General features: G+C 43.2%; 1 protein-coding gene across 3 annotated transcripts; it reads right to left on the bottom strand.

Moving 5' to 3' along the window:
* Nucleotides 1-82,858: 82,858 nt before the first annotated feature.
* Nucleotides 82,859-225,233, bottom strand: KCNN2 (potassium calcium-activated channel subfamily N member 2). 3 transcript variants are annotated; one of them, XM_026507777.4, is made up of 8 exons: nt 224,050-225,233; nt 223,293-223,388; nt 182,278-182,696; nt 117,189-117,330; nt 104,972-105,082; nt 92,500-92,627; nt 86,223-86,292; nt 82,859-83,462 (listed from the first exon to the last, which is right to left on the bottom strand). In XM_026507777.4, the coding sequence occupies exons 1-8, from the start codon at nt 225,145-225,147 to the stop codon at nt 83,175-83,177; spliced, it is 2,352 nt and encodes a 783-aa protein (XP_026363562.2). In that variant the 5' UTR covers nt 225,148-225,233; the 3' UTR covers nt 82,859-83,174. The 3 variants fall into 3 exon arrangements, with proteins under 3 accessions (XP_026363562.2, XP_048076862.1, XP_044243270.1); XM_048220905.2 differs by lacking the exons at nt 223,293-223,388; nt 224,050-225,233 and adding an exon at nt 210,400-210,726; XM_044387335.3 differs by lacking the exons at nt 223,293-223,388; nt 224,050-225,233 and adding an exon at nt 210,466-210,726.
* Between the last annotated feature and the right edge of the window lie 63,125 nt (nt 225,234-288,358).

Here is a 288,358-nt window from a genome sequence, read left to right as displayed (position 1 = left end):
TAAGGATGTGCACCTGTTAACTTCTTATACTGCAGAAGTATCTAGAAATGTGTGAATACATGTACAGCTTAATGAATTTCCAGAAACTGAGCATGGGCACGTGACCACCGTCTAGATCCAAAAGCATATACGATTTCGTTTTACTTGCCTTTCTGCTCCCCTGATGGGGCGCTTTTGCTGTTTTTGAGCTGTATGTGAATGGGATCATGTAATACATGTTATTTTGTTTATAGCTTCTTTCATTGAATATGGTTTGTGGGCTCACCTGTATGATGGGTAGTTCCAAGTCATTCATCGTACGACTCTTCCATGAACATAGTTTAATTAATTTATCCCTTTCCATCTTGAGATATATTTGGGCTGTCTCCATCTGGGGACCATTATAAAAAGCGCTGCTTTGATTATTTTTATACGTGTATTTTGGTGAACAGTTATGACCATTTCTCCTGTGTATGTGCCTAGAAGTAGAAGTGTTAGTGCCTAGGCTGGGCATATATGTTCAGCTTTAGTGAATGCTACCAGAGAGCCTTCCAGAAGGGGGTTCTGTGACCTCACCGTCTTGTCTACCCTTGATACTTTCAGTCTTCTTGGTTTTAGCCGATCCGATGGATATGTGTCCCATTGCCACTTTTTCCTTTTTGAAGTATTTTTAAACTTTTAACTTTGGAATAATTTCAAACTTCTCAAAAAGGTCTAAAGTGAATGAAAAAAATTGCCATATATCCTTCACCCAGATTCCTCAAATGTTAACACACACACACACACACACACACACACTCAGCAGGCATTGCCCTGTACCCCTAAATACATCAGTGTTTATTTCCTAAAAATAAGGACTTTCTAAGACATAACCACAGTCCAGTAATCAAAACTCAAAACACTTACGTTCATCTAGGGCTATTATCTTATCAACAAACCTTATTCAGATTTTATGAATTGCCACAATATTGTTCTTTATATCCAAAATAGTCGCTCTGGTTTGAGAAACTGCCCACTTCTCTGACCTCACCTTACTCCAGCCACACCAGCCTTCTTTCTGCTCTCCAAATATGCCAAGCTCATTCCAGCCTTTGCTCATTCCAGGCTTTGCATGGGCTGGTCCTTCTCCCTGCAGTTTTCTTTTCCCCCGGATATCCTACATGTATCTCTTGACACTTACGTCTTGGCTTAAATATTACCTCCTCGGAGTACCTTCCCTACCTCCCTGCACGATGGTAGCACCCAGTCACTCTCTCGCATTTTCCTATTTTAATTATCTGCATAGGGCTCTTGACTCGTTGACATTCGGTTTGCTATCAGTTTGGCATCAACTACCTCCAAGAACATGAGAGTTCTGTGAGGGCAGAAAACTTGGCATTACTGTTCTTGACTCTGTTTCCATTGCCGAGGATAACAATGGACACACAGTAGGTTCTCAGTATAGGACACACAGTAGGTTCTCAGTACAGGTGTATGCCCCACACGAATGCACTGATCGATGTTTTCAATGGATGTCACACCCCAACCTCTTTCTCAGATACCACTTTATCCTTTTAGGACAGTCTTCCAGAAATGCTTGAAATAGTTATACCAGACGTAGTACTATCGAGAACCAGCAATGAACCTGATCTTCCAGAACAAGTAACTTTGCTCTACCAGGAAGTGCTCTATTCGGAGATGCGGAAGGTTACAATATGATGAAGGCTGGACAGTGGGAATTGGTTCAGGTCACGAGCGTATGGTAACAATGTGAAATTGCTACACTGAAGAGAGCCTAGATCACTTAAGACAGACATTTGAAGACAGGGTAGGTGCACTTTGCCCTCTGCACACGCTTCTCTCGGGATAAGTCTACTTTTAAAGTTAAGTATGCTCTTGCTGGGAAATTGCATCTTAAAATCAAAGACAGCAGCATTTTTTTTTTCAGGCTTTCATTTACTTTCTTTTCAGCCACCCCCTTTCCCATGCCTTGTTTTGAACCCTGTGTGCTTCATCGGATCTTCCAGAATATTAAATTCTATCTGTTTGGGTCATCTTATGGTGAATGATCGAGGCTTGTTGATAAATAGCCGCCACGGAAAGCTATTTTCAGTGTTGTGTGACATTGGTGTTGTGCATATTGAAACATATATACCACCGTGATCGTTACTCCTCTAGCCTTACACCGTGCCGGCGAGTAGAGGTGGTTCCTTCTTCACAGCCACTCTGTAAATGTGTAAACCTGTTGGATGATTTGCTCACAGTTATACAGAAAACCTAGAAGATAGATCGACGGGGCAGCGACCTCCTTGGCATGGCTTGCATCCAACTGGAAATATTGCAAATTCTGTTCCCGGTGATCAGGACCTGGAGTCAACGTTGCTTTAGTTATTCTATTTCCTTCACGCCTCAGAGTGCAGCATTTTCTTTCTTTCTTTTTTTTTAAGATTTTATTTGTTTATTCGACAGAGATAGAGACAGCCAGCGAGAGAGGGAACACAAACAGGGGGAGTGGGAGAGGAAGAAGCAGGCTCCCAGCAGAGGAGCCTGATGTGGGGCTCGATCCTATAACGCCGGGATCACGCCCTGAGCCGAAAGCAGACGCTTAATGACTGCGCCACCCAGGCGCCCCCAGAGTGCAGCATTTTCTAATCGATTCAATTGAGTCACCCTATGAAAACCCCATACTATTTTAGTCTTATTAGAGTGTGAAGCTTTCCCCCTGGCTTCCTCGTTCTCGGTCTTTCTGCTCATCACAATAGCGCAGGGGCGATGCTGATTCATGCGGTCTAGAGTAAGAACCAGGATTTGTATTCTTAATCCTCTCCCAAATGACTCTTACTAATATTGAGAAATATTTAGTAGTAAGTCGGCATCCAGAGGTGGTTGTCTGATCTACTGAGAGAGACATAAAACACGTGCGCGGGAATCAGGTTCATCTCTCAATTTGTACCAGCCCTGCTGAGAACACTTTGGTCCTGGCTTGGTACTTTCCATGTGCTAATTAGCCTTTTTTCCTGTCGTACATACAATCACAACCTTTCCTAAGATTTTTTTTTTTTTTAACTTCCTCTGGGATCAAAAAAGGCCACAACTACTGAAAAGGATAAGTACTTGGTAGATCATAAGTATCAGCAAGAGCTACGAAATTAAGAAATTGCGGGATTTTGGACTTTCGGAAATTAAACTCCCTGCTGGAATAATTTCTGTTTAGACACACCGCAGGAAACAGATATTCAAAAGTAGCTTTAAAAAAAAAGAAAAAACCAAAAGTAGCTTTATGAATAAGCTTTTGCTGGGAAGAAAAAAAAACAAAACAAAAAAACAAAGGAGAGGAAGCCCATTACAGTGGGTACTGTTTTGGTTGGTTTGTTTTGCTCGGCTCTCATGCCCGTCTACCAGCTCTGAAGTTTTCTATTATTCACACCTCATCTTCATCAGCATGACGAATGTTTTCTTGTGCAATTCGTCATGAGGTGTGCTCACCAGGAAATTACTGTGCCAGGCTGGACTTGATGATAAGATGGGGTATTAAAAACTGTTGACTACAAGGGCTCTCCAGCCTCTTGGGTCCTATTGTAAGAGATCCTGGAAGGAAACCTCCCTAGAGGCTAAAGATTCATCAAAGACTTCTAGGTGGAGAGAAGTGTATACTCACCTTTGCTTTCCTTCCCTGAGGATCAGAGAGTGGCATTATTTTGTCCAACTGCATTTCCAGGAGACGGGGTATATAAACCACGAGGAAACGTTTGTGTTACTGAGAGTGTGGTCACGTGATAAGCAATACTAGGAAGGTGTATGAAAAGGAGAGGCTGGGGCGCCTTGGTCGCTCAGGTGGTTAAGAACCCAACTCTTGGGGCGCCTGGGTAGTGCAGTCGTTAAAGCGTCTGCCTTCGGCTCAGGGCGTGATCCTGGCGTTCCGGGATCGAGTCCCACATCGGGTTCCTCCGCTGGGAGCCTGCTTCTTCCTCTCCCACTCCCCCTGCTGTGTTCCCTCTCTCACTGGCTGTGTCTCTGTCACATAAATAAATAAAATCTTTAAAAAAAAAAAAAAAAAAGAACCCAACTCTTGATTTCAGCTCAGGTCATGATCTCAGGGTGGTGAGATCGAGCCCCACGTCAGACTCTACACTCATCATGGAATCTACTTGTCCCTCTCCCTCTGCTCCTCCCTCAGCTCGTGCTTGCTCTCTCTCTCTCTCTCCTCTCTCAAAATGAATAAATAAATCTTAAAAAAAGGAAAAGGAGAGGCTTTGGAAGAAGGCAGACTGGGTTCTGGTTCCTGATAATGAGTAGTCCTATTGATTCTCCGGGTGTAAATGTCCATATCTGTGAAAGCAGCTGGTAGATGGGAGCGTGCCAGACACGGGTGATCTGCAGACACATTTTATCTGGCTTCCACATTTTTCTTTCTTCCCTTTGTTTTCTCCTTGCCTTTCTTAATCTCCTTTTCCCCTTCCTCCATCAAATTTAACACAGAATGCAAATCTTGGGAAAGTCCACATAACAGTGTCTGTTATTTAGGTTTTCTCAGGAAATGGGAAGGGATGGTGGCCCCAGGTCTGTTTTCTGTACGGCCTCCCCTTAGAAGTGGCATCTCCAGAGGCTCCTGGGTGGCTCAGTCCGTTAAATGTCCGACTCTTGGGTTTCGGCTCAGGTCATGGTCTTAGGGTCGTGACCTCAGGGTTGTGAGATCGAGCCCTGCATCAGGCTCTGCCCTCAGTGGGGAGTCTGCTTGAGATTCTTTCCCTTTGCCCCTCTACCTGCTTGTGCTCTTTTTCTCTCAAATAAATAAAATGTTTATTTTCTCTCAAATAAATAAATTCTCTCAAATAAGTAAAATCTTTATTTACTTGACAGAGAGAGCGCACAAGCAGGGGGAGCGGCAGGCAGAGGGAGAGGGAGAAGTAGGCTCCCCGCTGAGCAGGGAGCCTGACATGGGACTTGATCCCAGGACCTTGGGATCACAACCTGAGCTGAAGGCAGATGCTTAACCGACTGAGCCACCCAGGCATCCTCAAATAAATAAATAAACCTTAAAAAAAAAAGTAGCATCTCTCCTGTGACATCTCCATCATTCTTGGTGACTCCTTAGACCAACACCTAGTGTCAGCTTCTATTCATCACGACATTGCTGTTTGTCACGCATGGAGAAACACTATTCTCCGCCCATGATTCTGCAAAGAGAGTAAAGACAAAAGACTATAAAGTCTGAATTAAAAAAAAAAAAGACTGTTGGACACCTGGGTGGCTCGGTCAGTTAAGCGTCTGCCTTCAGCTCAGGTCATGATCCCAGGGTCCTGGGATCGAGTCCCGCATCGGGTTCCCTGTGCAGTGGGGAGACTGCTTCTCCCTCTCCCTCTGCTGCTCCCCCTGCTTGTGCTCTCTCACTCTCTAAATAAATAAATAAAATCTTTTTTTAAAAAAAAGCATTGAGAGAGAGGGTAGTCACATTGCTGTCTTCTCTACTAACTTGATAATGTCTATAATATTTTCCTTGAAAGGAATGTACACAAGTCTGTGAAATGTGCCATTTCCACTTAGCCCATGTTAGAGATGTGCTGTGTCTTATGAATGAATAAGACAAACTCCGTGACTCCATGTTTGTGTCTGCATTTGAGGTGACCATGGCCATGCAGCGTGGCTCGTGTTCTTCCTGCTGTCATACCGCTCTGTATTTTTTATTATTTTTTATTTTATTTTAATTTTATTTTTACTTATTTGACAGAGATAGACAGCCAGCGAGAGAGGGAACACAAGCAGGGGGAGTGGGAGAGGAAGAAGCAGGCTCATAGCGGAGGAGCCTGATGTGGGGCTCGATCCTGTAATGCCGGGATCACGCCCTGAGCCGAAGGCAGACGCTTAACCGCTGTGCCACCCAGGCACCCCAAGCTCTGTATTTTTTAAAGTGAACATTCTTGGCATTTTGTTCCATTCCTGTGTTCTTTGCCTTGGCTTCTATTCTTTCACTGAGTAGGCAAAGACAGGTGGGCTAAGGTATTCAATGTCTCGTTGAAACCAAATGCAAGCTGCATTCCAGATGCTACATTTTAAATCTCCAAACTTTCTTTCTTGAATAAACTCAGTCATTCGGGGAGCACTTACTTCATGTCTACTCTGTTTCAGGGTCTGTGTTCCACTTTGTGATACAGAGGGGAAAAAAAAAGAGTGAGAGACAAGAAGAAAACATGGAGGAGGCTGAAGCCCCAAACCCTGCTGGAGACCAGCAGGGGGCGCCCTGGCTCATACAAAGCTGGGTTCATTGGGGGCAGTGCCTTGACAGAGTCTCTGTGACGTCTCCCAAAGGGGAAGTTAGAAAAACACTCTAACCAAAACGGGAGTGGGGCACAGAGGAAGGAGGACTCGATAATGTCATATGGTGGTTTTAGGGTAGACATTGGTAAGTGAGATCTGGGGAGAGCATGGTCAGAATATATAAACTAGGTGAGTTGCTCGGCCATTGAGTGCCCATTTGTGTTCACGTGTGTCTGCTAAGCGGAGGGTTTTCATACCTGTTAGGGCCACAAAGCTTGCTGTTCTTACCGAGATTCAGCCAATTTTCTTGAATAAATGCTACTTGGAGTTTTTGCAGGTCTTCAATGTCCAGGGTTCTAAAGAAGTTGACCTAGGTCATTTTTTGCCAGTTTTTAGAGTGGATTTCCATCTGGGCAGTGTTTCTCTGACTTACTTTTAAATGAGTTGTTCTGGGGATCTTATCTCCTACTATACTATGAATGAGGTGGTGTTAAAATCTTTAAAGCTTATTTTGTCTTGACACTATGTCTTGGTACAGAGCATCTGTTCTGTGAGTGACAGTACGTTTTGAAATTTGGGATGTGTTTCTTAGCGACTGGGTGCTTTGGATGGAGAGGTAATGAACTGAATTTGGAGGGAGGTAAAAGTGAAAAAGTCAGCAAGGCATCCTGGGGGAAATGATGTTGAAGAAGAGGCAGAATGAGCCATGAGGTGGTGTTGATGATGTACTGGGGTGTGGTGGAACCATCCAGTAAAGAATCATTGAGCAGCTGCCATGGATCAGGCTCTGCTACAGGGCCTACGGCTATGGCAGTAAGCAGCAACAGCAAAAATTCCTGCTTTCCTGGAATTTATCGTCTGGTCCTGGGATGCAGGTAGGGGAATAGAAAACAAATAAATGTGACACATAGTAAAAAGTACTATGAAGAAAGGAATCTGGAAGGCAAAGGAGACTGAAGGCACGTGCTGTTTTTCACAGGAAGATTGAGTAATTCCTTTCTCATAAGACATTAGAGCAGAGAACTGAATGAACTAAGGGAATGTGCCCTGTGGTTTTCCCCAGGGGCAGAGTGTTTTCAGCATAAACAGTGGTCAGTGCAGAGACCTGGGTTTGAAGCAGGGGAGTGAAGAACCCTGGTTCTAGAGAAGTGGCAAGTTTGGGACTTGAGAACTCAGGGGAGAGGAGAAATCCTTGAGAAAAGAAGCCGAGGCTGTCAACTCCTCAGGGAGAAGGGGGCAAGGATGAGCAGAATAGTAAGGATCATTCGAGGCACTCGGGTTGCTGCATTTAGGGTGGACCTGGGGAAGACAGGAGGGAGAGACAGTGGCACCGAGTGTTGCACGTGTTGCAAGGCTTCCTGGTCTGAAGCTGTCTGTCACGCGTATGACACCCCTGTGAGCGCTGTGCTGGGTTGTTGCTAGTGCCTTTGCAACTCTCCGTAGAGTCTTTGTGAAGAGTCTGCCCTGCCTTTCAGAAACAAACGTCGAATAAACATCAAAGGATCAGACACACAGAAGCTTCTCTGTCTAGTCTTCTTCTGATTTCCTAATCTGAAAACCCTCTTGTTGGCCTTAGAGGACCCAGCATTCCGCCAAACCCAGGAGAGAGGCCATGAGGGATGCTCCTGCCGCAGGGAACTGTACTCTGAACAGGTGTTCAAAACAGCCGTGTGAAACAGACCCTGAGATGCAGAGAACAAACTGGTGGTTGCCAGAGAGGAGGGGGTTGGAGAGATGGGCAAAATGGGTGAAGGGGAGTGGGAGGTACATGCTTCCAGTCAGGGAAAGAAAAGGTCACGGGGATAAAAGGCATAAAGTTTATAGTGTATGATATCGTAATAGTGTTGTATGGTGACCGAGGGTTGCACTTGGGAGCGCAGGATAACCTATAGACTTGTCAAATAACTATGTTGTATACCTGAAACTAGTGTCAATTATGCTTCAGTCACTGAATGAACGAGTAAATACATTTTAAAAATGAGGGGGAAGAAAAAGGTCTCGTGGAATATATTTTCCTCCTGGGGACTTTGAGAGTACAATACCTAAGCTTTTCCACAATTTTTAGTAAGACCCGCAGTTTTTAGAGCTGTAAAGAAAAGATGTGTATTGTCAGCTTATTTGAATTAATTTGAGTTGCTGTGATGTTTCACTAGAAAATTACTGGTTATCTGTTTAGTTCCTGCTTTATCGCCAGTGTCAGAGTCATAGTAATCAAAAAGAATTCATTGAATTAATAAGTCTGTTAGAAAAATTTTTAAAAATTATTGTTAGATGTGATCATTACCTCCTCTTCTGGTGTTTTTAAACCTCTTTCTCTCTGAAGGCTCCCGAACGTATGCTTGGGTTTCTCCCTCCTCAAAACAAAATGCATCCTGTGATTCTTATTCATCTTGGGACTCCAGTATCCCTGGTTCTCACTCCCTTAACTTACACCACTGACTCCGGAAGCCCCCGCAATTTTACCGCCACATCTATAATGCTAGCTCCCACTAAATAAGCTATCTTTTTAATTGCTAAAACCAGTCGATGCCTTCAGAGCCTTGTTTTACTTAGCATATATGCTTTCTCTTTAAATATTGATTTACTTACCTGCATGACCTGTTTCTCTCCACGTTACCTCATCTCCCTCTGAACACTTCTCCTGTTCTGTTCACTCCTTAAATATCAGTCTTCCCAAGTTTTGTCCTTACCCATTCTTCTCTTCTCTTGCTCTGTTCTCTTCCTACAGAAAGATAGTCTAGGGAAGCATCTGGTTGAACTCCAAGCACAGACTGAAACAGGCATCTCACGTTTAACCTGGGTCCAGCGACCTGGGTTCATTATTTTTCTCTCATCCCTCTCTTGGATATGTTGTTGTTCTTCCTTTTTTCCTTTTTTTTCTCCGTCACTTTAAACTCTCTTTTCTTCTTTACCATCTACATCCGATCTGTCACCAGAAGATGCCAATTCTGCCTGCACGTATGTCTTGAATCCTGAATCCTTCTCCTCTTCATTCCCTCTGTATCTGCCTCGGTTCAGGACCTCGTTGCCTCTAGTCTGTATTATTAAGTTAGCCTCCTGGCAGGTCACCCTCTTTTCTGCTCTCCTTGTGCCTCTTCTCCAATGAGATGCGAGATGGTTATGTAGTAAAGATCAAGCTGACAATCTTTTATGTTACTTATTTCCCTACTAATCCATCAGAGACTGTAAAAAGGCAGCAATCCTCCTGGGTATTATACTTAATTTGCTAAGCATGCCCTTCTTAGATAAGTGGCAAATTTGAGCAATATCACATTTTATATTAATGGATCATTGATCCAGCTAATTCCTTTAAAATAATGTACTATGGCGATGGCTTGGAGACCTTCCCTGTGAAGCAATTTTGGTTCTCTTGCAAAAGCCATTCCCCTACTTCTTTTCTAATAGCATTTATTTTCCACATAGCCATGTACTGGGGCGGGGGGTAGCCAGACACATTTCCAGGGCCAGGGCATGAATTTGGAATTGAACTAAGCCAACTCTGGTGGTCCTTGTTTACTCTCAAATAATTAGTGTGGGCCAAGGCATATGTCAAAATTCTGTCTGACACTTGATTGGAAATCTGCTGAGAATTCCTGGGAATTGTTGTCTTGCTGATTAATTGAGACACACGCAACTGGGAAAACATGGCTCCTGGTTTTCCTGCAGGGCATTGTCATCTGGGTTTGTCATGAGATTGCTGGAGCTGCTGCAGCTCTCTGGCGAGCATGAGGAGAGCTAGTGGGTGGAAAAAGGTCCTTTTACTGAAAGTAGTAGCGTGGCAAAATGTAAAGAACTTGGTTGGGTCTTAGATAACATTTATCAGCTGTTCTGCTGAAAATCTACTGAGAGAAAGAAAAAAATCCCCCCCCTTATTCAACACAGATGCACTGACGATTTATATTTCTTGTAATTTTCATTTATTTATTTTTTAACTTTTTATTTAAATTCCAGTTAGTTGACTGTGTAATATGTTTCAGGGGTACAATATAGCGATTCTATGTTTCCATACAGCACCCGGTGCTCATCACAACAAGTGGACTCCTTAATCCCCATCACCCGTTTAACCCATCCCCTGAGCCACCCCCCTTCTGCTAATCATCAGTTTGTTCTCTATAGTTTAGAGTTTGCTTCTTGGTTTACCCCTCGCTCCCTTTGCTGGTTTGTTTTGTTTCTTAAATTCTACATATGAGTGAAATCATACTTGTATTCATCAGGGAAATATAAATCAAAACTATAATGATATATCACCTGACACCTGTCAGAATGGCTCAAGTCAGCACCACAAGAAACAATGGGTGTCGGCAAGGATGTGGAGAAGGGGGAACCTTCTTGCACTGTTGGTGGGAATGCAAACTGGTGCAGCCATTCAGAAAGACAGGATAGAGGGTCCTCAAAAAGTTAAAAATAGAACTACCCTATGACCCAGCAATTGCAATACTAAGTATTTACCCATAGGATTTAAAAAAAAAAAAAAACACTGATTTGAAGGGGCACATGCACCCCAATGTTTATAGCAGCATTATCAACAATAACCAAACTATGGAAAGAGCCCAAATGTCAATCAACTGATGAATGGGTAAAGAAGAACTGGTACATCTATATACAATGGAATATTGCTCAGCCAACAAAAAGAATGAAATCTTGCCACTTGCAATGACATGGATGGAGCTAGAGGGTATAATGCTAAGCAAATTTATATTTCTTGAGGTCAAACTCATCTTAACCGATTTCCGAAGACCCTTCACAATAGTGACATGTGCTTGGTCATTAAGTGTCTCATTTCTCATCCTAGATGTCTTGTCTGAAGAACCATTTTTCTCACTTAATGTGATTAAAAAAAAAAAAAAGATCAAAATCATGTAAGAGTTAAAAGCAAACTTAGAAATCTTGCAGTTCAACTTCTTACAAACTCTTTCCCCTTTCCGGAGCTGGGGAGGCATAAAACATAGTTTGATCAATACTGAGAGTTCAACTTCTTTATTTTTACGCATTAAGAAACAAGGCCAAAAGAGTCTTAAAGGTTTGCCAATGATCTCACCACAGTAACAAACCTGGGATCAAAATTCTCATTCTCTACTCTTGTGTCCACTTAGCGTCACCCATTCTTTTAAATACCGAGTCATCCTGTGTGATCATTCCTGCTTTCATTCAGGAAGGGTCCACTTGTTTAGTCCCCCAAGTTCTGCTGCTGCTTATATGCCTGCAGGTGGCCACTGTCAGTCTCCCTGATGCTGAGAATGCATGTGTATAAATGGGTTTGACCCCACAAAAAGCCTTTTGGATTTTTGAAAAGTGACAGCTGAGTCACTATGAGTGCAGGTCAAGGATTAACACCTCAGGGTTCAAGAAGATGGCTGGGTTTACTTTTCAGGAGACTATCCTGGTAAAGTGAATTAGCAAACCCAGGCAAACATCCAAATAATATAAGCCAAGCAAATGCACTTGGCTTTCATATTTTTGATATTACAGACCTGGGGCTTGAGTGTATTTGTTTTATCTCTAATATCTGTTAGCGTAGTCCTGGACCTAGCAGTACGCGTGACTCTCCCCGGAATATCCCTTGTTGAGGTCTTTTTAAAAAATGGATAGAACAATAGCAGTCTAATGACGTGAAGCCAGAGTGGATTGAGTTTACGGAAAAGGAAGCAGAGGCCAGGGGTATGATCTCTGAGCTCCAGACACAACGCTAGAGTTTGGGCTATTCAGCTTCGTCTGATTTGCTGTTGGTTCAGGTTTCATGGAGGTCCCAGCCAGCCCTTAGAAGCAGCTGTTGCACTGGGGAAGCCAAGAGGTCTTGCTTCTGACCTCGTCTGGGCTCTCCTTCTGCTGTGCTGACTAAACGCTCCATCTAAAACCCCACAGACATTCCATCATGACCTCATCCTTCTACGACTCCGTTCTTCGAGAAGGGAGTGGAGTGAAAAGTTAGAGGGACAATGTTGGTGGGAGTTAATTGCATCGTCCACATATTTAACATTGAGATCCTAATGGAAGCTTTCATTTATTCAGATGGATAAGATGTTCATTAAGTTTCAAGAGGTGTTTTGAATCCCACTCAGGGTTTAATTTCCTTGTCTAGAGAGGTCTGTGTTGAATACTATCTTGCCGACTGTTGTGACAGCAAAAGTAATGCCTGTAGAGCACAGGAGGGTAGTTGGGTACAAAGTAGTGGATCTGTCCTCTGAGCCAGTACTGCCTTTGGAGTGCTGATAGGCTAGAATAGCAGTTTCCTTCTACGGAATAATCATTCCATAGTTTGTAACGGAGCACATCGTCACGTGTTATTGGGACAAAGCAGACCCTCACAATTGGAGTTGATTCTAGTGTAAGAGAGAAAGTGCCCTTTGACTTTGATGGCCAATAGCATTTCCCTTTCATTCCGAGGCACGTGGCAAAGATGTTTGTAGGACACAGGTAGACAAGAAGTTGTCACGTTTTAGTATTTCTTTCTGATTCCCTAAGGTGAGAGTTGTTTTCATGGTCTCTCGAGATCTACATGGCCGTGAGTGGTTTGTCTTTAAGAATTCAATCTTATGTCAATACCCTTCAATTTTTAAAAGTTTGTGTTAGAAACATTGATCAAATGTGTTAAAAATTAGCCACATGTCGGGGCGCCTGGGTAGCGCAGTGGTTAAGCATCTGCCTTCGGCTCAGGGCGTGATCCTGGCGTTCTGGGATCGAGCCCCACATCGGGCTTCTCTGCTAGGAGCCTGCTTCTTCCTCTCCCACTCCCCCTGCTTGTGTTCCCTCTCTCGCTGGCTGTCTCTATCTCTGTCGAATAAATAAATAAAATCTTTAAAAAAAATTAACCACATGCAATATAGTATTCTACAGTGGATCCTGGAATGAAAAAAGGGCATTAGTGGGAAAACTGGTGAAGTATGAATAAGGTCTATAGAAAAAAAATTGAAAGTTTTTTTTTTTTTTTTGCTTGCTTGCACAATAACCCATTGCTAATACCTGTTTTGAGAAAGATAAAAATAAATTTTAAGGTATTTTGCTTTGCTTTTCATTTAGGTACATTTTCCAATTGCAGATTCTGATACCAAAGGATTCAGTGGCAGGAAGCACTCAGCTTTTATCAAGTCTAGATCTTGTCCTGTTCTGGTTAAGCACTGTCTTTAAAAAGGAATAGCGGGAAATGATTGTTGAGTTTAGAGGAGAGAATGAGAACTATTTAGCTGTGACATTCATGACTGAGGTCTGAGTCGGGGAGGAGGATTAAGGTGCCTACAGACTACTGTTAAATATAACTCCCGATCCCTGAGGAGCGTTGCCAGGCATGCCAAGGCATTCTTGAATCCTAAATGAGCCAGACGGGGCTCAACTAACAAGTGTTCTGTTATTCCTTCATCATGTGCCTGATCGTTTCTTCTTCAAAGTGAAATGTCGAGCCCTGTCTTTAGAGTCAACTGGGTATCCTGTTGGGTGCAGTTCTCACTGTTCACACTGTTCCTATACTTAAGAATTATCGGTTCTTTTAGAGATTTGGATATGTTGCCATGGGTTTGTTGCCTGCTTCCTTCTTTCCTTCCTTTCCTCCCATTCATTCGTTCTTTCATTCATTCATTCATTCATTCATTCATAATGGATGTCTTCTATTTGCAAGGCATAGGGATACATAAGAAACACAAGAAACTTGGTCTACTAAGGAAGGTCACATCTGTATTCATATAATTATAATGCAGTATGGAAAGTGAGTGGAGCCATGGGAGAGGTGTGAGGGCAGCAGGAATTGAGAGTACGGACAGGCCTCTTCCAGTGAACAGGATCGGGGGAGGCTTTGTATCTTTGCTTGGAAGTCTGAAAGTATTGTGGCAGAGAAAAGAAGAAAATTGATTTGAATGAGAAATACATCAAGGAATTTGGTACCCTGGTGGCGAGAGGACTCTTGTTTTTTTCTTCTTACTTGAATGCATAAAGGAATTATTGACTTTTTAATCTCTTATTCTTTTTTTTAATTTTTTTAAAAGATTTTATTTATTTGACAGAGACAGCCAGCGAGAGAGGGAACACAAGCAGGGGGAGTGGGAGAGGAAGAAGCAGGCTCCTATAGGAGAAGCCTGACGTGGGGCTCGATCCCAGAACGCTGGGATCACACCCTGAGCCGAAGGCAGACGCTTAATGACTGCACCACCCAGGCGCCCCTTATTCTCTTATTCTGATCAAACCACCCTGGTAATTAATCTGTATAAATGGACATTGGTTTTGCAACCCTCGTCTCTACCATAGATATTCACACTAATCTGTGAAATCAATGGGCATTATAGCAGAGAAACACTTCCCAAAAATTTTCTTATAGCCTTGGATTTCTCCTAACTGGAACAAAGAATCTTAAAACCACAGGGATCTTCAGAAATGATTACCTAGGCTAACTAACTGTCCCCATTTCCCAGATGAAGAAACTGGGGCCCAGAGAGGCAAAGGGTCTTGGATCTCATAAATGACCAAGTTAGATGGAGGGCATGGATTAGAATCAAGGCTCTTGGCAGCTTATGTAATTGGAATCAAGTCAGCATGAGTAATACATGAAGGAGAATTGGGAGAAACGATAGCAGTGGGGAGACCATTTAGAATTTCTATTACTGCAGAAATGGTAGACAGGGTTTTTTTTTAATGTTCAGTTAGCCACCATATAGTACATCGTTAGTTTTTCATGTCATGTTCAATGATTCATTAGCTGCATATAACACCCGGTACTCTCCGTAGACAGGTTTTTGAAAGCTGCTCCCTTTCTTACCTCCCTTCATTGTATATGCCCATCTTTCCACATTGTCACCACAGCGTGGGCCATGGAGTTCTCCTACCGTCTAAATGATACCCAACTAGACAAATTTGCTTCTCAGTCTCCTAGACTGTTCCCCGTGCTCATACTCCCATTTTACTCATGGTCTCCATGTGGACTTTGTCTTAACCTTCATGTATTCATTCTTCAGTGTTCTTCCTTTTTGTAGGTAGACCTAGGGCTTCTGACCTGTATGATTTTCCTTCTCCCTGAAGAACTCTTAACATTTGTTGCAAAGCAGGTCTAATGGCAGCAAATTCCCTCCCAGTTTTGAGAAAGTCTTTATTTCTCCTTCAATTTGGAGGGATAATTTCCCAGCATACAGGTGATTCTAGGTGATTTTTTTTCTTCCCTCCCAACATTTAAGTGCCTCACTCTGCTCTCTTCTCGCTGGCGTGGTTTCTGAGAAGTCAGACATAATTCTTACCATTTCTTCTCCATAGCTAGGAGGTTTTCTTCCCTCTGGTTTCTTTCAGGATTGTTTCCCTTTATCTTTGATTTTCTGTCACTTGAAAATGATACGCCTTGGTGTCGCTTTTTTGGCATTCATCCCGTTTCATGTTCTTCAAGCTTCCTAGATCTGTGGTTTGGTGTCTGACATTAATTTGGTGGAAATTCTCAGTCAATATGTTTCCCAATACTACTTCTGTTCCTTTCTCTCTCTCTTCTCCTCTGGTGTTCCCATTCCTTTTATAACTGTCCCATAATCCTTGGACGTCCTGCTATGCTTTTCTTCAGTCTTTGTTCTTTTTGCTTTTTGGATTTTGTGAATTCTGCTGATCCATCCTCTTGTGCAGAAATTCTGTCCTCAGCTGTGTCCAGTCTACTAATAAGCCCAATCAGAAGCACTCTTCCTTTGTTAGTGTGTTTGATCTCCAGTACTTCTTTCCAGTTTTTTTTAATTGAGATTTTCATTTCTCTGCTTACATTGGCCATCTGTTCTTGCATGCTGTCTACTTTATCCATTAAAGCCCTTACATATTAATTAATCGTAGTTGTTTTAAGTTCCGCATCTGATAATCCCAACATCCCTTTCATGTCTGGTTCTGATGTTTGCTTTCTCACTTTGCACTGTGTTTTTTGCTTTTTTTGGTATGCCTTGTGAGTTTTTTCTTTTTCTTTTTCTTTTTCTTGTTGTTGTTGTTGTTGTTGTTGTTGGAGGGAAGACAAACATTTTATAAAACACTGCTTTATAATCACTGTCCTTGTAATTTTTTCTTGATAGCTGGACGTGACACACTGGGTAAAAGGACCTACTGTAAATAGGCTTTAGTCATGTTTTGTGGTAGGGAAACCCTGACAGCCCTATGATTAGGTCTCAGTGTTTTAGTGAGCCTGTGCCTCTGAACTATGAACTTTGCAAGCGTTTCTCACATTTTTCCTCCCCCCTTAGGTGAGACAGAATGGCTAGACAGAATGGCTAGAAGGCATTGGGCTTGGGTATTCTCCATCCCCAGGGCAGTTAGGCTTTCATAATAACCCAGCACCTTAGGCTCGGGTTCATGAGTTTCCCTTTGTTGAGAAGAACTGAGTACTCTGACCTATTGAAAAATGGTTCTTCTTCTCTTCCTCTGGCCCCAAACCCAAGGTAGTTTTTTTTTTTTTTCCTCTGTGTTTACTATGGGAATCTGCTTGAGCTGCTAAAGGCAAATCTCACACTATTGTGATGACCCCCCCCCCCAGCCCCCGCCAAAACTGCGTCTCCCTGGAGATTTTAACTCTCAGAGTTGTCCATGCTAAGCCTCCAGCAATTCATTAATTACAGTTCGGGCTTTTCTACCCTCATATTGGTTCCTCACAGTGGTTTCTGCTGCTCTAAGTCTCTGCTCTAGTAAGCCATGTGTCTCTATATTTACCTCTCTGTCCCTCCAATCTTGGGGCAGTGATTTGTCCTGTGTCCTCTCCTCTCTATGGATCCAAGAAGAATTATTGACTTTTTTCAGTCTGCTCAGCTTTGAATAATTAGGATAGAGTGGTGACTTCTAAGCTCCTTACATGTGGAACCAGAAACCAGAAGTCTTACTTGTGGATTTTCAGTTAGATCCTCCTTCGTGCTTTATTTCATTAAGCTCATAGTACCTAGACCCAGAACAGGCATAAGCAATCTCCTCACCCCCCATTTATAAGTGTGTGTTTGGGGGGGGGGGTACCTGGGTGACTCAGTAGGTTAAGCATCTGCCTTCAGCTCAGGTCATGATCCCAGGGTCCTGGGATGGAGCCCCGTGTAGGGCTCCCTGCTCCATGGGGAGTCTGCTTCTCCCTCTGCTGCTCCCCCTGCTTATGCTCTCTCTCAATCTCTCTCCCTCTGACAAATAAATAAATAAAATCCTTTTTAAAAATGTGTGTGTGTGTGTACATCTATACAGATGGTCCTTGACTTAAGGTGGTTTGACTTAACGATTTTTTTGACTTTATGATGGTATAAAAGTGATATGAATTCATTAGAGACCGTACTTTGAATTTGGAATTTTGATCTTTTGCCAGGCTAGTGATAAGCCTTATGACACTCTCTCGTAAGACTCGTCAGTAGCAGTCAGCCACATCTACCCGTCAGCCACGTGATCACGAGAGTAAACGACTGATACTTCAACAACGATTTTGTACCCATGCAGCCATTCTGGTTTTCACTTTCAGTAGAGTAGTCAATATGTTACATGAAATATTCAACACTTTCTTATAAAATCGGCTTTGTCTTAGATAATTTTGACCTACCGCGGGCTCACGTAAGCGTTCTGAGCTCATTCAAGTTGGACTCTGCTAAGCTATGATGTTCAGTAGGTTAAGTATGTGAAATGTATTTTTGACTCATGATATTTTCAATTTATGATGAGTTTATTGGGACGTAACCACATCATAAATCGAAAAAGACCTGTACATGTATACATAGACACATATGAATATGTGTTTTAAATTAGAAGTTCAGAGACCATAGTTGCTTCATCCCATATGGGATCAATAGAGCAGCTATTTTCCAAAAAAGAATAATAGTATTCAGAAATGTATTTGCGTTCACCAAAACACTTTGGATTGAGGTGCATGGCGTAGTCTGCTGATGCAACTGTAAAAAATCTAGGCCATACTGGGGCGTCTGGGTAGTGCAGTCGTTAAGCGTCTGCCTTCTGCTCAGGGCGTGATCCCGGCGTTCCGGGATTGAGTCCCACATCGGGCTCCTCCGCTGGGAGCCTGCTTCTTCCTCTCCCACTCCCCTGCTGTGTTCCCTCTCTTGCTGTCTGTCTCTCTGTCAAATAAATAAATAAATAAATAAAATAAAATAAAATAAAATAAAATAAAATAAAATAAAATAAAATAAAATCTAGGCAGTACAAAGCATGGGGATGAAATACACATGAAACTCGCAACATGTATTTTTGTTTGAGAAATACTCTGTTCCTGCTGGTCTGAAAAGTCTCTCATACTTTCAGAATGCTCAGAATAATTGGGTCCACTCTCATACTTAAAACTTAGGGGCACCTGGATGGCTCAGTCAGTTAAGTGTCTGACCCTTGATCTCAGCTCTGGTCGTGATGTCACAGTCCTGGGTTCAAGCCCCGTGTTGAGGTCCATGCTGGGCATGGAGCCTACTTCAAAAAAATAAAAAAAATAAGCAAAAAAAAAAAAAAAAAAAAAAGAAGAAAAGAAAAAAGTTTGGCCTGGGTAAGTATACAGTATTTAGCTCAAGAAATTTAGTTTAGTAAAATGTAGTAAATTCATTCTGGAACTCAAACTGCACTGGGTATAATGAATGCATGGCACTGTTAGTAGGCATTATGGTAATTTTGCCAACTGCAAAAAAAAAAAAAAAAAATGAAGTCTTCCTCAAGGATACAAACATCTATATATAGTGGAGAGAAAATAGAAAACCAAGCTCTGACGTTTGGAAAACAGAAGATGCAGTGTTACTCAGTACCTAATAAGCACTTAGTAAGTACTTTTTCCATTTTTTGTTGACTGGGATCTACTCTATGGTGGACCGTTTGGTCCTTTATGACTTCTAGTCAACAGTCTGGGCTGAAGCGCCGATCAGTCATTTCTGAAGGTGCTCAGATCCTCAGCCTTTTCTTTTGCGTGTGGTCTGGCATGACTGCCTGAGTACTAGGCTTTTTTATTTATTGAGATTTCCCCCCTTGTCACCATCGTAGCTTGTCTGCTCTTTCTAGCCTCACCTATTAAACCCCATCTGAATTTACTGAGCGTATCACTGTTCCAGAGTCATCCCTGCTGTGCCCTGACGTACAACGCCATCACCTCCAGCTCGCCAAGCCCTGTCGCTTCCTTCATTTGCAAGTTTCTATAGAGCCCATTTCCTCCACAAAGTTTACTTTTTCTTTTCTCAGGCTTCTCTTCCCCTCTTTGCTCCTGAGCACGTATCTACCCATGACGTCAAATGAAAGCTCCATTTAATTCTTTATCTCCATAGCTGATCGTCACTGTATTTTTATGTCTTTCCTGATGGGAAAATCAGATGAACGTCTGTGTAATTAGGAAAGCTTATTTTCTGGTAATCATTTATGCATGCCTATTTAAATATTTAGTATACACTTCTTATACCCATGTTGTTTTTAAGCACCACGATGTACAAGTTCACTGGGAAGGGTGCAAAACTTTTAAACCAATGTAGGTCTGTACTCACGGAATTTACGCCACAGTTTGGGAAGACAGCTAGATGAGTTCACTTAAAATGGATAGGGACAAGATTTACTCTTTCAAAAGTTTCTTTCGGATGGCTCGGTGGAGGGGACGAACTCGTCAAGCAGTTGGCTTGGATCTCAGCAAACAGTTGTTAAGAATCGTGATACATCGGGGTGCCTGGGTGGCTCAGTCATTAAGCGTCTGCCTTCAGCTCAGGGCGTGATCCCAGGGTCCTGGGATCGAGCCCTGCATCGGGCTCCCTGCTCAGCGGGGAGTCTGCTTCTCCCTCTCCCCCGCTGGTTTTCCCTCTCTCGCTGGCTGTCTCTCTCTCTCTCTCTCTCTCTCTCTCTCTCTGTGTGTCAAATAAATAAAATCTTAAACAACAAAAGAATCATGATACATAGGAAGGACATCGGCCTTGGACAAAATACCTTAAGTAGTAAGGCCTGGGTCAGACCCCATTCTCCAAAGGGTACATGTGATTTTAAGGCCAAAACTCATTCTTATAATAATTAGTGGCCTTGTTTATAGTCCAACTCAGCCAAATAAGCCAAACATAATCCCTGTCTTCTGGTTGATGACATTTTCTCACCATGGGACCAGTGCAGCAACACATACAGGGTGTTAACATTTTTTTTCCGGATTATAACCAGTTTTAGCTATCTTGGGGTAGGCAAGCCTTTTTTTTTTTTTTTCTTTTTTTAACAGGCAGAACCCATGATTTTTTTTTTTTTAAAGATTTTATTTATTTATTCGACAGAGAGAGACAGCCAGCGAGAGAGGGAACACAAGCAGGGGGAGTGGGAGAGGAAGAAGCAGGCTCATAGCGGAAGAGCCTGATGTGGGGCTCAATCCCGTAACGCCGGGATCACGCTCTGAGCCGAAGGCAGACACTTAACTGCTGTGCCACCCAGGTGCCCCAGAACCCATGATTTAAACACTGGTAAGTGTTAGTAACATCAAGTTTAACCTGACATGAATTTTCCCAGTGGGGTGTTGCACAGAGGCGGAATCTTGTTGGCGTTAATAAAAATCAAAATTCTCAGGAGGCCATTGTCCATTTAAATTCAGGCTTATACGACCATTCTCAGAAGGGCTTAGAGTCCACATCATATACTCTGGTTCAAGAGAAGGTTTAACCCATGTGGTTTTTCACGGTCTTGAGCCATGCTGAGCACCAGGAAACACATCTGCTCATCATTGGTGGAGGGAAAGAGGCAGAAAGAAAAGGTAGCCTCCCTGTGCACCTGTACCTGGGTCCTATCTGTGCCTCTAGTTTTCCACATGTCCAGGAACCCCGTTTCCCCAGAATCATTCACCTCTGATTGGATTTTTTATAAGATTAATTCTCTTTCACCTCCCAATGCAGATTTGATTACCATCCTTGTTTTGTTGCTTTCCTTCACTCTTCTCGATGTGTACCCTCTATTCGTATAAATTATTGCAAAACACATACTATTCTTTTGCGTGCATGTGTGAGGCCTTACAGCCCTCAATCTGCTTTATCTTTTTCATGCAGTTTTGACTGTTTATAATCCATCCATTTTACTATATGTCCCTCTAGTTCGTTGCTTCTTTTCGTTGCATAGGATTTCACAGAATGCCTCCATAGAGTCTCTCCATTCCCCTGTGACAAATACCTAAATTACCTTCCAAATCCCAAATGTCACAGATAATGCTACAGTAAACATCTTTATAGAGTTGGACTGAATCCCAGCAAACGGTGACGAGGAATCACAATACATGTAGAAGGACCTCTGGTTTAATTCAAAGTATTTTAACAGGACCTGGGTCAAATCCCATTCTGAGAAGAGAACAAGTGATTTCAAGGTCAAAATTCAGTCTATAGAAGCTCGATTCTGTACAGCATGTGGCCATTGAAATCTCTACTCCATTAGGTTAGGAGTCAGTCAATGATTAAATAGAGATTTCTTAAATGCTCTGAACCAAGAAGTCTTTTAGTCTTGGTGGAAGAGGGGTGTGTGTGTGTGTGTGTGTGTGTGTGTGTGTGTGTGTGTGTCTGGGTGTTGGGGCATACATTCAATATTGAGGCAGCTTGGAAGTGTATCTTAGTGTTTACTTCCAGTTTCTGCAGGGATTTTTAGGTCAGCCAGGAGAGATTAAGGACCTCTCAGATCTTAGTGGGGCATATGCATAACCCTGAACATTAGGGCGATGTTTTAGAACTCCAGAAATAAGTCAGAGCCCTCAGAGCAGTCTGGATATCTCATTCTCCAGATCTTCCTTTAACATTTTTGGTCAGGCTCTTGTTTGCCCCAACTGATATCTCAGCCTTAAGCAGCTGCATTATTTTTTTTTTTAAGATTTTATTTATTTGAGACAGAGAGCACTCACGAGTAGGGAGAGGGGCAGAGAGAGAAGCAGACTCCCCACCGAGCGTGCAGCCTGGCACAGGGCTTGATCCCAGGACCCTGAGATCATGACCTGAGCCAAAATCAAGAGTTAACCAACTGAACCACCCAGGCTTCCCAGCATTATTTTTTTTAAGGTTTATTTTTTTATTTATTTGAGAAAGAGAAAGAGCAGGGACGAGGGGAAGAGGAAGAGTCTTTTTTTAAAAATTTAATTTTATTTAAATTCAATTAATTAACATAGTGTATTATTAGTTTCAGAGGTAGAGTTCAATGATTCACCATTTGTATATAACACCCAGTGCTCATTACATCACGTGCCCTCCTTAATGCCCATCACCCAGTTACCCCATCCCCCCATCCCCCTCCCCTCCGGCAACCCTATGGTTAAGAGTCTCTTATAGTTTGTCTCCCTGGTTTTGTATTGCTTTACTTTCCCCTCCCTTCCTCTATGCTCCTCTGTTTTGTTTCCTAAATTCCACATATGACTGAAATCATATAATTGTCTTTCTCTGGCATTTCACTTAGCATAATACCCTCTACTTCCATCCACGTTGTTGCAAATGGCAAGATTTCATTCTTTCGATGGCTGAGTAGTATTCCATTGTATATATGAACCATGTCTTCTTTATCCACTCATCTGTCGATGGATACCTGGGCTCTTTCCATAGTTTGGCTATTGTGGACATTGCTGCTCTGAACATTGGGGTGCAGGTGCCCCTTCGGATCACTAATTTTGTACCTTTGGGGTAAACACCTAGTAGTGCAATTGCTGGATCATAGGGTAGCTCTATTTTTAACTTTTTGAGGGCCCTCCACACTGTTTTCCAAAGTGGCTATACCAGCTTGCATAAGGGAGAGAGAGTCTTAAGCAGACTCCCCGCTGAGCTGGAGCCTGACGGTGGCGGGGGGGGGAGGCTTAATCTCAGGACTCTGAGATCACCACGTGAATGGAAACCAAGAGTCAGATGCTTAACCCACTGTGCCACCCAGGAGCCCCAGCAGCTGCATTATTAAATAATAACTGCTTTTATTTTTCTATTTTTTTATAATTTTTATTTTGTTATATTAGTCACCATACAGTACATCCCCGGTTTTTGATGTAAGGCTCGATGATTCATTAGTTGCGTATAACACCCAGTGCTCCATGCAATACGTGCCCTCCTTACTACCCATCACAGGCCTATCCCAATCCCCCACCCCACCCCCCTCCTCTCTGAAGCCCTCAGTTTGTTTGCCAGAGTCCACAGTCTCTCACGGTTCATAACTGCTTTTAAAAACCAAAAACAAAAATCCTGAGGATGGGGCTTTTCCCACAGAGTAAGCTTCAAGTCAGGTCAAAGAATGGCAACGTCGTACAAAGGGTTTTCCAGGGACCCATGAGACGAATACAGACAATGCCCTGGCGATGGGGCTTGTGGAGGAACACAGCCCCCACGTAACCCCCCTGTGTTGGCAGCCAGACTGCTGGTTTTCACAGCTGCTGTGGTTACGAGGCTGCTGGTTTTCAAGGTTACATGGAACCGCAAAGAAAAGGGTGGAAACAGGACCAGCTAAAATGCTATAGTCTCTATCATTCTTACTGAAGTCTTGCAGCTTTTCTTCAATACATTGCTCCTCAGACTGTTGGCAACCTTGTGTTAACTCCCAGAGTTCTAAAAACATTGATTTTGACAAATTTGCTTGTACTTTCATTGATTTTATGGAAGAGCAGATGTATGGAGGTCCTCGTTCTACCCTTCCATATGTCCAAACCTTGCATTTTTATCTTAACTGCAAATCACTCCCGGAGGCTCCTGTGGCTTCCTCGAGTCCATGTGTGGTATATATCACCACTGCGACTCCAAATTCCTCCAGGGATCAGGTGGGTGACATACAATGAGAGTCCAGTGTGTGACAAAGCTCTGAAGAGTGTTGGGTGCACAAGCCCATCTCAGGGAGTGGCTGCTCCTCAGGTCCTTGGGGACAGGGACCAAATACGGCCAGATCTCTCCATTTAACAAAAGAAGCAAGAAATCCAGATTTTATTTAAAAAAAGGGAGGGGGGAATGCCTATAATTTTTATATATAGTATTCATTGTTAGCTGAAGTCGACAGCACACTTCTGTGGACCACAGCCCTCTGGGAAGTCCCTGACTTGTGTCCCTTATTAAGGATTAGTGATGATAGGAACTAGGCATTGTCTTCATAGTTCTTTTTTTCTCACAGGAAATAATATGAAGCGGAATGCTTTTCTTCAGGATAATTGTTCTCTTTTGTGATGTGGGGGAATTTTTTATAAGCCCTATCTTAGAGGTTCTGTTTATAACTCATTTTGGTAAGGAGAGGTTTCCTTCTGGAATTTTCTGATAGGATGCAAGGTGACTTCTGGGTAACTGCCCCTACCTCCAGCCTCTCAGTATGGTCTGAAGGTGTAGACCTGGGTGAGACTCTGTGTTTTTATCAACAAAGTCGTTAGTTTTATGATTGGAGTCTGGAAGAGGTCAGCACATTAAAGAAGATCGATGCTGATGGGATTTTAGTGTGACCTTTTGACATTTCTCTGCTGTTCTCAGCTGAGCTCTTGCTCTTGAAATATTCAGGGCTCAACTGCAGCCAGAACCAAGGACCACACCTCTTGTAAAGAAAGGTGGAATTGGCACAGAGGATCAGCTGTCTGTCTTCATGCAGGACCTCGTTTAAACCATTGCATACCTGACAGATCTGTTTTCTGGGCTCCTCTCAGTCACTCATTCTAGGAAATGATAAACATTGTGTGGCTATTTTTCCCAAGACCTTGTGAGTATTTAGTAAAGGCAAGCAGTTAGTTTTCATTCTAGGCAAACCTACATGAGGTTGTCTTCTGTCTGACCTTACCCAGGCTGGGGAATCCCTGTGAGTTGGTCTGTCTTTATTAATTGTGTTGTTTCTTGCTGTGGTCAATGCCATTGCTCTTTGTTAAACCTTCTCGAGTGCTCTAATGAGGCACAGTAAAATAAGAATTGCTCTTGGTTCTCTTCCCCATCAGAGATTCATGCTTTTCTCTTTGGAGTGCATAGCATTAACGATTAAGTAATATTTCCTTGTGGCTGTCCCAGTAATAACCCAAAGAAAGTATCTCTGCATAGAGTCACATACAGCTGGGCATCTGGGGGGGATATGCCCCTTCCTTCCGAAGGAAGGGACAGAAATTCCCTTTCCAACTTATTTCTCCTCTCCTAGCCCTCCCTGGCAAAGATCAGTTTACAGCTGATTTCCAGCAAAGATCAGCTGGATGTTAAAACCTGTCAATTTTGAAATGGTAGGAAAAGAGCAATGAAGTCACTGAGAAATAAAAGAGAGTTTGAAGAGTAAAAGTCTAATCACATTAATTTGTGAACAGGATCATTATAGGTTGGATGAAACACCTGCTTTTCTGAATGTGGAAGGAGCCAGAAAATATTTCTTTCTAGAATTATAAATTGGATATCTGCAGCATAACTTGAGGAGACAGACTGCCAAAGCCATGTCCTGTTTCCCCAAATAAGCACCTTTTCTCTATGACAAATAAAACTCAGTGTGTCAAGAGAAAAGAAGACAGGCCACAGGCTGGGAGAAATTATTCGCTGGAGATGTATCTGATAAAGGACCGTTACCCAAAATATACAGAGAACTCTTAAAACTCAACAGGCAGAAAATGAACCCCATTTAAAAATGGGCAGGGGTGCCTGGTGGCTTACTTATTAAGTGTCTGCCTTCGGCTCAGGGCATGATCCCAGGGTCCTGAGATCGAGCCCCGCATCGGGCTCCCTGCTCAGCGGGAAGCCTGCTTCTCCCTCTCCCACTCCCCCTGGTTGTGTTCCCTTTCTCGCCGTGTCTCTCTCTGTTAAATAAATAAAATCTTTTAAATAAATAGATGAATGAATGAATGAATGAATGGCAAAAGTCTTGAACGGACGCCCCACCAAAGAAGATGCAAAGTTGACAAAAATTGTGAAAGTATATTCAACAATCTATGGCATCAGGGGATTTCAAATCAAAACAATGAGATACCCCTAGATACTAATTTAGAATGGCCGCGACCCAGAACACTGACAGCACCAAATGCTGGTGACGATGTGGAGCCACGGGAACTCTCGTTCCCTGCTGGTGGGAATGCAAGATGGTACAGCTCCTTTGGAAGACCGTTTGGCTGTTTCTTAAAAAATTAAACATCCCCTTATCATATAATCTAGTAGTCACACTCTTTGATATTTACCCAGTGGACTTGAAAACTTATGTTCACACCAACCTGCACATGGATGTTTATAGCAGCTTGATTCGTAACTGCCAAAACTTGGAAGCAACCTAGATGTCCTTCAGTAGGTGAATAGATAAATAAACTGTGGTCCATCCAGACAATATTATTCAGTGCTAAAAAGAAATGAGCTGTCAAGCTATGAAAAGACACAGAGGAAACTTAAATGCATATCACTAAGTGAGAGAAGCCAGTCTGCAAAGGCTACATACTCTGTGATTCCAACTATATGATGTTCTGGAAAAGCCAAAACTATGAAGATGGTAAAATGATCATTGGTTGTCAGGGAATTAGGGGAGGGGAGAGATGAATAGGCAGAGGATTTTTAGAGCCCTGAAAACTATTGTGTAGGATATCATTGTGGGTACTTGTCAGTACACATTGGTCTAAACCCACAGACTGTATGACACCAAGAATGAAACCTAACGTGAACCATAGTTCTGTGGGTGATGGTGGCTTGTCGAGTAGGTTCAGTCAATTATAACCAATGTACTGCTCTGGTGGGGATGTTCATAATGGGGGAGACTGTGCATACGTGACGGCAGAGGCAAAGGGGAGCTCTCTGTACTGGCCACTCAATTTTGCTGTGAACCTAAAAAATTAAGTCTCCTTATAAAACCAGTGTGTACCACAGGGGCATGGTGTTAGGCTCAAAAAATGAGAAAAGCAATTCTTAGCATTCCAATAATCATCCAAAAGCTTGTTTGTATCCTTATCCCAAGTAGGTTTAAGTCTCTGCAAAAACGAAAATAGTGAACATAGTTGAGCAAATGGGCAGGACGGATGATAAGCACCTTCCGAGTGGGAAATAACTGAGTTCTCCCGTGGGGTTTTTGAGAACATTGCTCTTCTCTCCTCTCCATCGTGAAATGTGGCTACATTCATCATCCGTTTTATTTCTTCACATTTTGCACCCATGTATTTTTTATAAAGGTAAAATGCCAAGAACAAAAGCATTGATCTATTGGCTGCTGATGTGGGACAATTAATTAAAGCTTTTAAGTTAGGATCAATTTCTCCAAACCACACCCTCTGTGATGGGCACTTTATTTCACCAGTGTTTCCAAGGCTTGAATCTTCCCATTTAAGAAGAAGAAGAAGAAGAAGAAGAAGAAGAAGAAAAAGTCTAGCGTCTGATTATAATTTGGTACTGTTACATGTGGAAATAAGAGTTTTGGATGAGGACACATGAACTTCCTCTGTGAATGCCTCCTTTCCCCCTTTAGTTGATCAGAAGGCTGCTAGTAAATCTTTTTTTCTTTATAACTCAGAGGCAGAAACATTGCACGGCATTCTTAAGCAACTCCCCCCTGAACGGATTGTATCTGATATTAGATTTATCCCCCTGGGGTCTTTTGTGACCCCAGGATGATTTCATTTGCTGTTCTTCTCAGACTTTCTCTACCTGCCATTCTACTTAAACTGGAGGCCTGAGATCTATGAGGTAGGTTTCCATACCCTGAGAGTTAGCCAGACTGTCACAAAAGACTGGATCCATTCTGGCATTGAGACACCCAGGAAAGAACTTAGATTCCTTGATGGATTTTATTCTCCAGCATGGAGGGGGTAAAACAGTCTGAGGAAAGGTCTAGCCACTGGGGCTTCACCGACTACAACCAGACTGGAAAGGGAACATCCTTTGCATGATGGCTCTGGACCAGATCACTCTTGGATGATTCAAATCAAAAAGACAAGAAATAACAAGTGTTGGCAAGAATGTGGAGAAACCATATGATAATTGTCTTTCTCTGCTTGACTCACTTCACTTAGCATAATCCCCTCCAGTTCCATCCATGTCGATGCAAATGGTGGGTATTCATCCTTTCTGATGGCTCAAATGTGGAACCTAAGGAATAGTGCAGAGGACCACAGGGGAAGGGAGGGAAAACTGAAGGGGGAGAAATCAGAGAGGAAGACAAACCATGAAAGACTCTGAACTCTGGGAACCAAACTGAGGGTTACAGAAGGGAGGGGGGACAGGAGGATGGGGTAACCGGGTGATGGGTATTAAGGAGGGCATGTGATGTGATGAGCACTGGGTGTTATACGCAACTAATGAGTCATTGGACAGTACGTCAAAAACTAATGATGTACTGTATGTTGGCTAATTGAACATAATAATTAAAAAAAGAATATGGAGGGGCGCCTGGGTGGCACAGCAGTTAAGCGTCTGCCTTCGGCTCAGGGCGTGATCCTGGCGTTGTGGGATCGAGCCCCACATCAGGCTCCTCTGCTATGAGCCTGCTTCTTCCTCTCCCACTCCCCCTGTTTGTGTTCCCTCTCTCGCTGGCTGTCTCTATCTCTGTCGAATAAATAAATAAAATCTTAAAAAAAAAAAAAAGAATGTGGAGAAAGAGGAACCCTTGTATATTGTTGTTAGGAATGTAAATTTGTACAGCCACTGTAGAAAACAGTATGACGATTCCTCAAAAAACTTAAACTAGAAATGCCATATGATCCAATAGTTCCACTATTGGGTATTTACCCAAAGAAAATGAGAACACTGATTTGGAAAGATATATGTACCCCTATGTTTAGTGCAGCATTATTCACAGCAGCCAAGATATGGAAGCAACCTATGTGTCCATCAAGAGATGACTAGATAAGGAAAATGGGGAGACACACACACACACACACACACACACACACACACACACAGAGAATGGAATATTACGCAGCCATAAAAAGGATGAGATCATGCCATTTAAGACAACATGGATGGACCTAGAAAGTATTATGCTAAGTGGAAGAAGTCAGACTGAGAAAGACAAATACCATATGAGTCCACTCATGTGGAATCTAAAAAAACCTCGAATAAACAAAAAGTAGAATCAGCTCTGTAAATACAGAGAACAAACTGACGGCTGCCAGAGAGGAAGGTGATGGGTGGTTGGGCAAAACAGGTGAAGGGGAGTGGGAGATACAGGCCTCCAGTTACGGAATAAATACGTCACAGGATACAAAGCACAACATAAGGAATACGGTCATCGATACTGTAATAGGGACGTAACGGGACATATGGTAGCTATACTTGCGGTGAACACAGAGTAATGTATAAACCGTAAAATCACTAAGTTGTAAACCTGAAACTAATGTGACATTGTGGGTCAACTGTACCCCAAAAGTGAGAGAGAGGGAGAGAGAGAGAGAGAGAAAGAGAGAAAAAAGAAAAGAAAAAAAAAGAAAGAAAAGTCTATTGGCATCTGAAAACAACAACAAACATATACTCAAAGACTTCTTTATAAAACTGAAACTCTGAATATGGGTTTGCTTTGTATTACGTCAGCCTTTTGGTTCAGTCATAATGGGGCATTTTGTCTTCCTCCCTGGGGAAGAGCGAAGAGCCCAAGTCCACAGTGGTCACTTTTTAGATACTCACAAGAGTTGTGTATCCTAATTTCTGGAATACTGCTAGATTTTACAGTTTATAAAATTAGGACCAGAATCTGCTTATCACAGAACATCTGGGGGCTATGATTTTCTTAATATGTCGAGTGTCTTTGTACTGTTATAGACTTGATACATATAATTGCTGATGGGCACTAATATAATGGGTAAGAGCTTAGTAAAATAGATAGGAATGTTTACCTAGCTCACAAAAGGGAAAGGTGGCTAATTAGACCACACGTTTTCCTGGTGACTCAGTCCTGCACGCTTTAAAATTTGTTAAAATAATAAAAATGAAAGTCTTCATAAAATACTAAAAATGTTAAAATGGTATTGGCCAGTGGCCATACAGGGGGAGATGTGCTTTGAGGGATTTTATGGAGAGGAAGTCACATTCCTATTACTGCCTCACTTTGTGTATAAACTCTCTCTTTTTTTTTTATATTTTATTTCCAGCACTTGAAAAACAGCTACAAATAATCCTATCTTTTACCTGCTTCACTAAATCATTCGTATTTTGAACCCAACACTTTGAGTACCCTGAAGAAAAGTGACGTAGAAACAGCCCTGTCTCCTTCCCCAGGCTTCATTACTTATTTTTTTCTTGGTTCCTGGTAAGATTCTCGCCTGGTAATTAAATGGAGACAAACACCTACACATGTTCGGCTCCAATGCATTTGCCATCGATCATTTTACGTATGGTCGAGACCACCCAAGGCAATCACTCCCCTTTCTTCTTTTTCATGACATATGTGCTGTTGAATAAGAGAAACGAATGAATTATATATTAGGATTGGAACCATACTTTCTAAAATGTTCTTAAGCAGGAAAGCATAAGAAAAATGTGAAAAACTTTTTTTCCCCCTTTTTCCAGTTTCTAAGCTGTGGACGGAGGCCGGGTGCTCTAAAAATGTTCGATTTGGATACTGCTAGGGGATAATTATATGGTGTATTTCTTTCTAAGTAATACGCTTGTTCTCCCCGTTCTTGCTTTATCTCTATGCTATATATCTCTATGGCGGATTTCCTCATTCTCTGCCCAATTTTTAAGAGAAGAGGTCATTTGCGTGACACTGAGGCGTGGTTGCAGTTTCTTCTCTGGAGAGGCACCAAGAATGCCCATCTGTGAAGTTCTTCCTTCCCTTTCTGTCTTCCCAGCTGTCCAGTCCTTCCTAAAGAGAATGATCATACTACGGTAAATCCAGGGGATCTTCATGGGCTAGCTTCCAGAAAGTTGAACTTCTTACAGAAGAGAAGGGAGAGGAACAGAAGGTCTGGGGCTTTCTTCGTTCTGGAAAAAATCACTGCCTGGTGATGGGACGGTGTCTCCCTGGCAGAATTATCCCCCCTTCTATCTCCAGGCCCTCTCCAAGGAGCCTTCCCTGCTCTGGCCTGGGTCTGTGTGAGGCTCGCCTTTTCTTCATATTTAGATAGAAGCATATTAAAATTGGAAAAGTTGGCTCAAACACGGTTCATTTTCCATCTGGTCAAGAAAGCATTTCCTGAACTTTTAGACTGGGCCCTCCTAGCCCCTGTTACGTATCTCTCAGACACTCACCATCATACTGAAAGGGTCTGATAATACATCTGTTCTCTTATGTTATTAATTCCTAGGATGTAGAATCCGTTGGGCGCCATATAACTCCAGGATAACCATTCCTACCATGGTCTTCTTAGACTTGTGTTGTTCTCACACCACTTTTCAGGTGGTTGACAAAAAATCATCTTGTGAAAGGGGTGGCACGTGCTAGATCCTCGGATGGTGGCGTTTGAACTGGTGACAGGGCTGGTCTTTATCTTTGCTTTATCCTTGCAGTAGTGAACTTGACAGCGTAATGTGAAATTTACACAAAAGATTTATAGGCTAATTAGAGGTGTCTGTTTTTTTGTTGCATTCCAAACCTATGTTCCCTTTCCAAATATTTCTCCAAGTGGCTATGTGAGTACACGTCCTTGTACCATTTCCTGTGGTTTGGGTGTGTCTAAATGGAGTCACGTGTTCTCAAGCTTTGGCTCTTTTGACCCTATTCGTTTACCCCACTCCCAGACCAGTCACCCATCCGCAGCAGAAGGCCATACAGTGAACTGGTTTCTGGCATTGTTAAAAATGGATCTAGCTTGGCCTTGAGTTTCCCTCTGAAAATGTTCGTTTGTTAGTACAACATCAATTAAGATCCCCTTAGACCCATTAAAGCTAGTGGTGTTTTAATTAGGTTCAGTCAATGGGATTGATTACAAGTCAACAAGAGCAGCTTTGGTGAGGTGAGCTCACGGTTAATCCATTTGGCTCGCTTTCCAAATGGCGTTGTGAATGTAATGAATGTAAGCCTCCATTTGCTCAAAAGTTTTATCACCCTTCACTGTCAACCTGCAAATTGTGGCATTGAATAAAAACATGTGGATAAAACGTACATACCAAATACTGACTAGGCATGCCTATATGGTTACCAGAAAATCAACTTTCCTAATGACATCAAAATTATTTCTTAGTAACAAGCGAAGAAGGTAAAATGGCCGCCTCTTAAAACGACTGTGCCATTTCTTGCTACTGGAAAGAAAATGATGTTTAATGTCCTATTTTTTTAATTAAAGAAGAAATACATGGTTAGTATAAGTAAAATCATGTAAAAATGTGTCAAGAATTAAATAGTCTTCTCCCCTTTGACGTCCCTGAAATAACCCAATGTGTACCTTTGGCATTATTCTTTCTCATTCAAATGTAAATCTGGATATAGAGTTGTTGAGAAAAATGAGATCTTACTGTACATGTTTTTCTCCTGCTTGCATTTTTTTAATGTAAGCATGTATAATAGAGAGCCATCAGGAGAGTGGGTAGAGATCTAAGTTGTTTTTTTTCTCTGCCTGCATTCTATAAAATGGATATATCATAGTTTATGCAACCATTTTCTTAATATTGGGGGTGAAGATTATTTGCCACTATCTATGGTGATTCAGTAAATATCATTTGTCTTTATGTATTGTCACTTTTTTTTCCCCCTAAGAAGCTCTAAAATGGAATGTCTGAGGGGCGCCTGGGTAGTGCAGTCGTTAAGCGTCTGCCTTTGGCTCAGGGCGTGATCCCGGTGTTGTGGGATCGAGTCCCACATCGGGCTCCTCCACTGGGAGCCTTCTTCTTCCTCTCACACTCCCCCTGCTTGTGTTCCCTCTCTCGCTGGCTGTCTCTCTGTCAAATAAATAAATAAAATCTTTAAAAAAAAAATAAAATGGAATGTCTGGGTCAAAAAAGATATATATTTAAGAATTTTTTAAGTACTCTGCTGAAATAATTTTTGCCAAAGTTCTAATAGCAGGCAGTTTTCGGAGTAATTCTTAAATTTCCCAGATAAGTCTAGATCACTTGAAGAAATTGCCATCTAAAAAGTTGTTTTTCAAAACAACTCAAAATAGAAAACCAACCTCCATGTTTTTCTCTATGAACCTATCCTTACTGTTGTTTTTCCGAAGAGACTGAGTTATCTAGAAATGTAGAAATACATTTGAGTTCCATAATTATGATTTGAGATGTGTAATTTTACCTCAGAACATTAAAAAAAAAAGGTTCAAGTTTCATTAAATCAAGCCAACTAAATATGAAATACTAAATGCTCTACTTCCTTCCAAACATTATTAGGTATCGCTTCCATGTTCATTATTAGCAAATAATGGTATCATGCTAAGGAACTCACTGGGACTCACTCTGCTGGCTAAATTCTCTCTGGAAGTGAACCCTGTTACCTCACTGCGGTGGGTCGATTCCATGACCTCAAGAGGGAGAATGCACTGGCGGGTTGCATAATAAGTAAGCTAATTTACATTAAATTGGTGTTTCTGAATGTGCATTATATTTACCTCTGGTCGTATGCAAAATTAATTCAGTTGTAAGAATATATTCTTAATGTCAGTTGTACTGGAATTTTAGCTTATTTATTTATTTTTAAGATTTTGTTTATTTATTTGACAGAGACAGCCAGCGAGAGAGGGAACACCAGCAGGGGGAGTGGGAGAGGGAGAAGCAGGCTTCCCGCTGAGCAGGGAGCCTGATGCGGGGCTCGATCCCCGGACCCTGGGATCACGCCCTGAGCCAAAGGCAGACGCTTAATGACTGAGCCACCCAGGCGCCCCGAATTTTAGCTCTTTTAATGGGAACTAGAAGAAACTAACTAGAATATCAAACCCCTGATATCATATATTTTTATGTTTTAGATATATACCTTTGTGTATATATACACATCCTCTTATATATAAGAATACATATATATGTGTATAATGTATAATTTACTTAATGTAATATTAACGTGAGTATTTAAGTTCAAAAAGAAAGAAAAATATTAAGTACAGGTGACATATAGATATAGATATATACTTTCGACGGGCCAGATGTTGTTTTAAGTGCTGGGGGTAAAATGAAACCTTCAATCCAGTAAAAATTGTAACGCTGGACTAAAAATAAGTGGAATTAGGGGAAAACTCTGGAAATATACATAGCTCTAATTTCATTTTCAACTCGAATGCTTACATCTCATTTGTATCAACATTGTATTACGTATCAACACTGCATAGCTAGCAGCCCCTCTAACGTTTGCAAACTGGAGTCCAATAACTGATACAACCATGCACAAAGTGTGGGTTGTCCAAACATGGTAGCGTCTTTCTCATTGTACCTGGAACCAGCAGGTGGAGCAGGCCACCCTATGGCATGCATTTGGGGGGTGGTAGCTGGGAGAGGCTCTGCATGTTCCCCACATGGCTTCAAGTGAGCCCTGAGTGTTGTCTTCACTCCTGGCTGCTGGGAAAGGAGCAGAGCAAGCCCACATCTGGCTTGCAAGTCTTCCACTCATCATCTTTGGATCAAACTCACTCAGGAGGGCCCTGCTACCTTCAGGAAAGGCTACCATGAGTCGGCTAGCTATGGCCAGAAGAAGAGAGGGAGCAGCCTGCGATCTCTACCACTGTGGGGACTTGAATGTGAAGGCAGTTTTGGGAGTTGGTCTCTGACCACCTCATCCTGGAATAATTGTAAATGTAACTTTGGGTTATGCATATAAGAAATAACATAATACACATATATGATTACCCTTTGGTCCAGGATGCCATGGAAGTGAGTTTTTTTGTGTGTGTTTTTTTTCAAAGATTTTATTTATTTATTCAACAGAGATAGAGACAGCCAGCGAGAGAGGGAACACAAGCAGGGGGAGTGGGAGAGGAAGAAGCAGGCTCATAGCGGAGGAGCCCAATGTGGGGCTCGATCCCAGAATGCCGGGATCACGCCCTGAGCCGAAGGCAGACACTTAACCGCTGTGCCACCCAGGTGCCCCGGAAGTGGTTTTTTTAAATGATAAACATAAAATCTATTTTCCAAGATGTCTAAGAACCATTAACCCTTCTTTCTACAGCCATATGTCTCCAATGATGAAACTGGTCTTCTCCTACGCTCTCATACCCCACACCCCCATTCACCTGTATGAACTGTTTTCTACCTCTATTCCCTAGCGGTAGCTTGACTCTCAAAGTCCAGGAGGACCTTCTCATGCTCAAATCCAGTGGATTCTTCTTATCACTCTTTCTCTTTTTTCTTTTTCCATTATTGACTTCCCTTCCTCTTATTAGTTTGGTACTAATACTTATTTGTATAGTAAGTTATTTGTACAATAACTTGCTATTTTGGTAACACCAACAGCCTCAAACACAATATAAAGCACTTACTACATGCCCAGAACTAGTCTGTGTAATGTACAAATAGTAACTCAGTCTTCATAACCATCTTATGGGGTCTACCTCTCATTAACTATTTGTAAGTGAAGACACGGGGGCATAGAGAAGTTACGTGACTTGCTCAAGGTCACACGGCTCGCCAGTGATGGCACTGAGGTTTGAACTCAAGCAGCCAGTCTTCAGAGTCTCTGCCCTCATCCTCTGTGATATGCTGAATCTTTACTTCATTTCTATTTTAAGCCAAATTCTGCTGAATTATGGAAACTTAATCAGAGTTAATTTATGGCAAGCTCATTTAATTCAGATTTTTCTCAAATTAGAGCTCTTCCCCTCTCCTCCTTCTCCTCTGGATTTTGGGGAGGTTCCATGGAGTCTTATGTGAAGTCAGGGCGGAAAGGGTGTGGGGAGCATCTCGTGCCCATTCTTCACCAGTTCACACTGGCTTAATACAATAACCTGTAGGTTCATGGTCATTGTTACCTCTGCACGGCATTCTGTCATCCCGGGCCTGCCTCTTTTCCATCCTTCTGCGAGGAAATACACTGCTTGAGGCTCAGAGGTCTCTGTGTTTTCTCACTTTCTCTTTTCTCAGACCTACCTTTTTTGACATATAGATATAGATATATACTTTCGACGGGCCCTACCTCGTCAGGGTCCTGTGCAGACCTTAAAACCCTGGAAGGCCAGCTACCTTCCACACTCTGAAAGGAACTGCTCTATGGGTTCTCCATGCTCTGAATTGGCAACACGCATGTTTCCCCATGATGCAGATCACAGCAAGAGGCAACACTGCCTCTCAGATCCCAGACAGAGTTAGGTCGTTCCTTCTCCTCCCCTCACCTGCCTTGTTGGGAAACTCTCCTCTTCCTCCTCTGACCTTTGAAAGGTTTCCCCTCTTTTGCCTTCTTTTCCATCCTGTCCTCCCTATCCTGGTCTCCAGTGACTCTAGTGGGTTGTTTCCTTTCTCCTTGACTTCATTCCTTCTCTCCGCCTCGAAGTCGCAAGCCCTTCCTAATCTCAATTCCTGGTTCACATAGTCTTCTACCTCCTCTCTGTGGCTTCACCAGTCATGTCTTTCTGACCCCAAAATCTAATCTCTGTTTTCTCTTTTTCTCCCAAACTCGAATCTCAATCGCTATCTACCTACTAGACAGCTTTACCCAGATACTAGGCTTGAAACCAAACCAAATTGACCATCTTGTTTCAAAACCTGAGAGAAAGTTCCAGTTGTTCTTGGTTGTGGGTGTGCTTCCAGGATTAATAGGGCCTTCTAGTTAATAGGCACCTGGTATTTGTTGAATGGATGAATGAATGCTTATCGAAGGCCTCATGACTTCCATGTTTCCACTGCTATAGCATTTTTGTTATCATCCCCTTCTTTTCTCTTGCCATTCAAGTTGGCTATTATAATGGAAGAACAAAGATGTTGTAGTTAGTCTCCTTTTGCTTGTTTGATTTCCTGAAGCTGACCATCTCCATCTTACTAATTTCTCACTGCCGATTTAATTTGTTTGCTAATTGGGTTTTATTCATTGAGGATTGTTCTGCTTGCTTTCAAGAGCTTGCCCTCTGGTTGCTTCTGTGGGGTTAGAGATCCAGGTTCTTCAGACCTCTCTGGTTTCCTCCAACCCAGGGCTCAGGATCACATCGTCCTCTAGAGGGTGATTCTGACAGATGTCTAGAAATTTTCTGGAGTATATTAGTCAGCATACACCAGAGAAACAGATCTAATAGGGTGTGTGTGTGTGTGTGTGTGTGTGTGTGTGTGTGTGAAGAGATGTATTGTGAGGAATTGATTCACATGATTATGGAGGCTGAGAAGTCCCAAGATCTGTAGTGGGCACACTGGAGACCCACAAGAGCAAGAGTATAAAGGTCTTAGACACAAGAGAGTCGGTGTTGTCATTGTCATCTGAGTCCAAGTCCAAAGGCACGAGGAGACCAGAGTCCCAGCTGGAAGACAGGCAGAGAGAAAGAGAGAACAGTCTCTGTTACCAAGCCTTTTTGTTCAGGTCAGGCTTTCAGCAGATTGAATAAGGCCCACCCACATAGGGGAGAGCAGTCAGTTTTACTCAGTCTACCAATTTATATGTTAATCTCAATCCAAAACACTCTCACAGGCACACCCAGAATTATGTTTAACTAAATATCTGGGCACCTCGTAGCCCAATCAAGTTGGCACATAAAACGAGCCATCAGAGTTACACGTGTGGCGATGGTAAGAAATAGCCCCCAATGCCTTCAGTTTATTTTAATGTGGTAGGCTGCATTTGGTTCACATTTATTCCTGTATTATATTCCATTAATGAATGTACTTTATTTATTCAATCTGCTATCAATGGACATCGGATGTTTCCTTTTTTTTTTTAATTATGAAAAGTGCAGCCATGACCCTCCCTACTCCTCTTCTTTTTTTTTTTAAATCTAGTTCTTTTTATTTATTTATTTATTTTTTTTTATAATGATTTTTTTATTATATTATGTTAGTCACCATACAGTACATCCCTGGTTTCTGATGTAAAGTTCGATGATTCATTAGTTGCGTATAACACCCAGCGCACCATGCAATACGTGCCCTCCTTACTACCCATCACCGGCCTATCCCATTCCCCCACACCCCTCCCCTCTGTAGTCCTCAGTTTGTTTCTCATAGTCCATAGTCTCTCATGTTTCATTCCCCCTTCTGATTACCCCCCCCTTCTTCTTCTTTAACGCTTTAATGTTTCCTATTTGAGTTTCCCAAATCATCACAAATTGCCTACCTGTGTCTGTAGCAGGTGGAAAGCATGGCTGCTGAGCTTCATCCTCCCCTTTGAAGATTTTTTTATGGGCAAGAGCCCTGCCAAGTGCCCTCCCACAGAAGCCTGTGTTCTTCTGTCCTGGCAGAGCAGAGCTGGGGGAAATGGAACTTCTCACAAAAGTGACCACAGCAAAGGGCATGCGTGATGGGGTGGAGTACTGGTTGCAGGCACAGTCCAGAAGCAAAGAGTAGGTGGAATCATGGAAAGAACCAGACTTTGTGTGCTGAAAATGAGCTCTGTGGCTGAATAGAGCAGTGAACTGGAAAATCTGCTTCACCTCTCTGAACCTCAATTTCCATATCTATAAAATGGGACAGTATTGATTGATAGGGGAATGAAAGTAATAATATAATATTGGTGGGTACAAGAATATTGGCCACAACAGTCTCTTTTCCTTGCCTTTTTGCTCTATTTCCAAAAAGTAATTGATGGCTAAAGCATTGTAGGTCATGGGTAGAGGAAGGTAGACATGTTCTCTAGATGTACGGTCACGTATGAGTACCAGTAAGTTTTGAACTGAGTTATAGCCAGGCCTCCAGGATCTCTCAGGAAGCAGAATGTACATCACTTTCGTCGAGATGTTTCTTGTTGTTTGTCGGAATTCATTACCAGAGTTTCCAAAACGTTATTCGTTATGTCAGGGCCAGTGCGTATATCTATGGCTCTTCCAAGAGGTAAACTGTCCAAGTTGAGCAAGTTATTAATAATTCTTCTTTTGAAATCATGGCTGCCAAAGTGGTTCCAGACTGGAGGAGCCGTGGGCACTTTCGCCCCTGGGAAGGGGCTGTCCACGTTAAGTGGCCCAGTGGCACTCAATCACGTGCCCATTTGTGGCTGTCCTGACTCCGACAATGGACATTACATTTAACGGGTAAAGAAAAGATCATTTTTCCTTCCAATCTGACTGGAAAAGAGAAAAGCATGTACTTAATACTATGTTGTGCCGTCGGGGGACACCAATCAGGGAAACTGACACATCGAACTTTTAAACTTGGATTTTTAAGCTTTTAATAACTGTTTTGTGGATGTGAGTCCCCAGTCTAGAAATTGGGAAAGGATTTGCTCGCTTTAGGAAATATGTCATTTCTTAAAACGGAAGAAGTGTCGGAACGGTGTTTTCTCAGCGCGGTTCCCCTGATATTGGTAACCTTCTCCCGCTGCTCTGGGATGGCAGTGATGGAATTTGTCGTTCTGTTTTGTCAAGTATCCTGTGAGCTCTTTGGGGAGTAAACGTAGCGTTCCTGTGAGATCCTGAACACTTAGAATCTCGACAGCAGGACCATGATATCATTCATAGAATGCCGACTGGCCTGAATCTTACGGACCAATCAGTGACGAGTATTTATCCGGTGCTTCCCATGTGCCGTGCATTAGATGGGAGAAGCATACTGGTAAACAAAATATCCTTGCCCTTGTGAGTCTGGGATGAGAGAAATAAGGAAATATACAGATTCACACGTCCACCCACGTCCACACACATTCACGTACACACATATGAGCACACATACATACTCATATCGCTGTGCACACACACACGCAAAAATGTACGGTGTCCTGGGAATGACCAACTACTTGGAATTGGTTAAGCCTGGATTCAGATCCTAACCCCGTGCCTTATGGGCTCTGTGATCTTGGACATAGCGATTCACCTGTGATTACTTTCCGTTACAGTGAGAAATTTTAAAATCAAAATCCAATACCACATAAAGTGCTTGGTACCGTGCATGGCAAAAATAAACCCTCAGTAACTTGAAATTAATAATAATGATACTGGGAAGTTACTGAGAAATACTCAGTGATACTATGTACAAAGTTGTAATGGGTTTTATGTAACAGATAAAGGCCTGAAATTGGGGGTAAATCACGTTCTATCTCTTTGCATGTGCGTTGACCTACACTATATGGAATAATGAAAAATATTGAATAATTTTTTTGTTGACCTACGCTGTGATTTTTGAGAATATTTATCTTTTTGGGGGGTGCCTGGGTGGCTCAGTCAGTTAAGTGTCTGAGTTCAGTTCAGGTCATGATCTCAGGGTCCTGGGATTGAGCCCCCCGCCCCAAACTGGGCTCTGTGCCCAGTGGGGAGTCTGCTTCTTCTCCCTCTGCCCCACGCCCCCCCATGCTCTCTCTGTCTCTCTCTCAAATAAATACGTAAAATCTTTTTTAAAGAAGAATATTTATCTTTTTTACTGATTATTTGTGGCTTTTATCTTATTTCATCCTAATTTTTGACCTACCCTGTCACCCTGTCCTGCCTCCTACCTAATTACCTACTGTATCATGGCATTTCGGGGCAATCAGGAGGTTTCACTAGAGTGGAGAATTTTAATGTCATGCAAACCCTCACTTTTATATCCCCAGATTTACTTAAAGCAGGGCATACTGATTACATATCGCAAAGGAATTTTTCCTTTACTGTGAGTTATGCTTAGAATTGTGGCATTGAACATGAATATATTTAATACATTTCTTGCAGTTTTTCTTAGCATGGTATCATTTATTTGCGGAATATGGTTTTGCTTTTTTCCTCTTAAGATGTTGTCATTCTTCTCTCAAAGATTTTCCAAGCTATCCAAATCTGGAGTAGGGAGGTCGGGGCTGTACACTGGAAAAGTTTAAGTATATTTTTAATGGGAAAAGGTCAGGAATGAAATCTGTGTGATTTCTCTCTAGGGAAAGTATCAAGAAGACAGGTTTCTGGAGATGTGAAAAAAATAAAATACATTTTAAAAGTTGGGGAAAAAATACAGGTTGGGAAACAGTTTTATTTAAAATATTTTCTGTTCTAAACTGAATATAATAATTAATTAAACTGGCTGCTTAGGGAATACAGATATTTGGTTAATACATGTTTGTGTTATTTTTATTAACACTAATCACTCAGTTTGTTAATGACAGGGAATCCTCTTTATTCTTGTTGGAAAATCTTTTCAATATGCATCACCTATTTTTTGGTCTTGGAAGGTAATGGTAGTTAAAACACAATTGAAGTAATTAAGGTTTATTTTTTAATATTTTTTATTACATTATGTTCGTCACCATACAGTACATCCCCGGTTTCCGATGTAAGACTCGATGATTCATTAGTTGCGTATAACCCCCAGTGCACCATGCAATACGTGCCCTCCTTACTACCCATCACCAGCCTATCCCATAATTAAGGTTTTTTTTTTTTTTAATTAAGAGCATTTCCATACTTTCGGGTCATCAGTCTTATCATTATCACAAATTTCACTCGAAGATATGGGAATTTGGTCTATAGATAAACTTCACCCAGGATATTGTATGTGCAAGAGGGTCAAATTAGCTAAACTTTTAGGTGTGCGTTCACTAGTTTAAAGGTTAAGAGTATCTTTATAGATTTGTATACATTTATGTGTGTGTGTGTGTATGTGTAATATCTGTGTCCAATAATAGCTAAAAGAAAGATATTAAATCTCTCTCAGCCTCAGCTTCGTTTTCTGCAAAAAGAGGAGGCTGGTTAGGAAAGCCTCAGATCTCCATCACTGGACGCTGGGGAATAAAATAGCATCAAAGACTTTGCGGAACATAACTCATTGTAAGAGTGTTAATCGTATCTTGAAATGTCATCTACAGTTAGGTCTTCCTCTCCTTGGACTCCCACGACCTTTGTATACATTTTGATAACAACGCGTATGGCGTTGCTGCGGCTGAATGGTCATTATTTGTGAACACAACTGCCTGTGGGATTCTGTACCCTCTGAAAGAAATAATTTCCTTTATTCATCTTTGCATTCGTTGCTGCCCAGGCCCAGAAATGTTGGAATGAATACATGGATGAAGTTAGAGCATAGAGGGTTTATGGTATATCAGTATTACTTCTGGCCTTGACCATTTACCCCTTCATTGTTTTATATTCTGCAACTCCCAAAAGGAGTTGTGTAGGTGAAGATGGGCGAATTAATATTTGGTCTTAGTAACAGGAAACAATAGGTTCCTAATTGGAGAGTTGCAGGATTTGTGTATTAGATTAATAATGGAAAGAGGATGAGAAGGAGAAGAACTTTTCTTCTAAGAAGTATTAGTACCTCTCCCCTTGTCCAGGATGCCATAAGGGCTGGGTACTTGCTCCCCAACGAAATTCAAGTGCCCACGGTAGGTACTGGCATCGTGAGTTTATCATTGATCCCATACATTCAGACATGATTAGAAGGCGTCATGAAAACTGTTCAGTACAATTCAGTACAGAAGAGGAAATGGAGACCCTGTGACCTAACATCTCACATCAACTTAATGGTAGAGCTTAACCTGATCAGTCATCTACCAGTTCCAGCGCTGTGCTCCAACCATCCTATCCAGTTTGACCTGATGGTTTTGGGATAATTGCTTCTGTCTGTTGAGCCAGAATGGTCAGCTGTGACGGCCAGTATGTACTTACCGAATTTTTCAGAGTCTTGAAAATTGACACGTTCTTGGATGTACACACATCCTTCCAGCTTCCCCATGGATAGAGAGATTCTTTCCTGTTGGGACAGTTTCCCACTTGAAGGACCAAGTAAGAACGTTACAGCAGATGGGAATAGGGAGACTATATAAACCTAACTCCTTAAACCTCCAACAGAGCGTAGAGTGATGCAGCTTTCATGGTCTCTGGGACGTTTCGGTGAAGGAAAACAGGAGATTTCCCTCATTGTTAATGCAACATGGTCTTTATAGTTGAGGAGATGTCCACTAATGGTGTCCAATTCTGTTTCGTCTTTAAGGAAAAGTGTTTCTGTACCTCAAGCTATGGTTTCTGCCTCTGTACCTGTTGCCTGTCCATTAAAAGTCTGAGCATAAAGTGAGTGCTGTGTAACAGACATCAGAAGAAAAGTTGGGCATATACCAGAGCTGGGGACTCTCAGCCCCACTCATGTGCAATCAGTGCACAGAATTAGAGACGGGGTTCTGAGAGAAACATCACACCATGTACCACTGTCAGTCTTACCGACTCAGCTTAGATGCTTTGTAAAAGCCAGATACCTTTCAGCATTTGGTAACATTCCTCTTACAAAGTCCTACAAAAGACACTAGAGTGTGGAACGCCTCAGTTGGTTGAGCGTACGACTCTTGATTTCAGCTCAGGTCATGATCTCAGGGTCATGGGATCGGGCCCTGTGCTTGGGGGGTGGCAGTCTGCTTGAGATCCTCTCCCTCTTCTCTTTTCTCTTCCTCAAAATCAATAAATAAAATATATATTTTTTAAAAAAGACACTAGAGTGCCATGTGACCAGTAAAATCATCTTGCTGGCTCGGAATGTAGGAGGTGTCATTCTCAAACACGGTGGCAATTATTTGCAATTAGGAAGAACTATAGTTGAGTGCATTCCCCCTGTGTTCAGGTTCTTTGCCATATGACTTTGTAACTCCTTCCACAGAAGAGGTGGGGGTATATTTTTCTGCCCCTTCACTTGGAATTCCTATGCGGTTTGCTTTAGTCAATGGGATGTTAGTGGGCGTGGCGTGATGAAAAGCAGGGGAAGTATTATGCATTTGGGCTTGCTCTTTGCCATGATCAGAAGAAGATGCCCATTTTGGCCATTGAGTCTGAGCAGGAGAAGGACAGAGAGGTGAAGTAGTCACCTTGGTTTAAATTAGCTAACTACCAGCCTGCACACGTGCTCGTGAGCTCAACAAATACTTATTGTATGCCGCTGACATTTTGTAGTGATTACACAATATTATTGTGGCTACAGTTAACTGATACAAACATATTTCTTTAAGTAAAGTAACGGTTTAAATTTCTGTCCTAACTGGGATTTTAAATTAAAAGAGACACTATTAATAATTACGTGGGACAACACATGCAGACTCGGACCATCTGGGTAAACCAGCATGTATGACCACTCAAAGCCCAAGAATCTCAAGCTTTTGTTAGCCCTAGGAGAATTCTTGATGTGTCAAATTAAGTAAGTTGAAAATAGAGGAACATATTCCATTTTCATTCATTTTACTCCCTTTGTTAAAATTTATTCAATGCTTGCTGGGAACAAAGCTGATCTTAGGTGGCTTACGCTTGAGTAGGGAAGGTTAGAAATGGAAAAATATATTATAATTGTCTCATCTCATGGCATTTGTGGATTTTACCATCAGTGTTATAACTTGGTCAAGCAACCATGTCCATGGCGTGTAGAAATTTGAAATTATGCAGGGGCGTAACTCAGAATTGCTTATACCTTCATGCTGGTGTGCAGAAGTGGTTAATAACTTAGCGAGTGGGCTTTGCCAACCTCTTTCCATTTCCTACACAACTCAGTCTACATGTGCTATTCAATTTCTTGTAACTCCTGTGAATTAGAAAAAATGCTTCATTGTGGAAAACTGTGACCACCAAGGTACAAAAATTGTAGTGAAAAGGTGAAGAGGCGGCAAACTTGTATGAGTATGAAGGTCAGAAACATAAAACTCCCCAAAGAAATCGAATTTGGGAGAAAGCCAGAAACTATAGAAATCTTTCTTTACAGACGTAGGGGTCAGTTCCTCTGGAACAGTAGGGAACCTGGGTGGCTCAGTCAATGAGGCGTCCAACTCTTGATTTCGGCTCAGGTCATGATCTCAGGATCCTGAGATTGAGCCCCATGTTGGGCTCCACACTCAGCGGGGAGTCTGCTTGAGAGTCTCTCTCTCCGTCTGTGCCTGCCTCCACCCCACCCCCCACCCCCGCTCTCTCTTTCGCTCCCTCTAAAATAAATAAGTAAATCTTTAAAAAAAAAAATCAGTAACACAAATATTTCTAGTTCTAACCAGTGGAGTTACACACACGTACACGCATACACACCCATACATAAACATACATACATACCTGTGTTCCATCACGGTAAGCAGAGAGCACTACATGGAAATGGGAAGGTAAAAGCTGGGCCTGCAGGCTGGTTAGCTTTTTTTTTTTTTTTTTTTTAAGATTTATCTATTTGTCAGAGAGAGAGCACAAGCAGGGGGAGCAGCAGGCAGAGGGAGAAACATGCTCCCCGTGGAGCAAGGAGCACGATGTGGGACTCGATCCCAGGACTCTGGGATCATGACCTGAGCCAAAGGGCAGATGCTTAACCAACTGAGCCACCCAGGCATGCCCAGGCTGGTTAGCTTCATTAAACTTCTTCATAGGAATAAAAACACATAGCGAAAAGGACACACAGATAGATGAATTACCACAACGCGAACACATGTACGCAACTCCCAGTCGGCAAGACCATTGGAGTGGGTTTTGGGTTTGAATTGCCAGTCGGACTCATGATGCACAGTTAGGCTTCCACAGCAGCAACTTTATTTAGCTTTTAAAAAAAAATACCAATCAGGCAGTAACTACAGCTTCATCCCAGAGACCTCGGACACTCTGATGATGCCTCTGATGTCCCAGATCACCACATGCAGATGCATTTGGTCACCAGTTTGATGGAGACTAACACAAGTATGGATCACATCTGCGTAGGGAGACACCCACGCTCGGGGACCTTCAGCTTAACCACTTTGCTAGCTACGTAGCTCTGTTCTTTTGTACCTAAATCATAAGTCATGTAATGAACGGTCCTGACAGCCATGCACAGTGGGGTAAAGAACATTCACTATTCAGTATACGGTAGGCCCCGTGAACCCGTGTTCTTCCAGGTCGATGTTATAGGAAATGCTCCTTCTTCTTAATGGACAGTTCCTCCTGGCAATCACTATCATGCCTTTATTCCTAGAGACTATTTTTTAAGTTTACCTAAGAGAATAATACACCACTCACTTTTGTGGCTCTCATCTTTTGCTTAGTGTCACATTTTTGAGATCCGTCATATTTTTTTTTTCATATTTACGGTTAGGATCTCATTGTATGCACACACCGTAATGCATTCATGCCATTGCTGATCGACGTTTGGATTGTTGCTAGTTTATATAACTCGAATAAATCATGTTGCCAGGCATGTTCTTGCAAATGTCTTTTGGTTCATATGTGCATGCATTTCTGTGGGATGTCTGCCTAGGAACGGAAGTGTTTGGTCCTAGGGCAACATCACCTGTAAGAAGATATTGACAAAATGTTTTCCAAAGTGGTTACACCAATTTATACTTCGATTGATCCTAGGAAGTAGCGGATGAGAATTCTTATTGATCTATGTGTTCTATGCGTAGGGGGCAGAGAAAGTGTCCTTCTAACTTTCTGTGTTCTTTGGCCTACTGATTAAATTGATGTAAGACAGATGAACAGGGGGAAAAACAGATTTCATTTCATATATACAGGAGCCCCATAAAAAATATGAGACTCAGAAGTTACCAACTTTTGGCTTTTACAATTTTTTGATGAGGAAACAATAAATTTGTGAAGAACTGACAGGACAAAGGGGCTTGGGGCCTGGGGTAGTAAATTAGCAAAGAAGGAACAGGCTTGTTTATACAGCCTTCTTAGCCCTAAATTCCTTTTTTTAAAAGATTTTATTAATTTATTTGACAGAGAGAGAGAGACAGCCAGTGAGAGAGGGAACACAAGCAGGGGGAGAGGAAGAAGCAGGCTCTCATGGAGCAGGGAGTCTGATGCGGGGCTCGATCCCAGGACCCTGGGATCACGCCCTGAGCCGGAGGCAGACGCTTAACGACTGAGCCACTCAGGCACCCCTCAGCCCTAAACTCCTATCTCTGAAGATAAGGGTGCCTTGTACTCTCTTTGTGCAAGGAGGGTACTTTCATGTGGGAGACATATTTCCTGCTTTCAGGGAGACAAGGGCCAGAGTGTCCTTCTTGCTGAGACTGTTTCTCAAGGAACTTTAATTCAGAATAACCAGTATCACAATAATTGTATATTCTGCTCCCCTTCATAGGACATTTGATATTGTCTATAATTTTTTTTTTCCATTCATCTTGTTGGTGTATAGTGGTAATCTTACACTTTTAATTTCCAGGTCTCTGTTAAATCCTGAGTTTTAAGACCTTTTCAAATACGTCCCGCTGTTTGAATATCCTCTTTTGCCAAGTGCCTCTTCACATGTCTTCTGTATTTCTATTGGAATATCTGTCTTCCTCTTTTTCATTAGCAGGAAGTCTTCATAAATTCAGAAAGGGAATCCTTTGCTGGTTATAAGAACAACGGATGTTCTCTCTCTCTCTGTGGTTTGTTTTTTCCGATTTTATTGGTTTCTTTTAATGACCAGAATTTCTTAATTTTAATATAGTTCGATTTAGCAAACTTTTCCTTTTTGGGTGGCACTTGTATTGTTCAGTTTTTGGATTTTTTTTGGTAACTCAGATTATACGAGACTATTCTTCAATATAATCTTCTAAGTGCTCCATTGTTTTACTACTTAAAAAAATTAAACCCTGGGGCGCCTGGGTGGCACACCGGTTAAGCGTCTGCCTTCGGCTCAGGGCGTGATCCCGGCGTTCTGGAATCGAGCCCCACATCAGGCTCCTCTGCTATGAGCCTGCTTCTTCCTCTCCCACTCCCCCTGATTGTGTTCCCTCTCTCGCTGCCTGTCTCTATCTCTGTCAAATAAATAAATAAAATCTTTAAAAAAAAATTAAACCCTGATAGAATAAATAATCCCTTCTTACTCTTCTTCAGGAATGTCTTGAATGTTGGCAGTTTTTGAATTTTTTTTTTTAAGATATTTATTCGAGAGAGAGCACATGCGTGCACACAGGTGTGAGCAGTGGGACAGGGGCAGAGGCAGAGGGAAAGAGAGAATCCCAAGTAGACTCCCTGAAGAGCAAGGAGCTTGATCTCATAGCCCTGAGATCATGACCTGAGCTGAAACCAAGAGTCAGATGCTTAACTGACGGAGCCACCCAGGTGCCCCTATTTTCAGATTCTGTAGTGTTTTATGTAAACTTTAGAATTAGCTTGTCAGTCGCCCCAAACCATGCCTACTTGAATTTTTATTGAGATTGCATTGACTCTCTAGATCATTCTCAAGAGAAATGATTGACCATGAGCCTCACAGTGGTAAGTTAATTGATTCATGAACATGATTATCTCTATTTATGTCCGTTTTTAAAAAATTAGTCCCAGTAATGGTTTTTTTTTGTTGTTTTTTTTTAAAGATTTTATTTATTTATTAGAGAGAGAGACAGCCAGCGAGAGAGGGAACACAAGCAGGGGGAGTGGGAGAGGAAGAAGCAGGCTCCCAGCGGAGGAGCCTGATGTGGGGCTCAATGCCACAACGCTGGGATCACGCCCTGAGCCAAAGGCAGACACTTAACCGCTGTGCCACCCAGGCGCCCCGCCCCCAGTAATGTTTTTTGATTTTATGATTAGGGTTCTCCCAAATGTTTTAAAGATTTAATTAGGTATTTGATATTTTCGATGCTGTCGTAAATTCCATCTGTTTTAAAATTTTATTTTCTCATTGTTGCTGCTATAAAAATACAATTAACTTTTGGATTTCAGCCTTGTAACCCACATTTCGGGTCAGTACATTTATTAATTTGATCATTTGTCTGTATTTTCTCTGGCATTTTTATATATGTAATATGTCACTTACAAAATAACTATTATTTCCTCCACTCTGATTCTTTTACCTTTTCTCTTCTTTCCCTTTTACACTGAGAAGGACCTTCAGTGCTGTTTAATACAATGGTGGTGTTAGCATTCTGATATTTCTGATTTTACAAGGCAAAATTTTTAACATTTTTCTCTCAAGTATAATCTTGCTATAGATTGTTTGCATGTATAGGCTTCCTCCTTGCTCAAATCAAGAAACTTCCCTTTGGTTCCTACTTTACTCATAGGTTTTTTTTTTTTAATTAGTATGACTGGATGTTGAATTTAATCAAATGCTTTTTCTGTTTGTATCCGTTGAGATGATCCCATTTTTTCCCTCATCTATTCTGTTACTAAAGTGAAGTACATTGATTATTTTCAAATGTCGAACCACCTTTTCTGATCTCTTCATGATATATTGCCAAATTTGATAATTTAAAAACTCTTCTTCACCAATAATTATTAAATGTGTAGCTTCATTTTGCTTCCTTTTAATGGGCATGACTAGCTTTGAGATCAACATGATGTCAGTCTCTTAAAATGATCTGGAAAATGTTTCTTTTTCTGTTCAGAAAAGTTTGAGCAAGATGGGTGGTAATTTTTCCTTAAATAGTTAGTGAGTTCATTGGTAAAGCCATCTGGATCTGGATTTTTCCTCATGGATTTTTTTTTTTTAAAGATTTATTTATTTGAGAGAGAGAGAGCACGCGCGCGCGAGCGAGTGAGCGCAAGCGGGGGGAGGGGCAACGAAGAGGGAGAATCTCAAGCAGACTCCACACGGAGTGCGGGTGCGGGGCTTTATCTCATGACCTGGAGATTATGACCTGAGCCAAAATCAAGAGTAGGCCACTCAACCGACTGAGCTACCCAGGCTTCCCCTCATGGATATGTTTTAAATTATTGATTCGATTCCCTGATGGTTGTACGGTAGTCACTTTTTTCTATTTGTCGAAAGACTTTTTCCTAGGAATTTTTATTTCATCAAATTTTGATAAGCATTGGTTTCCAAATCTTGGTAATACTCTCAGATGATCATTTTAGTGTTTTCAAGGATCTGACCTGTAACCTCCTCTCATCCTCCATATTGCTTATTTTTTCTTTCTGTCCTATTTCTTAAATCATTTTCACCAGGGGTTTATCACTTTGATTCATGTTTTTAAGAGATAATTTTTTAACTTCATTACAATTTTGGTTCCTATTTTCTTTCTTTCTGTTCTTCATTGTGCCTGCTTTCTACTCTTCCTGAGTTCGATATGCCTGACTTTTCTAACTTCTGAAGATAGAGGACAATAATACTGATTGGTTAACATTTTTCTGTTCTAATGAGAACTAATCTACGAAAACAACATAAGGCTATAAATGAGAAGCTATATCAATTCTCTTTCTTCTAAGATCCCTTTGCCTGAATCCCATAAATGTGGTTCTTTTTATTTTTTTTATTTTTTTTTTAAGATTTCATTTATTTATTTGACAGAGATAGAGACAGCCAGCGAGAGAGGGAACACAAGCAAGGGGAGCGGGAGAGGAAGAAGCAGGCTCATAGCGGAGGAGCCTGATGTGGGGCTCGATCCCATAACGCCAGGATCATGCCCTGAGCCGAAGGCAGACGCTTAACCGCTGTGCCACCCAGGCGCCCCAATGTGGTTCTTTTTAATACTAATTTGTTTCAAATAGGCTTTATTTCCATTGTGATTTCTTTTTTGGTTCGTGGTTGGTTTAGCCATGTTTTGGTGACCCTACAATGATTCGGAGATCTTTCAATTTCATTTTTAAAGTTTATTTCTGGCTTAATTCTGCTGTGGTAGGAGAGCATAGCCTATGTGATTCCAGTCATTTGACGGTTTTGGAGCCATTTTGTAGACACATAAGGTCAATTGGTTTACGTGTTCTCCGTGTCTTTGCAAGTACTATCTGTTTCTAATACTAGACATTCAGCTGCATCTGGCTTACTTGTTGTGTTGGTCAAATTTTTATAGACTAGTTGACTTTTATTTTTAAGATTTTATTTATTTGACAGAGAGAGTGAGCACAAGCAGGGGGAGGGGCAGAGGGAGAGAGAAACAGACTCCCCCCTGAGCAGGGAGCCCGACTCAGGGCTTGATCCCAGGACCCTGGGATCGTGACCTGAGCCGAAGGCAGATGCTTATCCAGCTGAGCCACCCAGGAGCCCTAGCTGAATTTTTTTTTTCCAGATTTACTTACTTGAAAGACAGAAAGACTGCATGAACTGGGGGGGGGGGGGGGGCAAAGGGAGAAGGAGAGAGAGATTCCTCAAGTAGACTCCCCACTGAGATGGAGCCTGACTCGGGCTCGATCTCAAGGCCCTGAGATCATGACCTGAGCTGAAATCAGGAGTTGGAAGCCTAACTGACTGACCACCCAGGTGCCCCGGGTTAATTTTCATTACTTCCTTTTATCCTCTAGGAACCTGTCATTTGTACATGGTTTTATTTTTCTTTTACTAGTTAACCCAGGGATTATGGTATATGTTGTTCACCTCTCCATGTTTTGTACTTTTCTCTCCTCCCTGAGCCTGGAAAGATTTTAACATTCTGTAATTCTCTTCATGGTTACATTATTGTTTTGGGGGTATATTTACTAAACATATGTGTAAATCCCAGTACATCATTGTCAATAGTTTCTCCTGTTAATGTTAATTCAAGTTCCCGTACATTATTCTTTTACGTTACTCTTCATTTCTTCTAGCTCTGAGTTTCTCCCTAGCATTGATCTTTTCTTCTGCCTGAGGAAATCCCTGCAGTATTTCTTTTATTTTTCTAGAAAAATGTTTTCTCTTACATTTATTTTTGAAGGAAAATATTTGCTGGTTATGAAATATTAGATTGGTAGTTATAGTTCCTTCGCTTCCTTTGAAGTGAGATATCCATTCTGGTTTTGCTTCTTTGAAGACTATTTTTAAAAGCTAGAGTTATAAAAGACGAATTATCTTTTTTAAAAATGTATAGCTTTCTGTGGTGCATTTTAGTGGGTTTTTTTATCTTTTTTTTTTTTTTAAAGATTTTATTTATTTATTCAACAGAGATAGAGACAGCCAGCGAGAGAGGGAACACAAGCAGGGGGAGTGGGAGAGGAAGAAGCAGGCTCATAGCGGAGGAGCCTGATGTGGGGCTCGATCCCACAACGCCGGGATCACGCCCTGAGCCGAAGGCAGACGCTTAACGACTGAGCCACCCAGGCGCCCCCAGTGGTTTTTTTTTTTTTAAGTTTGCACTCATCGTGTTTGGTGTTCATAGACTTCTCAGTTTTGTGACTTAATAGGTTTTCTTTGTTTTGAAGAATTCACGGCTATTATATTTTAAAATAGTGCTTCTGTTCCATTTTCTGTTATCTCTTTATTTGGGGTTCTAATTACACGTATATTAGATTTTGTTCACTGCAATATTCCTACATTCATTTGTCTCCTGTTCTGTCTTATATACTCCTTTTCATGGTTTTATTCCTTTAAAAATTTTTGCTCCATCATGGATATTTTCCTGACATTTATTCCTGTTCAATAATTCTCCCTGTCATAATATCTAAGCTGCTTTTAATTCTGTCTTTTTATTTGTTAATATCAGTTATTTGATTTTCCTTTTTCAGGATTTTCAGTTGATTCTTCTTTATAAAAAAATCTTAATCTCCAGTTTTTTCAAACATGTAGAGTTAATTTAAAATCTGCCTGATAACCCATTATGAGTTTATTTCTAACACCTGTTGTTTTTCTTGGCTTTATATGTTCTTTTCTCTCCTCTACAGCTGGTGATTTTTTTTAAAAAGCCTTTATTTATGTATTTGTCAGAGAGAGAGAGAGAGTGCGCAAGCAGGGGGAGTGGCAGGTAGAGGGAGAAGCAGGCTACCCACTGAGCAGAGAGCCCGATGCGGGACTCGATCCCAGCACCCTGGGATTATGACCCGAGCTGAAGGCACATGCTTAACCAGACTGAACCACCCAGGCATCCCTATAGCTGGCGATTTTTCAACTTGGGTTCATTTTATGGGAAGCGGTATATGAAATGTTTTAGAGATAATGTGAAACCTAAAATTACGTTTTCCGTGTTATCATCCTTTGCAGGAGATTTATTTTTTGTTCTTACGAAAGTCATAAGCACTACCAATCTGGATCATCTTAATCCAGCTAAGATTGGAAATGATATCAATGTGGGACCTAGACTCTGCAACAGGGTCAGTTCCTAGTTTACCTCTGTTGCTAAGGTGTCAGTCTCCCCTTCTTCCTTTGTATACCCTGAACTCAAGTTCATGTTGTTTCTTCCCTGTGATTGTCAAAAGCTCTGCTCAGTTTCTCAGTGTCTCAATAGACTGTTGCAGAAATTGGCAGACGGCTCAGACAAAACCAGCCCATAAAATTCTGTTCGCTTATCTACTTTTCCTTTGTCTCTCAGATATTTTTTTTTAAAGGTTTTATTTATTTAGTTGACAGAGATAGAGACAGCCAGCGAGAGAGAGAACACAAGCAGGGGGAGTGGGAGAGGAAGAAGCAGGCTCCTAGCAGAGGAGCCTGATGTGGGGCTCGATCCCATAATGCCGGGATCACGCCCTGAACTGAAGGCAGACGCTTAACGACTGCGCCACCCAGGCGCCCCCCTTTGTCTCTCAGATATTAAGCAGTAATTATTTGCTTTTTTTAATCCATGATACCTGCAAATGGACGTTTTCTTATAATTTTTTCTTTCTAGTTATAGTTTCACCAAGAAGCGTGGTCAAATTTCATTGTCCACCATTCCTGGAAACAGAACTCCGTGTTTAGTAAGATTTTGATTATGTGAGAAGGATCATGGCCTCCACATGACATGAAAGGGGTCCAATGTGGTGATTTTGGCAGAACTCGTCTAACCTGTGCACAATAGGATACTGTGTGGAGACAGCAAGGAGAGCCACTGTCCATTGGGGCCAGATGATGGGGGGGGGGCTCCATGTGCACAGATAGAAGCTTGGACCTCATCCTGTTGGTGAGTGGCGAGATGCTTAGGATTGGGAGTGGGGGAGAAAAATGACTTAAGTGACATTTTAGAAGGATGAATATTACAGATTACTGTCTTGCATGCACTGATATCACACAATATTGAATCTGATGCCAAGAAAAGACCTTAGTCTCACAGGAAGAACTATATTTTGAATACCACCATCAGTTCTTGTAGCTATTCTTACCCAAAACTTATTTTCTACACGCAACCCTTATTTTAGACTTGGGAATCAGAAGTAATGTTGGTTGGGATGCCTGCGTGGCTCAGTCGGTTTAGTGTCTGCCTTCAGCTCAGGGCATGATCCCAGGGTCCTGGGATCGAGTCCCGCATCGGGCTCCTCGCTCAGCGGGGAGCCTGCTTCTCCCTCTGCCTGCCACTCCCCCTGCTTGTGCTCTCTCTCTCTCTTTCTCAAATAAATAAAATCTTTAAAAGAAGAAGTAATTTTGGTCGATAGGCTGTTCTCAATATTTATATTAAAAGTCAAATAGCCATTGGTGAAATGGGCTATTTGCTTCCTTACACAGTGGAAGTCTCAAGGGTCCTAAAAAGTGGTATATCTAACCTGTAGATCTGCTTTTTAGACACATGCGGATATCTTCCCAGAATTTACTTAATTAAAAAAAAAGCATTGCGTCTTTATGATGCTTAGTGCCTCCCCCTCGTGACAGATGCGAAGTCTTTATTTACATTGCACATACCCCTTCCTTCATCAGGGAAACTCCAATGCTTTGGAACTGCAAATTTCAGAGCTATAAGGAACATTAGAACTCCTCTCTGTTCAGCCTCCTTATTTTACAGATCTGGAACCAAAGCCCAGATTGTTTATGGAACTTATCCAAAGTCCCGCAGCTGGTTAATGGCAGAGCTGGAAATACAACCAGACTCCTTTGGATGGTAGCCTTCTCGAGCACTTTCCATTCCAAAACAAATGGTGAAAGATCTAACAGGTTACACGCAACCCTAAATACATAAATCAGAAGGTTAAATAGCAGATCAGTAGTTGGCAGATAGGAAAATACTTCCAAATGTTTTAAATTTTTTGTGTGGAATTCCTACGTACACCAGAGATGGGCTTTACGGTACACTCCCCCCCAATAAGCTTCATTACATTGTATCGTATGCATTTGTCTGTGGTCAAGGGAAGACTTTCTTCCGGTTCTCAAAGGAATTCATGAGTCAGAAAAGATGAATGATCACAACCTAAGACTTCTTAGATGGTTGGAGTTAACATGTAGCTTTCATTCATTCAGCTCTGTGCCAGATTCTTAGCTGGAGGCTCAGGCACAGAGATTCGTGATACAGTTTCCGCTCTGCAGGACCCTACATTGTTCTGCGGAGACAGCTTGTTCTGTGACAAGTAAGTGATAAAAGTTACTGGTTAGATAAGCTGATCCCCAGGTCATTTCTTTATCAGACCGAGATCATTGTGAAAGGCTGGATAGAAAATTAGAGCAATCCCAGGATTAATCTACGATTTCTACTTTGAGTCATGTGGATATATCCAGACACATTACCCAGAGCCAGAAATTATCCAAATACATTGCACCCGAACTCCAGAGAGGCAGACTTCTGGATTCCTACATGAGAGACCCATGTCTTATCCATTTCTGGATCTCCTCTCCAGCCATTTCTGGTCCAGGGTAATGCACATAGAAGATTCCTGATAACTGGTGGTTAACTTTGGCCAATATTGTCTTAAATCATCGACCCACGGACCCCACCTTACTGCCTTGGAAAGAAGTTAGCAAAGTAGTTGATTTTTCCTAAGGGATAATTGAAGAATTTTTATTTTTCTATGGATGGGCTGTGACAGTAAAGAAGCTAATGCCTTGGACAGTTCACTGAGACATCAGAACGGTCATTCGGCACAATGAACATGCTCGGATAATTTTTAACCACATCGAATACAACATTTCTTAAATCCACAATGCCGGTAGCTTCAGCTTCTTCGGGTGCCAAAGTACCCTAAATTGCTCGTTTTACGAAGATAATAAAAATAACACTAAAACCCGAACACTTTTAACGCTTTTCACTGTGGCTGAAGAGTGCGGGGAAGGAATACAGAGCAAATGTGGGTTTAATAATCAGAGTCCGTGAAATTGCAAAGCATTTTCCCTGAAGAGAAGTGACATTTTCCTTTATCCTTAAGGGTGAAAAGCATGTAGTCAAAAAGTAGAGTATCGACCGACGCTTTTAGAGAAAATAGTTTCCCCAGAATGGCGTTGGACTCATGGTACTGTTCGTTTACTTTGAACAGAAGTGTCTGCAGATCCAGTGGAGGACGTGCTTAACCTTATGAGGACAAAAGCCTTCTTTGGATGCCCACACCCCATCCCATTTTGGAAAACGGAGACAGGTACCCTCGTTTCCTTGGTGTCATTGAGCAGCATGGATGTAAAGAGCGGCTGCTGTGATTTAATTTTATTTTTGAGTTGAGCATGAGTCTGGCTCATCGAACCAGAGATCTATTGAGTAGTAGTATTTGAGGAGGGCTAGCTGAGAATTCAAGGATTAAAAAAAAAAAAAAAGTATTCCACTTACTTTTAAGACTGAAACTCTAGCAGCAATAAAATTGTTTTCTGAGCTCCATCATTAGATGAAGCTGCAATGTGATTACAGTTTAAAAAAAAATCTGATAAAGTGGGGGTGTCTGGGTGGCTCAGTCAGTTAAGCATCCGACTCTTGGTTTTGGCTCGGGTCATGATCTCAGGGTCGTGAGATCGAGCCCCTGGCCAGATTCTGCCCCCTACCCCAAAATAAACAAATAAATACATCTTTTTTAAAAAAATCGAATAAAGTGTAATTTGGATACAGTAAAATGTGCCCATTTCGAGAGTGCGGTTCTGTAAAATGATACATGTATGCACTCATGTAAGCACCATCCAAATCAAGACACACATGTTCACTGCCCGAGAAGGTGCCTCATAGCCCTCTGCAATCACTTCCTGTCCTCTTCCCTGACCGAGGCAACCACCGATCCCATTTTATCATTACCGAGTAACATTGCCTCTCATAAAGGGAGCCAGAGTATGGACTCTTCTGTGTCCGACTCCTGTTCCTCGGCCTAATATATTTGAGATTTATCCCTGATACTGTGTATCGAGTTCATTTCTTCCTTTTGCTAAGTGGCATTTAATTAATGGAATATACCACAACTTGTTTATAAATTTATCTGTTGATGGATTTTCTCCCCCAGTTTTTGGCTTCCGTGAACATTTATGTAAAAGTGATTTGTGGGTGTACACTTCTCATTTTTCTTGGGTGCATAATTAGCAGTGGAACTTCTGGATTATTTCATAAGTGTATGTTTACCTGTAGAGGAAAATACCAAGACGTTTGCCAGAGTGATCGTACGTACATTACGTATCGATGTAAAATGTGACACTTAGCAGTGTCTTTTGAATACCAGAGAGTTTCGATAAAGTTAAGTTGATCAATAGTTTATTTCATGGTTCCTGCTCTTCATGTCCTGTCTGCGAAATCTTGGCCTGTCCTAAGGTCAGAGAGACTTTCTGCTACATTTTATCTGAGCCGTTTCATAGTTTCATCTCTCAGGCTTGGGTATCTGATCAATTTCCAGTTAATTTCTCTATGTGGTCTGAAGCGTAATGGTTAGTTTTACTTTCTGAAGGTGGAGATCCAATTGTCCAGTTTCACTTGTTGAAAAGTGATCCTTCCCTCATTATCTCGGTGCACGTGCATACACAGCACGCACACACACACACACACACACATACGTGTGTGTCTGTGTGTACTTCTGTATATTACATGTTATGTTACATATATTGTCTCTGAATATTTATACATTTATTTATGGATTCCCTTTGTTCCCTTGTGTATACGTGATAGCATGATGCCATTATCATCCTGAGTTCCCATAAACCCGTTTCTTTTTTTTTTTTTTTAAAGATTTTATTTATTTATTCGACAGAGATAGAGACAGCCAGCGAGAGAGGGAACACAAGCAGGGGGAGTGGGAGAGGAAGAAGCAGGCTCATAGCAGAGGAGCCTGATGTGGGGCTCGATCCCATAACGCCAGGATCACGCCCTGAGCCAAAGGCAGACGCTTAACCGCTGTGCCACCCAGGCACCCCCATAAACCCGTTTCTTTCTCTGGATTGTTTTGGTTCTGTTAGGTCCTTTGCATTTCCCTTATACATTTTTTGAATCAGCTTGTCAGTTGCCCCAGAAATACCTGCTGGAATTTTAGTGGGTTAGGGTCTAGAGTCTAGAGATGAAATCTTAACACCATACTGAGAACTCCAGTGCAAGAGCACACTATACTGGAAAAATTCGAGAACCAGAAAGGTGAGTGCTCTGGGCAGATGTCATGTTGTCAGATGATGGTGGAGGTGGAAGACGTTGGGCACACGAGACAGCCAGTGTCCTGCTGGACCCTTCAGCCCAACATCCTTAAATGTGTGTAGACTCTAACGTGCCTTCGGCTGTTTCACGTCTGATTCGACTATTTGGTCTTCTCTTGCCTCCGAGTATTACTCCTCACCTCTTTGAGCCACTTGGGAAATATTAGTTCAATGACAGGGAAGAAGTGATGTGTCTCTAGGCAGCTGTACTAGGATTGTCTGATGTCTAAAGGAATGAAAACGTAGTTGCCATTTGAAAGGTTATAAGAAATGCTGGTATGAGAATGTCTCTCCTAGGCTCTTAATTTGATCCAAAGTGGATGGACTGGAGGCAGCTAGTGTGACGGATAGTACCTGCTGTGACAATTAGTGAAGAGGTGACTTGTCCACGTGAGGTTTTTAGGCACTGCTTTGCTGGCCCCATCTTTAGTTCAGGGAGGGGGGCGGCACGGATGCAGGGGGATGATCAGACAGGAAGTGCAAATACCGTCCTATGGAAGAGCGACTTTTTTCTTCTTCATGGCTCTAAGTTTCTGTTTTCGCTCAAAGCTATTTTTTCTTAAAAAAAGAAAAAAAAAACCAAAGTATTTTTTCTTTAATTCATCTGATGATAATTTATTTCTTAGCATCTTGGAGGATTCCAGCTCTTCCCTTTGTCCTTCAGGTGGCCTTATCTCGGCCTCTGAATTTTTTATTTTTTACGTTTTTTTTTTTTTTTTTTGGAATGTCTCTTCTGATTTTGGAAGAAACTTAGCACCTCGGGTAGTTTCTCTGGGCTTCTGCTTGAATACCCAATAAGATGATTGTTAGAAGGTGAAGGACGGACAGACTGAGAAAGCACTTGGAGCCTGGAAAATGAAACAGGTGACTCCACATGGAGTTCTATCCAGTTTTATTTATTTTTTCCAAGTGTTCGTTTAAATTCCAGTGAGTTAGCATACAGTGTTGTACTAGTTTCAGGTGTACAATGTAGTGATTCAACATTTCCCTACATCACCCGGTACTCACCATGACAAGTGTTCTCCTTGATCTCCATCCCCTGGTTCCCCCATCCCTCCACCCACCTCCCCTCTGGTGACCATCAGTGTGTTCTCTATAGTTAGGAGTCTGTTTCTCGGTTTTTCATAACTTTATTCAAGTTAACTTACAGCGAGGGCTGCAGGCCATGATCCTGGCACTGTGAAGTTATTCTCGTCTAAGTCTAGCCCTTCCTCCACAGATTTTATAAAGCAGGGGGCTGTGCAGTGGTCATCGTGGTAGGTGAGGTCAAAGGTTAATTATCTAAAGTGGTACCAACTGTGAACCAGTGGGGGCGATCAGAACAAGCCCTCCTGCATCCCAGTCATGGCAAACATTCACCTCCACAGGCCTGGAATGAGCGCGAGGCTCTGAGGGGAGCGGGGGTCACTGTGGGGACATGAACAAGATGGCGTCAGTGTTGTCAGCTCTCCTACAGCTGATTCTGAAGTGTGACTGAACATGAAACAGTAAGTAAATTTGCCACCAAATGGCCCTGAGCCTTCCTGTGGTTGCTCTGTAGAGCACAGCCTGTGACATATCCCAAAGAGACATAAAAACGAGTCCTCAGGCTTGGAGGAGCCACAGAGCCCTCTGTGAGAAGGCCGCTCTGGGGCAGAAGTGAGGCAAAACGTTGACTCCACATAGAGCGCAGTTTCCTCAAAAACTCTCCTCAGCCATGTTGCTCACCAAGTCTGACGTGACCCAGTTGCTTCTCTTTTTCCCTTCCCATCTTTTCACACCTTCCCTCCTGAATCTTTACTTCTCCACGTGCCTCCAGTTCTTCTCTTAGAACCATCTACCCCCTTCTCTGGGCTCGTTTCCTCATTTCGGCTTCTTTTCATTGCCCTCAGAGGCACACCAGTGGACCCACACAGCCAAGCTCCTTCTTAGAAGGTGAGGAAGAGAAAAAGGTTGGGAAGTTTATGGATGTTTTAGCCGATGGAAGGACCTAACTATACACTGAAGAAACTGAAGGGAACAGAGGAGTTAGGGGAAACAGTTCTCTTGGTGGACGTCCAGTCAAAAGACACAATCAAGCCAAATAATAGGAAAAGGAAGGTTGTTGTTGTTGTTTTTTTAACTTGAAACAAATAAAGGAGGACACTGGGGATATTTCCCAAAGCAGTGTCTCCTCAGACAACAAAACCCAGAGGTTTCCAGCACATCTGCGTTAGGACAAGCTTTACTTTTGAAACAGCTCTGAGTGTTTTGCCACTGATTCACTGTCTCTGATAGGCTCAGGCCATCTCCTGGTAGACACAGTTTGTCTTTACTTTCCTCTGTTCCCTCCAAATCATTGACCACTGAGGTTTTCACATTTCTCTGTAATTCCAGCACCTTCGAGCAAGCGCTGTGGTTGGGCCAGGGCTGCTGGTCAGGGTTAGATCACGAAAATGGCTGAGAGGCTAAAATGACTCCTCTGGAGTCCAGAAAGCTCTATCTCCTCTTTTCTCCCCTCCCCTCCCCTTCTCCCCTCCCCTTCTTCCCTCCCCTTCTCCCCTCCCCTTCTCCCCTCCCCTTCTCCCCTCCCCTTCTCCCCTCCTCTTCTCTCCCCTCCTCTTCTCTCCCCTCCTCTTCTCTCCCCTCCTCTTCTCTCCCCTCTTCTCTTCTCTTCTCTTCTCTTCTCTTCTCTTCTCTTCTCTTCTCTTCTCCCAGAACTCCTAACCGTGCTTAGAGAATGGTGGCCCTTTTGCTTGTGAGTCACCTGATCTTGGACTTGATAGGAGACCAGCCCCTCCCCCCCCAGCCCGAGCTGTTGCCCCTTATCAAGGTCTGTGCCATCAAATATGCTTTGCCAACTTGAGACCTGGTTTTGTCCCCTGTAAAAGGGGATCATTTGTCTTAACAAATTCCGCCAGTCAGTGCGTAGATAGAAATTTGTAAGATTGACTTGTTCCGTGGAGGCTGACCCTACTGGTGAATGGAGGGACATAAGCCGTCATCGTCATGGTTTCATGGGCGCCGTCGTGGGCGAGTAAAGAGGGGGGAGGGAGACCCGCAAATGCGGCAGCCCACCTTCCTGGGGAAGCCAGGATGTGTTCTGAATGGGGACCGATATTCGTTCTGTCGTGCAAGGTGGGGATTTGATTTCCAGAAAGGAAGCGTGGTTCCTGTTCACTCTGAGTACATTCAGATGCCTCGGGGGGCCAGGCGAGGGATAGAAATATGCAAAGAGGAGAGGGGTGGGCGGGATACGGAAGGGGCCTGTGGCAAGCTGGAGAGTGTGTCCCTGTTCAAAGCTGTTCGAGCTCAAAACAATTTTTTTAAAAGCTTGTCTGACCAAACAAACACAAATCTGTGGGCAGATCGTGGTGATTCTGTACAAATGTGTTCGAGGAACACGCTGTAGGATCGCTTGGGGGTGGAGCGTAGGGGCGGTTAGCACAGTCAGGGGGAGGGACTAGGGAGGAGAGGTACTTGGGAGTAGATGGGAAGGGCCGAAGGAGCCCGGGGTTTATTCTGTGGATAGCAGGCGATGGCATTCTTGGGTTAAGTGGGGACATAATGAGGTTTGTTTTGTAGGGTCACGGATCCCCCTGAAGAGGTGCAGTGAGAAAGCAGTTGGTAGCCAGCACAGAGGGGCACAGATGGGAGGTGATTTTAACCCCTTACGTGGAGCGTGGATGCGGTCAGGGTTGAACAGCCTTGTGTCCCTTTCTGTCGTTGTCCTAGCCTCTTGGTCACTCAGCGGTCTGAGTGAGGAGGGCATGCGGGATTGGATCCCTCCGAGGCGAACCTCTTGTCTGCAAAAAAACAAAGCAAAAACAAAACAAACAAACAAACAAAAATACCAGGCTCTGACCTGAGCTTCCGCAAGCCTGGCCATTTCTCCTGGGTCTGGACCCTCAGGATTTCCCGCTGCCCCCACGGATGGCTTTTTCTGTGAGCATTCAGTTTTCTTTCCTAAGAGAAAAGGCTACAAAGAACAGACTTCGATCTGCAGGAATGGTACTCCATGATAAAAAAAAAAAAAAAAGAAAGAAAGAAAAAAAAGAAAGAACAACACTAATACATCTTACAACTTCTAGCCAGGCTCTGTTAAGACGCTGCTACAAAAACCGCAACAGAAAGGATTCAACAAACCCCCACCCGATCCCGTCCTGAATCCATCTACCTGACAGTCCCCCTCCTGGTGAGGCTGTCTCTCTTACATTACACCCACTAAGCGAAGATCCAAAGCAAAGAGACAGAAAATAACATCTTCTAACAATCTGCTTGTCATTTAGAAAAAGCTCCCCATATAAATGTCATGGAAACAAGCTGTTCCCGCAGAAAGAAAAGAAGGGAGCCCGGCCTCACTCGATTCCCTTTCAATTTTCATCTTCCTAATAAAAGGGTAACAGAAAGCAAATGTTAAGTGTTTGAAAGCAAATATCCCTGGAGCTTGGCCTCGGTGCGGTTCAGCCGCATTCGGCAGGCTGGTCGGCGGCGAGCTGCAGGAGCCCGGGATCAAGCTCTCTACGAGAAGATAACCCACTGCTCAGGGTGCCATCCGTAGGACACGGAGGACCCACAACAGACTGATAGCAGGCTACCAGGGGTTTTCTTCTAATTGGGACCAAGGGTTCTTGCTAGGATACTGGCTGCAGGTCCGCACATTTCTGTTCCGTGAATAAACATGCATGGGCACATAGCATAGACCATTCATTGTGCTTTGATCCTTTGAGGGATGCCCAGATAAACACGACGTCGTTCTCTGTCCGTGGGTGAGCGGTCTTGCGTGTCTCAGCTGTGGCAGGAAGCAGGTTGTGTTCAGCGCACAAGGACAGTGTTGGGGAAGCGGGGAGCACGGAGGAAGGAGCCTTTATTTTCTGCCGGGATTAGCGAGGCCGGATAGAGGAAGTAGCATTGGAATGGAGTCCCAGAGGGGGAGGTAGGATTATCCCAGCAGGATGAGGGGAGAGAAAAGGAATGGCAAGGAACACGTGAAATGAAAGCAAGGTCAAGAAAGTGAAAGGGGAATATTTGGGGCAAAATAAGGGAAGGTCCTGAATAACCTCTAAGCGCAGTCCTATCTGGACTGGAATGGTCCAGATACATCCAGGGTATGTGTGACTAGCCAATAGCCACATCCTAGAATCTGCTGACAAAGAAGCTTCCTGAGAAAGGAACTTAAATCCTGTCTCTGCTTCGGGTTGATCTGTATAGACATGCATAGCAAAGCAGTGGGAGAGGCCATCAAGAAGCTAGCTTGTAGAAAGAAACTGCAGAGACCCTAGGAAAGAAACTTCCAGAAAGCACGAAAATAAGCATGGTGAATTAGACTCAGCCTAATGTTCTGGGGGTCAGAGAGGAAACCTAACGGGAAACAAAGCTCTGTTTATGTGGAAGAGAGGAGATCCATGACGCCATGATCGCCATGTTTGGGGAGGAAACCCATGTCATGGCGGCACCGATGCAAACAGCAGCCAGAGAGACCGCACTTGTCTGAGTCCTGAGAGGACTAGGAAGTTAGGGAAGGACCCCTGAAAGGAAATGGCTCTACACCTGTACTCAGCCAATTGGAAAATGCTATAAAACTGGAGAATGAGAGGTTTAACACGCACACAAACTGATGACATGTAAGGAACACTTGGGGCTGTGTGAAGATTTGCGGTTGATTCCATGGACAAATTTTCCAAGCGCATTCTGCAGAACCCTGGTTCTGAGCAGGTTCGGACTGAGCCGAGTACCTTGGGATGGGAAGAGACTGGAGTGTACAGAATAGTGAAGAGAACTTTGCAGAAGACCAGGAAAAATGTGAGGACCTGGGTTGGGCTGGTTGGATGGGGGAAGGGAGGAGGGACTAACAGGAATCATTTCACTGAAGAAGCATCCAACAGAGGTAAAGACTAGCTGTGTGTTTGGCGGGGTGATTGGACGTGAATGGGAGAAGCAGCAAAATGAGGAAAAATTTATTGTGAAGGTTTAGGAATCCAGAAAATATAGCATAGCTGTTGGTTGAATGGGATTTAGAGTCAGCTGAATTTGATCCTGCCTGGGCCACTTACTAGTGAGGGGGCTTGAGGGCGTCATTTAGCCCTCAAAAGTGTGTTTGGTAATCTGTAAAACAGAATAATGCCTCTATCTAAGGCTTAGCTCTTGGATTAAATGGTATAGTTCATGTAACAGAGATAATTGCTGTGAAATGGAATCAGTTTGTAGAGAAAAGTGATGAATTTGTTTTAAATAATCATACCTCTTTAGATCTTTTTAAAAATTTGATGGATGAGTTTCTCTATAAGGATCTTTCACGTCTTCCTTTAAATTTACGACTAGGTATTTGATATTCTTTATGTTCATGCAAATTTTATCTGTTAAAGATTACAAATTTATAATTATTTGTGGCTGATTGGCTTTTCTTATTAGTCTTTACGCAGCAACCTTTCTGATCTCTCTTCCCAATTTTATAATTGAGCTGCAAATTGTTCTGCAGTATCTGTATCATAATCCTGTTGTCCACATGACTATGTTACTGCCATCATTCTATGTGGGTAGTATTATTTCTTCCTTTGTAGCCCCATCATTATTTTATTTTGCTTTATTTCATTGTCTAGAACTTCTAGGTAAGTGTGATTAGAAGTGGTGATAGTCACCCAGTCCTTCACCTGATTTCAGAGGGTGAACTTTGAACAATTTACCACTAAATAAGATGTTTATTATAGGTCTTGTGTAGATTGCTTCTTTTTTTTTTTTTCCATTCTCACCACTTTTATTTAACATAGTCCTGGAAGTCCTAGCAACTGCAATCAGACAAGAAATAAAAGGCATCCAAACTAGTAAGGGAGAAGTAAAACTTTCACTACTTACAGATGACATATATAAAAAACCTTAGAGTCTACTAAAAAACTATGACTGATAAATGAATTCGGTAAAGTCACAGAATATAAAACCAACATACAGAAATCTGTTGCATTCCTTTTTTTAATAATAATATTTTTTTTATTATATTATGTTAGTCACCATACAGTACATCCCCGGTTTCCGATGTAACGTTCCATGATTCATTAGTTGCGTATAACACCCAGTGCACCATGCAATACGTGCCCTCCTTACTACCCATCACCGGCCTATCCCATTCCCCCACCCCCTCCTCTCTGAAGCCCTCAGTTTGTTTCTCAGAGTCCATAGTCTCTCATGCTTCATTCCCCTTCTGATTACCCCCCCTTTCTTTATCCCTTCCTTCTCCTACCGATCTTCCTAGTTCTTATGTTCCATAGATGAGTGAAACCATATGATAATTGTCTTTCTCTGCTTGACTTATTTCACTTAGCATTATCTCCTCCAGTGCCGTCCATGTTGCAGCAAATGTTGAGAAATCGTTCTTTCTGATAGCTGAGTAATATTCCATTGTATATATGGACCACATCTTCTTAATCCAGTCATCTGCTGAAGGGCATCTCGGTTCCTTCCACGATTTAGCTATTGTGGACAATGCTGCTATGAACATTGGGGTGCATATGGCCCTTCTCTTCACTACGTCTGAATCTTTGGGGTAAATACCCAGTAGTGCAATTGCTTCTATATGCAAGAAGGACTCTCTCTTCCTAGTTTGCCAAAGTTATTTTACTGAATGGATGTTTAATTTTGTGCAATGTTTTTTATGAGTTTGTTAAAATGATCATATTTCCCCCTTTGTTCTGTTTAATGCAGTGAATTTTGAATAGCTCCAAATTTTGAATGTTAGTCCAGTTTTCGATTCTTGAATAAAACTCAGATAGATGGAGAAATATATGCATACACAGATATATAATGAATTTATTTAATGTGTCAGTATGTTGTTTTCTAATTTTTATATTGGTATCCATGAGGCAGATGGGCTGGTAATATTTTTTCTTGTCATATGCTTTTCAGGTTTTGGTGTAAGGTTTTCTGTCCTCACAAAATGAACTAAAAAGTGTTTTAAAATTTCTCTACTTATTATACTTCTTTAAATGTTTGGTAGAATTCACTGGTGTTTATCTAATTCTGGAATTTTCTGTTGCGAGGTTCTAATTACAAATTTAGCTTCTTTGGTAATATAGGACTCTTCATATTTTCTATTTCTACTTTTGTTGGTCTTGGTAAGTTACATTTTTCAGGAAGGAGTCTGTTTTATCTACATTGTCAAACATATTGCTTAGAAATTGTTCATAATACTTTCTTAGTATATTTTAACATCTGCATTATCCTTCATCAACTCTCCTTTATCATTGGTTAGTTGACTGGTTGTCTGGTTTGGTTTTGTGTTGGTCTTAATCATACTTGCCGACGGTTTAATCTCATAAATCTGCTCAAGGAACCAAATTCTGGCTCTGAGAATCCTCTATATTTTGTTTTCTACTTTATTCATTTATGATAATCTGCCTGTCTTTCTAGTAACTCCAACTAAAAGCTATGTGTCTCCTTCTAAGCATGAATTTAACAGCATACTACAAGTTTGATGTTGTAGTTTCATTATTAGTCACTTTCGAGGAGGTTCCACTGACATGGCAGCCTGAGAATGAAGAGTTAGCTGAATCCAGAAAACTGCGCTGTGTCTGGGAAACAGTTTTCAGGCAAAAGCAATGGCCTGTGTACAGACTCTAAGGCAGAAAAGAACTCAGGGAAGTAAAAGAAGGCTGATGTTAATGAAGAAAAGAGCAGAATGTCACCTGCAGCACAGAACAAACATTGAGACAATCACCAAACTAGAAGGTAGATCTAGAGAGAATATCCAGAATGCCGTATGAAATAATAAAGTGAGGTTAGGAGACATAGACTCTAGAATGGGGATGTCTAATATTAACCTAATTGGAATTTCAGTAATGGAGAAGAGATGGAAAAACCACATTTAAAAATAAGAGAGAAGGGCTCCTGGGTGGTTCATAAGTCAGGCATGTGACTTTGGCTCAGGTCATGATCTTAGCATCCTGGGATCGAGTCTCCAGTTGGGCTCCCTGCTCAGCAGTGAGTCTGCTTGTCCCTCTGCCCTCCCCTCTAGTGTTCTCTCTCTCTCTCTCTCTCTCTCAAATAAATACAATCTTAAAAAAATAAAAATAACGAAAATAAGAGAGATTTTTTTTCAGAATTGTTGAAATAGATGATTTCTTAAATTCAGGAAGAATATGAAGTCTCAAGAAAAATAAATCATAGAAATTAATATCTAGACAAATCCTAAGAAAACTACATCATTGCCTTAGATCCAAAATTAGCAAGAGAAAAAAAAGTCAATTTGTCTTTTTCAAAACTTGACAACACATTGCCTTCTAATTAGGGCAATATAAGCCAAAAAGCAACTGATTTTAATCTGGCTTTTATAAAAGAATTCCTAGAAATCAGTAATAAAATGAGTGAGATATATATATATATATATTAAAATATATATAATAGATATATAATATATATATTTTAAAGTTACTAAGCATTACTAAGCATCACTATTGATTTAGAAAATGTAAACTACCCTGAGTGATAGCCACGCAGCCACCAGAACAGCCAATATTAAAAAGACCAACAATATCTAGTATTTCTGACAATGCAGAAGAATTGGAACTTTCCTGTACTATTTCTGGGAACGCAAATAAATACAACCAGTTTGGAAAATTATTTGGCAATAACTATTTCAACTCCTGAAGCTGAACATATTCACATGCCCTATGCTTCAGCAGTTCCGCTCCTACGTTGACATCTCACAGAAATGCGCGCATATGTTTCCTGAAATACATGTATAGAGATGTTTATGGAAGCATTATTCTTAGTAATCAAGAAGTAAACACAACCCAAATGAACATTAACGGTAGAAAGGGGAGTAAACTGTGATACGAGCGTACACTGGAAATACAGCAGTATCAGGGAACCCCAGCAGCCAGAACCACGCGGGTGACTCTCACGGATAGAATGTTGTATAAGAAATGCAATCCACGGGGCGCCTGGGTGGCATAGCGGTTAAGCGTCTGCCTTCAGCTCAGGGCGTGATCCCGGCGTTATGGGATCGAGCCCCACATCAGGCTCTTCTGCTATGAGCCTGCTTCTTCCTCTCCCACTCCCCCTGCTTGTGTTCCCTCTCTTGCTGGCTGTCTCTATCTCTGTCGAATAAATAAATAAAATAAATCTTAAAAAAAAAAATGCAATCCACAAAGGCCTGCAGACTATATGATTTTATTAAGGTCAAGTTCAAAGTAAGCTAAAGTAACTTCTGTTGCTAGCTTTTGGAATAATGGTTACCTTGGAAGAGAAAAGGGAATCGTTTCTAAAGCGGTCGTGATGGGGACATCGGGGCTCCTGGCAAAATGTAGGGGGTTGTAATCATATGATCTGTGTACCTTTCTGTATGTCTCTGATACTTGGAAAAGATTTCAAATGTAAAGATACTAACAAATTTCTAAAGGAGGAAATTTTAGGGTGAGCTAAGTGCTCACCTTAAGAAGTAGGAAGTAAGCATCATTAAAAACATAAAAAGGGGGGTGCCTGGGTGGCACAGTCGGTTAAGCGGCTGACTCTTGATTTTGGCTCAGGTCGTGATCTCAGGGTCGTGAGATCGAGCCCTGCTTAGGGCTCTGTGCTGAGGGTGGAGCCTGCTGGAGATGCTCTCTCTCCCTCTCCTTCTGCCCCTCCCACTCGTGCTCTCTATCTCCCTCTCTCAAACAAATAAATAAAATCTTTTTAACAAATAAAGGACGATAGAAGAAAATATTGACCGAAAAAAATAGGTGTGAGAAAATAACAAGGTCAAAAATGTTTAAAGAAGAAACGTGAAACCAGTAGGAGCGGTATTTACTAAAATTAAAAAAAACAAAAGCTGTTGGGGCAAGGCCAAAATTTGGGTCTTTGAAAATACTGGTAAAACAGATAAACCCTTAGGGAAATAGTATCAAAGTAAAAAGAGACGTAAAGAAGGTACAAATAAGCAATTCTAGGAATTTATAGAGAGGTTATAACAATGGGTATGTACATTTTTTTAAATTAAAGAATACATGAGTAACTTTATTCAAATAAAACTGAAAAGACAATGGAATTGATTTTAGAAAATAAAAGCTTTTAACTGACTCAGAAAAGAGAACTCTTCAATAGACCCAAAGCTAATTTTTGGAAACATGAATCAGTGAGTGCTAAAATATCTCCTCATAGACAACCAGAGGCCAGATGATTTTCTAGACAAGTTCAAGCAAACAGTCAAGTAGCAGCTAAGTCCAATTTTATAAGTCTAAAAAGAGAGAATCTTTAAATAAAACCAAGGGGATCACTCTAGCCACTGACAGTTACTTCCACCATGCCTCAACAGCATAAGAAAACAGATTATAGACAGTGTCGTGTTAAGAACATAAAGCAAAACTTCTCAATAAACCGCTAGCAAATTCAAATCTGCAATAAGCATCTATCTTAAAAAGTAGAACCAAATTAATACAAAGAATATTTCAAAACACTTGAAGGCCTACAGATCAGTACACAAAATACTAGCCAATGGTTGGGGGGGAAGAGCAAATGAATGAGTAGGCAGCTGACACAGGAAGGGTCCCAAATGTCCAATAGACATGAGAGCTTCCAACCCGAAAGCACAAGGAGACAGAACTTCACAACCGTATGATTGCCGACGTTAAAAATGGTGTCAACACTCGTAGTTGACAACTGTGTGATACAGTGTAAACAGTCTGCTCCCACTGGGAGGGGGTATATTGGCTCCATTACTTTGGAGAACAATTTGATCAAATCGGTAAATTTGAACATGTGCAAATTCCATTGCACAGCAGTTCAAGGTGTAGGGCCCAGAGGAGTGCTATTCAAAGCAGGGTCCTAACAGAGACATCGCTCTGCCAATTGTCCTGCCCAGTGTGTGAAGAAATGAACACAAAGGGGCGCCTGGGTAGCGCAGTCGTTAAAGCATCTGCCTTCGGCTCAGGGCGTGATCCCGGCGTTCCTGGATCGAGTCCCACATCGGGCTCCTCCGCTAGGAGCCTGCTTCTTCCTCTCTCACTCGCCTGCTGTGTTCCCTCTCTCGCTGGCTGTCTCTCTGTCACATAAATAAATAAAATCTTTAAAAAAAAAAAAAAAAGAAATGAACACAAAAACTTTCAAGTAAGCATTTAGAAATTTTGACCGTAATTTGACATTGCCGCGTCATCTTTTTTGGGTTTTATGAAAGGATCCGTCTACAGCCAATTGGAAAACTTAAAAATCCGTCCTTGTAGATAGTTCTAGAAGCACTGCCCTGTCCCAGTTGCCACTCATGTGTGACTTGAGAGATACAGACAGTGATAATGGTTCATGGTACACGAGGGTAAAAGCACAGTACTCTCTGTGCCCGTGGGTAACCGTGGGCTTCCCTTACCCCAAGCCACACTTGGCCAACTTCAAGCCCAAGAGGGGACATCATCTCTGCTCACTAAATAAAGTGGTCAGGACAGACTGGGGACTTATATCATACTGGTTTGTGAGCTCTGCTCTAGCAGACCGACATATGTATGCGCAAGAAGATACATACGAGTATTTTCCTATCAGCATCTTGTGCTACGATGATAATATGGACACCGACTGAAATATCCATCACACACACAGACACACACATTTACGAATTTTCTAATGTGGGGTCCAAAAAGGGAATTGTCAAACTCCATACAGTAAAATATATTAAATAACATTTTAATACTTAAAAATTATATTAAGTAAATTACATTAAATAATGAAATACATAAAAATAGAGGATACATTCTATAAAAAATATAAAGAAAAGCAATAGGAAGACAAATATTAAGTTCAGGATAATGGATACCTCTGGTGGGATAGCGAGATGCCTTAAAAAGGAAACGGACTGTAATACGAGTACAGTGGATTTCAAATGTATTTGTAATATTTAATTTTTTTCAAAGATTTTATTTATTCATTTGAGAGAGACAGCCAGCGAGAGAGGGAACACAAGCAGGGGGAGTGGGAGAGGAAGTAGCAGGCTCCTAGCAGAGGAGCCTGATGCAGGGCTCGATCCCAGAATGCCGGGATCACGCCCTGAGCTGAAGGTAGACGCTTAATGACTGCGCCACCCAGGCACCCCTGTAATATTTAATTTTTAAGACAGATTGTTTTTCTATATTTTAATATCTTTAAAATTAGTGTTTAATATTTTTCAGAGATAAGATCCAGAGCAATCATTTGGTCACAGGAAGGCCCTACCACAGAGCTCCATCAGTTACGTTCGAACATCACGGGGAGCGGTTGTAGCGTAAGCAAGAGGCACAGCCTGGAGAGGTCTTGATACACATAGAATGTGCTTCTTAACATCCCCAGACCTCTGCTTAAACAATTCTAGTGCCAGGGGACTCACTACATGTCCAGGCAGCCTGTTCCATTGTCGGAAAGCCATAATTATGAGCCAAAAATCAACTTTCTAAGGTCTTGATGGTCCTTGCTCATGTAGAATGGACCCATTCCTCTCTCCGGGAGAGCCTTGCAAGTATTTGAAGACACCTTGTCTTCCATTGATGTGGGCTCCCAGACTAAAGCTGCTCTGAAAGCCCTCTCCTTAGCCTATAGTCGATCTCACATCCTGCTTCACACAGAAACAGAGGTCTTTACCTTTGCACTAACTTCCCTAACCCAACCTCCAAACGTGTGTATACCTGCCTCGAGCTTCATAGCCTCCCTTTCTGGATATTAGAACAAACGGTAGAGATTCAAGGGTGACCCTTCCCAATACTCTTGAGTCCATCCTCTCCCATTCTCTCCTGTTTCATCACTTACTCACTTTCTGCTATGTTTTAATCATTAATACAAGTATACATTTTCCTTCAAATAAAAAAAATTAATGGGTGGCTCAGTTGGTCAAGCATCCACCTCTTAATTTCAGCTCAGGTCATGATCTCAGGGTCATGAGATCAAGCCCCACTTTGGGCTCTGTGCTGGGTGTGGAGCCTGCTTAAGATTCTCTCTCTCCCTCTGTCCCTCCCCCCTCCCCACTCGTGTGTGTGTGCGCTCTTTCTCTCTCTCAAAAAAAAAAAAAAAAAGAAAAAGAAACCAATACGGATGAAGTAGAAGTCCTCCTTGACTGTTTCAACTACATTTTTATTCCTGCCCAGAGATAACCAACTTTATACTTCTAGTATATTCCATCATATTTTTCCTGTGTATTTGCACGTATTTATATGAATGCAGAGACATGTACACTTTTATGTGTTACTTAAGTGGGATAATAGTTCATTATTTTCCCAAACTTAGAAACTCTATACCCTTTAACTAAATTCACTAGTTAACATTTGTCCATATTGCTCTGTCTCTCTCTCTCCAATCTCCCTTTCCGTCTCATGTACAGGTCACATTTTTCTGACCCTTTGAGAATGAGTCGAGGACATTATGCTCCCTTGTGATACATTTTTGAATGTGTAATTTTTTTTGGAACAAAGACTTGTCTTTTATCCCCGCAGTATAGTTAGCAGATAAGAAAATTTAAGATTGATACAAAACGAGTACCTAATCTATGATCCATATTCAAACGTGGCCAGTCGTCCCTGTAATGTCCTTTATAACTTGTCTTTTCCTCCCCGTTAGAAAGAGGACTTGCATTTGGTTATATCTATTCAGCTTCCCATAATCTGGCTTTTATTTGTCTCTTCTAAAATTGGCATTTTCGAAGGCTGGTTAGTTGTTTCAAAAGTCCGTTTACGTTTCTTTTTGGTTTCTGTCTTTGGGGTTATCTGACGGCTCCCCATTACTAGTTTCAGGTTCTGTATTTTGGGGGGGATTGCTACATACGTGCTATGTCTTCCTTTACTGCCTCAGATCAGGAAGCACATGCCCTTGGTCTGCACCGTTTATTGGTAATGTTACTTTGTTTTCTTGGTTAAAGCAGCAGTTGCTAGGTTTGCCTTTCCTTATTTTATTTTATTTTATTTTATTTTATTTTATTTTATTATTTTACTTTATTTTATTTTATTTATTTTATTTTATTTTATTGTAAAGGTTTATTTATTTTAGAGAACACACGGGAGTGTGGGGCAGAGGGAGAGAAGCAGACTCCCTGCTCAGCGCGGAACCTTGCGGGGCTCAATCTCCTGACCCTGAGATCATGACCGGAGCTGAGATCCAGAGTCTGACGCTCAACGGACTGAGTCAACCAGCCCCCCCCTTTTTTAATTTTAAATGGCAAATTACCACGAACCCTGTATAATTAGTAAAATAATGTTTTGGAGGATATTTTGATGCTACGTAAGTAACTATTCTGTTCTCCACAAACTTTTGCTCACTGTAGGGAAGAGTTTTGTTCCTTTTATTTATTAAGCAAGTGCCTAAGGATTTCTTTTAATTCAGTTTTGTATTCATTTTATATATTTATTTTATATCTACCTCATTATATTTTATATAAAATATATTGATTTTATATTTTTCTTTATAAACTCTTAATGCCAGTATTTTTTGATGTGCAGACTCTCCCAGATTTGCGATTTTGTGGTTTGTGCACCTTGAGGCTGCCCATCGTGTCCCTCAGGTCCTTTGTATTCTCTTTTGAATGTTTTTTCCTTTCCAGTAGAAGATGTTCCAGGCTCATCTTGAACTTCCCTGCCCCACTTCTGTAACCCGCCGTTTCTACAAGGAGAAGGGTATTCAGTATTTAGTGGAGACTGGTATTAAGAATTCAAGGTCAAGCTCGAGGTTTGGGGTTCTTCTGCTGCTAGGTCTTTTCAGCAAACAAGTGAGGACAGGAGTACCCAATCCTATGTTTATTTAAACATATACGTGTATCTGTTTCTAGATTGGTGAGTTCAGACTGACGCCTCCAATGCCAGTCTCATAGCCCAGGGCTCTTCCTAGGCTAACCCCACTCTGCATTTGGAGCTCCCTTCTCCAAGCATGAGAAATCTGCTCCTGGGGTCTTCAGTATATTTATTCATTGTCTCAACCTTCTCGTATACAGAATGTAGTTTTGCAACTGCTAACCCACACTACTGTGAAAAAACAAGCATAAGAAAGGTCTTTAGACTGAGGTTATTTAGTTCAAGGAAGATCTGTAGATTAGTTACTTTGTACCGATGTCAGTTTCTTGTTTTTAAAATGATACTAGGGTTGTGTAAGATGTTACCATTGGGGAAAGGAATAGGGATGTAAGGAAACCCTTGTCCTGTTTTTTGCAGTGTTTCTTCAAGTTTATGATCAGTGCAAAATAAAAAGTTATAAAAAAAAGTACTAAGGTTGTTCCCTCCCCCAACACACACACTTTGATATGGTTATATTTTTCATTTGAAATACAGTGAGGTTTGGTTTTTCCCATATTCTCACCGATAGGTTTTTGTTTTAAGATTTCAAAAGCAGGGGGAGCAGCAGAGGGAGAGGGAGAAGCAGACTCCCTGCTGAGCGGGGAAACTGACACAGTGCTCACTCCCTGGATTCAGGGTTTTTTTTCCCCACTGATATAATTCGAGCATATAAAAGATAGATGTGGTTCAAAAAGTCACATTTGCAGCAACATGGACGAGACTGGAGGAGATTATGCTAAGCGAAATAAGTCAAGCAAAGAAAGGCAATTATCGTATGGTTTCACTCATCTATGGAACATAAGAACTAGGATGATCGGTAGGGGAAGAAAGGGATAAAGAAAGGGGGGGTAATCAGAAGGGGGAATGAAGCATGAGAGACTATGGACTCAGAAACAAACTGAGGGCTTCAGAGGGGAGGGGGTGGGGGAATGGGATAGACTGGTGATGGGTAGTAAGGAGGGCACGTATTGCATGGTGCACTGGGTGTTATACACAACTAATGAATCATGGAACTTTACATCAAAAACTAGGGATGTACAGTATGGTGACTAACATAATATAATAAAAATTATTATTAAAAAAGTAAAAATTATTAATTACCCAGAAAACTGTCACCCCCCATTCCTTCCACCCTACCCTGCCCTATCCCCTGAAGATAATGCAATTTTGGTAGTTTCTGGCATGTCCTTCTAGTACTTCCTGTTGCAAAAATCAACCTGCTCTTCTTTCTCCTTTTTACACAAACACACTGCATGTACATCTTTACTTACTTTGCTTGCTTGAGCTCTGTCAGTAAATTCTTGACGCCACTCTCTATCTGCTCGTGGAGATCTTCCTTACTGTTTTGCCCAGCCACTTACTCCGTTTTGAGAAAAGATTTTAAAAGGTGAGCATTTATGTGGCATGCAGTGTCCTCCGATTATCAGCAATGCTGTAATTCACCACCTCATTTGTGTATTCTCCTGTAACCCGTGAAGTTCTAGCTTCAGAGTTGAAACTTAGAAGAGAGATGTCTGGGTCAAAAATAAATGTAGTTTTCTTTTTTTTTTTTTTTTTTTTTAAGATTTTATTTATTTATGTGACAGAGACAGCCAGCGAGAGAGGGAACACAGCAGGGGGAGTGGGAGAGGAAGAAGCAGGCTCATAACGGAGGAGCCTGATGTGGGACTCGATCCCAGAACGCTGGGATCACGCCCTGAGCTGAAGGCACACGCTCAACTGCTGTGCCACCCAGGCGCCCCTAAATGTAGTTTTCTTAGACACTGCCAAATTTCCTTCTAGAGGGCTGTGCCCTTTTACACTCCCACGTGGAGAGGGTTGAGTGCTTATATATCGACTTTCCGGGGAACTGGGCTGTCAAACGTTCCATTTTTGCCAATTGAATGGGTGAGAAATTGCGAATCAGTGTAGTTGCAATCTGCATCTCTTCTTACAAATCAAATATCTTTTTATCTGTTTAAGAATCATTTTATATCTTATTTTGGAAAATCATCGGTCTTTTACCCATTTTTAAAATTTTTTTTCTTTTAGGGTTTCCAATCTTTCCCTCTCAATTTTAAGAATTGTTTTTCTAGGGGCACCGGTCTGGCTCAGTCGGAAGAGTGTGAGACTCTTGATCTCAGGGTCACGAGTTTGAGCCCCGGCTGGGGTGTAAAAATTACTTAAATAAAACTTAAAAAAAAATTCTTTCTCTATATTAATGATTTTAGTTCTTTCTCTGTGATGAATGCTGCAAATATTTTCTTATAGTTTATCAGCTACTTTTAACTTTGGTTACAATCTTTACTGCTATGCAAAAGTTTTTTTATTTTTATGTAATCAAATATATCTGTCTTTCATTACCTCTGGATTCCAGAAAGCCTTTTATTATACTTAGGTCTTAGAGAAATCCATCCATCTTATATGCTAATACTTGTGACGTTTCAGGTTTTACATTTAGCTCTGTGATCCTTTTGGAGTTAAATCTTTTGTACGACGTAAGGTAAGGGTCTGATACTATCTTTTTAAAAATGCCTAGCCACCTACCCCAGGTCATTTATTAAAAAGTACATCTTTTGTGTTTCTACTAGTTCTTGGGCCTATTCTGATATTTATTTTTCTTGCAAAACCATGAGTATTTCAAGTTTTTATTTAAATTCCAGTTAACAGATGAAGTAATATTAGTTTCAGGTGTAGAGTTTAGTGATTCATCACGTATATAGAACACCTGTGCTCCTCACATCAAGGGCCTTCCTTAATATCCACCACCCATTTCACCCATCCCCTCCCCACCACCCTTCTCGTAACCATCAGTTCATTCTTTATAGTCTGTTTCTTTTTTTAATAATTATTTTTTTATTATATTAGTCACCATACAGTACATCCCCGGTTTCCGATGTAAGGCTCGATGATTCATTAGTTGTGTATAACACCCAGTGCACCATGCAATACGTGCCCTCCTTACTACCCATCACCGGTCTATCCCATTCCCCCACCCCCGCCCCTCTGAAGCCCTCAGTTTGTTTCCCAGAGTCCATAGTCTCTCATGGTTCATTCCCCCTTCTGTTTCTTGATTTGCCCCTCTCTCTCCTTTTTTCTCCCTATGTTCATTTATTTTGCTTCTTAAATTCCACATACGAGTGGAATCATGGTATTTGTCTTTCTCTATTTTGTTAGCGTAATATTCTCTAGCTCCGTCAACATCGTTGCAAATGGCACGATTTCTTTCTTTTTGATGGCTAATATTCCTGTGTGTGTGTGTGTGTGTGTGTGTGTGTGTGTCTTCTTTTTCCATTCATCTGTCAATGAACGTCTGGGCTCTTTCCATAATTTGATTGTTGGTGATAATGCCGCTACAAATATCGGGGTGCACATATCCCTTCAAATTAGTATTTTTGGGTAAACACCGAGCGTGCAATTGCTGGGTCAGAGGGTAGCTCTCTTTTTATCTTTTTGAGGAATCTCCAGACTGTTTTCCACAGTGGCTGCACCAGTTTGCCAAAACCACAAATGACTGTTAATTTTTGTGTTTTTTTGAACTCTCCAGGCTAAAAAGATGTCTTAAACTCTCCCACAGTGGTTTTCTTTTGTTTCTGATAGTTTTGCTTTATGTGCTTGGCTGTTTAGTGCATGCAGTTCCTGACCACCTTCTCTGCAGTGTGGGATGAACTTTTATCAGTCTCACACAGGGGCCATGCCTTTGTGATGTCATATGGTTTCCCTTGAATTCCATTAGCCTGACACGAATGTTGCCACCAATGTTTTTATTTGTTTGTTGGCACTAGTCTAAAATTTGGGCTTTAACTTCCCCCATCATTTTCTCTTATATGCGTTTTGTAAAAAGCACATAGACGCATATTGTTTTTAACTCCGTCTTAAATTTTCTGTTCTGTAAGAGTGTAAATTCATCCCTGGTTACTTACTGCCAGGCTGTTAGGCTTCATCACACTTTGGATTCCTTGCTTAATGCTTTCTCATTTTTTATGCTTTCTTGCTGGGGGTTTTTGCGTGTTTCTCTGCCACCATTTTAATTTCTGGCTTTTTAATGATCGAAGTCAAGAATGAAAACACACATTGCTTCCTTGGTTCCTCTCCTTTTTATACACAGGTTTTCATCAACTACCTATGTAAAGGGTTTTTCCTCTAAAAATGTCATCTTTGAGGTTTTTTTAATTAATAAAAGGACTGCTTTTTAAAAAGCAATATTTGACTTTTTCCTAAGTTTTCAGATCTGCTTTATTATGGGTGCAGAAGAAATGTCCTCTTAATGTGACTATTTCTAGAAGGGGGAGGGAGCAAGAATCTCATGAAAATACAAAGGATTCCATACTGGAGCTGTTTCTGCAACACTAGAAAACGCTTGTCCCTCTTTGTTCCCCCCTGCGTTCTGTCTGAAGAGCGATGACCCCTCTGTCACCAGTGCTGTCTCTCAAGTGAAGTATAATCCCCAAGTTCCCTGAATATGTTTTAAAACACATAGACATAGTACAAAATTAAGTTTTTTTAAAGAAATCGGCGGAAAGTGCCCTTTTGCAGTCATGTTGCATTCTTTCCCCTCACAAACTCAAAACTTAAAGTATTGGCTCTTTCAACACCTTTTATCTTTTCACTGTTCGTTTCCTCTCCGAGGCACTGTGACTTTACCCAACACAATGCTTAATTTGGGCTTTATTTTCCCAAAGCCCACAAAAATAAGAATGTCCGACCTGACAATGCCATTTAGCAGCCGTAAAACAAAAGTGGGAATAGATGAGATCGACAGTGGGTTCATCTGGGATTCGGAATTATGCATAATCCCATCACATGTGTAAAAATCGGAGAGACAGGCCTGCATCTATTCTAGCCCCCCTGAAGGGATGGTAGGTGGCACAGCGAAAATTCTGGTCTTTTAGAATAATGTAGATTTAGAATGTTATGACCAGAAGGTGTTAGATTTTTGTTGTACATTATACCAAATGTCTTCTTACTAAAGCAATTTTTGATTCTTCCTGTACAGTGAAGATAGAGATATCTTTATTTTAGCGTCTCAAATCATCCCTCATCTACCATCTGAGCAGGGCTGGTGGCCGCGGTCTCTCCAGCGTGTCAGGTGCTGGCTGTCGTTACCCGGCCCAGCTTCCGTGGAGCTAACAGGTGGTGTTCCCTGGAGTGTCGCGGCCACACGGAGTTTGTTCTGTCACCTGTTTGAGTCCCTTGTCACTCGTACCCACAAAATATTCCACAGGGCATGTGCATTTTTCCTTCAAGCTTAACTAATTTAACTTAAACGAATTTAAATATTTCCATTCTTTTTTTAAAGATTTTTTTTTTAACTGTTCTAGCATCTCTCCACCCACCATGGGGCTTGAACTCTCCAGATCAGGAGTCAAGTTATTAAAGTAGGAAGCCTGGAGAGACACAGGATCTGCCCGTCACAGTCTGCTGGCTACGGTCTTCCTCACACTCACAGCTGGACCTAGAGTTGAGCTAGCGCCAATCCAGAATGCCTACCACCACCAGGATTAAGCAGCCCCAGGAATTCCTAATTACTTTTGTAAAGCCCACCCCAGCCCCGCCATGTGGGGACCAGGAACACTGGGGCAGAAGAAAAAGAAGAAAACCCGTAAGTAGAGAGAAGGCCATGTTGGGGGGCGGGGTGGAGAATTCAAATTATTTCTAAAAATTCGAAATGGGAAATATCTGCAAAGTTATAATCTATATTTTCTATTTCTGGGTTCACTGGCTTGAGACATATTTCATAGAAGTACTAGAAAGTGGCATCGATGGCCTTTTTTTTTTTTTTTTTTCTTCCCTGACCTAAGAAATTGAAAAGGAGCATGGCCCTCAGGGGCTCTGGCCAAAGCATCAATGAGATGGAGAAGTTGCTGGTATCCTATGCCTCGTCGCCCTGTCTCCCAGCCTCACAACATCTGCTAGGATTCATTTGTCAAACAGCCAGTGTGATAGTATTTTCTTAGCGGATTGGCTTGACAGTTCTGTTAGAACACACAAACTGTATCCGTGTCTGTTACGGAGGGAGACAAGTACGTGGAAGCTCACCAATGACAGACGTGGATTTGGAAAAGGAATTGAGCCCTTTGGTCCAGCTCTTGGGTCGCCATATTGGCTCAGCCCTAATCACGGATCCCAGGTTGTCAGCATGGGATGCAAGCACCCTCCACACTTCTGGATCAGAGTACCAACAGATTTTGTGGGATGGCAAGAGGAGGAAAGGGTAGGTCAGAATCACAAAGACAAAGCATACGTACCTTTTGACATTCTAGATCCCATTACACAAGAAAACAGTGATAGAATCACGAAATAAATCAACAAATGAGGAGTCTAGGAATTTCCTTTAAGAATTAATTATGCAAAGGGGAGAATTTATAAACTCTACTGCCAGGTGTTAGAAGTGGTAAGACGGGCAGATATTGGGGGGTTTGGCACCTGTCACCTTACACCGGAAATGGTAATAAAAAATGTCTACCATCATTTGGAAAAATAGATGCTAGGCTTCATGAAGGCCCTCTGCTATCTCCTTGGACACTTGTTTTGTGGCCGAGAAGAAAGAGGCTCCGTAGGATTAAGGCTGTTGAAGTGTGTAGAGCTACGAAGTGTCAGGACTCAGTTCTGAACCCCATTCTTTGAACCTCATGTTCTTTCCACTTCATTATTCCACCTCTCAAGACCGGGCCACATTGCAGAAGAGTAGGGCTGTGGAATTCTAATCCACCCTTTGAGATTTGTATGAAACCTAACCCACAGGTCCCCCGCTCCCAATTCCCATCCTCTCTTTTGGAACATAATACCCTCTTTTGGGATATCATTATTGGATTACTGAAGATGCTTTGGTGTGAAGAGTTTCTTGGAAAACATTTACCGAGGGAGGAGCAACTGGGGAGACAGCATATACAATTTCCTAGATCTATTACCTGTTAAACTTGGCTCATCCTCTTTTCTTGATGAGTATGGGATCCTCTTTGTTGTGACCAACTTGTGACGCTGTGTGTAAGTAGGAGAAGTGAAGAAAGTTATTGAGGAAGGAGGGGCTGTCGTAATTCAAAACGATTGTGGTAGCCCTATGTTCCCATCCTGGCTGCAACGAAACAGGGAGGCCCGGGTGTGATAGGCTGACAGGTATAACAACACACCCAATTATCGTTAGCAATTTTGACAAAGCGCAAATTAGAGCAAGGCATAGATCCTCACAAAAAGGAGGATAAGAGTAGTCATCTAAGGAGCCCCCCAGGGGATTCTGCCTCCTGCTGAAAGGCTTGTGGGGAGACCACGGTCATGTTGTAGGAAGTAGGGTTCATTCAGAAACTCGTTGACCACAACGTCGACCCGATCGATGGGTCTTCTCTTCCTCTTTCAAGTTGTGGTTATTTGGTATTTTTTAAAATACAGAAACAAAGGATCATACGCTTTTGTCCAATCATTACCCGTCTTCATCTACTTTGCGTAAAGAAGCAGGAAAAGACCAATCAAATTTGGGGGACTGACAAATGCCAACCTACAGGAGCTGCACTGAACGAGGAAGAGGAGGGTAAAATAAGGTAATGAGATCTAAAATCTAATTTCTCTTCTCTGTTCTTCAACTGTATATTATTCTTTCCCCAGTCTTGTAGTATATTCCGGGATGGTGGTGCTAATCGACCTATACGATGACCACTAAACTTGATTATCAGCTATTCTGCTTAGTCACCACAGAGGTAGAATAAATAAGAATTAACGGCATCAGTTGCCGGAACAAATCGGTCATCTTTTCAGAATTTCTCTCCTTCTTATGTCTAGTGTTTATACCAAATACCGGATCTCTTCTTGTATATAGCCCAGAATCCATAAAAGATAATTTTAATTTCATCCATGGAATAGACATGCCCATGAAGGTATGATTTTGAAGTTCATTTAACTCAGCAATATGTTCCCGAAATGGTGCTCTTAAAGGTCTTCTTTTACTTGTTATTAAAAGACCTTCTAGGCCTCATCCTCATCCTACACAGACACATATAAGATGTGTGAATGGGTTTTCTTTTCAGCCACTCTGGACGGGTAATAAATCGTAAGCAATTCTCATGCAATCTAAAGAAATCATCCTTTTATGTCCTTGATCTTGAATGGACGTGTCTGATTTTTGCATCAGTTATGGAGAATAGTTACGAAAGTGATGTTATTCATTGAATTATGCAAAGTGATGAGATCAATCACTCTAGTTGTTGGAGGAGAAAATTACTTGGGAAGGTAGACACCAGAGGGTTTGGTGTAAAGGGGAAGAGGGAAAAATCAGATTTCTCTAAAAATGAAGGAGTAAATTTTAGGTTTCGGTCAATCCAAGCAGGTTGGTTGAAGAACTGTCCATATCGTACCTTACTTTTGTGATGTGTTATCCCCGCTGCTGCAGATCAGCTCTTCCTGTAGGCTCTGGAGACCATCAGGAGGTGAGGGAATTCCACACTAAGACGGTTCTTCTAAACCCAGTCAATTCTTGGAGGAAATTTGGAAAGAGATGTTCCGGCCACATTCAACTACCCTGTTCCCTTTTACTGCAACTGACCTTACCGCCCATGAAACAAGTGTGATAGAACTCATGAAATTGACTAGGTATCATCTACTTCCTCGTACCAAATACATAAGTACAGACCAAGAGGGGACATTTTGCCAGGTGATGAGGGACATGATGAGTTAGGCTCATTTATGTCCGTTATGCTGTTAGGGATGATGCAGACAGATGCATATGTGACTACGAATGGAATCCAAACTGAGCACATCATGGGCCTCCCATAATCAATGAATACAAGAGAAAAGATGAAATAACTAGTTTAGACCAAAAAAGTCTTCAATATCAGTTCACAGACAGTGGTGTCGCCTGATATTTTCTTTACATACATTTCCTGGTAAACTGGGAATGAAATAATTCTGGAAAGCATCTCTGCGCCCCTGGTCTACATGTATGCTTTGATGTAACAGCTCCACCTTCCACATAATTTGGAAACAAAGGCAATGAGAAACTAGGCACCGTAAACTCAAAAAGAACAGTAAGCATTTGCATCAAAGGAACGTGACTGTAACATTTCATATTGGGGGAACATCTTAGTGAATGGAGTACAGAGTGATCGAAAGTCTTCTTCCAACCGGCCAGACTCGGGTGATGAAAGTCATCAACATGTATGACATGATAACCAGTCATCTTAGCTTGAAAACAATGTGAGAAGTGAACCTTTAGAAATGTCAAGTGACCAAACAAGTATGTGCAGAAATTAACTTTTTTTTATTATATATCATATAATGTAGTAGTAAAGTTTGTCTGAAGTGCATGAATAAAAAGTTAGTGAAATTACAGGAGGAACAATCTATATAGCAATAATAGGTGCATTCCTTGTGCATCTGAAAGGAAAAGAAAAAGAGTTTCCACTCATTTTGGCCTAAAACTTAGTGTCAGGTTCCCAGGATTCTGACATCAGAACCCGGATAACGCTGATTAGAACCATAGGGGCTTTACAATAAAAGCTAAAATATTGACCATATGATGGCAAAAAGTCTTAGTTTGTGGTTAACTGATTCTCTTCTAGCTACTCTCTGATGAAGTTGGTGGCGCTGTGGAGGAGGACCGCCGTCTCCTGGACGAGGACCGGGACCGCTCGGCGTTGTAGGTGACGTGCTTGTCGTAGTTCTCCATCTGAGCCTCAATGAAATCTCGCTGCTGTTGCCTGATGGTCTGGCTGATGAGCCCAGGGAGGGCGTGGATGCTGCCAATCAGAGTCTCTAGTTTTGTCTCCACGGTAACGATCCTCTTCTCAAAGTCTTCGCTCCGCTCGTTTAGGTCGGAAATCATGTCATACATGATGTTCTGGGTCTGCAAAACAGGACGGGAGACAGATAGAGAAACCACGAACTCAGGTTTCAGGACACTTGCCCGGGAAGCAAACTGTCAACTTTCCGAGTCTGAGGGCTGCATTCCTTTTGGCGGCATACAAAGAAATAGGGGCGTCAGGTAATGGAACACTTGACTTTGCAGAGCAGAGTCGGTATGTCTGTTCAATGCCAGGATTAAGGTATTTGGGGCCCCTGGGTGGCTCAGTCGGTTGAGCCTCCGACTCTTGATTTTGGCTCAGTTTGTGATCTCAGGGTTGTGAGATCGAGCCCCGCCTCGGGCTCCGCACTGGATGTGGAGCCTGCTTAAGATTCTCTCTCTCCCCCCGCCCCTCCCACTCCTAAAAATATGTAAGATCTTGGGCCTTAATCTGATCTAGTTGCAGAAAATGTCATACAGGCCTGCTGGTGGTATGCCCCATGATTTTTGGTGGTGTAGGGACAAAGTTGTGATTTAATATTTATGTAGATCTCTTAATAGCAGTTACAAAAGTTAGCATAGCACATTTGTTGTGCAACATGTAATATTTATTAGGGTAAGGGCAATTTTTAAAATGAAGCTGATTTAAAGAATTCTACATAATAGTATACAGAGGGTACTGAGATGTAGCAAAAAATTTGAAGGTGGACCGTGAAGGGAGTTTAGGACAAACTAATTTGGTCAAGTTACTTAGTAACTTACTTAAAGCCAGAAAATATTCTGAAAGATATTTTGTAGTCCCAGGTTTCAAATTCCAGGCTCTCCACTGGGTCAAATAGCATGTTGATAGGTAAAAAATTGGGGGAGATTAAGTTACCAGTCTAGTCTACCCTTTTGGCTACAGGTTTATCAGAGCTGAGTGGTTTGAAAGAGGAAACTGTTTTTGGTGTCCAGCGAATCTTGAAATTGATTGTCTTGACGAGAGGCTTTTCATAACTTGGGACTCCCAGTTACGTTTCTGGAGGGAACTGAGAGACCAGGAAGGAGGGGAGGACAGGCACGTGAATCTCCGTCCATTGCTGCTCAAGTTTCAAACCCTGTGTTGAAGCTGTCCATCCCGCCATCTCGTTTCCTCTCAAAATGTGCTCTCACCTGCTTAATAAACTCGTAATGATAAATGAGGCGACTAAGAGAGTTGCTATTCAGGACACGGGCCCCTAGCTTGAGTTTGGTCACGGAGACAGAGTGCATTCCCTTTATTTTTTACTACGTAGTCTTGAGACTATGTGAGCGACATCCACTCACTCAGAACATCCTGAACCCTTAGGGCACGATAGCTGTGCAGCCATAATAATCACGGTACTCGAGAAATAATTTGAAAGAAATAGCATAGATCCGTCTATGAGCGACTGCCTTATAGACTCCTGAAGTGACATTACTTAGTACAGATTTATAGTATTATATTGATATATAGCACAATGTTATATTATTTCCCAGTGGTCTGCTTTATTTACCCAATGTCTTATCATTTGGCCTTGGAGGGATGTAAGAGTCTGCTCCATCTCTGTTCCAGATGTGTCCACCTGAGAGCCATGTGTGCAAATGTTAATCAAGAACGCCTCTGCCCCTCAGGTGTGCCGCCCACCTTACCTGCATGGTACATGCTCTCCCGGGGGTAAGTCATTGACTACTTCGCTTATCTTCTATTTATAAGGCGTCAGATATTCGACTTTATATAGTATGTGTTACCAAGATACATTAACACAAATATAATTTAGTTGTGTTATTTCATGAGGCTGGGACACAGAGGTGTAATTTCCCTGGTGATACTGGAGGCTTTAGAAATCACAAACAACAGGACGTACAGGTCCAGCGGAGAGTTGTACCTTTATTTTTTCATTATTTCTTTTAAGATTTATTTATCTATTTTGAGAGCGAGCGAGCATGCGTGGGGAGGGGAAGAGGGAGAGAGAGAATCCCCAGCAGATGCCCTGCTGAGCGCAGAGTCCAATGCGGGGCTTGATCTCACGACCCTGAGATTATGACCTGAGCCCGAGTCAAGAGTCCCATGCTTAACTGTCTGGGCCACGCAGGCGCCCCCTAGAGAGAGTTGCCCTCTCATGTTACAGGGTCGAGAACTTCCACATAATGCCTCCTCTGGGATTAGCTCAGGAAAATGGAAGGTTGTCATTGTTGGCAAGTATTCGTATTTTTAAAGTAGAGTTGACTTGAGAGGACCAACCAAAAATCAACCAGATTAATCCTGAGTGTGAAAGAAGAAACAAGGGACCATTAATGTACTTTTTAAAAAGTACTATGATTTTTTAAATAATGAAAAAAAGAATCCTAAAAACTAGTTCCCCCCCCTTTTTTTTGGAAAGATGATTTTCATGTTATGATGTAGTTTCTTGCATTTTTTTTTTAATTTAACATCACAGTCTTCTTAAATGAAAAAAAAAATTTTATTGGCGAGTCCTATGTAGCCCTGAATGCCATGGTCAAACCCAGGACGTAGTTCTGCTCTCAAAGGGATGAGACCGAATGCCAAATATGAAACCCAACGGTATTGTCTCATATTCCACTTACATTTCTTACTGTATTTCCAAGTCCCTGTAAGTAGGAAGGCTTTTAGAAGGGGGGTTGAATAATTTACGTAGGGAAAGAGCACATGAAGGAGGAGTTTTAGGAAAATTCTGTTACGTTGGGTCATCAAGTTTAGGATGCGTTAAACACGTTTGGGGTGTCCTCCCAAAGCACAATCAGTTACTGTGTAGAGCTTCATTCCAACGCACCTCACCACGAGGGCTGAGACCCCAAGCTTACCTTTGCCAGGTCCACCAAGGTATTGGCTTGGTCATTCAGTTTCCTCTGCTCCATCTTTACACTTCTTAATCTAAAAGACAGAATCTGCAGTCAGAAGGGCTCCTTCCTTCCTCCTGCTCTCATAGGCCTTCCAAAGAGCATGCATAAAATCGACAAGAGCAAAGAACTGCATGGATAATGCCTTGAATAGTTGGGGTCAAGTCCAAACTGGTTATGTATCTGGTACAATGAGAAGCATGCTTCCCCAACACCGCAAAAAAGAAAGAGAGAGAGAGAGAGAGATGAGGGTGTCCTTAGGACAGCTATTTACCAGGGAGTTAAAAGTTGAACGGAGAAAGGCTCATAAGGATTTAACCATATGAGAAAAGCCAAAACATTCCTTAAAATCCCAGTATCGTTTCAAATAGACATAGGAAGAAATAGGCAAAGCGACGGAATTTCATCGATGTTGGAGCAGTGGGCACCTTCCTATGCCTACATGAGTGGATACGGGGCGTAGCCCTGTTCAGTTGGAGATGGATTGGGTTAGGTATTTGAACCTGATGAAACACAGTGATAAGTGAGATTCTTATTAGCAAAAACAAAGCTTTTATTCAACCAGCAGCAAGATAACGTATATCATATAATTCCCTTATTCTTCATTGTGTTTCGCTTGACTTTTATCTTCGCTGCCTTGAATTTGAAGGGAAGCCAGACCATTTCCTTGGGAGAATTTCCCTTAATTTTTTATTGTAGATAAAAGTCAGCGGACAATTAAAATGTCTGACAGATGGGACCGCTACTCGTAAAGTTACTTTTAGATACTTTGAAATATCATTGCGTATATCTGATTGACAGTCAAAAGACCAGTGGTTTTTTTTTTTAAATCTTTCTGAATGACAACTCTTACTATTCCTTATTTACTATAATAGCTCAAAAAATATTCGTTGCTTACTCCATACCAAGAAATTAAGATTTTCCAACAAGAGAAAAGTGGTTTCTTGTTCTTTAAGCCAACGATTCAAAGCCATGCTCCAGGAGAGGAGCGAGTCTCTCTCAGTTACTTAGTTAAAAAAAAAAAGTCCATGCTAACCTTATTGCCTTGATGACATGTTGTTTGCAAAGTATAGTGTTGACGTTGGAGAGAGTCATTTTGCTAATTTCCCAATTTCAATGAAAGGTAATTACAAAAGAGGGATAAAAAATTCACAGGGCAAGATTTTACTGCCAGGGAGATTTTTGCACCAAATGTTCGTGATGTGCAGTGATTTTGTTTTGAAACTACGATATCCAATATGTCCCCAAATCTGCCTGACAGTCAAGATAGAGTTCCTTCTGCCAGTATGGGTTTAACTGACACCTGCCTATAACACGATATTTAACCATCTGAAACAGCTTAAGGTTGTAACTCGTCATTGCGAGACTGTGTTTCTCTATTGGAAGGCTTGGAGCTCAGTTAATTGGTCCTTTCTATGCTATTCTAGAGACGGAATATGTTTAAGTGTAAAAGAAATTTACAAATATGTATTTAAATCTAACACGTCTTTGAGCTAGGTTTCTCTAAGTAGTTACAAGGATTATAGTTCCTGATGTCTGCCTTTTAAAAACAAGTCCCGTCCCTCCCCTGCAAAAACAAACCCAAAACCCCAAAGAACAAAAAAACCAACCACCTTGAAACACGTGTGGGGTCATTCTACAGAAATGTACTAGAGAGAACAAAGGGGCCAGACATGGACTCCATTCTCCCTGGCCCTAATTTGACCTTCAGTTTCTTAATGGAGGAAACGAACTGGCTCAGGTTGGGACAGTGGCTCTGAGATGCTGGATTTATACCAGCAGAGGTATTCTAGGGGGCTAAGCGACACGCAACCCAGAAGACCTTAAATACCAAACCAGATGGAGAGACAGTTCTCTTTAATTCTCTTCCAGTTCTTGATGATTACAGGAAAAATGTCTCAGGCTGGTCCTATCCTGTTTTTATCTCCCAACACCTGCTAGTCTTTCCTTTTTGAAGAAAGAGCAGGATTTCAGCTGAGAGCTTTGTGCAAGCAACAGTCCGTGGCTAGAATTCAACGCCACTGTTTCGATGGTCGGCTGATGCTGCCTTTACCTCTCTTTGCTGGGAATGGTTTTTTGGTTTTGTTTTTGTTTTTTGTCTGTTAGCCATTTTGTGATAGGGACTTACAGCAAGCTTTGTTTTCAGATTTAAGAAATAAGGAGAGCCGGCACGTGCATGAGCCGAGTTTGGGGAACCAGCTCAGAAGCCCTCCAGCAACTGGTGCGTGCGGGCAGAGTCCTGAGCTTGGCCGGTCCACGGAAGGGCCGGAGGGCTGGTCCCTTCGCTGAGGTGGGTACTCTGTCTTCCAAACAGTGAAGCCTACTTTGCTTCTCTGGAATTCCTATAGTATGTTTCTGACAGTAGAATTTTGCCCATTTTCTTTTCCACGAATCCGGAAAGCTGCCATAGAGCAGCCCCATTCGACTGGACTCCCCTAAGCTCCTCGAACTTCAATCATCTTGCCTTGCTGCTCCTGAGACTGCCTGAACCATAGAACCGGCAGGAAAAAAGCCTACTTAAAGCTGCAGCTACCAGAATAAAAGGTAACATGCAGGCGTGTGTTTTACTTCACCCCTCCCCCCCCCCGACCCCTGAAAAGAAGAATAAGGAACATATGTTGACTTCTTCCTTGTGAACTTCACTTATCACAGGAAAAGATCATGATTTTGGATCACATTTCCATAGCAGCAATCAGACTACTGAAATTCACAAATAAAGGATCCGCTTGGGTGCATGCAGCCGGTAGAAAATTCTGCAAATGTTGAGGGGAGCGGCTCACACAACTTACTTCCGAGCTCTATTTTCATTTTGTTGAAATAAAAAGACAAAACAAAAGAAAAGAAACTGTAAAATATTCTGGAACAAAACAATAACACAGCGTGGTGTTCAGTTGTGCACAGGGGGCTCGATTCATTGGCGGGAAGATCCTGGTACGGTTCTGCAGGATTTGGGCACAGTGATCTGGGCACAGTGATCACAGAACAACACTGTGCAATTATATTAGCACCCTTTCCTGCTGAGAGACTGCCCCACCCGAAACACAGCGCTTTCCCCAGAACGAAGGTTCCGAAGAAAGAACCTCTACCAGGTCATTGTGGCCTCTTTCTTTGATACACGATGTCCAAGTGAACTACAAGACCCCTTTTGGCCTCGTAGGAGTGTCATAGGGACAAGCGTCTCAACAACGGGATTGTAATGTTGCTGGTGTTTTTTGGAGGGGGCACATCTCTTCCGAGTTGGGGCTGTGCAGAAGCCTAAAAGGTGGGTAGCCCAAAAACTCAGTGTCAGAGAAATTCTGTGTACTGAATTTCTCGGCTCCGAGACAAGTTCATGTTGATTGCCGGGTCTGTAGTTGAGATAGATAGAAGAATGATACACTTTAAAAGAGTTAATGCTGATACCAGAAAAAGTGCTCAAAGTCTACAGGAACAGAGTGCTTCCTGGCACTAAGTGATGATCCCAAAAGACAGATCTGTTACTGAAAAGAGGACGGAGCCTGGAGAAGCAGGCATCTACCGGAGACTAGGGAGGCCATGTGTCAGGGAGAGACGCTGGGAAGAGGGGAGTCCAGATCAAGCTCCGGAAAAGCTCTCAGGACAAATCAGAGGATGGGAGAGGCCAGCAGAGCTCTAGCCAATGAATTTGTAAATCTGTTGTCTGGATAGTGGGCAATGGGAGCCTTGCCCTGAAGAATCGAGCCCTGTGTGCTTTCCTGCATGACTTCACTCACTCACTTAAAATGAGAGATTAGGCACCATTAGAATAATCTAGCCAAAACCCAGCCCATTTAAATGCTCAGTTGTACTTTTTTTTTTTTTTTTACATAGTATAAACACCCTCCCACCTCAAAGGAAATCGAATAACCCCAAGACTAAATTATAAAACAATTCAGAACATTCCCGTCGCTCAAAGCTTATCTATGTTAGAAGTACATGGCTGCTACTCGAGAAACAGAATGAGAAATGTCTGTCTGCAAGAAGCAGAAGAATCATGAATGGCTTCCTCTCTTACTCTATCCCAGAGCAGGATTCTGGAAGACCCATGTGAAACCCTCAGGAACAATCTAGCACCTTCTAGCAATCTAACCATTGCTTGGGGACAGTTTTTCAACCTCGCTTCCCCCAATATTTTTTTCTGACGTACTATAAAAATTTTCAAATGTGCTGAAGAGTTGAAAAAATTTACAGTGAACACCCCTAAGCTGCCCCCCTCCCCACAACTGGAGCATGAGTGCATTTTGGGACAAGGCAGATAAAAATATAAATACCCACCATTCACACGTGGCTACAAAATTGTTACAGAAACTATCAAAGCAGTTTTTGCAATAGTTTTGTTGTATAAAAACATCAATGGCACCCAAGGGCAATCACATTTCCTTTTCTATTTAATAGGTACATCACACAGAAAGGGTTATAAATATGGTCCTGGAGGAAATGGCATGTGTGGTTGCTGGACCCATAGACTGACCACACCCGCCCACACCCACAAAGGTAAGTTTTCTTTTTAATATACTTGCACAACGTAGGTTCGTGCTGAAACATTAAAAGAACAAAGAATGATTTCTCCACAGTATAGGGTGTGTACCTCTTGGATGGACATTGTGGTACACCTGTGGGGGTGTAGGGATGCCCACTCTACCAGGAGAGGGGTGCCCGGGGACCCTTGAGGAGGTGGCCTTTTCCTCAGAGGTGAGGGCTCAGTGTCTCTCAGGGGACTCGCTCTCTTAGATCTAAACTTTAAGGACACAAGATGTGGAGGCTCCCAGGGGTGGGATTTGGTTGTAGAGGCAGCTGTGATCTCCAGCAGGCAGTTTCCGCTTGGGAGCCAGATCTGATCCGGTGTCCCTCTGTGTTTCCCTCTGACGATTTCCCAGACTTGGACAGAGTAATATCTTAACGTTCTAGCCGTTCCTTACAACGGGATGAAAAGCATAGTTGGGGGCGCAGAGCGACGTCCCCGAGATAAAGGGGAGACGATGTCACTTTGGTGCTGGTGGCAGCAAGAACGTGACTAAAGCGCTCTGAGTAGCCACAGGGGCCAGCTACTGTACTGTACGTGCAGAGGCTCCCTCTAGTTTACGTCTTGGGGTGCCTGGACTTTATTCTCATTAAGGTAGCAATTTCTACACCTTGTCCACGTTTTCAGCGATAGCTAGTTGGAGGGAGAGGTGAAAGGGTAGCGCTTGAATGCTGAGTGATGTCCCAGAGACTCTCAGTGTAATCGATTACCTAGGTACTTCCTGAGGACGTACCATAGAAACTCCAGCTTCAGAGCTTTCTGGTCTACCACGCTAGGCAGCGCCGAGAACGACACCTCTTGCCGTCTCATCAGGATACCTAGTGTGTCGACCCACCTTTCCATGACTCCCCCCGGTAGGCTGCGTGAGGAAAGCTACTTTTCTGACCCACCCAGGTGACGGATCTGCTCTTCCCCACACAGAAATGGCCTGGGCTCAAGAGCAAGGCTACACAGCCTCGAGATGGACGCCCACGAGAATGTACTTACGGTAAGGATGTTGCCAGCCTGGGGGAGAAAGAACTGGTGCTTTCAAGTCATTATTGAAACTCACTACAGAAGCATTTGTCCTTTAAAAGTCTATGATGGTTATATATAGCGTTACGACGAAATGGCGTGAAGAACTTGCACAAAGTGAATAAAGACGGTCTGGATAAAGTCAGAATAATGGTGGGAGAGTATACGGTCTATAGGCACTATAAAACCTATAATGACCACGTAGCATATAGAAAATCCCGAGTCCTGAATAAAGACTAATTTAAAAATGCAAGTATTAAATCAAGCGTCTATACTACTGTCATAGAAACATGTTGGCAGTGTGGTAAAAAAAAAAAAAATCCATATAGGTTATAAAATAGTAAATGTCAAGATTTTGCAGTAGATACAAACTAAACGTCCTAGAGCAAACTAGATGAATAATTAAACTATACGAAGAAATACAACTGCCACTGAAAATATTGTTTCTAAAGACAGAACCCGAGAAGACATTTACATTAATACAGTAAATGACGATTCTCCCCATAAGGAATGATTTTTTTTAGTCCTAAAAAGAACTGACCGTCTTCTCAGGATTTCATTTGTGGAATTACTAAAATGCCAAATAACGTCTTCCGGGCGCGGACATGACAGCGTTTTGTTTTCTGTTTTGTTTTTTTCCCTTGAGTGTGAGCATTGGGACCCAGAGCTACCCAAGCAGGAAGGCAGTGAATGAGAAATGGTACTTACTGGTGAATAGCTTGCAAGAATTTTCGTTGATGTTTTCTTACTTTTGCGTGATCTATCTTTTTTACTAGCTTTGTATTTTTGTAAATTAGCCATGTTTCCCTGAGTACATTGGCAGCTGCGTTTTTCACCTGTTAAGAAAACAAACGAACACAACGGTTGATAAATTCCAGAGCAGAATCCTTTGCAATGTGGCTGGGGGGGGGGGGTCACATTCATCAACTGAATGATCACGGTAAGTTCTAGCTCTGTTGAGTAACTGTTTCTCAAGAAGAAAAAAATAATATTTTCTGTTTCTGTCTGGGAACCACATTTAAAATGGAATATTAGGGAGGTACTCAACTCTTTCTGGGCTAACCTCTACTCCCCCAGGAACCTTTTCACTCAAGCAGTTTAAGAAATCAAGAGGTGCTTGTGACTTGTCTAGTAACACTAGGGGGAAAGAAAAAAAAGAAAAGGTGCTGCTTCCCCCACCCACTGTGTTGCCATTGCTTTCCCCATGTTCTGTGTTTCCCTGCAGAAAGGCAAAATGCCAGAAGGCCAAGGTGAGTCTTGTCTCTTGCAAGCTTGTTTGGCATTTTTGGCTGCAAAACGACAGGAAGGGCAGGTATCCACTGCTGAATGTCCAAGCAGCCCTGTTCTTCTGCCCGCCCGGGGTGACCTAGCAAACTGTATGCGTGTTAGCACGCTTTCACGAACCGACAGTCTGGGTTGTCGTGATCTCGTTGGTTAAAGACGCTGCATTTCAAATGGATGAGACAAACCTAAAGGATTTAAGTGTTTCAGTAGCACTGCCAAGACCTCGTGTAGCTGATGGAAGGTGCGAGTACCTCCTCGTAACATTCAAGCACTTGCCTCCGTGATCAGCATCTTCGGCAATGCCTGGAACCTGATAGAGGCCCAGGCAAAGCCAAGGTGAGCCTCTTCCTTGCTCACAGTGCAGGGTCTGATGACGCAGAGGTTTCACTTAGGCTTATGATTAATGACGTACTCGAAGAAGTTGATCCATGAGGCAAAGCAGGAGAGACCCTTAGCTCTAGGAAACAAACTGAGGGTTGCCGGAGGGGAGGGGGCTGGGGGGCTGGGGTAACTGGCTGATGGGCACTAAGGAGGGCTCTTGATGTGATGAGCACTGGGTGTTGTATGCAACTGACCAATCACTAAATTCTAGCTCTGAAACTAATTAAAAAAGACGTTGATCCATTGAATTCTTCTGAGTGATGGATAAAGGAGGTTTCTGGCGGAGCTGGGTAGGGGAAGATGAGTTTGTAAGAAAGGCGAAGTGGTGGGGAAAACAGAGCAGTGAACCGGACTTGAGGAATGGTTCTGAGTTCTTGACTTTGGACGAGCTAAGTCAGGTCAAGGAGACTTGTTAAACCTCACAGGACTTGAGTTTTCTCTTCCCTACATGAGAAAAGTAGAATTATTACCCAAGTCTTTTCGGGCCCTAGTTTTCCACTAGGAAGAGTCTTAGCGTTACCGTGCAGCTATGATCGCAGGGATGTACGTGTATTTTTTCACTTCCAGCCCAGACAGCCTCAGGTGTGGTAGCTGACGGAGACTCCCGTGCATGCTGCTGTAAAGGTGTCTTCCTGAGTGAAACTGTATGCCTAGAACCCACGTGAAGAAAAACGACTCGCTTCTTGGAGCTGCTTTTAGCAGCAACTTTGGTTTATGAGGCATTTCCTCCGGATAGTCATCGGACTCCGTACGGAGAGCATTCATTCCAAAAGTAGTGGAAACAGGATTGAAATAGGAGGTGTTGAGCACCCGCAGTGGGTCCAAGACACAACACTGGTGTCCACAGTGAAGCTGAAAGGGGTTCCGGTTAAGTTCTTGGCTCTTCCTTCTTACAGAAACAGAGTTCTCTTCTCTACAGGGGTGCGAGTCGCCTTTGGGAAGGCTTTTCCTCCATCGGATCCTTACATCTGTTGCAGAGGTAAGGATGCTGCGTAAGTGGCCAAGGGTTGAGGACCTTGCTTTTAAGGGGAAAGGGGTAGGAAGTTACCGGCCAGCGCCGACTGGGGTTGGCGTAGGCCCTTCCCCACCAGGGAACAGAAGGGCCAGGCAAGGGAGGTCTCAGCTGTCTGAACGGCTTTAGCTGCCTCGAAGTTGGAAAGGGAACCTGATGGATGCCCCCTCCTTGATTTGATCAGCTCAAGACAGGAGAAAGGTAGAAAACTTGGTGAAAACAGGTGGGACGGTAACACAGCAGTTGAACATAGGAATGTTTGCAAGAGAACTAACAGCTGATTTTGCTTTGGATTCCCACCCATAAACAGCAAATGCCAAATCCCTCCAGCTCTTAAATCTTTAAAAAGGTGAATTGCTGCTTGCCCTCGATGTATTTTAAATGATTTTCTGTTCTCCTTGGGATGGTGGGGGAATGGCTGGAGGGGAGCAGGGAACCTGAATTTCTGAGATCACTGGGGTAGGTTGACACCCCCAAGGTCTTTGTGGCAGGATTTGTATGCACAAAACGCTCATCGTAGTTGACAGGCTAAAAACGAAAATGATTCCTCATCTGACAATGAAATCCCTACGGCTGCTTTGGATAAAGCTGTGAGATAGACACATTGGTGTTGAAACGTCCCCCTTTCTAACTCCCTGATAGGTTTTGAAACACAAGAATTAAACTCTGAAGGCATCCCATTTAAGTGGTATTTTTCAAGATGGCGGCCACAAGACAACATCCTCCCCCTAGTGATCACATGTGCCTGGGATAAGTGGGTTTTTCCAGTCCCTCTCAGGGCTGAAAGGGACGGAGGACAGTGAGAAAACAGGGTACAAAGTACCTCAGTGTTCCACAGGTTTGAACAAAGGGAATTGTTACAGGGCGGTGATAGCCAACTGGAGAAGGGAAGTAGGTCTGTGCATTAGTGATGGTTTAGGTGAAAGGGAAGTTGACTTAGAGGGCAAGTTTCTTTTGTTAACGAAGAACCCTGCCATATGGTCATCTCGCAATGTAACCCTGGAGCTCCCTCTGGCCCTTTGGGGGCATTTACAGACTCTCAGCAGGCAGGGGTCTTGGCACTAATCTTTGTGTCTCCCTAGTGCAAATATTTGATACCATAGTGTATACTTTGCATCATAAAAACTTCTAATCATGAACCACAGAGACATACTTATCAACCAAGGGACCCTTTGGATAAGAAGGGTGTACAGGTTACAGAAGAGACCTAACCAGGTCTTCCCTAATGTCCACTTCCTAATTCAACAGACTTATTAAGTGTCTATCGCATGTTAAAAACCATGATAGTTGTGATGGGGAGATCACAGACATGGCCCCCCGAAATCAGTAGCTGTAATAATTCTAGTGCCAATTTATGGGCCAAGGCCACGGTGAAATAGAACTTCTTTCCTGTACATCAAAAAATAAGGAGAGAAAAAAGGAGAACATGAACATCTGCTCGGCCTGACTCATGCTCAACTCCGATTAAAATCTTTTATCAGAAACAGTTTGACAGGTATATTGATAATCTGGTATTTTGAGAAAACAAAGGCCCTACAAGCGACAATACTACTGCAGGTCATAGCACTTACCCCGATGCCCTGTGTCAACTTCACAGGTAGGTAGAAAGGATATGAACTGTTCTGCTGCTGACTTACAGGTAATGATAAAAAAAAAAAAATTAAAGCCATAGGTAGTAAGGTAAACAATATCTCTAAGTGTAACAATACTTGATAAACCACAAAAGCCCTTAAAGCTGATGGACTTGTAATTGAAACTTGGCTTCGCTCAAACCTAGATAGAGACAGGTTATTAGAGCCCTGTCTTCAAGGGTGCTTTCTTGATCGTCTTCCCGTGCTTTTGACTACTCTGATTCTTAAAGAAGAAATCTCTGTTTCTTTGTCCTTTTTCCTCTTGCCGCTCCCTTCAGAGGAGGGAGATGGTCATGCTTCCCACTCTTCCCGAATGTCAGAGGAAGGGACGTCACCTCTGCCTGAAGAGCGAGAGTTTCCTGCCCCTCGTTCTCCTAACGACAGTAAAATGGGTGAAATGTTGCCTCGTGTGCTGTGGGAGATGCGTCCGGGATCCTGGGACCAACACAGACAAGGCTTCCAAGCCGGAACACCAACACCACAGGCTACCCGGGCCCCCTTCGGAGCAGCTACGTGGGGCTGGGTGAACGCTGGAGCTTTGGAACAGGGTAAGGCCAAGTGATCCTTCGTTCTGTGTTTTCACCCACTGGGCTTATGTCACCAAGCACAATGTGAAAGCTCCGTAGACTAAATCCTCCAGAATTTCTGTTCACTTGCTAAGAGGCACGCAGGAAACAAAATTACATAACTGCATAATGGTGTTCTTATTATGGATCTTATTGAGAATTCTTAACAGGATCGGAAACACCCACAGTGGACATTAATATGTATAATTATCTTTTGCGGCACATTCTAGCTACTTTAAAAAATTATGTCGGGGCTCCCAGAATTGCTTGTTTTCAAGTTGCCTTCCCAAATGGAAGTATGCAGAGGGCTAAACTCCAGGATTTCTTCTTGGTTCAGATATATATATATGAAGAGTAATAATATTTCCAAAAGACAGAGCTTGGTAAAGGCGCTGTGTCTGTCCCGCGATAAGCTGCAAGTCTACGAAAAGAGCAGGTCCTGTCTTCCCAAGCCCTGTGACACGTTATTGCTATTAGTGCTTTCATTTTGACATCATTAGACTATTCTGGGTCTGTGTACCTCCTTGGCCATTTTTGAATTGTAGCGTGGCGTGTACACTTTTGGAATTAACATGCAACAGTCTCCCCTAATACGTACTGCTCAACGAATAGTGTGGTCTGCTTTCAAACATAGTATTTTACGTGGCTACGGTTGTCAAACAGAGACACGACTTCTATATGAAATTGTTCCTCTGGAAAGTTGGGCACGGTGAATAATTCTTCCTGGAAATTGTTCAGTGCAGTTAAGAGACACAATGGGAGGCTTGGAAAGTTACATTTCTTCCTGGAAGGAAGAATCGTTTGTTTAACATTCATACTGCTGCTGCTTTACAACAAGCCTGGTCAGATTGCAGAATGTCTATAATCATCATGCCTGTTGACCTTCAGGGAAAAAAAAAAAAGATTTCTTCTGGGCGGTATTTCTGGGGATAGTTGTAGTTTTCTCTAGCCATAAAGAGCACCCTTGAACTTGTATCTTGAACATTCTTCTTGGTAACTAACTGTGTATGGGTTTCAGGTCCCTGTTTGCTCTCGGCTATGTCCCAGAAATCATTGCTGATCATTCAGACTTTTGAACTCTTGAAATTCTAGTTGACAGTGTTGCATTAGTTGGGTGTGGACTACATGGTGACTTGACAATTGTCCATGTTACACAATGCTCAGCATTAGCGCACTTACTGTCTGCGTGCCATCGTGCAAAGTGGTCACAAGAATATTGACTATATTCCCGACGCTCCACTTGACTTATTCATTTTCTAACTGGAAGTTTGTACGTCTTAATCCCCTTCAACTATCTTGCCCATCGCCAAACCCCACTTTCGTCTGGCAAGTATCAGTTGGTTCTGGGTATTTAAAAGCCTGATTTTGTTTTGTTTTAGTTTTTGGTCTGTGTCTCTTTTTAAATTTGTTTATTCATGTGTTTCTTAACTTCCACCTATGAATGAAATCATATGGTACCTTGTGTTCGTCTGACTTATGTCACATTGTATGATACTCTCTTGCTCCGTCCATGTTGTCGCAAACTGCAACATTTCATCCTTTTTGTAGCTGAGGACTATTCCATGGTATATATGTCTCATATCTTCTGTATCCATTCATCTGGTGATTGAAACTTACATATCTTAGCTATTTTAAATAATGCAATAAACAGAGAGGTACATATATCTTTTCTAACTAGTGTTCTGTTTTCAATGCCCAGAAGTGAAAGAGCTAGATCGTAGAGTATTTCTAGTTTTAATTTTTTTAGGCACCCCTATGTCATTTCCATAGCGGCTGTACCAATTTACATTCCCACCAACAGTTCATGAGGGTTACCTTATTTCTACATCTCCGTCAACACTTGTTATATCTTGTCTTTTTGATACTAACCATTTTGATTTGGATTTTCCCCGATGCTGAGTGATACTGAACATCTTTTCACGTGCCTGTTGGCCTTCTGTGTGTCTTTGGAAAATTTCTGTTCAGGCCCTCTAACCATTTTTTAAATAGATTATTTGGTTTTTTTTTTTTTTTTGATATGGAGTTATGTTAGTTCTTTATATATTTTGAATATTAACTCCTATTGGTATATCCTTGGCAAATATATTCTCCTATTCAGTAACAGATTGCCTTTTTATTTTGTTGGTGGATGATCCTTTTAATGTATTGTTGAATGTGGCTGACTCATAGTTTGCTGAGGATTTTTTTTTTTTATTTATTTGACAGAGAGAGACAGCGAGAGAGGGAACACAAGCAGGGGGAGTGGGAGAGGAAGAAGCAGGCTCCCAGCGGAAGAGCCTGACATGGGGCTCGATCCCAGAACACTGGAACCATGCCCTGAGCCGAAGGCAGACACTTAATGACTGAGCCACCCAGGCGCCCCATGCTGAGGATTTTTATACCTATGTTCATCAGGAATATTGGTTCATAGTGTCTTCGTTTGGTTTGGGAATCAGGGTAGTGATGACCTTGTGGAATGAATCTGGGAGCATTCCTTCCTGTTCTTTTTGGAATAGTATGAAAAGGGTAAAGTAACATTCTCTTAATGTTTGGTAGAATTCACCCGTGAAGGCATTTGGTCTTAGACATTTGTTGGGAGTTTATTACTATTATGGGTTCAGTTTTATTACTAGTAATTGGCATGTTCAGGTTTCCTACTTTCTGATTCAGTCTTGGGAGAGTGTATGTTTCTAGGAATTTATCAATTTTCTTTACCTTTTCAATGAGCCAGCTCGTACGGTCATTGATCCTTTCTGTTGTTTTTTAGTCTCCATTTATTTTGGCTCTGATTTTTAGTATTTCTGTCCCTCTACTAACTTTGGGCATTATTTGTTCTTTTTTTCTAGTTCCTTTAAATGTAAGGTTAGATTATTTGTGGCTTTTCTTGTTTCTTGAGGCAGGCGTGTATTGCTATACATTTCCTTCTAAGAACTACTTTCGCTGCCTCTCGAAGACTTTGTTTTCATTTTCAGCTGTCTCTAGGTATTTTTTAAATTTGCTCTTTGATTTCTTTATAGACCCATTGGTTATTTGGTAGCATGTTGCATAGCCTCCTTCTTTTTTCTTCCAGTTTTTGCTTGTAATTGTTGTCTAGTTTCAGAGCATTGTGGTTGGAAAAGATGCTTGATATGATTTCAGTCTTCTTAAACTTATTGAGACTTGTTCTTTGGCCTGATATGTGATCTGTTCTGGAGAATGTCCCAGGTGTACTTGAAAATAATAGGTAGTCTGCTGTTTGTTTTGGGATGGAATGTTCTTTATATATCCTGTAGGTCCACCGGTCTAATGTGTGTTCAAAGCTGCTGTTTCCTGGTTAATTCTGTCTGGATTATCTATCCATTGATGGAAGTGGGCTGTTGAAGTCTCCTACTATTATTGTATTACTGCCAACTTAATCCCTTTATGTCTATTAATATGTGTTTAGGTGCTCACATGTTGGGTATACAATTATTAGATCCTTTTGTTGGACTGATCCCCTGATCATGACGTAATTCCCTTCTTCGTCTCTTGGTTTAAGGAAGTCTATTTCGTCTGATTTAAGCATTGCGACCCCAGGCTTTTCCCATCCCTGCACTTTCAGTCGGTATGTGTCCCTACGTCTAAAGCGAGTCTCTTGTAGGCAGCACATAGATGGGTCCCGTTTTTCTACGCATTTAGTCACGTTGTATCTTTTGATTGGATCATTTGGTCCACTTACGTTTAAAGTAATTGTTGATAGGTATGTACTTACTGCCATTTTGTTGTTTTCTGGTAGTTTCTGTAGTTCTGTTGTTGTTTTCTTGCTCTGTTAGCTTTTGGTAGCTTTATGTTAGGATTCTTTTTATTCTGTGTGTACCTATTACAGGCTTTTGGCTTGTGGTTAAATGTGCATATACAATACCCAAAGTGTATAACGGTCTCTATTAAGTTAATGGTCACTTAAGTTCAAAGGCATTCGAAAAGCACTACCTTACGAGGGGCGCTTGGGTGGCTCAGTGGGTTAAGCATCCGACTCTTGATTTTGGCTCAGGTCATGATCTCAGGGTCATGAGATCAAGCCCCTCTGCACTGGGGGTGGAGCCTGCTTCAGACTCTCTTTTTCCTTCAAATAGATAAAAGCACTACCTTTCTATTCTGCCACTCGTGTTTTATGTGTATAACACCATCTTTTCCTGTATCCCTTAAGATGTAGCTGATCTTACTGTTTTGTCTTTAACTACTACCTTTACCACATATTTAATTTTACTAGTGACAATTTTCCTCCAGTTAAGGCCTTTCTTTCCTAAAGAAGTCCCATTGACGTTTCTTGTAAGGATGGTTTAGTGGCAGTGACCTCCTTTATGTCTCTTTCAATTCTCAATGATAACTTACCTGGGTAGAATATTATTGGTATAGGTTTTCTTCCTTTCAGCAGTTTGAATATATCATGACACTCCCTTCTTGCCTGCAAACGCTGCTAAAAATTCAGCTGACGGCTTTATGGGGTTTCCCCTGTACCTAACTAGTTGCTTTTTGTTTTCTTGCTACTTCCTTAATTTATTGAGAGTGGGAGTGGGGGGAAGCAGAGGGAATCTTAAGGAGGCTCCACAGAGAGCTTGGAGCCTAACGTGGGGCTCGAAGTCACAACCCCGAGATCGTGACCTGAGCCAACATCAAGTGTCAGACACTTAACCGACTGAGACACCATGTGCCCCTCCCTCTGTGCTTCTTGGACCTGGATGTCTGTTTGTTTCTTTCCCCCAGGTCAGAGCAGTTTTCAGCTATTCTTTCTTTGGGAAGTATTCTGCCCCTTTCTCTCTCGCTTCTGGGACCCCTATCATGTGAGTTACTCTGTCTTCCATCCGTTTCCTGCGTCCTTTGCTCTGTTGTCGATTCCCTCTAGTGCGTTTTTCTCTTGACGTTGTCGTCTTCAGCTCTGACGGGTTCTTTATATTTTCTGTCTCTGCTGAGGTTCTGAGTTCATCCCGAGTCTGGTGAGCATCTTCAGGACTAGCCCTTTGAACTCACCTCCATTTTGTTCCGTTGTCTTTCTGAGGTTTTGCTTTTTTCTTTCTTTTGGAACGTGCTCCTGTGTCCTCGTTTTGTCTCTCTTTGCTCGTTACGATGTATTAGGTAGACCAGCTATGTCTCCTGGAACTATCGGTCTTACGTAGAAAGTAAGTGTCGTAGTCCACCCTGGTCACCAGGATCAGGTACTCCAGAGGTGTCCCCCGTGAAGAGCCGCCCCGCTAGTCTTCAGGTAATTTTCGGAGCCAATTACATTAGCTGTAGTCGTGTATCCATAGGAAGAAGGGAGCTCCAGATCCTATTATGCCATCATCTTCCAGTATTTTATGTAAAAAGCTCATCAGTGGGCCCATTTAGAAGTCCCATAAATAACCAAATGCAGTCAAGTTCCAAGTAAATGGTACTCACTAAGTTGAAGAGGACTATAAAAGGGCGATTATTTTCACATATTGTATTGACTCTACTAATGAAATGGGTATCCTGAGAAATTTATGTTTGATTCTGCTGCCATTTTAACATTTGCACCTGTACTTAGTGACATTTTGCCTATGAAATTCAAGCTGCCAGCAAGCCTGCTGGAATGCCTTTCTTCAGCCTGTAAGAGACCTCTGTCCCAAGTAATCCTGCAAAGCAGCTAACCTTGTAAGTAGTAGTAATGAGATAATAGAATTAATAAAGCATTGTGGAGAATGTGAACTTTGAAATTAGGCGAGTACTTCTTACTGAAAAAGCTTTCTGTAAAAAAAAAAAAAAAACTCCCTATAGATAATGGTGCATTACGAGTCTAGCTCAAGGAAAGTATACCAGAATCTAGAAAAGCTGTAAGATCAGAACACGTGGTCCATTTGGGGAAATGAGACCCACTCATAAAAACCAAAGGAAGTCCTCTAGATCCACAGTCCCCCAACGGGGGCCCGACTGGGCTTTGGGGGGGGGGGCTCACGAGCAAAGGAAACAAGAACACAAGTGCATTTTTCTGCCAAGCTGAGGGGGGGGGGGGAAGGATCTTTTATCTGATTTGCGGAAGGCACAGTCCTGGGCTATGATATTTCAGTTCTACATTCTCGGCAGTTAATACAGAACCCCAACTATAACAGGTACGCTGGACACTTTTGTTAAATATGTGTTATTCCCAGGAAGATGATAAATTGGGCACAAAGAATATCTGCTGTGAGGATTGGCCCAGTTTCCAAATCCCCGGGGAATCACACACTAGAGCAGCAGTTCTCACCATGGGCAATTCTGTCCCCTGGCGGGGGGGGGGACATCTGACAACGTCTAGAGGCATTTTTTTGGTTGTCACGGGTCTACCAAGGATGCTGCAGAACAGAGAACTCTCCAGTCTCAAAGGTCAAGCGTGCTGAGATCGAGTGACCCTGAGCTCAACTAACTCCACGATGCAGCCAAGCTGGAAGGTCTCCCAAATGATCCTACGAGACCCGTACGACTATCACAGATCTCTTCATCAGGGGTGTTCTACTGTGGATTTTAACATCCGTCCCTTCAGTAAGTAGCATATGAAATAGCAATAGCCCCAAGCCAATCAGAAGAAATGACGTGTTTCCTTCTTAAGTTAAAACTAAGTACCTGCTCACGAACCCCAGGGCCCTCCGGCTCAACACGCTAACTGGGGTTTTCTTATTTGTGATCCTGTCCCACCTTTTGTTGCTGCTGAAAAGATGTGTATGGGCTACTACGGTGTTTTAATGTCATTTCCCACCTCCGTGCGGCATTCGTTCTTGTGAAATTTATAGTGCACGACCTTCACAATAAAATCACTTGGGTTAGACAAGGGGCTCTATGGGAAGAGCTCTTTGGCATCGCCCAACATTGACTCTTAGATATGAACCCTACAGGAAGGAACCCATCCAAACAAGCCCATGCTGAGATCCAGAAAATATCTGCTCCAACTTTGGATCGTATGTGGACAAATAGTCTAATAGGCATGTATTTTCATTTATTTCCTAGCATATTTTTTGAAAGCGCCAAGAATCCCAGCCGCCCATTCGGCTCTGCACTTAGGCCTCTCCTTGTGCTTTTCTGTAACATTCACGAACGTTCATGAGTTTGGAGAGTGAGAGAAAACTGGAGGCTAGAAGACATCCTACAGGGGCACGTCCCGGCCAAGAGGATGGCGTCTGCAATCGAGGCTTCGGTCATCAAGAATACCTGTGGACCTTCCAACCGCAACAAAGTCTCCCAATAACATCAGACAGTAAGACTTAGAAATGAGCAAGGCAAGTGGAATCCACGTTTCCATTTGGTAAATACTACCCATATGCATACACATGTGCAGCAAAGGGACTGATCTATTAGGAAGTGTTGACCTAATGAGCTAAGCCAACTTTTATGCATACGACCAAAATCAAAAGTGAATAAAAACAAACACTGAAAACTGCAACTCTATTTGAACTCTCCATGGATTCCTTTCTGGGTAAAGTTGCCAACCGACCACATATTTTGTTACTTCGATGACAGACCTGATTGGATTCTGCTCTGAGTTATGGAGCAAGACGACACTGCTATGAAATAATTTTTAGTTTTATATCTGACCTTGTCTTTTGGTTTCTCAAGTAACGATGCGGGGAGGCTAAAAATTTAGTGGGAGTGGGCTAACAATCTTTTCCCTCTTTGACAGAATGACTTAGAGCAAGTGACCGAACCTCCCGGTGTCCTGGCCTCCACATTTGTAAAACGGGCCTAATACTAGCCCTTCCCTCATAAAGTTGTCTGAGAATGAAACTAGTTTACATACGTGACATGCTTGGAACCCCGCTTCGCTCAGGGTGAGTGCTCCGTAAGCACTGTGATTACTGTTTTGTACTGTAGTTTCTCATCGGGATGTTATTATTCATGTCCTGGCCAGCCTTTACGTCACAGAAAGGGCATAGCTCTGCTCCTACCTTGGGGTCCTCAAAGTTATCTCACTGTCGTTGCAACCCCAGTCTTTAGAACAGTGACTGGCTCACAGAAGCTCAGTAGGACATTGTTGAATCCCTTCCCCACAAAATTTCTAGATTACAGTGTGTTCTTTCCTATTCGATCAAATACTGGTCCCTTCTTGGATCCTGCAGACGTAAATGTTAAGTGTGCCTATGTATTTAGACTGACGTGGTCTGTTTTGATCCATGAGTAAATACCAAGGTCGTCCAATTATTTCCTATCTGACCTAAAGTTAGAACGAGTCTGTTCTCAACATGTGAAGAAAAAAAAAAAAAGTGGCAGCAATTCTAAGGTGGCCTTGATGTCATTTTAGCTTCAGAGGTCAAGACAGAACTCGTCCTGCCCAATGTGGAGAAACACACAATGTTCCCTTTGAAGACACAAGGGTGATGACTCACTCTTTTGGTCAGCTGAGTATCCATCATGAAGTTGTGCACGTGTTTTTCTGCTTTGGTAAGTTCTAGCTTTCTTGCCACTACAGCGACCACCAGGGCTGTGCAACCAGCACCCTGAAAACCAAAAGAGAAGAGCACCCCAACGAGTCATTACTTTTGGTCTCAGCCACATGAACGAAACCTCTTGTTCATCAAGTACGTAAATATCCAGAGATAAGAAACCGTAGCATTTGGTGACTTTAATACCTCTTACCTGGCCCACGAGCTCAAGCAGCACGCCTGCAAGTGGGGATTTGAAAACTTGGTTCATGTATTACAAGCTCTAAAGCATGATATCGATGGTAAAGTAGCAACTTGCAGAAATTTGAGAGATTTCTTAAAAAACAGAACAATCAGTTATATACCTGGAAGTATAATAGGAACCGATAATAGCTGAGTAAATTAGCATAAATGCATGAAGTAGAAATAACCATTAGTCCATAAAAAATAACATTGCATAATCTTCTCTCAAGCTGAGACCAGAGGTCTTCAAGCCAATTGACCGTGGCGTACCAGGAGTGGAAAGAGATGCATTATCTCCGCATACACAAAACCTCCAGACCACGGGAAGATCTCCGTGATGTGAACCCGGACAACAGAGCAACCTAGTGTTGAAGGTAAGGGATAACTGTCCTATTCCAGACATTTAACAGTACTAAGGAAGGCGTGGGCTCCCTTTTCTCTGAAAAACATCAGCAGGGGTCTTTTTCACATTAGAGGCCACAGTGCCGATCTCCTAGGAAGAGACCTGAGACACGGAGGGTACCCAGGGATGACAGTCCGGCTGCCCCGTGATCCCGTGCACGTGGTGTGGGGTCTTCTGGGTTGTAAGGTCAGCGATGATATACGGGGCCGGGGTACCCCCCGGGAGGGCCTAGGCAAGGTCATGCTCCTGCAGTTACTCATGGATCCTGGGCACAGCCAACCTCCTGGGAGCAAAGGGGGCACCTGAGGACCTACCAACAGGCCTGTGAAAGGCAAATCGGACCCTCTGGATGGAATCACACCCAAGAGGACCCCAGGGCAGTAAAGCTTGCCAAACTGTCTCAGTAGACAGCAATGAAGGCAGGAGCCCACTGAAGAGGGGCACCAACAGCACGATGTTACGATACTTGTGGATCTTTCAATCTTTTTAAACTAGTCTTTATTAGGATGCCCTTCACATTAGCCCAAATGATAAGGTGCTCAGTGGATAGCTAGCCAAGAGTGTCCCAAAAGTCCTACAAGGTGACCTGGAGGTCTGAAAATCGCTAATTATAGAAGCAACTCCACGCCTTACGTACATGGTAGTCTTCACCTTCAGTAGCTAATACTGAGGAATGGGAATTACTCATATCTGTAATACACATTAATTCATTAATACATACATATGTATTAATTAATGTTATTTCTATAATAAATACTTAAAGCCAACATAATATTTAAATAAGCAAGTCAGAAAATTATATACACATAATTGGCTCGTACTTTTATTTTTTAAAAAGGATCCACATTTAGGAACAAATTGAAGGAGGTGAAAGACCCGTACTCTGAAAACTGGAGGACACAAATCAGTGGAAAGACAGAATGTGCTCCTGAACTGGCAGCACTGAGCTAGCTAGCCAACCTACAGATTCAGTGCCATCCCGATCACAACGTCAGTGGTATTTTCCATAGAACTAGAACAAGTGAGCCTCAGATGTGTATACGACCCCTCCCCCAACAGCCAAAGCGATCTTGAGAAAGAACAACAAAGCTAGAGGGGTCATGCTCTCTGATCTCCAACCACACTACAAAGCTATAGTCATCAAAGCAGGATGGTGCTGGCACAAAAACGGATACACGGATCAATGGAACAGGATCAAGAGCCCAGAAATTTTACAACAAAGGTGACAAGAATAAACAAACAAATGGGGAAAAGAGAGTCTTTTCGATAAATGGTGTTGGGAAAACTGGACCACTTTCTTATACCAAAAATAAACTCTAAATGTGAGACCTGAAACCATAAAACGCCCAGCTAAAAAACATAGGCAGTATAATCTTAGTACTCTCAGAAGCAAATTTCGGATTTGTTCCCTCAGACAAGGGCAACAAAAGCAAACATAAACAGGGGGGGCGACATCGACCTAAAAAGGTTGCACAGTGAAGAAAACCATTAACAAAGCAAAAAGCAACCTACTGAATGAAGAAGGTATTGGCAAATGATAGATCCAATAAGGGGTTAATATCCAAAATATATAAAGAACTCCTACAACTCAGCACCCAGAAAAACCAAATAACCTGATTAAAAATGGGCAGAGAACCCACAGAGATAAAAGGCATCCAGATGGCCAACAGATAGATGCTCAGTACCACCAGTCATCAGGGAAATGCAAATCCACGAGATACCACCTTAAACCTGTCAGAAGGGCAAATACCAAAAAGACAAGAAATAACAAGTGTCGGCGAAGATGTAGAGGAAAAGGATTGTGCCCTGTTGGTGGGAATGTAAATTGGTGTAGCCACTAAGGAAAACGGTATGGCAGTTCCTCAAAAAAATCAAAATTAGAACTACCATACAATCCAGTAATTCCACTTCTAAGGATTTATCTGAAGAAAGTGAAAATAATTTGAAAAGATATATGCATCCCTATGTTCAGTGTAGTATTAAAGATGTGTGTATGTACATATGTATGTATGTAGACATGCATGCACAGAGTAGAGTATTACTCAGCCACACAGAATGTGATCTTGCCATTGGAAACAACGTGGTTGGAACTAGAAATTTCCATGCTAAGTGAAATAAGTGAGAGAAAGACAAATACTGTATGATTTCACTAGTACGTAGAATTTTAAAAAAACGAATGAACAAACACAACAGAAACTGAAACTTCCAATTATAAAATACATAGATCATGGGGATATGGAATACATTCTAAGGGATACATACATAGTATTGTGATAATTTTGTAAGGTGACGGGGTAACGACTTCTGGGGATCATGTCATAATGTGCAGAAATGTCAGTTCACAGAGTTATACGCTGAAACTAAAGTATATCAACTCTACTTCAGATTTTTTAAAAATGGCTTTTGAAAGCATTCACATCTATTCTGTTCACTTTCAAACATTTGCCACAAAATCTAAAGAGTTTTGGTGTACTGATAAGGGGCTAACCAAAAATCAGTGGATGGGATCGGTGACCACTCAAGATGGCCATCCATACCTGCCCACTGTAGTTAACATTTGCTCTAGAAATACGGGATCACCTGTTGCACACTGCTCCCAGGTGCTCGTCAGTCAGAGAGTTGTGAGAGATTCAAGAACAGCGATGGTTTCTGAATAAGCAGAGAATGTAAAACTCTGAGGGGCTTCCACTGCTAGAGAGAAAGCGAGAGAGCTGTGAGCGGCAGTTGGCACTCAAAGTTGAATATTGTTCTCCCCTGGTAGGTGGCCACTGCTGAGATCCTTCTGGAAAGAAATCAACATCCTAACGGGAGTGGAAAATCACTGGTATCAAAAGCCTTTGAAAGTCGATTTTTGTTTGTGTTTATTCTTGGGCTCTTGTTTTTTTGTTTTTTGTTTTTTTTCCTGCTACTGGCCCATTCGTTGCTGAGGCTTCTCTAACTCACCACAAATCTTGTGCACTAAAATGAGTACCTCCGTGGCAAACTGCAAAAGCAGGGGAGTCTGACAATTTAGGAATTATTCAAACTATTACCTGCACCTGTCACTCCATCATCCTAACTGTACCCTTTAAATGGTACCTCAAGGGTTCAACTATAGTCACTCCTTTAGTTTTATTTTCATTAGGGAAACCATTAATTTGTGTGTCCCCAGGTCCTTAATAGTCATCAAAGGATTCCATGTGTATAGAATCGGGTTTCAAAAAAGTAACTTAAAAAAGTAGAGGTATGCAAAATGAACCCGGTTCACCTCTGAAAGCTCTCCAAGTTCCAAGGAAATCCCTGCCCACATGAACAGTTCTAATGATTGATTTAAATAATGGCATGACGTTATTGTCCACTCTGTTCCAAGACAGATGAAGGTAAACATGCTTCTACAACATTTTCTCCAAAGCGTGTCGTCATCACGATGGATGTAGAAACAGTTGGGATGAACATATGTTACTCTCTGAAACAAAGATCCCTGTATGCCTTTAACAAGATGAGTCATCTTCCTTTCACCAAAGTCGGAAAATGTAGCCTGGTTCCCGGTCCCCCATTTCGTTTTAGGTTATGTTGGGAAAACGAAGCAAATCATTGGTTGATCCCTTCCAGATGCCCGGGCCCCTAAAGGCTACATGAAGAAAACACGGTATGTTTATGAAGCTGAGAGATTCAAGGCAAACGTGGGGGTTCTCCTTAGCCTGGTGTATCACCTTTCCTTCTGACAATTAGATGTTGCGAGAGAGAGAGAAAGGAGGGAGCGAGACCGTGTCCTTAGAAGAGATCATTACTAATGCTCATCGCCCTTCGCCAGATCGAAGTGACCAAATGCCACCCAGCATAAGGCAGAAGTTGGACCCCAACACTGGAGAGTCTGAGATGCTGCCAAGTACAGTCCTTTTCTTCACTCTGCACTTCCTCACCAGAGCACAGAAACGGTAAGGCATGCTGGGCCCTGGAATGTTCAGGAAGAAGTTCATTTTCCCCGAGGTCATTTTACTACAAGATGTGTGAAAAGTTCAAGGTACCACCGTCATTTTACTTCAGGTCCCCTGGTTCTGCTCATCCTGCGGATACTTTCAAGAATCATTCTGGAAAACCATTTTGGGGAGCAAGCTTTAACAACTGGAGAATCCAAGCCTATGGGGAAGGGAAACTCCTTTAGTAGCACACTGGGTAAGGGTTTGGGTTCTTATTTAAAAAGGCATTGGCCAAAGGTTTAACATAAACACTAGAATGTGTAATTTTCTTTTAGAAATTCCAGAATCCTCACCGAGAATGACTAATGAAAAAAGGCGAGTGTTCAAAATACTCCAGTGTTAAATTAATTCTCCTCCTGCAAGTCTTATAATAGCTCCTAAAAGCTCAAAACTTCAGTGTGATAGCCAGTCTGTTCGACTAACAGTGATTAAGATTTATCAAAATACAGTTAATTTGAAAAAAAAAATCATGCTACTTCCTTAAGATCCACCCAAATTAATAAAACAGTTTTAAGACTGATTAACTTTCATTTAAAAACATCAGCATATCCTCCAAAAGGAAGGTAAGATGAGTATTTGGAAATACTGCCCATTTTTCTGTCCCTGGGGTTGACTGACTCAATATCACAGTAATAAACACATTTTACTGCACTTGTCTGATTTTTTTTTTTTTCAAGAAAAGATGTCAACCAATCACTTCTGGCAACTACAATTCTCTAAAACACTCAGCTTTATTATTCTATCCCATTGGAATTCTGCAAGATCTCCTCGGGTCAGGAAAATCAACAACAGTCAAGGTAATTTTGAAGATAAATGCCCTGAGTTTCTTCAAAGAGGAGTTGGTATTTGCTGATAGGAGGGTAGAGGTCAAGTCCAATGTCCTCAACCAGTGGAAGAAGGGAGGAGGTGTGTTTTTTGGGGGTTTTTTTTGAGTTGAGTGAAAAAAACCCATACCTGGAAAACCCAAGTCTCCATTAGAGTGATTTGCTGGTTCAGCTCATTCTTGTACTTTGACGGTTGGAAAGAAAGAAAGGGTGCATAAAACTGGTCAACCATGAGTCATGCCTGGGTTTCAGTCTCCTTATTAGCGACGGTGCCAGTGTGAGCGCACGTATTTTAAAGACAGGAAGGGCAGCCCTGCCAACTAAAAGTGCTGATAGTTCAGAAAAATTAGGTGGAATTGTGGCGTCAACAAGTCAAAAGCTAGAAGGTCACAACAACTTCCGACTCTACTCGTCTGTACCTGGAAGAAAGCAGCCATTGTGTTTCTGAAGAAATGTTCCCGTGGAGAAACGAAGGTCTGCTCAGCGCACTGGTGGGGAATTTCGCCTTCTGAATGACAAGGCCCACCATCCCCCCCTGCTCCTCTGCACAAAATAGAATCTATCCTAAGAATTTAAAGATAGGCCTCCTCCCCGAGCCTTCATTTGATGACATTCACTGAACACACCAGAAAGACCCCCAATAAACTAAAAACTTCTCCAAAGTTATTATTTGATATTAAACACCTGATGTCAAATTGTATAAGACCTACAAAAAGGATCCTGGGGTGGGGTTTTGTTTTCCTTTTTTTTTTGCTTATTCACACAAGCATTACCAAGAACTGACTTTAGTTTCTCGGGATTTCTATGTCCACTGGCAGGGGGAAAAATCCCCAAATGGAGACACAGAAAGTAGCAAGACTCTAACCAGACCTCCGGTTTAGCCCTCTTGAATACAGTCATTCTCTTTATAAGCTTTGGCTAATTTATGGCTGTGTTTTTGGAATACTCTCTGACTGAGTCAACAGTGCAGGATTCTTCCCCCTCAGAATGAAAAGTGACCTCTGACAATTGGCTGAGCCATCATGTGACCTTCAGTGAGGATTCCTCAACACTGGGTAACAGGATGGCGACAGGATTATTATCCAAAGTTCTCATTCTAAGGTGGTATAAAAAATAGGCTTTTATTGTTGTTGTTGTTCCCTAAATAAAATGTGAACCATTCACTGGTGTGGTGATTGTTAAATTATTATGAACTGCAGAAATGGTTGGGGGGAACCAAAATCACACTTCTGAAATGGACTCACTTGCGTTGAGGAATCCATGGGGAACCCCTTATCAGATAATAGCCTGTGTCCCTAGGATGGGGCAGATAATACTTCCGGTTTTAAGGTCATTTAGCCGAAAAATCTAGGCATCTAGATTCTAGTTAAAGGGCCCACAAGAGATGCCATCATTCAACAAATAGACAAGCAGAAACGACAAGTGACTGAATGACCCCCATTCTCCTATAAGACAGACAAGAGATACTCTTTCACCAATGAAGCTGTAGTCTCCTCTTGAAACAATCATGTATATTCCTAAGTAAGGGGAAATTAGAGCTTATAGCTCATGTTGTGTCTATACATATGAAACGGTAGATAGGACGAGTTTGTAAATGCTAAGCAAAACGATGACCTTCTCTACAAGAAGCTGGAGATAAGGAGAAATCCGCCCCAGCTGACAAAAAGCTAAGAGGCGAATGATCTAACGACATCGTTTGCCCAGCACCTTCAACCCAAACAGTAAAGCCTTGTAGAGTTCATCCCGTTGGTTGTGATGACATCCACATTAATGAAGTGTCAGGTCCCCGGTAGGACCCCACAGAAGACAGACTGATGAATGAAGAGAGAAAAGTAATCATGACCCTCATGGTTTTCTCTGGAAGGGTGATGGGTGACTATTGCGCAATCCTAGGAGTTTATGTTTTTAAAAGGCTATCCAGGAGAGAGGAAGAGATCTTTGTGTCTTCAGCTTTACTATTAGGGAGGTCTTGATAGGAAGGAAATTTCTGCTTGATTTGTCTGACCTATCACACTGTGATACCTGTATCTAAGACCGTCTTATTTTAAGCATTTCCATCATCATCGATGTAAACGACACTGTAAAAACTACAAGAAGAGCTCTCTGCGGTTGTCTTGGAGTCACGATTGACATTGTAGGCGAGGAGAGGTTATTTTTTGATAAGGCCATTTGTTTGTCTCTTAGAAATAGTCTGGAAAACTCTCTCTCCTCGCCGTTTCACAATGTAGTTCTGCCCAGAGCACTGAAGATTAATCTTCATGTCCTTGGAGCCCAAAAATATCACTCGTGACACAAATTAGGCTATTTAAAAATTTTAAATTACAGTTTAATTTTGGGGTTTTAACCAATGAAACGTGCACATCTAAGAGGTGCCACGAAATAATTCATTAGTTTCATTCGTTTTATGAAGAAAGGCAGTGCTCATTGCTTCCTGGGTACATTCTGAAATGGGAAATGGGCTTTGGAGATGTTGGCATTTGGACGGACTGTTATCTTAGGTCAAAGTAAAAGAAAAACACATAAAGCCATAAATTCTATCAATTTCATCAACACAAGAACCAGATAATTCAAATATAAAAGAACACAAAGAATAGTACTTCGGAGCTAATATACAAGATGATTCAGGGATGACCCTGTCCCCTCTCAGGGGTATTGTAAATCGTATTTCTCTTTCACAATTTAGTAGGGACCAGATGGAGAGAGACGGCCCGTGGGAGATCTGACATTGTGCATGTTACCCAAACAGGCATTGCGAAAGCCCACGGGGGAATAGGCAAATAAATGGCTGAAAGAAAAGGAAGTCGTGCCTGGCGTTGATAATCCCAAAGTGACAGATTGGTGTTTAAGTTTCCTGAAAACAAAAGCGAAAAAAAAAAAAAAAAAGTGCCTGGCAAAACACATTCCATCCTAAGGAAACTAACCATATCCCATATCTATGGGCTGGGAAAACAACTTCGCTTCCTCTAGATAGCTTTACCATCAGCCAAACACTCTCCACACTGGTTTGTAGGTAACCTGCAGCCAGACACGGTCAATCCTCAGGAAATTTTACACGCGATGGAATCGACCCCCAGAAACTCACCCCCAGGAGATCGCTCTGGGGGCCTGACTCCGTGGGAAGTTGCTCGGTCGGGATAGACACACACAATCCAACTCCGTACAGCGTTGCACGTAGCTTAGTCCAAGATGAATGAATTTCTCTACATGCAAGTAAACCATTTTTGATGGGGCCAATTAAGAAATAAGTCTGTTTGGAGGGGCACCTGCACCCCAATGTTTAGAGCAGCAATGTCCACAATAGCCAAACAATGAAAAGAGCCCGGATGTCTATCAACAGATGAATGGATAAAGATGTGGTGTGTGTGTATATATATACACACATTCATACACGTACAATGGAATATTACTCAGCCATCAAAGAATGAAATCTTGCCATTTGCAATGACGTGGATGGAGCTAGAGGGTATTATGCTAACTGAAAGAAGTCAGAGAAAGACAAATGTCATATGATTTCACTCATGCGGAATTTAAGAAACAAAACAGATGAACACGCGGGAGGGAAGGAAAAATAAAATATGATCAAAACAGAGACGGAGACAAACCATAAGAGACTCTTAACCATCGAAAACAAACTGAGGGTTGCTGGAGGGGTGGGGGTGGGGAGATGGGATAACTGGGGGATGGGCATTAAGGAGGGCACGTGATGTCCTGAGCACTGGGTGTTACATACAACGGATGAATCACTGACCTCTCCCTCTGAAACTAATACTACTCTCTACCTTAACTAAACTGAACTTAGTCTCCTCTGTTCCTTAGATGGGAGAGGACTTCCTCAGCCTAAGAACAGAGGGTCTGTTTCACCAGGAATCTACAGCGCAGCAGCCAGGTCCCTGTGAATTTCAGGGAACATAACGTCTTTGTGTCCGTATAGATTGAAAGTTGAGTGTAACTTCTATTTTTTCCGTAAAGTAGGATCCCCAGTGAAACCTAAGCAAGCAAGTAGTTCAACTCAATAAAAGATCTGTGCTGTCAGGTGAGGCTCTGAAGACCCTAAGGACAAAGAAAAACGTGAGGAAAGCTAGAAATACCGCCAGATCCAGGCAAGGTTAACCGCAAATCTGGTTCTGATCCGTGGCGCATCGGGCTATTTGTACGAACCCTGAGTCATACCTGATTCAACAATAAAAACGAGGGGGGGGGGCGACATCTTGCCAAAAAGGAACACCGAGGAAATTGTTTCGAAGAAGCTTAAGGGGAAAGACTCTGCAATTAGCAGTTCTCTTTTTTATAAATAGCATCATTCATGTCCCTTGTGGGCTTGTTATGGCCCTCCAAAAATACATCCATGCAAATTTTATTTCCCAGAGCATTAAGCGATATAATAAAATGCTATCATCTGAAGAAAAAGGAGGAAGGGACCCAATAGTTAACAGGACGGACCCTAACCACTGTAATGAAAAAAAAAAAGGTTCATTAAAAGGCACAGAACTGTATTTTTCTTTTACAAGCCAACAATGTTAAATTATACCCCCAAATTATAGTCTTTACAACTGGGACTTGAAATGGTTGTCCTGTTACTCCTGGTGACCTTAAAATTGGCCCCGGAGTTTATGTTCCCATCTAGCTGCCTTCTCCCGGGTCGGTACTACCAAGTGGGAGAAGAATGTTCCCACTCCTTCTATGCCACGGGCGCTCGGTCCTTCCAGCTAGTTCTGACTCTTGGACAATCCTCCCAGGCAGCTGCTCTGAGAATACAGGCTGCTCTGGCCACCATTCAAAGGCCCTCACATGGAGAGCCTGTCCCTCTGCTTCCAACCTGGGGGTGGACAGAGCGGAGGCATTGGGAGGGATGCCTAACCTCAGAAATTCGGGGAATTTCCTGCCGAAGGAGCTCCCGGTACTAGCTCTCATATCCTGACGTAGGCAGAATCAAAGCAGCAGCAAGATCATACCTTCTGCTGTATCCAAACTATAAAAAGCAGATAAGGAGCAAAGAGAACCTAGGTCACTGAAAACAGTGCATCAATTTGAAGCTACGCCCAGCTTCAACATTTAGAAGTTCACACTGCATTATGAGCAATTTGATAACACTTGCTGTCCTCCCCCTTGTCATCCATCTAAAATGCATGGAACAGAAGGGGGAATGAAACATGAGAGACTATGGACTCTGAGAAACAAACTGAGGGCTTCAGAGGGGAGGGGGGTGGGGGATTGGGATAGGCCGGTGATGGGTAGTAAGGAGGGCACGTATTGCATGGTGCACTGGGTGTTATACGCAACTAATGAATCATCGAAATTTACATCAAAAACCAGGGATGTACTGTATGGTGACTAACATAATAAAAAATTATTATAATAAAAATAAAATTCAACCAAGGCTAAAAAAATAAAAAAATAAAAAAAAAATGCGTGGAACAAACTAGTCCCAGTCGAACTGGAATGTATAAGGAGTAGGGGTCGTGTCTAGACCTGCTACACGTCCCAGAACAGTGGCGTGTTGGGGCGCCTGAGTGGCTCAGTCGGTTGAGTACCTGACTCTTGGTTTAGGCTCGGGTCATGATCTCACAGGTTGTGAGATCGAGCCCCACGCTGGGCTCCATGCTCGAAGTGGAGCCTGCTTGGAAACTTCTCCCTCTCCCTCTGCTCCTCGCTGCCCCCATTCATACTCTTTCTATCTCTCTCAAAAAAAAAAAAAAAAAAAAAAAAAAAGGAAAAGAAAAGAAAAGAAAAGAAAAGAAAAAAGAACAGTGGCATATCACCCCAGGCAGCAAACCCTTCTCAAAAGCTCTCTAAGACCTGGCCTCCCATCCCAGCTTCCACTTTTCTTTTTTTAAGATTTTATTTATTTTTGCGTGCACAAGAAAGCAAGCATGAGAGAGCAAGCACGAGTGGGGGGAGGGGAAGGGGCAGAGGGAGAAGCAGACTCCCCGCTGAGCAGGGAGCCCAATGCGGGAATCGATCCCAGGACCCTGGGACCATGACCTGAGCCGAAGGCAGACACTTAACCAATCAGGCACCCCCCACTTTTCCACTTTACTCTGCGCACTCCTGGCCCACTGGCCTTGCTCAAAGTTACCAAGTTCCTCCTTGACTCACTACCTTCAAATAAACCATTTCCCCTCCTGGATGCCTACCCTTGCCTAAGCCTACCTTAGCTTAGAAGTCAACTTTCCAGGAACAGAGAAAAGAAAATGTTCCTAAGAACACCGTAAGGAAGAGAAAGCACATTTGCCGTACTGTACTGTACCTACTGAGAAAACATCTGCATATAAGTAGCCCGTGCAGTCCAGACCCACATTGTTCCAGAGCCCACCACAGTCTAATTCTGTAATTGAGAAAACGCAGCTCGTCAGCCCTTCAACACTCTTCAAGGTAGGTTATTAGGGTCCCCATTTTGCAGACAAGGAAAGTAGGTTTCAGAGAGGAGAAATTTACTCAAGTTGACACAGCTAGCAGGACAATGGAGAACCCACGGAAATGAAGAACGTTCTGGCTGAAGCCGAAGCTCAAAGACCGGATTTGTGCATCAAAATTGGTGCCTCTCCCGCCAAGATTGGCAATCCAGCAGCACCGCGAGCTTCATAGAGCCGCGTCATGGTGAGAATGAAGATGAGAAGCAGTGATGTTCTCTCCCCATCGAGAATCGATCATGTATGCTTGGCTGCTTGCGGCTGGGAACTCGAATAGCTTAACCACAGTGCCTTCAGGATCTAAGAGCGTAAGTAAAAGAAACAAAGTCCAAAGATACTTACCATAATTCCAGTAAGCAAACAGACTCCTTTCCCACAGTAAGTGTTTGGTACCATGTCACCATAACCAATGGAGAGAAAAGTTATGGATATCAACCACATCGCTCCGAGGAAGTTGCTAGTGACATCCTGTTGATCATGGTACCTGCAAAACAGCAAACAGAGCCAGTCCTTTATAATTCATCGACGGTATGGCCGCCAAGGGCAGCGGGATCCAATCCAGCGGATTCACTAAGGAGCTTCTGTAAACGGATCTATGCGGAGGGTTTCAAATCTCACTCTTATGTGTAAAGAAAAGTGGAGTTCCACCTGTGTAATCTGACAGACCTCAGCAAGTTCCTCAACGTTAAAAATAGTCTGAAAGAGAAACTTCAAAAAAAATGACGACTGCTTTTCTCACGGGTGGAAACTGATAAATGCATGTTTGTTCCTGAACTCTGCCCAGACCTTGCTCATGGCTCAGCATTCCTTGATGCCCACCGATGTGCCTAATTTATGGGACACTCTGCGGTACTGGGTTCAATCTGTAATCTCGGCCCGCACCCTTATGGTAGGAGCCATTCTGTTCCCTTTGCTGACACTGTCCCTTTCTACCTTTATTTCCATGATGGTCCAACTCTTAGTCATCCTTCAAAATTAAAGGCAGGGGGGACCCTTTTCTGTCTGCTCCTCTCCCAGCCCCTCCCATACCCCCTCCCCAGCATCCTGTGTCTTCCTCCATCATCGGACGATACTCTGTCTACCTGGACGTACTAGCCATCTTCCTGAAGACATAAAACGTGACATTGATTGCGCAACCCTGGCCCAGAACCAGAGCTTAATAGAACTTACTGCCTTGCCATTACAATACAAGAAGCTCGCAGTCAGAGAGAAGGAGAGGGACCCAGTTTCTTCTAATTAGTCTTTGTGGTATCAAAATATTTGTGGTGAGGAGGAAGGTTTTGTATCAGCAACAGAGAGCCTATCGTGTTTTGTTTGAATTAGCAGCGCCCAACGGTAGCCCTGGCCCATCATGGGAACGCTGCTGTCCCCCACGCATACAACACGGAGGCCATTTGAGTGGTTGCCCCAGAAGAACTCGCCCTGGATGCCTGTTCTATGTGGTCATGGGGCAGAGTGGCCCACCTCTGGTCTCCACGGCAGTCAGACCCCAGACTCTGGTCACCAGAGGCTTTTTGGCTCTTCGCCCAATTCCTCCTGAGAACCCCCTTCCTTCACAGCTCTCATATTGGGAGAGGACACTCCTGGCCTCACGTCTTGCCCTCCCAAGGGTGCTGATAGCCACCCAGCTTGCACACACACAGCTTGCTGAAGGACACCCTCTCAGTCGTGGTGGTCGCAGGATAGAAACCTCCACCCTTCTCCCCCCAGTTGAGCGCCACCATGACCCAGCTATGGAGTCCCCTCTGCCCTGGTCAGGTGGAGAGGCTGTCATTGCCAAAAGGGAGGTCAGAATGCATTCCTAGTGCATTTCCAGGAAGACTGAGAAACTTGGGTAAGTACCGTGCACATAGGGTGACGTGATCTGTGACGTACTGTAGCCACACCAGCTGACACGCTCTGTGAACTACTCTGGGGGCATGCTGTGCCTATCCTAAGACTTCCATGGGAGAATGGGGTTTTGATTTTCAACAAGACCCTCAGAAGCTTTAGATTAGATTATAACTCTTTCATGATATTGGGGCTCTCTATAGAGTAGAAGCCATCGAGCGCGAGCCTAGCACAGGGAATGCATGACACCGGAGAGGGGAGGCAGGAGCGTTCGTGCCCTATTCGATGTTTAACGGTGACACAAAGCTTCTTCACCAAGCATGATCTACAGAAAGATCGGAGACATTTAAGAGCCCAAGACTCTAATTCCCTGATGCCTATGAAATATTTCTGGAACACCCACTAAGTGTTCAACCCTTGACTCGCATGTTCTCAATTTATATTAACATTTGAAGACCTAGACGACCTTTTTGGCTGAAACAGCTACGGTCTTCACCCTCTGTCAATAAAACGTCCACGGTCACTTAGAAAATGTGATCACGTCTCCGTGAAATCCACAAGGTAGTTCTATACCACGAGTGACCAGAAACACATCCGCTAGGCACAAGGACCTGCAAAGAGGAGTTTGGGATTTAAAACTAAAAGCAGGGGCGCCTGGGTAGCGCAGTCGTTAAGCGTCTGCCTTTGGCTCAGGGCGTGATCCCGGCGTTACGGGATCGAGCCCCACATCAGGCTCCTCCGCTATGAGCCTGCTTCTTCCTCTCCCACTCCCCTGCTTGTGTTCCCTCTCTCGCTGGCTGTCTCTCTGTCACATAAATAAATAAAATCTTTAAAAAAAAAATAAAAATAAAAGCAAAGGTCTCTAAGGGGAACCTTCGTGGCTGGAGTCCACGAGGAAATCTCAACTTGGGCATGGCTGTGGAAATCTTACCCATCTGTTCTTTCTGAGGCACTTTTCATTTGGTTTTCAAAGTTTGGAGAAGGAAGTAAACAGTTTTGAAAATTACAATAAAAAGCATTCACTGGAACATTTAGGCCAGCTGACTCCTCTTTGTCGCTTATCTTAATAAATACCCGAGTTTTAAATACACAAATTTCTCCCATCCTCCTTTGACTCTTTGCAAAGACTCTTAAGCACGACGCCATGACATCATTCTGTCAATATTTATTATCCCCTACGCGCTACTGTAATCCTATAGTGCAGGGCCTGATTAGAAGTAAACTTTCTAGGAACTGGTATTTTCGGGCTTGGGATTCAATGCTAAATAATAATAATAATAATAATAATAATAATAATAATATTAATATTATCATTATCATCATTATTATTATTATTATTTTGCTTATGAAATAATAAACCTGCCTGAAAAGTAGCTCAGAATGGAAAAATAACATTTCAGACTAATGTTTATGTTACATTCAGACATACTCAGTTGTGAACAGTCAAGAGGGAGGTAATTACGGAACCACATTAGACACTATTTGAATAATCGAGATTTCTTTCCTGGCAACTCAAATATTAAACTTATCAGCAGGATGATATTATCGCTTAGAACACTGCCAGGTTTGGAATCATGCCAGATTCACACCACTGTGAGTGATTAATATGCACAATTTAAATGGCAAAGAAAAAATTTCAAGACTTTTTTTTTTTTTTTTTTTTTTTACAGATATTTATTTCACGAACACAAACTCACTCAGGCAATTCCAACCTCCTTCTTTACAAGGACTATTCTATGAAAGACATGAAGAAAAGGACTCAAAGTGGCAAAGTTCAAATACTGATCAATATGAATACTCGTTTAAGGAAAAAATACATCAAATAAGATTAAAACGAGAGCAGGGAAGGCCTGATGATCTCAAGCCTTTCAAATAAGAACTCTGGGGTTTGGAGAGAAGACTTACGGCACTGTTTGAAAGCAGGTGCACATTTCAAAGACATAAAGGTCGTGAGATCAGCTTTGAGGTTTGAAAAGAAGTAAAATATTCCTTTTCTTGGTTTCCATTCAGCATTGTTGACTGCGGGTCTACCACTTTTCCTTAAATATGACAGTTTCTATCATACTTGTTCAAATGTGCCAGGGTTATCTTTCCAAAGGTATTATGGACTTCTTCCCTGGACGAGGAAGCCCCTGCCCCACACCCCTGACTCCCCCATCAGCACATTTCCACAAGCAACAGGAGCTTTGGCCACATGAATGGCTGGCACTTAGACCATCCTCTTTCATGGTTTTCTTGGCCTGGAAACAACTTCCCTTCTGCTTGGAAATAAGTCCCCCACCCCTTCCTAGCCCTGATTTGTACTTTGAGAATCTACTCATCGGTCCCCTTTTCCAGGCTCCACATAGCTTTTGGGCAACGTGGTACTCCAGGCTGGTCCTTTGTCTGTAGGAGCCTCTTGGAGAGATCTCTAGCACCATCAACTGTTAATTTTGGCCATAAGACATATAATTTGCTCATCTAACATGCCCCTAGAGTCTTAATTATGAAGAATTTGAGGACAAAAACTATGCCTTTATTGAATTAATTAGCGCTCAACATTTGCTGCAACATGGATGGCACTGGAGGAGATAATGCTAAGTGAAATAAGCAGAGAAAGACAATTATCATATCATTTCTCTCATCTATGGAACATAAGAACTAGGATGATCAGTAGGGGAAGAAAGGGATAAAGAAAGGGGGGGGTAATCAGAAGGGGGAATGAAACATGAGAGACTATGGACTCTGAGAAACAAACTGAGGGCTTCAGAGGGGAGGGGTGGGGGAAGGGGATAGACTGGTGATGGGTAGTAGTAAGGAGGGCACGTATTGCATGGTGCACTGGGTGTTATACGCAACTAATGAATCATCGAACCTTGCATCAGAAACCAGGGATGTACTGTATAGTGACTAACATAATATAATAAAAAAAATTTTTTTTTAATTAGCAAGACAAAATGAAACAGCTGTTCTCAAGTTGACATGCCCTTGTGGCCACATGGTAGGCCTTCAGGATCACATACACAGCGACACAAAAAGGGGACGGAAATGAGTCTTGCCCATCAATCAATCTGTCATGTTCTCTTCCAAGATCTGTATGCAACTTACAAGGTATTTTTACACTTATAAAAAATAATTCAACAAGGGAGTTGAACAGCTGACAAACTACGTTCATTAATCATTTTCTATTAAACATACCATTAATACTACAAATGGCAAAAAGATCTCAATTGTCAGCTCTGATCTCGAATGCCAGCCTTGGTTGTAGAGTAAAAAGTATTATGGAGATTTAAATGCATGTGATTCATCTACCATCAGTTCTCTCTTGTGATTCTACCTTTCTCTCTGAAGATACCACTAAAAGGATAAGGCAACTTTTAAAAGGTACAAATCCACAAGAACAAAAAGAAACGAAAAATCAGAGCATGAAAAATAACACATTTTTATACAGAACGAAAGTACACGGGGACTTCTGTTTCCAGCTGAGAAGGACTAACAAGGGACTGGATTTACACTGCCTCCTGAAACGACGACAAAACCAGACAAAGTATTTGAAACAATGACTAACAAAACATAGATCATCTACTAATACAGGACAGTGATCCCCAAGAGATGGTAAACAACTGAAGTGGTCACACAGTTGCACCAGCTTGACACCTGAAGAGAATCCCCAGGATGTGGCTCAGGGAGGGAAACCAGGCAGAGCCCAAAGGTCTCCCCATGTTCAGGGACAGAGCTGGAAATCCAGGGAGGCCAGGAGTTCACAGGGCCAAAATCCGGAGAGGAGAAATCTGAACAGACAGAGATCCAGAGACGGAGATCCAGACAGGGGTCTCCTTGATTATCAGCTGAGGACTGATAGTACACAGATGTAAAACCCCCATGCGGGAGAAAGGAAGTACTCTATATAAAGTGGTTCAGTATCACTTGAGGATGGGTTGTAGTAAGTGGAATCATGTCCGGTGAAGAGAAGACTGTGATAAGTTAGTTACAGTGTACCTAAGTGTATAGGTATGCTGTTACTCTCAAGGAACCACTAAAATAATACCTCAGAGAGTAATAACTCATAACACAATAAAGGAGATAAGATGGAAAAATAAAAAATAATCCAAAAGGAGGCAGAATTAAGAAAAAAAAAGGAACAAAGAACAGATGGGGACCCAGAGAAAGCAAACAGCCAGAGGACAGATTTATCCAAGAGTATCCGTAACCATATTAAATATAAATGACTTAAATATGTCCAGTTAAAAGGCACAGATTGTCATAGAACCCATGGAAGGTTCACAACTAAGATCCAAAGCTGAAAACAGAGAACTGAGGGTGTCCAAGTATATGAAATGATAGATGGCCAGGTGCCTGTCCCTGTCTGGTACCGCCAGACAACTAACAGGAGCGAGGAGTTTACTCTCTGGGGATAGACTGGAGATTCTGACCCAAAGATCAGGAAAGATATTTGGGGCTGAAAACACAGGGACTGAATTCAAGTTTACAAAGTGAACAACAGCATCTCCAGTTTCCTTTCTTCACTCCCTCTCCCAGACCCTGTAACAGAACTCAATAATAGAACTCACTATTACGGAGAAAGAATATTTTCCTTTGGAGAAACAACAGTTTCAGTGAAAAGACATTCATGTACTAACATCAAGGATCCCCTAATGAAACTTGCAGCTTTCCACTCATCCATCCTACAGGAAATCTGACCACACAACAAGTTCCTCTCCCCACACAGAGCTTCCAATTCCCACTCTTGACCATGAAAGAACTGCAAATGATCAGCACACATCTGAAATATATTCTCTGCAGAAAAGATGCAGACAAAAAAGGGGAGGAGCAAAGAAAACAGAAAGGAAGAAAGGAAAGTAGGAAGGGATGGGAGGAGCTAGGAAGCAGAAGAACCTGGACACAATGCAGGGGGATGGGGACAGGACTCCTGAACTCTCTTTTATGTCAGCAAAGACCTAAGGGAAAATATGGCATCCATAAAACGGGGACAGGATGCTAAGTGCAAATGAAGAATAAAAGAGGGGGACTCTTTAAAAAAAAACTTAATATTACAGTGAAAAAAATAATCATAATATAAGAATATAAACTAGCAGGAATCTCCCAGAAGGCAGAGCAAAGAGACAAGGGTAAAAGGAGAAGGAAAAAGATACATTCTCAAAGCATCAACACAGACGGCCTAACAACTGAATTTCCAGAAGAATGCAGAAAGTGGAAGGAAAGAGATGATAATGTTCATTTCTTTGGTTTTCCAAGAAAACTGGAAGGCAGGCATCTCTAAGGTTCTCGCTGGCATCTGCATATGGAATAAGATAAGACCCATGTCATTGAGCGTGGGGGTGGTCACAGTGTATTTTAAAGTACTAGGAATAAGGAGGCGACCTTAAAAGGTTTCAAAGAGGGGAAAAATAGATCACAGCTAAACGTTAAAAATGGTTGCCTCTAACAGGATTCGTTTAATGGGTATATGTGTGTGTGTTATGGTGGGAGAGGGGGAAGCAATCTATTTCTCCTGGATTTATAGAGGGAAGGGACGGAGATTCTGGGAGATTCAGGAGGGGGAACCGAACAGGCATAGCTCAGCCCTCTGTCTGCTCTGCTTGCCCCCAGAGCAGGCATCACGGATTCTCCGTGTGGTCAGCTTCCCCACGGCAGGGGTGACGCCCCCAGGTTATGAGGTGTACCTACAACCCCATCGACTTCAGTGGTGAATCGGAGGAACACCAAGCAGCCCACTGGGCTATAGGTCAAGTGGTTGTGTCCAGATCTGCTTTATGTCAGGTAATGAAGCTGCTATTTTGACATCTACCAGTTGAAGACCAAGAGAAGTGAGAGCGGGATCATCAATGATGTCGCTCCAAACCCCGACTATCTGCACGCCATTTTGATTTAAAGTAAAAGCAAATAAAATAAGTGATTCAATTAAGGAAAACAAAGGAGCACAAAAACAAGTCCACTGAAGGCACGCACCTAGGTTCCAAGGAGAGAAATGCTGAGTAGCAACAGCTAAGAAAGGCTGACCTGCATCTCTGATTTGGCACTGGTCCAAGTCACAGGTGGTCACCCGCACCTGCATATTGGAATCACCCGCAAAGCATTTAAAAATAACTGGGCAGGGGCGCCTGGGTGGCTCAGTCATTAAGCGTCTGCCTTCGGCTCAGGGCGTGATCCCGGCATTGTGGGATCGAGCCCCACATCAGGCTCCTCTGCTGGGGGCCTGCTTCTTCCTCTCCCACTCCCCCTGCTTGTGTTCCCTCTCTCGCTGGCTGTCTCTCTCCCTGTCAAATAAATAAATAAAATCTTTAAAAATAAATAAATAAAAATAACTGGGCAAAAGCCTGGTATCCTATGACAGGGATTTTTTTTTTTTTTTTAGAGCTCCCACGTGATTTTAATGTGTTGTCAGGCCTGAGAACCATCTATGAGCTTTATTGCAGAAGTTCCTCATTCAACTTACATGTATGCGGGAACATGCGGATGAACGAAAAAGAGGGCGTGTTCATGAAAAGCTTAAAATACAGTAAGGGAGGAAAAACTGATGGCCAAGAAGAATCAGGTGACAGGGAAGCTGGGCTGAACGTGAGTACGAAAGGAAAAGGCGGATCAAGACACAATGTCTGTGACAGAGGGGACGTGATGATCGGACTGTATCATAATGGGACACTGGCATCTAAAATGGTCATCTTAAATTCAACCAGAATGTAGAATCCAGTAGGTCCAAACAGGCTATTAAGTACCTCTCTGAGTGAGGGTGCTCTAAAGTGAAAACGGAGTAATCTTATGTATAAAACTACTCTGTAGGGTCGCCCGGGGGGCTCAGTCGGTTAAGCGTCTGCCTTCGGCTCAGGTCATGATCCCACGGTCCTGGGATCGAGCCCCGCACTGGGCTCCCTGCTCAGAGGGGACTCTGCTTCTCCCTCTCCCTCTGTGCTCTCTCTCATTCTCACTGTCTCTCAAGTAAATACACAAAATCTTAAAAAACTACTCTGTAAATGGTTTACACGAAGTTCCTTCAGGCTGGAGAATGTGGACAGCCTCAATCGATGTGACTTTCTTCTTGTCTCTTCCTTGCTTTCCTGCTTTTCTATCGCTGAGTTGTGAAAACCCAAACATGGCTTTACGGTCTTGGGGGTCCCCATATATTGGCTTCCTTCACTACTGATAAGTATATCCCAAGAAAAGGGGCACAGATACTACGAAGCCCAATTTCAACTTAGGCAGGCGCCAGTTCTGACTTTCATTAAAGGTATAATTCTTTCTTAACTTTATTTTTTTTTTAAGATTTTATTTATTTATTGGACAGAGATAGAGACAGCCAGCGAGAGAGGGAACACAACAGGGGGAGTGGGAGAGGAAGAAGCAGGCTCATAGCGGAAGAGCCTGATGTGGGGCTCGATCCCATAACGCCGGGATCACGCCCGGAGCCGAAGGCAGACGCTTAACCGCTGTGCCACCCAGGCGCCCCTCTTTCTTAACTTTAAAACACCAGAGTGAGTTTTCTATTTTGAGTTCGTTTTGCTCCTGATGCCCATTTGGAATGCTTTCCTCTCTTCTGTTAATTTGGAAAAATCAAAAAGCTCAATGCTTCTCTCTCTTCCTCCTTCCTTCCCCCACTTCTCCCTCCCTTTTGCTGCCTCCCCACCTGTTCTGTGCCCGGATGTGGGTGCCGTGCATGCGCACGCGCTGGAGGGGGCGTGGTTCTGTAAAATGACCCATTTCTTTTCATGTGTTAACCTTGGCTAATGAGAATTTCATTCGCTGTATGGATACAGAAGATTGATCTTTAGGTAGGGACCATCAGTGGGTATGTTCTAAGAGCATAAGCTTCCTACCAAACAAAGCTAAGAATCTCTAGAGGAAAAGAGGGGGATCAGAGAACGGATTTTCGTACTTGGAGAATTACATTATGTCCCCCTGAAAAGCTGTTGTCTCTCAATTATTCATTCATGCATTTCCATTTATGTGAGTATAAATGAGTTCAGAAAGTTAAGTCTCAGTTCCCTGTAAGGATCTGACAATGATCTAGGTTAAAAACCTATAGGAAGACAATGGTATCACATTAGCGCACCCTAAAAACAGACTTGAAAAGCCTTCTCAGCATTCGGGCTCTCTCTGATAAAAGGGTTTGGTGAAATACGGCGAGCTTTGGAGAGAACTTCCAGGTCTGAGAACCACGGTCGCAAGGCTGGTTCCAGAAAGTGAAGCTAGAGAAAGACCCCCGGGTGAACGTGCCCGTCATGAGAGACTTCCCTGAACAGAGAACTCCACTGACGCAATGGTTCTCAATCCCAGCAGACCACTGCCCTCTTTTAAGATCTTGAAATGCAACTCGAACAGTATACCTCATCTATCCACAGGATTTATAAAAAACAAAAATCGGTATAACACCCTAATGGCAATGTGGAGAAATAAATAGGAGTACTTTCCAATAAAGCATGTATTTCGGCATCTAAATAGTCAGGCAAGAGTAATTAAGAAGACGGAAGGAGCAATCAGTTTGTTTGAACCTCTCATGTAAAAGTCCCATGAAAGTAACTGTTCTGGCCGTTCAAAAGCCACAGGGGCGGGGCCAGAGCTGATGTGATTTTCTGAGATATGAAGAACTTCCAGCCAAACCCCAGAAATAACAAATGACAATATTCCCTCCATTTATACATTATAAGTATGTCACAAATTACGTTATTATAAATCATGTCATAAATAACAACCTAATTTAAAAAATGAAGTGCATATTCCAATTGAACAAAAATATCTTGTTGAGGTTTCAAGTGGATTTAGGTCTAAGTTATGAAAATTATAGATAGGTTTTTAGTACCCGGAATGTCCGGCAGGTCAGTCCAAGGTCAAGTGCGACGCAGATCCTCCGTTGGATGGGACTGTCCCACGCACATCAGAACACAGAGCATCCCTGTCTCTACCCAGTGACAAACAAACAAAAGAACCTTCTCCAAAAGGGCCCCTGGGGGCAGTACTTGGCGCAGTGAGAACCACTGGTCTAGAGCTTCTGCTGGGATACACCAACAGCCAGCCAAAAATCCGGAACTGGCTGCATGTCAACACATCTGGAGAGCAGCCAAACTAGAAAACCTTAGAATGTGGCACAAATGATATTCTCAAGCCCCTGCTCCTTCCCGGGCGAGCAAAGAAACACGGAGTTCCTGAACAATGTTACAATCAAAGCTTGCATTTCTGACTTCCATTTCTTTTCCCTCCTTGTTTCTTTATTCACTTCCCAACCCTTCGTTAATTTAACTTTTCTGAGGCCTGCTGCATTCCCCCCCAGCTCCTGCTCTGTGCCAGGCCCCTTCACACGCACAGTGAGCTCCTCTCCAAGGGGGCAGGTGGAGGCCCAGCGGACAGAGATGGAGCCTTGTGGGGTCAGGCCCAAAGATTCCGCCCCCCTCCGCCAGAAAGTCACTTTTGCAAAAAGCACTTAATAGAGCTCACGTCTGACACACACTGCCAATGGCCGACAGCGCTCGTCTACGCTGGCCTGGCCGGCCACAGTTTGAGAAGCCCTCTCCCCCCACCCCCACCATGGTCTTGCACAGGCCCTGGCAGTCTGCAGACCGATCCACCTGCCTTCTGGGAGGCCGAAGAGAGTGGCGGGAAAGCCAGTCACTAGGTGGCAGCGAGACACCAGTGTATCCCCAAAGGCTGTCTGGCTGAGTTGGGCCAGACCAGTGCTAGAGTCGGGGGTGTGAGGGCCTTTACTGGGAATACTTTCCAGTGCAAGCCTATGCATCCACGTGAGAAACAGCAGTCGTGGGAGATACGGCCAGTCCCAGGCCACTCCGACGCCCGGCAGCCCTCAGTGTTACCAAGAGTCTTAGGAGCATCTCCTGAGGTGGGATGGATGGGCGAGTGATGGGGGCAGGGAGAGAAAGAGGAAGAAAGAGGGAGAAAGAAGGAGAGGAGAGAGAGAGAGACAGACAGAGTGTATGTGTGTTTGTCTGGACAGAGACTTCATCCTTGATCCAACGTAACGTAGATTTAAGCTAACAGCCTATCTTTACGCTTCACCCCCCAACCTGAGACTCTCTCTAGATCAAAGACCAGACCTTATCTCCTAAATCCGTAAGAGAAAAACACAAAACAAACCCTGTGGATTTTCTAAAACTTGTCCATGTGGGCATTGAACCCACATTTGAGGATACAGAAGTTGGGGTCTTGACTCTGTACCCTGAGATGGGGTCCAGTAAGGACAGCTCTGTGTTGAGAGCTGGGGCCTCTCCCGTTGGCTCTGTGTGACCCAGAGCAGTGAGTCTCCCTGGCCGGGTCTCCCCCTCCTCTAAAATGAGGACCACACCCTCTACCCTGGGATAACCTTGTACTCTCCAAACGCCACCTGATGGGCCCATGCAGACCAGTTGGGGGTTCTAGGCTGAGCCAATGCTCCATCTGTGGGCAAGTGGACACAAAGGGGAGTGTCTGCTTTTTCGAGTTCACCTTCCTGCACACAAGTGACGGGGCAGACAGGAGGGCTTTCCCGAGCACAGACAGCTTCGATTCTGCTCCCTTCCAGCACACTGACTCGTCCCACTGAGACAGAACACAGCAGGAGGAAGACCGGGAGGAAGGAGAGCAAGACAGCCTACCTGAGTCACAAGCAGTCCCAGCACCGCAAGGGAGAGGACGCCAGCGCACAAAATCAGGAGAGCAGGGAGAAAGGGGGATGCTCGGCAACCAGAAGCCCGAGCGAAAACGCAAGAAGGAAAAGAAACAGATGGCAGCCTCCCTGCCTCCTCAGCCTCCCTGCCTCCCGCCGACACCACTGCTCGGACCTTCGAGGGGGGCAGGGGAGGAGGAAGGTCCATTTCTGGCTCTGACATCTCTCAGAGGCTCCCAAGAAAATTTTTTTTTTTAATAAAAATTTTTTATGTTAGTCACCATAGAGTACATCCCAAGTTTTTGATGTAAACTTCCATGATTCATTACTTGCGTATAACACCCAGTGCACCATGCAATACGTGCCCTCCTTACTACCCATCACCAGTCTATCCCATTCCCCCACCCCCCTTCCCCTCTGAAGCCCTCAGTTTGTTTCCCGGAGAAATTTCTGTTGGGGCTTCTGTTGAGGGCTTTCAGTCAACTGAAAAAAGAATACACCCCAGTGATTCAGATCAATCCGACTCCGAGACGCCACGTGGACAGGAGGCAATTATCATGCATCAACTCTCAATCTTTAATGTTCAACATCGGAGCGAATGAAAATCCCTGCTTAGAACATGTGACGATGGGAAGTGTGAGCCTCCAGCGGTTCCCAGTTCTAGGCCAGGCTTCTAGGGAAGCAAATATTCAAATATTCCTCAATGTCATTTTTTTTTTTTTTTCGGAGACAGAAGGAGAGAGTCAGATGGCTGAGCCACCAAACCGAGAGATCAGAGAGTGCTGAGCTGAAGGTGACTCCAGCACAGCACAGGAGAAGGAGGGAAGGAATCACAGATGTTCTGAGAAGGTCACGTGCTCGGTTTTCCCGTTCAGTTTTCCCACTTTAGCTGTAAAAATTCATCTGGGAGGGCCTACGAATTGCACCTTGCTTGCTTCAGCACGGGTGGCTAAAATATAGTCTGCAGTGTCCAAGCAGCGTGAATGAAATGAAAACACAGGTCCTGGGTCAGGCGGGAGGGGTACCTGGGGGCCCCGGGGCTCCCTGAAACCCTCCCCACTTCATCCGAGGGCCTATCAAGCCCCTGCTGCCTCGAGCGCTCGGGGGTTGTGAAACCCACGGAAATATGTTTATACAGGCCGAAGATGCAAGAAGGGAAGGAGAGGGGCATGGCAAAGAGGCTTGGAGTAAACAAGAGTGAGAAAAGACATTGTGGAAACGATGGTGCATAAAACTCTGGGGAAATGCACACAAGGTGATTGGAGAAATTATGGCATAAACCGTCTTCGTCTCCAGCCGGCCTCCTTACGAACTTACGAACTAAAGTCAAAAAATCCACCTCATTTGTGAGCATTAAATAGATCACAGTGCTTTCACTAGTTCCCAAGAAAGAAACAGGAGGGGGGGGGGAAGCCAATTCAACATGCTTTCATTAGCTTTCAATTTTCAGGGTTTGAACTATTTAAAAAGTGGCAGTCCAAAACAGCTCCTGGCTGAACGGCCACCGCCTCTAGAAGCCAGGCGGGGGAGGGCACACCGAGGCCACATTCTTAGCTCACCAGACTCTACTGGAAACGTGGTTGCTGATGGCGGCACGGCACACATGGCCCCCCACCAAAGAATCAAAAATTGTAGCTTGCCAAATCAGCGAGATTAACTTTTTTTTTTTTTTAATCCAGAGAATTCAGGAATCTATAAAAAGGAATAGCTCGCAAGGAAGCCTGAATGCATGATGACCTCCGCGCCTGGGCTGCTTGCTGGTAACCAAAAGCCATCGAGGGACAGAATGACAACCATCGAACAAACCCCGGAGCTGAAGCCCAGTTGCATAATGCGTGCCTATCATCTCTTTAGTACAAGCGCACGGCCGTGATAGGATCTTCTTAAATGCTATTCCTGTTCACTAACCAAATGTGAACCTGCCCAGCCAGAAGCATTTCCTCCCACTAAAAAGACCACATCAGGCTAACAGCAGCCAAACCCTGAGCCCAAATACAAGATCTAAATACAAGAGTCTTCTGCGTGCTGCCTGGAGAGGGCTGACTTTGCAGGCCAAAGTCAATCCATCCATCCTCCCTTTCTTCTCCGTCCGGCCAAATCAGGTTAAGAATTGCTACCAGCACAGCTTGGCAAACCACGGGGGTAAGCACGGGGGTGCCCCCGGGGATGAAGGATTTGCGTGTGCTCTCCATAGGCTCTGAAGCAGCCTACAGGAGCTCTCTGACCTGCAGACACACCGATTAGAATGGGAAGCAGAAACTCCCTTCCAGCTCTGTCTGAAAGGGCTTTCTGCAGCAGTTCTGAAAATGGTCTCTCTCTGTGCGATCCACGTCAGTAGCCACGAGCCACGCGTGCCTCCTGAGCCCTTGAAAGGTGGCCAGGACAAATGAGAAACGGAGTTTTTTGGTTTAATTTCATTTCTACCAATTTAAAATGAACATTAAATAGCCATCCGGGGGGACGGGCTGCCCTATCGGACAGCAAGGACCAGACGGCCAAGCGGGGACAGGAGAGCCACAGACCACACGTAATCATGCCTCAATAGCACGGCTCAGTTTGATCCGGCCGTCACGTTCGCTTCGAACTTTCTCTCTGCCAACGTGAAATGAGAAAAAGGAGTCTAATACGGTCCCTGACTTTTCCGGCCTCAAACGAATATCCATCTACGTTTGACACAATCTTTTATGCCCCGTGGTCATTTGCTCGCTGATTTTTTGTTGTTATGCTTCTTAGGTAGATAAAAGTATTATGAAGAAATAAGCTGAATTTTGATTGATTTGCGTCTATTCCTTCATTCTGACATGCAACGCTCCCCTAGTTCATGGGCAGACTGCACGCGCGGGGGGGGGGGGTTGGGGGGTTGGAGGTGGGGGTGAAGCAGCCCCCCCACCCACGGGTTCCAAAATTCACAGCGAGTGATCTTTGTCTCCACGGGCTGGACACACACTCCCGTTCTTTCGCTCAGTCTTACTTTTATCACTTTCCATGATTCCGCCCGTCCTGAGGGTCACAGCTGATGCCCGGAAGGGACCCACAAAAGAGCGAGCGAAGGGCAGGTGCTTTCTGGGTGGACAGCTTTCCAAAGCAAACAACCCGAACCAGACTATGTCTCTCGTGATCACTCTTCCGGCTCTGCTCGCTCGGCATCCTTTAGAAACGAGAGAAGCGGGCTGCAGCTCGTCTATCTACCAGGCCACTTTGTAGACGGTCTAGTGCCACGTACGTCGACAGCAAACTACAGGGAAAAGGAAGTCACGGGGATGGGTGCGCAGGCGCTCTTTCGTTCGTCTGCGCCTTTGGATCCGTCAAAATGATTTCGAAACCGACGTTCCCGCGGTGCGAATATTTTACGTACGCAGCTACGTAGCTCACGTAGGAACAGTTCCGGAGCCGTGTGAAAAGTAGCGCAACCCACAATGGCTTTCTTTGGCTCCGTTTGATTTCATTAGCACGTTTGTTTCTTGTATCTTTTACTCAAAAATAACATTTTCATAGAGTCTATCACTGATGTAAACGCAGCTGAACACTTTAGGAAAGTGTGGACTTCTAAAATTAAAGCAGTTCAGTAATAACCACCAGACATGTTTTCTTAGTAAAGGGAGGTAAGGGCTTTTGTAGGGCACTTGTGTGTTTATTCCAGCAAGGATCTGATTCTCGGTTTATATGCAGACACGCACATTATTAATACACATGGTGCTAATCCTTCATTTATTCGGCGCGTGTATATACTGCCCAGAGCACGCGTATCTTTCACACCCATAAGCGCGTTCTGTATAGGTATATAAGCTACGTTATTACTGCATTCAGAATTACGATCTCCGTCGTCTACAACTCAGGTACCACCTGAATTTTGTTTCCTGAGAATGACCAGGAGGGACCCCCTGGTGGCCTTGGTATGGTGGCTTAGGAAGGGAATATAACACATAGAAAACGAAGTCCTGGGGGTGCCTGGGAGGCTCAGTCGGTTAAGTGTCTGCCTCTGGCTCAGGTCATGATCTCGGGGTCCTGGGATCAAGCCCCACGTTGGACTCCTTGCTCAGTGGGGAGTCATCTTCTCTCTTTCCCTCTGCCTCTGCCCCTGCTCTCTCTCTCTCTCTGCCCCAAATAAATAAAATCTTAAAAAAAAAATAAAGAAAAGAAAATGAAGTCCCATGCTGTGCAAGGCAATGTACTCGGTGCATTATGGGATGCTAGGAGGAAAACTATGTAGGAGCAACCTGGGGGTTGGCTGAGAGAAACAGAAGGCTTCCACAGCTCTGTGTCCCAATTCCCTGACTCGATGAGAGACAAGTGCAGTGCCCACGACCACAGCTGGGGTGCGCAAGGGCCTCTGGGGAGGCTGAGGTCCATGCTGTGCCCTGACCTACGAACACTACTCTGTTTCCAATCGATGCCATTTTTGCAGCACACAGTGGTCCTCTCTCCACGTTCCTCACCCTCCAGATAGCAAGCCGTGCCAAATCAGACAAGTGGGGGTCACCTTTCACAATGCCCCATACCGATCATCAAGGAGCTATGATGCTGGGGGACATCCACCTTCAAAGGTTCCTAAGCAAAGCCTTTTCTTCAGGGCCTGGCCTCCAGTGGCCTCTCCAGTCTTCAGTCTCGCTGTCTCAAATGTGCATCGTGAGCTCCCGTGGGAGTACGTTCAATGCACGGGGTCTCTGTTGTTTCCACCTCTCTGGGCCTCTGCACATGCTGTCCCTTCGTCTATTGCCTTAAGTCCTCTGATGGTCTGGCTTCAGTTCTTTACATCCCACCTCCAAAGATTTCCTACCACCTTCTGCCGCCTCCTCGTAAGGGTGGGACAGGTGTCCCCCTCTGTCTGGTCCCATGGCACCTGTAACCAGTCCTACTGCACTCTTACCACCTGTGATCCTTGGGGGGGGGTGCACACTGTGCCCTGTTCAAAGCTTTATGCCCAGTGCCACTTGGCACCATGGCTGTTGCAAGGCAACTACTAAAAAGTTCATTTTTAGTGAATGAATAAGTGAGAGAATCCCCTTATCCACCATCTTCTTCTAGGACTGAGTTCACAGGGGCTTGGTCAATTCCAACAGTCTCTGTCTCCAGCCTGTCACTCGGCATCCCCCTCCCTCACTGGTCCCTGAGATAGGTTTCTGAAACGCAAAACTAACCATGCCATTCTGTCTCACAACCTTGGGCGGCTCCCTTCTGTTAGGAAACAAAGTCCTGAGATCTCCTTAGCATGATGTCCAAGACCATTTGCAATTGGGTCCCACCATGCCTGCCATTTTGTCCTATCACTGGCTCCCTGCCGAACTCTGCTGCTTTTGTCCCTTGGCTTCTAAATGTCCTTAGCTAACTTCTCCATTTCAGTGCCCCTCCATCTGAGAAATATTCCCTACTTCCCTTAGGCACAAGTCCATATGGCTGTCACAGCATTTATGTCAAAATGTAATTTAAATCTTGTTATGTATTCATTTATTAAGATTTTATTTATTTGTCAGAGAGAGAGAGAGAGAGCACAAGCAGGGGGCGCTGCAGGGAGAGGGAGAAACAGGCTCCCCACTGAGCAAGAAGCTGCATGCGGGACTCGATCCCAGGACCCTGGGATTATGACCTGAGCTGAAGGCAGACGCTTCACCGACTGAGCCACCCAGGTGCCCAGATCTTAACTTTTTTCTCTCTTCCACTGATCACTGAGAACCTAAGCAGAGACTGTCTCTAAAATCCCACTGACTGGCCTAGTACTTGGTCCCCAGCGGGAACCCCATAAATATTTGTATAATGAATTACAGCAAGTCCAAATCCTAATCACTAAAGATTTCGATCTGGGAAATTATTTGTTTTATATCAGAATATAAACACCAGATAAATAAAATGTAACACATATAGCTAGAGAGTATGCTAACTATATTACTTAGAATATTAACGCCCATGCTCTTACTTACAGGTTTTTGTTGTTGTGTGTTGTGGTATGTTGTAATTTGTCGATGGCTTCTCTGAGTCTCAGGTTCAACAAATTTAACAAAATTTAGTGAACGCAAAGAAAACCTGGATTTTATCTCACTTTTCCTTTCCGAATTCAAACCCTATCAAATTAAAATTATTCTTAACCCCTTTCCCCGAGATGAAAGGACAAATTCTTCAATGTGTGGGATACTCTTTATTTTAGGCATTGGCCCATTTGTGATTCTTGTGTTCTTGTATTGTGTTCTTTTTTTAACTCTTCAGCTTGATTTTGACTCTAGAAGAAAGATATTCCTTACATAACCCTAATGAGCAGCACCTAACGGTTCCAAAATTCTTCCCATATGCGAACAATGAAAATTGTGTGGCAAAAACACTAAAAACAGCCTACAGACTTACACACGGAAAGAGAAAACAAATCTTAAAACGACTGTTATTACCGTATTAGATACCCACAAGTTATTACCATGTATGTATGTCACGGGTAAATAAGAAGGCGCCTTGGTTCCAAAGGGTCTAATGATTACGAAATCCACAAGACAAAGGGTGACACAGGACTGCGCGGACCCTGAGGAAGCAACACGGTCTCCTGATTTTCATGGCAATCAACAAAACCACTTACTAAATACAAGATGTCCCCATAAGATGGAGAAATAACTTAGACTAGAAAAAAAATAGTAACTTCTCTTGTCACTTTCAGTTTAGAGAAAGCAAAGTGCAAAGTTCACTAAAACGTAACACTTCTTCTCCCTCAAGTTTCTTCCCCCTGCATATTCGTGGTCTCATTTCCCTGCACTTAGGAACTGATAAATGGATCTTTGAAGCCATCCAGCTCAACCCTCTCATTTAACAGCCAGAGAAACTGAAGCCCGGAATTGTGCACTGGGTGTCCAAGGTGACTGAACTAATCGTTATCAGACAAGAGTGAGCGCCCAGGTCTCTCTGCTTCCAGCCACACGCTCAGGCTTCCCCTCCTTCGTACCTCTGAGGGTCGCCAGTGGGCATCCGGGTTTCAATATTTGCTACCCGTGGATCTAGTTCATGTGCCTTCCCAGATGATTTCTACTATGAAAATTTTAAAAGCTGCTAAAATCAGTACCCTTCATTAAACTGCTTTCCTGAGAGCCCTCGAGGGCAGAAAAATAATTTTAGTAAAATCCACTTATTCATAAGAAATTAAATATTTTATGCAACGGATAATTTGAGATCCTTGTATTCTTGTTCTTTTTTAACTCTTCAATCCGATTTAGACTCGGGAAGCAAGACATTCCTTACATAATCCCAATGAAACAGCTCCTAATGATTCTCAAGTTCTTTCTGCAGGAGAACAATGAACATTATGGGACCAAATGCTGAAAATAACCGACAAGACTTCCACTGAAGCAGAAAAAATTTAAATCAACTGTGAGTACTGTATTAAAGACCCCCCTGTGTTCTCCAGCATTTAAATACTTAGTCATTCTCTTGCAGGAAACACTTTAAAAATCTCTTAGGCTGGCACGTAGCGTTTCCCAAATGAGAATGCGATCTGCCCTTCTGACCTTATCTGCCGATACTATGTTCTCAAACCGAGTTACTAACATGTGTGTTGTCTCTTTCACTTGTGCCCTTGGTTCACGGCTGTGTGATATTCTCAAGGACGCCTGAGAATTTCGATCCCATTCAAAGGACACGTGCATTCTGTCCCCCTCTTGGGCATTCGCCCCTCTACTAGCGCTGTTGTTACTGGGAAGCCTCTTCCAGCTCTCCTGCACCCCAGATGCAGGTCCATGGCCCAAGCCTTCTTGAATCGCCCTGCATCAGCCCTGACAACATCTGGCAAGGCCTGGTAGAGACAGCAGGTACTCAAGGAACATTTGCTGAGTGAGGGCAGGAAGCAGACAGCTGCTTCCAGTGGAGAAGCAGAATCCCAGGGAGGTCCAGGTTGGTGCAGGACCTTGCCACAGTTTAGAGTCTATTAGGTACATTTCCGATCACTGAATCCCAAACGACTAGGTACCTTTCTGCATCAAACCAATTTTACTACTTGTCTATTTTTTTCTAAAATTCACTATGTAACTGTCCCTGTCCTCCTAACTTGACTCCATCACACAGACGTTAGTTTTTTGTTGTTTCTTTTTTTAAGACCAAAATGGTCTCTTGTGCTATTGGACTCTAGATACTTCTTTTGCTCTAACAGTGACACTGCACTGGGGAAGGGACGTTTGTCCCCAGATGAAATCATGCTGAACTAGGGTTTCTGATTTGGTACCTTTCCATAGTTGTGTTTTTTTTTTTTTTTAATAATAATTTTTTATTATGTTAGTTACTATACAGTACATCCCTAGTTTTTGATGTAATGTTCCATGATTCATTATTTGCATATAACACCCAGTGACCATGCAATACGTGCCCTCCTTAATACCGATCACCAGCCTATCCCAAGCCCCTCCCCCCCTCCCCTCTGAGGCCCTCAGTTTGTTTCCCAGAGTCCACAGTCTCTCGTGGTTCATTCCCCCTTCTGTTTACCCCCCCTTCATTCTTCCCTTCCTTCTCCTACCGATCTCCCTGCTATTTCTTATGTTCCATAAATGAGTGAAACCATATGATAATTGTTTATCCTACTCCCATGCGGCCGGGTTGTCACTAACTTGTCATTCCCACTCCACTGGCTTCCTTCTCTTTCCAGTTTGTTGGAGAGATGGAATTCCAAGCTGCACTAAAATCACGTCTAATGAAAGGCAAAAAGCTCTCGCCCAGCTGCCAATTATTGTGGTTTTTTTTTTTCTATGAATAAAGCACATCCCAGCTTTAAGACCTGTATTTTTGGCGATTCACTGACAGTCTTAAGTCTTTGTTAGTTGAATTCTAGAAGGACAGGATGTTGGATCATAGATCACCAGGAGCAAAGTGAGGTGACCCAAGGTCACGTGCCTCCCTTGCAAAGCTTTTGTTTTAGACAGAGGTTTTGATCAGTCATCTGTTATGGAAGGACACCTGTTATGTGCCCCCACAAACACCTATCTGTGACAGCCTGAGTTAAAAAGAAATACGGAATGATGTAATCAAAAGAACGATCCTGTTTTTGCTTTGGAAAAAAAAAATTCTATGTCAATATACAGTTTGGAAGGATACAGACCCTCTATTAACATGGAATTCCTGCTAGAGCAAATGATGATTATTACCAGAGAGTAGAAAGGCTAGAAGGGGATGATTTGGGTTTAGATTTAGTTACCTTTAGAGTTCTGGTTTCTAACTTCCCTGAACTGTTGTCTAAGAACATGCACTATAGACACTGATGCCAATTCAGTCGAATTTCTTGGAGACATATTTCATGGATCACAGACGGTCAATTATTGAAAAAGTCCACGAATGCTAGAAAGGAACATGTAACTCACTAACTGCTGGCTACAGGGCTCAGCACGTGTATATTACATGAAGTCTGTTAATTGTGTTGAGTACTCTGCGAGTCATCTATCCCCACTAACCTTTTGTTTGCATGACCCATTAAATGTGTTGTATTAATTTTCCACTTTGATGGTTCATATGTAAATTTCTGGCCCTAATTTGCTCACTGTGTTATTTGACGTATTTTTGAAGCTATATAACTAGATACATAAGACGGGTTTAGAATTAAAATTAGTCTATCTTTCTGGTGAATTGTACCTTTACATTATCTAATCGTCTTCTTTAGTCTTAACAAAGTTTCTCTCTAAAGACTTTTCTCTGATATCAACGAAGCCGCACCAACCTTCTTTTGATTTGTATTTGCCCGCTGTGTATTTTCCCATTTTTTTCAATTTTCGACCCATTCGTGTACTTTAGTTTTAGATCTAGCTCTCTTATTTTAGACTTTAGACAGGTAGAATTTAAAAGAAAATTAATCATCTCATTGACAGTGACTACTAGCATCTGTGGGTTTGTTTCTCTCGAGTTACGTTGAAATGTCTAATTGCCCTATTTGTTAAATGCTTCCTCCATACCACACACTTTTTCTATCCTCTGTCTGCTTAGGTATTCTAACTGGACTTGTGTTGTTTTACCCGTTACCCTTGTAACTTTCAACAAGACTTACCTGACTTGAGATTTCAGGTCAATAGCCTACCTTCCCCCTGAGCAGTAGGTGGCCGGTGCAAGGCTTGAAATCTAATCTTTGCTGAAGGACATCCTTTACAAGGCCCTTTAGGATGTGTTGATGGCACATACCGTCAAGTTTGGATTAGCTAAGAATGCCTTTATTTTGACCTGGTTTTTTTAAGGAAATTCAGGCAGGTATAGAATTCTAGATCTATAGTTACCTTCCTCCAGCTTTCTGAAGATACACCACTGTATTCCAGCTTCTGTTTTTTTTTTTTTTTTTTTTTTTTTTTTTTTAAGTTGGGATATCTACCTCTATAGGGATAGCACTCGGCATGATGAGTTTCTTTTCTTCTTCGGACTCCTTTTAAGATCTTTTACTTAACGCCCTGTAATTTCACTACACGTGGACTTCTGCTTCTTGACCCTGCTTGTGATTTGTTGGGCTGCCTGAACCCGAGGACTCCCATCCCATCAATTAAAAAAAATTCCAAACCACGTCCTGTTTGCATGACTTTCTTCTTCTGGAAGACTAATTTGAAGTACTTAAGCCTCACTAGATGCATGTGTCTCTTCATTTCTTTCAAATTTTCCAGATACTTCCAGAGATAAGGCGTGTGCACCATTTGAGAAATAGTTCTTCAGCTCTATCTCCAGTTTACTAATTCTCTAGGAATTAACTGTGTCTGGTTTGCTACTTAGTCTAGTCTCTGAGATTCCTGTTTGGTTCTTTTAAAGTTTTTCCTGGTCTTTTTCATAGCATACTTTGGCTTTATGGTTATCTTTCTTCCATCCATTCAGATGTGAGTTGTTTTTTTGTTTTGTTTTGTTTTTTCCCTATTCTATATATTTAAAGTTCCGGGGTGGCAGACATGGTATTCGATTTTTCTGTTTGTTATTTCTGCTTACTCTTGGGTGTTATGTATCTTCACGCATTTTGCAGACCTGGTTGGTTGGTGGGGAGGGGGAATGGCTTATGTCTTATGTCAAGAAAGATACCCTGCTGAACCTGGCTTGACATATGTCCTTCCGCAGAGACCCATGTTTCCTTCTGCCGGGTGACTCAGGGTGCTGCTTGCCAGAGACGAAATGATGCTTTCTCAACGTGACTTAGTGGAGATTCAAAAGCAAGTGTCAGCAGGCACGTGGCTACATATTCTTCAGGGGAGCGCACTCCCCCCATCCTCAAGCCCACCAAACAGACGCACCACCCAGAAAGACAGGCGTGTTTCTCGCTTGGTTGGTTTCCTTCTGCGGCGGGAGATTTTGTATTTAGTCTACTCTCTCGTTTAAGGTAGACCTCTTCAGAGGAGTGTTTTTCAAACTGCTGTCAAGCCCCATTAGTAGACAGTAAAATCAATTTAGTGCTCTGGTTCTCCACCTTGGCTATGCATTAGAATCACCCAGGGAGCATTTAGAACCCTGACTCCCAGGCCACAACCCCAGACCAATTAAATCCGAATCGCAGAGAATGGGACAGGCAATGTATACTTTTATAGCTCCTGGGAGACCTGAATAAAGAGCCAAGATCGAGAACCACCATCCTAACCAGCATTTTACAGTAAGACAGAATGGAATACAATGGAACAGAGAGCACATTCACATTGCTCCTCAGTGAGAACTGGGCACGTGGGTACAAAATCCGCTGTTCAGTGCGTGTGTGTGATGATGCATCCTGTTCTAATAGAAAGTATATGCTTTCCAGGAGGTTTTCCTTCAAAAAAAAAAAAAAAAAGTTAAGCTTCTTCGTTGCCAAGATTAGATGCTCCGAGTAGCTGAGGCTTGGGAAGTAGTTATTACCTGAATTCCTACTGCAATTTTTTTTTTTTTTTTTTTTTTTTTTTTTTTTTTGGCATATGTGGAGAATTTCCCGGCTTTCTTGCATGTTCAGCTAGGCATTTCCATCTTATCCGGCTGCTCTGGACATTCTGCGAAAGGTTACCGGATATCAAGTCTACCACGTTGTTAAAGATGAAATTCCAGCTTTCTTTATACATTTCTGTTTTCTCAGAACTGTATTTCAATGTGCACTGTAACGTCTAAGTTAATTTTACCCTTATAATATGCTGTGGTTATACGCTGTTGATATGAATGTATTCTACAAAGACTGAAGGATAGAGACGTTACCACTTCTCCCAATAAACTGGGACAGGAGAAGGCATCATAGAGACTCTGTGTGTTGTCACTGTCGCTGGCATGGCCGAATTAGCCACTGGGAACATTTGGGCCCTTCCCAAAGCTCTTCTGGATCTGTGTGTGTGTGTGTGTGTGTGTGTGTGTGTGTGTGTGTTTAAGTGAGATGTGAGATTAGGGATTTTAGCCGTTACGCCCTTTGTCTATCCTGTCCCCAACACATCAAAAGATGCCACAGAAATATTTCTCTAATACCGCCACGTCCCATCTCTGGCATTCAACACTTTCTCCTATCTTAATCCTTCCCAAATGCCACTGACCCAGCCAAAACTCCATCCGGCCACAGGGAGTGATGGGAATTAGACCACAGGGCATTTTGTCCACTCCAGGCTGTGCTAAGCGTCTTGTTTTCTAAAACCTTTGACCTCCCTTTATGTTAGTATTGTGGTTCTCCTACATTTTCAACTGTGAATACAGTAAGTGTGTTCTCCTGCAATCGTTACGTTCAGAGCTGTCACACGCAGACCCACACGCTGCGATCTGGCCAATTGCTGCCAATCTGCTTGCTCTCTCCAAGGAAGGAAACAGCTGCACAGTGGCTCAGAAATACCAAGGTGATAAAGGTGAAATAAAGTATATTAACAGGCTGACTGAGGTTAGGTGGGGCCTTGGCTTATTCTGATTTCGTCGAACTGATCACAACATTTTAATACATTACTATGTGCACAGAACTGGGTGATAATCCTTTGAAGTAGGGGGGAAAAGAGCAAGGGAAACATAACTAGAGAAAATGAAATGTTTAAGGGGGAAAAAAAAGTAAGAGAGAACGAATACTTAGGAAAGAAAAAGAAAAAAAAAAAAATTACTGCCTACCCAAACCCCATTGTACTCCTCTGGGAGGAGTCCCTGTCCCCCAGACCCACACAATCTGCCACCGTCCCAGGAGGGAGGGGACCCTCTTACACCAGAGAGTCCTGCCAGGATGCTGGTTCTTTTTTCTAATAACGTTATGGGACAACAAATAGGTGGAAACACCCTTGAGCTCATCGAAGAGGATTTGAAACGTGTAACGCTCTGAGTCGTCCCCAAATTTGTAAATGGAACGCTCTCTGATTTGCTACTTTTAGCTCTTTCCATCTTTCCTCTGAAATTAAAGTTAACTGCTGTGAAGGAATAGGCAGATTTTGCAAAGCACTGTTTATTTAACCGTAACTCAAGTCTTCACTAGGAAAAGCAGCTAGGTCAAATTGGCCTTTTCCCCTGGCTGTACTAGGGAGCCAGCACGTATTATGACCTCAATCAGAATTTCCAAAATTTAAATAACTCCCACTTCATCCACATCCTCCCTCCCTCCCTCTCTCCCCCCTTTCTCCCTCTTTCTAGCAGACACGGTTTTCAATTCCTCGACTGCTCTTCCATTGTTCTGGGAAGAAGTCCATTTAATTCTGTGTACCAAATTTATTATGCTTTAAATTATCTTTTGGGCAATTCTTACAGATTCTATATATAACCAGTTCTATAGTGTTGATGCCAATTTTTCTTCTTGATAGCTTTCTTTGGATGAAAGAGTTGTACTTACAGCCCAACTTTTTCTTACAATACATGCACGCGTGCGCACGCACACACACACACACACACGATTTTATACATGCTAAAAAACCACGCAGTCAACACACAAAAATCTAAATCTGTTCTGTCCAATATGGGAGCCAGTAGCCAAAAGTGCCTCGTTGAATTTACTTAAGATTTTTACAAAATTAAAGTCTGTTCCCTAATAAATGTTCGGCACATTTCGAAGGCTCGATACCCACAAAGAGCCGGGGGCTGTCATACCGAACAGTGCAAAAGAACAGGGTCATCACTGCAGAAAGTTCTACTGGACAGCGTTGTTTTAAAAGTATCTATAGAATTTGGAAGTAAGACTGGAAAGCCAACATATACGATTCACTGATTTTTTTCCCCCTTTTTTCCTTTCATGCCTTCTTTTAACCAAAGGGACAAGTACAGGCATGTCTTTCGTTAAATGTCACTGTAGAGTCCACAAGATGGAGAAACAGAGTATCATAAGGATAAAACCCCAAACAACTCTCCGGTTTGTACGTCCAGGTAGAGTTCCAGAATGAACATCAAGGTCAAAAGTCAGCACTTCCAATGCTGACCTCCTAGGACTGATTTTCCGAAGCCTTATCCACCGGATCATTAACATCATACACAAGTAAAAAACTAAGCCTGTTCAATTTTAGACATTCTCTGTCGTCCTAATTTTATCCTAGTTCAATAGTTGCTAAGGGAAAACAAGAGAATCTCCTGAACTGTTTCTTATCACCTCTATACACTCAAGTCCAAACTCGTGTGTTTTAGACTACCTCAACGTTGATAGAAAGCCATGCTTAGATACATTACCCGGATAAAACACCAAAAGCCTAAGAAAACCAACATAAAGTATGAAAACCACTTTGATATTTATAACCTAGAGCCGAAAGAGCCTTTTCTTAAGGGACATTCCTTATTTTTAAGTTCAAGGATGATGAGCTGCGGGGTAGGATTTCATATGTCGCCTATGAGGAGATGTTAGGATTTCATATGTCGCCTATGAGGAGATGACCTTGATTACTCCATTCGAGCAGAAAATGTGAAAGACAGCTTTCCAGGTTAAAGCAAACTATCTCCACTGCTAACCAGTTCCAGGTTTGCGGCGATAAGAACCCACACCTGGGGGATGATGGGGACAAGCGGAACATAGGGCACTCCCTACTAAGAAGCTTATTAACTAAAAGAAAAAGGGGCGCCTGGGTGGCACAGCGGTTAAGCATCTGCCTTCGGCTCAGGGCGTGATCCCGGCGTTATGGGATCGAGCCCCACATCAGGCTCCTCCGCTATGAGCCTGCTTCTTCCTCTCCCACTCCCCCTGCTTGTGTTCCCTCTCTCGCTGGCTGTCTCTATCTCTGTCGAATAAATAAATAAAATCTTCAAAAAAAAATAACTAAAAGAAAAAGGAAAGTTCAGACACTCCCCGATTTATCCAGTTAATGAACCGTGACTTCCAGAATATACGCCAAAATACAGTTTCCCCGTAGAAAGAAGGACTAAACTTTGTCTGGATATTCATGTACGGATTAAAAATCGAAAGATTTAAAAATAATTATCATCTAATAGTTCACATTTCTGAAGGTGCGGAAGGGAAGGCATACGTGGGAAGACTCTCAGGAAGCCTGCGGGAGTAAATAAGATTACAGACATCTAAATTAGGTGGATTCCTGAAGTGACAATGTAGAAAAAAAACCTATGTGATGTTTATACTTGGGTCTATGATCAAACCGAAATATTTTCACTTCTTTCAAAAGAAAATACTGTCAAGAGTTACTGTACGGTGACTAACACAACATAAAAAAAGAAAAAAAAAAAAGAGGTGTGTATCCCCATGACAGAATGAATACAAGGCAGGCATTAAAAGCCATGCTTCTAGACTTCTGGGTTGTAGTCTGACAAATAAGAGGCTTGGCAGGTGTCGCTGCTGTATTCCCGAAAGGTGGGAGAGTGAAAACCAGCAACTGTTCTTTGATCCAGCAGAGACTTGAGGTCAAAGGACAGACCACCACCCTGACAACTAGAGTCACCAGCAGTCACGGAAAATTAAAGCTTCCCTACTATATGGAAACCACTCAGAAACCAGCTCTGATGCCGGTATCACATATGAAAACTTCAAGGAAGAGTGACTGAATAATTGGTGGACCTGAGCACGAACCAGCCCGAGAGAGAGAGAGAGAGAGAGAGAGAGAGAGAGACTCCTGGAGGCCTGACCTGCGGTGGGGGTGGCCTCACACTCTCGTGAGTTTCCCTCCAGGGGCCCCACTAGGACTTTCGAGGACAGATCAGAACAAAGTCCCCTCCTGCTTCCAAAAGGGACAAGGGACAAAATAACCATTTTATAATAAGCCCAGCGCATTTGGTTCCCCTCAACAAAAGCTTTCAGTGTCCCCAACCAGGGAAATATCCAACTCCAGCCCCCCCAGAGTCAGACATGGGGGAAGGCGGGAATGCAAAATGGCACAGCCACTTTGCAGGACAGTTTGGCAGTTTCTTACAAGTCGAAGCATGCTCTTCTCCTCCCATTGATCGAGCACACTTCCAGGCATTTACCCAAGTGAACTGCAAATTTAACATCCACACAAAAACCTGCACATGAAATAGTATAGAAGTTTTATTCATAACCATCAAAACTTGAAAGCAACCAAGATTTTTTTTTTTAAAGATTTTATTTATTTATTCGACAGAGATAGAGACAGCCAGCGAGAGAGGGAACACAAGCAGGGGGAGTGGGAGAGGAAGAAGCAGGCTCATAGCAGAGGAGCCTGATGTGGGGCTCGATCCCATAACGCCGGGATCACGCCCTGAGCCGAAGGCAGGCGCTTAACCGCTGTGCCACCCAGGCGCCCCAACCAAGATGTTCTTTAATCAGGGAAGGGATAAGCATATTGTGGGGCTATGGAATATTATTCACTGCTAAAAAAAGAAATGAGCTATCAAGCCATAGAAAGACCTGGAAGACATTTACATATATACCAAGCGGAAGAAGCCAATCTGAAAAGGGGACATAACGTATGATTCCAGCTCTGTGACATTCTAGAATAGGCAAAACTGTGCCGGCAGTTAAAAGATCAGCGGTTGCCAAAGGGTTCGGTGAAGAGGAAGGAATGGATAAATTGGTGAGGCAGAGGGGATTTTTAGGGCAGTGAAACTACTCCGTGCGACACTGTAATGAAACATACGGGTCACTACGCATTTGTGAAAAGTCACAGGATGGATAACATCAAGAGGGAACCCTCATATCAACTATGGATTCTGCTTATTAATGACATGTCAGCATTGGGGCATCACCCGTGACAGGTGAACCACGCTGGTTCCGGGCGTTGATGGTGGGGGAGGTCATGAAGAGGGAAGGAGATGCAGGGCTTTGTGGGAATTCTCTCTACTTCCTGCTCAATTTGGCCGTGAACCGAAAACTACTTGAAAAGATAGGCTATCAAATATAAAAATTCTTCTATATTCAACTGACTGCAATATCATCAAGTGAAAAAGTTCCGATCTTACATATGGTATGACCCCAACTGAAGAACAGGCATTGTGTTACGCAGCAGGGCTAATAATGACGAGGTCTCGGTAAGTCAAAGAGCTCACAGGCTAGTGGGAAGGACAATCATCCAGACAAAGGTCACACGAATACACACACAGTTGCAAACTATCACAAGCGTTTTCAAGAAATGTCCCAGGAGCCCACCATGGGGCCTAATTTAGAGAGGGAGTGGGAGGAGGGTGATAATAAGGGCGAAACAATGTGACTTTGAGGAAGTGAGATGAAGGCTGGGATTTAAATGAGGAGTATGGATTAACTGGTGAATAACTGGAGGAAAGACCACATATGAGGCCATTCCTCACAGCATGGCTTCGGTGTCCATCTCTGGGAGAAAAGACTAAGCATGGTTAAGTGCCCACACTGGGCTGCACGGTGTTAGAACAGACAAGCCTCAGTTCACAAAGAGCAACCCACATGGGCCCCCAAACAGTCCTGAGATGGAAAAAGATACTGAATGAGATTTATTATCCGATGCCATGAGCGAAACTCAACAAACACATGCGCTCACAGAAAACATTACCCGTCTCTCAAAGACAGACAGATCCCAAATCGTATACTTAATAAAAGTGACTGGCTTCCTCGCAGAGGATAAATAATAAAATTAATGGGGACTAAAAAAGGATGGTATGGATTGCAGAGTGTGACAAACTTGGCCCGGGGCACAAAAAAAGAAAAAAAAAAAAAAAAAAGAAGACACTGGAAGGGGAATATTCTGGTAAGAGGAAACATGATAGATACTCCAAGGCAGTGAGGCAAGCAAAGTCCTGGGTTTTTGAAGAGCCTAAAACAGAACCCGTGTGGTCTCTGGAGCAGAAGTTGGAGAGGAGCGAGGAGAACGAGGCTAGATAGGAAGCTGGTGGGGGAAGCGCAGGCCAGGGCAGGGCCTCCTCAGGACCTCGCTGGGGGCTCAGAGTCTATCCTAGCTACAGAGTCTTGAGAAATGAAAAGCCAACCAACGGAAATAAATTAAAAAAAGAAATTAGGAAAGATAGTAGTATTAACATTGAGCATAGCTGGGTGAAATTATTTTAGGTGATCTTGTAAAAATGTCACCTGTGTTTAAAAAATACTTTTATAGGGGGCGCCTGGGTGGCACAGCGGTTAAGCGTCTGCCTTCGGCTCAGGGCGAGATCCCGGCGATCCAGGATCGAGCCCCACATCAGGCTCCTCCGCTATGAGCCTGCTTCTTCCTCTCCCACTCCCCTGCTTGTGTTCCCTCTCTCGCTGACTGTCTCTGTCTCTGTCAAATAAATAAATAAAATCTTAAAAAAAAAAAAAACTTTTATAATAATCAGGTACTATTTATGTAGCTGAAAACTTAAGTTATCTAGCAACATGCCTTTCTAAAGTTTTCAAAACTAGTATGCAGTAGGTTCAAGAAACATAATTAGAATTGTACTTCAGAAGATATCAACTATACTGTGAGTATAATAACATATTGCAAATATATCCGAAAGAATATTTCCCTTTAATGGATGAAGTAGATTCATTTAATGCTTGTCCCTTTAAAGCATTTATTACTTTTTATGTGTGCTATTAAAATACATACTTTCATTACCCTAATGAGAAAATCCCCCATAAAACCGAGAGAGAAAAAAATGAAAAACCATAGTCTAACAAAATTACTTTGTCAAATTGAGATTGAATACAGATAAAAGAGCTATTGGCTTTTCATTGACTAAATAGGAAAGATATAAAGCAACAGAGGAAGAGAGAATCATCATTGACCAGCTCTCACAGGAACTGAACAGTATATGGTTTACTCTTAACCTGTGACAGAATTAGGCCTGAGGTATCACCTTAGCGCTGCTTTATCTTCTCATGCACATTTTGCCCTTTCAAATAAGAGCAAATGCCCATTATGGATGCATTGCAATTTCACAAGAAATAGAGGCGCATGAAATTTAGGTCTGAAATAGCACTTCTAAATGAATGCTACTAATATATCTATACATGTCTAGGACGGATTCACTCTGTCATGATGCAATGCTAAGTAGGCCACAAGGCACCGTTAAAAGATTAAAGAGAGTAAAACATGGAAGTGTCCAAAGGCCTACAGGTCATTTAGTTCACTCCCCACCTTATTAACAAGGCTAACCCTGAGCATTCCAAACCAATCTTCGGAGAATTTTTAATACAAAGACTTCCTTTATCTGGGAAGACCCCACTTCCTGAAAGCTGCAAGGAAACATTCCAGAAGAAATCAACGCACAGGACGATATTTCTTCTAGAGTGCTTCTTAGCATCCACTGGAGTAAAAGAGCTTCAGAGAATAGATTCTTTAAATCCCGAGACCAACATGAGCATTGTTCAGACTTTAATAAACAAGAGTAGGATGGGTCTGGTGGCAATTTAGAAGCCAGAAGAATATCTGAATAGCCACGTAGGCTGTGTTGTTGTCCTCTACGATCCACTACACCCTCCCACTGGACAGTCCTCCCATTGGCCAATCCCACTCTTCCTCCACCTGGCTCTCTTTCACGCTTCCCCCTTCTCTTCTATTTCCCATGGAGTGGGAGTGAGCCCTCCCATGGCACCCACATGTCAACTGTTTTTGTTCTTGTTAATTGGAAAATATTTCAAAGAAATGGCAAGATTCCTAAAGTACCTGGTGAGAAAAAAGACTTGGCAGGCCAGAATTCAAGGGGAGGTCCTGGCTAAGTTTGCTCTGAGAAAAGGTCAGAGTGAGAAGGGAATGAGGAAGGAAAAGATGGTGTGTGCTATGGCAGGACAGAGATGACTTCAGGATCTGTAGGGTGACGGGCAACAGGTATGTGCCCACTTGGTTCACCTGGAGAGAATCACTGAAAAGTTTCCAACCCCACAATAAGCAAATATCCCAGAGATGTGAAACTTTCTTTTCCTCTGAGAGACTTCTGCTTTGACCTATGGAAAGAGTCAGTATTTTCATTAGATAACTTGCCTAAAAACTGACAAAAAAGATTGGAAAGGTAAAACTATAACCTCAAAATGCACCCTACTAGACATGATGTGATATGAACAGCCAGGCTATTCTCCTCTCTTCACTTTATGAAACCATTCAATACACAAATCAGAAAACATTCTCATTTGCGTGCTTTTCTTCATCCCACAACAGCAATAAAAAAATGCCACCATGTTTTTAAAAGTTCAAACGACTGCAAATATTTCAGATATTCACATTCAGCATATATTTTAAAAAAGAGCAGGATGGGACAGAAAGCCAGAGGAGAGGCCTAAAAAAGACATCAATGAATTCTACTAGACACTTGAAGAATTAATAACCAAAATTCTTCATAAACACTTCCAAAAAGGTCAGGGGGAACACGTCCTAACTCATTCTATTAGCTAGTATTTACCTGATACCCCAACCAAAGACATCACAGGAAAAAACTATAGACCAATATATGTTATGAAAAAATTCTCAAAAAAAAAAAAAATACCAGCAAACCAAATCCAATAATATAGTAAAAGGATTATACAACATGACCACGTGGGATTTATCCCAGGAACACAAGGTTGGTTAACATCCAAAAATCAATTATTGTAATATATCATATTGACAGAATAAAAAACAAAATCACATGATTATCTCAGTAGACACAGAGAAGGTATTTGACAAAATCCAACACTCTTTCATGATAAAAAACATTCCAAAAACTAAGAAAGTAAGGAAACTCCCTCAACCTGAAAAACGTCATCTATGAAAACCCCACAGCTAACATCATACTGATAAAATACATGATAAAATACAAGACACTATCTTTCTAAAAGCAGGAATAAAACACAGGTGTCCACTCTAACCATTACTATTCAATAGCGTAGGAGACATTCTAGCATGGCAATTAGGCAAAACGAGAAATAAAAGGCATTCATATTGAAAAGGAAGAAGTGAAAGTACCTCTATTCACAGATGACATGATCTTGTACATATACAATCCTAAGGAATGCACTAAAAATTTTAGAATAAATTCAGCAAGGTACCAGGATTGAATATATACAAGTCTATATACACAAACCTACTGTATACTTGTAACAATCCAAAACTGAAATTCAAAACCAATTCCCCCATTTAAAATAGTATCAAAAAAGAACAAAATATTTAGAAATAAATTCAAGAAAAGAAGTGCAAAGCATACTCTGAAACGTATAAAACATTCTTGAAAGAAATGTAGGAAGACTTAAATAAATGGAAAGACATACCATGTTCATGGATCAGAAGACTGAATATTATTAAGAGGAAAACACTCCCCAGACTAATTATAGATTCAATGCAATCCCTATCAGAATCCCAGGCGCTGTCTTTGTAGACACTGACAAGATGATCCTAAAATTCACATAGGATTGAAAGGGACCTGAAATAGCTCAAACAATCTTGAACAAGAAGAACAAAGTTGTGGATTGATATCCCCAATTTTTCAAACTTACTGCAAAGCAATAGTCAAGACAAAGTGGTACGGGAGTAAGAACAGACATGGAGATAAATGGAATAGAAAGTGAGTGTCCAGAAATAAACCTATAAATCTATGGTCAACAAGCATACCAAAAGCATCCAATGGAGGAAAGAATAGTTTTTCAACAAATGGTGCTGGGACAACTCAATAGCCCTATACATGAGAATAAATTTGGACTCTTATCTCACACCATGTATAAAAATTAACTTGGGGTGCCTGGGTGGCTCAGTCAGTCAAGCATCTGCCTTCAGCTCAGGTCACGATCACCGGGTCCTGGGATTGAGCCCCATGTCAGGCTCTCTGTTCAGTGGGGAGCCTGCCTCTCCCTCACCCTCTGCCTGCCTCCCTGCCTGCTTATGCTTGCTCTCTGTCAAATAAATAAATAAAATCTTTCAAAAAATTAACTCAAAGCGCACGAAAGATCTAAATGTAAAAACTACACCTAACACAATTCTCAGAAGAAAACTTAGGGGTAGAGCTGCATGACATCGAGTTTGGCAATGGATTCTTAGGTATGACATCAAAAGCATGAGCAACAAAAGAAAAAAATACATTGAGCTTTATTTAACACTTCTGTGCTTCCAAGCACACTAGCGAGAAAATGAAGAGACAACCCACATAATGAGAGAAAATATTTGCAAATCATATATCTGATAAAAGAATATCTAGAATATTCTCTCTATATCTAGAATATATAAAGAACTCTTGCAGCGTGATGATTAAAAAACAAATAACCCAACTAAAATATGGGGGAAAGATCTGAATAGACATTTCTCTAAATAATAGATACAAATGGCCAAGCACATGAAAAAAACAAAACAAACGCACATCGTCACTGGCCTCTGGGAAAAGGCAAATCAGAGCCACAATGAGACATGATGTCACAGCCGGTATGATGGCTAGAATCAAAAAGTCAGATAGTAGTTGAGTGTCGGTGATGATGTGAAGAAAGTGGAACCCCTGCACATTCCTGATAGTAAAATGGTGCAGCCACATCGGAAAACTATCTGATAGCTCCTCAAATGGCTAAAAATAGCGTGACCACATGATCTAGCAATTCTGCTCCTAGGAATATACCCAAAAGAACTGAAAACATATGTCCACACAAAAACCTGAACATGAATGTTCACGGCAGCATTATTCGTCATAGACAAAGGGTGAAAACAACCCAAATGCCCATCAACTAATGGATTCAAAATGCAGTGGATTCAAAATGCAGTGGAGTCAAACAATGGAATGTTACTGGGCCATAAAAAGTTATGAAGTACTGAAACATGTGAATTCTATCTCAATAAAGCTATAACTTAAAAAAAAAATCAATCACCTGAAATGCACATGGTGTAACAAATGTCGATCATCATTCATTGGCGTGGTTCAAGGGAATGAGCCAACCGGATGGGAAAGGATGCAGAATTCAATCATGCATTCAGGGAAGCCGTTGCATTCAAGTTTCAAAGTGGAAAAACAATTGCTAAAGCAATCGGTGAGGGAGGAACTTGAAGGTGGGACTGGGGCAGGGGGCTGAGAATCAATTCCATCTGAAAAGGTAGCCTGCGTCCCCTTTTCAGAGGAACTGGAAGAAAAGGCCTGGCATGTCCATCCACAGCTTGTGTAGAACCACCGTTCAGATTAGCACCTGCTCTATGCCCTGCACCCGACCTCCATGAACAGCAGGGTCAGTGCTTCCAAATCCTGGAAGGAAAGATCTCTCCTAAAGGCTGGCTGAATGTCTGAATCCTACCTAGGCTTAAAATTTAATTCAAATAGTGCCATATATCAACCCTTGCATATTAGTTATGTTTCCGGTTAAGTTTAAGAATAATCGATTATTTCTACTAGAGTTCTGACTTCATGCTACGAGATAGAAAATAATTTGACAAAGTGTGGAAAGTGGCATTAGAATGTTTAAGTGAATGTGATTTGCTTGAAGTTTAGTTGATTAGACCAATAAGAATAATTTAACTGTTGGACAAGTTTGGCTTGCTTGTGTTATAAGCGTTTCTTGTCGGGCATCGGAAACGCTGAAACAGAAAAATGAATGCGGTAAATTAGGACAGAACTTACAAGAGTGAAGGGAATTTCATTAGCCGAGGTTATAAATGAGAGCTACTGTTTTCACAATTTAGTCCGGTCAACTTGAATTAATCGACCATTGAGAGAAGAAAAGGGAAAACTGCTTGTTTTTTATTTTACTTACTTTTATTTCATATATTTATCAATAGCATATTAAGATTTGTAAAGTTGAGCTGAAGTTCTTAAGGGAAACTAGGTTTTAAATACGTAATGCGAAAGAGATTAAAAATTTACAACCTAAGTAACATATACTCTTCTTATGTAAAAAAGGCCCCATTCAGACTTTCAAGAAAACACTCGTCTTTACATAAATCTCTTTAAACAAGAGATTTAAAGAAAAAAATTCATTCCTTCCATAAACGTTCTGGAGTGCCTCCTGTGAGCCAAGCAGGGTTCTCAGTGCTGAGAATACAGCCATAACTAGAAGAACTCAAGTCTTGGCCCCGCATGGAGTTTACATTCTAGTCGGGAGGGATGGGCAGCAAAAACACATATTTATATCTTAGATAATATTTCTAAAAACATATTTACATCACATAAAAAGCAGAGGGCACAACAGCATAGTGGCTTAGAACACGGATTCTGAGGCTACACAGCTAAGCTCAAATTCTGGCCCCAGTATGGAAGTTACGTGATCTCAAAAAGCGACTTAACCTCTCAGTGCCTCAGTGTCTTCATCTGTAAAATGGGGATAATAATCGAGCTACCCCGTAGGGCTCCTAAGAAGGTGAATGCATCAGCATTTGTAAAGCACTTAGAACATCGCCCACGACACAGAAAGGACTACGTGTATTTTGTTAAAGAAAGTGTCGGGTAGTAAGTGCCATGAGCGAAAATAGAGCAGAGTAAGGGGACAGTGATGCCTCTGGGAAGGGACAGGGAACAATTTTAAAGTATGCTGTCACGACTCATCTCCATAACAGGGGCCACCTGATCCAGGGGCTGAGTGTGATGGGAAAGAGCCTATTCAGAACAGGGAAGGGCATTCTGGGCAGAGGGCTGGATGTGCAAAGGCCCTGAGGAAGGGGCAGGTATGATGAGTGTGAGAAGAGGAGGAAGTTCCAGATGGCCACAGGAGCCCACATCAAAGGCAATCAGGGGAGTCATTCCTTACAATCCGTTTTCCCTTAAGAATGAGAAATGGGGGTGACGTGGCCGACAATGGTAGCCGAGGAGGTGCTTGAAGCAGGCGGATGCAGGAGACAGTTTTGAAGGGAGAGCCAACAGGATTTGCAGGCGGGATGCTTTTGACAGCCGAGAGCCTTAGGACTTGAACTGTGCCCTTGGACCAGAAGCATCGGTATCACCTGGGAGCCCGTGAGACAAGCGGAATCTCAGGCCCCGTGCCAGACCCGCCGAATATAAAGTGCGTTTTAACAGCATCTCCAGGTGACGTCTCTGCACTGCACGGGGAAGGTTGAGAGGCACAATCCAGTGGCACCATGGTGGGGGGACGACAGAGTGGGAGACACGACAGGGACCAGGGACAGGAGGCTGAAGGACGGGGTGAAAACAGCCAGCACCTGAGAAAGCTTCCAGAAAAGCAGTGTCCTCAGAGGCAGCCCGTCTAGATTACTGAATGTAACACTACCCACGCCATCCGACCCACAGCTGTCAACAGGCCAAAAGCATCAAGAGGGGGGGGGGGGTGTTTCTTTGGGTTCTCTTGACAATTCAAACACACTCTGCAAATACCTGACTCTCTAAACATGAAATGCTTGGAAAGCATGCAAAGGTTTATTTAAATAATATGCTTGCAGAGGTGAGATAGTGATGTGTGCATACAACTTCAAAGGCCCCCCGATAAGAGTTTTTCAGGTGTTAAATAAAGATGACATAAAGCCTTTACAAATTAAGTCTTTAAAAGATCAAATTAAGTCTTTAAAAGATCTTATTTTAAATAACCATTATATGGCATAGTAAATATTAACTTCTTGGGGCGCCTAGGTCGCTCAGTTGGTTAAATGTGTGACTTCAGCTCAGATCATGATCTCAGGGTCCTGGGATCAAGCCCCGTATCGGGCTCCCTGCTCAGAAGGAAGCCTGCTTCTCCCTCTGCCCCTACCCCCTCGCTCATGCTTGTTCTGTCTCTCACACAAAAATAAAATCTTTAAAAAAAAAAAGAAAAGAAAAGAAAAATCAGAGACTCACTGGAATGAAGGTTGTGCTTAGAGTAGCCCCGCCCCCCACCTTACCTGCAGGGGATACGTTCCAAGACCCCCAGGGGATGCCTGAAACCTCAGACACTACCGAACCCTATACAAACTACACTTTTTCCTATACGCACATACCTACAATAAAGTTTAATTTCTAAACCAGGCTCAGTAAGAGATTAACAACAAAAACTGAAAATAAAATAGAACAATTGTGATAATATACTGTAATCAAAGTTCTGTGAATATGGGCTCTCTCTCTCTCTCGTGAAAGATCTGGCTTTGCTGTGTTCACCCTTCTTGGGAGGATGTGAGATGGCAAAAGGTCTGTCTGTGTGAGGAGATGAAGTGAGGGGAACGACACAGGCGTTGTGACGGACCGTTCGGCTACTACTGACCTTCTGACAACATGTCAGGACAAGGATCGTCGGCTGCTGGACTTCGGTTGACCGCGGATATCTGAAACCGCGGATAACGGGGAGCTAAATTATTCCCAAGGCAGACTTATCCTCCCTTCCCTCCAGACAGATAAGAAATCAATATTATATTTAAAGAGCCTTCGAGAAGGCCAGGTCCTTACTTCCCTTGATAAATGATTCTTACTTACACTAACGTAACCTCAAACATTCCTATTACAATTTAAGCATGTTTTTCCCTTTGCAACTTCTCTGAAGACCAGCCGGCTGGGCTCTGAAAGTTTAAATCCATTCCATTTCAGGGACACCTCCCTCCTCGTTTGTGTGTGTGTGTGTGTGTGTGTGTGTGTGTGTGTGTGTGTTTTCCTTTCACATCCTAGAAATGTCCTGTGCTGAATCATTCCATTCATTAGGCTAAGTCCAACTGTGATTCCCTTGCTAATCTCTGCTTCTCTCGGAGCATTAGAAGTCAGGAACATCAAAGGTATTGTGGCGGAGTGTCCTTATGTGACTGGAGTGGAAAATGCCTCCGTGGTGAGGCTCTGGGGACAAGCAGGTGTCACCAAGGAGATGTGCTGTTCTTGGGTCTCACTCTCAGTAAACACAACCCAGAGATTCTGGTTAAATATATATCGGGGACCGGAGACTGCAATGCTGTTCTTACAAAACACCTCCACCTGGGTCATTAGCTAGCAACAACGAGAGACTCTGCAGCGATCACAGGAATTCAGCGATGAGAGTTCAGCGTTTCGGTGCCTTAAGTGTCCCGAGTGCTGAGAAATAATGAACCACCGGAAAGAAGGCAATGTGCGCAATCATCTGTCTATGTGGATTTCGCCTCTGCCAATAACATAAGCCAGAAGGGAGTACCAGGATCTTACGTGTATAACGGCATATCTTTAGAATCCCTGGAATTCCTTTCAAAAAAAAAATTTTTTTTTTTTCAAAAAATCCACCCTGGCTATCATAAGAATAAGTAAAGTGAATTTAGCACATGCACCATTATAGGGCCCTCATCTGTACAATTCAATGGTCGGCTTAGAAACATATGGAGCCTGGCCCTCCCTGCTTCTCCAGCGCCTCCATCAACATTTGCTACATTGTATAATCCAAAGTGCCTAAAGCCTGCAGTGACCCCTATAAACCAGCTAACAGGTTTGCAAAGTACAGTGGCTTTCAAAGTCAGTCAGGGTGGGTGCAAGGGCCAGCCACGCCATGCAACTGTCAGGTAACCCAAGTCAGGCTACCTTCCCTTTCTTAGGCTCCCCAGCTTAACTTTAGGATAATCTGCTTTTCTCAACTTTTTTCCCTTACCATCCTTCTGAGGAGCCTTTTTTTCTTTAACCTAACCACCCCCATGATATTTTAATACCATAGGATACTATAGATCTGATTTTGTCTTTAATGGATATTTAAATGTTATACATACAGAGTAAAATTTCTTCACCCCACCCCCAAGAACCAATGTTGGCCCCGTTAAAGTGATATCTCCCCTATTGAGAATGCAGGGGATACGGATGTCTGTTTTCCCCGAGTAGCTCAGCAGAGAGGTCATGTGTGTGATTAGGGACCAGGCAGAGTCCAGATCTTTCTCTCACAGAGCTGGCATCTTAGTGGTTTAACTAAGCACATCAAGCCTCCCCTATTCTTTATCATAACGTAGCATTACACTACACACTGCTAGCCTGGGCTCCACAGTGGACACAGATCAGCAAAATTTGGGTCACAGCATGAAAGATCCATCTCCAGAGCGCCTACCAAATCATCACAGAGGGCAAGGCCCAAGATCTCAATGAACTAATTAGTTCAACTCCATCATTTTACAAATGACTAAATCAGATCCATTTCTGATGTGCATTTTCATTTTACCTAAGTTCTCAGGAAAGAGTCCCTCCACAAAGCTACAGGCATATTTAGGTATTATAGGCAATATGGATCAGTAGAATTCTTACAGAAGCATTGACATCCTTCTTAATTGGGAAACTTTAACAAAGGAAAGGTGGAAACCTAATATTCAACGGTGCTCTAACTTGATAACATGATTCAAGATTGATTTTTTAAAACCCCTTAATGTTGCTAATTTAATGCAAAAAGGACTCTGTGATATTTACAAGTGTCTATGAGACAAGCCTTATTCGTTTCCCTGTTTCTCCTAATGCCTGCCCTTTTCAATGACGTTACCACATCACAAAACGTAAAAGGACCGCAGCTCACATAGATACAATCGCTTCACGGGCATGACCCAAGGGAATGTCACCCTCTCTTTTTTTCCCTGCAAACCAAAGTTCAAAGCTAGTTCTTCTTGACTGAGGAGAACACGAAAATCTTTGTTTTCCACTTATTTTTAGGAAACAAACACTCTTTGCTGATTTCTGCAGAGGCTAAACGAGGAGACCAAAGACTCCTTCTCAGAGCACTGCAAGTCTGTTTCCTTCCCATGTGACATAAGGCAACACAATGCCCCGAGGAGCCAATAGGCAGAATTCATCACTACGGGGACAAGGAAGAGTGAAGGCAGAACCCAGCAGGAAGGTAACCCTCGGGACTGCGAAGGGCGGGGAGGGGAGGGGGTGGGGAAGAAGATGCTATCATTAGAGGAAAAAATACAATCGAGCCCTGGAGTTTGTTTCTCCGAGCTGTCCCCGGAGTGTAAGCAGCAGGGGCAGAAAGATGACGACAAGTGCTCCTGGACTATGACAGGTCACCGAGGGGAACACGAGTAAGTAGCAATTTTCCCCAAATTCCCACCACATGAGAGGGGGCACATCTAACCCTGCCCATAGTCACACATGTGCCCCTCAAACATTTTTGAAAGATCAATGTTTTACCGTGAGTTTTTCTTCTTGTAACATCAGCTACACACTGCAGGTCGAGGCTACCTCCGGCAGAAATCGTGTGCTCACTGGGCAGATACAAAGCTCATGCTAGAAGGGCTGCTGGGTCTCGGGGAGGGTGCAGGAGGGAGCGAGGCAGTCAGCATGGGCTGCTTTCACCCTGCCTTCTACCCGCCTCATCCCTGTGGCGCTCTGAGGTCCCGGGGGGTGGGGGTGGGTACAGGCACCCGATTTTGTTTGGTTTTGAGTGCCTGTCAAACCCTTGACCTCTCTGAGGTTTGAGATCTGAGCTAGGGCTGCAGCATCGTGTCTCACCCGTCCAACCAGCAGCAAAAATAGTGTGCCAACCTCCAACACACTCTCCAGCACATTCCCTGGCTTGTCAGCTATTTATGGAGTGGTTACGTGTGCCCAGCCCTGGGCTAGGCACACTGACTCATCTACCAAGGAGTCTGGACAGCAGCACCTGTCGTCGTTCTGAGCTAGGACCCAGAGTACAGCCTAGCATGGTGCGGGCCATCGATATGGGGTTGACAGGTGGATACATGAAGCAATGCAGGAAAGAGAAATGCCTCTGCCTTCCTCGAGAGCTTGTGGTCTGTGGTCAGACACAAGCAGCCATCATAGTATAATCCCAGGGAGATGGTGAGGAGAGGTGCTTAGGTAGGTTCGAGATGAAAATGCTTTAGAAGCTCCCGAGAGAGGAACAATGCATCTTTAAATCTATATTCAGATGGTCTTTCACCGTCAATATTTCATTGAACTACTCCAGGCATCATCAAACAGAAGCAACCCCATTTTTTTGTATCAAGTAAACGGTGTCACTACCCAAGCGGCCAGATGATTCTCGCTTTTTGTTCTAGTCAGGGTTAGCACAGGGGAGGGGGCAGTGTCACCAAGAAACTCAGGTTTAGTAGGCCAGTGAAGACACTACAATTTTTACTGTGCTCTGAAAAACTTTGAGTGTATTTACAAATGGAAGGAATTGGTCTGAGGACAGAGTAGGCTTTTTCAGGAGTTGGTAAAGGCATCCTTTGAGGCTCTAAGAATGGCTTGAATGACCCTTTGTATGGCTGGCAGGATTCAAGAATTAATAGTTGGGCAAGGGAACCTTGAAAGTCCCTCCCATCTTCCAAAATCCTATGACTCGGACACCGAGATGTGGGTATTTAAGGGTTGTTGGGGTAGGTCATGCAGAGTTAGGAATGTGGAACCCTTGAGACGGGACGAAACCAGAGCATAGTGGCTCCTAGCTGAATCTCCTTAGTATCTGAGGTTGCAATATCTTGAGATTTTTGCGGTTCATAATATTTAAAATCATGACGGTTAAGCTCCTTTATTTATACCAAGGACTTGGGTAAAACAGACTGTAATATCTTTCATTTACTGAATTTATTGCCATTTCTTCACCAAGCTTGCTCTCCATACCTAGCTTTATCTCCCATGTCATGGATACCAAAGGTCATGTGATGAGGGTTCCCTTAATTTCCCTTTCTTTGAGGGCACCCGGCTGGCTCAGTAGCGGAGCAGGCAACTCTTGATCTTGGGGTTGTGAGTTTGAGCCCCATGTTGGGTAGAGAGATTACTTAAAAATAAAAAAAAAAAATTTTTAAATTTTCCCTTTCTTTGGGCCTTACCGTATTTTCCCCTCTTCCCATCTCTTCAGATGAAGGTGGTACCTGAACTTGTCTTAACGACCTTATTCTCAGTTTCAACATCTTTTTGGCATCTTCAAAATAAATCCCTTCCCTGCTCCCTCTTCAATTCTCTCTTCCTATGTTCAGTGTATCTGTGAGTCCCTATAACATTCACAGAATTTAGAGTTTCGAATACATCACACATCACTCTCTCAGTACCTGGTCCATGGAAGGATCCGTGAAAATTAATGAAAGGAAACCTCCTTTAAAATGGAGTCGGGAGACCAGCAGGGGGAGCTCTCACACCCTACACTCCGGATCATTTGCAGCCCCTGCTACTTTAGCTACTACTTTCCTACCAACAGGACACAGAAAGATTTTCAACTTCCCCCAGCAACAGCCCAGCCAATGAGAGACTGTCACAGCTCAGCCAATGAGAAGCCACCATACTTCCAACTCCCAGTTTAACCCAGTGCACGTTTTGTTTACAGCAGCCCCCCCAACTTTCCTCTACAAAAGAGAGACTCTAGCTTTGTTTCGTGGATTCGCCTGTTTTGCCGTAGCTTACCTGTCCCAGATTGCAATTCTCTGCAATTCTCAAACAAACCCATTTGTGCTGGTAAAACAACTGGCAGTTTTATTTTTAAGGTTAACAGATCTGGCCCTAAGTCTGGCCCCTCCCCTCTGGCCTCTCCGTTGGTTTTCCTGTTCCCAGCTGCCCATTACGATGGCACCACCAAGGTTCTCCTTCCGAAGGGCGGTCAGCCTTTATACTATTCAGATACCTAAAACCCTTCAGGCCCTCACCAGTGTCTCTTGGAAAATTTCCAAAAGTGCAGGGCATAGGCAGTGGTCCAGGCTACAGTTTTAGGAGGTATTTGAGATCAATGTCGCTAGCACAGAGAGTCTGGATTAAAAACTACCCTATGTCTCAGGAAGTCATTTATTTTTGTTTTGATCCTCTTCGGGTCCTTCTGAAATGGTCTAAGAAAAAGCATCCGTTTAGTGCTAGTAGGTCGGGATCCAGTCTTAGACATTTGCTGATCTGCCTTTGTAACAAGCCTATAGGCACAGCTCAGAGCCTCAGTGAAGGAACAGTGTCAAATTCGAATTCAGTAACAGGGTCGGGTTGGCTGGATTTATTTAAAGCAAGTAACAGGGGTTTCTAAGTTCCTTTTCAAGTGAAAGCATTTAGAAAAATAAATGTCAATTTAATACAAGTTTAATAAAATAATACAGGGGATGTGAACGTCATGAAGAAGGCATTTGGGAACGGACCTACAGATGGACATCCAGACCCCTTATTCTCTTGGACGGCAGCCCCAGTTTAGCTAATCTCCACCCACAGCTCTTCATAAATTCTTCTCTGCGAACACAGCTGCGTCTCTGCCCCCTGCCCATGCCCTGCACTTTCCCTTCTCCATGCCCCTTTTTTATGCCGTTGCTACAGTACCAGTCGGCCTCACTTTGGGCCCTCCTGAAATTCTATTTATTTTAAGCCCCAAATCAAATGTTTTCTTCTCTAGGAAGCCTTCCACTAAGTCTTGAAATTATGATTTAATCATCCGTGCTCTTGTCCCTCAGCTGTGGTACTTACGTTATTTTCTCTGGTAATACAGTTTGTTTACAAATCTACCCCACCACAGCCAACTCCGGAACCACTCAGTGCTTAGGGGCGCTGACCGCCCCCCCCCCCAATCTCTGCAGTCAAAAATCCACAGATGACTTTGGACTCCCCCAAAACTTAACTATTAATAGCTTACTGTTGACCAGAGTCTTACTGGTACTGGTCAATGGACACATATTTTATACAATATATGTATTATAGCCTATGGTCTTACAATAAAGTAAACTAGGGAAAAGAATATGTTATTAAGAAAACCATAAGGAAGAGAAAATACATTTATAGTAGTGTACTGTATTTATAAAAAAAAAATCCACGTATAAGTGAACCTATATGGTTCAAACTGTGTTGTTCACAGGTGGACTGTATATTGTAAATTCCTGGAGGGCAAAGACTATGCCATCTTTATATTTATGCTCTCCGCAACCAAGTAGGAATGCCTATATATATATATATATATTTGTAAATGAGATAATAGGTAGAAATTTTCTATCTCATCTTGTTGCCTGACCCAAAATCCATTGGTAGCTTTTTTTTTTTTTCCTCTTAATAAGTGAGTACCTTTAGAAATCGATCTTAACATAAATACAGACAACTCTAACTTCCTGAGTGGGAAGCAATGTACAACACACTTCTCAAGTCCCTGAAGAGAGAAGATTTTTATTAGTCTCCTTATTTAAACTCATCTGATTCATTTTTGGGTTTTTTTTTCCTTTGGCCGGGGGTTGGGGAGGGAAGGGGGAATGTGTGGGTGGGAAGCTGTGTTCCAACCCAATTCCATCTGAGGACTTGGGGAAAGGACCTTAAAAATTAGCGAAACCTCCAGAATTAACCACTCATTCTCTTACGGGACAGCTATTGATTGATTGCTGGCTTTGTTCCAGGTTTTATGCTTGGTGCTATGCGGAGAGAAAATCGAAGCCACCAGCCCTACCCTGCAGGAGTCAGGCATGAACCAGTTAGAGACTGTTCCGTGAAAATGGGGCGAGGTAGCTGGTTGCTTTCGTTCAGGGGACTCTCAACTGGCAGTTAATAAACTTATTGACTTATTTGCCGCGCATGTGCTGGGTCCCGGGGACTCGTGTACTTCTCTGCTGTGACTTTATTTGCTACAGTAGATGACTGGTGACTTTCACCTCCCAAGACAGTATCTAGCCAATCAATAATGACCAGCCCCGAGGCTCATAAAACTATGGACACTAATGAGTATAAAAGTGCTGACCATTTGCCTGGCGAATTGCCAGTTGACCTTGGTAGCACGTGCTTTTCTGAGCACTTCCAGCCAGGTTTGTGCTAGTAAATGGTGATCTGTCCTACAGGCCCACGTCTGCTCAGAGAGAATAGCTTATGGCTGCGTCCAAAGTCAAATGAAGGGTTAAACAGGTCAGACTCATGGGCGTGGCCTCATCACCACCAGGGCCGTGATGACTGACCGTGCCCTGATTCAAAGGATATTCACAAGACGGTGCTCACATTTTTAATATAGATATATTTGTGTGTGTCTAAAATGCATATGGATAAAATACAGAGCGTGCAAACATAATTTTATGCATAACTTTTAGATATTATATAAGTATATATAATATAGAGAGATATATAAATTTTTGAATGCCCAGCCATTTCTAGTCCTGAGGAGAGCTGCACACACACCACCTTTCTCCAGGTTTATAGAAGCCTAAGTCAGTCTCAATCATCTCCTTACCATGGAGATGCCACCCAGAGGACTCAAGCTCTCTTTCTGATACAGTCATATTTTCCCTTCGTGCGTAGTGGTTATTTTAGAAAAGACTGATGAGCCCAATGGTTTTAGTAGAATACCTCTGACTAAATACTGATAAGGAAAACCTGGGAAACATGGGGGTGGTTCTAAGGCAGTGCCCCCTTGCAGAACATACCCCCAAAATGCACATTAATTTGAATACAAGTGGGCAAATTACAGATACGTTCTTTTAAAACCTGATCTACCTTACCGAGGTGTCACCCCCATGTTGGCTTTCTTTCTCTTCTTTTTTACATTTCACCTTAAGGTGTTGGTTCACTAGTAATCATAACTCGGGATTTCTTCCTTTCCAACAAAGACAATCTATAAAAAGGAAATGTAATATATGCTTAAATCAAGAACATCCAGGGCGATGTGCAAAATAGATTGGAAGGTGGTTAGGACAACTTCAGGCCGCACTGGAAAGGTACAGAAATCTTCGGTATTCAAGAAAAGAACTTGTTTTGGGAAAGACACACGACGCAAATTTTAGTCACATCCCACCTGTCGTAAGTCTGAAAAAGGTGTCCATCCAAAACATCGGCGAAGGAAAGGGGAACATCCTTTCTACCTCACTTGAAAACTGCTATGAAACAACAGTCCTCCGGGCCAGAGCAGCCTCAGCCAAAAGGAGATGACTGTACAGGCGGCAGGAAGAATCAGATGGAATGAAGAAGGCAGGAGGGGGGGGTGGTGGTGATGTGACAATCATAGGAAAGTCTTACCAGGCAACACCGCCACTAAAGTTCTAGATCGCCTATAAAACAAATGTGTTGGGTGAACGCTTTCTTAATACAAAATGTTGCCACAATTATGACACTGTCCTGGATATCTGGTACCTTTGCCGAATTACAGCTTCTTCCTTTCTACTCTTCTGAAGAAAGAGCATTATGTTGATGGAAAAGGCAGCAATGCTGAAGAGACATACCAAGCAACCCTCATGAAAGGACTTAGTAGAGACGCATGTAAGAAAATCAGATGGGAATTATTTTAATGTCTTGCCTGTCAATTCCTCCCATGGCAGGTAACATAAACGGACTTGATAGGAACAGAACTGAATTTGGAAGCAGAGCCCATAGGACCAAGACAATCATGGCATTTTATGATGATCCACCATTACATAACAGATATAAAGACTGTTTCACCCTGAGCAGCCTGGAGCCATTGCTTTACCCATCGCTCAGCGTACACGTTGTGGAGAACGGCACTGCCAGAAGACTGTAGATGATTGTCCTCGTCAAAGGAAAGTCATTCTGCCAATGTTCAATGACTGCATTTTGGAAGCTTTGGTTCTAAATCCATCCCAAGATCTGCTCCCCCACAGCCTCTAGATTAGATTTCTTAGTGACTCAGTGTTCCTACTGATGTTACCCAAGGTCAGTGAAGGCAGAACCCAGGACCCTCCAATAGATCAGAGCCCTTCTTCCGTATCTTGCTGCTGTCCAGCTTTAGGTGGACAAAGGAGGTAGTTCTTGTTTAGCATATAAAAAAAAATGAATTCTACTGGGTTCTAGCTAGAACTACTCTGTAGAGCTTAGGTCACTCGTTAACATCCATATGACACTCGTACCTGTCACTTGAGCCAACGTCAATGTTTGCTCCTTGGTCACCCAAGTACTTTATATTTAGTCACTGAATATGTTATAATGGCTATTAAAAAAAAAAAAACTCATTTAAGCTGCGACAAATACAAATTCATTGTCTGAACCTGAAAGTAAAATTAGAAGAATTCTTTATAATTTATATTAAGTATCGCATTGTGCTTAAAACAAATCTGACAAAAATGATACTTTACGTTGGGGTCGGCAAACTCATTCCATAAAATGCTGCGTAGTAAATATTTTAGGTTTTGCAGATCACATATGGTCTCTGTCACATATTCTCCCCTTCTGCAAAATGATTTAAAAAGGTAAAAACTGTTCTTAGCTCATGGGATGTCCAAAAAACAAGAAGTGGGCCAAATTTGGCTCATGGGCCACTCGTGGTTTGTGAATCCTTGCTTTAAACAGCTTAGAATATTTTCATTTCCTCCATCCTTCCTGATATTTGCCCCTACACAAACTGATCAATAAGAAGCAGAAATTAAGGCAAAGACTAAGCCAGATAAAATCTTTAATAAAAAGTAAAACTGGATAAAGGGCCCTGAAAAAACAAATTCTTATGTTGTCTTTCGGATAGCCTACCTGGACCCCTACACTGCTGTGGATGACTGTATGAGGACATTAAACCTGATGGTTTGAAACTCACGATGCTCTCTATCAGAAGGCTGTCACTGGGATTCTCAGAAGTTCCTCATACCATGTTGAGCAGCACTTGCTGTGTGCATTTCCAGCAGGAGCAATGCTAGATTACATATTACTGTTAAGGAGACTTTCAGGAAGTACCCCCATGACGTTAAACATTCTGTGGGACCTAAGTTGAGTGGCAGGGGGACAACGGCAGTGATCTTAGCACAACAGGTTTTGAGAAGGAAAAGACGGAATACTGCTTCAGGCACATGCATATCATCTGTAGAGCTCTAGCACTAATGTCACCTCAGGATGGGGCTCCCTCTGCCCTCCTTTTGCAAATCCCAGTCAGTAACAATAACACAGAGATGTTGAAAGCCCACAAAGCAAAACACAAGATAAAAGACTGAGAAATTCTGTCAGGAGTCTATGTGCTCCAACAGAGTAAATAAGAATACTTCCAGGCTAAACACTGAAAAGATTTCAAGCAGTGTTGGAGCATGCCCGCCATGTTTATGTGAGGCCTTCTGCCTGTCAGTCTAGCACATTCTGAAGATTTCAGATTTTCAAGACCAATGGGCCTGCAGTCTTCAAAAATTCAGCAAGTAGCCACAGCAATAAGCCAAGAAAAAGAAATAAAAGGCATGAAATTGGAGAAGTAAAACTACCACTATTTGCAGATGACAGGACACTATATACAGAAACCCTGAAGCCTCCACCAGAAAGATGTTAGAACTAATAAATGAATTCAGTACATGTTGCAGGACATAAAATCAATAAACAGAAATCTGTGGCATTTCTGTACACTAATAATACACCATCAGAAAAATAAATTAAGAAAGCAATCCCATTTACAAACACATCAAAAAGAATAAAATACTGAGGAATAAATTTAAGCACAGAGATGAAAGACCTGTACACTGAAAGCTTTAAGACACTGATGAAAGAAACTGAAGACACAAATAAATGGAGAGATATACCATGCTCATGAACTGGAAGAATCAATATCGTTAAAATGTTTATACTACCCAAAGCAATCTGCAGAGTCAATGCAATCCCTACTAAAGCTCCAATGGCAGTCTTCAGAGAACTGAAAACAAATAATTCTAAAATTTGTCTGGAACCATGAAAAATTCCAAATAGCCAAAGCAATCTTGAGAAAGAAGAGCAAAGCTAGAGGTATCAGGCTTTCTGAACTCAAACTATACTACAGTTTTAGTAATCAAAACAGTAAGGTTTTGGCATAAAAACAGACACAAAGATCAACGACGCAGAACTGAAAGCCCAGAAATAAACCTGCACATATATGAACAATTTATGACAAAGGAGCCAAGAATATACAAGAGAGAAATGAGAGTGTGTTCAATAAATGGTGCTGGGAAAACTGGACAGCCACATGCAAAAGAATGAAACTAGACCACTCACCTTATACTATTCACAAATTTAACTCAAAATGGATTAAAGATTTAAATGAGAAATAAGTGTTGGAGAGCATGTGGAGAAAAAGGACCCCATGTACTGTTGGCAGGGCATGTAAACTGGTATAGCCATTCCGGAAAACAATATGGAGAATCCTCAAAAAATTAAGAATAGATCTACCATAAGATACGGCTATCCCACTTTGGGGTCTTTATTCGAAGAACATGAAAACACTAATTTGCAAAGATATACGCACCCCGATGTTCACTGCAGCATTATTTACAATAGCCAAGATACGGAAACAACCTAAGTCTTCATCAACAGATGAATGGATAAAGAAGGTGTGGTACATATATGCAAAATGGAGTATTACTTAGCCACAAACAAGAATAAAATCTTGCCATTTGCAACAACATGGATGGGCTTTGAGGGTATTATGCTGAGTAATGGAGAAGGACAAATACAATATGACTTCACTAATTTGTGGAATCTGAAAAAAACGGAACAAATGAACAAACAAAACAATACAAAAACAAACTCATAAACACAGAGGACAAAATAATAGTTACCAGAGGGGAAGGGGTGGTGGGGTGGGTGAAATGGGTGAAGGGGGTCAACTGTATGGTGACAAGTGGTGACTAGACTTTTGGTGGTGATCACTTTGTGGTGCATAGTTGTCTAATTATAATGTTGCACAACTGAACCTTATGACATGTTACATACCAACGTTAACTAAAAAAAAAAATTCAGCAAGTACTATTTTTGCCTCTGCTTCAAAGAAATTTTAAATTACCACAGAGCTCCTCATTAAACTTTGTTAACTTACGAAATAGTAAAACTAATTGCTTTCAAGTGAATCCATTGCTAGAAGGTAATAAAAACAAGACATAAACATTTTTTCCACATTTAACATACATTATTCCCATTGGAAGCTTTCTTTATGTCTCTCGTAGGGTTAAACTTTACTACATGAAGTCACTCATGAAGCATTACTCGTAAGCCCTCTGTTGTTCTGACTGATGGGCACACGTCTGTGCAGAAACATTTATCTCACAAGTCCTCATGGAGCCACAGTAGTCGTGGGTGCTCTTGACCTGACAGAGCTAGAAGACTTGTAAGATCTCACAAGAGGGGCGCCTGGGTGTCTCAGTCGGTTAAGCATCTACCTTTGGCTCAGGTCATGATCCCAGGGTCCTGGGATTGAGCCCCACATCAGGCTCCCTGCTCAGCAGGGAAGTCGGCCTCTCCCTCTCCATCTACGTCTTCCCCTGCTTATGCTCTCTCTCAAATAAATTTTAAAAATCTTAAAAAAAAAAAAAAAAGATCTCACAAGACTCAGGTATTAAAGAGCTCTGGGCCACCAGAATCAAGATGTTACTAGACATGGTCTTTATCCTCGTGAGGTTTGGTTCAAGCAGGACTTCTGTACCCTCATTTGAACAGGGTGGGGAATACCATAGGCACTCAAAGAATACCTTGACACTGGAGAGAAAATCCATCCCTTCACCTACCCCGGATCAGATGAAAGTTTTAAGGATATTATGCTAGTGGCTAATGACCTTCAGTAGTCTTTCCGATTCTTCTTCAAGACCACATGGAACCTGCCTATCATGGCACCTTCATCCCTCTTACCACACAACTGCACGTCTACCCAAAACACCTGCCCCATCACTATCCGTGCCAATGGCCTTGATAGGAAAGAACAGGAATCCAGAGGACACAGGAGGGGAATGGTAGATGAGAAGAGGAATAAAAGCTATCAGTCCATAAAAAATGAAGAATCTTTAAAGAGGAATACAAAACCGGACAGAGAGACCTCTCACTTCACAGCGACACTCACTCTGAGCTTCTTAGAACCTATTTAAAGAACCAAAGCAAAAACACCCTACTGACCACTAGAAAGTACACTAGGTGGACTAGAAAGATAACAGTAGTAAATCTAAGAATACTCATCCCTTTCCAGAAAAGATACACAGCGAGCCAGATTTCTAAGAGCTGGCCACTACGAAGTCAGATTAAAATTATTTTTGTGATATCTTCTGGGACAAAAGCATAAAATTACCCCCAAAATAATAATAAGCAGAGATTCAGGATGATTCTCCATAGATGTCTAACATAGCTTTGGTTTTTTTCTCAAACCAGAGAGCTTATGATCACTGAAATGCCCAATCACATGAAATCCTGGGAACCATTTATTTATTTATTTATTTATTTATTTTTAAAGATTTTATTTATTTATTTATTTATTTATTTTTAAAGATTTTATTTATTTATTCGACAGAGATAGAGACAGCCAGCGAGAGAGGGAACACAAGCAGGGGGAGTGGGAGAGGAAGAAGCAGGCTCATAGTGGAGGAGCCTGACGTGGGGCTCGATCCCGTAACGCTGGGATCACGCCCTGAGCTGAAGGCAGACGCTTAACCGCTGTGCCACCCAGGCGCCCCTGGGAACCATTTATTTAAATCAGGAAAGTTAATAAATCTAATTTTTCACTCTGATTGCTGGCAAAAGATCTTTTCTTCCAATCCAACTTGATCTGAATACTTTGTGCCTTACTTTGTGGCTTTCCTATTTACAGACCAGACCGTGATTCCTACACGCAGGTTTCCTAAGAGGTTCTAAAGCCCCGACGCTAGATATCCCAAAGTCTGCAAACATTTATTTTTAAATTGTATCTTCTTCTGTTAGACTATTCGATACAATCTATAAGCTAAAGTGGTACTCTTTACGTAACACAGCTTTTAGAATATTAAATCTACGACAAGCAATAGATATTAGGAGTAGCTACTCAAAAATCTCTTGGTCCCTGAGTCATTGTGGAAAACTAAATGTCAGATATCAATTGCCACTTAACTGTGAGTTGGAAATATGATATCCTGTCACTGTGATACAAAGTACGCTATGCAGAAAAATCAAGCAATGGGCATTTGGTCAGGAAGCCCATGGCGAGAGCATCACTCTTCCAAAGACATGACACTGGACGGTCATGAAAATCAGTGAGGTCACACGAAGTGGGGGAGGGGGCTTGGTTTTTAACAATCTTTAGCTAATTCCCTAAAATGGGGTTGCACCTGTTACAAACGTTTGCCCTTGGACACGAAGATACCTATAGATCGTTTAAAACAAATTACTGCCTTAATGGGGAGGAAAAGAAAAAATTTTTAAATATCCCCGTTAGACACGAGTCGGGAACACCTTTACCCTAAGTATTAAAGTGACAGATACTGTCTGGACTTCATTTTTCACAGCAACTACCATCATCACCGTGATGCAAGACCTGGACAGATTTTTTTTAAAACATTTTACTTATTTATTTGACAGAGAGAGAGACAGCCAGTGAGAGAGGCAACACAAGCAGGGGGAGTGGGAGAGGAAGAAGCAGGCTCCCAGCGGGGCAGGGAGCCCGATACGGGGCTCCATCCCAGGACCCTGGGATCACGCCCTGAGCCAAAGGCAGACGCTTAATGACTGAGCCGCCCAGGCGCCCCTGGACAGATATTTTTTAACTCAGGTGCCATAAATAACCTCCCTTGCTCTTTCCTCACTTTTCTGTACCTAGCAAGTAGTAGATACTAGAAACGCAAGACTTCAGGGTAGCAAAAGGCAGCAAGGAGAAGCATATAAAGCAGAAAAACCTAACAAGGGAGTCAAGTCTCTTCAAAGGGTTCATCATAGCCCCCTGGGTATGTGTACCTAGCTCTTTTCCCCTGGCTTTGGGGAAGACTGCTTTAGAGAAAGGCAAGTGTTCACGACTTCAGAAAACAGGGCGTCCAAAAAACACATGAACAAAAATGCAAAGACAAGCCGCGGAAAGTATTTGCAAATCACGCATTGGAGAAAGACCCGGTAATCAGAATATAGAAAAACCTCTTACAGGATAGTAAGACAAATGACCCAGTGTAAGAACGGGCAAACACTTTAAATGGACATTTTGCTGAAGAAGAGACACAAATGCCTAAGGATCACATGAAAGGTATTTGCCATCACGGGTCACTGGAGAACCGCACATTATAACCACAATAAGTGACCACTGCACACTCACTAGAACGGTAATAAGATGACATCAATAAATATACGTATGTGTATATATGTATGTATGTGTGTATGACTGACAGTGTTGTCAGTGCTATGTAATAAAAGAGGAACCCTCACAGATGCTTGATTTCTGGCGGAAATGTTAAGATGGTACAGGTCACTCCTAGACATCGACGCAAGAAAACGAAATCCTGTGTCTACAGAGACTTCTGTGCCAAAGTTCACAGCAATTCTATTCATGACCGCCCCCCAAATGGGAAACCTTGTAAATGCGAATCGGCTGGTGAATGGGTGAACAAACTCTGGCATATCCTTACAATGGAATACCGTTTGTCAATAAAAAGGAGCAAACTAGGTGGGACAACAAGAATGAACATCAAAATTGATAGCAAGGTAAGAGAAAAAACTACATCATCTGACTCTTTCTTACGATGCTCAGAAAAGCAAATCTCTGGAGACAGACAATATATTGGTGGTCGCCTGGGACTGGAGGCAGCAGGGACTTCATGCAAATGGGAACAAGGGATCTTTAGGGGGTGATGAACCTTTTATGGGGCGCCTGGGTGGTTCAGTCGGTTAAGCTTCTGACTTTGGTTCAGGTCATGATCTCAGGGTCCTGGGATCGAGCCCCACGTCGGGCTCCCTGCTCAGCAGGGACTCTGCTTCTCCCTCTGCATCTGCCCCTCCCCGTGCTCATGCTCTCTCTCAAATAAATAAATAAAATCTTAAATTAAAAAAAAGACACTCAACAGAGGTGATGGTTGTGTAGTTCTCAACATTTACCAGGAAATGATTGAGATATATGCTTAAAATAGGTATAGAAGTTATACCTCAATAAAATCGTTTAAAAAAGGGAAGAATGACAAAAATCCTCTGTTTCTTACAAATTAGCCAAAAATTATGGTGAAACACTGCATGAGGTTTTTTCTTTAATTCTTTTTATTTCTTCACCAAGTGTTTATTAAATAACGACCATGTTCTCAGTGCAGCTTTGACCTCACCAGCATGCTAAGTTCAAGTCTCTGAAGGCTGGGCCTTTTCCAGTTTCCCCAGGAATTTGGCAGCGATCAGACTATTTACTAATCCATGGTCTTTTGAGTCGGGGACAAAACAGGGCTGGACATGGCAGAGCAGCAGGGCTCAAGGATCGCCATTCCCCTCCGTGGCGCCTTGGGAAGCACTGTGAAGACTAGGTACTTATTGTTCTGCCCGGCTGGCAAGCACCAGAGAAACAGTTCATCCAGTCCTTCCCAGGGAGTCCAGCCAAGCAGCCTTCCCCAGCAACAGTAGGTGCTTCATCCCCCCAACAGCAGCTCCGGGATACCGTTCGAAAACCCACTTCATTCCCTAAATGAATAATCATAACATGAGGCAAGCCCATGAATAGGTACTCAGGTTGTAAAAGTTCCCCGTGAAGATAGAAGGCAGATTTTCCAGGCTCTGGAAAGGCTCAAAAGGCGTGCATTCTATTGCATGTAAGGGCACTTGGCTTGTCTCGAATTTCTCGTTATTTTAATGTTATTTTGCGATACAATCACATTAAAAATAAAGGATATAAATTTCAAAAAGAAAAAGGAACATACAAAATCCTGCAGGCAAGTGGGGAAAAGTTGAATTTTCTCCAAGCGAACCTCATGTACGTCTAAGAAATGTAGTAATTTGGTTAAAGACAAAATAGCGTGAATGTCAAGGCATCTACGTTTAGACTGTATGTTTTTTCTTTTTACCTGACACAGTGATTCAGCAGCTCAAGTGGATGAGAAAGCTGCACGGAATCGCATACACACCACCCTAAAGTACTATGATGATTTTCCAAAGTTAGAAGACAATCAGGACCCAAATTCCCTAAAATCTACACCCCGGCATTGATGTCAGGATGGGGAGGACTATAAGGAATTCACTATAAGATCCGTGAGGTTGGATTTCCGAGCTGTTCTTGGCTTCATATTGTTTGTTTGTTTGTTTGGTGTTTTGTTCTTGGGTTTTTTGGCTTTGGGTTTGGTTTTTTGGTTTTGTTCTGTTTTAGCTTGAATATGATCAGTGCTGGTATTTTCCAGCTGCACTCCTCAAACCAGGATCTCAAAGCATCTTGCCAACAAATATTAAATTCTCATTGTTCTCTCAGGAGGTAGACCCCCCCAAAACCCCCCAAAAACAAAAACGGAACACCAAATCATATCTATGGAGGCACGAAGAGAAAAACTGAGCTGGACAAAGTATTGGCTTTTTTCCCCATAAGACTTTAATGACCAATTTATTTGGCAAACACTATACCAAGCCTTGATGCTTTCCATTCACAGATGCATGATGAATGCTTTTAAACCGCTGACTTTTGTAACTTGAAAGGGCCCGTTTTAAAGTTGTGACTCATTTCTGAGTCTGAAAAAGCTGTATCTGTCTGTATGAATCCAACTCTGGAAGTCTAAGTTTACAAAGTATTACATGACCATCAACCACAAATCACAAATCACAAATCCATTGAGGAAATGCTTAGAGTTTACTTAGCCACAGCTGAAATTTTACGCGGTAAGAAATAATCTAATTATCCAGTGCACCAAGATCAACCAAGGTGCCAGCAGGACGCTTCCCCAGCACGGCCCATGGGTATTCTAGGACTACTTTGACAATCGCTGAAGAACCTTGATCCCAAGTCACATGCTTCCGATTTAAGGAAATTAACAGGAAATAAGGCATCTCTGATGGTCAGGGCTCAAAAAAGTGTAGACCTCTCAGGGAATCTCCTAAAAATATAAAATAGAATCACGGAATGCAGATCAAGAAAGCAAGCTAGCGTTCGAAAACGTAGCTCCTCATTTCATGCTCTCCTGCGTGTGATCCTACGTAAATAATTTTTAGAAATAAATAGGACAAGTGAGACTCTCAGATGCCATCTATCTCTTCCTCCTCGAAAAACTGGCTTCAGAGAAAAAACCAAAGCAAACTAAAACTCTTTTGAAATGAGAAACTTGAAAATGAGAATCCAGATCATAAGCATTCCACATAGCTTATCACCTACTGAAACTTGAAATGGTTTTATTCAAAATCAGGGTCTATGAAGAGGAAGTCAGAAATGCCTGAGCTTAGAGTAGCAGATTCGCATGTGGTCACAAAAAAGTAAACACCACACCGCTAATGTCCTAGATGTCAACAATGACCTTGCAGGAAGAAGGGTATATTCCTGTCACCTTAGTAGGTACAAAAAGGACACGGTATTCAGGGCCCATATTCAATGGGAAGCAGAACCCCAAATCATATACCCTCTATGAACTGGTGCTAAAAGTCTGGAAACCTGTGCAGTTACAAAATGGGCCATTCCCATCCTGCAAGGGCTTTCCTTATCAACTCCCTGGTTAACACTGATGTCGGAAGACATCACCAGTCCTCGTGTTAAAAGCAGCTATTTTATGTAAAGTTTCATGCGGGATACGGTTTTATTATGGGACATGACTTGACGGTAATAGTCCACATATACTGGTATATAATAAAGGAAGTTTCAGCCACGTTTCAGAAATCATCTTTGGGCAATTAAAACAAATGCAACGTAGGAAACTATTAGTGACAGGTTTTTAAATGTATTTTTTTAATTAATTAAAAAAAGAGAAGTCTACCTTGATTAACGGAAGACATAAAACATACTTTTAAGACAAAATAACAGATTCTAAACACAACTGGAAACTCCACTGGTCGGTTGTCTTTGATAATTTGAAAAAAATACTTATTTACCTATCTATATATTATTATATTATAATATATATTATTAAATATTATATTATGTAATAAATACGTATTACCTCTCCTTCCCTGTTAGTTTTGAACGGTGAAAAGAATTTATTCTTCATTCACCTAAAATGCAGTTTAGCTCATGAGAAGCTCTACAAACAAGTTCCATTGTTCGCGTCTCCAATTTTCCCACTTGGGAAAAGAGCAAACCATTCTAAAGCCATTGTGAGAACCCCTTCTCTCTTCACTAACGCTTACTAGTTAATGCATACTTAAACACTCCTGGAGATAAAGCAATGAGGTAAAAAAGAGTGAATTTAGGGGCACTGGGGTGGCTGAGTCAGTTAAGTGCCTGACTCCTGGCTTCAGCTCAGGTCATGATCTCAGGGTCATGAGATCAAGCCCCATGGCAGGCTCGATGCTCAGCATGGTGTCTGCTTGAGATTTTTTCCTTCTCCCTCTACTCCTCCCCCCACTCATGCGAGCATGTGGCGCGCTCTCTCTCTCCCTCTCCAATAAATAATAAAATCTTTAAAAAAAAAAAAAAAAGGACAGTGAATTTATTCGGTCACAAATGTCTTAACTAAATGAATCTTTTCCAGCGACAAATAGCACTGAGCATCACTACGTTATTACTGATTGTTCGTGTCTGCTTCTCTCGTGGTAATACTGCCACCAAAGTTCCCAGCTCCCCATCCTTTACCTCTCTGTCCGTCCAATCCAAACTCGGGCCCCTCCCCCACACGATAAAACCTGCAGCAATCAGGAAAAGAATATTGTGCCGAAAGTTAAAATGCCTTTCCATCTCTGAAACTTTAGTTATTGACAAGTGCCAACTCTGGTTCCCAGAAGCTATGGCCAAGTCAACGCTCCTTTTCTCCCTTGGATATACCCAAAGCACACGCCCATATTAAATCTTCTGGGAACCCTTATAGGACAAAAGAAAAAAAAAACACAATACAGAGCAAAATGCTTTCCTTTGTGTAACAGGGCACTGGCCCACAGTATCCGGTCCTACCCCTGGCAAAAGAGTTTCCTCAAAAACAGTGTCTGGTGAAGCACACTTGGGGTCAAACACTCACTTATGCTCTTTAAAAAAACAGTGAAGTCTCAGAAAGTACAGGATAGGATAATTCCCAGTTTCCAGGGCCCCAAGCTATGGGGTTCAGACTTCCTGTACAACATAAATGTTCCTGAAGGTTCTCTTGGTTCATCTGATTCAATGCCTGGACCTGAGTCTGTAAGAACAAGAAGTCACTTGAACAGACCTAGGTCACACTTTCTGGGTTGTTTTAGAAGCAAGTGTTCTTTCCAGGCTTGATATCCACCTCAACCGAAAGCCAAAACAAAACCAGACAGAGAAGGGACACTGGTCTGGGGCAGCCTCCTCCCGACAAACGTAGGCTCCAGACATAATGCCAGCTACTTGCCACTCGGCTTCCTCCTACCTTTCACAAAAGACGGGAGCAGGGAAAAGGAGAGAGAGAGAGGAGGGAGGGAGAGAAATAAAAAGAAAAAAGGAGGTTTTATTCCTTATACATAAATCGGAAGTACACGATCTGTCAGGGAAAGGAATACCGCCAGGAGGAGATGCCTCCTCTAGGATGTCCTCCTCGTTAGTACAGAATATTTTCCAGAAACCTCTAGAGGTGCCGTGCTCAGTGGAAGGACAGGGATAGGTCTGCAAAACAAACTTCTCCAGAGAGACATTTGCTTCTGTTTGTCTCTCAAAAGCTCTCTCTTTTAAAACATTTTTTTAAAGATTGATTTATTGATTTGAGAGACAGAGAGAGAAAGAGCACGTGCACACGTGAGGCAGAGGGAGCGAGAATACCCTCAAGCAGGCTCTGAGCTGGCATGGAGCTCAACGGGGCTCGATGCCAGGACCCTATGATCGTGAATCTAGCCAAAATCGAGAGTCAGGTGCTCAACCAACTGAGCCACCCAGGCGTCCCAAAAGCTTTCTCTTTTCACAAAGATTCCTAGACTTGTTTTACTTAACTAAGAAGAGAATTTCTATTAGGTATGAATCCCCCTTTAATAGGGAGAGAATACTTGGGTCGATCGAAGATGGACCGTGGGGTTCGTTCAAATCCAAATTCCAAACCAAAGAAATAGGAGAGCTGTGTGTTGTATGAAGTACTGCAAATTCACAACAGGAAGAAGGAAGGAAGGAGGGAGGGAGGGAGGAAAGGGAGGGAGAGAGGAAGAAGGAAAAAGGAAAAGGGAGGGGAAAGGAAAAGGAAAGAGGGAGAGGGAGGGGGGAAGAAGGGAAGGAAGGAAGGAAAACATTTAAGGCAATGTAAGATGCCAATGGCATATCAAAATTTGCAAAATAAATAAATAAAGCTAATTTCTTTCTTTCTTTCTTTTTTCTTTTATCTTTGTACCTTACAAGTCACCATCTGGAGATTTTGTGCAGCAAAATGGGAAGTCAAATGAAAAACAAATTGGAAAATCTACTATCACAACACTGGTTAATGATTTTATTTTCTTCCACACATTTGCACAAGTAGGAAATGTAACCTTTGGAAGAGGAAACCTATCAAGCCATTGAGTTTGCGAAGAAGAAATTAAGACGAAAAGAAGTGAGCTGGTTGGCCTGAGGTCACGCAGCCCCGTCAGTTGCAGAAGTGGGATGAAATCCCAGCGTCCCGGTCGAGTCTGGTCTCCCTTTCCCCTTCCCCAACATGCCACAGTTTTTTCCCGTTATGTTAACTGCCGGCGACAGACTCTCAGTCTTCCTATGAAATGGGCAATCTTCAGGTTCTAGTGTCTTTCTATATGAACCCAGGATGGGTCTGTCACCTCATAATCTCAGCCTGTTAAAAAAAACATACATACTTTGGGCTGCTAGGAAGACGTGGCACAGTTTGCCTGAGGCGTTCTGAATTTCCTGAAGATGGATTCAAACAGTTAGGACGGACCTTTTTTTGAAAAGAAAACGTATGGCACGCGCACAGTTTTGAGGCCATTTGTTTCCCGGGCCCTTGGGGAGCAGATGCGCCGAGGACCACTTATACAGATGCACGTACCATTCAACTACCCTTTACCCCCACTGGTTCGGTGTTATGTACAACTTTCAACTAAGAGCAATTTTCGTAAACTAAATGGGTTTACCAGCTAAGATTTTCCATATTTATTCTTCAAGCTTTATAGGTACATCTGTTCCAGAAAATACCAGAAGCCTCTAAATACCGTGACTGCTAGCAAACAAAGCGTTACCATAAGGAGTCTACCTTTCATTAAAAAGAAAACTTCAATCCTTCAAATGCTGGAGTTTCGAAGAGAAGCTCTAAGAAGGATTCAGACACTTGATACTACAAACTAATCACTCCAGAATTTCTTGTCAAATAGATAGACTCAACAAACATGCTGACCTCGGCTCCCTCCCTAAACCCCATGAAAATGACAGTAAATAACTGTAAAAGAAACAAAGCCCAAAAAGCACAAACCCATGAGGACAGCAAGAATGAGTGACAAGACGGTACGAAGGGAGTGGAAAAGCCAACTGACACGTGATCGCTGACTTACCTGACTTGGGAAAGAAGAATTCTTTTTTTTTTTTTAACTGTTTTTTTATTATATTAGTCACCATACAGTACATCCCTGGTTTCTGATGTAAAGTTCGATGATTCATTAGTTGTGTATAATACCCAGTGCACCATGCAATACGTGCCCTCCTTACTACCCATCACTGGTCTATCCCATTCCCCCACCCCCCTCCCCTCTGAAGCCCTCAGTTTGTTTCTCAGAGTCCACAGTCTCTCATGCGAAAGAAGAATTCTAGACCAGGAGTGGTGAAAAATCACGAGGCAACCATACTGGCACTGAGAACCAACCCCCGTCCTGCCCACAGACTCAAGAAATCCTTGGCACCAGTCCCTCTATAAGTGGAGATCGGGACACAGCCTTAAAGGTGCGGACAGGTGCAGATACTGCATAAAAGCAGGTAGATACCTAGATCCCCTCCTCCACCCTTTGTCACTTGTAGTACCTTTTTGCCAACTGGCAGAAGCCTTGAAGTTTGTTCTCTCGAGAGGTAAGACCCAAGGTCAGTGGGCTGATGGCAGGGCATCAAGCACTGTAGGGAGGAGCCTACTCAGGTGACAACTAGGAAGACAAATACAGGCTCAAAGATGAGCAGTTGAGACCTCTTCTCTGCCCTTTCAATTCCCAGTACGCTGTCCCCTAGGCTTGCACCTTCAAGGTAGGACAGGACAAACAACTGCCCATGAGCCTGTCAGATCGCTCAGAGGAAACAGAAAATACGTAAAGATACTAAAGTTGGTGTTCCATAAGGAACAGCAGGGAGGACACTAGAAGAAGGAAGGGAAAAATGAAGGGGGGGGGGGGTAAACAGAGGGGGAGACGAACCATGAGAGACTAGGGACTCCGGGAAACAAACTGAGGGTTTTAGAGGGGAGGAGAGTGTGGGGATGGGCTAGCCCGGTGATGGGTATTAAGGAGGGCACGTATTGCATGGTGCACTGGGTGTTATACGCAACTAAAGAATCATGGAACATTGCATCAAAAACTAAGGATGTACTGTATGGTGACTAACATAACATAATTTAATTAATTAATTAATTAATTAATTAAATAAAATAAAATAAAATAGGTGTTCCACACCCCCCGCATCCCAAAGACCCTGTAGTGAAGCCCACAGTTGACGGCTTCTAGATTTGCACAGAAAGTTCCCCTCACTCAGCTCTTGAGGGTTGCACTGTCAAGTAGGAGCAGACAGTTGAGGTTACCTAGCTACTTAAGGAAAGCCAGAAGCCAAAACCAATAGAAAAACAAATCTTTGGGCAAACAATACATATACAAAGAAAAGAGTTTCAAAAATTATCATTAACATCTCTGAACAAATAAAACAATGCATTTCAAGAACAAAAGTATGATGCTATGTTTTTCAAAGGGGCACTTGGGGATCAAACATAAGACTAGAAATGAATATACATTAAAAAGAAATTATATTCCAATAGAAAGTATGGAAGATAAAATGGAGGTTATCTTCCAGAGACAGAGCCAAAACAGAAATGGGAAAAAAGGAAAAAGAAAACAGGAAAATTAGAGAACTAATAGAGGAGGGCCAATAATCACACAACAAAACACAGGAACAAAAATCAGTAAATAATTCAAGAAAATTCCCAAGAACTGAAGGACATTCATTCCAAGATTGAACAGGCCCATTAAATTCCCGGTACTCTAGATTAAAATAGATTCACACCAAGATGTGTCCTGTTGCAACTGTAGAATGATGCAGGATCAGTGAATCCTGAAAGCTTCCGGGAGAGGGAAAAAAAAAAAAGCATCGAAAACTGAGAACAGTATCAGACGGCTGGATCCTGGATTTTCCAGAGGAAAATAAAGGCTTCGATATTCTGAGCAAAAGTGATTTCCAATCGAGAGTTTTATATCCAGCCCCGTTATCAAAGAACCAGGCAAGAAGAATGGCCATATCTGCGCAAGCTCTCAAAAAATTACTCCCTTACCCATGACCTTTTCTTAAAAGCTACTGGAAGATGAATTCTGCCAAAAGGAAGGATAGTTGGAAGATGAGGGAGAAACGGGGTTCAAGAAAAAGGGTACCCGACATGCGAAGAAGCCAGAGGAAATCCCCAACATGATGGGCAAGCAGGTTAAAGGTAAGAACTGTTTTTCAAGGTGAAATTGATTGATTGCTCAATATACATGAATCTAGCAAAAGAATATTTACATAATACTATGGGACAATTTAGGGAAAATAAAAAGATGTGCAGAAAAAGCAAAATGCTAATAAGATACTACACACTGTTCAGCCACAATGCAGTTTACGTAGTCATAAGCATGTTAGCATGGAATGTAGGTCACTGGCGTTGATGTAACTTATTGGGAAGACGGAAATTACTCTTTTGGGGGGTAGAGTCACGAAAGGGTTATGTATGTGTGAAAGAAAACTAAAACCCCAACTTTCCTAAAAAGCTAGATGAAAAACCTAGTGGTAGCATTATTAAATAAGCGATATCCTTCAGAAACACGAAAAGCAATTTACCAAAAAAACTGACTGAAAGATCTTCAAGTGACTGCTTTTGAAAAATCAAAATGGGGAAGGGGTATTATTGTACGTTTGCTATTATTGCAACAATTCTCATAGAGATATTTTTCTTCGTTAAACTATCTGTGTAGGTATATACCTTTGATTTCCAAAAGCTAAACTAAAAAAAAATCTGGTCACTACAAAGAACACCCTAAGATTTAACAGTTCTATCAACTACGAAATCGTGCCTATCTGTCTGTTGCTAATTTCAATGTGGATTTTCTTAACCAAGATCTCATGAGATTTCACCCCTCATTAAGATAGAGTCCCTCCTATTTCTATAACAAATCTATTTTTTTGGTTTGTTAAATTGCAGGGTTAATATCACTGACACTATTACTAATTAATTCGGACTCGCTGGGCAGTTCCTGAATTCTAAGAATGTGTGTCTAGCTCTAAACCACCAGAGCACCTCAGACAATAGAACAATCCGCACTTCCCCTTCTCACTGTTGAGTTCAACACAAACCAAATATTATACCTATACGCTCCTTCTCAGTAATCACATGAACACCATGTTAAAGAGGCAGTACGCTCGACAGACCATGCTGAGATATTCCCTGAAGTTCAGACAGCCTGAATCACCACGTTTCCACTGGATTTCTGTCTCGACAATAATCCACGCTATAACCACTATGGCGCCAAAATGATTCAGTATTACCATTAAACAGACATTTCGAATAGAAATCTCCTGTAGGGGCGCCTGGGTGGCACAGCGGTTAAGCGTCTGCCTTCGGCTCAGGGCATGATCCCAGCATTGTGGGAAGAAGCCTGCTTCTTCCTCTCCCACTCCCCCTGCTTGCATTCCCTCTCTTACTGGCTGTCTCTATCTCTGTCAAATAAATAAATAAAATCTTTAAAAAAAAAAATCTGTAAAATTTGTAGATCTCCAAATTTTGACGCAGATTATAAAGACAGCTCTCTATAGAAAACTGATCCAATCAGAAAGAAAAACGCATCATCAGGGCGCCTGGGTGGCTCAGGCAGTCGGTTCAGTGTCTGACTCATGATCTCAGGCTTGTGAGATCAGCCCCCAGTAGGGCTGCGTGCTGGGCATGGAGCCTGCTTAAGATTCTCTCTCACCCTCTGCCCCGCCCCACCCCCTGTCATGCTCTCCTCTCTCTCTCTCACTTTAAAAAAAAAAAAAGAAGAAGAAGAAGAAGAAAAGTACATAATCATCAAGGCATTACTGTGAGCAAAAATGTTAAGTAAAGTTTTGTCAGACTCGTTTAAAACACCAGAGACTCCAACATTTTCAAGAGTGAGTCACTGTGTGCCTCTGGGCTAAAATGTGTTCTTCCTCCCACTTCCAAATTACGTTCCCCGGAAAAGAAACACACTTACCTTTCACAGGCTCGGACAGTCCATGCGGCAATTATCCATAATGAGATACTAAACACCAAGAGCACAGTTCCTGGACAGATCGTCATTAGAGTCTTCATAACAAAACGGGTATTGAAGTTTATCTTATTCAGTGCTCCGATGCTTCGAGACGAGGCATCGGTGAAAAGTTTGCTATGTAAGAGCATGACTCTGGCGATCAGATAGAGTCTTAAGAACATCGGTATAGATAAAATAATGTCCACATCGGCGGTGGTTGTGGATGGGGCATAGGAGAAGGCAAGCCGGGCCGTCCATGTGAACGTGTAATTCCCAGGTATGGGATGGATAGCACACACCAGTATTTCCAAGCAGATGAAGAAAATACGCTCATAAGTCATGGCTATTCTCCAGTCATCTGCTCCGTTGTCCACCATGAACAACTGAAAAAATAAAGTAGAAAGTCAGCTTCAGTATGGCATGAATGGTCCACAAGCGTTAGTGCAGAGTCCAAAGATACATAACGCGTGACTTGCAGCGATCGTGGCGAGCTACAGGGTAGAACGCTTAAATGCGAGCCAGGTACGCTATTTTGAGAAATGGGATTGGCACAAAAGGAGAACTTCATTTTGCAAAAATTGAAATTGGAAACTTGCTCCCCGGGCACTGGCATTATGCTGGGGTCGATGCTCTCGGAGGATTGGGTAACTTACATCATGTTAAGAGAAGGGGCTTGGGCCGATCGGTAATGCACCCCCCCGCCTTGATGGGGCCGCCATGGACTTAGCCTTAGGAACAAGCTGTCCTCCTCCTCAAGCGTCTGGATCTAAAACCCTTCCTCGATTCTAACCACGTTCTCAGTGGAATCTATTTACAGTGCCTCTGCGGTCAGTTATAGCCTATAACGTAACTGCACATGAGCGTCCTTACAGGAAATCTCATTGGCTTTGGGGAGAAAATCACAAGGGGCCACAGACAAAGCTGGCAGAAACATTTCTTCCCAGCTTCTCCACCTACGCCTCTACCTTCTCTTTTCTTCCGTTCTTCCTCAGCCTTCCCTTTGACTACGAGCTTGTTTCCAATCTTTCTTTAATAAAGTTTCTTTTTGAAAATTTCTGTCATTCCTCACCCCACAATGAAAAACAAAAAAGAAAAAGGAGATAGATGTGTAGATAGATAGATGGATAAATAGATGGATAGTTAGATGAATAGATTGATAGGTGGATGGATGGATGGATGGATGGATGGATGGATGGATGGATGGATGGATGGGTGGATGGGTGGGTGGGTGGATGGATGGGCGGGCGGGCGGGCAGGCAGACAATAAAAGGGACAGAAAAGAAAGTTTCCTGTCTTCCCTGGCTTCTCAGTAAACAAGTCCACCAGGCTCTGGGAGTCCGTAAACAACCAGAGGCATCTGGAAATGTTCGCTGACATTTCTGACTACACAATGACTTGTGGGGGCTCCTGGCATTTAGAGCCAGGAAGCCAGGGATGCCAACCACGCTGTAGTTCTGGGAGTCTGCCAGGATGCCAGCGGCGCTCCCCCACTAAGAAAGATGACATATTCTGTGCCTCTTGGGAAGTAGCCAACTTAAGCAGAAAGCGTGAGATGAAAGCCACCCAAAACGAGAACAGCGCATTCCCAGGTAGGTGAATCGCAAAGGAGGTGAGCAGAACAGGTCTGCTCCCTGGTTAAAGCCCATGGACTCTGCTCTTCGAGAGGCAGGCAAGCGATCTTCCCATCTTGGCTACAAATGGCCATTCCAGGTTAATTATTCGGCAAGGTGTAGCTATTTCCCAGGCTACTATCTCAATTCTGCCATCGGCGGTACTTTGCAAGGACAGGAGTTAGACAGCAAAATTTACCACTTCTTTCTGGTACCTCGAGGAGCTGGAGAACCAGCGCATTCTCCCGTAAACATACCAAATTTTAACAGATGATGTTCAGTTTGGCAACGGAACAGCTCGAGGTATGCCTCTGTCATAAGTCTTCATCTGGGGACCCTAACGTGTTGGACAAATGCTAATAGACAAGAAAGATGTTTTTCCAGTTTCCGGTAAAGAAACTGATCACGAATACAGAGCAGAAATATTCGTGTTCAATCTCGCCACTTCCAATACCTCGTGGGCATCAAGGATTTCTATAATATATACAGGAAGACTGTACTGATACAATGTTAGGAGCCGGCTCGACTTTGTATCAGCCGGTGTTTACTGGCTACTGTATAACTCTAAAGGAATGTGATTCCGAAATCTCTTCAGATGTTTACATCCAAAAGAATGCACCCTCAAACTAGTTACTCGGAGAGGCTATATACATTCCAAAGATGCTGTCACTGCTCTCTTTAGAAACTGCTGTCAGGGCCTGGCACAAGCCACATAAGAAAAACAGCTCTGTTATTGAAATCCACATTTCCATTTCTACTGAAAATGGTATTACCCAGCTTGATTGTCTACTTTCTTCACCAAACTTGGCTCTGGATGACTTGGCAAAAACTCAAATCCACCCCCAAAACCCCACCCCAAGACTCCAGAGAGCCATAAGCTGAGCCACAGAATCTGAGTGTAATTCCAAGACTTTCCACACACCGTTCTGGGCAACAGCGGCATAAACGCAGCAGAAGTACCTTCCCAAGGTAACTGGGGAAGAAATGGCAGGTTAGATGGAGAATTCGGAGACTGCTCCCTAAGAGTCCTATCTTTCCAGGACCGGCCCTCCTTCCGTCACTCACAGTACACCTGATCCTCTGAACACCCCCCCCGGCCCCGGCCCCGCACTGCTTCTAAGCATTCACACCCATCACTTAGACCTGTGACCTCACCCACATTCTAAGCAGCCCCCGCCCCTTTCACCTGCAGGTGGGCCTGCTCAGGTAACCTCCTAGCCGGGATCCGGTGTCCAGGCTGCTGCAGGTGGATGGGGGGCCCCGGTGCCTTGGTGCTCAGCAGAAACCCCCGCATCACACAGGACCATTCTGCCTTCCTCCCTACCGCCTGCTCTGAGCCGGCCTCTTTCCCCTCGCCACCTTTTGGCATCTCCCTCTCTCAACATGCTGTCCCCCCAAGATCAGAAATGCTGTCTGTTTTATACTTCAGCCCCAAACTTACTGCATCTCACCTCTTCTGCTTATTTTTCCTTTCTTTTGTCCAACCTGTCTAAAGCAACGCTATACCTCAAACCAGTTCTTCTGCACTGAGAACCTTTTTTCTGTGCTTCCTCTCTCCGCAGAGTACAAAGCAAGTGCAAATCTCAACTGTTCACTATAAACAAAGGAAAGCAAACAAATGAGAACCCCCCACCCCTTGCTGGCTCTGCCCTGCTGGGGAGACTCATTTTCTGGGTTCGCTTCATTCCCCCACAACACGCCGCCCACGTGGCTTTTGCCCCCAGCAGCCCACCACCTCTGCTCTTGTAAGGTCACTAAAGACCTTATTTATGAACCGCAGCCCTTCCACCTGGCTTTTGACCTGATCTATCGGACACTAATCACTCCATCCCTCCTAAAAAAGATCTCTTCTCTTGGCTTCTGTGACATATGGCGCTTTTTATTTTTTTCATCTGCTGCCACTTCGAAGGATCCAACTCTTCCCTTAAAAATCCACCTCCCTCCTCCCCAGCTAAGTGCCGCGGCTCTCCTGAGGCCCATCTCTGACTCTTCTCTGTCTCTGCACTTTCTTGGGAGACCTCCTGCTTGCCTTCCATCTCCACTACCAGAGCCTTCTACGGGAAGCTACCCTCCACCCTTTCATGACCTTTGTAAAATGTGCATTTTATCAGGCCGTGGCTGTCAGGATGAAAACCGTTCAAAGGCCCCCGTTCTGCCATCTGGTTTTGCCTGTCTCTTCAACCTCAGCACCTGTTCCTTCTGGTGGCAGGGATTCCAGAACATGCTACCACAATGGCACTGCCGTGTGTTTGTGGACTCTGTCCCCTGGCCTGGGAAGTCTCCCCACCCCCACCCCCCAGCAAATTCTTATTCAAGACCCAAGTCCATAGTCACCTCTTTTCAGGACACTGTCCATACTCGAGCCAAATCTACAAACCCCTCTCCTTTGTTTCATGAATCCCGTATGTGCCTCTTAATGATGTTTACGGATACCGCAGAGGACGGTAAGGATTTCTCTGGGAGATTATCACCAACCCCCCCGGCCCCCGCTGCCGACTCGTCAGTGAGGCTCCTTGAGGACAGGGACCACACTTGTTAAATGAACTGCCTTGTTACTTCTCATTTAATCCTGACTATCCTAATCCCTGCATAGGCCCTAAGGTTAAGGAAATAAGCTCACGGAAGAGGGGACTACTAAAGCATAATATGAACGAGATACATCTACGTCACTTCTCAAATATGTGCAGAACACGTCCTACTAAATGCTAAGTCATTACAGCAACATCATGGTGCAATTCCACAGGAAGTCCAGAGAACATTCTTCTTCACTAACTTCCCCAGAAAAATCTGCTATCACAAAGTTTTTACCGCAAGGGGCTTCATCGACACCTAAAATGAGTTTATTTGGGGTTCATTTTATCACGGTACATATTTCGACGCCCGACGTGCAGTGGTTTAATAAAGTAATTCCATCTGCGGACGCTGCTCTGAAGGAAACACACGAGAGATGAAGGAGGGAAGAAGACACCGGAGGTGAGCGCAGATGTGGGCATCAGGGAAGACATGTGGAGAAGAAGTACTATCTCAGGAGAGACCTGGATAAGGGGGAGAGCCAGTCATGGACACAGCCAGGAGAAGAACCTTCTAGGCAGGGCAAATAGCACGTGGAAAGACCGTGGGCTTTCCACAGCTTGGGGTGCTTAAGGACATAAAAGGACACAGCGGTGTTTGGCGCTAAATGATCACTGGGCAGAGTGGAGGGAGAGGAACTTGAAGAGACGTATCGGGATCAGACGTGCAGGACGTTGTTGGCCACGGAATCAAAACTGGATTTCTTTCCAGGTGCCACAGGAAGCCACGGAAGGGTATTAGGCAGAAGGGTGGCAGGATCCAGTTTAGAGCTTTAAGGGCTCATCCTTACTGTAAGGGAAACCAGAGGACACAGGGAGGATACAAGGGAGGAAGTTCGACTGCCTCTGATTGGTCGCACTTAGTATCCCCATGACCTGGACCAGGGGGGTGGGGGTTGCCATGGAAATGGAGACAGTGGGCGTGCTAGAGACATAGTTTGCAGATCTTGCTAGAACTTGCTGATGGGCTGGATGTGGGAGTGATAAAAGAAAGAAAAGAATCATAGGTGGCTGAGTTTCTACTCTGAAAAACACAGTGGATGGTCGTGCCATTTCCTGAGGACAGTGGGCTGGTGGGGGGAGGCGCGGAGGACAGAAAAGATTCTGGGCTGTGGCCACCGTCATCGGAGCACAGACGCCAAACAGGCAGCAGGATATGCAAGTCGCTGAGAGGAGAAGTCTGGACTATGGGCATGAACGTGGAAGGTAGCACGATTCGGGCACTGTTCTCAGATGAGGTGGAGAGAAAAGGACAGGACACAAGTCCTAAAGAACCCCAAATGCAGAGGGCAGCTGGAAGGTCAAGCCAGTCTGTGAAGTACGAAGACAGGAAAGTGTGCTAGGGGTCAAGGGCGAGGGCTGCCAATCGAATCTGCAAAATAATATTTCTCTATAGAAAATGAAACCATTCTAAACATCACAGTTGGTCAACAACCGATTCCCTGTCGAGTATTAAATCCACCTGCAAAAATATTCCCATTATATTCCATATGATCAATAGATATGATCAGTTTTTTTTTTTTTTCACAATTTTATTTATTTGAGAGAGAGAGAGAGAGAGCATGAGCAGGGGGACGGGCAGAGGGAGAGGAAGAAGCAGACTCCCCACTGAGCAGGGAGCCCGACGCGGGACTTGATCCCAGGACCCTGGGATCATGACTTATATAATCAGTTTTAAGCTCACTTGTGGGGAAGTTAGAGTAATCACAAGGACAGACACTAAAACATCTTAATATTCATTTTTCAGGTGGATGTTAATAAGAAAGGTTTCAGAGAGCAAGCATAACAGTCCAGTGCGTTTCCTTCTAGGGCTGTGCTCAGCGGTCTTCGCCAGAGACCTGGAATAACCTGCAGCCAGAGCGCAGAGTATGTCCCCAGAAAATGCCCCACTGCAAGCTTCGGCTTCCCAATGCAACTGCTCTGATAGCCAAAACATACTGGAAGCCCACTCTCCAAGATGAACTGGCAGTGAGGGTCATTAGCAGGAAGAGCTTCGTGAGAGAGGCCTGCCTGCCACATGATCCGATCACCGGCGGGCGTGAGGACCCCTGCTTAGCCAGCTCTCCAGACGGAGGGGCTCAGGTGCAGAAGCCCCAGCTGCCTTCTCCGCGTGCACTTTCCCTCAATGAGGTTACAAGTTCTAGGGTCTGGTCTGAGACCGTGGCTTGCACATCCTGCATCTCCTTTCTGGTAAAGAACCCGGGGCAGTGCTCAGCGCAAAAGTGGTGCTTAAAAAACAGAAACTGAACAAAGTAATTAGAGTCATGGATTTGTTAAGAAAGTCACTATAGGGAAAATAGCCAGGAAAACTCCCCAAAGGAAGGATGATAACGGAGAAGCAGCTCTGATAGATTATTAGATAAGGTAATAATTTAAACCACGTGATACTGGCATCTAAAATAACTGAGAGGCCAGAAGAAGAGAATAGAAAGTCCAAAACTGACCCAATACACCTAGAATTTCACAGTACCATAAAGGCAGACGATTAAATCAGGGGGGGACCATAGAGTTTATGGAAAAATGATTTGGGAACAACCATGTAGCCATCTGGAGAGATAAAAAGTTGAACCAGTGCCTTATACCAAGTATATCAAGAAAAACTCCAGGTGGATGAAAGATTTAGATATTAGAAAGATTTGGAAAATGAAACCATTGACGAAATGTCGGAGTTATTTTGTAAACTCACAAAAAGGAAGGTCTTTTTTTTTTTTTTTTAAGATTTTATTTATTTATTTGACCGAGAGAGAGACAGCCAGCGAGAGAAGGAACACAAGCAGGGGGAGTGGGAGAGGAAGAAGCAGGCTCCCAGCGGAGGAGCCCGATGTGGGGCTCGATCCCAGAATGCCGGGATCACGCCCTGAGCCGAAGGCAGACGCTTAATGACTGAGCCACCCAGGTGCCCCAAAGGAAGGTTTTTTAAAGGACAAAAACCCCAGAGCCTTAAAACACGGGTACATTTAATTACATCAAACTTGTGTTTTCTGCACCTGATCAAAACTACAGTAAAAGAGAGTTAAAAGACCAACACCACATGGGGAAAATGTTCACAAGTGTTCAGAGAAAGGACTCATTTCCCTGGTATAGGTAAGTTCCCACAAATCCTTAAGAGACAAGCAGTCCACCAGGAGGAAAAAAAAAAAATGGATAAAGGCCATAAATAGCAGGTCATGGAAAAGGAACTAAAAATGTCTCTTAAACCACTTTTTTTAAAAAGATGCTCAATCTCGATCCTAGGAAGAAAATGAGATCCCACTTTTTGACCTGTCATGTTGCAAAAAGGTCAACCAGCCTGGTAGCACAGTATGCCAGTGGAGGCGTGGGGACGCGGGTATGCTCCTACATTGCGGGTGGCCGTGTACACCCAAGGACCCTGAGGAGGGCAGCTTGCCAGGTCAGAAATATACATGCTCGTTGACCAGCTCATTCTGCTTCTTACGTGAAGCTTGTCCTATTGATAGATCGTGTGTGATTATGAACATACAGGGTCATTTGTTACAGCGTTGCGTGTATCTTAGCGAAAGCCTAGAAACGATCTAAACATCCACTTAATAAGGGAAGGAGTTCAACCCATTAGGGACTCCCACAAAATGGAATAGTATGACATTGAAACACGATGAGGGAAACTGCTATATACTACTGAAGAAAGTGACCTAGGAAGTAACCGAGTTTAAAACCTAACACAACGCTATGCTCCTACTCGTGTAGTTTTGTTAAGGGGGGGAGGACATAGATTTCTATGTGCATAAAACAGCTCTGAAAGAATATTCTAGAAAGAATGGTACGTGTGGCTTAAGGGAGGTTGGCTGAGTCACTGGGGATCAGAAATGGAAGGGAGACTTTTCATGCCACAATCTTGAACACGTTTCTATTTCAGAGCCGTGTGAATAAATAAACCTCAGTAAATTAATAAAAAAAAGGGATCATGATTGGTGCACAAGAGACGAAGGAACAGCGGGAACGAATCAGGTCATGAGACATTCTCCATATGGAACGACGCACAACTAAAAAGTCGTAGCTGACAGTCACAGCCACAAGCTACAAGACCAAACACACCGAATCCAACTTATATCTAAACTGTCCTCCTCGCTAAGTAGAACCTTGAACCATGACATTACGTAACTGTTTCCAGCAGTATGAACAAAAATAAATAAGCTTTCTTGGTTAACCTTTAAACCAAATATTCAATAAAACCAAGCTCTCTCCCCGCCCCCCCTTTCAGTTACTGAATGCTTCTATTTGTCAAATTCTGTGGCTACAAAGATTCAAAAGCCTCTCGGTGTTTGATGACGAAGAGAAATACAAATGAATGTTTACAGTGCCTGTGGACACAGCCCCAGCGGAGGAGGGGCCGGGGAGGAGGCCACCCCGTGGAAATGGATGTGGGGCTTACTCGCCCCTTCCTCCCTTGTCGCCTGGATCCTACATAAACCTCAGGACTGTGACCTTCCAAGTTCAGTTCTGGGATACCTGCCGGATCATGGTCCCAAAGAAAAGGCAGGGAAATGTGTTCGTCCGAAAAATGCCCCTTTCAGAGAAACCAGCTTTTGTACAGCAGTGAGTGAAAAAGCCACACCAGGCACAAGCCGAATAATGAGGCTCTTTATTAAAGTGTGGCCAAGACTCAGTCAACACAGAAGGGAGACCACAATTGCCCACCCCAAACTAGGTCAAAGACAAAGAGGGGAAGAGAGAAGCCTTTTCAACGGCCTCACTGAAATGTCCTACCAGGCCCTCCGCCCGGAACTGTCCAAGAGGCAGAAACAGGAAAGCTATGTTCAGAATTCACATTCAAGGTCCAGTCCTGAGCAAAAAGGGGAAGAAAGCAGCACTGTGTTTGTCATTCCCTCGCCCCAAGCCTGTCGCCCTTCCTGGCTTTTGAAGCCTCCTGCGCATTCATGCTGTCCTGAGAGATTTCTGCCTCTAAGGAGGAGGATTCCAGGGCCAACGCAGGAAAGTCATATTCACTGAACTGCTCACCTCTCCCTGGGCGAGAAGTGTAGACGAACGGATTCGCCTGGAATGTGGGAAACCAAAGACTTGCAGTCTAGATATTCTTTTTTTTTTTTTTTTAAGATTTTATTTATTTATTTGAGAGACGGCACAGAGGGAGAGTAAGAGGAGGAAGCAGGCTCCCTGCTGAGCAAGGAGCCCGACGTGGGACTCGATCCCAGGACCCTGAGATCATGACCTGAGCTGAAGGCAGATGCTTAACTGACTGAGCCACCCAGGTATCCCTGGAGTCTAGATATTCTAACTCGCTACGTGACCTTGGGAAGTCATTCAAACTTCATGGACCTTATTTTCATCATCTGTCACATGGAGATAACGTTCTTTGCTGTCTCTGAAACTACTTGTGATGAACACACCTTGTATGTTGTGGACAACCTATCAACGGGCTGACCCAGTGCTGTTCCCATCCCTCTCCTCCCTTGCCCGTCTCCACTGCAGAAATACCCACGTTTTCAGACTCTTTCGTAGTCACATGATGCAGCTTTGACCAGAAGTCCGTAGCAAGAGTTTCTTGGAGGACTAATTAGGCGGGCTTTGCTTTTTTTGGATAGAATTAACACCTGGCTGGCAATGCCCTCTTCCTTCCCTTCCTCCAGCCCCAAACAAGAGGGGATTCCCAGGCTCTGCTGCAGCGGTCTTGTGACCATAAGAAAAAGGCCAAACGCATCACAACAACGCCAACCCCAACATCCTAAGCCACCGAGCCGGCAATCAGTCGTCGAGCTGCGTAAGCCAGTTAGCTGGGGGTCTTCTTCCATGTGAGCAGCCAAAAGTATGCCTACATTTAACTTAATACACATTAAAGGGCTGTGTGAGGGTCCGTAAGAGAGAAAGAATCCTCATTAACTGAAACACTTCGGGGACAGAGAGGCTCAACAATTCAAAAGGGACGCATCTCAATTATTGGAATTTACAGCCAGTAACTATTGAGGGATGTGGTTACTCCTGGGTGGGTGGCTTTGGTTCATGCCTTTTAAATATCAACCAAATGCTCAGAATCTCATGTCGTGTGACTCATAGGAAACACACACACATTCTGGAGCCGGAGAAGCTGGGATGTCATTTCTGGCTTGACCACTTACTAGCTAAACGGCTATGCACAGGATACTTAATCTCTCTAAACATCTGTTTGTCTACAGAAATTTAAAATAGTCACCCTTGTATGGTTATTAAGGAGGCAAGAGCCACTCTCCTGACCCGAATAAAAGTGACCCCATGAATAAGTAATAGTATTCTAGGAGCCTTCAAGGGGCAGGGGCGGGGGGGGGGGGGAGTACACAAATTAAATGTTCACTTGTGATATAAAAACAGGAAAATCAATCATGCCAGAGGAGGAAGAGAATTTGGTAAGGAAGGACATTAAAGCAAAGCCGGGGATGAAAGGAGTTCTAGAAACTTCCACGGTACCTATTTTGGAAAGAATTCTTATCATTTGCTCAAATTAGGAGTTTCTGAAATTCTCCTCTTCTGACTTACACAAGAGCTTAGTCTACAGACTAAAATCCTAGAACTGTCTGCTGAGGTCCAGTCATAGGGAAGGTTATCATATATCTGTGCCCTACTGCTCTTAAAACTTATTTAAAATCTCACCCGCCTTTCACATGGCTTTCTCTCAACTGTGTCCACCCCCAGCCCCCACTTGGGCATTTTACACATGTTGATGTCTTACCAGGGAATTTTTCTCACACGGCCGGGGACTTGATGTGAGTTGATTCTAGAGATTACTTCTGAATTTCTCCAGATAGCGAGAATTAATTTTCCCCCTTGGGTTCTCCCAACAGTGAGGTCAGAGAAAGCACTAAGGCTGAGGAGCCTGGGCTCTAGGTTCTAGATTTTGGCAGACCTAAGTTCCTCATGACTTTCCACCCCTGCCCAGTTCTGTGACCTCGGGAGAATGACTGAAACTTTCCAAGCCTCAGTTTTATCATTCAAGGAGGGTCTAATCAGAGAGTATCTCTCTCACAGAATGGGACAGCACTCAACAAAGGTTAGTTTCCTTCATAATGATTAATTTCGGTCCTGGGTCCATGGCTGGTCTCCAATGAATGGATGTACTCTTAATGAACTAAAGGCGGGGTAAGAGGAGATGGACAGACAGACTGACATCACTTAGTTGTAGCTATTGGAAAGGATAAACATCCAGATGTGAGGAAATGAGAAACTGGAATAAAATTCCTCCATGGTCACTTTTTTACTAACTTTTCATCAACAACGCTTACGTTAACCGTCTAGACATTTTGAGAAGCATCGTCAGATCATCGGGGGGGGCGGGGGTAGGGGACAAATCCTAAGCAAAGTAAAATAAACGTGGCAAGTTCTAAAGCCATGAAATAACCAAATGTGAACCAACTCCACTGATTCAAAACATTTAATCCAAAATGATAAAAACCGCATATTTTCATTTGAAGCATTACAGTAATTATTGGTACGTGGCTAAAATGTGTTATCATCCCCTTAGTTATTTTAAGCCCTTAAAAAGCTAGCTCAGAGGCAGCCAAATTTATCATCTCATTTGCCCTTATAACAGTCCAATTAAAGGACAGACAATTGAAAGAACCTGGTCACGGTCACATCACGAATTACTGGGGGAAAAAAAAAAACCTGCAGCTCAAGTTCAGGCCTTCCAGCGTTCACATCCTTGGATGGGGGCATCGGGCTGAACTGAAAGGTTGGATGCAAATCAAATATTTATAAAGCAAATAAACGCTTCCCCATTAATTTACATTATGATTTCTAAAATGTCACATCTTCACTCCCTGACGATCCTGGGTGACAGTCGCTGCTCGGACCCCCTGCTTTTCCCGCAGAAGCAAACACTTGAATAAACCTGCACATTGCACTCAATGTCCTGTGGTCACGGAAATAGACTGCTTCCAAGTTCAGGCTTTCTCCAACTTAGATATGCTTCATCCTGGATGCTTTTTTCTAACTTTGGCTACACAGACCCTCGAACTGTACATGGTACTTGAGATGAAACCTGAGAGCTGTTTTAAAGTGTGTTTACCATGCCATATTTTTATAGGGCCAGGCCTTGCTCTGCTCTGTTACATGTATTCATTCACCTAAAACACATAACCACTCAAGAAGGTAGATTCTGCAATCATCATCCCCATTTTAGGAATGAAGAAACGGAGGCTCAGGGGCTACAGAATGAGCTGGGGTTGTATGGTATCAAAGTCTGGGGCTGGAATATGAACCCAGGCAAGCCAGCTTCAGAATGTGTGCCCAGAGTAAGAGGACTGTTTTATGACTGGCTAAGTGACAAGAAGCAATTTTAGGGCTCAGTTGGGTAAGCATCTGACTCTTGGTTTCGGCTCAGGTCATGATCTCAGGGTCCTGGGATAGAGCCCCACATCCTGTTTGGCACTCAGCAGGGAGTCTGCTTGAGATTCTCTCTCTGCCCCTCCCCCCCACTCGTGCGCGTGCACACTCTCTAAAAATAAGTAAATCTTTTAAATAATAAAACAATTTTAGGAAGAACACACAGACAACATAGCAACGTCACATGAACCCATATGTAATTAACAAGTCTGATTATCTAGGGTCCTAGCATGTAGCCGAGGAGAAACAATGTATCAACGGGAAGGAAACAGCAGATTGAAAGAAGAGAATTATTACATTTAGTAAATCAGTTGTAGCTGAAAGTAGTGGCAGAGAAGAAAGGCACATAACACACACACACACACACACACACACACACACACACACACACAGTAAAAAGCAGATACAAGGTCTCAAAAGACCAAACAATCTTATACACCTCCATCACCAAAAGGACATCACCGCATTATAATACAAGGCAGTCTCTCCTGTTCCCAAAAGTGATGCTGACTTTCACTGAGCCTTTGTGAGATTTAACAGATCCTCTTCTCGAAGGCGAGAGTGTATAAAATCGTCACACCTATGTCTACATTTTAGAAATGTTTCTACCTAGGCTGTTAAAAATCGACGTGAAATAATTGATTAAAGTCTCCTTCAAAGTTCTAAAAGGAAGTGAGTCAGCCTAGAAGTCTGTACACAGGTAAGCTCCCTTTCAGGGAGAAGAAAAGGTGAATGGCATTTTCAGGCACAAAGATTAAGAGCAAAAGTGGCTGCTCTCAGACGTGCTAAGAGGGAAAACAAGCAAGAAGGAAACAGGACCTAGAAGGAAGGCGCCTGAGGAGCCAAAAAACAGGTCAGCATGCTCGTTAGGCTGAATAAAAACTCACTGTAAATAAATACTGTCATTAACATAATCATAACAACTCATTGGAAGGAGGTCGGAAAAGCAAGATCGAACTAAGATCTTGGCCATCAGTAATGTAGATAGAAGGAGGAAGGGGGGGGGGCGCCTGGGTGGCACAGCGGTTAAGCGTCTGCCTTCGGCTCAGGGCATGATCCTGGCGTTATGGGATCGAGCCCCACATCAGGCTCCTCCACTATGAGCCCGCTTCTTCCTCTCCCACTCCCCCTGCTTGTGTTCCCTCTCTCGCTGGCTGTCTCTATCTCTGTCGAATAAATAAATAAAATCTTTAAAAAAAAAAAAAAAAGAAGGAGGAAGGGGGATTAGAATGAAAGTTTCTAAGGGTCGTCACAGTGTGTGGGAAGAAGAGGAATTCTCACTAACTTCAGACATCACTAAATATACATATCTGCTAAAAATGATAAGAGTAACCACTGAAAGAGAGGAGACAAATTGTGTAACATCTAAGCCGTGAGAGTGGGGAAAAAAAAAAAAAAGAATTTTAAAAAATCCTCACATCACCCAACATAAAGAAAGAAAGGAGAAAGATAGAAGCAGTGGGAAAACATTTTGAAGTCAAACGAAATGTCAGAAATAGGCACCGACATCACCATGCTATGAGGGCTGTACGGGAACCAGCCTATACATTCAAAGTATAATGCTGAGTGGGGAAAAAAGCAAGTTGTAAAATAACAGGGTACAGCACAGCATCGATGAGAAACGGACAGAATCACAAATACTATAGATGGGTTATAAAGACACGAACATTTAGCGAACACGGAAAACCATGAGCTGGAAGCCTACACACACCCTTCTGAATGGAGGTGCCTCTACGGGCAGGAGGAGAAAAATGTGACTTGGAAGAAAATGAAGAATAGTTCACCTGTGGCTGTGATGTTCTTTTTCACCTACGAGAAATAAGGTCTGGAGGGAAAATGAAACAAAAAAGCCCGACCGCTGACAGGCAAAGAGCCAGGGAGCCTCTGGGAAAGAACACTTCTGAAATGTCAGGGAAGCTCATCTGAGTCTCCCTCCCAGCGTGGGGCTCCAGGTCCTTTCTTCTCTCCTTTCTTGGGGACGACAAAAGGCTCTGTTGGAGCTTAAAACCAGGGAAGAAGATGTGAAGGAGGAAAGTCTCCGGAATGATTCTTCAAGCTCAAGTGCTCAGAGGATCTTGGCAACTGGGAGAACACCCCAGAAGCCCATGATACAAGAGCCCAAAGTCTACGTGCAAACCACAGGGAACAATATTTTTAGCGCTTTTCTTATTTTGAAATTTTTGGGGGCGCCTGGGTGGCTCAGTCGGTGAGGGGTCTGTCTTCCCCTCAGGTCATGTACCCGGGGTCCTGGGACCCAGCCCCCATGTTAGGCTCCCTGCTCAGCGGGAGTCTGCTTCTCCTTCTCCCTCTGCCCCTCCCCCCTGCTTGTGCCCTCTCTCTTTAAATCTTTAAAAAAAAAAAGAAATTTTCTCAGCTAAGCCCTCAAAGTTCGTTCCAATGGAGCGTTATGAAACACGTTAAACGCAGCCCGATGACAGTCAAGGTTAAGCAAAGTGTACTACACTGTCACTTAGTATTTAATTCCCCAAACTTCCTTTTTTAAAACGTTCTACTTTACTCTTCCGTGGCTGCCATGAGGTGCTATATTAATAGTTACTTTCCTCATCTTAAAAACAACAGGACAAAATAAGCATTAAGTGGCAAGTCTGTTACAACTAGCCATGCCTGTAATTAACTGTAATTAAGTCCAGATCGTGACTCCCAGCTCGGAACACGTACGCGGTCAGACCCACCAGTTGGGGCTAGTAGTGGTCCTTTTTAGTAAAGCTTACCAATTTGTATTCTTTGAATTTCAATCAGTCACATACTCCTTCTTACTGTTTCATTACAGAACAAATAATCGGGGCAAATGAAGTTTGGTTTTCTCCAGCACCCATGGGAGGTCCATTTTTCTACCCTAACAGGATGGAAAGTGACACCTACCTAGTCATGACTGGATTCCATGATCGCCAACTGGCCAGACATTAGAGACCAGATCCCAAAGGTACGACGCAGAAAGTAAGGTAGAAAGTAAAACTCCAGGGGCGCCTGGGTGGCTCAGTCGTTAAGCATCTGCCTTCGGCTCAGGGCGTGATCCCAGAGTCCTGGGATCGAGCCCCACATCAGGCTCCTCCGCTATGAGCCTGCTTCTTCCTCTCCCACTCCCCCTGCTTGTGTTCCCTCTCTCGCTGGCTGTCTCTGTCTTTGTCAAATAAATAAATAAAATCTTAAAAAAAAAAAAAAAAAAGAAAGTAAAACTCCACATACTTCTTCTCAAGGAAGGCTCTCCATCAAAAAGAATCACCAACCTTACTGATAAATCAGTGGTGATAAACAGAGAGGAAAATCGGGGACCCTGGGTGGCTCAGTCAGTTCAGCGTCTGCCTTCGGCTCAGGTCATGATCTCGGGGTCCTGGGATCGAGCCCCACATCAGGCTCCCTGCTCAGTGGAGAGTCTGCTTCTCCCTCTGCTTCTGCCCCCCTCCTCATTCCCTCTCTCTCTCTCTCTCTAATAAATAAGATCTTAAAAAAAAAAAAAAAGACAAAATCTTAAAAAAGGAGTGAAAGAAATCTTGCTCAATCTTTCAGATGGCGGGAATTTTAAAGTTCCCTATTTCTTTTGAACACGTGAAATTCGAAACTAAGGCTACAGCCAAAATGTGATGCTGAGGATACATGACTGTTAAAATGGCAGAAAATACACAAAAATCTGAGGATAAATAAAGAAACAAAACCAGTTTATTGTACGTTCCTACATTCTAAAATTTGGAGCAGTAACAGAAAGACTGCTTAGCCTATCATAAATAAGATTTCAAATTTTATGGGACAAAGACACATTTTGAGCCTATACCGCCTGTCAGACCATAGCGGAGACACAGAAATCAATGAAATTGTCCATGACATCCGGGAACTCACAATGCAGGAGAGTAAAATCAAACAATTCACCATTTAAGTTCTACTGAAAAGGCTTCGCCACCCCCGAGCTCTTGTGCTCCTGGGCCAGTCACTTCTGCCTACTTTGCTTCCTGCGGTAAGGTCATAATTCTACTCCACTAAGTTAGCCTATGAGGACAAGATAATCAAGGGTGGCCCTCAGCACAATCCGTGGCACACAGAAAGGGCTGAACGACTATTACCCGGGGCGTCCTCACCGTGATTTATAATAGTAGATCACTGCTGGTATATGGCAAGATACTCACGAAGGAGAAGGACAACTAGGTCAGGAAAAGCTTGCCAGGGAGGGAAACCTGAACTGGGTCCAAAGGCAGATGGATGAAAGTAGTATATTCCAGAAAAAAGGTGCAGCATATACAGAGGCACAGAAAACTGAAAGAACGGCCAGGCTTTTTGGCTCTCCCAACAGTTAAGGATGGTTCCAATGGGTGTGTGTGTGTGTGTGTGTGTGTGTGTGTGTGTACGTACACACAGGGCTAGGAGGGGTTGCCCTTAACAAATAATGAGGCTGGGGGGCGGGGATCAGATCACAAAGAACCTTCCAGGCCCCAAGACGCAACTTGGCTCTTCTTCCCTACGACTCACTATATGCACTGAAGGGGATCCTCATGACTGATATCAGTTACATAAATCAAGATAAATACATATTTGTAAGTTTCAAATATGAAACAGTACGTGAAAACATTTAAGGTTTTAGTGACGAGCGCGTCTAATGTCTGTTTCATGTCGTAATGCAAGGGAGAAAGGGAGAGAGGAAAGGGTACGGCAGAAAGGAAGGAAAAGGGAAACATAAGGGGAAGGAGGAAAAGAAGGAAGAAGGGACACACAGGCACACAGACAGACAGACAGGCAGGAGAGACAGAAGATCAGTGGCTGGCAGCTTCTAACATCCTCAGACTTGCTGATTCTCAACAATAGCAAAGGGTCCGCTTTTCTGCAGACCTTTAATGTTAGAAGGTGAGCATTTCGCCACATCAAATTCATTCTACATTTATCAAAAGAAATTCCCAAGGGGCGCCTGGGTGGCTCAGTCGGTTAGGCGTTTGCCTTCTGCTCAGGTCATGATCTCAGGGTCCTGGGATCAAATCCCGTATGGGGCTCCCTGCTCAGCGGGGAGTCTGCTTCTCTCTCTGCCCCTCCCCTCACTCGTTCAAATAAATAAAATCTCGATAAATACATAAATCCTGAAACCAGAACCAATCTGCACACATCAAACAACATAATTAAGACAGTTTCCTTAATGACGATTTTTAAAATGGAGTAACTTCTTTATTCAAAGCTTCAGAATTTACTTGCACAGAGAAGGAAACATAAACGATATATGGAAGAGAGCAGAAAAGGGATGGCAAGTGTGTGTCACCCAGGCTGCCACTCACTTCCCCATCCTCGACTCATGGCAGATATGAGCAACCAACCAAACCAGGCCGGCCCTTCTGGGGGCTAAAGAATCATTCTCAATTCCGTGCTGTAGACAGTGACCATCAACAGCGAGGTGTTGATGTGTGAGAGGAAACCTATTTGCCCATCCAGCCAGAATAATCCATGTCTCTTTCCCAAGAATCTTTCCCTGGACTACCATGCCATGTGGTTTGGTTGAGATGTGGCTCGGCCGGGGAAACGTGAAAAAGTTGTCCGACCTGAATGAAGTAAGGGGCTAAGTTGGGAATCCCAAAGTGGAGCACGGGCTCAGATAACATCCGGGTTTTATTACAGTCTTCACTGCTCCTCTAACTCACCTTCATGGATAATTGAGTATTGGCTTCAATCCCATCTCTATGGGTCTTTCTGAACACCCAGTTAGAGACAGATGAAAAGGACTAAATAAGACATACTTTATGGGACAATTAATTATGGATAAAAATCGTTCTACCACAGTCTCCTTGAATCAACTTTGGTGAAATGAAGGTGACATAATGCAAAATTCAGAAGAAATGACCTCCCTCATCTTTATTAAAGTAAACTGAATGTTTGAACATCAGAAGTTTTCAAGCAGTTACTTGATGTGACGGCCGTTAATAACTGACATGGAAAAATGGTACTTTTCTCGTATATTCCAGATGGAATCATTTGAAATCTTTGTGAGCAGTAGAGGCTGTGTTGCATAAGAAAAGAAAATTTGAAGTTATAGATCTGAATGTGAGTCTCAGTTTTGCTACTCACTAGCTGAATAAGAATTACGATCTAAAAAAAAAATTACAATCTAGATTAAATGAGACGATGTGTATAAATATACTTAGCACTGTGCCCGTTCACGGGGTGGGGGGGGTACATGACACGTATTGCTTATTTAGATACATATTAGTTATTTTACCTTCCCAAAGAATATCCATAAAGCATGTAGCTAACAAGCCCTGCCTTCTCTTTTATATTGCTCACCAATTAGTCATGTCAGTGGTCTTCTGTTCCCATCCAACGCCCACTCAAAAGCATTAGGGACGCTTATTAAGTCTTCCATTACCTTCCCTTTGCCTCACCTTCCCTTCTAAGACCCTATTTGTCCTCAGGCAATCAAGCTTCAGCATTTTCCCTAAGGAATATCACTTCCTCTCATTACCTTTGTTGTCACATTTAATTTTTTTAGATAATCCCCCAATACTATAGGAGATAATTACCAAATTCAGGGTTGACACAAACAGACTTCCCTGTAGCCTCGAGGCTCCGATTAAGGAATAGGAGACTTTACTAAGAAAATCTATCCAAACCCTTCCCATAGTTGCACAAAACCCAAAGAAACAGTTCTTCCACTGGACATCACAGACTGGTTATTGTGGCTTAATACCCGAGAAAAGCAGAAAACACTTTTCCAAGACACTCATTTGTTGGGGCGCCTGGATGGCGCAGTCGTTAAGCGTCTGCCTTCGGCTCAGGGCGTGATCCCGGCGTTCTGGGATCGAGCCCCACATCAGGCTTCTCCGCTGGGAGCCTGCTTCTTCCTCTCCCACTCCCCCTGCTTGTGTTCCCTCTCTCGCTGGCTCTCTCTGTCAAATAAATAAATAAAATCTTAAAAAAAAAAAAAAAAAGACACTCATTTGTTCCTATTAACCTCAGTTGCTAGACTCGAGAAGGCTCACACAGTCACAAAAAGTTTACTCAAACCATTTCCAAGCCAGGGACGTGACCCTACACACAGCCCAGGCAGGAGTTCCCAACACGAGCATTTCCAATCACACCGGTTGAACGAAGCAAGCTGCTAATTCTGGGAGTGGCCGGTTTCCAGAGACGGACATATGACCCGCGAGGCGAGAGCAAGTGCGTCTATCCGCATCTATCCGTTTGTTTTACGGCAGAAAGCTGCAAAAAATGGATGCGGGAATAAAAAACTACAGACTCCTGAGAGAGGAATTGTCTCCCAGGTGCCTGTTCTCTGTCGGCTTTCTGTCTTAACGGCCAAAGAAAGGCAGTTACTTGGCTCTGCCAATGTGATCACATGAACCCAGAGAACACAAATGCCAACATGCAAATCAACGTAAGACCAGAGATTTAGTAGTTATCCTGGAAGGAGCAATAATCTCCTATAGGTCCCTACACATTGGATAATGAGAACTCGGGTTCAGGCTGGCAAATAGGCGTTATAGACAACAATTTACCTTATTGACTAACACGCCCCCCCCAATGGCTGTCACAGAAAAGATCAAAGGGGACAGCCCACTTGGAAATAATATGGAGGCCAAGGATGGTCAACTACTAACTAAAAAGCTGGGAAAACCCATTTTGCCTCTAGAGAGAGAAAGAGAGAGAGCACAACAACTAGCGGGGTTGGGAGGAGAGAGGCAGCGAGCAAGGGAGAGAGAAAATCTCAAGCAGGCTCCACACCCAGAGCAGAGCCCGATGTGGGGCTGGCTCTCACAACCCTGACATCATAACCCAAGTCAAAATCAAGAGTTGGACACCCAACCCACTGAGCCACCCAGACACCCCATGGGAAAGCCCATTTTAAGAGCCATGGAAGGCAAAGACTTTACTGCAGATTCTTAATAAAGGAAAACATATTCCCCGGCCTTCTATTCCATTCTACTGCACAACGTTTTCAAAGCCTCGTTCTAAACCATGATTAAAATATGGGAAAAGTTACATACACAAGAGAACATCAACCTCATGGCTCACCTAGTAATAGGATGAGAGTCTGTATTCTCTTGCAAGTACAATTCTCCAGATCTATGAACATTCTCGTATTTTTCCGGGTTAAAGAAGAATCCGTGCGATCAACAGATAGGTATTGATAAAGGAAATTTTCAGCTTTTCATGTTTGTGGGCCCTGCTCCTGGGTGCCCAGGGAAAGCTATACTTAAACATTTACCAAGGTCAAAACTGACTCTGCAAAACCTCAAAGCATGGGCTCTCCTTCTGCCCCGAGCACACACTGCACATCTGCTTCATTAAAATAATAACCAAAAAAAAAAGGGAGCAATCGGAACACAAAAGATAAAAGAAATGTCCCCGGTTTTCATAAGATTAAATTTATACAGCTCTGCATATACAAGAAACTTAAGACAAAGTGTGTACCTTTCTGAAATGGCCTTTGTCTAATGATTTGTAACTTTTCGTGTAAGAAATGCGTATAACCCTACGCCAAATGTTCCCTTGCCTGAGAACCCTCTTCTTTCCTGAAGGTTGTGCATTCCGGGCAGCTGTCCTAACTTGAGCTTGAACAAAAGTCTCTTCCTCTCGGGGCACCTGGGTGGCTCAATCGGTTAAGCATCCAACTCTTGATTTCAGCTCAGATCATGATCTCAGGGTTGTAAGATCGAGCCCCTCATGGGGCCCCCATACTGGGCGTGAAGCCTGCTTGGGATTCTCTCTCTCTCTCCCTTTCATCCCCCTAGTCCTGTGCACGCTCTCTCTTTAAAAAGGAAAAAAAAAAAAAGTCTCTTCCTGTCTTTTAGAAATTCTAAAAAGTGTGTTCATTTTACGTTAATAGTATCCCCCCTCCTCTCATTGCCCAACACTGTCCTGGCACTATGGAAAGGACTAGGTCCTGCCTCACCCACACCGCGGTTCGATTCCACAGGAACAATGGACGGCAGCATACAACAGAACAGCCTGTGATATAGCTTGAGGGCAAAAAAGATATGTAAATGCCCTTGAGAGGTCACGTACAGGCACACGGAACAACTCAAGGAGGCTTCACACTCAATTATACAGAACGACAATAAACGCAAACATTGCTCAATAAAGAAAGAGAACAAAGCATCTGAAATCATCAGAAGCGGCTCCCCAGACAAGGGGGTGGTTGAGATGAGCTGAGAAAGTCCCAGGGCATTTTGTAAGGATCAGGAAGTCAAAGAGGACAATCGCAGTGGGAGACTGTGCCATCGATCACCTTGCAGGGGAGGGACAGGCTCAAAGAGAAGGCTCTGCCATCGGACACAAGTACTGGAAGCTAACCTCTCACCGGTTGGAGCGTCCTGATTTCCAGCCCCTCCCCCCCCAAAATGATCACGGCTTCATAAGCAGAGCACTGCTGGAACTGGATAGACTCATTTTCACATTCTTTCAGCCAAATCTACAAAATTGGTCTCTTTAGATACAGCTACAAAGAATAGAAACAAACGCACAGCTGTAATTTCAACCAATGATACTGTCACCAGACTGGGGTCTGGTAGAAACAAACGAGGCTGGACCCAAAGTTTAAAGGCACAGGTAAGGTGTTATTGGAACAACAGGTGCAGCTGAAGGGAGACACAGTGCTGACAAAGGTGTCAGACTGGCTCCGCAACAATGGTCAGGTAACTTTTGAAAGGGGCCGAGAAGGAAAAGGATGGACTCCAAGCATGCGGAGGAGTGGGGAAGCCCAGGAAAGCTGGTGTTGCAGGCGCAGTTGACAGAACAGGCATCCTTGGTAGGTTTCATTTGCATATTAAATCTCCACCTCTGGGCGTGTTTTTCAGCATGAAAATGAGGGGGAAAGTTGGCGAAAGGTCAGTTGGTGGTGGTCATCCTGTCTCGGATCAGTTTGAACAGATCTGCGTTTGCTCTTTGGTCTGGGCTCCCCTCTGCAAGAAAAGTGATGGACAGCCAGGAGGCGGTGTCCCCCGGGACTGTTCCCAAGGTCCCCGACTGTCTCAATGTCTGCCTATCCTTTTACTCCTTTTAGTATAGAGTTTTTAATTCAAAGTCGAGCCAAATCACAAATAGTGAAGGCTAAATTTTTTTAGTGGCATAGAAACCATGATAAAAAAAAAAAAATACCGTTGGGTAGGAAGAGCTCATGCTAAGGCATGTTTACCGAACCGTTGTTAGTATTCGATAGCCCTACCGTCTCCCCTAAGAAAGGTTATTTTGCCCACATGGTCAATTACCCTCCGGTAGACTCAGGCAGAAGTAGCTATGGCTGTCCCCATTTCCAAGGTGAGGACACAAGGACTGCTTAGGTGACTCTGGTTTACTGCCACTGAGATCACAGTAAGGTGTATGAATGGCTAAAAAGAAAACCACAGGCCCAAAATGGCGTCACTTACGTTAAGCACCCCCCCCCTCCCCGTGAGCACGCCAAGGCTTAGCACCTAACCTAACTGCAGTTTCAACACCCCCCTCCCCCATGCAACCTTCAAACCAGCCAAACTGGAATTTCCTGGTCAACGCTAGGAGAGAATCCCTCCGTAGACGCCCATCATTCCCCTTAGGAGGGAGACCTGGCCTAAAGCCATGCATTCCTTGCTAATTCCTTCTCCACCTTGAAAACCTTCCATCTTGCAAAGCTCCTGGGAGCTCCCCTTTACTCGCTGGGTGGGATGCTGCCTAATTCGTGAACCATTTAATAAAGCCAGTTAGGTCTTCGGATTTACCCGGTGCAACTTTGTTTTTTAACAGAACCCTAGATGCAGGTACTTTGGGTTTGCTCCCTGGACTGCTCAGCCCTGGGAATGTACAGCCGAATCAGACGAGACACCTGCCCTCCGGGAGCCAGAAGCAGAAGTCGGACTCACAGCCTGATGCACGCTGCTTTGGGAATGGCCTCCACCCCACAGCCCCCCGAAGGCCACGTGTTGGACCAGACACTTCACCATTCTCCCATGCCCTGATGGTCCTCAAACCCATCATGCAATCCTAACACCGGTCATGATTCATGATGGCAAAGACAACAAAGACGGTAATAATGCTACAGTTGGTGAGATTACTATGTGTCCAGCACTGCGCAAAGCATGTAATCCCAGTATAATCCTTGCAGCGATCTCACAAGATATGCCCTCTTCTCCCCATTTGCCAGATGAGAAACTGAAGCTCAGAGCTGCTCATATGGTGTCAGAAGACACTGAGAAGAAGGTAGGAGAACCTGGGTTCAAATCGAGTTCCGTTTCACATCAGGGCTCATGATCACTGCATTCAACTTCAGGGCAGCCAGAAAAAGGAGGAGGGCAGCTCCCTCAAACTCGTGAGGGGTTGAGCAGGGAAGGCTACCTGGCAGGGAGGGTTCTTGGGGTGAACATTCATGCACCACCAGGATTTGGGCAAATAAAGGGGAAAAGGAATTCCAGGCACAGGGGCATGGAATAGAGTGATAGCTTTCGGGAACTGCAAGTGATTCAGTATTGCTGGGGCAGAAGATGTATATTCAGGGGACAAGAACACAGCTGAGAGGGGCCGACAGGTAGACGGCGGAGGGGGGGGGGGGTGCCAGGTCTTGAGAGCTCAGCTGTGAAGTATGTACAGTAAAGATGTCACCCTGACAACAAGAGAGGGCCACAGAGCCTGGTGTGACAGGCACAGCTTTACATTTGGGGAAGACATTCCTGCAGTGGGGAGGATGGACCACCAGAAAGAAGTGAGGGGCCAGGAAGAGAAGTCAAGCTGGAAGCGGGGAGACACTACTTTAATACGCATTCAAAACGATGAGATAAAAACCAGGTAGAAATTCCCAAAAGGGGCATTACGAGTTCCCCTGAGATGATTCTGTTGCTTATTTCTAGTTTCCATGGACTGCATATTAAAAACACACGCAATATTCTACTACAAGCCATAATTCCATGGACATGATTACTGAAGATGAAGCTAAAAGCAGGGAATTGACTTAAAGAAAAATACTGAATCAGGGCACCTGGGTGGCTCAGTCGGTTAAGCGTCTGGTTCTTGATTTCGGCTCAGATCGTGATCTCAGGGTTGTGGGATCGAGGCCCTCATCTGGCTCCTCACTCAGTGGGGAGTCTGCTTGGGATTCTCTCTGCTTCTTTCCCACTGCCCTTCGCCCACACATGCATGCACACTCTCTCCCTCTCAAAAAAAATAATAGGGGTGCCTGGGTGGCACAGCGGTTAAGCGTCTGCCTTCGGCTCAGGGCGTGATCCCGGCATTACGGGATCGAGCCCCACATCAGGTTCCTCCGCTATGAGCCTGCTTCTTCCTCTCCCACTCCCCCTGCTTGTGTTCCCTCTCTGGCTGGCTGTCTCTATCTCTGTCGAATAAATAAATAAAATCTTTAAAAAAAAAAAAAATTAAAAAAAAATAAATCTTAAAAAAAAGAAAAATAGTGAATATAATAAGTTCTACAAATATTAAATCTAAATACTACAACATAATGTATGATATAACATGATACTATTTTAATATATTTTATATAAATCATATATATTTTATATAACATTCAAAATATGTTGTATAATATACAGCATATAATTATTGTGTTAGGTTTTACTTAGTATAGTTCTATAATATATATTGTATTATTGTATATACAATATACTGTCACAATGTAATACATAAGTATGTGTTATACAAGCATCAATGTATGTTATACCTAATATTATATATTATATGTAATACACTGCATATTATAATACCACAATATAATATAAAATATAGTGTATAATATAAATAACATAAATATAAAATAGTAATTAAATGTAAATAGAGTGGAGATTAAAGGAGGACCGGGGAACAAAGTTTAGGAAACACAGAACTACGGCATTTGAGAGAAAGTTACCAGAAAGCAGCGGTAATGCATAAGGCACTAAGGAGGAAATGTCTTTAGGATCCTGTGACTCCACTGGGTTGGGGGAGGGATCAGCAGGGGTGAGGAGGAGAAGGTCCCTCCCTGGAGCCCTAGGAGCTCAGGGGAGCCCTTACCAGGAAAGCAAATGTAGGGCGAGGAGGAGGCCTGCGGGAATGGTAAGGAGGAGTGGGCAGCAGAGAGGGGAGAAGATTATCTACAGGAAATAGAGCTCTAATCACGAGGGAAGAGAAATAAGCAAATGAATCAATTATTCATTCCAGACCTAAAGAAAAACTCCAGAAATCCAGACCTAAAGAGAAAAACCAACACTCTTTACTGCTTCCCAACTTCACATGTGTTTTTTTTTCCCCTGGTAAAATATGGAATTAGCGAACGGTCAACTCTACAACACTAGCTTCCAAAGAGGACACAGATGAGCCTCCCTTCCTTGATTGAGGCCAGCCACACCCACAGTGTCTGGAGCCTGACATCACCCCCAGCCCAGCTCCCCTAGCCTAAGTTATGGGGACACTGAGGTGCAGACAGGACCAGCCTCCCGTTGCTGGCCTCCAGGAAAGACCCTGAGCGCTGAGGTTCCTGCTCAGACTCCCCTTGGAAGTGGCTCCTACTACAGCCATTCTACTCGTGCAGGAGGATCTCAGCCTAATTCCACTATGTCATTTCACCTCAGTCCCAGAAGCACGAGATCCCGCAGGGAGCGTGAGGACTTGCGTCCCTCCAGAAGACCTTCCTCGATAGAAATCACCCTGGCCAGGTTGCGAGCAGGTCTAGCTGAACCTCCGCTCACCGCATCCCTTCATAAGCCTAAAATCAGAGCAATCGCTAAAATAGCTTTTTTTCTTTAAATAGGCTCCACACCCACTGTGGAGCCCTACGTGGGGCTTGAACTCACAACCCTGAGTTGAGATTAAGAGTTGGATGCTTAACTGACTGAGCCACCCAGGCGCCCTTCAAATAGCTTTTGACGCCAAGGCGGAAGAAATACTGCAGCGTGTACCGCTCTCCGCCTTTGTTGACCAGCCTGTTCTCCAACTCAAGGACTGGCCAACTTTCTGTAAAGGACCAGAGTAAATATTTTTTACTTTGCAGGTCATACCGTCTCTGTTGCAACAACTCAACTCTGCTGCTATAGCGAAAGCAGCCACAGACAATTTGTAAGCAAATGGGCATGGCTGTGTTCCAATAAAACTTTGTTTATAAGAACAGGCAGGTTAGATTTGCCCAGGAGGCCACACTTGGCCCACGGGCTATTGTTTGCCAATCCCCTGTCCTAACGAATCAGGTCTTTGCCTTCTCTGCCCAGATTCTCCCTTAACCAGAACCTGGTTCGGCTGCCTTGAAATACATTACCTTCCCCCATCTCCACTGTGAGACCCTCCAGAACTCTAGGTTCTGGTTCCCTGCCACGGTCTTTTTTTAATAATAGTGATGATGGAAGAGCGGTAATGGAAGGAGTTAATGTTTCCCGAATGGCCGTTTACGATGTACCAGTATCACCCCAGGTTCTTCATAAACCCTGTCTCGCTGAATCCTCAAAACCACTTAATGAGATAGGTCTAAGTATCATCTCCATTTTACGGACGCAGAAACTAAGGCTCAGAGGGGGACAGCTTTCCTTTCATGGTCACGCAGTGTGAGGCCACATGGTACCTCCAATCCATCTGGATACAGAAGCAGAGTTCTTAACCATTGCCCAGGGCTGCTTCCCAGGAGCACATGTGGCTGTCTAGACAGAAGGTGTCTGCCGACGGCCACTCCTACCCTATCCTCTGGGGGCGGGGGAGGGGGGCTCATCTCTGTGTTGCCACCTGCACCCCGATAGGACAGTGACAGCCCTCGCCTCCCCAAACACCATCTTCCCCTCCAGGCAGTGGCTCTTCTACTTTTCAAAGTTTTTTAATAGGCAACATAAATACGACTGCCAGATATGGCCCCACCGTGACCAGAGAATGTTCCGTTTGTAAGCCAGTATATTACATAGTCCTGTATGTCCTCCCTCCAACAGCAGGGATGCCTCCAAGGGTATCGCAGATCAGCATGTCTCCAAGACTCGTCCCTTAGGACCTGAGTCAGCTAGGGAATCCTGCTTGCTTGCCGTGGCTGGAAATCTCAAAACACAGCATGTGTTTCCCCAGAATATTCCCAATTGGAAACAAGGCTAGGGGAGCGGAGAGGAATGGGTAATGGAAACACATCCAGCTGGGGCTTCGGTTGATTGCTGGGTAGGGAAGCCTGCTCCTCCGAAGAAGGGATCCAACAGGCAGATTTAAAACAAAGTCAATGAGATGATTTTAAAATCCTGCTCTTCTTATCTTCTCGCTAAACAGGGACACATTTGTAGCACTTCATTGGCATGCCCCCCCCCCCGCCATCGTGATTAAGAAAGAGAGAATTAAGATCACTGACTGCTTTGACCCCACTGGAAATGGACAGGTCATCGCGATACCACTAGAGGACAGAGGAAACGAGCAATAAAAATTCCCACTCAGCCTGGGAATGCAGGTAAAGGACACATCACGGGGGATCTCTGAGCTCTTCAGCTCCAGCACTCCAGCCTCCCAAGCCTCTCCCTTTGCAATGGCTGAATGGGTTCCCATGTGGTAATGCATTCTAATTCAGGTCTTGAAAAGGAGCCTTCGTCCCACCCTGCCTCCCAGCGAGCATCTCCCCGTGGCCACGTGCGCTCCCGCACAATGGTGGTGAGGAGACCTTTCCCTGCAGGACACACGCTCACCACCGACTGTGCTGTGTGGTCTCCCCACAAGATGTTCTGACACGGGCTGGAGGGGCCGAGTCCTACCCGAACGTCCGCTCTCCCTCTGCGGCCGGTTACATAAAGCTGCAATGAGCCGGACTTGGATCAATTATTTTGAAGCAGCTGCCAGTGAAGCAATTGGTGTACAGAGAGCATCAGACTGAGCAAGAACCGTGAGTATGACAGTGAGTGGGCTGGATCTTCGTCCCTCAGTGCAAGGGACAGCCAAGGGACACATTGCAGGGGTAAAGCAGAACCCAGCCAAAGCGCAACTGTCAAGTGGTACGGCTGTCAACAAGGATAAGAGAGCGTGTAAAATAGAGATGCTGAAGAAAAAAAAAAAAAGAATACAGAAGACGGAACATTTCTAAAATGATCTAAGAAATCTATAAGAGCCCGTCATCAGTGAGTTCCAAATCAAGAAAATTTTTTAAAAGTAGTTTTCAGGGACACCTGGGGGACTCAGTCGGTTCAGCAGCTGCCTTCAGCTCAGGTCATGCTCCGAGAGTCCTGGGATCGAGTCCCACACGGGGCTCCTTGCTCAGCGGGGAGCCTGCTTCTCCCTCTGCCTGCTGCTCTCCCTGCTTGTGCTCTCCCTCTCTCTGACAAATAAATAAAATCTTTTAAAAGTAGTTTTCATCCCTAAGTGCAAATGCTATGGTTTCCTCTGCTCCCGCCCCCGCCAAAAAACCAAGCAATTAGAGATTTCTCTTTGTATCGCTACTGCTTAATTTGTGAAAGTATGGCCAAATGCACTTTCATTAAGTATCCTTTTTGATATTGACAAATGAGAACAAAGAGTGAAGTTCTGGACTGAAATACTAATGAGAAAGAAGTAGAAGTTCTGTTCAAAGTATTTTTCAACAGCAGCATTAACGTTTGAAATGTCAGCCACAGGTTGAAGCCGTGAGCTAAAGCTTTTAGCTGCGTGTTTAGCTAAATAAATGTATTTCAAGCTATTCTCACTCCAAGAGACAGACAGCAACTCACGCTCTTTGACATAAGAACTTTTCCCCCAATTATGGGAAGATTTACCAATATGAAAACGAACTTGTGGCATGTTGCTAAAAGCCAAAACTTTGAGCCTTAAAACCGTGTAGCTACGTCCATAGAAACTAAGTTTTCAGTCAAAAGATGTGCTTGGGTATATGTCTAGAAGTATAAGATGTGCCTTTGGAAAAGCATGAGGTGACTATTATAAACCCCATGGCCACCACTATTATATGCATGCCACTTCAATAACACTCGGCCTGATTATTTTTCAATATTTTAAATAATCCCTGACCTTAAGAATAAATCCAATACTACGACACAGTCTCCCTTAGCCACTTAGCAAAAAAATTAAGCAGCCTAATTAATACCCATGTATTATGAACTCTGACAGTAGACTCGACTCTCAGAAAAGGACTACCCAAGGTCAAAACCATGAAAAACACAGGATAGTTGACTCAGTATGTTTGTGTCAAAACTAATTTACAACCAAAATTCAGTATGTCTGTGTCAAAACCAATATGCAACTATTACATAGAACTTCCTTGGAAGACCAAAGCTTCCAGAAGGAAAGGCTACCTCAGTGACCATACAAATCTCAATAGCCAGATGACTTGGAAACAACTCCATCTTAACACCTACTGGACAAAACCACTACGGAAAAACACATTATTGGGCAAATACGCTCAGAATATTCTAGAAAGCAAAGGACAACTTATTGCTGTTGAATACCAACTGTCAAAACTTGTCGACAACAGTTCGGTTCAGTGTTTATCATGTCCGAATCCCAATGTGTTTCACAGATTCAGAAAGCAAAGTCCAAAGCTCACCCATCAATAACACATTGTTCAAAAAGAGGGAATGGCATAATACAGAGTTGACTAATGACTATTTGACATGGAACAGGAGAGAAGACGCAAGTTCTCTGAGAAAACGTCAATCCAACCCCTGTACCAAGAATACTCTGCGATGTTACTTGTCCTACTGACACAAATTCTCCACTCCTTCAGACCACTGTTCTCTAAGCACTGGGGTTGGGCGTGGTGATGCACTAATCTGAAATCTGCCAGAGACAAACCCAGGGCAGAAAAGAACAAGGGCTTTTGATTTGTATATCCTATAGCCATACCATGAAGAGGGACAGAGATGCTCTCAGTTCACTCCTTTACACACACACGCACACACGCACGCACGCACGCCCGCCCGCCTTTGGCTGTTTACTACACCTCGTTTCCTTTCGGCAGGGGGTTAATACCAGAACTTCCCATTATCCAAATGATTCCCTTTGCTTACTTTTCAGAGCACCTCACTTAACTCTTTTAAGTCACCAGGGTCCTAATCAGTGATGAGGAGATGCCATCAGCTAGGACCTGGGTGCGTGAAGGAGTTAATGGAGCTCACACACAGCTGATTTTCAGCATGAAGCCACACCGATGGCAGGTTTATGGGGGAAACAGCTGTTCTGGTTAAAACCGTGAGCCATAACGGTACAGCCCTTTAACACTTGTTAACAGACCTGAAATCTAACAGCAGAAATGAACACCGACCTTCTCAGGAAGCCAGTTTGCCCAAAGGGAACATGTAAAGTAACTCAGTTAAAAATATATATATATACTGGCTGCCCTCAGTAGATATCAAAGCTTTTATTAAAAAAAAAAAATGAACACACATTCTAGATTGTTAAACTAATGAACACCATTCAAATGCCCACCTTTTTTTTTCTGTTCCCATTTATTAGATTTGTAAAAAAAAGAAAGAAAAAGAAATCATCACTGTTTTCTAAAGCCCAAGAGAGGCTAGGCTCCCATTCCTTCCCTTTACCCCAACAAACTCCAAAATAGCTAACAATAATCAGCAGCTGACACGTACATTGCCCTCGCCAGCCAGGGTTCCAAGTGTTTATATAATATATATATATATATATATATATATATATATATATATATATATTATATAAAGTCACATAATCCTCCTAACACCCCGAGGAGAGACATACTCCATATTCCCCATTTTACAGACAAGGATACTGAAGTACAGAGAGATGAAGTAACCTGTCCAAGGTCACACAGCTAATTAGTGGCGGAGCTGGGTATGAGCCCAGACACAACGGCTCTGTGCACAAAGCCACGAGGCTATATTGCAGAACAAACAGTAAACAACCCAAAGGAGAGTCTGACGGCTCTGCTCAGCGGGAAAGTTCACCGAGAAAAATTTCAGAAATTGTGATTTTTTACGGCTTCCTATAATTAAAAAAAAAAAAAAAGATGGGGAACATCTGGGGACAAAGTTATCTGCTAATACTGGCTCTCACAGGGCTCCTGCATCAACGTTAATCGTTAAACAGGGATACCCTTTCATAAACCTGGTTAGCTAGTAATTTAGCAACGAAGATCCTGGGGAAACAGGAAGAGAAGGCCAATGACAGAGAAGCTAATTCCCAGACTCACGAGGTAGGACGGTCGTCAAAATACGAACCGGTTAAATGTTAAGGAGACGCTCCAGAAAACGCTACGTCGGCTCCATGATGAGTGGTCTGTAAGCACTTTAAAAATGAAAGGACTGATATAAACTTTGGGGGGACAATTTACAAAACTGCCAATTGTCTTAAATAATCTCCTTGACCTCAGTAACTTCTCGCTTGGCAATTTTTCCCTAAGAAATCGTCAGAGAGGCTCACCGAAGCTCATCTGCAATAGTACTCCTTAGAGAAACGATTTTAGGGGCACCGGGCTGGCTCAGTAGGGGGAGCGTGTGACTCTTGATCTCAGGGTTAGAAGTTTGAGCCCCATGCTGGCTGTAGAGACTACTTAAAACTAAAATCTGGGGGGAAAAAAAAAGATTTTAAATGGGTTTTTTCTACTTTTTAAGTGTCTAAAATAAGGGAAAGGATGAAATTGATTACAGCCATAGGATGGGGGGAAAACTGGACCTATTAAGACTGTTTAATGGCAGGCCCCTGGGTGGCTTAGTCAGTTAAGCATCTGCCTTTGGCTCGGGTCATGATCTCAGGGCCCTGGGATCAAGTCCTGCAATGGGCTCCCTGCTCAGCGAGGAGTCTGCTTCTCCCTCTGCCCCTGCCCCTGCCCCCTGCTCGTGCTCTGTCTTGCAAAAATAAATAAAATATTAAAAAAAAAAAAAAGAATGTGTAATGGCATGGGGAAATCAACAGAAAATCACACGAAAAGATTTCCAAATGTCTTTCTACGGATATATAGCCAATACCATGTCCACCTACTTCGTGTAAATACATTAGAACAAAATAATAATAATCTCTGGGTGGTGAGACCACACGAACATTCTTTCTCGTGTTTTCTAGGTTTTACCAACTTTCTGATATGAATAGTTATTAATTGTATAATCTGGACAGGAAAACAAAATTTTTAAAAGGCATTTGGTCACGAACACGACATCACAACGCTTAAAATAATAAGCACATCAGTCTTATTTCCTTCTTGGATATTGTTAACAGACGGGGAGATCACAAGATTACAGTTCTCACGGAATATGGGGATTCAGCGAGGGATCTGACGGTCCTCGTGACATTCTGGTAGAGGAATGTGGGCTGGCTGATAGTCAGGGTTCACAGACTTGTCATTACTTGAAAGGCTGTACCAAATATCATGAATGAGCAGATGTCTCACAGCAAAAAAGGCCCTACTTCCGAGCTCTGACCGTGGCTCACGACTCATGCCTTGCACCCAGGTTCCCAAGGTCCATTTTTCCTACTCACAGCTTAGCCGGAAGCCCAGAAGAAGCATTAAACGTGTTGATGGCAGGTGTGCAAACCGGGTGGGGCCGCTAATATTGACCATGTTTCTGGAACAGAATTTAGCTAATTTGGGTCTTGCCAACAGAGCACCTCTATAATGAGCCCATACACAGCGTCTTCTGAACCGAAACAAGTGTTTGTCAAGTAAACCCTGGAATTATGATTCAAATAATTCTGACAGGCTGAAACACGGGGCTGAAACCGAGATGCGACAGAAGAGGGTCCATAAACGTGAGGCCATACACTCAGTTTCATAACAATTTTACAAGTCTTTTTTTTTTTGAAGATTTTATTTATTTGACAGATATAGAGACAGCCAGCGAGAGAGGGAACACAAGCAGGGGGAGTGGGAGAGGAAGAAACAGCCTCACAGCGGAGGAGCCCGACGTGGGGCTCGATCCCACAACACCGGGATCACGCCCTGAGCCGAAGGCAGACGCTTTAACCGCTGCCACCCAGGCGCCCCCAATTTTACAAGTCTTACTTGGCAATGGTTCGCGTGAAGCAATGACCACTTGAGACCGATAATGGTCGGTATCACGTAGCATCTTCGAGGAAGGGAGGTAAGAATCCCATCTGAAAGTACTGGGTACCTTTCGAACTTTTTAATTTGAAAAGGGCGTTCAGCAGAACAGAGTTAAGGACAAAACAATACGATCAGGGACATTGTAAGTCTGATCAGGAACATTCAAAGAAACTGGGACTACTTAATTAGGAGGGCATTTAAGGGGAACTAACCAACGTTTACATGTTTGCTCTGTGATTCTGCGAAGGGAGGGGAGGATCAATTTATTCTGCTATACTGGAAACTGCAGTCTGTCTTCTGTCTCTATCACTCCGCTGAAACTGTGCGTCAAGGTCAGCGATGACCTTCAATTTGTCAAACCCAAAAGGTACGTCTCTACCCCATTTTAACAGGCTTCACGGCGTTTGATACATCGTACTGCGCCCCCCCCCCCCCTTACAACTGGCATCCCCACGTCAGGGACAACTCCTCCCATCTCTGTTTTGTTATTCCTCCTTTACACAACCTCTAGATGTCCAAGGTTGATCAACTCTTGACCTTTTCTCATCTTTAGTCTCACTCAACGACTTCATCAATTCCTGTAGCTTTAAACAGCCTCCATGCTCATGGCGCCCATTTCCATTAGACTTTTCCTCTGAACCCTAGCTTCCCCTGTATAATCAGAGGCCTTTCAAATGTATTCTGCCCACGCAAACTCCGGCGTCCACATCCTCACCCTTCACTGCGGGTCTTCCCCTCTCAGCACCATATACTCGGTTGCTCTGACCACAGCCCTTGGCCTCGCCTGTCACATCCCACCCAGCACTAGGAAGTCCCCGCTCTACCGCCAACATGGGTCTCAAGTCCGAGCTCTCCACGTCTCCACCACTGCGACCCCAGCCAGAGGAACACCACCTTTCACACTGGCGTGGGTGGCCCAGACCCTCCTAAGCGTCTTGAGGCCAGTCTCCTCAGAACATCAGCCACAGTTCTACCCACACAGCAGGTTGGATCATGACTCTCCCATGCTTTAAACTCTTTACAACTTCCTTGCCGTGAGCTTTGCAAAGAAAAAAAGAAATCCCCAAATTCTTATCATGGCCTCAAGACCCTTCAATACCAGATTCCTGTATCCTCTCTCACTCCAACCCAGGACCATTCTCCTGCTCTCCCCTGGCTTGGACCACAGCGGTTTGCTCTCATTTGTTGAAGTGCAGGAAACTCCCTTTGGTCACGAGGCCTTAGCACAAATTGTTCCCATAGACTCCGCCAACTGCTGACAACTCCTTTTCTTGTAGGTTTCAGTTTCAAAGACAAATCCTTGGAGAACGCTCCCCCGAGTACCCTGTCGGATGTGTAACCACCCCGCATACGTCCAAGTATTTTCTATCTCAGCCCTTTCTCTCCCCTCATGACACTGATCACAACTTCCCAGGACTGTGTTTCTTAACACTTGCCTCTCTCCCGAACCCTGCATCCCTGGAATGTCAGTTCCAAGAGGCAAGGGGCCTCCCTGTCTTCTTCTCCGTCGTTATCAGCAAAGCTCAAAAACTTCTAAAATGTTGAGCATGGAAGGAATAAAACCAGGCTTTACCTCAATGTAAAGAAAATCTTCCTAAAAATAAGAGTTGTCTGGCAGTGGGAGAGAGAGCCTCGGTCGGGGGAACTGCCTGCCAATGGTGGGAAGAGGGTTCAAGCAGAAAAGTGGGTGACCACTTTTATCCAAGATGACATCAAGGGATTTCCCATGCTGGGTGGGATACTGGGCCAGATCATTCCCTCCACGCACTTTCTAGTTTTATAAATAGCATTCGTAAGGAGTTTCAGGGTAAAAATAGACTCCCAAAGTAGCAGACATCCTATTATTTTTTCTTGCATGGAAATTCATTCTCAAGCAGCACCACAAAACCACTTCATAACCTGACCAGAAGTAACTTCCTGAGGCTAAATCATTGCAGGTCCCCTCTGTGCGCCCTGCCAGATGTGGTTTGGGACGATGACAGCCCACGGTGCCCTTCTTTCCGCGCTGCACGGAACGTGGCCCAGAAACACGCCGGCAGACCAAGGAAACCCATTTGCGGTAAACCTGAAGACGCACTCCTCCACCCGTTTGTAATGCTGCTCTGTAAACACACCGGGATCACTTTATTTCGCATTGCGCCCATTAATAATGCAGAGATCTTCGCACGGGCAGGCAGGGAAAATTAGTCCTGAGTGATTTCGTTACTACAGTGTCGACACGAAGTCAAAGGGACTGAGAGAGTCCCATTACAACCGATGTAAAAGCCAGTGGCAGCCGAGGTACCAGCCGCGGAGCTCACCATCACTCGACAGGGCAATTCAGGCACATTTCCCACTGACCCATCTTTTGGAGTCTCACAGGTAACCCGTCATTCTCATCTTCCTCACTGACCAGAACAGGGACCTCAAGACCAATCGAAGATCCCCCCTCCGACTTCTGCAGCTTCCTTCATCTCTAAATTTTCTTAAGTAAAAACATAAAAACGTGGCAACTATTGGTCTCTGCTGGCCTCTTTCCAGGGTTTAATTTGTCAGCAGATAAGTCACCCCCAAATAAGCTTATGAGGCCATGAGTTTGTGCTTAAATTTTTTTCTCCAAAAACTTTTTTTCAGGCACATCAACTTTTTAGCCAAAGATGTTTAAAATGCCTTTTTTTTAAATACCCGGTGTTAACAGTGCTGTGGACGAATAACGTGTGGGGACGCGGTGAGTGTAAACCCTTCTGGAAGGGCTGATGGGCAATACCTTTCCGTTTAAAACACAAACGCCCTTGGATTCAGCGATCTGACTGCTGGATGTTTACCATATGCATGTACTCTAATTAGTAGTTTAAAGTAAGTATACAAGAACGTTCATTTGTAGGACTGCTTATAATAGCAAAAACCTAGAACACTCGAAATGCCTATGAGTGAACCACAGTACCTGCATAAAATAGGATCATACTCAGGGGCTAAAAGAGAAGGAGACAGGTCTCTGTGTGCTGAGGAGGAAAACCCACAAAGATAGATCAGGGAATAAAAGCCAGGTTTATCTGTATCTGAACACATCGAAAGACTCAATTCTGAAAACTCTGGAAGAGTATACGAGAAACTTCAAAGCGGGTGCCCCTCAGAAATAGCTTGGAGAGCATAGAGAATATGACTATCACGTTTCTTTGAAACTCTTCAGTACTGTTCATTCTTCCTGTGTGTATTATTATTGTATTCGTAAGAATAATAGCTAGATGCCGTATTATCTGCATGGTCTGGAAGCATCTACTTGCTCTCTGTAGGAGATGGAAAGTGAGCCTCCTTCCCCAGGCTCCACAAGGCAAACCAGAGTCTACTAAGCGGGTGCCTCACCACTCCTCTCCAACCAGAGCCTTGCCCTCCTTCCTGTTTCCTGTGTGCACCTAGATGCATGAGTAAAGAAAGTTCAATGTCTGTTCTTCCTTTTTAGATGTATGTCCTCCATCACTGAAAAGCTAACTTGAAAGAAAAGGAATTATCCCATAAGATACCAAAGAACAACCAGTGTTTCCTCTAATGCTACGTATTGTATAGTTATATTATTTCCAAGACAAAATCAAACAAAAGCGTGTTTAACTTTCAAGTACGTACGAGCCATTCTTCCAAATCCCATGAGAACCAGGAAGAGCAAGGTCCAACGGGCTTTCTTTCCCAATTTAGAATCTTGTGTTTGTCTATCTGAAAACACTACACAACTATGTCAACTAAAATTGCTTCTGCATGAGAAATTCAAGTATGATGAAGTTGAAAAGGTGGAAGTGAAATCTAGATTCAAATTTTTTGATGTTGAAGATCATAAACGGTATTTGAATTTGACCGTGTACTTGCTTCATCCAAGACATACTCCCAATCCCACAGAGAAGGAGGGGAGGTAAAAAGGACAGTGACAGGACATCATGCCTCTGTTTTTCCTATTATTTGACCTGAGACATGAGAAGGAAAATCCACTTATTTAGTATCAAGTGACCTTTCCAAAACATATAAAAACAATCTCTAGAGTGCTTCTCCTTTGTCGGAAGACCATGATACATAGGCATTTACTGAAATTTATTTCTTTACTCATCATTCATTCATGGATGGGTTTTTTTTTGGTTTATTTTTGTGTTTTTTGCTTTGGCTTTACCGATGGATATAGAAAAGAAAGCCAAATGTCTACTGGAAAAAACTCTAACATCTACTGAGTTGAAAAACCGCTCCCACTAAATTGGACTTTGTATAAGCATTCTGACATGCAGACACACAAAGTGACTTCATTTTTGGTTGGGGGCGGGGCATGCATGTAATTAGTGAAATGCATGGACTAAGGCCCGGTGCACTGAGCTGTCTCTGGTACTGAAAATGACACCAAAGCTGCAATGTACTGAGCTCTGTTCTTGCAAAGCCTCCTCATCGCACTATTTTAACTCAGGCGCTTCCGACCATGACTCACCTGAACCGTCTTATTTTGCCAGTGTGTGTATAAACATTTTATAAAAGGTCACACTGACTTGCTTTCCAAGGTTCTCCATGGAAATGTCAGGGCCTCCCCAAGCTTCGTTAAGCCATTCCGGTGGACAGAGAGCCAGGACGTTGGCTAGGACACTTTGCCTGAACACGGTGAGAAACCCTACCATGTACCAGAAAGCCATACTTAGCTAGCTCTCGCTACCCAATCACCATGCTGGTATGCTAAACAGAAAAAGAAAAACCGTCATTTTAGACAACAACCTACCTCCAAAGATAGGCTCTGATTGGCAAGAGAACCCCTACACTTAGTTCTTCCACTCAGTTACTCAGCATGTTTGGAATTGTTAATAGTAAACTGAGATGTGTCTTCTTGCTTAAAACTTATGAAAGAAATACAACTATAGCAGGGACATCAACAAGCAAAAAAAAAAAAAAATGGGGGGGCACAATGCATCATTTTTCATTTTCCACACATAGACACATAAGCCTGTGCACTTAGTTTCACCGGGCTTCAAGGTCAACTATTTTGCCAACACGGCTGACTCTAATCTCTGGATAAATTAGCACGTGTATTTTCTGGAGCTTGACTCAGCTCGGGGTCCTCAAGTTTATGGGGCCCTCTTCCATTTTACATGTTTTTAAAAAGCATCTCAGATAAGCATTTGGAGCTTCAGCTTGAGAAAGAAATCCTCCTTAGATAAAACACGGAGTGAGAAAGCTACAACCAAAACAACTGAATGATACGACCCAAGCATCGGTTTTGAAATTTAAGTGTGGCTGGTTTAACAGAAACTACGTATCATGTAAAATAAACCCAGTTTTAAAAAACGAACATTCTGGGATATTTATGTCACCCTAATAGAGAAATTCATGGTGCTTATAAGTTTTAGGGGAGCAACACATGTCCTCATTTCTGTCACCAAGGCTATACATCTTCTAATCAATATATCCACACATTGGTGAAAGAGAAATAGTCCTCAAAATGAGCCAGTGAGTGGAATTCCAAGTGTGAAAAATCTGTAAAAGATACGAGTTCTTGTATTTTTATTAGTTTCTAGGAGTTTCGAGTTCTAACATGGTACCCCCAAAATTTTAATAACACATAACATTTGGCTACTCCTCGCAAACTACTGTAAGTTATTTAAAAAAAAAAAAACCCTCCCAATCGTTCTTAAAAAGTCAGCGTTTTCAGGCAGACGCTTTGCTCTTGATGGGAATATCATCCCATGTCTCCCCAAGGAAAGCTTGTCTAGCTGTGCGCTTTTCAGAAGGAATGAAAGCTAATGCTCAATAAAAAACACCAGCAAGTTCTCTCTCTAGCTGAATGAAGGAAAACCACTTCAGTCGCTGAGCAAAAAAAAAAAAATATATATATATATATATATATTGTTTTACGTTACTTGATTTTTAAAAACACCTGAGAAAATTTTACAAGGACCTTTCAAATTTAACCTATTTATATACCAAACTTGTAGAGAGAAACCACGGGCTGAAAAAATGTCCACGTTTCAGGGGCCTCTGTCAAGCAACAGAGCGCGGCAGGAAGCTCTCCGGACCAGAAGCTGGAGGAGAGGGCCTGGTCGCACTCCGCCCTGCACGGCTGTGCCATCTGGCAAGCCAGCTACTCACCTCTTCTGACTTCAGGTTCCTTGTCTGGAACCTGAGTCAAAGGACCATGCATTCTGTTTTGTTCCTCCCAGCTCTAAATGTCTGCTCTTGAAGTCAAAATGAGAAGATGCGCTCATTACGGGTAAGCCACATTTTAGCATCGCTGAAGAATGTTCGAAAGAATCTCAGAAGCCCACGAGCACAAGCCCCGAATTAAAACGGACCTCGCTGTAGATTATTAAGATGTCAGAGTTCTAGTGTGGGTTTGCCTCGTTTCGCCAAGGCAGTGTGATTACTTACCTCCAAATAATCTCACTCTTTCGAATTCTCATTCGCTAACTTTCTCCCTTCAGAAGGACACTGTGCAAAGTCTTTGCAAATGTGAAAGTAGGATGAAATCACTTTCCCTGCTCCTTTGGGGTCATGGGCATCTTTGTTTTGTTTGCAGGACAGTGAAAACTGGTTTCTTCCATATTTGGTGTGTGCTTGCTAATGACTAACCTCAAACTGATTTAACATAATTAATATTAAATTATTTAAATGACAAGTTCTCTATGATGTTTTAAATTTAAAGGCAACTCCTAAGAGAAAGCACCCTAAATTGAAGGGTTTAAGGGTTCCCACAAATATCCAACGACTGCTCCAAAAAAAAAAAAATCAGAAAATACGTATTAGTGTAAATTCTAAGCTCTAAAGTCCCAACCTTACTTCATTTTTGAAAACCCAAGTTATTTTAATATTAAAAAACCTTAATATTCCTTTGCCTGAAGGCTACAGCAAAGTAAACAACTCAGAAGACCCGTGAGTTTTACACGCGTATTCTGAAATTGTTTAGTAATAGCCAAATCCAACAATAGAGTTCCTGGCTGCATTTAAACAAAACATTTCCTAACCAGACGGCTCACAAGGGCAGTGGCCTTTGCTCTTAAATGACATTTTTTTAAAGGGCAATGCAATGGCTGTAGCTAAAAATCAACCAATCCACCACACAGACAGAATTTGTATTCCAACCTTAGGATGGATTTTTTATTTTCTTTAATGCCTGGGGATATAAAAGAGTTTGAGTTTTTTCTCATGTCTCATTTACATATATTAGCTAGGCATCTCTCTCAGCTACATTATAGAAGATGGTATACATACAGATGGACACTATCTTCCATAATGATGCACTCACGGGGAACAGGTGTATCGAACAAGAATTCGCGTTTACCCTACAGGTGAAGGCAAGTACGTAATTGGCCTTGGGGAAAACAAACGTAGGGACTGATTTAGAGAAGTATATCCACCTGAGGAAGAGAGGGGGCAACTCTTGAGCGGTTAACAAATACGACCCAGCCTGTTTACATGCTGCACTGTTTTGTTTTGAACTTCTTGCAAGAACAGGTCAGGTGCTAAGGCAAGACTACAGCATGTGTCTTCCCTAACCTCCAGCAAGGACAGGAGGGTTTGGAGAAAGCTGCCTTGTGCTTCTCCAGGCCGGCGGCAGCGCTGTGGGTCATTCATAAACAGCAGAATCTAAGTTACCTGTATTTCCCTGGCGTGGTACACGATGATCAGCCCGAGCAGGATGATTGTGGAGAGACTGATAAGGCATTTCAGAGCTAAGGAATACAGTGACGCCTGCAACACAGTCAGACAGAAGCACTTTTAAGAACCCACTACTTTTAACCACCTTCCAGGGTCTCCCCCCCTGCCGCCGCTCCCCAACCCCGGGCTGGGGGTCAGTCAGTCCCCAGCCAGTGAATTTGAACTCCCAGGAGGAGGAGGAGGGGTGCACCTGTCTTGGTTCTGTGATCTGTCAGATCACTTGGCCTCAAAGGGAAGCGAGGGGAGAGCAGAACAGGCGGGTGGCCAGGCAGCGGGTCCGCGCCATCACAGACTCAAGCGCAGATCCTGGCTCTCAAAACCCAGATGGAGTTAGTCCTGAGTTTAAGCGCTTTGGGTTGAAAGGGGCCTCCTAAATCCCGCTCACCTGGAAAGCAACAGAACACGCTTTCCCCCACTGACTCCTGGAACCATTCATTTAATGTGCCCAAAGGCGCTGGGCACTCACTGCCTCCAGAACTTTGGCTGGGCGCAGAAAGCCTCTCTCTCTCTCTCGGGCTGCCTCGCGGATTAGGGGCGCGCGTCTGAGCCGTGCTCGCTGTCCCGGCGGGCACCTGCGACCGTCCCGGGGAGGCTCGGGGCTGGCAGGCAGGGAGTTCCCACCAGGGCCCATCCCGACCACCCGGCGTGCGGCCCCGCGGGCCCGGGAAGGCTGGGCAGCGGTTCGAGCGCCTACCTTGTCGTAGGCGCCCCACGACAGCTCGGTCTCAATGACCATGACCACGATGCCGAACATGCCGAAGATGAGCGCGTAGTCGCTGAGCCGCTTGCGCTTCTCGAACAGGGCGCGCCGGTGGCCCAGCTTGTAGCCGATGTTCTGGTTCTTCTTTTTGCTGGACTTGGTGCCACTGGTGCTGCCATGCCCGCTGCCGCCGCCGCCTCCACCGCCGCCGCCGCCTCCAGCGCTGCCGCCGGCTCCGTAGAGCGCCAGGTTATTGGAGTTGTTGTGCTCCGGCTTAGACACCACGATCTCCGGGGCTGAGGACGAAGCGGCGGCGGCTGCAGACGGGGAGGACGCGCCGCCACCTCCTCCGACGGACGCGGTGGGCTGTAAGGGCTGCGCCTCCGAGTCCATCTCGTGCAGGTTCCGGCGGGACGCGCTCAAGTTGCTGAGCGGCCGCATGACGCCCCCGTTGTACCTGCAGCTGCTCATGGCTATTTCGGTGAAGGGGTTGCTCTCGCGGCGCGCCTGGGGCTGGTGGTGCTGGTGGTGCGCCGGGTGCGGGTGGTGGTGGTGGTGCGAGAGCGGGGGCCCGGAGCCCAGGCTGCCGAGGCTGCCCGTGGGGCTGGCGGCGGGCTGCAGGCTGTGGCACTGGTGGTACTGGGAGGAGGACGCCGGCTGCTGCGTGTACTGCTGCCGGAGCGCACTGGCATGGCTGGACGGCGTCAGCTCGCTCACATTGAGCTGGCTGCCCCGGCGCGACGAGCAGCAGCAGCAGCACGACGAGCCCGACAGCGGCGAGGAGGTGCGGGTCCGGAAGGCGCCGCCGGGCGAGGAGGTGCGGAGCAGCAGGGACAGGTTATCCCCCGCCCCCGCCCCCGCCGCCGGGGCACCGGAGGAGGCGCAGCTGTTGCACCGGAGGCATGGGCTGCTGCCGCCGCTGCCCGGCTGCTGGTGCGCGAGGTGCGGGTGGTGCTGAGGGTGCGGGAGGGACGCGAAGGGCGGGCACGGCTTGTCCTGGCTCTGTTGCTGCTGCTGGCAATGCAGGTGTGAGGAGCGCGGCGGCGGCTGCTCTGAGAAGAAGCCGCGCTGGAACTGCAATGGGGTTTCCATGTCAGGGCTGTTAAAGCTGCAGGGAGACCAGGCGGTGGTGCACCCTGCGCAATGCGTTATGGTCGGGAGCGGGGACTCCTGCTGCTGGTGCGAGGAAGGGCCCATGCCGGCTCCGGTAGAATCCAGGCGGCGAGTCCGATTGGTTGGGCGCACCAAAACAATGGGCATGACATCACCTGCGGGGACCGAGACTGAGTTTGCGGCGCGCGCGGCTTAGGGGAGCGTGTGTGTGAGAGAGAGATGGGGAGGAGAGAATCTGCAGGATGAGAACCCTGGGGTGCGCAGGGCAGGGTGAGGGTGCGGGGGCCCACCTGCTGATTGGGAGCACCGGTGAGCACCACCCGCGATGGGGAGCCCCCGGGCAGTGCACCCTGGCTGGAGGGGGGTAAGAGAGGAGAAAGGGGCGTCCCTCCCTCCCTCGCCGCCACCCCCCTAGCTAGTGCCGGACGTGCAGGCTAGATCACCTGCGCCGGGCACTGCAGCACGTTGGGCCACCCCAGCCGTGGGTCAGGCGCGGGGACAGTGCGGAACCCCTGCCACTTGTCCGCCCGCGTGCACGCCTCGCAGGGCTGCAAAACAGCAGCCCCCTCGCCTCACGCCCACCTTTCCCTAATCGTCCCGCGGAGAGTGGGCCGCCGGCTGCCCGCCAAAGAACTGCGGGGGCACCCGCTTTGGAGAAAAAAAGTTTGGCGACTGGTTACGCCGGTGCAGCAGGACTTGGGGAGAAGCCCGGGGCCTGAGCCCCGGTTTGGTTGCTTCGAGTTCAGAGGGGGCCCCGCTTCCCGACCGTCCCCAGTTGCTCGGTTCCGGCGCCCGGGAGTCAGGATTGGCTGCGCCGCGCTCCGGCCCGAGTGCGCTGCGGCGCGGGGAGGGTTAACCGCCTCGGCACCCGGGCCGGGGGAGGATGGGGGCGGGGCCGGAGGAGGGGATCCCCACCGTCCGCGGGAGGAGCCCGCGCGGGCTTCCCGGGTCCCCCTGGCGGGGGCGGAGGGCTTTCCCAGCTACCGCCGGCTCACATTTGCGCCTTCTGCGGAACATGAAGGGCTGGCGCCCCCGGCCGCCGGGTCCCCGGGCTCGGGCGCTCAGGCCCTCTGGCCGCCCCAGTGGGTGGGTCCGCGGGCTTCTCCCGTGGTGGAGAGGCGGCTTGCTCGAGGGTCTGGGGGCTGCTCAGCGGCCGCCCGCCGCCGGCGCCTCCTCTGTTCCTCTTGGTCCTCCCCACCTGCAAAGCACAGACACAAAGCAAAGGCGGGTCACAGATGCGCAAACCCCGAGCATCTCCTCGGCCGGTGGAGCCCCGACTGCGGCCGCGGGTGGGAGAGGGGCCTGGCGCGGGCCGAGTCGCCCGGTTCGTTACAGCCTGGCTGGGAAATTATTAATAACGAAAACCCCGGCTGGGTGTCCACTCCGGGGCCAGTGCTGGAGCTTTGCTGGGGTCAGGTATAATTATTTACTTTCTAATAAACCAATAAAAATTGCATTTTGTGTCTCACGAATTTCCTGCAACGTGTTCTCTTAGGGGATATACCAACACAAAGCGGTAGGGGACTCTTCTCAAGGATTGTTACTGCTCTAAAGCGCTTCTCCTTCATATTTCTTTGTACATTGAAATTCCAGTCTCCCCGAAAAGGACGTGAAAGGAACTAGCCAGCTGAATATTTGTTTCCATTGTAAATCGCAATTGGAATGCATGATTTTTATGATCGAGATTATAATGAGTTAGACCAAGAAATTAGAGTGTAAGCAGATCACCCTCATTAGGTAATTGGAATTCTCAGCTGGATCCAATTTCTTGATTTTCTACTCGGCAGCTGCCCTAAAGTTGCTTACCAGGTACTTTGTCCTGAGAGAGAGAGTGTGTGTGTGCATTTTCAATGCCATAGAGTGAATAATTCATTTTAGGATATCCTTTGGACATGGGTTAAACAATTTTAATGTTTTGTACGTGCAAGTAAACAGATCCAGAAGAAGAAAAAAAAAGTGGAGGTTGTTTAAGGCCCACAGTCCTCCGCTGAAGGTCATGAGTACTGTTAGAAATTTTATTTTTCAATAGTCTTGGTCAAGAGTAGAATTTGAATAGCTAAAAAGTGGAGGCAGCATTTTATGTTTATACTCTATCCTGATTTGGGGCAATTCAATAAAACTTGTTTAGAATTATGAAGCTCATTGAATCACTGGGGCAGCCGAGTAGTTGATGCAAGAATTGTGTGGTGAGCGTGGCCATTAAAAACAATTCTAATGAGCTGGGTTTGAAATGACAACGAAAGCTGCCAAACTAAGTTACCTCTGGTGTGAAACAAAATTCAACTCAAGCACAAAATCAATCATATACTTATTTTCACTTTATAACATTCTATAGGCTTCTGCTAGTCGCTCTATGCAGCTGAATTGAATGAAAAGTTTGATTCCTCTTTACGAACTAAATTCTTCAAGGAAGTGTTACCATGGGAAATTAATACTTTAGCCTTTCATAAATTTAGAAGAAAGATGACACAGATGCCTCCCCAAATATCACGATTGTTGCCAGCATCCAATTAGATATAAGGTTCTAGAATGACTAAAACACCGTAAGTAATGGCTACATTCTATGTGTCAGACTGACTTTCTCAAAAGCAAGTTCAAGGCTTCAAATAGAGGTTGCATAAAGAAAATAATAGGGACAAGATGTTGTATCTTTTGCCCTGTGTATCTCTATGCCTTGGCACGGGATTAGGTTCAGTACCATGAATCATGTAGAAACAAAGAGTGTTTAAGATTTATGACAATGATGTATGGAGTTCCCATTGCTCACAGAGGGGGCTCAGGGGGAGGATGGGATGTATGGAGTAGGAAAGATTTGACCCACAGCATGAGGAATTGTCAGAATACCAAAACTCAGATTCATAGTGCTTCTGCGCAGCTTAATATTAAAAAAAAAAAAACACCTCATGAAATAATAAATGTGAAACTCACTGTGACTGGAGAGAGAGAGAAGTCAATCAGATGTATACCATCTTTCTGTTTTAAGGACTCATCTGATCACACACACACCCAAAAATCACCTTGCTAGTGAATGTCTATGTTTCAAGAGTATGAGAATCCTCTATCAGTGTGTTTTTGAAAAACCACAAGATGCCCCCAACAACGTCACGTTTCATTTTTCATCTGTGTCCTCATAACTTCCTCGTTTGGGGCATCTTACACTTTTGGGTTATGGCAAGGGCACACGTAAGAAGTTCTTGTCACCTGCCTCTCTTCTTTATGAAATTAACAAATGAATCGCAAGCTTGTATGTAAACCTTTAAAATATGGATACCATCATTTTGCTTTTTTTCCTATAAAGGATGATAGAGATACATGTAACCATGTGAAGCCGTTGGAGCAACAAAGCCAATGTTCTCCCACAAGGATGGTGCCCTGCACACAAGAGACACTCATTTATAACTATAAGACCAAGGAGGGAAAGAGAGAGGGAGGGAAGGAAGAAAGTTCGAAAGAAAAGTCACAATACAAGGCCCTGTAACCTCTGACGATAAGCTTTTGGAAAACGACATTTGCTTCTCTTTCTACCATGAAGATACATAGTGCTGGAATTTCTCTAGTTTAACACCAGAGGTCATACTCATCCACAGAATGCATTTCGAATCTCATCAATTAGCTGCCTTCCTTTCCAGTATCATTTTTAAAAAATTACCTGGGTTTTTTCCTCTTCTAGACTAAAGCAATCGTGTCCCCGTATGGTGGTATTTGAAGCTTGCGCACATGCGCGTACAAATAACACCTCCCACCCCCTCCCACATATGCTTGACGGCGGGTCTTCGAAGATCCCTTTTCCCAGACTCCCGGGGCTTGGAAAAAGCTACAGGTTATTTGCACTCTGATCCCTTACTTTACTCAGATTTACATTATGCCATTGTTTATAATTCTTTTTTTCCTAGGAATTATTGTGCTCTCTCTTCATTGCTCCTCTGAAAGCAGGGCTCCCCTGAATTTGGATGTTTCCGGTCTATTTCCAGCGGCAGGCAGAGCAACTGAGGCAGGGATCCCGGGTGCACTGAGAAGTCTGGGGGAAACTGACCTACAAAGTAAATGTTTTTCTGAGATTTTCTTTTCTCTTTGCCCAAGTGAGGAAATTATTTGGTGGTGCCTACCAGTGTGTCTTATCACAGCCTCTCTGAACTTAGTTCTCACGGCGGTAAATATAAATGCCGAATCGGGGTAGTATCAGGGTTATTTTCTTAGCACAATAACAGGTCCACATTTCCTGAAACAGAACCATTCAAAGGCCATAAGAACAGTTATTTTTAAACCACAGACTGTCCTCACTTTGGAAGAGATAAACCGCATTTGACTTGAAGAAAACATTAGAATAACTATTATATGTATTCTTTTTACTTCTGCATCATGATCAGAAACTGTCAAGACCTGAATGAGCTTATCGGTGACAATCTTGTTAATTTTCAGCCATAGTGCTATTATTCAGGGACTAATTATCATGTTGGGGCCTATTCATTAACTTCCCCAATTTTTTCTACTCTCATCTTTGTCTCCGCTAATTGGCATATCTGCCAGTCTTGGCAGCGCCAGCGAAAGAAAAGAAAAGAGAAGAGAAGAGAAGAGAAAAGAAAAAGAAAAAAGGAAGGAAGGAAGGAAGGAGAAAGAAAGAAAAAGAAAGAAAGAAAGAAAGAGAAAGAAAGAAAGAAAGAAAGAAAAGAAAGAAAGAAAGAAAGAAAGGGAACATATACTAGTTTTGCTAGAATTGAACTGTGTTACATAATTAAATAGGCGAACACCAGGTGAAAATTACTGACTATGGTAAGTCTTTTGAAAAGAGTCTGCAATTTCATAAACCAATATCCTTGGCAGCTAGAACCACACCTCCAAATCTAGAAAGTCGTAGAAAGAGAAGAGAAGAGAAGAGAAGAGAAGAGAAGAGAGAGAAAGAGAAAGAGAAAAAGAGAGAGAGAAAGAGAAAGAAAAAGATAGAGAAGAGAAAGGGAAGGGAAAGGGAAAGAGAAAGAGAAAGGAGAGGAGAGGGAGGAGAGGAGAGGAGAGAAAAAGAGAAGACCTTAAAGGGCAGCCCATTCTAGTTCAGAAAGCTCCTATGTTATTTTATTTGCATTTCCTAAGAACCTTTATGGGAGGCAGGAAAGTTTTCATTATCCTCTTCATTTTACAGGTAAGGAATTTAATGTTGGAAATGTAGTGTCTGGGCGACCCCAGGTCACGCAGCTAGTGAGGAATAAGGAGCAGCCAGACTTCAAACACAGCCTTCGGAGTTGGCCTGCTGAGTCTGTTTGACACATTTCTAGCATTTCCTCCATAGCCGAAGAAAAACTTATTGACTCTATGGACTCATACAGCCTTGTACTCCACTAGTGGTCTGGGAATGGACAGCAGTGGCTTGTCATTACCATCCACCTCCTTTGAATGGCCTGGGGGGCATTTCTGCACTGGCATGGCTGGGATTCTGCGATCCTTGACTGTTGTCCTCTTATCGACTTCATTTGATCAACAGAATAATTTATAAGGCTCTAATACAAGTGTGGATAAAATGGCAGGTCCAAGGTGCCGGCTAGTCACACAGTTTCCTGCCTATGTTGCTGGCTGTCTGGCATTCCTTATTGTTGGCGACATCCATCGGAGAAGCTGGAGGCCAGCGCAGAGTATACACTGGCACTAACAAGCCCATTTTGTCTTTTTTATGTAATAAGGGAGATCCCATGTTCAAGCTCCCTGCCCTGTGGCTTGGAGGAACTCGTCAGCAGTCCTGCAGGGACCCGGCCACTGGTCTTCTTGCTCCTTCTCCCATTATGCCAAAGAGTAGGGAGAACCACGTCATTAGATGAGCCCCAAAGAGCCCCATAGAGAATTTTTCTAAAAGCTCGTTTTTTTCCTAGTATCGCCCCTACAGGTGTTCCTGCCCCGATGAGCTTGACGCCAGACCACAAGAGACTACCAGAAATGGGATCAAACCAGACGGACCCAATATGGTGGACACATTGGGCCAAATTCACAATTTTCCTTCATAATACTACAGAAACAAACTAAACTCTCCTCCCTAGGGGCACCAAGACAGGAAACCCCCAACCAAATAAGGAAGAAAAAGGGATGTGGCCTAAGTTCCTGGAAATCTCCATCCCTTCCTGGGACTCTGGCTGACATCCAGCATCCCCCCTCAGCCCTCAGCCGTATCATTTCTATCCCCTCTGCTTCTCAGTGCCCTGGGACCATGAGCTCCCCGTCCCCATTCTCTGGCCATTGGATAAATTGCCTGCTTGCCATCAAAGACTGTTTTGTTCCTTGACTATTTGGCCCCGAAGGTACTAAGCAGGAAAGAACCTACCTCAGTTTGGTAACAACCAGAGAAAGGAAGCCAAGCCCTGTGCCACAAGAAGGGAAAAGCCAATGCATCTCACAGCTGGGGTGAAGAGTCAGCAAAAATAGAACCAAAGATACGCAAAACCATCCCTAAATACTGAGGTCCAAACTTCCACCAGGTGATCCCCAAAGTTTCAGGGTTGCTCAGTGTCAGACATAGTGAGGCTACAAAAGTTCTGGAAGGTTTATTTTCCCTCTGAAATCCAATTTATTTCCCCACCGTTATTTGCTCCTCGTTAGAGGACTGGTGCATACAACGCATTAGCTCTTTTTTTCTCATTTCCTGTTAATCCATTCCCATGTGTTATTCATCAAACCCTCTGTTTTCCTTTTGCTTTTCTACCGCTTGCCAAACAGGCTCAGGAAATCCATGCATCTCCCTTTGTCTATCTGTATACTGTTGTCTCCCCCTCTGGAACTATTTGTAAATCTCCATTCCCCAAGTAATTGCCTTAGGGCAAGTAGAGAGTGGTGCCCGCTTATACGAAGGGGAAGAACCACAACTGGTTGTAAGGTGAATCAGACAGGAACAGTGTCATCAGCAACCCAACACTCTGAATGCTAATAAGGCTTCTTTAAGATTTGCATATTCATCCTCATCTAATTCACCAGGTTTTTCTTAAGAATGACTTTTGTTCAGTGTTGTTTCTGTTGTATTTTATGGCTGTAAATGCAGTAGCATTTTCCTCTACTATTTTAATTATTGTACAAGAATTATCCATATGATGCAAAATGATATACATGATACAATGTATCAAAAAACCCAACACAGATACATACTAGACAAACACAAGGACAAAACTCACTATGTGGCCATGTTTTCCCCTCCCTGCTTAGGATGAATCCTTCTCAAAAATGTTTTAATTAGTTCAAACTATTGGATACTTTCAAGTCGTATTTCTAGCCTCCTGTAACTGAAAATATCATAATTAGGGAAGGCTTTAATGCTTTTGATTCAGAGGTTAAGATATCATCAGGGTTCTGGCAACTTGCCTCAGCTATGCTCCTGTCATTGTCCTCCTTTGTAGACACTGGCTTAATCCCCGGGTTATTTTACCGTATAGTGGGGAAAATAGCTGTCACGGTTCTAGGCTTCACAGCCACACCCCCATCGTTCAGAAGGAAGCAGATCATCTTCTGCCGCCCACCTGCCAAACAATCTATTGACACCTCTTCTCACACATGTACTGAGCCGGTTTAGTTCGCATACCCAGCTCTAAAGCATACTTAGAGAATGGGTGAAGAGAGGTACGATGGGAATGATGTACCAAACAGAGAATGCTGATCCAGAGATAGAAATTATTAAAAAGAACCAAATGGAAATTCTGGAGTTGAAAAGTACAATAACCAAAATAAAGAATTCATTTCAGAGGCTCGGGAGTACAAGAGTGGGCAGAAAACAAAAATCACTGAACTCGAGCACTCCCAAGAAAACTACAGACTATAGCATTTATGAATATATATATGTATATATATGTATATATATGTATATATATTATATATGTATATATATGTATATATATGTATATACATATATATATATACATATATATACATATATATATATGCAAAAATCCTCAACAAAACAGAACCAAACTGAATACGGCAATATATAAAAATTATTATATGCCGGGGCGCCTGGGTGGCTCAGTCAGTTAAGCACCTGACTCTTGATTTCAGCCCAAGTCACGATCTCAGGGTCATGAGATGGAGCCCCTTGGTGGGCTCCCCGCTGAGCATGAAACTGCTTAAGATTCTCTCTCTCCCTCTTCCTCTACCCCTCCCCCACAACTCATGGGGGCACTCTCTCTCTAAAAAAATAAATAAATAAAATAAAATTATTTTATGCTATGACTAAGTAAGGTATACAGTAAGAATACAAGGTTAGTTTAACATTGAAAAATCAATTAGTGTGATTAAGGAGGGCACTTGTGATGAGCACCGGGTGTTGTATGGAAGGGCTGAATCACTGTATTGTACACTTGAAACTAATATTACACTGTATGTTAACTAACTAGAATTTAAATGAAAACGTTAAAAAGATTCAAGTAATGTAATACAACATATCAACAGAATAAAGGGCAAAAACTATATAAGCACCTTGATAGACAAAGAAAAACATTTGACAAAATTCAAAACACTTTCACAATAAACACAGTCAACAAACTAGAAATAGAAGGGTATTTTCTCAATGCAACAAAAGACATCAATGAAAAATTCACTACTAATATCATATTTACTGGTGACAAAGGCTAAATGCTTCCTAAGATCAGAAACAAGACAATATCTGTTCTTTCTGCTTCTATTAAATATTGTACTGGAAGTTCTAGCCAGTGCAATTAGGTAAGAAAAAGAAATAAAAGGTATCCAGATGGAAGTAAAACCGTATCCACAGATGATAATTTTGTATATAGGAAATCTTAAGGAATCTACTAAGATATTATTAGAACGAACAAGCTCAGCAGATTTCTGGATACTAAATTAACATTAAAAATCAATTTTATTTTTCTACACTAGCAATGAACACTTTGCAAATGAAATTTAAAAACAATTCCATGTGCAATATTATAAAAATATTAGAAATGTATCAACAAAATGTGACACTTATACACAAACTAAAAAATACTGTTGAAAGAAATTAAAAGGGACCTCAACAAATGTAGGGACGTTCCATGTTCGCGAAAGAGAATATTTAATATAATTAAGATATCAATATTCCCCAAATCGATGTACAGATTCTGTCAAATCCTTATCAGAATCCTAGATGACTTTTTGGAGAAACTGACAAACTGATCCTAAAATTCATGTGCAAATGCAAGTTGCCCAGAATAGCCAAATCATCTTGAAAAAGAACAACCAAGTTGAAGGACTTGAACAAAAACTTACCACAAAGGTACCGAGATCGAGATGGCGTGTAATGGAATAAGGATAGATATATACATCAACGGAACGGAACTGAGAATCTAGAAATAAACCTTTACCTTTATGGTCAATTGATTTTTCGTGAAGGTGCCATGAAAATTCAATGGGGGTAGGATGGTCTTTTCAACAAATGGATGTGGTAAAATTTGACTCCTCATACACGGCTGATGGGAATGTAAAATGGTTCCACTCCTTTGGAAAACAATTTGGCAGTTCCTCAAAATACGAAATGTAACATCACCTTTCTAACCAGCAATTCTACTCCTAGGTAGATGCCCAGGAAAAATGCAAATACACATCTACACATAAAACGTGTCCATGGATGTTTACTAGAGGCATGGTTCATAATAACAGCCTAGGACTGGAAAGAAGACAAATGTCCACCAACTGCTGAGTGCGTAAATAAGATGTGGTATGCTCTGACCATGAATATTCTTCAGCAGTAGAAAGGAATAAAGTTCTGATGCTTTGCTACGACACGAAGGAGCCTTGAAAATGTGTGAAGGAAAGCCAGTCACAAAAGACCACACATATGACCCCATCTATAGAAAACGCCCAGAAGAGGCAAAGCTATAAACAAAAAGTCACCTCACTGTTTATCCCGGGCACTAAATGGAGAGTCACGGTTAGTGCGAACACTGTTTCTTTTTTGGTCTGAGAAAAATATTGCAAAATCTGATTACAATGTTTGTCGCTTAACTCTGTGAATCCACTAAGTGTCATTGATTTGTATACTTTAAGCGGATAAACGATATGGTATGTGAATTGTGTTTCAAAAAGCTGTTAAAACTGGGATGCCTGGGTGGCTCAGTCGTTAAGCGTCTGCCTTTGGCTCAGGTCGTAATGCCAGGGTCCTGGGATAGAGCCCCACATCAGGCTTCTCCGCTGGGAGCCTGCTTCTTCCTCTCCCACTCCCCCTGCTGGTGTTCCCTCTCTTGCTATCTCTCTCTGTCAAATACATAAATAAAATCTTTTAAAAAAATTTTAAAAAGCTGTTAAAACTGACGAGAGAACTCCCCAAACATAACTGAATATGGAAGTAAAAGGAAATGTATCAATGAGACGAAAGAATTGACTTAAAATGAATACTGGTGAAGCAACTGATCCATCAGCTTCAGGAAGAGCAGGAATAAGTTTTTCTTGGTGGCACAAGTGACAATTACCCTGTGCATTTGAAGGCATTTGAGGATTCAGGACTTTTTTCGTGTGAGACTCTACCTGGATGAGTTATAAATCCTCAGCGTCTCATGGTTCAATGAATAGCCTAACAAGAATTTCAATTAAAAAAAAAAAAGAGGAATTTCAATAGAAGAAGGAGCTGTGTGGCACTTTTAATTAGGGAATGGACATTTCTCGTCCTGACATCTAAGGAACAGAGCAGGTATAATTTGTACTGAATTCTACAGTTAAAAAAAAAAAAAAAGAAAAAGAAATCGCTGTCCTCCAATGATCCTGGCAGATGAAGGAATTAGAATTAAAGCATTCTCCGAAGATGACTGGCTGTCGTTCCTTGGGGCCATTAATTAATTTTCCGTGTGATGTCTTAGCTCCAAGGCCCTTCAGTAGCTCAGGCTTAGCCTTAAAATACAGTGAGACTGAAGCCTTTTATAAGAGGTTGTCAGTGGCGGGTTTGGAAGTACACGCGCTCAGTCTGGAGGGCTGGCAGCCAAAGTGCACACTCCAGGAGCAGCCCGCAGCCCGAGGCTCGGCTGATTGAAGCCTGCATCTTCAAGGACTCAGCAGTCAAGAGACAGAGCCCGAGCCGGACACCGCAGAGGGGGCAAGGGGTCTCATTTGATATGGACAAGTGACTGCAGCACCAGGAGGAGACTCGCTTCAGCGCTCACTTCAAAAGGGAGACCGGGGGCGTCAAAGGCCCTCTCCCGAGAAAGCCGAGACAATACTGCAAAGCCCTCTCGTGGACGGTTGTCTGGGGATGCTCAGAGGTGGGTGTGATAGCAGAGGAGTGCAAAATTCTCTGCCGGCTTCCAGTTCTTCCGGAAAAACTAACTTGCCCGTGGACTTTCTTGTGTTTTTAGCCAAGACAAAAGTCACGGTTTTGCTTATTTAGTAAATGCTTTAAGAGTTAAAAAAAAAAAAAAACTTAAAAAAAAAACAACCCAAACTTTTTTAGTGGCCCCGGAACACCATGGGCAAAAGCTGTAGGAAGGAGAACACTCTGTTCTCGAAGATAAATTACATGAAGTGTACCAAACCACTGAAATAAGATCAATCAAAAAGGTTTTTCTAGGTTATTAACAAGCAGAGTTCCGAGATAAAGGACTCCTGCATTTCCTGTTCTGGATTTGAGTATTTTGCTTATCCCAAGGTCAGGGCTTTGGAGGACACGAGAGAAAAAACAGTGTTAAAATGAGCCTGCTTCCAAGTGGTCGAGTCTGCTGTAACTGGTGGAGGCCACTGACCTCCCTCACGGGCCTGAGTGCTGGCCTACGTAGCTCCATTCAGAGCGCAGGGGAGTTACATAAGGTGGGCTGTAAGGAATGGCCTTTCACCTCATTTTTTTAAAAGATTTTATTTATTTATTCAAGAGAGAGAGTGAGCAAGAGAGAAAGCACACAAGCCGGGGGAGCAGCAGAGGCGGAGGGAGAAGCAAGTTCCCTACTGAGCAGGGAGGCCAATGTGGGGCTCGATCGCAGGACCCCGGGATCATGACCTGAGCTGAAGGCAGACGCCTAACCAACTGAGCCACCCAGGCACGCCATCACCTCCTTTTTTAAAAAATATTTTTTAACTTTATTTTTTTAGTAATCTCTACACCCAATGTGGGGCTTGAAGTTATGACCCTGAAATTGAGTCACAAGCTCTTCCTACTGAGCTAGGCTGGCACCCCTTGTCCCCTTAACAAGCACCAGAGAAAATATCGTAGGTTTCTACGTCTCAGGCTTACGGTCCTTAGGAGGCCCTTATGATCTATATTTTCTCTTTTCTTCTTCTCCATCCTCCTTCCCCCTTCTTTGTTCCTGGAGGACTCTTTGGATTCCCCTAGGAAGTGGCCTTCATCTTACCAGGTTTATTTTTTATTTTATTTTATCTATTCATTTGAAAAAAAGAGAGAAAGAGAGAGAGAGAGCACGTACAGGCAGGGGGCAGGCAGAGGGAGAAGCAGGCTCCCTGCTGAGCTGAGAGCCTGATGTGGGACTCGATCCCAGGACCATCTGAGGTGGTTAACCATCTGAGCCACCCAAGCGCTCCATCCTTTCAGGTTTAGAGAGGATCTTGGTTTCACAGTTGAGAGGACAGTTAAAGGAGAAAGAGAAGGATGGAGTATTTCTGTTAACAAACTGGAAAGACCCCAAATATCAGCTGACTGAAACAGGAAATAGGCAAGAAGAGGAAACACTGGTTCCTGATGAATAGAGCAACTCGTAAGACATGGATTATGTCCCCAAGAAGATCAAAGGACTAGACACTTGGTTCTTTCTCGCTCAATTTTTTTAAAACTAGGAAAACTGACTCAAAGAAATGTTTAAGAAGACCTTCTAAGCCTTCATGTAACTGACACAACTAATCCTTAAAAAGTGCAACTCATTGGGGTGGCTCAGATGGTTAAGCGTCTGCCTTCGGCTCAGGTCATGATCCTAGGGTTCTGGGATCGAGCCCCACATTGGCCTCCCTGCTCAGCAGAGAATCTGCTTCTCCCTTTGCCTCTGCCCCTCCCCCTGCTTCTGCTCTCTCTCTCCCTGTGTCAAATAAATAAATAAAATTTAAAAAAACCACAACTCACTAACTGTAAGAAACGAAACTATAGAAATACAGAAGAATATAAAGGAGATATAGTTTTTTAATCTCAAGATAAAGTATTCCTGAGCAAATGACTAAACCCAATAGCCACAGAGGAAAAGACAACTGACTTGATCTTCTGGCATTATGAAACATCCATAGGAACCAAAACCAAAAAGACAAGTGCCATATTTAATAGACAGAGGATTAATATCATGTTTTTGGGGGGTGCCTGGGTGGCCCAGTCCATTGAGCAGCCAACTCTTGATTTCAGCTCAGGTCATGATCTCAGGGTCGTGAGATCGAGCCCCGTGTCGGCTAGGCACTGGGCGTGGAGTCTACTTGAGATTCTCTCCCTCCCTGTCTCTCTGCCCCTCCCCCTCCTCTAAAAAAAAAGAATTTCTTTTTTAAAGAAAGGTCTCAAAAATTGGTAAGAGAAAATGAAAACACCAAACCAGATGGAGAAATAATAAAAGGGTATGAACAAACAATTCTAAGAAGATAAAACGGTCAAAGAAAGAAAAACTTCTGAACAATCAAATGCAAATTGAAATAAATTGTTTTTCTATTATACTGAATGATAATCATATATAATGCATTGGTAAAGATGCAAGAAACCAGCTTTCTCATCTACCAACAGATAGGAGTATAAATTAGAAAAACCTATCTGGTTTGGGGGGAGAGGGGCTTGGTTGTTTTGTTTTGTTTTTTTAACCAAAAACCAGACTCTTAGCTCTAGAGAACAAACGCATGGTCACCAGAGGGGAGGTGGGTGGGGGCTGGGTGATACCGCTCATGGGGATTAAGGAGTGCACTTACCAGGATGAACATTCCGTAATGTATAGAACTGAATTACCCTATTGTATACCTGAAACTCATATAACATCGTATGTTAACTATACTGGAATTTTTTTTTAAATAAACAAAATAAATAAAAAATAAACCCTCTAAAAAAAAATGGGTGGATTAAAGCAGAAGTTTCTGTTATCTTCGTTTCTGTTAGAAATTCAGGTGCAGCTTGGCTAGGTGGTTCTGGCTCAGGGTGTCTTATGAGGTTGAAGTTGGCTTCATAAGGATGAAAATCAAAGGACACTTGGGTGGCTCAGTCCACTGAGCGTCTGCCTTCAGCTCAGGTCATGATCTCAGGTTCTGGGATTGACCCCCAGGTTGGGCTCTCTGCCCAGTGGGGAGCCTGCTTCTCCCTCTCCTTCTGCCTGCCGCTCAGCCTGCTTGTGTTCTCTCTGTGTGTCAAATAAATAAATAAAATCTTAAAAAAAAAAAAGGATGAGGCTCAAATGGTTACTCATATGATTGACAAGTTGGTGCTGTCCTCAGTTCTTCACCACACAGACCTCTCTGTAGGCTTTCTTAAGGGTCCTCCTAACACTGGGGCTGGCTTTCTAAGAGCCAATGACTCAAGAGAGAGGAAGTGTCTTTTATGACATAGGCTCAGAGTTACACACCATCATTTCCACAATGTCCAACGGTTGCAAAGGTCAGCCCTATTCAGTGTGGGAGCAGATAACCTAAGATCGTGAACAGGGGACAAGGAATATGGAGGCCATCTTAGAGGCTGGCTGACACAGTCCACCCCTGCAGTCCCTAATAATTCACTTCCCTCCCACATGCAAAATACACTCACCACCGCCCAATGCCCCCAAATACCTCACCATTACAGCAGCATCACAAAGTCTAGAGTCTCACCGTTTAATGAGGTAAGGTGCTTTAGATTCAATTCATCTTGACGTGAAAACCTGAGAATGAAATATACAAGTTGTCTGTCCCTCCATCCCCAAAGTACAAGGGTAGGGCATCATAACGTAGGTAAGGATAATGTTATTGACGCTCCCATCCAAGTAAGAAGAGGGAAACGGGGGTAGAGGGGTGGGAATCACTGTTACACAGAAAATCTGACATCAATAGAGAACATGCTGGTAGGATGTTGATTGGGATTCGAGGGCCAGGAAAGATTCTTCAGGACTCTTGGCTCTCTTCTCTAGGCTCTTGGTTCTGTTTTCTGAGTTATCCTGCCCTGTCCTTATATGGTGGCCCAGTTTCACCACTGAGCAGTTTCTGCAGCCTGCTTCTTCTCTCTGTCAAAGTTCAGGATTCAAAGGCCTCTTCTCATGTTATGATATCTCAACTGTTTTCAATTCAGGCTGGCAGCATTTCTGCCAATATGATTCCCTGAAAAACTGTGTGGGGCTCCACAGAAACTTACTGGAGTTTAGGTCATTAGACAAGAGCCACACCCACAAGTCTGAGATAAATCCTGTCATACCCTGGGCTGCTGCTGGAGCCCCCAAGGACAAGGTCTTAAACTTCTTAGAGGGCCATTGCTTGACTGAACAGTTCTGAGGCACCCCCCCTTAGATCTTTCTGTGCTCTCTTAAGGGATTTTGGGGGGTACCTGGCTCAGCAGATTAAGCATCTGCCTTTGGCTCAGGTCATGATCCCAAGGTCCTGGGATTGAGTCCCTCCTCCGGCTCCCTGCTCAGCATGGGATCTGCTTTTCTCTCTTCCTCTGCCCCTCCCCCTGCTCATGCTCTCTCTCTCTCTTTCTCTCTCAAATAAATAAATCATTCATCCAGTCATCCCTCTAGCTTCACCTTTATAGCATGGTTCATGGACACTGCCCTGAACTGATCTTGCTTCGAGTCCACCTCTTGAATTCTAGCATCATTTGCCACCTTGAAAGTTTGTGAATTTTCAGAAGCAGTAATCCTTGGCTCTCTTTTAACTGACAGTCCTACCTTCATCCTCTCCCTCTTCTCCTCTGTTTTACGATAAGCAGCAAGAAGCAGCCAGCCTTCAGCATCCTGCCTGGAATTCTCCTTAGCAAGATCACTCAATTCAGTAGATATATTTGCTGGTTTCCACATTACTCCAGGTGACAATGTTGCTAAGCATTCTGCAGCTCTGTTAACAAGGGCCCCGTTTCCTCTGGTGTCCAATAACATTTTGTACACTTTCCTTTAAGTCTTGGCCGGCAGCCTCATGGCAAGTCATTAGGTCTCTGCTAACAGTCTCTCTTCAAGGTCCAAAACTCCTCAGAGCTTTTCCAGCTTCTTCCCATGGCCTGGTTCCAAAGCTGCTTCTGCATCTTAAATTTTTGTTATGGCAGCACCCTGCTTCCACATGCTAAGAACTGTTCTCCATTGCTACAAAGGAACACCATAGCAGCTCAAAGCAATAAACACTTACCTCACATGGCGTCTGTTGGTCCAAAATGCAGGAGTCGATTCATGGAGTGCCTCTGGTGTAGGGTTCCTCATGAGGTTGCAGCAATGTTGACTGCAATAATCTGAAGGACTGAAGATTACTTTCCAAGATGGCTGACTCACATGACTGCAAGCTGGTGTTGGCTGTTGGCAGAAGACTTGAGTTCTTTGCCATGGGGACGTCCCACTGGGCTGCTCGAACGTCCTCAGGGATGTGGTGACTGGTTTCCCCTCCCCTATGTCCCAGGCATAAAGCATGTGTTTGATGGCACCGTACAAATGACAGACTTCTCTAGTCCACCCACACCACCCACAGTGTGGTGATTTCCTGACAGAGAAGCCATAGGTCCTAAGAGTGTGAGGTTTCTGGTTGCTTCTTTGAAGATAAAGTCCTCTGGCTGTGCCAATGCCACCCGATATCCCTGCTTTGCTTGTTTGAGGAAGGACTGCTTCCATGTCTGTGAGCCCAGACACTGGCAGAACTTCTAGAAGCCCTATTTCTTCAGACACAGGTTTCTCCACAGGTAATCATTCTCTACAACCCTATTCCAGTACCTGTTCACGGGGGAAGCTTGGAGCAAGCTGAATGCACCCAGGAAGGAGAAGATTTTCAGCATCGGCATGTCGGGCATTTGGCACTCCATGTTTCACGGCCTGAGCCCACATCCAACCTCCTCTCTCTGAAAATCAGTTTGGTAACGTCCACCAAAATGTTAAATAAGCAACTTTTCACTTGCATCCACTAATAGGAATCTATTCTTTAAAAAGATTTGCATGTATGTACAAAGATATATGTACAACAGTGTTCCCTGTAGCATGATATACTGTAGGGGAAAAATGCCCACCAAACAGCACCCTGTAACATTTTTTAAAAGGATGAAAAAGACTTCTTTGTAAAGAAATGGGGCGATCACCAACACTTGCCATTAAACAAAACCAAGTGACAGAACAATTCCTAAGTGTGATCCCATGTATAAAAAATCATGCTTCTATTTATATGAATTCCTAGGAAGGCGATCACAGGATGGTAGTGGTCAGTGCTGAGGAGTGGTTGTGTCTGAGACCATGAAGGGCAGCTTTCAGGTACTCCTTGCTGGGTGAGGCTTACATCATAAACGCAACTTTGAAAATACAGTAAAAAGGAAGAAACAGAACACTTAGGCACGCGAACCTCCTTGAGCCCCGTCCCCACTAGACCAGCGCTTCCCGAAATGCTGAGTCATCTCCCAGGACACAGCATCTGGTACATGGAAGGAGCCCAATAAGTGTTAATGTTGAATTAATTTCATAAATTAAAAGTTGCTGCTTTAGGAAAAAAAGAAAAACCTAGAGGCTATGCAAGCACCCACAATTCACAGCGTGGTTTCTTTATTTGTCAATGTATTAAGTGAATTACTAGGAAGGGACATCAGAGTGATTTGACAGCCCCTCAAAGCACCTTATACAGAAAGCAGGTGGGACACCTATTATATATACCATAGTGATTCACTGGTATCTGCAAGGGGGAGCCACTCCCCTCCTCCTCTCCCCACTCCCCACACATACCACACATCTTTGCCCCCAAGGAGCCAAGATAGTTCAATCTTTGTCCATCCACTTTGGAGTAATGAGCCTTCTCCCTGCCACTCTGACTCCCTTACTCTGTTCCTCTTTCCGTTCCCCACTTGTCTTTTTTTTTCATAATATTTTTTTATTATATTATGTTAGTCACCATACAGTACATCCCTGGTTTTTGATGTAAAGTTCGATGCTTCATTAGTTGCGTATAACACCCAGTGCACCATGCAATACATGCCCTCCTTACTACTCATCAACAGCCTATCCCATTCCCCCCCCTCCCCTCTGGAGCCACCAGTTTGCTTCTCAGAGTCCATAGTCTCTCATGCTTCATTCCCCCTTCTGATTACCCCCACTTTCTTTATTCCTTTCTTCCCCTACCGATCTTCCTAGTTCTTATGTTCCATAAATGAGAGATACCATATGATAATTGTCTTTCTCTGCTTGACTTATTTCACTTAGCATTATCTCCTCCAGTGCCGTCCATGTTGCAGCAAATGTTGAGAACTCGTTCTTTTTGATAGCTGAGTAATATTCCATTGTATATATGGACCACATCTTCTTAATCCAGTCATCTGTTGAAGGGTATCTCAGCTCCTTCCATGATTTAGCTATTGTGGACAATGCTGCTATGAACATTGGAGTGCACATGGCCCTTCTCTTCACTACGTCTGTATCTTTGGGGTAAACACCCAGTAGTGCAATTGCTGGATCATAGGGTAGCTCAGTTTTTTTTTTTTTTTTTTTAAGATTTTATTTATTTATGTGACAGAGAGACAGCCAGCGAGAGAGGGAACACAGCAGGGGAGTGGGAGAGAAAGAAGCACGCTCCCAGAGGAGGAGCCCGATGTGGGACTCGATCCCGGAACGCCGGGATCACGCCCTGAGCCGAAGGCAGATGCTTAACGACTGCGCTACCCAGGCGCCCCAGGGTAGCTCAATTTTTAACGTTCCCCACTTGTCTTAATCAGCTCAGGCTTCTATAACCAACGCTGAGGACTGATGAGCTTAAGCAGAAAAGAGAACACTTATTTCTCACACTTCTGGAGACTGGCAAGTCAGAAATCAAGATGCTGGCTGATATGGTTCCCGGTGAGAGAGCACGACCTGTGTTTGGAGATACCTTCTTGCTCACATGGCAAAGAGAAAAATCCTCTCATTTTTTTTTCTGTTATGGGCATCAATCCCTTTCATGAGGGCTCTACTTTTGTGACCTAATTTTCTCCAATTAGCCCCCACCTCTCCAAATACCATCAGACTGGGGATGAGGTCTTCAACATATGAATTTTGAGAGGACACAAACATTCAGTCCACAGCACCAACCGACCCCAGTATTTATTCTCTTCTGTGGAAAACTCAAGGGTCTCAGATGCACCTGACATTTCCTCCAAATCCTACCAAACTGATTTGAGTCACAGGTGAAAGATGGATTCAGGCCTCAAGCTTCCTTTTACTCATTTTTCCCTGTGCACATTTATGCTTTAATATTTTTAGAACTGGGGCAGTATTAATTATTATATTGCAATAACCAAACACACATAAGAACTCAGTTATATAGCCCCCTCTTAACCAAGCAGCCCATCTTTCCAGAATTTAGCTAAAGACTAAAAACAAACTATAGCCCTAAGGAGTCAAAAGTCAATGTCCAAAAGCCTGGGCTGGTTATCCATAAGCAAGCCTTCAGGTTGCCAGTAATCCTGATTGTCTGATTTCCTGACCCACCACGTATCAAAATCTTAAAATAAGAATAAAGAAAGATGGTGTGCCTGGGTGGCTCAGTTGGTTGGGCATCTGCTTTCAGCTCAGGTCATGATCAAGCCCCATGTCAGACTCCCTGCTCAGGGGGGAGTCTGCTTCTCCCTCTCGCTCTGCCCCTCTCCTTACTTGTGTGTTCTCTCTCTCTCAAATGAACAAATAAAATCTTTTATTTTATTTTATTTTTTTAAAGATTTTATTTATTTATTTGACAGAGATAGAGACAGCCAGCGAGAGAGGGAACACAAGCAGGGGGAGTGGGAGAGGGAGAAGCAGGCTTACAGCAGAGGAGCCTGACGTGGGGCTCGATCCCACAACGCCGGGATCACGCCCTGAGCCGAAGGCAGGCGCTTAACCGCTGTGCCACCCAGGCGCCCCACAAATAAAATCTTTTAAAAGAAAGACTATGGAAAGATGTATTGAGTCTGATCAAGTGAAAACAGCAAGAACAGGAGAAATAACAATTGATTTCTTGAAAAACGACCTCATGGTGAATTTATAAACAAAGCAGCATACATTCAGACTCATACAATGTGAGAACTTAAAAAAACACGGCATGTGATAAGTGGTCTTTTATACTCAAATAATCCCTCACGTCACCCTTGAATTCTAAATGATGCTAATATGTGTTCTGATGGTGTATTAGTTGGGGTTCTCCAGAGAAAAAGAACAAGACGCGTGCACACACGCGCGCGCGCACACACACACACACACACACACGGAGTTCATTATAAGGAATTGGCTCATACAATTATGGAGGCTGAGAAGTCCCAAGATCATTAGTCAGCAAGCTAGAGACCCAGAAGGGCTGATGGTGTAAGTTCTATTCCAAGAGCCAGGAAGCTTGAGACCTAAAAAGAGTCAATATTTCAGTTGGCATCCAGGGGCAGGAAAAGACTGATGTACCAGCTTAAGGAAGTCTGGCAGGAGAAGTTCTCACTTAGCCTTGTTCTTATTCAGGCCTTCAACTGATTGGATGAGGCCCACCCACATCAGGGAGGGCAGTCTGCTTTATTCAGACTACCACTTCAAATGTGAATTTCATCCACAAACACCCTCACAGACACATCCAGAATAATGTTTGGCCAACCATCCTGACAGCTGACACACAAAATTTACCATCACAGATGATGATCTTGCATGATCAAGAAAACTTTAAATTATGCACACCATAGCCTCTGTAATAAAACAGGAAAGCATAGCACTCATTTTAGAATTATCTCCAAAATTACTAAAATAAAAATGCTAGTACTGTAACCTTTATCTTAGAATGTCAATTTTCCACAAATAATTCTAGCATTCCGAGAACTCACTGTAGTTGGGAGTTTGTTAAGGCTTTACTGTGGAGAACCTATTTTTAGGTCCCTTAGGTTGGTGTGACTGCTAGCTGCGAAGGAATCTTTCTGGAAGGAATCTTTCATGTACATGAATATGATCATCTCCACCCAAACAAGGATCACCCCACACCTACCTCCTCACACACACACCACATGATTTGCATGACATTTGATACTTCTATAATTCTTGATATTCTGTGCCTTTGTCTCGATTCATGGATGCCTTTAAAATGTAAGCTCTAAGAGAATCTATTTAATTTACTTTTTATGATCACCCTCACAGCATCTTGCCTAAGGAGACGTTTCAATACACTGTTTCGTGAAATGATTAAAAGGACTGGCTTTCTCAAATTTCTCAATTTCTCAAATGCAATTCCGGGGATACATAGATTTTTTAATAGTATGAACTTTTAAGTTTTGCAATTTCTCAAATGCAATTCCGGGGATACATAGATTTTTTAATAGTATGAACTTTTCAGTTTTGCTTATGCCTTATTTTAACAAACAGCAGATTTGTGTCATTATCAAATAAAATTGAAAATACTAGAAGATCTTAAAACTCCTACAATTTGGCCATAAAACCAAACCTAACAACAGAAAAGTCTATAAATCTTTGTCATTAGTTTTTAATGAGTAAAATCTCTGGCTAATGCTATAGCTTTTAATAGACATCTGGTTATATTCGAGCTATTGATCATTTTAATGGAAGACACCTGCTTGGGAAAGAAACGTCAACCAAGGGAAATGTGTGTGTGTTCGTGGTACAGATAATAGATATTATATAGATAACATACATCACAGCATATACATATACATATATATATATATATTACAGCAGTCTTCAGATCCCAGACATCTGGCACATAATCAATTGGCTACAAATAATGAAAATATTTGTACAATACATTATAATTTGGTTTGCAAGTAAGAAGTTAGAAAAACCTAAATAGAACACAATTAAGCAATGACAATCTGCTCAATCTTTGGGCAAGTGATCATTTGAATTTCTCTGAGGTGAAGTAGAGATAGAATCAATAAAATCTCTTTTGGGGGAAAAATGTTAACTTCTGGTTTATTTCATAATGCTCATGTTCAGTGTGTAAGGAAATACATTTGGACGTGGAGGCAAAAAGTCCTGAATTCAAATCCTGATTGAATCATGGATCCATAGGCCCACGTTCCATCTTTTCTAAGCAAAGTGTTTCCCATTGTTACGTGGCAGAATTAGGGAACAATAAACTTGCATGTTGTTTTCCCTCTTCTCTCAACCTTTTCAAAAAGCGGAATCTTCATATCCCAAACTGGGACTTTCCTTACCCAGCAGGCGGAGACTAATAAACTGGGCTTTGTGGTTCGAAGGTCTGGGTAGAGGCTATAAACTCAGATACCTACAGGAGCCCAGCCTGAAACAAATGAGTAAATCCCTTTGGGTGGGACATGGCAAGGGTGACATTGGGAGACAGCAGGTAGTCATGGTAACTGAGAAGCATCCATCCCACCTGAGGGAAGCTGACCCAACTCATCTCGAGCTAGCTGTTGCCCCCAAGGTCTGGAAGCCCAATATTGCCAGATTTCCTGAGTGTTTAAGATAAGTACAAATCCAACATCTTACATTAACCCTCTCAGTTTCTCAATATTTGCAGCTTAACATTTTTTCTAAATACAAAGCAGTACGTGAGGCGTGTTCACTGCTCAGGGTTCACCTAACAATACCATTTTGCAACCTGGGGCCAGGACCATGAAGACTGAAACGGCATGTTCTGACCAAGGGTGTAATGGTTGGAGCTAACCAGAAATGACACACCTGGGAAGGGAGCCCAAGTCACAAGTTTTCCAAGAGGGCAAGACCTCAGCCTTCTCAAAGACAGTACTACAGTAGCAAGACCTCTGCAAGAGTTAGCTATCTAGGTGACTGTGAGGAACCACACCAGGTCCTGTCGCTTAGAGAAACTTGGTGATGATTCTCCTTACCTGGGTTTGGCAGAAAAGAACCACAAGTGGAGTTGCCCACCTCCGAATTCAGGCCAAGCAACAGCAGGGGCTGCCACCAAGAACTCACTCCATAAGTCCCCAAGTTCTTGAATGGCCCAAGGCCAGCAAGGTCCTTCATACGTCTTGGAACTCATGGTTTCTTCTTTCTGGGTTTTCTCTCTCATTTTTCTAGAATAACTTCTTCAGTAACTTCTATGAAAGGGTACACTGGGAATCAACAGGTGCCTCCCATCTCACTAGCCACCTCCCCCCCTTACCTTCAAACCCTGTGAAAGTGCTGTCTCAGGCTGCTGGGGTCACCAATTGGTGCTGGGGACAGGGAGCTTCCAGCTCCCACTCCTACAAGGAAATCCCAAACCCAGAAAAAATGCTGGGCTTTCCAAAGCTCTCGCTGTAGTACCATTCTTCATTCTCCCTGTGGGTTATATCCAATTCTATGGGCTGATTCTGACACCTGATCTCCTCAATACCATGATGTAGAGAAGGCAGAAGAGCTGTAGAGAAAGGAAGATCTGGATTGAAATCCTGCTCGACCCACTTCCTTGGCAGACTACTTAATCTTTCTCAAATGTCAATATTTTCATCTGTCAACAGTGAGGACAGTCCCTACCTTTCTGGAATGTCATGAGAATGACCCAGTTTTGGTACTTACTTAAGGTGCCAAAGGACCTTTAGAACACAGATTAGACATGACCTGAAATATTCAAACTCTTTTACCTGTACAACAAGAATATTATGTTTCCTTGTCCCTAGATATGTATTCATATCTAGAAGAGATTGGTGGCAGTTTGGATACACTTTATCATCACCTCCCTGTGCTTATTACTAATTCATGGAAGTCCTTTCAGCTCCAACCAGTTTTTGGTATTAGAGTTTCACATGGAAATAGCACTTGAATAATTTGTGTTCACCTACCAAATTGTGCATGAAACCTAAAAAGGAAAGAAAAAATTTAAAATATGGATGTGTAACTACAATGTTGGCTTAATGAACCTTAAAAAAAAAACCCTACTCATAAAAAGTCCTTCAAAAGATATCCAAAGTGCTTATCTGGTTGATTTTGCTCAAGGAAATGACCTGAAAGCCTTTGAGACAAAGGAAAACATAACCAGTCTCTTCAGCTGCTACAAATTCAATACATCTAATCTTCCATTCCCAGTGACCGACTTGATCCGAGGTACAATTCAGACTTGGAGATTTCGTTAATTTTTCTGTCTAATAACTGAAGGCAAGCCAAATGTCAAATAAAACTTTTAATATGTAAGCTTATTTGTCCCAGAAAGAAATCGAGTTGGACTGAAGTTATGAATTCATGCTGGGCTCTGCATGTTAAAATTCAACACAAGCAAAGAGCAGAATAATGTTTTTTTCCAGGATGAAAACACCATTGACTATGGTCATTCACCAAGAGCTACTTGAAATTATCACAGATCAGCCAGCCTTGCTACTGGCAGTAAGGTGAGCTCTGGCTGTAGTCTCGAACTTTGTATATTCGTGCAGAAAGCCCTAGCTACATGGTCATAGAGCATGCAAGACAAGAAACCCTTCCTGATCATTTCTGGGAAAGGTTAACTCTGCGTTGTCTTGGTCCTTAAATAGATCATGTTCAGTTTTTCATATGTCGACAAGCGTTTCATAAATAACTATGCACATGTTCTCTTCTCTAAATCCACAGGACACCTTTCTTCTATTTTGATAACACAACTAGAACGTCTTCTAGGTACCACAGCCCCAGCAGGGCCCAATACTCAGTTACTCATCCCACATCCCTCATAGACTTTTTCCACCTCGTAATTTCTCATCTGTGTTTATGGCACCCTCTTGCCCGTGGGGTAAAACTCCTTCCCTCAACTCTCTCCCTTCCGTCCAAATTTCAGCAGATCCTGTCAATACCGTCTCCAAAACCCATCTCAGACCTCTCACCGTGGTTCTGACGGCCAACCTCTCGCCTCGATCTCTAGAACAGCGTCTTAAGGACCCTTGCCCTTGTCAGATCTGTTCATGTTATACAGGAGGCAAGGGGTTTTTACAAAACTCCAAAACTCAGATCATATTATTTGTAAAGGAATTAAAGATCTTTCTGAAGTAGCTGTTCCCACTCCCCTCTCATACATTCTATGTTTCTCTTCCTTATCTGGTTTCCCCACAACTAACAAATTGTAAGTATTTTATCCATATGTTTACTTTTTTCAATATGTCTCCTTCACTAATGCAAGGAGTGCTGGTACAATGTCTTGTTCAATGATTCATCCCTAGAAGCTAGGACAGTGCATACACATAAATTTTGGAATGAATGGATTCATATCTAGAGCTGGTGACAAGATGACTAATATTATTTGAGTACTCTTTCTATTACAGGAATTCGGGTTGGCATTTCAGATACATTATCCAATTCCTTAATGAGTAAGAATTCATAACATGGCTTTTAAAAGAACCTAGATATCACCTCACTTTTCTGCTCTCCGGAGCAGATCATACATACATATATATACGTACATACATTTATAATGATTTCCTATGCTCTTCTTGAAGATAACGAAGGCCACATATTCCAATGGTTCCCAAATGTTCTTGTCTGTTTAATGGTTCTTTTATGTGATTACTTTAAATACATTTGCTTTCACTAAGCACTTTGCAAAATTTGGTGAATGGATCATTCTTACTCATATACTTAAAGGCAATTAGCACTACCCCCCAGCCTCAAATAACAACAAACAGTCACTTTAGAATGTCTTCTAGGGCCGACTGTTAATCATTTTTATCAATTAAGTTTTTTAAAATTTTTATTTATTTTCTTAAACATCAAGTATAATTAACACACAGTGTTATATTAGTTTCAGGTGTACAATATAGTAATTCACACTTCCAGACAACACCCACTGCTCATCAGAGCAAGCGCCCTCCTTAATCCCCATCAACTATTTCACCCATCCCCCACCCACCTCCCCTCTGGAAACCATCAGTTTGTTCCCTCTAGTTAAGCGTCTGTTATTTGGTTTGTCTCTTTTTTTCTTTGCCCATTTGTTTTGTTTCTTAAATTCCACATATGAGTGGAATCATTATACTCTCCAGATCCATCCATGTTGTTGCAAATGGAAACATTTCTTTCTTCTTTATGTCATGTATATATATGTCCATACACACCACGATTTCTTTATCCATTCATCTACTGATGGATACTTCTGTTGTTTTCATATCTTGGCTATTGTAAATAATGCTATAATGAATATGGGGGTGCATATATCTTTTCAAATTAGTGTTTTTGTTTTCTTTGGATAAATACCCTGAAGTGGAATTGCTGGATCAGTTCTACTTTTAATGTTTTGAGGAACCCCCATACTGTTTTCCACAGTGGTTGCACCAATTTCCATTCCCCCAACAGTGGACAAGGGTTCCCTATTCTCCACACCCTTGCCAACATTTCTTATGTCTTGTCTTGATTCCAGCCATTCTGACCGGTGTGAGGTGATACACCCTTGTGGTTTTCATTTGCATTTTCCTGATGCTGAGTGATGTTGAGCGAACTTTCATGTCTGTTGCCCACCACTTGTACATCTTCTTCAGAAAAATATTTATTCTAATCTGCCCATTTGTAAATTGGATTGTTTGATTTTTTTGCTGTTGAATTGTATGCGACTGAATTATATATTTAAGATATTGGCTCCTTCTCAGATATATGACTTGCAATTATTTTCTTCCATTCAGTAGGTTGTCTTTTCTTTTTGTTGAAGTTTCCCTCTGCTTTACAGAAGATTTTTAGCTTGATTTAGTCCTACATACTTAATTGGCTTTTGTTACTTTCATTTTTGGTGTCAGATTCAAAAATTCATCCCTGAGAACTATGTCAAGGAGACCTAAGTTAACATGATGCCTAGGTTTTCTTCTCAGAGTTTTATGGTTTCAGATTTTACATTCAAGTGTTTAATCCATTTTGAGTTAATTTTTGAGTATGGTGTAAGATACTGATCCAGTTTCATTGTGTTAAGTGTGGCTGTCCAATTTTCCCAACACCATTTATTAAAGACACTGTCCTTTCCTCATTGTATGTTCTTGGCTACTTTGTTGTAAATTAATTGGCCATATATGGGTGGGTTTATTCCTGGGCTCTGTTCTGTTCCACTGAGTCTGTTTTTATGCCAATACCATACTGTCTTAATCACTATAGCTTTATAATATAGTTTCAAGTCAGGGAACATGATGCCTCTGATTTTGATCTTCTTTCTCAAGATTGCTTTGGCCATTCAGGGTCTTTTGTGATTCCATGCAAATTTTAGGAATGTCTGTTCTAGTTCTGTGAAAAATACTACTGAAATTTTGATAGGGATTATGTTGAATCTGTAGATTGCTTTGGGTAGTATAAACACTTTAACAATATTGATTCTTCCACTTCATGGGATACCTTTCTATTTATTTGCATCTTCTTTAATTTCATTGATTAATGTCTTGTAGTTTTCAATATATAGTTCTTTCACCTCCTTCTTCAATTTATTCCTAGGTATATTTCATTCTTCTTGATACAATTGTAAATGGGATTTTTTTTCAACTTCTCTTTCTGATAGTTTGGTGTTAGGGTAGAGAAATCCCACAGATTTCTGTGTGTAGATTTTGTATCCTGCAACTTCACTGAACTTGTTTATGAGTTCTAACAGTTTTTTGATGGGATCTTTAGGGTTTTCTATATATAATGTGTCATCTGCAAATCGTGACAGTTTTACTTCTTCCTTACCAATTTCGATGCCTTAGAAGAAATAAATTTCTTTTTCTTGCCTAATTGCTCTGGCTACAACTTCCAGTACTATGTTAAATATAAGTGGCAAGAGTGGACATTCCTGCCTTATTCCTGATCCTGGAGAAAAAGCTTTCAGATTTATCACTTTATCATTTCCTTTCTTGAATGAATTTAAAAAGCTCACCTCCTGGAGTTTCCTCACACAACTCTGACCTGCTGCATGGAACATACTCCACACCTGGAACATACACCCCTGATAGGCTATTATATATCATCTCCTAGTAATTTTCATATTTGTCAGTCTCATTTCCACCAATTATGCAGAGTTCATATCTTCAAGGTTGTTATTACTGTTTTTTTTTTTTAATCTTTCATGGTGCCTAGCATGGTGCTGAGCCATTTAGTCAGTCCCTATTTTATGCTTTTTGATTAAAGAAAAAGGCTTTATTATAGTTTTAAGATTCATTCATGTAATTGTATGGACGTGTAGTTTATTACTATTCATTGTTCAATATTTATACACAGTTGTATATTTATATAGCTTTATAGTTTATGCACATGGTTCCTTATATAATTTATGTAGAACCTTTCTTCTACTACTTTCCTCTTTCTTTTTGTGTCAAGATACTGTACTGAGATATTTATGTTTGGTTGTTTCTGCTACAGAAATTAAAGAGAGATGTTTCATCTTCCCCCTATTCTAAGAAGCCTATGTTCTGAGTCTAGGTTCCAAAGTTTAAGGTGTTTACAATTGGTTTCAGTTAACAGAGCCAAAACCAGAGGCTGCAAAACACCCAGGGGATTACTCCGCCTACAGGCTATTTGGAGAGTATAAGAAAACTGAAGGAGGCTTGTGCTGGAGGGAATTCACAGGTAAAACTGCTTCCACATTTGGGAAAGAGATTCTGCTTCCCTAAGCCTTGGGGAGCAGTGGTGCTAGGTGGGTTCTGATAGATGCATTCTGCAAATAAGAGATTATTTTCCCACTTGCATATATGCAACTGAGATTAGTTGATGCAACAGAATGCTTATGGCAACCCAATGTGATGGACACATGTACATCCATGTGGCTTTTGGAAGGGCAGGCATGGGACTGGAAAGGTATGGTTCTTGGGGTGGCAAAAAGAAAAATAACTCTTGCCATTTATGCAGCAGAAAAACACAAAACACAAGTGAGTAGATTAATAAATTATCCTGCTGGGTTTTGCCCCAAACTTAACTGGCTCCATAGTTTACCCTTTCTAGACTTGATAAATAGCCAACGAGCTTAGAAAATTAAAATGGCACAAGAAATGCATGGACTCCATGCTGCAGGGCAGTCTATAAAGGAAGGACTTGCTTTTATATGTACCCACATTACGAGCACCTGCTGAGTATTAAAGGATTACAGCAAGAATATAGCCAACACAGAGCTTTCTATCTCCAGAACTAGGAGGCCCTGTATGTCCAAGAAACTCTACTACATCTGTAAAATGGACATGTTCAGAAGGCAGCCAAGAACCTTCCCAAATGTTTTCCATTACTGAAACCTCCCAACAAAAATAATAAATGTCGTCTACAGAAATCTAGAGCTACATCGGCTGGTGACTCTGTTCATCAAGTCACTTGCCTGGAAAATGTGGGAAGCCAGCACCTGTGCCACCCAGCCTCCATGACACGCAGCGCAAATCACATAGACTTCGCTGGAATAGAACAGGCTGCCCAAGGGAGCAAAGAATCTCAGCACCGACCACCTTCAGAAGAAACATTATTTTGGGAAAGAAGGACTGGTTGACGATAACCTTCAATATAAGTAACAAGCGAAAGCATGCGGGGATGAAAGGCAGAACACAGGGCAGAAGCAGGCAGAAGGGTAAAGAAACCTCCCTGGTGTTCTACACATTCATCTTTTCCCCTCTTGTTGCTCTTTTGTCTGTTCCAACCTTATTCCGTTTTTCCCTGGGCGGCAGGCTTGCCATGTGTCCCTGCCATGCTTTATCCTCCCATCCCCCTTGCCCCTCTTCCTTCTCCTCACTTTGTTTAAAATAGACAGCTGTTCCACTTCTTCCCCAGGGTTTCTCTCTATTCTCACGCACACCAGCATTTCTTCTTCCTGACTGTAAACTTTCACAAGACGCGATCGCCACGTGTTGCCAAACACACGTGAATTTTTACACGTAAGAGCACCCACTAAGGTTAACGAGGCTGGTATTGTTGTGAGGCGAGGCCAGGGGCTGGATAAACGGGCGCAGGGAGAAATGGATTTCCCCACAGAGGCAATAAGTGACTCTGACATGGACAGTACCCCTTCCCAGTCCATATTTGTGCTCACACACCAGGGAAAGCAGGCCGGAAGGAATAATATCTGGTGAGCCAAGGGAACTATGAAAAAGAATGGTTCTTTGGATTCTGTGAATGTTTACTTCAATCTATCAAAGCAGTTGAGAAACTAAGAGGTGCCCCCTCTGTGGTTTTCAGCGAATGGCCTTACCCCCACAGCCAACGATGGGTGGGTGACTGGTTACTCAAGCAAGTGTGGTAATAAATGACTTGTGTTCATGGCTTGCTGGGTACAGACAGTTCTGTCACTGTGGGGTAGCTGGACAGGAGCCCAGCACCACCTCAGATCCTACTGTTCTCGGATCTGGTTGAGTGACAACCCAAAGCAAAAGACACACTCCTTATCATAACAATTAAGCCATTTCATGATCTCTCTCCAGCTTTGTTAAATCACTGCTCTACTCACTGCCTTATCACTTAGCCTTTCCAATGACAACAGTTTTCTGGAGTCTTCTATGGGATTGCCCTTCGCTTGGCTTTTGTTCCTTGCAGGGGTTGGGGGAATTGGAGGAAACCTTTTTTCCTCCGTCAATTAAACTTCTATCTATCTATTCATCTGTCTGTCTATCTTGCTGCTGAGGAGACTGGCCCACCTAGTTCAGGCAGTAGATCAACCCCTTTCTGCACTAAGTCATTATCAGTCTGTCTCTGTCACATGTTTCTGTCTCATCTACTCACCCCTGCTCCAGACTGTGAACTCCATGAGAGTACAGACTAGCTTATACTTTTCGTCTGCATGGCCCCTGAAATGCAAAACCCCAGAATGATGAGAATAAGCAAATGAAATGAAATGAGTGAATGAATAAAACCTTTGCCTCCTATAAACTCCCAAAGAGCTCCTACATACCTCTCACTGGTGGAACTTTTCGGTGTTCAGCTTTTGTATTGTAGGTATTTTTGCATACATTGAAACTCTCTGCTATATTCTCAGGAACCTGTGAAAAGATCTGAGTTTGGCTCTCTTATAGCCCCAACCGGTAGCACAAGACCTTGAATCCAACAGGTGTTCAACACTGAATGGGCTAAATCAACCAAGAGATGTTCTCCGAGTAGAAGATCATTCTATGTTTGGAGAAAAATTTGAATACCTTGCAAGGAATGCAGTCCTGTTACAGACACATCTGTAATTTAAAATGTGTTAACCAACCGTCGGCTGATAGATGTTTATAGAGAACGTACTTGCTCACTGTTGAAGAAGGAGATTAATCATTGTTTTTATGTAATCAGTGCCTCTAAAGTCCTTGAGGGTACTCGAAAGCAGTTGATTTTCTTAAGTAGATTAATTATTTATAATATAAATTTACATAGTAAATTCTGTATAGAGCAGAAAGCTACATTTTATCGCCGCCCCTTAAAAGGCCACAAATTCTACACTAGTGGGATTCAAATTAATGGGGCTTCTTTGTTTCCTGATGTTTTGCTAATATTAATATAAGACCAAAAAGTCTTCACGGCCTTCAAGTGGCTGATTCATTCATTGCTAGTGAGCCTCGCCCCGTGCCGCACTGCCTTCCTCAGACTGAGAGGGGACAGCAGAATTGTGCAGAGCAGCTCAGTTCTGTCACCCAGCACCCCCCACTTCATCCCCTTCCAGCCCACCCACTACTCTCTCTCTCTCTCTCTCTGTGTCTCCAAACCGTAAGCTCTCCTAGCACTTTTTCCCCTCCCAAAAGTGATCCTTTATTCATTTTTCGTTTCTATTTCCTTCCTCCCAAGCCTACCTTTGCTTTTTCCCCACACTTTGGAATTCACCATGTTTATCATCAACCTACAACCAGAAAGAGAACCGCCCCTTTGACAGTTCTAAGCAGAGCCATCCAGCTCCCTGTTGGCTCTGCAGCCCTTCAGCCAGTAATGGAAAGAGAACGAACAATCCTCCAGAGAAGCAAAAAAAACTTCACGGGAAGTAAATTCACGATGATAAGGTGGGTGTGCTTTGTACGTGGAGACGTGGGTATCACGGCGAGCTGGTCTTCTCACGCTCCGCCACCCTTTCATAAACACCGAGCACCGAGCACCTGCTGATTTTCTCTGCCCTCCACTGAGATGTAAAACTGAGTGAGTCAAGGTCTTCCCATCCGGAAGGGAAGGACAGTGTACTGTGGGAGAAAGATTCTGCTTGCAGGTAACAAACACACAAATGGCAAGTCCTCCAGTGTGGGCGAGTGCCCACGGGAGCCACGGGAGAGGAAGCAACCACAGCCATCAGAGAACACTTCACAGAGAAGTGAGTTTGGAACTGTACCTAGATGGTTGAGTAAACATCTGTCAAAGAGACAGATTGAGGACAGTCTGCTCCCAGAAAGGGGACAGGCTTTGTAGAGGCTCGGAGGGGTGAGAATCATATTAAGGAAGGTACCCATGAGATTGTTATCTAGAGGACGGGGGCTTCCAGGGTGGGAGGAAATAAGGCAAGAAAGAGAGCTTTGCACGGGATCTCAGGGGCCACTCTGAGAACTCGGTCACGGTGTACATAATTGAAATAGGAAGGTTACACAATCCAACTTTCTGAAATGGAATGAACACCTATGTGGAGCCTGGGCATTGCTGGGAGTTCGAAACTAGTCTGGGGGCACACATGGAAAATGTGTGGAACATTCCATCAGAGGAGTGTGTGCATGTGGGTGTGTTTACGATGGGGAGTAGGGTGGAGTGTTGGTAAGGAGCACCTTGGGACAGAACTCATGCCACGACATGCTTGTCTGGGCACGATCAGCCTGACACACGGCCGCTCCTTAGGTGAGAATGGAGGAATATGAACACAGCCGTCTAAGAGAACAGGACCCACAGGGGTCAGACAGCTTTCCCTTCTCTGTTGCAAACCACTGCAGAGAAAGACGGTGCCCAGCAGAGTGGCAGGAGAAACCACGGCGCCCCAAGGAGCAGGATAGAACAGCATCAGGGGCTGGGGGAGCAGACCTTCTGGAGCTTCCAGATTCCTCCGGGAGCTAGACTTGGCAGGGGGCTGGGCATTCTGCACTAGGAGATGGGTATCATGTGCCAAAGGCATTCAGGGGTGGATACTACTAGTATCCATGGAGAGGAGAATCCTTAGAGAAATTTAGGCTACAGAAAAAAGCATTTAGCGAGTAATCCAGGAGAAGAAACACAGGCAGAAAGACGGGTTGCAAGGCTACTGGAACATTCTAAGTAAGGAATGATGAGGACAGGCATGAATTTTGGGTAGGGCTAAGGCAATATAATTAGGGAGGCGGAAAGACACCTTTTTGGCCGGCTGAAGAAACTGAGGATGAGTGCCTTGTGGTATTCGCTATCTGAGGGCTGGCAGTACGACAAGCGATTATCAGAAGTGTCTAAAAGCGACCCCGGGTCCCCACCTGGCCTTGGTTACAATGACTTAGCTAGGATGAGTTAGCACCTACATCTCTGTGTATGCCCTGCTGACAAAGTCACACATGCACCGAAACAACAGAATGAGAAGGTCAGGGACACCAACTACCTCAGCAAAGCATCCTGGGATGGTGGGAAGATGGCAGGGAGCTAGTGGAGGGGGGGAACCCTTCTCTTGCTACTTCATGGCTTCCTCAGTTCCTCCTGTCCTCAGTGAAGTCGGTTTCCTTTTTATTTCTTAAGATTTTATTTGAGGGGGGTGGAGCAGAAGCAGAGAGACCAGGAGACTCCATGCTGAGCATGGAGCCCGATGCAGGGCTCGATCCCACAACCCTGGAATCATGACCTGAGCCAACATCAAGAGTCGGCTGCTTACCCAACTGAGCCACCCAGGGGCCCCAGTAAACTCTATTTCTTAATGCATGGTTTTGTGCTGCTGGAGAATTAACATCAGTCTCTGGAGTATGGCCAGTGAGAACAGGTCCCTTAAGGGAGCCACCTAGCGTGACCCAGGGCAGGATCTGAGGAATGATTCAACCAAAGTCAGCACATCCTGCAGCTAGAAACCATAGTAAGAGCATACTGCATGATTAGGACTGCGTTTAGGCAGAGACCCACCGAACACAAAGCAAAGGCCATTCACAAATCGGCGGCTACTACATTGACCGTGATATGGAACAGAACGTTCTAAGCGCTCCGCCAGCAGCCAGGATGAGCCTTGACATGCGGGATAGCCATGACTGTGCCCAGAGTCTTCAGACCTACCTCTATGTAAAAGGCCATTTGCCTCTTCAGTTAGGGATAGCCATAGGTTTTTCTGGAGAAAGTAAAATCACATGACATTCAATGGACTGGCCGACTCAGGGAGGCGTCTTTCTAGAGGACATGAAAATTAGAAAGGAACCGACTACTTGCCGTGTACTTACTGTATTTTCATCTACCTCTTTGATTTATAAAATTAGCCTCGCTGAACGCTCCTTTTGAGACTGAATAAGAAAGATGACTGGGATTGCCAAGTTCGCCGTCATCTTCGGTCCAAAGAAGGCCTAGCCCAGAAAGAGCAGATTGAGACTCCTGAAAGGAGAGCGACGACCAGCCCACTGCCAAGAGCAGAAAATTGCCCCTTTGATTCTACAAATCTAGTTTGATCCGGCTTTCTGTCTCCCCTACACTATTTCGTTTGTTCCCTAGTTTGTGTTTCCATTTATTCCTTAGCTCTTACAATATAGTTGAAAGCAACTCAGAATTAATTGTGGGTTTGGTTTTTTTTTCCAGGACAGCCTTGTGATTTTTGTCTGGGCTTTGAAGTGATATAATTATGGCAACTGTGTTAACAGATCAAAAAGCCCTGTACCAAAAATGTTTACTCGAATCCCAATCTGTAGCGAAGGACATTCCAGAAGGACAGCTTGGTTCTGGGAGCTGTGGGACTCTGCTGAAATAAGTCTGCAAGAACACCAACTTGCAAGTATCTATTTCAAGGGAGGCAGATGAGAAAATTAAAACCAATGACAATTTAATACCCACTAAGACTTTGTTTCAGTTGGCTAATCACAATGTGTCTTGGAGGGTAGATTGCTGGGGTCTTGTATCTACTTCGCATCATATCAAGAGCAATAATTCTTTTCATCTGGGTTCTGGGAAAATGTGACTTTTTATTGACAGGAAACATATTGTTTTTAATTCTTTCCTGCTTTGATCCCACTTCACTTCCTGTGTGTGTGTGTGTGTGTGTGTGTGTGTGTGTGTGCGCACGCTATGATTTGCTCTTGCCCCTTTAATCTGCTTTTTGAACAGTATTCGGTGGGAGGCACTAGATGGAGCAGGGAGAGCCCTCCCTTTCTGCAGAATGTTCTTGAACGTATAAACAGCATCATCTCTCATCCTCCAAGTCAAAGTCCACTGCTGTGAACAAAACAGAATCTGGTATGTCCCAGAAAGCAAGGGCTGCCATAGCCAGGAGGAAACTTGCCAAACAGAAGAGCAAGAATGGGACCCATGACTTAGAATACACAACAGATCAAAGAAACCATAATTTTAAAATAGGACTTCCTTCATAAACTCCTGTATCAGGACGCCTAGCGTGGCCACAAGGCTGTGAAGACAACCAGATGTAGGGAGAGAGCTGAACTTGGACCGGGGTGGGGGGGGGGAGGGAATCCTAACCATGTTGTGGCGAGGTCTGGCTTTTAGAGAAATTATGGAGAAGCACAGTCTTCTAGATGCACCCACTCTTTACCACACGGCCAAGGGCAGAACCAGCCATGATGCACGCTGTTCAGAAGTGCACGTTGGGACAGCATAAAGCCCACGCTCTTTGGCCTTCCCAATATGGCAGAAGCTCCACTTCCTACTGTTCTCTCCTGAGCGCCCATAGTCCAACCCCATCGTCTTCCTGACCGCCCTCAGACTGTACCCCTCTCTCTCTCAGACTCTTGCTACTCTGTCCATATTGCTTCTTTTACCTGGAATGTTCCCTTACACCCTCACCCCCTGCTATGGTGTCTCTGTAAAACTCCACCCACCATACTGGGTCCAGTTCATACTCTCTTAGGCAGAATGAATGCTACCCTTCAAATATGCCCTCTGTCTTCTCTGTCTCAATGCCTATCTTTGCTTCTCTTTCTTTCTCCCCCACTCCTCCTCTTTCTTTCTATACACACCCCCACACACCAATTCATTCTCTTCATCCCTCCCCTCCTCTTTCTCTCCCCCTCCCACCACCCCATCTCTCCTTATCTCCCCCCCTTCTTCCCTCTCCTTTTCTCTCCTGGTAATTTCAAAATATTCCACATTCTGGAAGCTAGAGGTTTTCTTCATGATTCACTGGATGGCAAAGCTGGCATTTACTGGACTAACTGGAAGCTACTCATCATTTGGATTTACCCCTCCTGGTATAAGGATTCATGCATTTTCTGCAAGCAAAACAAAACAAAAGCAAGGACAGAAAGACATGAGTTGGACCACAGGTTGCTCTCCCAGGCCCCATGGGAAATATGAGGTAATATTTGGTATTAGTCATGCTAATACCAGGAAACAGAAGTGCTCCTGGAAAGAAAGGGATAAAGAAAGGGGGGTGGTAATCAGAAGGGGGAATGAAGCATGAGAGACTATGGACTCTGGGAAACAAACCGAGGGCTCCAGAGGGGAGGGGATGGGGGAATGGGATAGACTGGTGATGGGTAGTAAGGAGGGCACGTATTGCATGGTGCACTGGGTGTTATATACAACTAATGAATCATCGAACTTTACATCAAAAACCAGGGATGTACTGTATGTGACTAACATAATAAAAAATATTATTATTAAAAAAAAAAAGAAGTGCTCCTGGAAATTTTCCACACAAGTCCTCCCCTTGGATGCACACAACAGGCTTGGGTAGGAACTCTAGTGGAGAAAGGGATGCCCAAACCCTGGCCCAGATCCAGACCTGCTTCTCATCTGCCCCCTTCAGGGCACTGTGTAGTCCACCAAGTGGCCCAAGGAGGCCCATGTATGTCTCACTGCTTCACTCCACCAGGCAAGAGGCTTGTCTGCAGATCCTTCCTCGATAATCCATCTCTGTTCTGGGCTTTTGCTGAGCGGCTTGAGGGTCAATACCCTGGGGCTTCCCAGCTGCTCCCAGTTTGACGGAGGGAATCTCTTACTTCTATGTATTTCCTTTTTTTATATAATAATTTTTTATTATGTTAGTCACCATACAGTACATCCCTAGTTTTTTATGTAGTGTTCCATGATTCATTACTTGCGTATAACACCCAGTGCTCCATGCAATACGTGCCCTCCTTACTACCCATCACTGGCCTATCCCATTCCCCATCCCCCTCCCCTCTGAAGCCCTCAGTTTGTTTCCCAGAGTCCATAGTCTCTCATGGTTCATTCCCCCTCCTGTTTACCTCCCCCCCCCCGATCATTCTTCCCTTCCTTCTCCTACCAATCTCCCTGCTATTTCTTATGTTCCATAAATGAGTGAAACCATATGATAATTGTCTTTCTCTGTTTGACTTATTTCACTTAGCACAATCTCCAGTCCCGTCCATGTTGCTGCAAATGTTGGGTAATCGTTCTTTCTGATAGCTGAGTAATATTCCATTGTATATATGGACCACATCGTCTTAATCCAGTCATCTGTTGAAGGGCATCTCAGCTCCCTCCACGATTTAGCTATTGTGGACAATGCTGCTATGAACACTGGAGTGCATATGGACCTTCTCTTCACTACGTCTGTATCTTTGGGGTAAATACCCAGTTGTACAATTGCTGAGTCATAGGGTAGCTCTATTTTTAACTTTTTAAGGGACCTCCACACTGTTTTCCAAAGTAGCTGTACCAACTTGCATTCCCACCAACAATGTAAGAGGGGTCCCCTTTCTCCACATCCTCTCCAACATTTGCTGTTTCCTGTCTTGTCAATTTTTGCCATTCTAACTGGCGTAAGGTGGTATCTCAGTGTGTATTTTCTGAGCCATTAGCAAAACTTTCTAGAACAGCACCCCGGGCTTTTTCTTGAGAGCATGCTTTCCTGGCGGTGAATCTCTTAACTTCAGCACCTTTTTGAAAACTATATAGTCTGGGAATTTCCCACATCATCACATCCTGGTTCTTTCTATCCCCTCAATGTATCTCTCTTCTTGTGTTGTACTCTAAGTAGCAAGAAGAAACCAGGCTGCACCCTCAAACATTTTATTGGGAAGCCTCCTCAGGCTTCCTCATTTACAAGATCTGCTTTCCATGTGACTACAGGGTACCATTCTCATAAGGCTTCTGCTGCCTTATATCCAAGATCGCCTGTTCCTCAGTTTCTTTTTTTTTTTTTTAAGATTTTATTTATTTATTTTGACAGAGAGAGACAGCCAGCGAGAGAGGGAACACAAGCAGGGGGAGTGGGAGAGGAAGAAGCAGGCTCCCAGCGGAGGAGCCCGATGTGGGACTCGATCCTGGAACGCCAGGATCACGCCCTGAGCCGAAGGCAGCCGCCTAACGACTGCGCCACCCAGGCGCCCCTGTTCCTCAGTTTCTAGTAACAGTTCTCATTTCCTTCTGAGCTCTCACCCACGATGCCTTTAACACCCACATTTCTAGAATAGTCTGTTCACAAAGATTTAGACATTCTTTAAGGCAATTTATCTTTTCTTCTACCATGTTTCTCACTTTGGGATCTTTCCTAGGTGAGTCGTTAGTATCCATTCTCCTACTGACAGCCTGGTCCAGGCAATGCTGGCATGTTTTTAATCACGCTTCTCAAAATTCTTCCAGCCTCTGCCCACCCTCCCACAATTCCAAAGTCATTTCCATATTTCATGTATCCCACAGCTGCATCCCGTGTCCTAGTCCCAATATCTATATGAGTTCTTATTGCTGTTATAACATATTATCACAAATTTAGTGACTTAAATCTATTATCTGATAATACATCTAGTTCCATAGGTGAGAAGTCCAACATAGATTTCTCGGGGCTGAAAACCAAGACTATGTTTCTTTCTGGAAGCTTTGGGGGAGAATCAATTTTCTTGCCTTTTTCCAGCTCCTAGAGGCCACCAATATTCCTTGACTCTGGTCCTCCTCCTCCATATTCCTTCCTTCATCAGCACTGTATCTTTCTGACCTTCCTTCCACAGTCGCATCTGCTCTGTGAGCACAGCCAACAAAGGCTCCCCACTTTAAGCACTCAGTTGATTAGGTTATGCTGACCTGACCATCCAGGAAAACCTCTGCATCTCAAGGTTCTTGATCTCATCAGATCTGCAAAGACCCCTTTTCCACATCAAGTAACATATTCACATGTTCCAAGGATTAGAGCATGGACGTCTGGGGGACACCATCTCGGGGTACGTTATTTTGCCTACCACGATGTCCCTTGCTTCGGATTTCATAGGATTTGGTACACAACATGTGAAGAATAGGTCCTAACAGAAGTTATTTTTTAATGGGGAGGACAAAAAGATGGTCAAATTAATGATCATTTTCATGCACTGCAGTTTAGTTTATACTCAGCAAACACTTGTTAACCTATTAATTTGGATTCTAGCAAGATTAGGTATATGATAATCATGTCAATATTCTAGATTTGATAGGACTTTATAGAATCCACTGTGCATTCAGATCTCGCTGATTAAATAATTCAATCTTTGGATATGTTTATATCATGACGTGTACTGTGTTCGACATGTTTTCTGCCTGCTATCCAGACAGGAAGAACAAATCATACCAGACAACCCACTGAATGCAAAGTTGTTTACTAAATTAATCTGATTTATGCTGTGAATGACAAAATAAATATTTTGTTTATCAAGTTCACTTTGGTTAGTGTTATTACATTAAAGAATTTAAGAGAAATTAAAGTGGTTGACCTTTAATACCAACTCAATGCAGATCCAGTATTTGGAGCTTACAAAGGCACCAAAATGAGATGAGTACTTGTATTATTTTTCATTTACAGGTAAGGAAAATGCCACATAGATTTCAGGCACCTCTGGCTAAGTTTTGTAACTGGTTAATAGCAAATCCAGGTTTAAACCCAGGATGTGTGGCTCCGGGGTCAGTGCTCTAGACCGTTACGTTTCGCAGATTCTTAACGAGAAGATTTGCCGTTGATGGGAGCTTTATAATTAGGTAACCCTAATGTAAACTGGGCTCCTCATTGTCCGGACTGAGCGGAGGATCACTTTAAAAAAGCATGGTAATTTTGTTGTGTCCAAACACATTACCATCAAAATGTCAAGTATATCTAATCCGTCAAAGAAATAACAAAGGAAGTCTTGCAAAAGATTACAAAAATTCTCTTTAGACTGTCTCTCTCATTCTCAAGCCCTCCTACATGCTTAACTGAGGCCTCCAGCATCTATAAAAATATTCTGCTCCTCTGCTGTCCTGGAGCCAAATTTGTGTGTGTGTGTGTGTGTGTGTGTGTGTGTGTGTGTGCGCGCGCGCACGTACACAGGCACAAACACACATACAATAAATCCCAAGTTCAATGAAAAAAGCAAAGAGAATCAAGATATCTGGTTAATAACCCTTGAACTCTAAGTAATTAGTATCTTTACTTTTAAAATAAATGGGTATGTCTACATGGGAGTTAAATCTCCATCAAGTTCTGAAAATTCAGATTTTAAGCAGAATTTAGAGATTACATTAAGAAAAATCCCAGGTTTTAGTTGAAAGATCATTAAAAACAATTCTAAGACTTAAAAAAAATTATTAGCCTACTAATACAGTATTTGTCTTCAATTAAGCTACTGAATACCACTGGATTTCAGTTATGCAGACTGTAAGTAAAACGATTGGACTGGAAAAATTTTAAGGTCCCTTCAAGCATTCTGCCATCCTTGGTTAAGCAACTCTTCCTACAGTGGGTTCTACAAACTCATGTTGAAATACAGCCAAGAAACAGGAAATTCAAACTATTAAGCCTTCATGTTATTTGCAACTTGATCGTAGGTTTTATTGTAACAGGATATAGAATGGGACTTCCGGTTCTCTTAGGGTTTCATTTACGGATTTCATTTAAAGCTTCTAACTGAGGAAACTGGGCAATAAATTCTACCATATTCTGAGAAGAAAAACTGGATACATGTCTGCACCCCCTTGTAAAGTGTCCAGTGGCTCTCACACCTATGAGCTGGTATAAGAGAAGTCAAGAGATCCATTACAGAGAGGAAACTTCATGAAGGATCTTGCATAGTTGAGAAGAACATTGAGGCATTTACCTTTTCTTCCCTGGGCTTCTGATTCTCTGCCACCAAATCAAATGAGGAGAGGCCAAGAGAGCTACTTATAAAAAAAAAAAAAAAAAAAAAAAAAAAAAAAAAAAAAAAAAAAAAACTGGTTGTTTTCCAGAAGAGGAGACTTCTATCTCATTATCACCACCCTCACCATAGTTCCTGGGCTGTAGAAACAGGTAGGTCTGTCCCATGCTGCTACCAGAAAAGAAAGAACATAAGAGTTCTTGGCAGAGCTCAGGGGTCTTGTGGCTTGGAAGCACAAACGGACACAAGACTCCTCATCTGTAGAAGACGAAGGCGGGAATATGTTTGGAACAACCCTCAATATAAAACAAGGAGAGAGGACAACACGTGGGGCAAATTGTCAACCCAAGGCCCAAGGAGGTCACTCAGCTCAAGGTGTATTGAAAAGACCTCTCTGCACAGACGTGCGAAAACCAGAGATGCACCAACTGGGGCAGGAGCTGGGGGAGGATCCTAAAGAGTCCAGCTGGAGACTATCGCACCCCATCAGCGACTTGTTGTGTAATGTGGGGGACCCTGTGGAGAGGGTGTCTGCTCTAGTGAACCTCATGAAAAAGCTAGCATTCCAATGCTTGCCATGACAAAGAATATTTGACAGGTAACAGAACTGAAAAAGCATTGGCTCAACAACAACCAACAAAGGAAGCCCCTGTCCCTTACCTGTCACTGTCCCCCACCTTATGCCTTTTCTTGAAGGAGTAAGGAAGGAGATGCATCAAGCACTGAGAGGAACAGACCCTGTCCCCCCCCACCCCACCCCCCACTCCCAGCCCTGGCTGTGGAATCACCAGCTAGGCCAGATCCGGTGAGGAAGGAGAAGTTTGGAATTGGATGAATGCTTTGTAAGTTTCTAGTTGACTGAGGTGTTGTGATTTGTTTTGTTATAGCCTTCATTGATCCTATACTCTCAAATACCCAGAAAAAGTCTGGGGGGCTGCCTGACATATCACTGAGATCCAAAGAAGGACAGACAGTATTTAAAAGAAGTGGTGGAAAAATAAAGCTCTTACCTGATCTCACTCGAGGGAGTTCACCCATTTAATACATCAGTTGATTTACCCTTGACTCTTTTCCTCTCTATGGATTAACCAGTCATATTGAGGGAGGGGTGGGGAAAATGGGAATCTGCTTTTACTTACGTTAAAACTTCGATTTAAGAAGACAATGGCGAATCACTGTTGAATATTGTCTCCACAATTTCCATGAGCTTCAAGGAGAGAAACAAACTGGTTTGGAAATGAGCGAAGTCTTTCCCCAAGCTCTGTGTCAAAGAGGACACTTGATTCCTTCCTTTGACTAATAACCAAGAGGAAGATGGAAAATTTCTACACGCAGATCTTAGGATGAGCACATAAAAACCACAGAATGAGACAGAAGATGGGTTGGTACAAAGCCTCTTTGGTTTAAATTTCTTTAAAAAAAAAAAAAAAGGAAAAATGGTGGTACGTTATTATGATAATGGGACATGGAGTAAAACACTGCAAAATATTACATTTTATAGAGTTTGACTTAGGAGCAAGAAATAATTGTGTTATACTACATTTTGCTTATCATGGACGCAACATTAAGTCAGGCTTTTTCCTAAATGCATAAAGATTTATTTATCATGAACAAAGGAAAATAATCATCATGGCAGAAGAGTAAGATTTTCATATAAATCAATGACTTCTTACCCAGCCACTCACCTCAGCTTTAAGTATATTTATGGGTATTAAGGGACTCCCTTTTATCTCTCTGAGCTTCAGCCTGCATTCTAAATTGCTATATATGAGAGAGTTCATTTCTCCTATGAATTTCTACCATGTTCATACAAAGAGCCAAATAATGATAGAAAGGCTAGGTCTGAACTGGGAGGAGATACATTTGTATAGTGTCTGCTTTCCCTTCCTTTGCAAGACTCTTCATAGAAAGACCTCACCCCCATAGGAAACCTGCCTGCAAGGTTGCTCAGGGCAGAAGGGCTGAAGCCCCATTCCACCAAGGAGAACACATTAGGAGAATGACCACAAAAGAAGCCAGCAGACCTCTGTGCCTTCCCACCCAGAACGTGATCTTGTGTGTGAAGGTCACCCTTTGATAGACTTTATTGTCCCTATTCTGGGCAAGTTCTCTACTGGGATGCAATAGGGATTTCTGAACACATTCCCAGAGCTTCAGTATTTTATACACCAAGTTCTGGAAAAGGGGGGGGGTACCTCAGAAAGAAGACTAGAAGGACCAAAATGTAGGATGGCATGACTGAAGACTCACTTAATATCTCTGAGCCTCAGTTTACCCACACTTAAATCATGGTTCTCCAAGGTCTCTTTCAGCTCTAATACTTAAATTGTTCAATGAAAATGGTGGAAAGGAACTCAACCAAAACAATGAAATAGCACACGCCTGTAGGAAATAAGTCTTTCCAAGGAGCAGACGGCAGGGAGTATGGAGGAGGGGTTAGGAAGGAAGAGAACTTCAATGCAAGTATAATTTATACCCACAGCATATAAATTTAGACAGTGAATCCTGAGCAAATTTAAGAGTAGAGAAATAATATAATTAAAGTGCCTGTTAACCAGTGAACAGTAATGTGGAATAGCAATTTATATATAATAATTTATACCTATGAATTATCAATATAATTATATGCTCTTATACAATATAGCATATTATCTATTATAACTGTTATAAGTACTAATTAGATATAATGGTATGATAATATAGTATACATACTATAGCTACAGTGTATGTATTATCTGAAGTCTTGACTCTTTCAGATCTGGAGTTGTAAATACACACATTAAACAAAATGTAAACTCTACTATTGCCTATGTAAGTGGCCATCCTTTAGATTTTACTAGGAAAGAAAGATGTGACAAGACAACATCAAAGAAAAAATAATGGGTGATAAAAAGAATTTGGTAATGGACTTCAAATATTCCAGAATGAGTTATAGATAAACTCTGTAGACAGGGCACTTAGAGTGTCTGTCTTTAAACTCTGTTGACTTTTCCTTAAAACACAGCTTTAGTCTGCCTAGGCAAAAAAAAGGAGACTAAACTAATAAGCATGCCCAGAAAGTAGAAATGTGGTGAGTCCGTGCTGTGTGGTTGCCTTTATACTTCTGATACATCACAGCAAATATCTAAGTGTACTGTTAGTCTGTGGTTTCATCTGCCCATTAGCTCTGCCCCTCCCGGTCCCCCTCCCCTTGGCCCTCAGTGCCTTACAACCCATTTCATGCTCACACATGAGCTGCTGTGAAGATTGGCAGACACACGGCCCATGGTGGGCAGTCCCTTGGCAACACCTCACGTCCATTTTGCTCAATATGGCATGAGTATGATGCAGAAAAAGCATTTGACAAAATACAGCATCCTTTCCTGATTAAAACACTTCAGAGTGTAGGGATAGAGGGTACATTCCTCAACCTCATAAAAACCATCTATGAAAAGCCTACAGCAAATACCATTCTCAATGGGGAAAAGCTGGAAGCCGTTCCCTTAAGATCAGGAACACGACAAGGATGCCCACTCTCGCCACTATTATTCCACATAGTATTAGAAGTCCTTGCAACAGCAATCAGACAACAAAAAGGGATCAAAGGTATCTCGGCAAAGAAGAAGTCAAACTGTCTCTCTTCACAGATGACATGATACTCTATATGGAAAACCCAAAAGAATCCACCCCCAAACTACTAGAAGGTATAGAGCAATTCAGTAATGTGGCGGGATACAAAATCAATGCTCAGAAATCAGTTGCATTTCTATACACAAACAATGAGACTGAAGAAAGAGAAATTAGGGAATCCATTCCATTTACAATAGCACCAAAAATTATATGTGATCTCGGAATTAACTTAACCAGAGACGTAAAGGATCTATATTCTAGAAACTACAAATCACTCTTGAAAGACATTGAAGAAGACACGAAAAGATGGAAAAATATTCCATGCTCATGGATCGGAAGAATTAACATAGTCAAAATGTCTATGCTACCCAGAGAAATCTACACTTTCAATGCTATCCCGATCAAAATGCCAATGACATTTTTCAAAGAACTGGAACAAACAGCCCTTCAATTTGGGTGGAACCAGAAAAGGCCCCGTATCGCCAAGGAATTGTTGAAAAGGAAGAACAAAGCTGGGGGCATCACAATGCCAGAAACCCAGAAATGGACCCTTGGCTCTTTGGGCAACTAATCTTTGACAAAGCGGGAAAAAACATCCAGTGGAAAAAAGACAGCCTCTTCAGTAAATGGTGCTGGGAAAATTGGACAGCTATATGCAAAAGAATGAAACTTGACCACTATCTCACACCATACACAAAGATAAACTCCAAATGGATGAAAGACCTCGATGTGAGACAGGAATCCATCAAAATCCTAGAGGAGAACATAGGCAGCAACCTCTTTGACACTGGCCACAGCAACATGACACATCTCCAAAGCCAAGAGAGACAAAAGATAAAATGAACTTGTGGGACTTCATCAAGATAAAAAGCTTCTGCACAGCCAAGGAAACAGTCAAAAAAACTAAGAGGCAGCCCACGGAATGGGAGAAGATATTTGCAAATGACACTACAGATAAAAGACTAGTATCCAAGATCTACAAAGAACTTCTCAAACTCAATACACGAGAAACAAATAAACAAATCATAAAATGGGCAGAAGATATGAACAGACACTTTTCTAATGAAGACATACAAATGGCTAACAGACACATGAAAAAATGTTCAAAATCATTAGCCATCAGGGAAATTCAAATCAAAACCACCTTGAGATACCACCTTACACCAGTTAGAATGGCAAAAATTGACAAGGCAGGAAACAACAATTGTTGGAGAGAATGTGGAGAAAGGGGATCCCTCCTACATTGTTGGTGGGAATGCAAGTTGGTACAGCCACTTTGGAAAACAGTGTGGAGGTCCCTCAAAAAGTTAAAAATAGAGCTACCCTATGATCCAGCAATTGCACTACTGGGTATTTACCCCAAAGATACAGACGTAGTGAAGAGAAGGGCCATATGCACCCCAATGTTCATAGCAGCATTGTCCACAATAGCTCAATCGTGGAAGGAGCCGAGATGCCCTTCATCAGATGACTGGATTAAGAAGATGTGGTCCATATATACAATGGAATATTACTCAGCCATCAAAAAGAACAATTTCTCAACATTTGCTGCAACATGGACGGGACTGGAGGAGATAATGCTAAGCGAAATGAGTCAAGCAGAGAAAGACAATTATCATATGATTTCTCTCATTTATGGAACGTAAGAAATAGCAGGGAGATCGGTAGGAGAAGAAAGGGGGGTAAACAGGAGGGGGAAGGAACCATGAGAGACTACGGACTCTGGGAAACAAACTGAGGGCTTCAGAGGGGAGGGGGGGAAATGGGATGGGCTGGTGATGGGTAGTAAGGAGGGCACGTATTGCATGGTGCACCGGGTGTTATACGCAAGTAATAAATCATGGAACTTTAAAAAAATTCATTAATTTAAAAAATATATATGGCATTAGTATGGGATTGCATGTAACAGCTAACACATAAGCCACTTTCATTTCTATCGGTAGTCCCCGAGTCCCCTGACATTGAATCTGCTTCCTGCTGCTTCCCTTATTACTTCAACCCCATACTGACTGATACCACTGACAGTTTCCTGACTCTCTATGGCATTTTCTCTCCCAGAGCCACAACTTCTTGTGTGAAGAATGACATTAATCATTAGATCGATCTCCAAAATTCCTGCTCCCTCTAAGACTTGTAGTAGCACATACCTCATCAAGGGGCAGGACTCTTCGGTGCAGGCATCGCTAGAGCCAAAATGGGGAAGGGGTGGTATCAGATATGAAAGTAAAATCCCAAGAAGAATCAAAGTCAGAGGCAAGTTACTCTCAAGCCAACATGGGTTCGAACCCAACAACTACCATCTAAGGCAGAACGGATCCTTTGAGCTATTGTTGCAAGCTTTAAACAACGATTAATAGAATTGTCAGGAGCCATTTGGGATCTTTTGATTAAGGGGTTTCCAAAGTCAAAATCACCTTGGCGGGGGGGCTTCACCGCAAGACAATGGAGAAATGACATCCAGTAGGAGCCTGAAGGCCAGGTGATGTAAGCTTTGCAAAAAAAGTGTATTCCTCTGAGCTGGATCTGAGACATTACACAGCTGGCTTCTAGGAAAAAAAAAAAAAATGACATCAATAAGCTTCCAAATTTCTGCAGTCCAGACCAGCTTCTATTTTCTTTTTATGTCTACAAGATCTCAATGGGCTATGTCTCAAAAGCAGAAAGCTTTGGTAGCGGCAAAGAGCCAGCTGGGGGTCACTGGGAAGAGAGATCAAGGAATGAACCAAGTGCCCGAAAGAAAACAGAACGAAACCCAAAACAATCTGGGAAGCAGTGGCAAGGAAGCCGCTCTTCTGAAAAGCCCCTTCTGGAAGGCATTGGCTGGTCTCAGTGGGCTTCAGCCTGAGCCCAGAATCTGGAATTTATTCCATAAACATTTACAAAGTGACTGCAATGATTCACAGAGCACCCTGCCCCGTTCTTTCCCTTGCCTTCCTCTTGCGCCTTTGTGCATCTGATCTCAGATAGGACCACGACATTCATGCGTGAATATTTGCATATTTATAAATTACATATACGGGCCTTAATATTACAACTTCATGGGAGCAGGTTTTAAACGGCTGGGCTAGAAAGTCATATGTGTTAAATACGTATGCACATGTTTTTAACATGACTGGTGGTGATACGTTTTCTAGATGGATTCATTTCCGGGATCCTGTTAACAGCTTACCATGTACCATCCTTCCTGAGGGCCCTGGGCTTCTGAACCCCAAATAGCATTGGATCAAAGGAAAAATCCCATTCAGCAACTCCTAAGGAGGGAAAGTACTTAGCTGTGTATCTGGCAGTCTTGAACAGGAAACCTAACCTCTCCGAGCCTAGATTTTGGTATTTGTATGTCAAATGGGTTAAACCAGTCTAATGATTTCCAAATCTTATTTTCCGAAGTCCTAAGTTTCCCACTTTGGGGACCAGGAGGAGGCTAAGGTGACCTCTAATTCCAAGAAAGCAGTTTTGCTTCTGTCTTATATGTTGCAACTGTGCACAGAATGTCATGGGATAAAAAGAAGTTTGTTGCTCAAAAGGGATTTGTAATAATACAGACCTAATAATACAGATGCCATATGGTACCTCCTACAAGTCAGAAAGTCCCCTGGCCACTTCCATTTGGGGGGCTCCTCATAGAAGAAGAAACACTAAAAATTGGTTACAAAAGTGGGGCACCTGGGTGGCTCAGTTGGCTAAGCATCCAACTTCAGCTCAGGGCCCCAGGATCGAGCCCCACATCAGGCTCCACACTCAGCAGGGAGTCTGCTTCTCCTTCTCTCTCTCTGCCTCTCCCCATGCTCATGTTCTCTCTCTTTCTCTCTCTCTCTTTCAAATAAATAAAATCTTTAAAAAATAGGTTGCAAAAGTGATGAACTATGTAAGGAGTGTGTTGGCTATCCTTCAGTGCTGTCAACGTTTCTCAATGCTGAATGCATAAACTTATTGGAGACAGCCTCTTGATTTGAGGTCCTTGGTAAATATAAGGCCTAGGCTCACGGTTTTCTTGTCTCCCTTCAAATCCCACCCTCAGGATAATACCTGGTTCCTGCCAGCTTCCCTACTCTGTGTGTCGTGGATAACCCTTGCTGCCACGAAGGGAAATGTTCCAGTGAAATCACTCTGCAGAAAAGCTCCTCTATTCAAGGACCTAGAGAACTCCTATGGGCTCTTTACAGGTTTCTGTTGTTACATCTTTCTCGATATAACCTTACAAAGGGCGTTAACAGGGTTACTTGATTAAAGAAACACGTCATTTCAACAATCAACAGATTTAATTAGCCCAAATCCAATAAAATAAAGAAATTTGAACAGTTCTCTGAATTTGCAGTAATGGGAGCTGACAACTATCGTGGTCTGTTTTTAATCAATGCTGCTCATTTCATGAAAGATGAAGGTCTAGTAAAACATTTCATTTTCCAACCATCTCAGTACTGAAAAGAGTAACAAAATAGGAGTATGAATCCTAAATAGTAAAAACAGCCCCATTTTTTAAAACACAGAAGTGAGAGATGTAAAAAAAAAAAAAAACAACAACCTGCCCTTCCGTTGGCGGTAGAGCATAAAGCCATATAATGGCTTCCATGGCATGTGGTAAACTTGTCTTTTGATAGCTTTGTAAGTAAGCGCTGGACTGCATTTGACCGGATACTCAAAGAACTGGAATTACTGCTATTATTATTATTTTAAGAAAGGGGGAGGGGTTAGGGGAGAGGGAGAGAATCTCAAGCAGGATCCACACCCAGCATGGAGCCCAACATGGGGCGCCATCTCACGACCCTAAGATCACGACCTGAGCCAAATCAAGAGTTGGATGCTTCACTGACTGAGCCCCCCAGGAGCCCCTGGAATTATTTTATTAGGTGCCTATAACCAGTGAATGTTGTTTGAATTAATTGGCTTCACCGGGTAGAACAGTTTATGGCGACGTGACGCACAACACAACATATAAGGAAACAGGACAGCAGGAGGTGCTTATGTCTTTGCGGGTATTACAGACATTTGAGAGCAAAGACACACTGATGAGAGGAGTCTGATCCCTAGGGGCCCCCAATTCTAAGATACGTAGGCTGGGGTCACTGCTACCTTCTAATTCCACTGACTTAGTGGCCTATGAATCAAGCTAAGCTGTGGGTATGCGGGATGGCAATCAAACCCATACTCAGTCCTGCTGGTTGCAGTTTATCTTTGGCATTTGTGGATTTAACCCTCATGGTTTTGAGGGTTCCCAAGAGCCCTGGAAGGTCTATGCCATGTAGCAATTTGTTATTTTGTTAAGGAATACATCTGACCCTTCTGCTTCAAAGCTTCATTTGCAAGAAGGAGTCCCTTAGCAAGTGAGTGGCCCTAGGTGGTCTCTACCAACCTATACCTCAGGCCAGCTATTTTTGTTCTAGACTTTTGCTACCTTGGCAATAACTCTCTGGTGCTAAAATTCATATTCTTCTTGAAAAGAAAGTCTTCTGTTAATTCAGTGATGAAAGGAAGGGACCATGGACTTTGGTTAATAATAATAATGTACCAATACTGGCTCATCAACTGTAAGGAATGTCCCACTCCAATAAGAAATTATTAATTTCTTGCAGGCAGAGGAGCGTATATAGGAACTCTGCGCTTTCTGCTCAATTTTTCTATATATGTAAAACTGCCCTAAAAATAAAGAGTATTCATTGTAAAAATTGCATCAGAACGTGGCTCTAATCCACACACCAGGGACAACTCCATAAATACTGCAGAAACAGAAAAATGATCCACGAAACCATTTCAGCAAGTGCTTAAACCATGCGCAAAGGCTGTTATCAAATGAGAAATAAAATGTTCATCAAAATTAAATACGTAGTTATCTGGTTATGATAAAAAATAAATAAATAAACCCTTTCACTGAACAGCGATACTGGCAGATACCAAAGGCCTGTACAAATATTTCTATGAAGTGACTAGTAAAACCACCCGGATGACCTTTTCCATGTGTAAATTTTAGGAAGCATTTTTGTCAAGGTTCCACGGTGTGAAATTGACTTGCCCGCAGAAACACGTCTTCAGAGTTGAAGACAGGAAATGCACATAGATGAAAGGAACATGCCTTTTGCAAATGTGCACATCCAAGAGGGAAGAAAAAGTTGCGGAATCTAAAAAAAAAATCTGAGGGCAGACCATCTCCTCTGGTCCCTTACTGATCTGCCCTAGATCTTAGGGTCACCTTCCTGAGCGACTGCGACCCACTTCTTACCGCGGTGCAATCCATTTCTTCTTCACCTTCATCTTTGTCCACATGTCAGAACATCTTATCATCACTGCAACAGTTTTTGCTAATTTAGGTTACTTGCAAAGGAGTATCAGGTAATAAAGTGTTGGGCTTATTAACAGCTATATACATACAAATGACTTGAGCTCATATATCTAGAACCATTAAGGGTCTGAGAAGTTTCATTAAAATCTTCAGCTATTTGGTGGAGAGGGGAAATGAAATGTTCCTTGAAATTAATCAATTGAGGATTCTTGAAGGCCTCAGGAAGATTCCCTTGTGAATGAGAAGGTCTAGTTTAATTTGAAGGCATTGACAACATTCAGTGTCCCAGCAGAAGGAAAGTGAAAATTCTCTTGTATTTCAGAATAGAAGTTCGAATGATGGAGCTAACTGTTCAGGAGCGATGTTAAGTGGAAGCCAACTGAATAAAAACCAAAAACCAAGAAAACGAAACGTGTAATAGCAACTCATACTAATATCTTCTTTTCTACAGAGATCAAAATAAAATTTTAGAGAGGCAGGGGAGCTTATAAATATAATAGTAGTATAGCAAATCTGAAAAAGCATGTTTCCAGCTCAAAATGTAATTAACCAGGCACTTTGCAATTACTGACAATTTGGGGTTTTCAGTCTTATCACAGATCTTCCTCGAGCTACATATGTTACTGAGAAAATTAGCCATGTTCCATAGCAATAACAAAAGCATCACTTCGAAAAGCACCACATAAAATAAACATTGCCTTGAAAACTAGAGGTTGCTAGGAAATTATGTCAAGTGCAGTCCTCTCCAGTTATAGCTGATTTTTCCATTTTATATCCTCCTCAATCGTTAGGGCTTAACCCCTACAGGAATTTACACCAGGATAGCTTACATACCTCCGCCAATATAAATTTTCCAGGGGTTCCATTCAATCCTTAGAAGGCCTTAGGCATTAGTGCTAAGAATTTTAAGCTGGGTCAGCTCTTCTGGAAAAGGGCAATACTTGTGTTCTTGACCATATGGGGGTTTGTCCTGAACAGAAGATGGAACTAGGCTGGGTCCATGGGGATATTCACATTTTCCTCTTCTGTTGCTACAGAATGAATCAAGGGGGAAAAGGCTTAGTGGCAAGCCAAATCCAATGATTTGAGTTATTTTAAGAAGAAGCAATTCATTGCACTGGTTGCCAAACTTAAAATGCCTGGACAGCCTGTTCAAAGAGCCAGCAGCGGGAAGGGAAGAGATCATGCCAGAAATCGGTGCCAAGAAGCAGAGAGAGAGCTGGGGCAGCTCCCCCTCCTATGAATTAGCATTTCAATGGTCCGACTCACCAGGGTGCTGAGAAAGTCGTGGAGATTTCTCAGCTACGTCCATTTGCTGCTTGGGTTCCTAAGATCTTCCTCTGCATTTATTCCATCTACTCTCTACAGGTGGGTCCCTGATTCACAGATACAAACAGGAGTAGATGATACAGGGAAAAAATTCATTGAGAGGTTCGGATTTTTCTTCCTCTCCATGCCAAGAGCTACTGCGTGTGCTGCACGGGACAGAACCCATCACGTGTTTGCATGCACCGTCTTGTTAGACCTCAGAACTCCTTGTGAGATAGTATGACCTTCCCCATTGACAGATGAGGAAGTGACACTCAGGGAAACCGAAGTGGCCCAAGGTATCCACATAATAAGTAGCAGAGCAAGGATCTGGAAATTGAAATCAAGTGTATGGGAAATAAAATGAAATGTTCATTCCTAATCCACACACAAATACCTCCTTAGTTACAACAGTAAAAAAAAAGTGAGCACCTAATAAATATCTGGCCCTGTGCGAGGGTATTTTGCATGCTTGACTCCCTGAACTGTTTTTTTTTTTTTTAAGATTTATTAATTTATTTGTCAGAGAGAGAGAGCACAAGCAGGGGGAGCAGCAGAGGGAGAGGGAGAAGCAGACTCCCTGCTGAGCAGGGAGCCCAATGCGGGACTCGATCCCAGGACCCTGGGATCATGACCTGAGCCGAAGGCAGATGTCTCACCAACTGAGCCACCCAGGCATCCCCGACTCCCTGAATCCTGGTAAAACTAAGCAAAGTAGAAGGGAAAAAAAATCTTTCCATCAATGCAGGGCACAAAGTGGATAGAGATGACATGAGAATGATTTTCCAGGAGAGAGAGAGCCTGCCAAAGCCAGTGAAAATAAACTTTTTCAAAGGAAAATTTTAATTTTCACCCAACTATAAATGAAGACGACTCTGCCAAGGGCCGCTAGCCCAAAAGCTGCCTCTCACTGGATAGGTTCCACATCCACGGTCATGGTTATTACGTTGTTGAGATTCTTATATTATAAATCAGTCACTGCTGAATAGAGTGACTTTAATTTCCGGGAATCCAAAGAGCGTCTTCATCAACCACAAATGAGACAGTAAATGAAACGGTATTTTATTTACATTTTTACCTCTTACTTCAATAACCACAAATACGCCTGGGTTCGATCATTTTAAAATCAGCATCCTTATCTTTGTAGGAGGAAATTTGCCAACGCCTAACATTAAAAGAAAAAAAAAAGCACTCGATGCAGAGACACAAGATCACTTAAAGTTCACGTAGGCTTAATGTTAATATGATTTTCTTTCAGCCAGTCATCGCCCACATTTATGGAGAAGTAGAGTCACAAGCCAGCAAGTTTCTTTGTTTCCAGACTCATGTAGAGGCAGGAAACTGTCAAGTGGCTGCAAAAGCAGATAGACTTTGATTGATGAGCAACTCACACATTAAGATATATCGGTCTGTAGATCGTGCTGCACCTCATTTCCTGGCACACACCCGCCTTCAGGAAAAGGGAAATGAGTTTTGCTTTAAAAACAGAGCATTTTACTAGACGTAGGCTGCAACTGATGAACACAGACGTCTGCTTCATACATGCCACTTATTCTTCTATGTCCAACTGCGCTTTGCAGAACAGGGAACTGTATACGATTTTATCTGCCCATTTTCACACACAGCGCCAACCCTTCAAGAACCCATAATTTTTTAAATATCCGCGTCTCGATACAGTCCCAGTGGCTATGTCCTATCTCTCTGTTCATAATTGTCCAGTTTTCTCTATTTTAGTAGTCAACAGTCACTTGAAAAAATTTAACCTTTAAAAATTTAACCTTATTTTAATAGCACGAATCCCGAATAGTCCCCGCTGGAAATGGAGTCTCTAAGAAAACGCCATATTCCACAAATGTTGAGCTGGCCCAAATTTGTGAGTAGAGTGACACTTTTAGTTTGTAACGTGTTTTAAAACTTGTACTGTGTTTTTAAGCTTTTTGCTTTTAGCGGAGAAAAGAAAATGGGACTGATGACTTCTGTACTACTGGACTGTTCTTTCACAAAGACATTTCTGAGAGTCAGCCCTGTGTTTGTGCAAGGGTCTTTCATTTGTCATTTGGACTGCAGTCCCTGGAGCACTGTGGTTTCTGTGTATTGTGGTGGTTCCTCCTCTCTCACTCCGGCTCCCCTTCTCCCTCCCTCTCCTCCTCCCGCTCCTCATCCCCCTCCCTGCCCTCCCACAGCCTTCCCTTTCTCTCCTGTGTTAGTGTGCACAGGAGGTTCACATTGCCAAAGGACAGAAAGGAGCACTTAAGAATATCAAGAATATCTCACAAGGGGAACAGAATAAGAATTCGCAAGTAAGACCGGGACAAATTGTGCCGGCTCTGCTGCTCACTGCCTTTCTTATTCAGGCACTGATGTTGCTGTGTGCTTACTCTGTCTGGAGTCCTGGGTGGGATACCAATGCTCCATGACAGAGTCAGACATGAATCCTGCTTTCAAGATATCCCCACCCTGGGGAGAGCACTGTGACATGCATGCACCAAAAATTTCAGAGAGTACGATGCAAACGCTAGAGAAGAGGCATCAGAAGCTTTAAGAGGGGTTGGTTCCTGCAACTTGAAAGTAACAGAGAAGGGCTTCGTGAAAGGAGTCCTATTGTGTTGAGCCTTCGCAAGAGCAGGGTTGTTCTCTCCACCGGGCGTGCCATTCCACTGTTATGTCACCTTTCAAAATCCAAGGTATCCCTTCAAGGTTCAGTGTGGACCCTAGCCTATTTGTCAAGCCATTCCTGATGCCGCATCAGAACCCGTCCATATTTTCTTCCCATGTCTTCCGAACCAGGAGTCACTTGCACCTTCTCTCCTGTAACATCAGTCATATTCTTTCTTGTATTATACTTGTCTTGACAACTTGAACTTAATGGTTGGTTCTCCTGGACAGCTCGCTCTCCCCAGCCCTCTATATTCCTCTTGGCTTCTAGCCTGACAGGTATCAAGTTCATGAGTCGGCCTTTCTGACAAACATGAATGACTTCATTTGGTCTTCTCTTCATTATGTCCACTGGTCTATTGTAACACTTTCTTGCCCTTTCTACAAAGAAATAATCCATACTATTGTTGCCCTTATCTTCCTAGTGGGTGGAGGGGGTGGAGGAAAGTAGGTTAAGAAGCTTCCATTTACACACGGTGAAACCTGGACTCAGAGTGTAAGGCTGTAGTGTACATGTGGGTGTCTTATAGGGCTGCATGTAACTCAGGAGGACAATCCAGTCTCTAAACCCTCATGCCGTATCATTATACCCATTCCTACAAGCGATCAAGGTGAAAGTTGGACTTGGCTTTGATAACTGAGTCTAGTTATGTTATGTGTTGGACCCTGACTTTAACCTTAAATTACTATTTCCTCTGAAATACACTGTCCCAATTTTGTCTGCCTCAAGGAAAACTGTTGGCCCAAATGAAGCATTTTAAAGGTATTATGCAGGCTCTCAGATGAGCAAAAGTCAATGAGTATAAGTGCTGACATGCCCTAAATTAAATATATTGGCGCTAGTTCATTAATGGTAAGAAAATAGATTGGACAGTGAGATTAATTTCATTTTCAGCTCCAACAGGCCTAAACCAAATATTGGAATTAAAGATTCTAGTTTCTTTAATCTGGAGTTCTGGTAAAGAGATAGATGTACAAAAACCAAATCCTTTGATGGAGGCTTATTAGAATACGAAAACAACTTTTCCATAAATTACCATTATTAGCAAAATTTCACATTCCCACTTGGAGAGGGAATAATTTAACATCAGGTTTAGGTTCTGTAAATTGTTTATCCATCCATCCATCCATCCATCCACCCATCCATCCTGGTATGAGCCATTGCTGTGTGTTCCCTTAGCAATCTGGATAACTATTATGCAACATCTCCCATCCTTCCAGCCCCAACTTATGAAAGCCATTATCATTACCCCTGTTCCATACTGGCTTTGACTGACTTCACCCATGTTATGTCAATGCCTCAACTCGAAAAGCGTGCTCTTGTTTCCTGTTCTGGGGTTCTCCCACACTGGCATATGGGACATTTCTGGGAACACAGTGGACACTCACACATATATAACCCAGAATTTCAGGGGAATTCATGACCATGAGGCTATTCTTGACCAACACATGTTCAAGCATCAGGCATCAGCAATATGGCCACCTTGATAGTTCCATTTCTTACAGTCTTTCTCTCCTTTGTTGCTTCTCTTCCCATGCCCTCCGCTCCCATTCTGTAGGATCACTTTCCAAATAAATGACCTGTATACAAGTCTTCATCTCAAGCTGAGCCTTCAGGGAGACTAAGGATAAAATGATTGGTACTAAAACCGGCTGCAGAAAGATGTTATGATGGGATTTAGAGCTGGATCACTTAGTAGCCAAACAGCAATACGGATCCATTGTTGGTGGTGCAGTGGTGGTAATCCCTAGCATGTAGTGGCATCAGAATTAATCTCAGATGTGATGGACTGGTTTCACTCATCTATGGAACATAAGAAGTAGGAAGATCGGTAGGAGAAGAAAGGGATAAAGAAAGGGGGGGTTAATCAGAAGCGGGAATGAGGCATGAGAGACTATGGACTCTGAGAAACAAACTGAGGGCTTCAGAGGGGAGGGGAGGGAATGGGATAGGCTGGTGATGGGTAGTAAGGAGGGCACGTACTGCATGGTGCACTGGGTGTTATACGCAAGTAATGAATCATGGAACTTTACATAAAAAACCAGGGATGTACTGTATGTTGACTAACATAATATAATAAAAAAATATTATTTTAAAAAATAAAAATAAATAAATAAATAAATAAATATAATATTTTTTTAAATGCTAAAAAAAAAAAAAAAAGATGTGATGGACTGGGATGGGGTAGAGGCAAGCCACAGCAAAGCCTGATATGCAAAGTGCAGTTCCTTCTCTGGGAGAAAATATTTACATAACAGAGGAACTGGCTAATACTGCACCAGGAGGAATGGGTGAGCTGTATGTGGGGAGGGATCATGAAGATTTTGCAGTGTAGTGTGTGTGTGTGTGTGGTGGGGGGAATAAAGCTGAATAGGGGTTATGAGGAGGAAGAAGCTGATGGTCAATGTCCTAGCAGGCACCCATGGATCCAGTCCTAAGATACTGTGGAGAGGGCTCCTTGAAGACTGGCCTCAGTGATGGCCTACGGTAAATGAGGTGGAGATGCAGAAATTGTCTTGGTAGAGTACTGAGGTTAGATGCCTGAGGAGGCAGGAGGGTCAGAACAGATGTATTATATACAATCAGAGAACTTGCCCCTGACTGTTTTTCCAGAAGGGCCCAGAGAACAGTCCCTTCATTAAGGCAATAAAGAATGATTAAGGATACACTGTCATCTCTGAGAACTACACAATGTGGTGGCTGTTCCTTCTGGGTCAGAATTTACAATAAAAGAATCTACCATGGGATTGGGTCCCAGTATGTCAATGAGGACGGCAGGATTCTAGAATGGCAGAAGGAAGGTGGGTGGCATTTAACCATCAGAGACGAGGTAATCAGAACCATAGGACTTAGAAGTATTAGGAGTAATATGCATATAGTCACTAGTGTGTTACCTTAAAAAAAAAAAAAACAAAAAATCCAAAAACAGAAAAGAGCAAGCAGAACTCTGATGTCAGTTGCCATAATGCAAGAAATCATGATCCCTCATCCTGTCTCCAGATCTGAGTCAGTCAACAGAACCAGAACCCAGTGACTGAGGAGATAATCCTGCAAAGCCACCATAAATGTGTATAACAAATATTCTCATTGTCCTTTTTAAAGGTATCTACAGCCATTTACTTGTAACTCTGCAATGGGAAAGGATATCCATTCTTTTCAAGGATCAATGGACACACACTCCAACACTGACACTAGGGGTACCAAAGCACCCTCATAGTCCCATTATTTTTATTATGATTTATTTAATTGAAGTTCAATTAAATTAACATTTAGTGTATTACTAGTTTCAGAGGTAGAATTTAGTGATTCATCGGTTGCATACAATACCCAGTGCGCATTCCATCACGTGCCCTCCTTAATGTCTGTCACCCAATGACCCCATCCCCCTACACAACTCCCCTCCAGCAACCTTGTTTGTTTCCCAGAGTTAAGAGTCTCTTATGGTTTGTCTCCCTTTCTGTTTTTGTCTTATTTTCCTTCCCTTCACTTATGTTCATCTGTATTGTTCCTTAAATTCCACATATGAGTGAAACTATATGATATTTGGCTTTCTCTGACTGACTTATTTCACTTAGCATAATACCCTCTAGTTCATCCACGTTATTGCAAATGGCAAGATTTCATTCTTTTTGATGGCTGACTAATATCCCCTTGTATGTATACACCACCCCTTCTTTATCCACTCATCTGTTGATGGGTATCTGGGCTCTTTCCATATTTTGGCTATTGTGGACACTGCTCTTGCAGTCCGTTATTAAGTGGGGACTGAGGGAAGGCTGGTGACCAAGGTATTTCTGGCCCAAGTACATCCCCACTGGGTCCTCAGACACATTCTATGGTTGTTTTCCTGGGCCCTCAGTATATAAATTGGGCAACCTATGATTAGTAGTTAGCAGAACTCTCACTTTGGTCTCTGACCAGTGAAACACGAAACATTTTTGTAGAAACAATCGCGTGTAAGCATCAGAAACTGCCCCCCCCCAAATACTAAATTAGAAATAATAACATACTCCAGGAGGGATTGCAGAGATTAGTACCATTAGTATCAAAGTCTTAATGGATGAAAATGCTCCCCATTGTATTCAACGTGTCTGTTTGGTCTCTGTATTTATTTATTTATTTATTTATCTATCTCTCTATCTATCTATCTATCTGAGAGAGAGAGCGTGTGTGTGCACAAGCAGAGGGGAGGGGCAGAGGGAGAAGGAGAAGCAGACTCCCAGCTGAGCAGGGAGCCCCATGTGGGGCTTGTTCCCAGGACACTGAGACCATGATCTGAGCCGAAGGCAGCCACTTAACTGACTGAGCCACCCAGGCGCCCCCTGGAACCAGTAAGAGTTATGATGCATGACAGTGCACACCCAAAAAGCCAACCAAATTGCAGTTTTAATCACAGCTGCTGTGCTGAAAGAGGTATTCTGCCAGAGAGATCAAAGCAGACTCTGCCACTTGACATGCAGCCACGGATCTGGTGAAAGCTCTGTAGACAGTGAGCACATCTTACTTAATCACCACCAGGAGGGAAATCAAAAACAGTCTGTTTTTATGTGGTACAGAGACCAGTTCACATTCACTGTCTAGCTCCGGGGCCGTGACAACCCTCTGTCACAATACAATCTGTAGGGACCTTGTTCAACTTGACATACCACAGAATACCATGCTGTTTCGCTAGGTTGATGACATCGTGTTATCAGGTGTGATGATCAGGAAACGACATCAGCCTAATAGCCACATGCATGCCACAGCATGGCGACTCAATCCCCGTGCCAGTTACAAGTTAATATCCACTACAAATCTACCCAAAGTCAACCACTTCTGTGGGAACATACGGTGAACCAGGAAACATTCAAAGCATCTCTCCTTTGCAGTGAGCATAATATTCGACTTGCCAATAGAGGGCGCTGGAGGACACACCAAAGGGAAGGGGCGTCTCTCCTTGGTCCAGGTAGGCTGTGGCTTTGCGGCTTCTCACTCCAGCTCTGCAGTTAGCAGAAATGCATGCGTAGGGACATCCAGAGATGTCTCGCCACAGCTGCGAGCCCAGACCACACAATCCATTGGGGAGCTTGCAACGGCAGCCTTGGTCCAATGACCACCTCACGGAGCCCCCTGGATATAAGTGCAAACACTCCGGGCCTTCTGCCCCCTTGCTGGTGAGCAGACTCCTAATGTCCTGAGTCCTCCCATCAGCCACCCACCAGCCTACACCCATCTGGAGCCTGGAGCCTTGTTTCCTGGCCTTCCCGATGTTGTGCAGGCTCCTGAGACTGATGCCTTCTGTGAGGCCACCCACCAGCCTTGCATCCAGAGAGACATTTCCACCAACTGTGGGCCATCTACGCCCTGGGCAAACCGGTGAATTCTCTGCCATGATGTGGGCGGCAACCACATGTATTCCAAGAATTTGGATCTCAGCCTTGGAAAGGGGGCCCCTCGGGAAGTTAGGTCCTTCCTTTCATCTTCTCCTTCAACCCTAGGGTATTCGTGAGAGTTTTCTTTAAACCCTTCTAGTTATTCTCCTATTATAGTTAGTAATTCCTGATATTACACTTGTCCTACTCAAATTATTTTGTTTCTGTGTCATGACTATACCCTGACTGAGGCAATCTCAAAAAAAATCAGGATGTGCTTACTTAATACTTTGGAAGTCCAGTGGTCTGTGGCATACTGGGACATCTTCCCTAAGGTAAAAGACAAAGGGTTACACCTCAAAAATCCTCATACTAAATAAGAGCCATGGCACTTGGTGGGCTCATTAGATTCTGAAGGCCCCATACACAGCTTCAGGTACGCTATGGCCCTGGTTTTGATGGAGCACTTGACTATGGGCTGTGTGACCAGGGTTCCCATCATGAGCTGTTATGATAAAATTCACCAAAATCTTTAAGTGTGGGCAGAGACTCAATTGGGATAATACGTTGGAAATGGCATATTCATGGTTAAGTCTGAATGGGTCCAAAAGGCCGAAAAACACTGCATGATAAGACGGCCCAGACTCCCCTAGCACCTGCTTCTGTTGCACCAACTCCTTTCCACCAACTCACACGTATGGACTCATGAGAAGTTCCCTACAACTAACTGCTGGTGGAGGAAATCCCCAAGCCTGCTTCCCAGATGGGTTGGCTCAATATGGTATCACTAGCTGAAAGGAGTTGTCGAGAGCCCTACTCTGCAGTAGCTCTAAAGGACAGTGAGGAAGTGAAATTCTTCCAGTGGGTATAACTTTGACCACTGTGCTTGGTGGTTCGTTTTGTGTGAGAAAAACATGGCTTGGGTATGGGTATGTATGGTCTCCTAGACAATGGTGAGTGGCTTGGCTGGTTGTGCAGGGGCCTGGAACAGGTGTTACTGGAGAACTGGAGACAAGAAATTCTGCAGAAGTACGTAGATGGACCTATGCCAATGGGAATATGAAGAACGGAGTTTTGGGTTCCATCTTAATGTCCACCAGAGAACATTCCTTGTAGATGCCTATCAGCATCTTTTCTCACACATTCCAGTGGGGTTCCAATGGATTCATGAATGAAATAGCCATGAGAGTAAAAAAATGGAGGCTACCCCTGAGTCACTTCCTCTCACTAAGATATGGCTCATCGAGCTTCCTCTCATACTTGCTGTTGCTCTAGATTTCTGGCTCTCTCTTTTATTTTCCTTTACAATCAATCTTCTGGAAAGATGAGTTTATTTTGGTTGACCCTCCTTCCTCGGAGTTAATCATCCACCCACTCCATAACCTCTGGCTGCATTGCTTTCCTGGCCCTCATTCCACAGCACCTCATTTTTTAACACGTTACCACTGACTTCTTTGCTCACTAAAATAGGAAATGGTATTCAGGCTTAGCTTCCCTGAGCTCTCTGAAATTTGGTCCTATTTTTCCCCCGCTGCCCTTTCTTGCCACTGTCCTCTGAAGACCAGTGTCGTCTTCCGTCTCTCCTCCTTCCCTGACCAAAGCTTCTCCCCCTGGGGATCCTCCTCATTGACTGAATGTACTCAGAAGCTTAGTCCTCAGTCCAACTCTTATTTTCTGACTATGCTTTCCTTCCTAGGGAATTTTATTCAAAACAAAGTATATAATGGTGTTTGCACTGCTTTTCATTACTTCCTTTTTATGCCAATGACTCCTGAATCATATCTCGGCCAAAACTTTTTCCAATGGCATCTACCAGAAGGATTTCTCTCCTTGCATATACAATTGATAGCTCTAATTCTCAGTGTCAAAAGTAACAACACATCAACCTTTCTCCTGAGTCTGCTCTGGATAATATTTCTGTCCTAATCTCTTTTCTTTTTCTAGTGCTCTAGATCCAGTCAATTCCCAATTTCTATTGACTTTTGCCATTCCACCCCTTCTAAAGTTGTTTTATCCTACCAATTTTCATTATAATCCAGCTAGGTTCTTATGTCTGACAATATACCGTAGTTCTTGCAATAAGTTCTTAAAGGATCTCTTAGATACTGTGCACGCTCACTAGAAGATTAATTTCCTTAAAGAACAAATAAGGAAATGTCACTTTCTTCCACTGAATTAGTGGTTCCCAGTTCTCAGGCTCAAGATCCTCGGCTTAGTATGCAAGCTCTGGCCTCTGCCTGCCTTTATAAACATTTTCCCACCAATTTCCCTTCATAACTTCTACTTTAAGACAAACTTGGGCTGCATGTGGAAGCAGAAATTATGGAGTGCTAAAACCAAAAAATCTGTGTTCAAACCCTAGCTCTCTAAGTGACTGAGAGATCTTGAGCCAAACCTTTACCCTCTATATTCTATAAACAATGCTGTTCAGGCTTTCTCATCTGAAAAACAGTACAATTAATACCCACAATAAAGCCTTGCTGGAACAGTGAACTACGCTATGTACAAAGCCCAGAGCACAGCATCTGATACCTAGTAGGAGACCAATGAATACTGTTTGGTTCACCTCTTCTCCCTTTTTATATATGCCTCAAAATTTCCAGAAGCAAGCCAGTTCACCAGAAGTCAACTTGCCCCATGGCCAGTATGCCAAATTGAATGGACTTTTTGGCAAACTGGTTCCAGTATATCGACATATATCCAAGTTTACTGCCTCTGTGCTTTCTTGAGATGGTCTTACCTACCTGCCTGTTCTTGTGTATAGTGCCTCTTCTAGCTCTTTCCATGTACAAGCCTTCCGTCTCACGTCTGAACTTCCGCAGTGGCTTGTCTGTTATCCTTCACCTTCTGAGTCTAACTAATGTGTTTCCTGAAGTGCAGAGTAACAAATGCCTGTGTAACTTGTTTATTCTTTTGAGAGCAGTTGTATTGCTGACCTGCCTCAGAGACACTTGTCCCAAACCCAGGCTTGCTGTGAATTGTCTGCA

Source organism: Ursus arctos, unplaced genomic scaffold (genome assembly GCF_023065955.2).
Source record: "Ursus arctos isolate Adak ecotype North America unplaced genomic scaffold, UrsArc2.0 scaffold_5, whole genome shotgun sequence".
Taxonomy (NCBI): Eukaryota; Metazoa; Chordata; class Mammalia; order Carnivora; family Ursidae; genus Ursus; species Ursus arctos.
The sequence above is the reverse complement of the archived record's forward strand: the minus strand, read 5'-3'. Positions and strand labels throughout refer to the sequence as shown.

Excerpts from the sequence above, each read along its gene's own strand:
- KCNN2 (XM_026507777.4), bottom strand. The coding sequence starts at position 225,147 with ATGGAAACCCCATTGCAGTTCCAGCGCGGCTTCTTCTCAGAGCAGCCG. Across the intron at positions 182,697-223,292 it reads ACCACGCCAGGGAAATACAG|TTGTTCATGGTGGACAACGG; the intron begins GTAACTTAGATT and ends TTATTTTTTCAG. Across the intron at positions 83,463-86,222 it reads CCTTGGTGGACCTGGCAAAG|ACCCAGAACATCATGTATGA; the intron begins GTAAGCTTGGGG and ends CCTGTTTTGCAG.